This window comes from Telmatherina bonti (genome assembly GCF_933228915.1).
Source record: "Telmatherina bonti genome assembly, chromosome: 3".
Taxonomy (NCBI): Eukaryota; Metazoa; Chordata; class Actinopteri; order Atheriniformes; family Telmatherinidae; genus Telmatherina; species Telmatherina bonti.
The window spans coordinates 27240406-27515224 of NC_136621.1; the positions used below are offsets into that span (position 1 = coordinate 27240406).

General features: G+C 38.0%; 10 protein-coding genes across 21 annotated transcripts in view; 8 read left to right on the forward strand and 2 right to left on the reverse strand.

The window, feature by feature from the left end:
• Positions 1 to 66, forward strand: part of fgfbp2b (fibroblast growth factor binding protein 2b) — a 1260-nt gene extending 1194 nt beyond the window's left edge. Inside the window, exon 2 of the mRNA XM_079261254.1 lies at positions 1 to 66. This exon is cut by the window's left edge and continues 232 nt beyond it. The gene's annotated coding sequence lies outside the window, so the exon portion shown is untranslated.
• Positions 67 to 2756: 2690 nt separating this feature from the next.
• LOC306773684 (fibroblast growth factor-binding protein 1-like) lies at positions 2757 to 3410 on the forward strand (the record flags this gene model as incomplete). Its single annotated transcript, XM_079263569.1, has 1 exon — positions 2757 to 3410. The coding sequence occupies one exon, from the start codon at positions 2757 to 2759 to the stop codon at positions 3408 to 3410; it is 654 nt and encodes a 217-aa protein (XP_079119695.1).
• Positions 3411 to 11348: 7938 nt separating this feature from the next.
• On the reverse strand, positions 11349 to 21988 carry anxa5b (annexin A5b; the record flags this gene model as incomplete). 2 transcript variants are annotated; one of them, XM_079264327.1, is made up of 13 exons in its annotated part: positions 11349 to 11734; positions 11827 to 11949; positions 13109 to 13167; positions 13273 to 13368; positions 13732 to 13825; positions 14640 to 14690; positions 14769 to 14848; positions 16429 to 16519; positions 16638 to 16751; positions 18561 to 18655; positions 19017 to 19101; positions 21517 to 21557; positions 21869 to 21988. In XM_079264327.1, 12 exons carry the CDS (start codon positions 21517 to 21519, stop codon positions 11672 to 11674), a joined length of 954 nt encoding a protein of 317 aa, XP_079120453.1. In that variant the 3' UTR covers positions 11349 to 11671. The 2 variants fall into 2 exon arrangements, with proteins under 2 accessions (XP_079120453.1, XP_079120452.1); XM_079264326.1 differs by lacking the exons at positions 21517 to 21557; positions 21869 to 21988 and having other exon boundaries at positions 19017 to 19110.
• Positions 21989 to 30221: 8233 nt separating this feature from the next.
• uchl1 (ubiquitin carboxyl-terminal esterase L1 (ubiquitin thiolesterase)) lies at positions 30222 to 37044 on the forward strand (the record flags this gene model as incomplete). The annotated part of the gene is made up of 9 exons (XM_079263581.1): positions 30222 to 30254; positions 30335 to 30346; positions 30812 to 30940; positions 31505 to 31646; positions 31775 to 31860; positions 32614 to 32661; positions 33795 to 33864; positions 33941 to 33999; positions 36180 to 37044. 9 exons carry the CDS (start codon positions 30222 to 30224, stop codon positions 36261 to 36263), a joined length of 663 nt encoding a protein of 220 aa, XP_079119707.1. The 3' UTR covers positions 36264 to 37044.
• A 2043-nt stretch (positions 37045 to 39087) lies between these two features.
• Positions 39088 to 72197, forward strand: LOC306774617 (LIM and calponin homology domains-containing protein 1-like). Of its 6 annotated transcripts, none has more exons than XM_079264738.1 (31): positions 39088 to 39488; positions 50061 to 50131; positions 50237 to 50306; positions 50403 to 50509; positions 50622 to 50652; positions 50744 to 50854; positions 52353 to 52480; positions 52622 to 52692; positions 54455 to 54656; positions 54808 to 55017; positions 55495 to 55803; positions 55990 to 56232; positions 58435 to 58692; positions 60095 to 60448; positions 60581 to 60910; positions 62265 to 62594; positions 62835 to 62870; positions 63475 to 63604; positions 63686 to 63837; positions 63931 to 64564; positions 65315 to 65644; positions 66134 to 66215; positions 66343 to 66368; positions 66582 to 66695; positions 66858 to 66950; positions 67039 to 67258; positions 67353 to 67452; positions 68281 to 68355; positions 68440 to 68548; positions 70106 to 70208; positions 70900 to 72197. In XM_079264738.1, the coding sequence occupies exons 1-31, from the start codon at positions 39375 to 39377 to the stop codon at positions 70923 to 70925; spliced, it is 5169 nt and encodes a 1722-aa protein (XP_079120864.1). In that variant the 5' UTR covers positions 39088 to 39374; the 3' UTR covers positions 70926 to 72197. The 6 variants fall into 6 exon arrangements, with proteins under 6 accessions (XP_079120864.1, XP_079120866.1, XP_079120865.1 ...); XM_079264740.1 differs by having other exon boundaries at positions 67039 to 67240; XM_079264739.1 differs by having other exon boundaries at positions 62268 to 62594.
• Positions 72198 to 72746: 549 nt separating this feature from the next.
• On the forward strand, positions 72747 to 82791 carry tmem192 (transmembrane protein 192). Of its 2 annotated transcripts, none has more exons than XM_079238338.1 (6): positions 72747 to 72875; positions 73335 to 73490; positions 74015 to 74276; positions 74372 to 74494; positions 80624 to 80729; positions 81828 to 82791. In XM_079238338.1, exons 1-6 carry the CDS (start codon positions 72846 to 72848, stop codon positions 81940 to 81942), a joined length of 792 nt encoding a protein of 263 aa, XP_079094464.1. In that variant the 5' UTR covers positions 72747 to 72845; the 3' UTR covers positions 81943 to 82791. The 2 variants fall into 2 exon arrangements, with proteins under 2 accessions (XP_079094464.1, XP_079094465.1); XM_079238339.1 differs by having other exon boundaries at positions 72796 to 72875; positions 73338 to 73490.
• Positions 82792 to 90491: 7700 nt separating this feature from the next.
• On the forward strand, positions 90492 to 112793 carry marchf1 (membrane-associated ring finger (C3HC4) 1). Of its 2 annotated transcripts, XM_079264636.1 has the most exons (9): positions 90492 to 90631; positions 92174 to 92208; positions 96481 to 96641; positions 98426 to 98666; positions 103910 to 103960; positions 105745 to 105818; positions 108217 to 108397; positions 108519 to 108663; positions 111677 to 112793. In XM_079264636.1, the coding sequence occupies exons 4-9, from the start codon at positions 98580 to 98582 to the stop codon at positions 112006 to 112008; spliced, it is 870 nt and encodes a 289-aa protein (XP_079120762.1). In that variant the 5' UTR covers positions 90492 to 90631; positions 92174 to 92208; positions 96481 to 96641; positions 98426 to 98579; the 3' UTR covers positions 112009 to 112793. The 2 variants fall into 2 exon arrangements, with proteins under 2 accessions (XP_079120762.1, XP_079120763.1); XM_079264637.1 differs by lacking the exons at positions 90492 to 90631; positions 92174 to 92208; positions 96481 to 96641; ... (1 more) ...; positions 103910 to 103960; positions 105745 to 105818 and adding an exon at positions 107948 to 108057.
• Positions 112794 to 113108: 315 nt separating this feature from the next.
• On the reverse strand, positions 113109 to 118360 carry tma16 (translation machinery associated 16 homolog). The gene is made up of 7 exons (XM_079264638.1): positions 118305 to 118360; positions 118090 to 118193; positions 117798 to 117835; positions 117622 to 117706; positions 115444 to 115592; positions 114490 to 114532; positions 113109 to 113888 (listed from the first exon to the last, which is right to left on the reverse strand). The coding sequence occupies exons 1-7, from the start codon at positions 118305 to 118307 to the stop codon at positions 113771 to 113773; spliced, it is 540 nt and encodes a 179-aa protein (XP_079120764.1). The 5' UTR covers positions 118308 to 118360; the 3' UTR covers positions 113109 to 113770.
• A 3780-nt stretch (positions 118361 to 122140) lies between these two features.
• Positions 122141 to 131853, forward strand: tmem154 (transmembrane protein 154). The gene is made up of 8 exons (XM_079263592.1): positions 122141 to 122251; positions 123011 to 123070; positions 124868 to 124921; positions 125005 to 125037; positions 126543 to 126695; positions 128642 to 128696; positions 128963 to 129039; positions 131740 to 131853. Exons 1-8 carry the CDS (start codon positions 122164 to 122166, stop codon positions 131757 to 131759), a joined length of 540 nt encoding a protein of 179 aa, XP_079119718.1. The 5' UTR covers positions 122141 to 122163; the 3' UTR covers positions 131760 to 131853.
• Positions 131854 to 137723: 5870 nt separating this feature from the next.
• Positions 137724 to 235861, forward strand: fbxw7 (F-box and WD repeat domain containing 7). Of its 4 annotated transcripts, XM_079264824.1 has the most exons (15): positions 137724 to 138097; positions 150552 to 150702; positions 156944 to 157020; positions 173480 to 173725; positions 173965 to 174486; positions 215436 to 215518; positions 216648 to 216789; positions 220204 to 220338; positions 221891 to 222014; positions 222231 to 222367; positions 222935 to 223048; positions 227937 to 228118; positions 229570 to 229795; positions 230539 to 230749; positions 233201 to 235861. In XM_079264824.1, the coding sequence occupies exons 4-15, from the start codon at positions 173549 to 173551 to the stop codon at positions 233467 to 233469; spliced, it is 2322 nt and encodes a 773-aa protein (XP_079120950.1). In that variant the 5' UTR covers positions 137724 to 138097; positions 150552 to 150702; positions 156944 to 157020; positions 173480 to 173548; the 3' UTR covers positions 233470 to 235861. The 4 variants fall into 4 exon arrangements, with proteins under 4 accessions (XP_079120950.1, XP_079120951.1, XP_079120953.1 ...); XM_079264825.1 differs by lacking the exons at positions 137724 to 138097; positions 150552 to 150702; positions 156944 to 157020; positions 173480 to 173725; positions 173965 to 174486 and adding an exon at positions 179850 to 180250; XM_079264827.1 differs by lacking the exons at positions 137724 to 138097; positions 150552 to 150702; positions 156944 to 157020; positions 173480 to 173725; positions 173965 to 174486 and adding an exon at positions 198993 to 199046.
• Positions 235862 to 274819: the final 38958 nt, after the last annotated feature.

Consider the following 274819-nt stretch of genomic DNA (forward strand, 5'->3'; position numbering starts at 1 on the left):
GATGTAAAAGTCATTCAACACAGAACGTAAATGTTTCAACAGCATGTATTTCCAAGGATGAAAACATAAAGCGAATAAAGTCCAAGTGGTGACCGCTCCTCTTCTGTGTTGCTCTGTTTCTCCTGCTGAGCTAAAAACAAGCTGCAAGCTTTCACACTCGTATCAAAAGGGGTCTTTGTTTCCACTCATCACTAACTGTAACAACATGTCTGCCGCCTGGCTGAGGAAGTTGTTACCGTGCAGACACAATCACTCACAGAAGGTGTCTGAGCTCTGCCTAACACTTCTTTGTATGAGCTGATGAATTGAGTCTTAAGAGCTGCTGCAGGAACAGAGGTGGTCTGTATGGAGGCCACAGATGACTGGAAAACGAGTGTGCGTGTGCACTGCAGCACCCGTGCTGCAGTACAAGCTTCTGTTGTCCATTTAAACTATCATCTCTACAAATAAATCCAAAAGTCAAAGTATAAGAAATATATTTGGTTAAATTAGGAATGTGTGTAAATGAACGAGAGGACGTTATGATTTTTTTAAAATATTATTTTGATTATTATTATTATTATTTATTATTTTATTAAATAAAAAATAAAGTCATAAAACAGTAGTTAGCATTAAACACTGTTAATCATCAATTGAGATGTGAAAAAAGGCCAAAGAGAAATTAAATGACATTATCAACTTGAAAACGATTATTTTGTCCAAATTTAAACCGCCACAAGCACCATTTGAAATAAAGATTTTTTTTTAAACTCTTTTTTCTAATACATTTAAGTATTTGAGAGTGTTGTACTGATGTAGTCTTGAAAAGTTTATCTAGTTTTAATGTCTTTATCATTAGTTGCAATAGTCTGTTCTGTGCCAAGAGGTTGGGTTCCTTCTGAGTGTCATACTGTCAGCCTGATTGGTTCAAAGATTGTACAAGAGGGAAAAGAAGAAAATAACTGGGTGAACATCTATCATCTTTGCTTATTTGTGAATTAATAGATTACTTTACTCACCAGTGTAAACACTGAAAATGTATCTAAAGAAATTCAGAGTGGAGTTTATTTTTAATTTTTTTTTATTTTATTTTAGAAGTTTAAGTAATAAATATGCACTTGAAACATGTCCACCACATGTTTTAGATTTATTGTTGTGACATTTTATTATTACTATTAATATCAATTTAATGCAAAAGCTTTAAAATAAGCATAAAAAACAAGACAAAAGGTTGTCATCGCATTAGTTTGACCACAGTTCAAAACTCAGATGGCAGAGATTCTGCTGAACACATGATGGTGCTACTGGACAGACAGAAAAATAAGTGATATGATTGGGGGATGCAGAATAAGACATTTAAGAACAATATTATTATTTAAGATATTTCAAATCAAGGTAATTTTATATTATCTTACCATTACAACAGCATATCTTTAATGGGATTTAATTGCTAAATTTGTGTAAGTGTATGTATGTACACTTAACATTTTACATTAACAGATTCATCACCTTTAAAGGATATTAAATTGACTAAAGTTAATTTCACCAAAACCTGCCCTTTATTACATTGTTTTACACAAGCAAATTTATTGATTTACATTATGAGGATGTCTTTTTTTTTGTCCCAAGATTGGTTTCAGCTGTTGGCAATTTGGGGACACACAACTTTCGTTCTATCGTGCACGTAGTTCTTCTAGTGGCAAAGAGCAATAAACCAGTTAACTATCACATTGGATGGGTGCCCATAGTTGTAAGGCTCCTTCCTTGTTTAGCTGAAGTATTTGCTCATACTTGCTGCATCTTTAGCACAAAGATGAGTACAGGGTGGAGTGGATTTATTCATTTACCCATGTAAATCAGTGTCAGGTTGCTCAATACCATATCACATGTACACACAAGTGTAAATATGAGATAAAAAAAAAAAAAGCTGATCATGTGTCTATCTATCTATATCTATCTATCTATCTATATCTATATATCTATCTATCTATATATATATATATATATATATATATATATATATATATATATATATATATATATATATATATATATATATATATATATATAGTTTCCAGGATGTGTTTGTGGTGCGCTTGGGGGTGAGGAGGGGTTATTAAAACAGCAATCGGTCTTGTTAAACAACTTTATTTTAAAGGCAAAGCTTGTTCAGGCACGCCGATGAAACATCATTTTTTTAGTCTCGTTTGATCTTCAGCTCAACTCACTTTTAAATGTGCGAATTCAGATTTGGACACGTCGTGTCAGGCTGCACAAATAGCATTCCCATCAAAAACTGCTGCCAACGTTTTTTCTAAAAAGGATTTGCATAAGAGAGCGCCTCTTAAATGGTGGGCGTGCTGGACATCTATATATGAAAGCCATGTGCCAGATCTATGGGCCATAAAACGCAGTTTTACGCACCGTGTAACACTCTTCATTTCGGTAAGTATGGCTCACTACTTGTGTTTGTTTTCCTACAACATAAATAAGACCCAGTTTCTTAGTTTTATGACTTTTCACAGTGTTCAGTTTGATTGCTTTTCACAGTGATCTCACAGTTAAATTCGATGCGTAACGATGTTACCTTGTGAAAATAAAACCTAGACGGTGTTTGAACAACTAGTCATTCAAACACAATTTTATTATTCTGTATGCAATTCCTACTGCCTCAACGTTGCTATAGCTCCAATATCTATCACTCATTTAAAGCTTACTCCCCTCCTTTTTTTTTAAAATCTTTTTTCCACAGGTATTTTTTTTTTATTCAAGAAGAGATGGTGCTGCTGTGGTCTTTCGCTTTCTGGTTGTTGCTGGGTTTCCTTGACCAGCAGGTGTCCGTGGTGTCTGCTGCGCGGGGGGCGGGCAGGGCGTCCGGCAGAGCGCAGAGAACCGGAGACAAGAGTCCGGCAACAGCCCGGGGAAAGTTCTCCACTGGTGACATGCTGAAGTGCGCGTGGAACGGGAAAGAGGACGGAGAAACGGTGAAGCTTCGGATCATGTGCGAAAACCCGGAAGCTCTCACGACAAGCTCCGTTACCAACCTGGAATGTGAATACAACGCAAAACCTCAGAGCTGCCCGGGCTACCAGTCCGACACCAAAGGTTTCTGGAAACAAGTGGGCCGCGCGCTCAAGAAGATGGAGAGCAGAATGTGCCAGAACGAGTTTGCGCTGGTGAAAACTGGGATGTGTAAGCGCACGCCGGGCGCGCACTTCAAGCTGGATGTCAATACAGTCATGATCTCCACTCAGTCAGGAGGTCTAGACAGTCACACTTCTCCACCGCCATCCCGCTCCTCCACCTCTGTTGCAGCGACGGTGTGCACGAAGCGCGCGGACCACAGGAAAACTGCTGAGGAGTACTGCAGCAGCTCGTGGGCCAGTCTGTGTTCTTTCTTCTTCTCCATGTTGCAGAGCAATGACTGCTAGCCTCAGAAAAGTTCAGATTGAATGCAGGGTTTATTTTAAAACAACCTCAAATCTTACTGTGGCCTAAAACATTGTGCATGTTGTAGAAATTCCGTGCTCAGGTGTGCTTGTCTATTGGTGTTTGTTTCATCTCAGCAGGTCTGTTTGGATGATTGTTTTTTTTCCCCTTTAAATGTAATATTTTACGGGCATTAATTGAAATGTTAAATTGCATTTTAATACACGTATTGCCTCTACCTGAAACTGCTTCTGTAAGCCTACATCTTTGTAAGATTAAACTGTATGGATCATATTTCCCTCCATTCCCTTGTTAACTATAGCCTATTTGGATTAATTAGATTTATTTTCTTAAAATGTGAAGCCAAACATGAGATCAAATCATGAAATATGGCAGATAAAACACTGTAAAGTATGTGTATAGCTTCACTGTGATGCTGCTTCATCCTGCTCCAGATGTGTCCTATTTTTAAAACTTCTAAACCTTTACTATAATCATTAAATCTTGATTTTTTTTTTTTAATCATCTCTATTTACAGACATTATGTTGCTCAGTTTGTATGCTATGGAAAAGCAGCTTCCTGCATTTTGCTGAACTATATCTGGGAGTCAAACACCTTCCTGCACTGGAAATAGGGAATGGTTTTTTTTTTTTTTGGTTTTTTTTTTTGTTTGTTTGTTTTTTGTTGTTTCTTTGCTTCTAAAGGAGTATTCCTAAATAGCAGCACTGCTGTTTTCATGTCAGTACATGATCTGAATGCTGCTTTCACTTCTGTTTATGACACAGAACGGATCATTATAGTGTCACATTCTCCTTTAGCTTTGGTGATCAGTCAGCAACTTTAATAAAAGTTGGACATCACTGTATTTATGAATGCAACATAAATAAATATTTTCAATTATGACAACTTTGATTTGTTTTTTTGTTTCAAATTATATGAAATGTGATTAAACATAAAATATTTATTATTATTACCTTCACGGTAATCACTGAGGTTGAGGTCATGAAATATGTGGCATTGGTTTATCTTGTCCGTTTGTTAGCAAGAAAAGGAATTTTGATTAAAAACTAGATAAATCGGGACATAGGAGAAAGGGATCATTTTGCCATTAGAGCTTATAACTACTAACACACAGTCACAGGAAAAAAACAAAACAAAAAAAAAAACATTACAAAGCCTTTGTGGATGTTACTCTGCATCTTTTGTAGTGTTTTTTCCACTCTTTTAGCCGATTTCTATTTCATAAAAACATCCTGTTAGGATCTGCTTGTCACTGAGGGGTCACTGCTTTATTTATGTGCAAATTACACATCTGATGAGCTACAGTAAGAAAAAAAACAACTAAAGGCTTACTTGTGACTTGTTTATGCCATGCCAGAGCTACCAATGCTCCAAAACATATTTAGATTCAAAATCCCAATTCATACTAATTAAACCAGTCCTCAATTACACAACATATTCCCATACATCACTGACACACCCCTAGGGTAAAACAGCACACACTCATGAAACAAACTGGTAGGTTGGTTGTATGTGGTATGTTTCTTTCAGCGGTCTCATTACTCTGTCATCAGCCTCGGATTAGCAGGAGTTGTTTTCATGCATGCACTCGTGCATAGTGAATAAAAGCAATCCAGTTGTGTGTGCAGGTGTGTATGTGCCATCCACCCCAGAACAAGTGCAACCCCAGATGTGGATATTAGTATTTTCCTGTGTGCTCTTGACCTTCATCACCTCTGACCTGCTCTTTGTCCCCTCAGACAGACAACTGCAGAATGATTTCCACTTTTTAACGTCTTTAACAGCACAAAGAGGGTGTTTGTGGACATATTCTAGGAAGTCATTTAACACAGCTCAAACTCACATTCCAGCACCAGCACAAAGCCATAGAGGAAGTAATTAGAGTCAGAGGTCAAGGGAAAAGAAGGAAATGAGGATACCATACAAATGTGAGCATGTCCTCTACATTTCACGTGGATGTGTTCTTTCATCTTCTTGCTGATTGTAAAAAGATCCATTGCTTTCTTCTTGAAACAGATGAGAACAGCTTTCAATAGTTTAAATAGTTTAGCACAGAAGGTCTTTCTCCACCTAGAAAAGTTACATTTCTTTACTTTGTGTCCTTTCTTAAAACTGCAAGATTTTAACCCCGTTCCAGTTGCTATTCAGGTTGAGGACACAGAGACACAGCTCTGTCAACATTAACCTTACGTGTGCTTCATTGTTCTCATCATTTCAGAGCTGAACTGTCTTTGTCCAACACAGGATATTCTGTCCTGCAGTGCTGCTCTTGGCTTCATGTACTTGCATGTGTGGACCTTTTGCTTTTATTTGCCTGTTCTTTTATTGTGTCAGACAGGTGTATGCTTTTATTGATGGTACAAGCCTTTTAAGTAGGTCAGTAGCAGGTGTTGACGCCATACTTAGTCTTTGTCTCTTCACATCTTTTTTCATGATTTCAATTGGTTTAAATATTTTGGATGTCTTCCACAGTGTAATATAAGGTTCATATATAATTAACAGTATTGTCCACTATACTAAAAAACATCCAACCCAAATATTCATGCTGCATCAACATTTAGAATATGGTTTTTTAATGTTTCCTTTCCCCTGGTTTATAATTGTGCATCTCTCTAATTCCTCATCCATACCAGTCCATAAACTGGAACTTCTGAGCAAATGCTCCACATTGTTGTTAGTATTTTTTTTCTTTAACTCTCCCCTCAGGACATAAATCCCTTATGAATTGACTTTGGCATGTAGAATACCTAGAGTGCCTCTTAAATCAGGCGTTGTACAGTTTTCAGTGAAGTGTAAAGACTCTACATGCAGCACAATGCAGTCCTGTCAAACCAATTACACTCAAAAGGTCAACTTCCCCTTTAATGTCTGAACAGTGTGAAGAAGAGCCTGAAGGAAACATATTATTGTCAATAATCATCAACTCATCTCCCTAACATCCGTCATACTGGGGCAAGTTATATCTTGTTTCTTTTTTCAGTGAGGTAGTGCCCATGTTTTACAAACTATATAAGCCCATGTGAAAGCAATGGCCTTTGACTGAGAAAAGAAAAGAGAAGAAGATCTTTGAGGCTTCACCGTGTTTCCCATCCTTTGTTTAGTCGGTTCATGTGCACAATGGCCTCTTTTACAAATTAGATAGATGAAAGCAGATTTCTAAAGATGTGTTTTGGTGTTTTCCATGTTAATATTCCTCCTCAGAGCTTTCAGAACTTTGATGTCAAAGAAGTTTTAAATGTTGATAGACTTGCTGAAATTACTATATGATAATAAATATTAACTGAATGCACTATAAACCAGTATAAAGTTTTATTTAGTTGTTTTTCCTATTCTATTCTATTCTATTCTATTCTATTCTATTCTATTCTATTCTATTCTATTCTAAAGTAATTTAGTAGACAATTTATCCAAGCGACCTAAAACCATCTTGGAGATCTGGATACATCAGATGGATCAGATACTTGGCTTAAACCTCCTGACAATAAGGAGGAAAAAAGTTTCACAATCATAATTGCTTTAAAATTGTCTAAATGTTGTAGGGTAATGACAATATTAAAAACATTTTTTTTTTTTTTTTATCTTAAAGCTATCATGTGCTCTCTGCCATCAACATCGGACATACAAGTGAAACACTATGACCCTTTAAAACCACTTGTATACATACCATTTGAGCTTTTTTGCATCATTTGTATGGCAAAACTTTGGCTCAAAACCCTGCTGTACTTAATCTAATACTTTTTTCTGTCCCCAATGATACAATAATTATATAATAATGAACTACAATAATTTTGATTTGTCACATGTTTAGAATTTAGATTTTGTTAAAGAGTCAAATAAACTCTCCATGTTTTCTTGGACCTGGCTTTGAAGGGATAATGTGCAGTCATCTTCACAATCACTATTCATTTTCAGATGATCAATTATCAACTGGTCATCAAGGAGAATCTCGAATTTAACAATTTTCAGTGTTTCTTTTCTCCCCAAACAACTAGCAGACAGTCTTAAACTTAACCCACAGTTAGTGATTACCGAATCAAAAAAAGTAGCACTTTTTCAAGTTCAGGCCACCAGTTTTGGTGTTCTTTTCAACGTGCAGCTTTGAGACCTGGACAAACTTTTTACCTTTCATAAACCATCCTCTGCATGTATCTTGTGGCTTAAAGCCAAAAGCAGAGGATGTCTTACACACTGGCCTGTTCTCCAACCTTTTCATGACTGTGAGTTCAGCAGTTCTGCATAATGACCTTGTAATAAAGCAGTACCCCGTTACATGAAAAATACAAAGTAAATAATTGTATGGCACTTTGGGTTACTTTGTTCAGGCACATTTGCACATCAGTTAACATTTTGCACTTGAAATATTCACGGAGTTGCACCCATATGTTTTTTTTTGTTTTTTTTTTTGGTATTTACTGGTACATGTGATTTTGTCTTTCAGATGCCTGTGAAAGAAAATACAGTCAAGTTTTCATAGCTAAACACAACAGATATTGTGTGTGAAAGTGTGTGTGTGTGTGTGTGCAGGATGCGGTTAATCATGAAATGGTCTGTTAGCTAACTGGTGTCCCCTCCTATGTGTTCAGGCAAAGGCTTCATCAGGGGTCTGAACACTCTCTAAAACTAATGTTCTGGGAGAGGCCATGAGACAGATGTATGGGGCTGACAATAATCATACTTAGGTTTTACGTTGGGGAAATGTTTTTTTTTAGGCTTAGCTTATTATATAATTCTTTATGTAAGTGGTTTTTGGATATTTACAGACTCTTTTTAGGGAGGTTTTAGAATATAAATGTGTGTGTGTGTGTGTGTGTGTTTTGAATGAGAAACACCTCTGTGAAGTGGGAAATTGTTTTGCCCAATCAGCAGCATAGGAGACTAATTTGGCCAGCCAGCTCATTTGGGCATGCTCCTTGTGGAGGCTGAGCTTCTCCATAGCAGTCTGGTGTGAGTCCCCTTGGTCTGCTTATCCTTACCAGTAAAAATCTGTTTTAGTGGAGTCTCTGTGATGGTTTCACCATTTCCAGCTGCTGAGACAGGCCAGCATCTCACAGACCTATTAACTGAATTAAATATATTTCAACATAAAAACATGTATAACCTGAAGTGCTCTGGCCTTCAAGGACTAACACTGCCCACTCCTGCCCTATCGCCTGGCGGTCGCTTTTGGAACTCTGTTCCTCATGAGGTTCTTGTCTCTTTTGGTGCTTTTACTATCATGATGTCTAGATTGACAGTTGTAAAGAACCAGTAATAGACCAATGGACATGCACCACCCTAAAAAAAATCACTTTTTACAACAAATATCTGACATTGTTTTATATTAAATCAAAACTGTCTTCTTGTAATGTTGAATAGTGATGTTACATGACAGAGTGTCATTTGGCCAACAAGATGTTGATTTGAGAGAAAAATTGTTTTATCCATCTGTGATGACAAATTGCATTTCATGGTTTAAATTATCTTTTTTTTTTCTTTTTTATACTATTTTTTTGGGCCACGTAGGAATTTAACGTTTATATAATAAATTTTCGGGAAAACAGTTTTATCTTGTGGTTGGTTGTAAATGTGTGCCATTGACCCATGAGGTTTTTTAAAACCGTGGTCTAGTAATTGGATGAGGAGGAGCTGGAGCACTGTGTCACCTGTTTTACCTTTCATCCATGTTAGGGTAGCTTTTAGCGAGTCTGCTCTTGCTTAGATAGATAGGATGCGATACTTCAAACTGAATAACACTCAGCTCAAAATTATGAATCAGCTTTGAACCCATTCATCTTTTAGTGCTTTGGTTTCTGACATATACAGTTTGTATGTAATCTCCACACAAGAGCCGACCCCTAACATCATCAGTTTGAACGTGAACCAATGGCCTTACTTCATGAAGCTGCTTTCATGGTGAACTGAGGAGTGGCTGCATGTCAGAATGTCAGAATTAGGTATCAAAGCACAACTCAACGCTTCATTAAGTACCTAAGATCTGACCTACAAAGCTGCCTGAATGCATGCCCACCCACAGTATCCAGCACCCAAAAACATTACACACAGTGAGATGGGAGGAGTCAGAGGTATTGTTTTCCTGTGGCTCGAGGTGGTCCGATACCCACACCCTGCAGTTTGGACCATATTATTGGCTGCCTGTTTCTGTGGCAACAATCAGTGGCAACTGCTTCCGTGAAAAGAATAACAGAGTGGTGGAGTGGTGTAACAAAACCTGAGATGGCCCACCCTTAAACACACACACACACATACACACTGAAGCACAAGGAAAACAACATTATTCTTTTAAATGATTTAACATCAATTGCTGATGTATCTTAAATATCATAGGATTAATACAAGGTCTACTAAGAAAACATCTACGAGTTATTGTTAGAAAAGAAAAAGCTAGACACTGACATCTCTTATTGAAGTGCAACAAATCTAAATATATTTGAAAAAACAAAAGAAAATTGATTATGAAATATTAACGTTAATTAAAATTTTTGGTGCATATTTAAATGAATAATCAATAAATAAAGTGTAAATAAATGTGAAAATAGGCTTTTGACCTATCACTTTCTTTTCCAAAAAGTGTAGGATACTCAAAATATTTATTGTATGAATACATTGTTAAAATATTCAAAGTATTCAATGCCAGAAACACATTCACATGTCAAAGAACAGATGGAGGGAGGCAAATAAATACTATAGAGTATGCAAATAACATCATTTTGCAAGATACTTTCAAATGGTGGTAATTGTTGATAAATGTTGTCATGTGTATAAATAGCAGCAAAAAACTAATTGATGTCACTTTAACTGTATGAAAGCATTTTTATAAAGCTTTAGACAATGTGCAACACTGCATAGTACTTTCTTTTAATATTTTAAGGCTTTAGACATTGATACATGTCATATTTTAGTTTTAAAAATTTATATATTTATATATACACATATATATCATTAGTAGTCTGAACATTTCATTTATAGCTATGTCACTGTAATCAAGGTGTTCCTCAGGAGTTGGTGCCTGGACTTGTTTTCTTCTTTGTACATCAGTTTTAATTGAAAGGTGACAAATGGCAGTCTCCACTTTATTGCTAATGAAAAGTGTGCCGCAATTTGCTTTGTTCATGCCTTAAAAGGTCTTGCATCAGCTACAGAAAGGTTTTAATATTGTCCAGCAGACCTTGTGTGAGCCCATCATTTTAGCAACGCAAACCACTTTGAAAGGTTCTGAAACTGACTGTATTTCTTTGTTTAAATAAGATATGAGTTTTGATTTGGTAATGTAATTATTATGTAATTAATTTTGTATACTGTTAAGTCCAATTCAGAGTCCTGGGAAGTTGTGATTATTCCTTTAATATTTTCCAAATGTTTCTCTTCTGTTTATTCTTCTGTATTTTCATGCTTCTTTTTCTTACACCCATCACTCCCATCAAATGATTATGATACATGGGATGGTAATGGCAGTGCAGGGATGTGTGTGATCAGATCAACAAGAAATTGTTTTAATTTTTATTCTTACTTTTTTTTTTATTATTCGTTTTGTGGTAATCTGTGTTAATGATGCTTTAAATCTGAATTGAATTAGTTGGTCCTAAAAAAATGCCGTCTTTCATCCTCATAGGAGGAGGTTTTTGAGTCTTCTCATTCACAAATCCAAAATTATACCTCCTGTTTAGAATGTAAAATCTGATACTGCTACATCAAGGATCACCAACCCTGGTTTCTAAAGCCTCACAGATTTAAAGTAAAACAGAGTCTCTCCCCACAACCATCAGTGGCAGAATGGAAATATTATTCAGTGTCTCTGCTCCTCACCCACGTTGCTATGTCTCCCTCTAGCGGTCATAAACCACTAGTACATGTTTGACCAAAAGGAAAAAAAGACTTTTGCTGCAGGAAAGCCATAAAAATGAGACAGGAAGCAATAAAATTGCTGTTGACTTTCATTAACTGAAACGTTTAATATTGCTATACAAAGTGCAAACAAAACAACTGATACTTCTGTATTACAAATGGTTGGTATGACTCAAATTAGGGAAAAGTTATTAGTGGATCCAAAGCTGCATTAATGAGGAAGAAATGTTAGCTACCTTAAATAGTTTGAACTCACAGCAAAAAAAAAAATCTGATGAGTTGTCACTTACATACAAATGGAAGTTTATGTTATTTCATTTTGCGTAACCTAAAAGCCCACAGGCTCCTAACACGGAGAAGGCACTTAAAGTGTGTTCCTGTGACGAACTGTCGCCATGGTTACGCATCATCTCCTCCACAGAGCAAAAGTAAAGCCTTGCGATAGTCACCACTGGTATCTCCCTGTAAGACACATAAAGGAATGATGACAAAAAAGAGGGAACATTCAAGCAGTTTTAGTGTGTGTGAAGCAGGGCATGGATGTGTGTACATACCTTAATCATTGAATGCAGAGAGCAAGCAAACTTCTTCCTGAACTCGGTTCTGATGTCCAACATGTCCACTTCACTGCGAGTCACCATCACCCTGATCAGAGTGTTATCATCAGTACCTGCACCCTGAAACATAAACACACAGTTTAATACCCAAACACTTAAAAAAAGATCATTGCATAACAACAGGAAGCGATTCCTTACAAGGATACAATGCTATCACATACAGCCTGAATACAAAAATAAAGAGACAAAAAATGTTATAAGTACATGAGTACATTTAGATGCAAAATGTAACAGCTCTGTGGTTGCTCCATTTGATTAGATGCAGGATCAGCAACAGTATGTACCACAGAAAATTAAATCAGCTGACTACCTGAATACACTACACAAGCAGATTTACACATCAAATGACGTTTTTCTTTAATGATCCTAGATAGCATATCATGATGATAATTCCAGGATACATTTGGCTTAAATGTGAGCAGTTATAGAAGCATCAGATATTATTTACATACATGGATTTTTAACCAAAATATTTAAACCTTTACCACAGAGAAGCTGTAGAAGACTACTGAGGCAGTCTGACTCTCCCTTTAAGATCGTGGCCAAAAATTATAGACAGAAATGCTGTCCAATAAACTTACTGAAAAGCCTTAACACCATGTGCCTGTATAAAAGCTAACGATGATGCCTTGGCTTTGTTTTTGGCAAGTTGGTATATTGGTGAGAGTGACATCAAAGCACACAAACACACATAAAATGCTGGTTTCTGTCCCAGTGATTTTATTCATGAGCAAATGCTCAAAGGAGACCAAACTATAAGAAAAGGAAAAAAACTAATCCTGAATTAAAATCATCACAAAAAAATGACCAAAGAACTCACTTTATTGTCAAACTTAAATATGAAAAGCAGTGATCAAAAATCATCATCTGAAGCTCCACTGTGAGGTAGCAACAAGTACCATGGACTTTTGATGCATCATTAGAACCAATCCAAAGGTGCTGTGGTTTATTAAAGAAGATCATTTTACATAAATCTAACCAGGATGTGGATGCAATGGATAAAATCACTTAGATCACAAAAATGAAGACCTTCTTTCTGCTCAGCTTCTCATTTCAATGACCATAGCAATTCCCATACCAAACAATATCATATTCCAAGTTTTGGAGTTATGAAAGAAACCCAATCAAATGCATTTTTTTCCTGTTTTCGCTGTTGACGCTCTTCCCATCAGAGTTACATATCAGTCCACAGTGACACCACAAAAGTTTGCCATCTTACCTTCATGGCATAGTACAGAGTCTCGGCAAAATAGGCTGGAATGCTCCTGGCACACTTCACTATACGGGAACAACACAGTGGAGCAGAAAAGCAGGAAAAAGTGAATGAAGGTTTGAGAAAACCTGACAGAACAACACCTCATTAAGAGTCATTAGCTTTCCTACCCACGGCAAGAAGTAGGTCTCTCAGGCTTCCAGATGTTTCTCTTTGGATACTCTCCTCCATCTCAAATCCAGACAACTTCATGTAAGCATCAAATACTGAAAAGCATATTTAGAATTACTCTAATTAAATTGTAACTAAACAAATAATACAGCATTTAGCAGTGGACAGACTTTCAATATGGGCAGGAAGATTTCTCATCGGACAATCAGCTCATTGCATTGTTACATGACGTATAATGTGCCATTAAAATACAACAAAACATACATAAGAAAATAATTTAAAAAGAAACAAAACTCAAATTAGAAGGGCAGGAGGTGAGCACATAAACCTAGTTAGTCCTTTCACTAAATATGTCTGATCCAAGTGTAGCGCAGACTTTGTCCAACTTGGTCTCAACGGTTGTCTCAAAAAATCATTTTCCAAGTTGGTTAAACATTTGTTATGTGTAATTCACAAACCTTTTCTCAGATGTTCAGCACTGCGGTTCCCCAAGATGGTGACAAACGATTGTTCATCAGTGCCAAACTTCTCCTCGCCTGCTTTAAAGAGAGCCTGCAACCACAAAAAAAAACAACCGAGACTCAGAAAGCACAGTGATGTGTTGACCCTTTGTGAAGACAGGTGGTGAGAGCTCCTGTGACAAAACTTGAAAAAGTTGGATTACTTGGACAACTGACGAGGACAAAAATACTATGCAATGAAATTAGACTTTTAATAAAGTGAATAAATATCAAATAAAATGAAATAAAATAAAACTAGAAATAAAAAAAAATGAATAAAAGATGACTAACAAAAAGGTAGAACACTAGAAAACACATCCTTTGGTCAATTATCATTTCTGGAGATGATACAGGACTCCTAGGGATCTTTCATAAAGTACTTCCCCTGCAAAGAAAGATTTTGTATCTATGCTAAAATATAAAGCATATAAAAGTGTATTTTTCGGCATCTATTCAACGTTAGCACAGCAGATGTTTTGGAAAGAGGCTTACTCTGAGCCATTACTTCAATGATTCACGTTCATGGGGGATTTATTTTGTTATTTTGCTCTTTGTATTGCTTAGGGAGCGATGTTCTGAATTTTTCAAAAACAAATTAAACAAAAAAAAATTATCAAAACAAAGCAAACAAAAAAAAGATCAACAGCTCTACAGAAGGGGTGGAAGGTTTTACTCTTTCCTTCCACTGGAGGGTGTTAAACTTTTAATTCAGATTAGTCGTACATGTGACAAAACACATGACAGTCACACCCTTATACCAAAATAGAAAGAAAAACAGAACAAACAAAGATGCCATTCATGATAAAAACATTTTTTTTTTTTTTTTTTTTTTTTCTTAATTGAGATTTTTTTCCCCACTCACTTACCTGAGCATCACCTTCAATCTTTCCCTCTTGGATTCCTGCCTGCCTGTTTGCCTGAGCAGAAACACAGCGCTTTCATTAAGAGGAAAGGAAACACTACAAGAAAAGAGGAAAGGATGGGATCAGACTTACCTGCAGCAGAATAACCAAAAGCCTCTTGAAGTGGCCGGAAGTGTCACCACATACATCCTCCTCCAGATCGTCATCATACTCTGTTAATAAACACACACACATTTGGCATATGGTTCATCTTTGTTTCACTCTTGCCTTAAAGGTTCCTGTTTAACTATAAATAAAATGTATCTCTGAAGATAAAAGGCTAAAATAACCCTGAAGCATTTGTCTGGTACTTGAATTACTTCTCTCTACTGATGTGAAATGGGAAATAACTATCAGGACGTAACTGAATGTTTGGATTTTTTATTCATTTTTTCTTTCTTTCTTTCTTTTTTTTATTTTTTTTTATAACTTTCTCTTCTTTGCTGTTACAATCACTGTCAAAACAAATAGGATATGATGTCTTTCAATTTCATTTTACAATTTATTTAAAGCTAAAATTAAAATAAAATGTACTTATATAGCACATTTTACACCAAAGAGCAAGGCAAAGGGTTTTATGTTACAACAGTGATATCAAATTAAAATAATTTCAAAATAAAATTAAAATGAGACTTCACATACCCATGCATATAATCTAACTAAATAAAAAAACTTATGCATAACCACTCATTCTAAATTATGTAGAGTAAGCCCGCAAAGCTCCCCATTCACCCACCAATCCTATTTTACATAAACAATCCGCAATTTTTATTGTTGTATATTGTGTGTAGTAGTATCTAAGATATTTTACATGTTACTACACCAACAAATGATTTAGCAGTTTCCTGGTGTTATTTCCAGAGAGAAAGCCTGTCTCTCTGTCTGCCTCCTATTTATGCTTATAAAATCTTTGATGTCATAAAAGGGCCAGGACTGAACAAGTCAAAACCTATGTGAATGTGCATGCAAAGTTTTATCTTGTGTGGGATACCTCAGTTAAATTTGATTTGAGTGACTAGTCATAAATTTGTATTTTTTCTAAGGGAAGATGGCATATCCCAGCTGACCCTTATGATTGTTGCTATCATTAATAATATTTATTGTTGTGGGAATACTGAACGGAGTGTGACTGTGTCAGCCATCACTGAACATTTTTTATTTCTGACAGTAATGAGCATTCGTCCGCAAATACAGTTGTGCTCATATGTATTCATACCCTGTCATTAAAGAAAAGGCAGAATTTACAAAAGTCACTCAAATAACTGGAGACTTAAAAAATAAACAATAACTAAAAATTTGTAAAAATATAATTCAGTAATATTAGACAGTTTTTTTTTCCCATTTAATTGAGTTGAAGAAAGAAAAAAAAAAAACAAAAACAAAACAAAACAAAAAAAAAATTGGTCCTGGACAAATTAGAGCACTTTACTGTTGAACAGTGGGACAAAATACCTGTCAACAGGTGCAGAAGTGTGACTGAGAGGAACAGAAAACACCTGACTGTAGCGGAAACATTAAAGGATTGTTCAACAAAATATTAGTTTATGAGTAATGTAATATGTAATAAATTATCTTGTTTGTTTGCTTTTTAAAAAAATATTTCTGTAGAACCAGAATTAGAAAATAATGTAATGATTTTCATACATTTTTATTTATTATTACTTTAGTCCATTTCAGCTTATTTTACAGGCAGCTGTTTTTTTCCTTCTTTAATGAAAGGGTATGAATAAATATGAGCACAACTATATGTTACCTTGTCTATAAGCAGCAACAATGTCCTTCACATGCTGAGATGTTCTGGAAGCAAGGACCTCCACCAACACCTTCTCATCTGTTCCTGCCCCCTACATGTCAAGAGGAGGAATGTCACAAACTTCACATGTCCTGCTGAGACTGTGAAATGTCATTCAACATAGTGTGAATGCTTTTTATAAGCATCATATTTCTTACTGCGGCACCTACCTTGACTGCATTTCGAAGTAATGTCACATCATAAGCAATGGGTGGGGTCATCAGAGCCACAATCAGCGTCTCAAACTTTCCACTCAGCTCTCCCTTCAGGTCATCAATCAGATCCTGACGTGAAAACATAAATCATGAGTCAGACTGCATCACAATGCATGGGATTTTTAGTCAATGTGTGGTCTTTCTATATAAAAAAAATTTGCCATGCAAAAGTTAAAAGTTGCATTAATGATGTTATGCAAATAATAATTAAGGTTCCTAGAAGTGGGGTTGCTAGCCAGATGTTTGTTCCTGCAGGATTGTGCAGACTCATAGGACTTCTAAGAAAGCTGATGATTAAGTTCATGCAATGCTTGGACAAATCCACAAATAGCATCATTGTAGCCCTCTAAAATCCTTCTGAGAGTTGCTGTCAGTACTTATCCAGACTGAGGATGAACTGGTTGTAATGTCTCTGTGTTTTTAGATAAGCTTGATGATCTTTTTATGATTTTATTTGTGTCTTATGAGTGTTTTTATAGATCCGAGTCTGTTTAACAAATTTGATTTGATTTGATTTGATTTGACTATCCTGGTGGCATCCAGGTGGAGGCAGAGGCAGGAATTAACCTTTTCTCTCATACACTCTAGTGAACAAACAATAACCTTTACAAGATGGGAATACTTGAGCATCTGAAAAGAGCCTGTTCATTTCAATGCTGTACAGTGTTGTTTCTCTGTTTGTATGTTTTTTCCTGTTTTCCGTATTGTTTTCTGGTTTAAAAAATATATCTTTTGGTTGACTACATGTTAATGGAAAGAAAACAACTCATACTGTATCTATGGTCTTTGAGGCTAATCTCAGCATAAAGACTAGAAACAAGAAGAAAAAGTTTAACACATAATGTCCAAAAGTATGGTGAGGCTAACTTTGGACAGAACAAGGCAAGCCTTTCCCATTTTTTACAGGTGGTTGTAATTTCAGAGTTATACATTTGAAGTGTTTTTCTGTTTTTCATAGCAGTGGTAGTCAGTAGTGTGACAGTTACTAAGCAAAATCCTGTAGATGCTTACAAATTTAGGAAAATTAACCCATCAAATTAGCTTGATGACCAATTCTGAACAGATGCCTTTGCTTTGTGTTCACCATGCTGGACAACTACAGTACTGATTTAACCCCCATCCACAGCTCCCTAGTACATAAGCATACATGTTGTCTTTGTTGATACTGAGTACTTTCATTGATATGCCGATCATTTCCTCTTCTGTCAACAAGTGTTGTCATGTTGGTAGACGCCTAATAAAAATGTATTTTACACTGAAATAAATGTTTAATACAATCAACGCCGAGCAACATTAAAGCAGTCCTGTTAGTGCCATACATTATGTAATATAGAAATATGGTTTAACCAAAATGAATAACAAAATCAGAACATATCAGTTATTTCAGACACAGATGAAGATATATTGTCTTTTCAATATTTCAGAAAAAACTGTGTACAGCACCAGTGAAAAGTTTGGAAACACTTTCCCATTGGATTTAATGGAAAAGTGTGTCCAAACTTTTGATTAGTCGTGTACATCCAAAAGTTAGGTGGCTTTCGCTCCTCATCCTTTGACTCAGAGCACGTCTTTGTTATTACAGTACGCCAGAAGTGATCCGTATCAAGCCTATTTTTGACCATATTTTTAATTTGCAATTTCTAGTTTATGCAAGATATCACTACTAAGGCACACCTTTAATATGAAATTTTAGCTTTAAAAATTTTCATCTAGGTTAAAGCGGTTTTCTTTTAGTGTGTGCATGTCTTGTTCAGTGTTGATGTTCTGTTTACATGTTGCTCAGCATTACCTGTATTGTAAGGCCACATGGTTAAACATCATTTAGATTTATTTGTGGAGCTCTGGGTAATTCAACAGCTGATGAAGCTAATGTCTAACCTTTCCATACAGTGTCTTGTAGGCAGCCTTGATCTCCTGCCTCTGGGAATTACTGCGAGCAGTCAGCAGCTGCAGGATGGCATCCTCATCGGTCCCTATGGTAACAAGCACCACAATTCTTCAGCTGAAGCATGCTAATCATTCTCACATGCTTTCATATTATGTAACAATGAGTGCACTCCGTTCCGGAGGATTCTTGATTACATCTGTTTAACCCACATAATCACAGCTTTAGGTTGACATGTCAGCAGGGACGTCACTCACGTTTCACAACTAAGATTATGTGTTTATGACTCAGTGCTGTCTGAGTGACTTTATCTCCACCCACACAGCTTTGACTACTATAGTAACAAAAACTCCCCAAAACACTCTCTGGTCCGCTGGAGATGTGGTACCAACATGCATAGCTATCAGATCATGATGATGATGCTCCTACAGCAAATGCAAGCAACTTACCCAGCCCTTTCATTGACTTGTATAAGACCTCGGCATCAGCACTGGCATTAAAGTTAGCACTGGCTTTAACAGTTCCTCTGCTGGCCTGCAACATATATGATGTGGACAAGAAAGGCTCATTTATGTTGAATTATCTTGTGTTATTTACAGATTCAGACAAATATTGTCATCAATTTTGAGGTTTGAAGCCACTGCAAATATAAACAGGGTTTCCAAATAATAAAAAACACCCAACAACCACCTAAAACCCAGCACTTTTGTTGCCATTTTAAAGACCAATAAAGCAATTTCAGAATGTAAGGATTTCCTGATACGTCGCACAGCAAATTTTAGTCACTTATTCAGCCTAACAAGTGTCTGGGGGGGGGGGGGGGGGGGGGGGGGTCTATGGTCATGTAGGCTTATGCCCCTTCTCATTTGGGTGGATATCCCTCTTATGAATTCCTTGAAGATCTATAAGAATGACAAAAATGTGATAACTTAGGAAGAAACAAGACAAAACTTGTAATGGCTGTGTATTCATTCAAGACACTTTAAAGGGACATTTTAGGATGAAAACAGTGAAGTGGTGGTGGATTTATTTCAGAGGAGAGACATTTAGAAAGGCAAACCACTGGAATTTTTCTGGAATTCTGCTTGGGGGGGGGGGGGGGGGGGGGGGGGGGGGGGGGGGGGGGCAGAAAAGTGCAACAGCCAAAGAAATATTTTGATGTTAATAACCAGAAATCTGTCTATAGCTGCAGGAAGGAATGCCAATCTGTCTATAATCTTTCCTCTTTCCACAAACATGCTCAGGTTCACACGCTACATAGGACCAAAGCTGTGAGCTGGCTGTTTAAACAACTAACAGAACAAGAAGATAATTCACCAGAAGTATAGATCTTTTCCGATGGAATGTCTTACATAGTGTGTGTGATATGAAAAACAGACACAGCAAGTGATAAGGTGAGTTCTGTGAGCAAGTTTAGACACAGAGCCGTATCAAGTGTTATGCTGACCCTCCATAAGTAAACACAGGGTGCTTCAGCACATCATTGTATTTCCTCTCATACATTTATGGGTGGTGGCTGCCAGAGACAATACACAATCCACACGGTCATTCTGTTAGGAAGCGCCTTAATTATAGCATCATAAAATGTGTTTTATTGTTAACTGTACAACTGCTTTCAGTTAAAGCTTGAATTTGAATAACACCGTCTTACACAAGCATTTACAAATCCCAACCAACAATTTGTCAAACTATCTGTCACACTTGCTTCATGCATCATGTACACTTCTTATTTGGAACACAAACATGTTACAGGTTCAAGTTGTACATAAATCTAATTGAGTCTTTAAAAGTAGGGATTTTTACTAACACAAAGGAGGATAGTGCCCCCCACCCTTCCACAACAATGGTGCTCAAACAGGAATAAACATAATATTTGTTGTGGGCTGTAATTAATGTTTAATTTCTCAAAATAAACTACAGCCCTTTACACATTGCAGAAAACAAGTAGCATGTATTGATGGGTGTGTAGTATTTACAGTTACTGTATGTACACAGACTGCAATATCAGTGCACTCTTTGTACACACAAATGCTCCAGATGGGAAAACTTAGCCAACAAAGACCTTTTAAAACTTCTGGGATCAGATCATATTAGAGTTTTCCCTTATAGCTCCAAACTAAAGTATTCTAAAATATATCATCAAGAAATATATTGTTTTAAGAATGATTAGCTTTGTTCTTTTGTTTTAAGTGATGACTCCACCCTGGCAAAAAGTAAAGAGAATCAATTCCCCTTTAAGAGAGGGAGGGTTGCTGTAACTTTGAGCCAGACGTGGAAATGAGTGTATAAACTGGAGAAGGAGGAGGAGAGACAAACTCCCACGCGAATGGAGGAGAGCCCAAATGAGTCATACCCCAAACCTTCCAACTTCCCCAAACTAAACCTCCTTACAGCCCAAAACGCAAATGTGAACACACCCATACACTCATGGAAAGTAGTGAAATCTCAGTATTTTAGTATGTTAAAGGGTTTATTTTAAAAAATTCTGCTACAATCTACATGATATTAAAAACCAGTTTCTTAAAGAACCATAGTTCACATTTCCTTATCTTAAAACATATGCATTTCCATAAACGTATACATTTTGCTTTATATAAAAGTAATTAAAACATAAAAACTGTGCTTTTGATAGTGAATCAACAACTTTAACCTGACTGAGAGGATGCTGGAGCATTATATAACAAGTAGTTAAGTGGGTTGCCTTTGAGTTTAGAGAGTATTTGGATGAATAACGGGTTTTACTCTAAACTTGATGTGTTTAATTAACAAATATTTTTCTTGGACACATCACATCATTACTTTAAAAAAAAATAAATAAATAAATAAATAAATTTATTAATAATAATAATAATAATAATTATATATATATATATATATATATATATATATATATATATATATATATATATATATATATATATATATAGCGATGGCATGAAAATAACTTACCATTTTGACAGTCTTTGAAGGTTTTTCAACTGCAAGGAGATCTGTTGAAATAAGAAACGTTATCCTAAATAAACATGGAAAAAGTCTCCCTTTTTGTCACATATCTGACGTTAAGTTGCCAATTGTCAGCTTTAATCACGTTTTCAGCTATGTGTAGTCTAGCAGCTGACAAACTACAAACTTCCGTTGATCAGATGTCGATTAACTTTTTTTTTCTTTCATCTTATTGCTGTTGATGAATTGTTGTCCACACCTAGTGTCCCCGGCTGCTTCCGCTCTCACCTGGCTGAAGCCAGGAACATTTCTATAGGTCTCTTTAATCATGCGAAGCTGATCCTGACAGGGAACTTACCGCTGAGCTGCTGCCGTCGGGGTACGCTCGCTGAACAGGCACTGACCCAGCACAGAGAGAAGAGAGGAGAAGAAGGAGGACAGAGTAAGGAACCCTACTATGATAAACTTTTCGCTGTGCGCGTGACCGTGTGGGTGCACGTATGGACCACACCCCAAGTACGAGAGAACTCTGACGCTTGTCTCCTCCTGAAGCACTCTGGGAAATGCAGTTTGATAGTGAAGTCGCCCTGTGTAGAAAAAGGAGACTTATAAGTTAGTTTTTATTCATTTATTTATTTTGTATATTGGTAATGTTGAGATTAAAATAGAATAAACCCAAGTTTCAATCCTCTGCAGACGCGTTTGAAGTTCTCATGTTTGGTTCAAGCTGGGACGTCTCGTCACAAGAGAGCTTGAAAACACAATTCCCGTTTTACCTCCACCTCATCTCCACGGATATTGCTGGCTCTTGGGCAGTAAAAAGCTTCACCATATTCACCAGGGATCTGTTTAAAACAGAGAGTGAGAACCTCATGCATTGTTGCTACATTTGCAGCTGCATGCTCTACTCCTCCCTCTTAAAGGATGGAACATAAGTATGGCGATTCAGCAGATGAACAAAAGTGAAAAGATTATCTCATGTTGCAGGAGCCTTGCTGCTGCAATATTCATGAAACAGAAACCAGAGCATTACAGTTGTTTTTTCTATCTGTCTGTTGCTTGGTGCTGTGCATAAAACCACACCTGACAGATGCTCCAATCATCCATAGAGTGGAGGAGAAATTGCAGCTTTACACATCAACATCTATAATTAGTAGTTAAATATTGATTAGAATATTGATTAAATATCTGGGCTGGAAAGAATACAGAGTTTGTTTTTATTTTATTAGTTTAATTTCATAGTGGTGGGTGAAAAACTTGGTTATGAAGAGAGTTTGTTGTACTTTATTTGTTGAACTGCACTGGTGGAAAAAAGTCTCATATGTTCTGACATTTAAAGCTAGGAAAAAAGAATTGCTTTAAATGTCAGAACATATGAAAATTACTGACATACACAAGTTATATAGGTTATTCAAAGATTCCCTACTCAGAGGTTGCCGTAGGGCAAGAATGTCTTTTAGCAGGTGCAATTTTGTTATGGTTGCCAATTTTGTTTTTATATGTCTAAAAATCAAGCTAACTTTTTTTTACACTAAAGGCATAGTATTACATGTTTGATTTCTGCCTGTTTTCAGTAAAACATTGATTTGCTATTCTTTGGTGACCTACCTACAGTTGTAACTTAACATGAACTTGTGTTAAAGACGCACGATTTAACTTTGGCAGATCTGCAGTGAGGTGGCTAAAGGCCTATCTATCCTTGACGCAAAAGATGGATGTGCAGACAAACGGCAGTTATGACCATCTCCTGCATCACTTACATGCATAATTTTGTCTATTTTCAAGGGACTTAGCTGTCCATTACTTGACGCAGAAAACAGAGCAATACCACTGGAAATCACAGAGGCAGCATTGAGTTTTATAGCTGACATGCAACCAGTGAAAGGAACACATCAGAGAGGAACATGTATGACTACATTTGAAACAGACGTCCCAATTTATGTAAGGAAGGGAGCACAAATGGACCTTCATGACAGAATACCTATATGCTAATGGTGGAACACTTATTTCCATTACATCAATTATATGCATAATTTGGTGTATTTTCGATGCACTGGCAACATTTCTGTGGAATCTCAGCCCATTCCTCATGGACAAAGGTCTCCAGTCCACTAATGTTATTGGATTTGTGTGCTGCAACTTTTTTTCAAATATCTTATAATTCTAATATCTTCCAAGCTTCTTTTGATTCCAAGTTTTGGTGGACTTTGAGGTATGCTTGGGATCATCAACCTGTTCAAAGGTATCCAGGTTCTTTTCAGTGTATGCTTCATTATTCCTTTTGTGCTTTTGGATCAGTGTTTGTGTGCGTCTAGAGCCCGCAGCATGTAGTGTGCGCCTTATTGTGGAAACTGAAACCCCAGTGGCTGTTGCCACCAAGTCTTACTGCAGGCCTTTTGCAATCAGTAAATGGTTTTTGACCACACCCCCAATTGTCACAAATATCAAGATTATATAAAGGGTTGTGTTATTAAAAAAAATAGATTCGCTCCCCCCACAGTTTTCATAAAAATAAACCTAACCTATTAAACCTAAAATAAATTTTTTGAACCAGGCTGTAAATATGTTTATTTCTGCCATTAACATGTTAACATGGGAGTCTTTGAGGATCAACTCCCTTTTGGAGCCAGCCCCTAGCAGATAAGGGGGAAACTGAAATTTTTGGCACCTGCTTAGGCTTCATTTGCTGGAGGTTGCCTGAAATATTTAGACACAGAATGACAATATACATACAAGTGAAACGTCCTCCTCCCATAAACGCACAAAATTTGACAGAATTGTGTCCATCTATAAGCACTGAGACATTGATAGCCCTTACCTAAATTCAAACTGGCACATAAGGTCAGTGATCTGTGTGTAATGTCAGGAATATTAATTTGAAAAGTCACGTGACTTGTCATAGAGCAAAGCAAAGGTAATGAGAAGTCTGCAATGACACTTCCGCTTCGAAAGATCCATGCAAAGTCCGCTCGAGCTTAACATCACAAAATTTAAGGTCAGAAAGCTACATAATGGATCTTTAATATCAGCAAGTTACCAAGTCCTGCTTTTACGACTGTGTCTGAAGCATTTGCTTCTGGGTGATTCTAGAGGCAGTACTACCGAATTTATTTGTACATTTTTGGTAAACTGTAAAATGTGCAAGTTCAACATGATCCTTTCCAGCTTTTTATAGCTACGACAATTTTAAATGAACAGTGTAGGCAATAGAATTTCTTAAACAATTAGCCACACAAATAGACCAGGACTGGACTCCATCTGGTATGAGGAAAGAAACAGAAGGGAGAGAAAATGCTCTTCATAAAGAATGTCACCACTGAAATAAATAAATTTGATTTGTGTTGTTTTTACCTTGAACACAATTCATGCTGTTTCCCTATGGTTTGGCATGTTGGGAATCTTAATGCCAATAAAATACAATTTAAACTGAGGGGAAAATATCAGTTTAAACAAAGACATTTTTAAACACACACACAGACACAGTGAGAGGGATGGTGTGTGTGTAGCTACATTTATTGATAGTCAATAGTTCTGTGGATGGTCTGATAAATAATTAAGTTTTTGACCTTAATACTAGTGATATTAACAGAGTCATAACCTGGTCTTTTCATGTCTCCACTGTTCTCGCTGTGTTTTTAAAAAGAATGTTTAAGACTTATTAAACCAAAAAATGTTTAAAAAGTGCTTGTTTATTCATAACAAAACTTTTCTTGTGAGTTTTCATGCGAGATTTCGATAAAGACAGATGTTTGTTTAAAAAATGTTAATGAGGTGTGCACTGATTGATCACTGGAAGTCCAGCTCTGTCTTTATTAGTGTCCAGAAATAAAACCAAATCTCATTTTTTATGTTATAAAAAATTTTTATATTTTTCACTCTTTGTTATTGATTCTGTAAACAGAGGCCGAGTTTTCTGGGTTAAATGTGGTGTTTGGTGGTTGTGGAGCCACTGAGCAAGCCTCCAAAGAAATCTTCCTCTTCCTCCAGACTGAGTTGAGGCTTCTTCAGGGATGGCTGTTAGAACAAGGGAAGGCTGGAGCCATGGTATCAAGAGATGTGCAGACTCCCACATCATCTTCACTGCTGTCGCCTGGGTTCCTTTTCTGCACAGAACCAGATCAGACATCAGAACAAGCAATAAAAGTGCCTCTTAGCTTCCATTAAGAATGTATTTGTGTTTGATTATCATTTTCTGTATGTAAAATGAATGAAAAAGACAACAGACCTGCACTTCTGCAGTAAGTGTGGAAAGTTCTTGATGACAGCTGTGTTCCAGTTGTTGCCTGCATTGCCAAATAGGTCTATCAGCCAACATCTACCTGCAGACCGCTGGTACTGCGCATGGCATGAGATGTGCTGGACTAAAATCTGCAAATAGAAGTTAGAAAAATATCAGATCTCATGAATAGATTGTATGTGTAAATGGCTACAGATGAGTCATCAAAATATTGTCATACAAATTGATGAAATCAAACTTTATAAAGCTCTTTCATGCCAAAGGCAACGCAAAGTGCTTTGAATACTTTTTAAAAAGAATATTAAATAAAACAGGTTTTCACACACCAAAATATACAACATAGAATATTAAAAACACACAAATTTTACTTCACACACTGCTATAAACAGACAACATTTTGACCCCTACAAACTCCAAGTAGATAAAAAAATACATAAAAATAATAGTAATATATGTCTTGCTTGATGCGAATTCGACGAAACATATTTCAGATCCATACACACCAGAAGTCAGACCCCAATATCCACAGTGGCTGTTGCTACAGCAACCACCCAGATAAAAGCAGGTGGGGGGAGGCTGAAGCTGAAATCCCAGGGGAAAATTAAAAATAGAAAAAAAGAACGCTTTTGCAAGACTTCAGCCTTGTGGACAGTTCGCTGCGATCAAAGCGCCCAGATGCAAAAACTCGACTGTCTCAATAAGAAAGGCTTCCAGGGATGTTATCACTCCTGGTCAATGTCAATACACGTTTTAACTCAAAGACGTGCAATTTTGCGGGCAATAACCCCTTTAAGAAAAGAAATATGCTATTTTTATTTAGTCATGTTATGATAAAAATCTTTTGAATTCTGATTTATAATCAGAGTCAGAGATCAACCAGCAGCCTAGATTACTATGAAAACCATGCATTTTGCAGCAAAACATACTAAGTAACATTTATACTAAGAGAAAGAAAGAGAGTATAATTCTGAGTGAAGCAGTGTTTAGTTCTAATTATGTGGACATACTCACACAGTCATTGTTTACTGACCATAAAACCCTAATTTCTTCAAATAGTTGACGATTTCATTCGACTGTCAGTTAAGGGGTCTTCTAATCACTTGAACATACTTCCAAATAATGCTTCATCATAAAGTCCAATACATTTAAACTTATTTACATTTCATAAGAAAGATTACCAAAATCAAGTTTGTCCATGAAAAAAAAAAAGTAGTGTTCCAAGAATTGGGATATTGACAACTGCAACAAATTTGGTTTCTCTGCAACTTGGCAACCAAATACATAAACTGTGAGCTGTCACAATGGGCTGTCTGGATTCCACTCTTGGCTTGTTTCCGTGGAATCTCTGCAGACTTATATTTTGCCACTTTAAACTATTGTTTAAAAAATGAATTAATTAATCACCAGCTATTCATTTCAGTTAGTTTGGACTAATAATTATGCAGGTGCTCTCCTCTCTGTCACTTCTGCACATTGAAACCAATATTGCTGCAGTAATCTGTGTTCAACTCAGTTTAAAGGCTGTTTCTGAAGGTATACGCTGCACAAATGAAATTTGGATGATGGTACTGCAGTGCACAATACAGTCTATTGTTAAGTTTAATGTAAGGCACTACTGCAACTCCAACAACTGCATATTTTCAAATTTGTAAAAGTAAATGTAGCTATAGTTAAGTGGGTTTTTTTTCCAGCATTCTTCATATTTAGGTGTATAAGGAGTGAATGACACACTCCATACTATGATATTAATCCTTAAACTGAAAAACTTCACAATATACAAGTGCATCTTGATTTTAAACATGGCTTGCATTTAAAAAATTCACTTTGACAAAAAAACAATGAATGTTAGAGAAGAGTTAGTCAAGTCAGATTTATGTCTATAGCTCATTTAAAAACAACCTCAATTGACCAAAGTTCTGCACAAAATGGAAAATAAAACATTAGACAACAATAAAAACAAAGATGAATTGCACCTATAAGAAAATAATAAAATGGTCAAATTAATAAATACATTTAAAAGGGTTTGATACAGGCATATCTAAAGTTAGCGCTCGAGAGCCAATTTCCTGCAGGTTTCCACATATCCCTCATCCAACACACCTGGATCCAGCAGCCAATTAAAGTGCACAGTGATTGACTCATTTGAGCCAGATGTGTTGGAACAGGGAAACATAGAAAACCTGCATCATTGTGGCCCTCAAGGACTGCAGATAGAAGACCAAGACAACTTGTCTACCTCGAACTAAAAGTCAAGGAGAAAAAAAAATAGTTTTCAGAAGGGTTTTTAATCACTCTGCTGGCTTTGCAGTTTTGAACTAGTATAAAAAATAGCTGGGGGTGGGACACTCCTAAAAAGGCTTGGTTGTAATAAATTTTTAACCAAGCCCAAGGAGCAGCCAGAAGTTAACTGGTATTAGATGGAGACAGGGTTGTCTCCAGTGTTTTTAGGGCCAGAATCCTGCAGGTTTTCTATATATTCCTGCTCAACTTAATCAGTCATTGTGTAAAACTTCATTGGCTGTTAGATCCATTTAACATAGGCCTGTTGTGACTGAAGGCTGCTGGAGTTCAAAGAAATAAGAAGCCCAGCCATTCAAACCATTTAAATAACTATAAAATAATTTTTAAATCTATTCTAAAATGGACAGGAAGCCAGTTCATCTAAGTTCACGAGTCAAAGTAATGAATTAGTTTTTGTTTTACACTTACTACCACATTATATCCCTCAGCTGGCTTGGGAATGCCTCGGGATGCCCCCTGAAGAGCTGGCAAATGTAGCTGGGAAGAAGGAAGTCAGGGTTTCCCTGTTTAGACTACTGCCCTGGCGACCCGACCCCTCATAAGCAGCAGAAAATGGATACATAGATTAAATTACCACCACCACTGTTTAGTCATTGTGGGTTATAGTGCCACCAAGTGGAATGAAGATTGAAGATCATACTGCGACAAAATGATGCAAGTAAGATGCAGGTACATGGTATAATAGGGATGCCCAGCTCTGGTCCTCAAGGGCCACAATCCTGCAGGTTTTCCATGTATCCCTGTTCCAACACATCTGACTGAAACTAATCACTCATTGTACAGAACTTTGTTGGCTTTTGGGTCCTTTAATGGAAGCCAGGTGTGTTGGAATAGGGACTTTTGGCGCCCCTGTGGTACAACATACTGATTTACTCCCTGGGTTTTTCTCACACTGAAACAAGTATGAAGATAGGAATTGTTTATACAGGCAGCATTAAAAAAATCATCCCTCACTGAAAAGAAAAACGATAAATAAATAAAACCTGTATGTACCCTACAAAAACTCTAAAACAGGGGTGGGTGTAGGCCACTCCAATCCTCAAGTGCCACAGTCCTTCAAGTGCTAGAAGGGTCCCTGCTGCAACACACCTGGACCACATCAGACTTAATTAGCAGACTTGTGCAGAGCTTGACATCAAACCCCGCTGCTAATTAGCCACCGATCTGATTCAGTCGTGTTGCAGCAGGGAAATTCCTAACACTTATAGGACTGAAACTGTCAAGGTCTAGAGATGCCCACCTCTGTTCTAAAATGACAGAACCATATCCAGACAGGGCTTTAAATTGTCAAATGCTTTATTTTCAAGAAAATCCATCACATGGCTGTGGAAGTTTGGTTAATTTGGCATTAAATAACTCATGAAAATAAAATCCCACTAATGTAACATACAGCTGCAGTCTGTTGGTTCACTAAATATTAAGTTACCAAATAACCAAAGGCCTTTTCATACAGTCATAATTATACATAATAATAATATCAGCTATAAAATCATTGAGACTGCAGACCTCCCTTCCACCAATTTCCACTTCATATTAGCTCTATATTAATTTTATGTTCACTATTAGATTGATGATCAAAACATACCATTTAGCATCTGAAAATCAGTATTATTAATCGTACAATATTTTTGTTTTCTCTGTAAATTGTCCACAGATTATGCTTGTAAATGACTGTCAAATAATTTAACTGAAAACGACTAAATTGTTCAGAAAAATGCACAGCTGAGTACAAAGTAACTTTTTATTCGTCTATTCTACTCCCTATCTCTTTAAGCAAAGGCAGAACTTGACAAGAAGTGATCAATACGTCACTCAATTATTTCCAGAAAGAACGTGATTTACCCATAGATTTACCTAGTGGGTCCTCGTATTTGGCGGTGACATTTACGTAACATTGATTTTTGTGAATGAGTAAGTTTTTATTTCCAAAATATTGTTATGGGTTAACCTAACAATCAAAATTGAACTATTGCACCCAAATGAAATTTTCCAGGATTCCACATAAATCCGGACAACAATGTATTAATGTTAATTTGGAAAACCCCCCCGTGCCTTGCAGAAAGTGGTATGATCTATGGAATAACGTGTGGGTGCGCCGTTAACGGCCCCTTACAGAAGCTACCCAGCAGACGTGCCACACAAAATTGTCGAGTCACTGCCAAACACTGCAAAAATGGAGTGGAGCCCCATGGAAATCAACCCTGAGGTAGGGAAATAACTTCTTTGTTATTATATAGCCTTTTTCTGGCAGCAGACTCAATTCTGTCTTTCTTTATTTCGTTTCAGATGCTGAACAAGGTGGGTATGAAATGTTGGTCGCAGAGAAACGGTTGGTAACCGTTGTGTGCAACTGTCAGGTAACTTTCAGGGAAGCTCGTGAATTGATGGAGCCGTTTACTCATAACTAAAACAACGGGGAGCAGATCCCAGTGTCACCAAGCAGTGTGTCTGTGGAGTTGACTTGACACTTAAATTGGTCGAGAAAAGACCATTCATAAATCTTAAAGAACACGTGGCCGCAAGCAGAAAGAGCATTTGTCGCCTTTGACAGCGTGCGGCAGCATCCTCCCCAGCGCTGCCCCTCTGTGTCTGGGTTACAGGGTGTGGTCTGGCTGGACCAACGCAACGCAGCATCTTTTAACTGCCTCACAAGGCTTCTTCTATCGATTTCCAGACTCTCGTTTGTTTGGTTTCGACTCCGCGTGTTTTGTTTATCTTTTTTCTTTTTTTCTTTTTTTTTTTAAAATCTTCGTTGTCTCTCAGGTTATGAGCAAGCTGGGGGTTGGTGAAAGTTGGCATTTCGTTGATGTGCTGGGACTGGAAAGAGAGCAACTGTCTGCCGTCCCGAAACCATGCTGTTCCTTGATGCTGCTCTTTCCCCTCACGCAACAGGTAAAGGGGGTGTCGGATCTGCCAAATTGCTGGATGACGTATAAAAGTGGGGAGTGCCAGTGAAAAGGAGACTTGACCCTGAGATGCAGGGAGGGCATAGCTGAGAATCTAGCCGGAAGGAAATGGATCCTGAAACGCTTACTTGTCCCAAAGTAGTTTATAGGCCCCCACGTTGCATTTTTTTTGTTAATACAAAAACCTAGGATCATAATCCACAATTAATATGGAGGAGTTCAGAAACTGTTAAAAGAAATATTAAAGACCTGAATATAGTTTTAAAGACATTTAATATTGTATTGAGTGCAGTGATAAACTGATTGTCCAGAATATAAATTTATTGTCATTTGTTTTATTACCGGTAATTGAATGTAGAAATTCACTTCATTTTATTTCATGAACCAATAGGCAGTATTTTATTATTTCTTGAATCTATAGACATGGCAAGGCCTTGTAAATTTTTATGCAGCAGTAGATATCACCAGACTGTCTTTTTCTTTTTCTTTTTTTTATAAATTTATTTATTTTTTTTTTTTTTTACAATGATTTGTTCTTTCTGTTTTGCAGCATGAATCTCACAGGGCTCAGCAAGCAGACCAAATTGGAGGTGGCTCAGAGGTGTATTTCCTGAAGCAGACGGCAGTCAATTCTTGTGGCACCATCGCCCTACTGCATGCTGTGGCCAACAACAAAGGCAAATTGACTTTCGGTGAGTGAAAGAGTAATATAATGTGTGTGTGCGCACCATGTTCATAGTGAAAGGCTCTCAAATATGAATAGTTTTATGTGTTCACTTAGCAGACTTGGGTGGTGGTGTGTTTTTGTTTTCCTTTTTAGAAAGTGGTTCTGCCTTGAAAAAATTTCTAGATGACACTGCTGAAATGTCTCCTGATGACCGAGCACAACATCTGGAGAAAAATGAGGTAAAAATGTACTTGATGACAAAAACAAAACATTTGAAACTCTCCTGTTCAAATTTTATTGGATAATGAGCATTGTAATGCCCACTTGGGGGCTCCAAACACTGTTTAATCTGTCTCTAGACCAGTGGTTCCCAAACTTTTTCTGCAGGCCCCTCTTTTCATCGACAATAATCTCAAGCCCCCCATCACATGAACCAAAGCAACATACTAAGAAATGCGTCATTAGTTTAGTGGCTGTATTGTAGTTTACTATAGTTAAAACTGTGTCATTCTTATCCATTCATCTGTTGTCATGTGAAACGTTTTAAATCAGGAATCTCTGGAAACTACTTCAGGTGAGCCGAGTTTTCAGTGAGACTGATGCTGCTTTAGTAAAACAACTCTTCATCTGATAGTTGGGTATGGGTACTTTATGTCTAAAGTAACCGGCAGGCTTTTCTTTTTCAGGGTGAAAAGTCCCCAAGTGGTGGTTTAATTTTTGTCTTCATACTTCATAACATTTATAATATTTTGGTACATGCAAAAGACTGTGGCCTCTTCATTACTCACCCTTCATTGACTATTACTTTGTGGTCAAGCAAAAGCAAATAGGCTCTGTCATATTTTTACTTGGTCTCTTGTATTTATAATTTATAATCAGTACTTAAGAACCACTGCTCTAGATAGTTTTAAAAATTTGAGATTTCTTTTTTTTGTGAGTGGATATGTATATAAAATATAATTTTTATTTTTTTATATTTCTTCTCCCTCTAGGCAATACGTGGAGCTCACAATGAGGTTGCAATGCAGGGACAATGCAGGGTAAGACCTCCAGCTGCAACATTGGCCTATTTGCATCAGAGTTCCATTCAATGCTAGATTAACCTGGTTTTCGTTATTAATATACAGCAGCTGCTACCCTGCTTGTTACCATTGTCTGTCTTTTTTGGATTATATTCAACTCTGAAAAATGCACTAATTACAAGATTTCTGTTTCATAATTCTGTGTGGTTCCTACTGTTTTTGGGAGACGGAGAACTGGTGTGTTAAAGTAACCCAAAGTTTGAGAGATGCATTTAAAGCAGACAACATGTCACTGTGAAGGACCGAGCTGAAAAACCAGAGAAGCACAAGGAATTTTTTTAGAAAAATATGTCTACCTTTTATTTAACAAAAATAACAAAATAAATATTTTAGTGCAATAACTTTGGGCCCATAAAAGAGGTCAAAGAAAACAAACACCAACCTAGGCATTAACATAAGGAACTCAAACACTAACTGAACTACCGAACTGACACACAAGGGACACGCATATACTGGCTGATCAGTTCATTTTAACACACGAGGGGGGAGACAAATACAATACTCTACACCAACTGTAACATAAACTTAACCTATCAAAAAGTGTTACATGTAATCAGTTAAGACAATAAACTAAACAATCTGAAATTCCTAAATAATGCAAAACATCTGACAATCAATAGAAAAACCTAAACCCCTCCTACACTTCCCTCCTATTAAAAAAAAAAAAAAAAAGATGGTTCTGCCCAGTTAGGCCTCAGCCTGATTTAAGGAGCTCCAGTGCAGCCAGGGCTCTCTTTGGCAGGCTTGGGAACTCCAAGGAACTGGCAACTCAAAAGGAAAGTATATTAACTGAAAGCAAAGCAAACTGACAAGGTGACAGTATAAGTTAACTAAGTGTGTGCACCTAATTAGTTAACCCCTTGTCAACCCAGCTAATAAAAACATGAAAAATGATAAAGTATCTTTAAAGTGTTTACATAACTGAGGAAAAAAAGAAAGTTACCAGACCTTTACTGTGTGGCAGCTCATGCTGCCCTCACAGTCACCTTGACTCCTGTTCAACTTTTAGTAGATGGAAACACTCTTATAGTCCTTCTTTATGAAGTGTGTGTGTGTGTGTGTGTTTATTTATTTATATATTTTTTTAATAGCCCGAACCTGACAAACTCAACTTCCACTTTATTGCCTTTGTCAACGTGAATGGACAACTTTTTGAATTTGGTAAGCATGTGCCCTCCCTTACATTGCTGTGAACTTTACACATGGTAAATTGCTAATTGTCTTATTTGTGTCAAAGATGGGAAAATGAACGGCCCTGTTAACCATGGAGCTACCAAAGATGAGTCCTTCATAGCGGTAAGTATAACTGAGGTCACTCTTGAGGATTTAGTGTATACTCTAGAACAGCTTTCCCATCTATTTCAGCTTCAACACACCTGATTCAAATTAAATGGATCTAACAGAATATCAGGTTATGCACAAAGACTCATTTATTTGAATTGGCTGCGTTGGAGCAGGATACATAGAAAACCTGGTGGATTGTGGACCCAGTAGAACAGAGTTGATTACCACTGCTTTAGAATCTTTAATCATGGTTCCTGCTGAAGAGGATCATTTGACAGTAAATAATTTGAAGTAAATAATTTTATTTATTGAAAAGTTCAGTATTTATAAATCATTTAGTAGGTCTGTCTTTTATGTAAAAGGATTTTTTTTTTAAAGGACAAACCTCACTAATTTGAGGTATTAAGATTATAATTTAAAGAAACACTAAAGAACTTTTGCCATTTCCCCACCCCCCTCATCAACATTAATTCGCCATCCATCTTGCATCCTACCTGGCCTGTTAGCTCTACAGCCAGCAAAAGACGATATTACGATGACTCTTGTTTTGTCCTTTCCTCTCTTAATCTTGGTGGGTGTTTTTTTTTTTTTTTGGGTTGGGCTGAATCGGCGATGTTGCATGTTCAAAACAGCCGGTTACTTTTTTACTGCTAAGCAAAACTTGATGTTGCATCCAGGATGTAAAACTTGTAAAGCGCGGTTTCTCAGCCTCTGTATGCTGATGGGTAGTAGTGGCTGTAGAAATTCACATCACTGTCATCAAACAAGTCTGGGACGCGGAGTTTTAAGCTCAAAAAGTTACGGAATGCGTCTTTAAATACAGTGTAGCTTTATTAAACTCTGATCTCTCTTTAAGTCAGTCCCTGATGGCCGCTGTCCTGCAATGAGTCGGCACTTGATGGATAAACCGCAAAAATGCTGACTTGTTGGTAAAAATGACAGATAAAATGTCGTCGTAACGTTCAGATGGGTGTTTATTTTGTGTGGGCAGGTGCGTGATTTGATTTTATTTTCCTCTTTTTGTGGTAAGAAAAGGGAGACTATTTAGTCTTTGTCGAGGAATCTAGCAATGGCATGTTGCAACCTGAGGATGGGGTGGCTTCTTATATGAACTGGAAGAGTCCCAAAGAGGATTCTTTTTGATCTGTTTGTGGTGGGAGCATGCAAGTGTTTTTCCAAACCTTGTGCTTATCGCCAGGAATGTTCTCACCATTCAGGCTTCCAGTGCAGCCAGTGAGAGGGATTTTTCTGCTGCTGGTCATGTAATTCAGGAATGAAGAACACAATTGAAGCCAGGAATGGGGGATAATTTGTTGATGCACAGCAATTTTGCCATGAAATTGAGCCCCACCCACTGGCATAATATGGAGGTAGTCTATAATTCAAGTTGTATTAAAAAAAAAAAAAAGAAATTATTCTGCCATGAAATGTTTCATGTTTTTTTTTTCTCCTTTTTAACTTGAAACATTTTGAAGAATTGTCACATATTGTAGAATGCGAGGGATGAATGGGGTGTTAACAATTATTTGTATAAATATGTAACCCACGACCCGGTCCAAACAGCAATGAGTCGAGTTGAGTCTGGATTTGACTGGTAGTTTGCTGCAGGAAACTGTCTGGTTTGTTAATCAACCAGTCTCAGGTGGATGCTGGTGGACCCGCGCAGGACTCTGCCTGCAGGTTTTCAGTGTGTCCCTGTTCAGACACACCTGGATCACATTAAATGGATCCAGCAGCCAATGAAGTTCTGCAGAATGACTGTTAGAACAGGGATACATGGAAAACCTGCAGGATTGTGGCTCATGAGGACTGGAGCTGGGCGCCCCTGCTTTAATTCAAACTGGTGAAGTGTTTTCCTTTGATCTACCCTGATCTAAGCCCACCCCTGGGCTTAGATCAGGGGTGCCCAAGTCCAGTCCTTGAGATCTACCATGCTACAACCTTTTAGATGCAACCCCTGTCCAGCACAGCTGAGTCAAATAGCTGAATTCCTCTTCTGCATGTCATTTAGCTCTGCAGAGGCCTGCTATTGAGCCACTTATTTGATTCAGGTGTGTTGGAGAAGGGTTGCACCTAAAAACAGCAGGATGGTAGATCTTGAGGACCGGACTTGGGCACCCCTGGCTTAGATGTAACGATGAAATGTGGATTTTAAAAATTCAGCATGTGCAAAGACCTTCTTTTATGTCTAGGATGCAGCCGAGGTGTGTCGTGGATTCATGGAAAGGGAGCAAGGTGAAGTCCGTTTCTCTGCGGTGGCTCTTTGTCAAAGTTAATTGCTCAGCAGGACACCAAATCCGACACATTGTTAACCAAAATGTTCTGGAGCATTCACATGACAACCACAATCAACAGGTACCCACAGTGATCTGTGTGCGCACACATCTGCTGACGCTATGCACTACAAAGAATACTGTTCCCAGCTGGTGAACAGCTTGTTCTTTAACATTAGCACATGCACATACAAACCCAATCCAAGCCTTTTGTCCTGCTATCACTTACTGATACAAGCTTGTCCAGCCAGTTCGTGTGATTATTGTTCAGCTGTGAAATCTTGAAAATGTCACCTGTGCATCTGTCATTCTTTGTGTATTAGTTCATGTGTTGAGCTCTACATTTAAATACCTTTTTTGTGCCAACCATAAGACAGAAAAAGCTGTTTTTTCTGCATGCCTTCTCTTGCAGTGTGTTTGGGTTTGTCAAGATGTAACATTCCTCAGAGTAGCCCAAATGTATCTGTAGGAACAATTTCACCATCTTTCAAAGTGGGCTTGAATTATATAAAAAATTTCTCTAACAAAGGTTTTCTCTGAGAAAACCCTCCTGACTTTTGCTTTAATTTCTGCAAAACATTTCTTTTTCTTTAGAACTCAAATGCAATTTATTTTAAAAAGCATCCTCCGTTGATAATCCATAAATGGTCATAGATTACTAATGTGCACAAATGATACAAAAAGGGACCACTATCCATAGGAAGTGCTTTTGTTGAGTTATGCTGTGCAGGGTGACTGCTGTATCTTGACTGTGTTCAAACTGTTTATCTTTCTGCACTTTCCAATCCTATGTTGCTGTAGTTCTGGTAGTACAGCTGTGGGACTTTAATAAAACTACCATTAAACTCATTTGTCTGTGTGGATCAAAGTTTTCAGTTCTCTTGGCATCACATCTGTAACTTCTATTTTTTTATAATTGCAAAGTTATTGATTGGCTAATAGCAATATTTTTTTGTTGCCTTTGCAAAACGATGGAGGTGAATATGGTTGATGGTGAAAGTTAAATTCAAGGTGCCTATTTTATTTTTAAAACTCTTAAATTACTCCAAGTTTAAAAGATCTGTTTTGGATGACTTTTTTTTTTTTTTTTTTTTTTTTTTTTGTCAGACTTTGTCACACAAGGTGAAAAAGTGTTATAACGTCCTCAGCTCTCAGCTTGTGGCCTTACTGAGCTTGGCTGGCACAAAAGTCTGAAACAAACACTATAATGGAGTTTATACTCCTTGGCTTGGTCCTCATACAGAACCTTTCTGTGTTGGATAAGCATCATACATTGCGCATTATACTGACCAGAACAATAGAACTCTTATTTTAATAAACACAAAATTGGGCAATAACAGTAGTTGCATTGATCCTTTGAGATGCACATAAATGCTGAAATTCTTGTCCAGACTGAGGCGTGTCTATACAGCTGGGAATGAACCATGTAGGAAGCATTTTTCTGCTATTTTTGATTAATTTGGATAAAGTAAATTAAGACTAGTGACATTTAATGATGGCAGTTTACACAATACTGTTTCCAAGCTTTTTTTTTTTTTTTTTGGTTCCATCTATTTTGGACCTCTCAATAGTTATTTGCGTCATTGTTCTAAAAACATTCAGATTTAAGTTACTTTGCTGCATAAAATGTAAAGTATATTACCATTTACCCTCTCTTAATATACATATTTAACAACCTGAAACTTGTTTTCATTGGATATCAAAACTAATAGCTAGAAGGCAAAGTCAAACATTTATGGTTATTTTTTAAATAAATGGGCTACTGTCAAAAAGTGAAGTTACGTTTTCATGTACTGTTTTTTGTTTCCACTAAATCAAATATAAAAGCACGATATCAGAAGAGGTAAAAATAGCCAAACAAGTTTGTATGCCAGCCTATACAGCAATGTGTTTATGTGTAGCCTACTATGATCTGTTTCTTGTGTTGTGGTAGACCAGTGGTTTCCAAACTTTTTCTGCAGGGACCCCTTTTCATCAACGAGCCCCCTCCCATCACATGAACTAAAGAAATATACAAAGAAATGCGTCTTTAGTTTTAGTGGCTGTAGGTAACTATAATTAAAACAGTCAGTATTACTATCCATTCTTCTGCTTTAGTGTGAAACATTTTAAACCAGGAATCTCTGCAAACTACTTTAGGTGAGTGCAGTTTTCTATGAGATGATTCTGCTTTAATAAAACAACTTTGCTATATATGGTAGCTGGGTAGTTTATTTCTAAAGTAACCTGCAAGTACCCAAGTGGTGCTGTAACTTGTTTGGCTTCCTTCATTATATTAGATAATATTTTGGTATATGCAAAATGCCATGGTCTCATTATTACCTCCATAATTTGTTCACTTTTTTCATTACTTGAAGTCTCTCATCATTTCCTATGAGTACTTTTACAAATGTATCCAGTGTAAAAACACCCAAGTTTTATTTAGCCTTTTAGGATAAAAAGCTCAAACACTAAAAAAATGTTCAGAATAGCATGTTTTATAGCTTCTGTTAGGATAAACACATCAGGTTTAACCAACTAAGCATCTGCAGGCGTGTGAACTATATAAACTATTATTTAAACTTTATTATTGAAATAATCAAAACTTTGTTTTGATCCCCACCGCGCGCGCGCGCACAAATGAAGCAGTAAACCTGGTCGTGGATGAGGCACAGTATTCCTCAAACAGCAGCTCCAGGTGACCACCAGAACTGACAAAACGGGGCACATCCTCAGCTGCCCTCCCCTCTCACCCATCCTCCTGCCTCTTTCCTACAGCTCGACCTCCCCCGCAGAGATTCCTGGCTGCGCGTTCACGTCGTTTGAAATGCGCGGCAGCGGCGGTGGCTGAGGACAGGAGAGGATCGTCAGTCAGCCTCCCACAGTCCAGCGAGCAGGAATCGATATATTTTTAGCGCCTGGTTCGTGTTGCGGCGTCGCAGTTGCAAGAAGCCTCTTCTCGGTCTCTGCGCCACAGTTTGAGCACGGCTCGCGTGGGACACGAGAAAAAAAACTACGTGACTCTGACTGTGCGTAGCATTATAGAAAGAGAGGAAGATAACGGAGAGAGCGAGGTGGGAAGAGACGTATCACCGTATCATCAACATCCGGCTTAGGTCTCGCTCGGACGTCGAGATGGCGAGCCCCAACGCATGTCGAAATTTCGCGAGTTCTCCGTCCCGAGAGCAAGAGCCGTCGGAGCCGAGCCATCCCGAACCAGCCTGCCTGGAGGCACAGAAATGGATTGAGGTAAGTTGAGAGGACAATTCAAAGAAACACTATGGGGCACTGCTGCTGCTACAGCACATCAGGGACAGAAATGGGCCATACGGTCACAGTGACCGGACCCGGGATATAAATACACAACCGTTCAGCACCGGTGCATCATCACCTGTTGGGGAAACTATGCAGTGTCGGGTTACCGTTTGGGACAAGGGCTCTACTGCATGATGGGACAGCTGTGTGTGTCAAAAGTTTTAAGGTATGCCTGGCTCTCGGTTAAACTGAGCACCAAGGCCAGCACTGCAAGGACTTTCAACTGAGCGCAAACAGGAAAATAAACAGCAAGCACTCAATACCAGTCCGCAAAGGATGCATTGGTTTAGCACATATGATGAGGATGTTTGTACTTGCTGGGAGGAGGAACGCCTCCTGTTCAAGCGCGAGGAGATTCCGGTTTCCATGGTTATGAAACCGGGCCAGCATTCACGCACGAGATGCCACACTGTATCAACATTTGATCGCATTGGATAAGATTATCACTCTTGGTTTGCTGCATCGCTCCCACCATCATCTGGTCTGCTAAAGCGCCCCCATCCATAAGCCTGAGCGGTGAATCATGATTTGCCAGCAGGGCTGCGTTATAACCCATTTTTACCTCCCATCAACTGATTTTTCTTTCTTTCTCTGTCCTGCTTTCGCACTGACACTGGCCAAAGTGAAAGCAGGGGAAGCTATGTAGGGCCCTTTTTTGCCCAGCTATGATGGAAAAAATGTCTAAACCCATAAATTATCCACAAACCTTTCATAATCTATTACACTTCACAAGGAAAACAGGCATAATAACCTCTCATATTAAAATCTAACATCTTAAGTTGAGCTACAGTGTAACAGATAAATAAGAATGCAAGGAAAACAATCCTCTGTATGTCATTAGATAATCAGAGGTTGTGTTTAAAAAATGCTTACATTAAATTTTGAAAAAAAAAAAGGACATCTCAGGTTTTTTTTCTGTTGCATACCTGCATATCAATGATCAAAACAAAAGAAAAAAGCACTTATAAGTATTGAGAGAACTGATGGTCAGTCAACTCAGCTGGACCTTCTGGTTTACAAGAAACGGGCAACAAAGCAAGCACATCTGATGATGTCTCAGTTACTTTCTGGTCAGGAGGGGGTCAGATCCTGGGACTGAATACCCATCTGATTTGATACTTGGAGGTCCAAAATATTTCAAGATTGCTTCAGCAGACATGAAACTTCTTAGGTTACCAAGCAAAAATATCATAATTATTCTGACTTATAAATTGCTGCAATATTACACTACTGCAGAAAGTCATCATTTGTTTTTATAATTAACACTGTAATGTACAATAACACTTTAAAGTATTTCCCCAGCACAAAGTTGTCACTTTTAGGAAGATTCTGCATACACCTCTGCATATGGACACAGCTATAAATAGTAGGAATCTCTGTGTATATTTATATTTTTTTTTATGTTTTAATGTGGCCTCTGGCTCAGCTTATCATTGTAAATGAGAATCGGTTCCTAATTGACTTATCTAGTTAAATAAAGTTGATTATTATTATTATTATTATTATTATTATTATTATTATTATTATTATTATTTAGGGGGTTAGTTCCCTCTGTGCTAGTGAAGTCCAACAACTTTGCCTTATGCTACTAAAAACACTTGCCACAGACAATCATTTCAGTTTATTTTATTCCTATATCCTACATTTATCTTTAAGCATATAATGAATAAAGAAAAGTCGTTTGTTTCCTTAACACTAGAATTCCCAGAGATTTCTTACCTCCTCTGCAACTCCCAGAGAGCAGCCAAAAGGCTGTGTGGTATGAAATTAACAACTCAATGACCTACAGTTAGCTGCCTTTCATTTTTAAATGCAGCCATTACCTGCCAGATTAGCAATTCATGGACACACTCACTTTGGGGAAAGGGCTTTGGTAAAAACAGCCACTAAGATGTCTACTGCTAACTTTTCTCCTGAGTAAGGGACTGGAGGGGACTATTAAAACGTACTGCATTGTTTCAGTAATCACAAAAAGCCTATAAACTTTGAACCATTTCTCACATTTGTCATGTAGCCTTTATTCAGCATCTCTCGTGTGAAATAGTTTGAATTTGCACACCTAGTCTAACAATGCACACATAGCTTGCTTTCAAATGAGAGATAATTGGTTTCCTGTGAGTTTTGTCATGAACCAAAAAGAGTTTTGGGTCAACACCACATTGTTGAGAACTGCATAGGCAAGTGGACTTTTTTTTTTTTTTTTTAACAAAATAATGGCTAAACAGTCAACAGGTATTCACTGTCCTTTCCCCCCACATTATCTGCAGGTATATTTTGTTTCATTTGAAGTATTTATTGCCTTACTCTTCATTTTATTCTTGGTAGAACTACTTTTATGTAGATGTGGGCTATGTGGATATACATATATTTGTATATAATCATTTAATTTAGCATTCTGTGTGACTGGTAATGTTGTAAGCATGCAACATATATACCACTGAAGTGAACTGACTGTCTATTTAGCAAGCTCTTGTTAGGTCTGCTGTTTGCATGGGTGTCAAGGTTTTTTTTCTTTTTTTAAACTTTTTTTTTTGCTTTAAATGAGGCTGGACAGTCAGCTTGGGTGTCCCCTGTAGCTCGAGGGGCCCCATACATTTACATACAATACATCAACACCAGGCCAAAGTTAAGTGTGAAAGACTTCTTAACCTGGTCAAATCTGGGAACCAGAAAGTACACAACAGCCTCAGAATAAGTCGGCATACTACCTGAGTCTGTGTTAAATATACTGAGCTGTAACTCCTCCATATTGATACAACAGAAATGTGTTGTAAGACATGACTACTGTTGGTGGCCATGCTCTGCAACCACACAGACTAACTTGTGTTGTATTTTGATAACAGACGTGTTCATTAGTTAAAACATCCTAACCTGAACAAACTAGGTCGGGTAAAAAAAAAAGGACCTAGTTGTGATTGCTTCATATTAGCCAAGATATTGGATTTCAGAAATTATTTGATCAATCCCCTCCGAACTCCATGTCAACTCTTCTGTTCTGGGTGTACTCAGTTCAACAGGTGACCAAGTTGTAATGCAAAAGATGAAATGAGTTTATTTTATCAATGAATGGTCACAGTTGATCAATTAAGGTATTACCATGGAGATACATTACGTATTTCTGAGGGATGATTGCGATATCAATATGTACTGATAATGAACACATTTCACAAGGTTAACTAGTCTTTTTATGTCACAAGTCAATCACAAAAAGGTTTTAAGTCTGTTTAATGTTTAAAAATTGAAAGTTATTCCAGTCAGTGTGAAGTCAATGCATCTGCGATTTTTCAACACAAGTATCCACACAAGTCATGCATGAGCAGAATTATATTAGAGAACTATATTGGATAAAATGACCAAGAATTTGACCCGTTATTAATCTTCGTCTATTTGTGATGCTTCCTCTAATTCATCCTCTGCATCATAGCATTCCCCTTCTCAAAATGTTTCATTCCTACCGTAGTTTGTCTTTCTCAAGGGTTTCTGAGGGTGTGCCTCCTTTAATTATATACAGTCCGTCTAATTTAACTTGCAAATTTTTTGCAAATAGAAAACCAAGTAATCATTTTTAGTTCCAAATGAAAATAAAAAGTTACTGTTGACAGCGTTAATCTCAACACATTCCTTTTAATCTGAAATTAGTCTTATCCTCAAAGTATTATAATTCTTGGGAACAACTGTGATACACATGAAGAATAGGTTCAGATGATTTTTGATACTCTTTGATTGAAGGTCATGAACTGATATCATTCATTCATTCATTCATTCATTTTCTGAACTGCTTAATCCAATTCAGGGTCGCAGGGAAGCTGGAGCCTATCCCAGCTGGCTTTGGGCGACAGGCAGGGTACACCCTGGACAGCTCGCCAGTCCATCGCAGGGCCTGAACTGATATCAGTTTGCACTAAAAGTACCAATGTGTTCCATCATTAGCATGTACTGTCTGGTTTGTGTTAATGCTGACCTCTAATTCTTAATCTCCCCCCTGTGTCTTTGCTTTGTCGTCTTTCTGACTCCTGAGTCTCAAGTTATTTTCAGTCTGGCCAGACTGGCTCTATTTCCAGTGGCGTATTTATATGCTCTCACAGGTGGAGGCATTTCAGGGTTAACAAAGCTGCCATGTACTCCACGCATGTTTCTCAGTGTATTTGTCATGTCTGTAAAGAATGCAAAGTGAATGCACACTCACACATGACGGTCAGCAATGCATGACCTCAACACACTTCAGACACGCCCTGGTTGTGTGACACTGGTCTCTATAGGAACATAACACTGGCAGACTCTCAGGTGTCACTGTTTCCAGGGGGTGGTAGAGCAACAGGCTGTACATCATCAAATGACCTGTGCAGGAAATTACACTGTCACCGGCAAAAACCCATTCTGTTTGGAGAAGAGACAAGCCTGGATTAGACTGTCTCATAGCTGATGTGTGGCATCAGACGTGCTTTTAAAGTGACATTTAGCAGGTTGAAGTTAAGCTGGCACAGAGAAACATGAAGTTAGTTTTTGTGACAGCGTTTAACCTTTGCTTTTACTGACAGACAACACATGGCAGAAGTCAGTCAGACACATCGGCATAAATGCAAGAATGTGTGTGACTGAATAAGAGTGTGTGTGCATGCCAGATGTCACAGCTGTCCTAGGCGGATTAACTCCTGTAGGCTCAGACAGCCAGCTGTGTCTGCACGAGAGAGAGAGTGAGAGCTAGGACTTAGGGATTTTTCATGCTGAATGAAAGAATGTGAAACAATGATGACACAAATGTGTTGTTGGCAGACATCTTTCATGCTTCTGGGATTTTTGATGGTTGTATTTAACCTCAAACAGTTAGAATGCTTGATACTAACTGTACTAACTGGTACAATTCAACACATGAAGCGTTTGTGAAAGTTTAAATATATTTAAACTTTTGTGAAAGTTTAAATATTTTGTTCTGACTGTGTTGAAATGTTGCTTAACAAATCTGAAGTGTGCAAAAGTTAAGAAATTATTCCATCATCAATTAAACTACTAAAACACAGAAAATAGCAGTTTTAAGTCTACTCAGTATGAAAATATATTAATTGCAATGTATATATTAAATTGACACACACACACACACACACACACACACACACACACACACACACACACACACACACACACACACACACACATATATATATATATATATATATATATATATATATATATATATATATATATATATATATATATATTTGCACAAAGCAGAACTTCTATCAAAATGCAGTCCTCTTTAATACACCTGTGCTTGTCCTAGTTTAGGGCAAAATATCTTTGATATTGATAATACTCTTGTTGATATTGTGATAGATATAAGATAAGATAAGACTTTATTTATCTCACAGTGGAGAAATTCACTATTACATAGGCTCTCAGAAACAACAAGGAGGGTGCAAATAGTAATGAAAGTTGCAAACAAAGTAGATAGTGCAAATAGGTAGTAAATAATAATAATAAAATAAAAATATAACTAAAATCCACTACGAGTTAAAAAATAAATAAAGAACAAGCAAAACGAGCAAAATACTATATACAGTGCACATTAAAGATGTGATATACAATATATATATATAATATAATATATATATTTATATATAAGATATATACATCTGTCTATACATACGAGATATATACATCTGCATCTGCACTATTTACACAGTGGAGTTGTACAGTCTAACAGCTGTGGGTATAAAGATATAAAGTTTCTCTAAACTTTGTAACACATTTCTCTGTTGTCTGAAGTTGTTTGAAAGTCTTCTGGCAAATTTACAGATGTGTATCTCATTTATTCATAGTGTATACATGAGTAATGAATCCATGAGAATCTATATAAACTGAGACTATAGATTTACCGATCAATCCTTGTTTCTCCATTGACCGACTAAACTCTGTAGCACAGTCATAATGATCACTCCTACAAACCTCAACTGGAGAGTTGAGAAAATTGCGGACTAAATCAGTTGATATGTACAGATGGTGTTCTATCTGCTGGGCGTTTCTGCCTGCCGCTCCTCCTCCAGTGCACTTTGGATCAGTTGCAGGGTCCTCAGCTGACTCAATCAGTGTAATGTAATTCCTAGTCCTGTACCGTGCAGTGGAAAAATAAAAAAGTGCTTTTGAGTTACTCAAAAGCATTAAGTTCTTGTAAAAAAAAAAAAAAAAAATCTAATTTTATTAAATGTGAGTAGATGATAAAACTGTTGTGCAGCTCTGGTTAATTGCTCTGATCCAGATTAATCCATTTTTCATCTGGATTATGACCATATCTCTTTGTCTTTCTCTTTTTTTCTGTCATGGCTTTTTCTTTAAATGCATTGTTTCAGAAACTAAAAGCTAAAGTGATTAGTTACAGAGCAGATGCTGCACATGAATGATTTCAGATTTATTTAAGTGCTGTTGAAATTGAACAATTAAATTAGATTGATTAAACTGAATCTCATCTAGACTGCTACGCCCACATTTAGTCTGCTCACTTATGTAGATCTGCACAGACTGACGGCACGTTGTATTTTATTTTGGAACAGCCAACCACTATTAAAAACATCCTAAAATTGTAACTGATCTTGATAACTTGAGTTTGGATGTTTTTCTGTGCTCTTTATGCTAATAAACACGTGACATACATGAGCTCTGTTTCCAGAGACAAGTGTTGAGGTTTTGAACTGCTCCTGAAATAATCAAGATCAAGACATCTGGACTCCCTCTCAGTCCATCCCTGGTGGATTCATACCTGCATATTTTCTCATTCAGCTCTGTTTTAGCCATAGATTCTTTCCTTCTGAAGTTAAATTAAAGGCTACTTCAGCTTACTTCTGAGGAATCCCTTCCTCTATACACACACTTGTGCAGCCATCATTATCAGGGCACTGACTTCCATCGAACAGCCTAACTCTAGTCTAAATACAATTTACAGTTTATCCAGAACTTTGAGTAGGACATCAGAACTGATATTTAGTCTTATTATGACTTAGATTATGAGAAGGTCCCAATGCATTTACACTAAATAAAGAGTACGCACAGCACACACTCCCACCTCTGGGTTAAAATGGTAGCTGCTGCTGCCATTTACGCAGATTGAGCAAAGCAATCCACCATGAGGGCTCAGCAGGATCTTCCCAGCTCAAATTACTGTTACTGGCGCTGAAATACCCCCCTAAGGCCTTTAGCTTGGTTTTTGCAGGCGACAGTACTTTACAGAAGCACTCTGTCGCTCCTGTACCACATTAAAATGGCAACATTTTTTCCTTTTCCTTAAACTTCCATGACCTTCAGCATAAAAACATCTTCATTCATAAAATTTATGTTAAATTGCTGTTTCAGTTCTGCACACGTCTGATTGTTAACCACCCCACCCCCTGTCTGTATCCTGCATGCTGCAGACGCATAACCTAAACACAAAACACAAACACTGCTCCTTCTCTCACCTCAATACAGCACTCTCTTCTGTGAGTAAATTATGCATGATCACGTTGTAAATGTTTCAAAGACCTGGAGTCCATGAAACATTGGAGGATTACCGAACTGAGTTTTAGACTTTTAGAGTTAGGGTATTTCTGGAATATGAGGACATTTTGACCGGTCATTACTTTATGATGGTTAGACTTGACTTTATGGGTTAGGCATGTAGTCTTTGACGGTCCTTGCAAAGACAGGTATGCAAACTTTTTATATGTGTATGGGTGAGTGTGTGTGTGTGTGTGTGTGTGTCGGTGTCACATTGAGAGAGGAGAACTGATGAAAGACAAGAACAAGCAGGGGTTGCCAATGGGAAACATCTGGCCACCACTTATGTAAGAAAAACAATAGTCTGTTATGTTGCTACAGATGTATTTTTGATGTTTCTCAGGGTGGATGAGTTTATACAAATGTGTTCCTTATGTTGCAGACGTGAATATAAAAAAAACTGAGAGACATTGAAATTCATAGACTGACCAAAGACACAGATAATTACATTTCAAATGTAATTTCAAGTTTGCAGGTCAAGAAATACTTCATTTCAATAGTCAATGGGATATTTATGTATGTGTCAGTAAATACATAAGTGGTAGATAATAGTAGATAATATTCCTAATTAATTGGTCAGTTGATATTTGCCTTTTGGAAATAACTGGCATTGAAAAATCAATTTTATATTTATTTTGCTCCAATGAAGTGCTTATTAGATAGCTGGATAATAATAATAATAAAAAAAATCCTGTTTTTAGTATATAGCCTCATAGATGCCACTCTGATAAAACAATTGTTTTTATTAGATGTTAACATTTATTAAGAAGATACCTATCTTTTGCAATAAATTGATAAATGGGTAATAATGGGTCTAATACATCTGCTCAGCAAACTTTTGGCTTGTTGTCCAAATAATTGGCTTTGGTCAGTGAAGAACCTATAGGACTCGACCTTTATTATAGCAGGAGAATCAAAGAGTGTGGGCCTGCATTTAACAGTTTGGGTGCTAACAGTAATCTGTGCTAATCTGGATTAAACATATAAACAGCATTAGCCAACCCTCTCTTCTTTTCCCTTAATCTTTGACTGCTGGTTACACAACATACTGAAATCTCTGTATCTGCGTGGGTTGGTGTTCAGGCAGAATATCAGTGTTAGTTTGCGGATTCATCTCTTTTCTCCAGACTGCACAGGAAAGAATCTAAATTGTAGTCCAGGTTAAAAGGCTAAGGCTGCTGTGATTTGTGGCATTTCGGACTGAACAGAATTAGGACACAGAGCAGTGTGTGACTGACCTGGAATCACTCTAATTTGGTTGCAACTGAAACAAAATGTGGGGGAGGGTAACTGTGAAACAGCAAGTTCCTCCGTCAGTGAGGCCTGTCTTAAAAATGTAGCTTTATATAGAATGATAAAAGTCCCACAAAAAAGAATAAATCTGGAAAAGAATCGGCAAATATAGACAAATACATGAATTATAAATAAGAAGGTATAAATGAGTACAAACAGAAAAATAAGTATTATAACAAATATATTAAAAATATTAATTTCCCTATACATTTCTTTATTTATTTCCCTATATAGTTTGTCATTCTTTTTTTGTTTATTTCCTGTGTTAACGCTGTCAATCATCTGCTTTTGGGTGGTGTTTCTGAGACTGAGAAGTTGATCACAGTTGATGCACAAATGATGGCAGCTCGGAGGCAATAGGATTTCAACATGACTATACTGCGTCCATTACTCCTGTGAACTAGCCCTTTATTTATTTATCTCTTAACTGTTATTTGTTTTTTAAACTATTTTACATTAAAAATAAGCAATGTATTGACTTAAGTGTCCATTCTATTAGACCAGAGGTGTCCAGCTCCGGTCCTCGAGGGCCAGAATCCTGCAGGTTTTCTATGCATCCCTGCTCAGACACACCTGATTCAAATTAATTAGTAGTAGAGCTTAATCAGTTGTGCACGTCATTGGCTGTTTGATCCATTTAGTGGAAGCTGGATGTGTTGGAACAGGAATACATGGGAAACCTGCAGGACAGCGGCCCTCGAGGACCGACTTTGGACACCCCTGTATTAGACCTTTAATGCCTTGTTTAAGATTTTGGTCTGACTTTTGTAAGACAGCGCCTATTGCCATTCCGGTAGTGGTAACTGCTCTGCTGATGATTGCAAGCAATCACAAACATCTCGGGCACATTCACACCAGCCTTTTTGTTTCAGATCTTAGTTCCATTTCTTAGAAAGTCTGCTTCATTTGGGGTATTTTGAATGCACAAAGAATTCTGATTCAGGTCCAAGAAGCAGGCTCAGTTTGCCTACATACACAGTTCTCGGTCCTTTTCAAGTGAACTAAAAAATAAAGTGCATTGTGGGTTCAGTGCACAGCATTGTGGGTAATAACAGCCAAAACAGGAATAGCCTGTGATTAGATGTTGAAGAATGTTGCAAAAGTTCTACGATAAACCTGATCAATCTAGACCACTAGGATCTGATGCAGCTCCATATTTTCTTGCCTCTGGAGGAGAGTGAAACCCATTTTGTAAAAGGTCTGACTTATTTGAGAAGTGCAGTTTGAAAGCAGTCACTGGGGTAATCTTGCACCCCCCCGCCCCCAAAAAATAAACTGAATCACCAATCAGACCAAGTCTTACACTGAGATATACACTAATAAACACTGATACACAACCATACAAAAGCACCCCAATATAAACAAAAGGTCCAATCATTTGATAGATTTATGTTCTGTCATGTGTGAAATCCTGGATTAACAGAATGGATTGATATTTAATTTGTTGAAAAACTGATATATATTACGACATATTATCCTCTTAAATTTATTCCTCAAATCAAACATTTTGCTGCTAGTATCTGTGAGCATTTCTGTATTTTTAGCGTCTAACACAAAGCAATGTGAGTCCTCAGAAGCTGTGTGACCATTTCCGTATTTTCTTGCATTGTAAAGAATATTCAGCTAGCTGCTTGCCCTACTTCCAGTCCACGTCCCTTACATCTGTCGCTTCCTGTCCTCCTTCCTCAGGCTGTAACAGGGAAGAGCTTTGGAAACAAGGACTTCCGCAGTGCACTAGAGAATGGCATCCTGTTATGCGAGTAAGGCTGTGACACCACTTCACTCCAGTTTTTAATGTCTGAAGTAGAAATAACACACATAAACCCAAGAATCAATAAATCTCTGGTCCTCCATCCAAAATGCAGGCTGCTGAGTGCTATCAAACCAGGGCTTGTCAAAAAAATCAACAGACTTCCCACCCCAATCGCTGGACTGGTAAGAAGACACTCTCCAATGCGACATTCACCTCAGTAAACCACCCTGCTCATCAAAGTGATAAACTGACTGACCGTGATCTCCTGCTGTTTCCAGGACAACCTGTCAGTCTTCTTGAGGGGCTGCGAGGAGTTGGGCCTGAAGGGATCACAGCTGTTTGACCCAGGAGACTTGCAAGACACATCAATACGAGCTAACTTGAAGTAAATAAACCTTCTAGTGTGGATATATAAAAGTGCTTTTTGCTTTTTGTTCCAATGAATGTTTAATTTTACTGGATATGTCAGGACGAGTAACGTATTTTTCTCTTTTTAGGGATTCTGATTGGAATCGCAAACTAAAAAATGTAAGGTTTCTTTTTTTTTCTTGCATTGTGTAATTTATAATTTATCTAGCATTTACAGAAATGCACAATCATAATCATGTATGTATGTCAGGTGCTGAACACAGTTTTCTGGCTTGGGAAGGCTGCCAGTGGCTGTGCTTCTTACAGTGGCCCGACTTTAAACCTCAAGGAGTTTGAAGGGCTTCTTGCTCAAATGAAAGTGGTGAGTGGACTCTTTAAACTATCTTAACACATGTGCTGCAGCAGGGAAACCTTCTAGGCACAGACCAGAGGAACTGCATGCGAGAATGCAAATGGCCAAGCCAAGCAGACCAGACAGAACTTAAGCCTGCAAGGAAATACAGGTGCTGATTATAAGCTCACAATGGTGTGCATTATTTTATTCCCAGTATTATCGTGCAATGTGCATGTATATACTTGTGGCAGCTGTTATAATGGGTACATCAGCAGCCAGAGTATTTCCAAAAGTAGTGGGAACACTTCTTACACTATGAATCTCTTTTAGTTTGGTACATGTGTTGCACTTATAATCCGGATCCAACTTTATCTGGTACATGGTTCAGACTTCAGGTGTAAAAATAGAAGAAAAAGAGAGAAGAGGGGAGTTAGAGATGAAGACAAGAGGCAAGAATAAAACAGTCTGTTGGGATATGGAAGCGGTGCAGAGTGCAGATAAGTTTGCCTAGTTTCCTGTCTTTATTGGGGTTTAAGGAAAACACATGAACAGAAGCATGTTTGTTTTCGTTGCAACAGAACTAATGCAAACAGTATATTAATTTAGACAGGCAGTCCCTGCACATTGTCTCCCAAAATGTTATTTAAAGTGGAACTATTATGTGCATTTCAGGCTAATTTATTTTTATTTCTGAGCCCAGAAGGGCTGGGATTGATGGAGTTATTGTCACAAATCGCTTTATTTACTTCAGACCGACCCTCTCCGTAGGCTGTCAGATCAGCCTGTGGGCAAAACGAGTGGATTGAGACTCTTCCCCATTAAGCCCCGCCTCCCGCCACTGCACTACATCGGGAGCACGCACCGTACTTGCTTTCGCCGTCATTGTAACATCTCATAAACAGAAGGGTTAGGCTAATATGAACTCAATAAAAAAAACCAAAATACAATGTCAACACACAGCATACAGCCCTACATGTTGGAACCTGAATCAGACTCTGAAAACAGAGTGGAAAACAACAACCCACAACAACGAATGCAGCAGGATGTCTCTCTTTGGTAAACTCACCAGCCATCGTTCATAATAACTTTATCCGACGTTTTCCACCCGCCTGATGTATTTGTACATGCCCTTGTTAACCAGTAGAAGGTAACCAATCACCAAACCTTATCCCCCGGGACGTCGCAAGGATTTCCAAGTAGAAAAAAACTCTCTAAAACGACATGTTTTTCGTCGCCATGGAAACCGAACGGAGAGCATGCTGGAACTCAAACTCAAACTCAAACATGTGTTTAGGTGATAAAAAACAGTGCCGTTCACGTGTCTGATGAGGATTCAACACTGTAACACTGTAGAAAGCTCAGAAAACTCCAAATACCATAATAGGACCCCTTTAAGTTTTTCCTGAAAGAGTAGACCAGCTAACTACCTGTGCTTTGTTTTTATCATTTTCCCCATGCAATCTTTTTCTACGTAGCTCAGCTCTGTGTATTTCATGCTGTTAGCTGATGTGCTTTGCATCTGTAGGAAAGTGAGGAGGCAGGGGACAGTCCTCAGAAACGCAGCGTTAGAGATAGCGGCTATGACTGCTGGGATTCAGAGAGGAGTGAATCTCTCTCTCCACCAAGACATACTCGAGACAACTCGCTCGACAGGTGAGAGGCGTCTGTCCGAGCAATTATAAGGAGTCCAGTTATCATGAAGTCTTTTTTTTTTTTTGCATTAAAAATGTTCAGTATGTGAGTTAAATTGTTTTAAAATCAAATATGTGTCCTATTCTATTCATTTTCTTGCAGTCTGGATTCATTTGGCTCTCGCTCACAGCACAGCCCTTCTCCTGATGTGGTCAATCGAGGCAACAGTGATGGTCAGTTATGATAAATATCCATATATTTTTTTACATTGTTAGTTTTAGTGAGCCAAGCAAACCACCTTAAAGCAGAAACATTATAATTGATAATAATATTCTACTGATTTTCTCAAAAGGGAGTACAAAAGTGTTCCTTTAAATGTAAAACAGCTCATCTCTAAACAGACAGACTGCTGTTCTCTAGCATGCTGAAGCTTTAACCTTGGTATAAGATGGCCACTCAGACAGTGTGGGCAACAGCTGAACATCACAGCCTGTGTGTGTATGTGCATATGTGTTTGTGTGTGTTGACCCTGCAATAAAGTTTGAAAGAAAGTGCAATAATTACAGATTAAGACATGGGAAACAGTTACGGTAAAAAAATCAAAAAACTTCTTGTTTAATGTTATGGTTTGTTCATTAGAAATTATGAAGACTTCCTCTTTGTGTCCAGCACAAAGACAAAAGAAAAGAAAAAACACTTACAGAGCTAGGAGTGACCAGATTCCCGACATTTTCTGCAGACCAATAAGAATTCGGCCAGCACCCGCCTAACAATTAATATAGATATGAGTCGTGATTTCACCTGAATTTTCCTGTTGCAGTGAATAAATCAAATGCTTAAATGTAAATGGACTGTACTTATGTAGAACTCTTCTAGTCTGCTAGACTATATTATAATATTGACTGCTCAAAGTGCTTTAACATTCACCCATTCACAAACACACACACACACACACACATAACACTTCTGCAGCCGCATGCTCGGTGCACTCTGTTCTCTCAACATTCACACCCCAATATACACATTGGGGTCAATGTGGGGTTTAGTGCCTTGTCCAAGGAGACTTAAGTATATAGTCAGAGGAAGCCTGGAATCAATCCACCAACTTTCTGGTTGCTCTTCCTCCTAAACTACAGCAGCTCCCTGTTAATTGTTGGGGTCAAATGTGCCAACAGCTGTCTTGTAGCATTTTATTCTAAGCTATTTCGTCTTGGAAAATGGAAACAACATTTACAAACGGTGTCATGTGATCTGTATATCAGTAATACCTGCATCACAGCATCCAATTCTATATTAGTTATTGATACTAATCTTACCAGCCTGTTTTTGTCATGGTCGTTATCAGAGCAAACATAACACATCTTTCTCAAGCAATGAGGAGAACGTTGAGTTAGGTGGCCTGTCATTTTGTTGTTTCTTTTATTCCAGAAAATTAACTTAGAAATAGTTTTTTCTTTTATTTCACCCAAAATGTCAAACCTTGGCTGCAGTGATTTATTTTGGTGCAAAGTTTGTCACTTGAGAGGTTCTTTCATAGTCTCCTCCTGCAGGGAAAATGCTTTTTGAAACCCCTTAGAAGCTAAAATATATTCATAAAGCCAGCAAATTACTAAGCCATTTCTAATCAATAATGAGTGCAGGGCAGAAGCATGAAACACCTGTCACGGGGAAATACTAAGACACAGTTTGCTTCACCACTGCAAAAGGTCTGGAAGATGTGGAGACCACTGCTAGTTGTAAAACAGTGAGTCTTGCTGGACAGGGGGCAAAACATTTCACATGTAATCTCTCTGATGTTTATATCTACGCTACATTTGTGGTTTTTATTGACCATCTTTGTGCTTGCTACTCTTTACAGGTTAGTGTAGTCCTAGCAGTAAATGTGACATGAACATTATTAGTAGATGTTCTTCCAGATGTGAACCGCATCCTTTATATTTGTAAAAATTTTATGATTTAAAATGATCTTCTGATTTTCATGGCTTTATTGCACAGGGCGAGGCAGCGACTCAGAGGCTGATGGTCCTGGCAGAAAGCTAGATGTGCGGAAGGATGACATGTTGGCCAGACGGACCGCCGGCAGTGAATCAAGAAGCTCCATTCCCTTCAACCAGTTTCTTCCCAATCGAAACAATGCCAGCTCTTACATCCCGACTCCACGGCGGAAACAACATACAGAAGAGGGAGAGCAGAGGAGGTAATGCACACCATAAATCAAAATGTTAAATTAGAATTGTCTGTATTTTTGTAAGATTACCACAGAGAAACAAAAGCTGAGCTGAAGTGCAAGGTGACGACACAAACACGGATCCCTAATCCTTCTCTGCCACCACCTGTGTGATCCTCAGTCACATTCAAGCTACTCCAGAACAAAGTAAAAGAACCAGATTGCAGCACAAAACTCCAAAGACAGTCACTTGGGCACCTGAGGGCAATGGTGAAAAACGAAAACAAGAAGAAGAAACGATCACCCAGGAAGAGTTGGACCAGCAAAGAAGGTTGCAGAAGTTGCAGAAAGCAGGAATAAAAGTTCTTCCTGCTGCTGTTCGCTATAACAGGTCAGAAAGGATGGGCATGAGAGCTGCCGCTGTTGCTGGGGTTCAACAGCTTGGTTTGCATTTACTAATAAGACTCGGAAATCTGAGTTTTGTGCTCCATTTACAGTGATGTTTTGGATTGACATTTGGGTGTGTGAAGCTATCTAGCTTGTTTTGTGATTGAATTTGTGTCATAGCAGCCTGATTTGTGGGCAAAACTAACAGTTTTTGTATTGCCGGTGTTGTAGTCGAAAGTTGTTGACTCTGTGGATTGTGATTGACGTTTTAGTGGACTGGAATGCTGCCCGACTGAAAATCTGCTTTGTGTAACAAATCCTTATTTTCTGACAGACCAATTGATATTTCTGACCGCAAACTTTGACTAACGTGCTGGAGTTGCTCATAATGTTTGGGTCACATGTAAAATCCAACCTGCACTAAGGACTTAAAAATCCTCCCTGAAATGACTTTGCTACGCCATCCTCTTTCCAACCCCAGCCCTCCCATTATGGAGGAAACAGAAGTGAGGACGCCATCCCCGAACATCATCCTTCGCTGTGATAATGACTTTTTTAACTCCATAAAATCTCAATGTGACTCCTCTTCTGATGGAGAAGAGGTAGCAGAGAAACGGAAAGTTCCTGATGTCCGTAAAGATGACTTAGCATCCAGACGAGCTCATCCTGGCCCCATTTTTTCCAAAGTGAATCAGTTCATCCCTTCTCCTGTGTGCACGAAAAAAGACAAGGAGCGCTGGGAGGGCATCAGACGAGCCTCGCAACAAACACTGCAAGAGAAGGAGATCAGGTTAGCTGTGTGCGTTGGTGTTTTTAATCCATTTTCTATAACTCCTTTCTAAATTTCTCATGTTTCCTGTTTTTCTTGGTAATTGTGGCTTTACGTGTGTGTGTGTGTGTGTGTGTGTGTGTGTGTCTGACTTTGATTTGACCGTATGTCACATGATGCCCCTGTGCTGGCTCCGTGATTGGACAGTGAGAAGGAAGCAGTCCCTGACATCATTACTCGCAGAGACAACCCCTTCTTAAAGGAAGAGAAGGATGAGGGAGAAGAGGGAAAGGTTAAGGCAGTGCCTAATAAGCAGAGAGATGACCTGGCTCGTAGGCGAGCTCAGAGTAGACCTCTGCCTCACAGGGACGGACCAATGAGCTTTGTTTCTTCCTCCATGAGCCAGGCAGATATGCAGAAGTGGGAGAGGCTCAAGATGACCGAACCAAGGTGCCTAACACACACACACCCTCATTCTGAGCACACATGTAGCTACCATGTACCTATGCACCTAAAAGCTGCTGGTGTCTGCTGAATGCTTAAAAACTGACGAGAGAATCAGCAGTGTTTGTTGTACATGCATATCTGTGTGTATATTTAGTGAGAATTTACTTCTAGTTTTAGTTTAGTCTTCAACAGATCTTTCCAGGATTACTGCAAGACTACTAGAGTTATAAATCTACACAGAAAACCTGCATATGTTACAGCCTATGTGATATTAATTTGATATTCTGTAAACAGCAGCGTAAAATAAGGGGATTGAATACTCTTTTTAGCCTGTCAAATTCGCTGACTCCTCCACATTCTATGAATTGCAAATTGTATTCGTAATGAATAGATAGATATTTTAGTATTTTGCAAAAGTGATGCAACAGAACAGGAGAGTAACAGAAAAAATACTGTAGATTCACTTGATTTAAATCTTTCTTTCTGATAAAATAGTGTTATCAACATGTCATTAAATTTGTCATCAGTAAAGACTGGTTTATTGGTTATGTCCTCCACTTTATGTGCAAAGATAAGGGAATAAATACACACAATATATTTAAAATAGACAGTTGAAGTTATTCATTTAAAAACAACAATTGACTTTGTTATTTTGGAGTAATTATTATATTAGTATAGTTTTTCTTGACCAGGCTTAAGACTGATTTTTTGTGACTAGACAAATAAACTGAACAGTATTTCATATTATATTTATTATGCACAGTAGTCTTTAGTTAACTACCCAGTCAATCAGTTTACTCATTTTTTGTTGAACTCAGAGAAATTCATCCCCCATTCATAACCCATTTTTCTTCTGTCGAGATTTCTGCAACACATGACTGAAGGATAAATAAATTGTCACTCATACATGCTCGTATCTCCCAAAGGCAGCCAGAAGAGTTTAATTGCATTATATTTTCCCACTGAACGCAGATAATTTTTTGAATTCCGACAAAATGGCTTACTTTAAAGCTGATTTGAATAAGCTGAAGAAAGGAGAAGATTGCAAAAGGTTATTCTAATATGCTTAAGTAGTATGGAAGCAGTCAAATCTTTAATCACAATTTTGTCGACAACCAGGCTACCTTGCTGGTGTTCTATTAAAGCATTTCAACAAGGTCGCACGTTTTAATCGACCATTGGGCCATTTAACACTTTACACAGGGAACAGACCATCTGGCTTATCAGGAATTTTCCTGGTCCCCTGATGTGTTTCTGAGACCACCAGTGTGTTGTACGCTCCTTCTTGTTCTTAAAACTCAGTAGATTAATGAGTACATTGCTGGTGTTTCTTCACGGGAAAACAATGAAAACTTTTTCCCTGTTTACGTGACTCCTCTTCAACTGGAACAATTACAACTCTCTGGTATTGTTTAGATTTTCTTGGTAAAGAAGATGATCTATGAAGATTTCAAAGCTCTCAAAGCTTTTCTGACCTTCTTGGGTAGTTACAAGCATTTGTGAGTGACGTGTGCATAATTTACTAAAATTGTCTCTCATTTTGTTATCAAAATAAGAAGGTTTAATTTAATAGCTGATATTTAATCTTTACCATATAAAATAATCAGCTCTATATCTTCTCACTCTCCTTTTCTGCGTATTCCCTGTGTTCTTATCTGCCTGTTTATTTGTCAGATTATCGTAAACTTCAGTCCTTTTTCTTCTTTGACTGGAATTGAAGTAGAGCAGGAAGTTAGCCAGTGTGCATGAGACCTTCTGTGTGTGCGACTGTGTGTGACCAAAAGAAGAGGCCACTGTTGGCTGTGAGCACTGCTTCTGCTTTGTTTTTCTCTCGCTGCACTGATGTCATTAGGACATGAGCGACAGGATAAAGGGTTTTTTGTGTTCCCAGAAGAGCAGCTCTGAGTTGGAGAATGTGACTACCTACAGTAGAAAAGATTAAGTGTGGTGTTGTTGTGAATGTATATGTGTCAAAGAGATCCATATCCACAACCCTATGCTCTGTCCCTTTGTCCACATCCATACTTCCTGTCTGAATCAATATTTCAGCCTTCTTAGTTTGTTTTCATAGTCTGATCTTTTTGCTCATGATTTATTTTCCACCCCGTTTCTTTCTCCTCTGCTCTTTTGCTGGTTGTCCTGACTTTGTCTGTCTGTAACTGTGTGTTTGTGGACCTGTCTTCATGTGTGAGATTGTATTTACAGTGAGGATAGACCAGCCCCTGTGTGTCAGGCATGTCTGGAGAAAAATTATGGAGGCCCTTTCAGCAGATCAGCAAAGGCTGGACGGGGTCACAGCAAAGTTGTGACCTTTGGGGGCGTGACTGAGATCGAGCAGCCTGTAGACACAATCATGACAAGCAAATGGGAGGAGACAGAGTTGCTTAGACGACTCCTTTCCAAGGCAACAGTAGCCATGCCTACCATTGGCCTGGGCTCCCAGCTTTCAGAGCGGGAACACAGGTATGGACGAGGCCAAATGCAAAGCAACTTACAGCAGTGGCTCGAATCCAAAGTTGCCTGCATTAGTCTGGACTGCACTGAGGAACAACAGTTCCCTTTTTCTGTTGCAATATTTATTGAATTAGATAATTGCATTGCTTGTCATATTAGGTCCTTTACATTTTAGGCCCCAGTTGCCCCTATTTGAATAGGTAATTTACGAAGTTTGAATGCATTTCTCTGTTGCACTGCATTGCTCTGATTTGCTTGTAGTTTCAGGAAAGAAAACTGAGCACACAAATGCATGAACACAATGCAACAAAACAAGATAAAAAAAAAACGGATGCTTCAGGTGGCAATTGCTTACTACTGATATTTCAGTGCTTGCAAATGTGGAAGTAACAGAAAACTGGTCTAAAGTAATATCAAATATATGTTTTTGTTCTTTTAAAACTAAGCAGAATTTTGTAGCTTGAACATGGTGGACTGTCCGCTCTGCAGAGTCCTTTTCTTACTACTTTTAAGAGCACGCTGAAGACTCAGCTCTTCAAGGAGCCCTTCCACACTTAGTTTAGTTATATTTGTCGGAAATGTTGGAGAACTTAGCTCAGTTCTTTGCAACAAACAATATAGTATTAATTTGTATTTTAACATAGGTAATATTGTGGGGTTGGAAGGGAGAAAAACAAACAGCACTTCATGTAAGGATCTGTGTCCAACTGGACAGTCCACTTGCACCTTCCTATGATGTCCTCTACTGTTTGACTTTATGCTTGTGTTGTTCTCACTCATATGTAAGTCACTTTGGATAAAAGCATCTGCTAAATGACTGCAGAATAGAATAATGGCCAAACATTATCAATACCTAAATTTAGACCTACCTTTAATACATGCTTGTTAATCTTTAGTACTTGATGAAAATAAGCAAACATAATGGTTTGGAAATTTGTAAACAAACCAAATATCAGTGTTGCCTTAGTACCATTCTAAATTATGGACAAATATGATCTCAGGATCTCTTTTTGTTTTCTGCAATAGCTGTCATTTAACTAATGGTAGCTTAATTTAAACCATGACAAGTCCTCCCAGTTACCCCCATAGGACATCTTTTCGTCCGCACATGCACCTTGAGGAAAAGCACAGAAGACTATAATAAATACCCTATTTGTAGATTTCTGTAAATTTGTTTTGACCTTTTTTTTCCTATTTTAAGCCCTGAATCTTGTTTGTGGGTTTTGTAGATACGCAGCTTGAGTGTTTCTCATTTGGAATTCATTTACAACCTGTATTTTTTTTTTTACCCTTGCTGGCCTGTTTTTCTGCATGTTTATGCCTGGAAATTACAGCCATGGTTGCAACATTTTATGGGTATTGATTACCCACTTCTGCTGCTCTGGTTTGTGCTTTATCAATACTCCAACAGCCATGTAGATGCTGACACCAATGAAACTATCCCTCCCTCTGCGGACCCCCAGCCCTGGACCCCCCAGTCCACTCCTACTGCTGCTGAGTTAGATGCTTGTCTTGCTCAATATGAAGGGAGAATAGAGGATGAGGATGAAGAAGAAGAAGAGCGAATCCCAGATCTTCAAAAAGATGACATGATGGCACGAAGGACAGGAGTTTTCCATAAACAAAGTGCAGTTTCGGGGAATTACAACCGTTTCCTGCCTCTGCCCGCCTCTAAGCGCTACACACAAGATGAGTTTGAGACTGATGCGGCTCCACGCAACAAAAAGACAGTGCAGACAGACAGAGCAAAGAAACTAAACACCAGGTGGGCTGAGATTTGACTTGTACTATTTAACAACCTGAAGGACCCACTAACAAGCTTGGTGTTGTTTGCTTCTCAAGAGAGATTTTTCTGGTTGATGTTTAGTTGTTTCAGTGATAGAATTTTCTGCTTTAGAGTGAATCATCAGCAACCCAGTGATTCCATGGAAATACCTCAACAGCGAGTTGAGCCAACGGTGGTCCGAGCAACTTCGCATATCGAAGGTGACTATGTTGATGATGAGGATGAGGATGATGGTAATGACCCTTTGCCTGACCTGGAGAAAGATGACATGATGGCTCGAAGGACTAGAGCATTCCAAAAAGCAAGTGTTATCAGAACGAACCAGTCCTTCAACCAGTTTCTCCCTGTACCTGGATCAGTCAAATATAACATCAGCCCAGTGTCTGCAATGAAGCAGCCCCACAGCAGACCCAGGCTGACTGAAAAGATGAGCGGTGACAGGTATTTACTGCGCTGGAATGAAGATGAAGGTGTGGTCTTGGTCAACTACTGCAACTAACAAAGAGTATGTTGGAGGCAATGATTAAGTTTTGATTGTGTTTACTTAAAGCTCTAAAACCAGAAGGCTCTGTTGTTATTTGGACTTGAGCGTGACTTGATTGACTTTTGTTCTTTCTTTATTTCTTTGTCAGCATGTTTGAGTGACTGACTGGATGCCTGATATGGATTGATAAGTACAAAAGGACCAGAGCACTTACAATTGCTGTGTCTATGAGTATTTGCAGATCTGTTTCTCACGTGGCTCGTTTGGGTTTGTCCTTTGTTTGGGCTACTACATGAGTATGTGATGGCTTGTGATGTCCATATTTGGCTTTACATGGCAAGACCTGTTTGTTGAGATCCTGTTGAACATGAAATGGCTGGATGTATTCAGTGTCATTTAAGATGAAATCAGGAATGACTCATGACTAAACTGCAGCTGATTTACTCTAAAGTGTTTGGAAAATGTGAAAGAGCTTATCCACTCAAATGAAATAAACACAGACCCTGTCTCAGTTCTGAAAGTATTTAGTGATTACCACGTGCGTTTTATTAAAAGAACTATGGAATTTAGTACTTATTTTGGGTTGAACCTTTTAACTTGTTTAAAACTTAGCAAATATAAATATTCCCTATTAATGTTAGATTAATTAATTAGATTAATTAAGTATTGCGTTATTGTTTAGCAACCAGACATGGAACTTCACAGGTTTCACTAACTTTCACCATTCTTATTTCCTTAAATTTGATTTATACATGTAGCCACAAAGCTCTATACACTCACCATACACTACCTTCTTACCAATCTGCAGGATGATTTACGTAGCAACTCAGTGGTAGACCCGATGAAGCATTAAGTAGCTTAAGAGACAGATGTTTCCTTCTCAAGATGAGACCAAAACAAAGCTGAAGTAATATAAATATTATAGAAATATTATTTCAAAAGAACAATAATTCTGCTTGAAAGTCATAGGTTTCTTTTTCTGGTAGTTTTGCACTTCATCCATTAACCCTGAGGGAATCTGATGTAAATAACACCAGGACAAATTTTTTACTTTGCTTGTACTTTACCAGTGGACAGGCAGATATCTCAGACATTTCAGCTCTTTAGATGTAAAAAATATTCACATAACATGATGCTAGAAAGTGAACGAGCAGATATTTTTGTAAAATTTGAGTGGACTAATGCTGTAAGCCCTTTCTGCTTATTTCACCACAGAGCGGATCAGCTGCTGTCTTCTGTGAAGCAGTTTTGATTTACCCTTTAAGCGTATTTCCTGTTAATCCTGGTCCTGTCGCTGGATCGTTGTTTCAGCAGTATTGTTACCATGGCAGCAGAACAACAGGCCCCGCCCTCCAAAGCCCCAGCAAGCCCCATATGTCCTGGGCTGAAGGATGCAAAACAAGAAAAGAGAGACATAATGATGGTCTCTGACAGCAGTGTCAGCAGTGTGACCGAGTCTCCCTCCTCTCCTAAACTCACCCCTCCACTCAGCCCTGTTCCTGTTCAGATCTGTAAAGAGGAGGAAGAGTTGGCGAGGCAGACAGTGGAGGAGAGAGCTGGGGTGGAAGAGATTAAGAAGGATGTGAATGAGAAACCACAAAAAAAACCCGATTGGCTGGAGGACGAGCTACCTCCAATGATGTGAGATGCCTGTTGATCTCTTTTTGCATGTGTCTTCCCTGCTTTGATAAACAGGACAGAAGCTCTGCATTTCAACCATCCTCCTTTTTTTAAATTTATATTTGGCTTAATTCTCTCATACCTATGAATGGAAATTAGCAACAGAAAGGCATTTTTCTCTGTGATTGCACCTCCTCCGTCGCACCGTTGAAATGCGAGACGCGACTTAACCTCACTCACTTAATTCTGCTGTTGTTTTAGGGTGAGCCGACGAGTTGCTTTTCTGTTAGACAACGAGTAAGTGTTCACAAGTGAATGCCTGCATGATAATGTGTACATACTAAGCACGTCATATTTCAAGCGTACCAGAGTTGCAATAATATTGTATGCACACACACACAGACACACACACACACACACCTTGATATGATGCTTATTGTTGTGCTTCATTGTGTCATATCTTATTACTAACAGCAAGCTTTTTATTGTCATGTTTTGTTTGTTTTTTTTAAGAAAATACAATGAATGTGGAACTTTTTGTGTTTATACGTTGCTTGCTACACTGCTATGTGATTGGTTACCTTTGATGCTATTTACATGACAAATATAAATCCACTTTATACATAAAAGACAAACATTATAATTTTATGTTTAAGTTGGCTGCTTTTGGTTGTGTTTGTTTTGCTCTTTGTAACAATGTTGAACCACTGACAAACCATTTCTTCATCTTTTACAAGTCAATCTTCTTTATTTTGTCCTTTTGCTTATTGATATTTAGTTGTGCATGTTGGTTGAAAATGTTATGTTACAAATTAACGTAGCTGAAATGAATAATAAATCAACAGACAATTTCCAAAGCCATATTTTACTAACTTCATGTCTACTGTGCTTTTGTTTCCAGGAGCGTGAGCATGAGTGATATGGTTAACGAGGAGGAAGTGGGACACATGCCATTACTTAGTCAGTCACGTCATGAGCGTATGCATGAGCAGTATAACAGTTTTCTGGAAGAGGAGGACCACTGGCAAGATGTAAGGGGCTTGCTGCACTAAAACAGAGATTATGGTTAAATAACAGAATTAATAGAAATTAACGCTGCGATTCTCTGACAGGACTTGGCCCGTTGGAAAAATCGCCGCCGCAGTGCATCACAGGAGCTAATTAAAAAAGAAGAGGAAAGGAAGAGAATGGAAAAAAAGATGAAGGAGGAGGGAGGTGATAAGAGGAAGGGCATTAAGACTTACAAAGAGATTGTAGAAGAGAAGTAAGGAATCTACACTTACTGCTACGTTTCCAACTTTGGCCAAATGCTGATCAAAAACCTACCGTCTCACCACACTTTGTGTTTCTTTTCTAGGGAGCGCAGAGAAGCAGAGTTGTGTGAGGCTTACAGAAATTCAGCAACACCAGAGGAGGCCGCTTTGGTGTTAGAGAGATACGCTCTCCGCTTCACAATAAGCGATGCAACACTCGACAGCCTAAAACTGCCCAGATCCACCTCAAAGCCCAAACAGGACCTGAATCAGGTGGAGCAGGAGAGTAAACCAACGTCACCTCTTCATAACTCGGAGATGTTGGACCAATTGCACAAATCAGACTCAGCTGTTTCAGTCAGTCGGGAATGCAAACAACCTGAAGACTTGGATATAGATGCAACTCCTGAGAAATCAGTTGCCATCTCCACCAGCTCTAATACACCAAACACTCCTGTCTCTGCTGAAAAAGTGCCACCTCAGTCACTACAGTCTCATGAAGCACCAACCCTACTGACAGCATCTCCATACACTCATCAGCAACAGCCGATGACAGAAGAAGCACAACCCCAGACTGAACAAACGTCCCCTCTGGAAGCACAAGTTCGGCCCCAACCAGCACAGCCCGCACACTCCCTCCCCTCCCCTTCATCTGCGCCCTGCAGACCTCTACCCCTGCTGGTGGCCAAGCCCTATGGCCAGCCCAGGAGCATGCTCTCAGGACACAAACCCATTAAGGTGAAGCCTCCATATCACCACCCATTTTTATATGTGATATAATTTCTCCTGTGTTAATGCAAGAGCTGAAATTCACAATGTTTGCAGCTTTGAGGCGTTTTAACTTCTCACATCTCTGAAGCTTTTTTTATAGTAGTTCTATTCATACGGTTTAGATGAAAAACACTCAAGTTCAAAAAAGGAAAAATGCATCTTTTAACTTTCTCAAAGCAAAATATCAGACTGACCTGTAATCCACATATTTTCTTCTTTTGTCTGTATTGACAGACTTCTTTCTACATTAGTCTCTCTACATGTTTGTGCAGGAGTACAAATATGTCATGTTTTTGTTGTCTCTACTCATTAGTAGATCAAGCCTGGTCCTTCTCTAAATAGATTATTATATATACTTTTCTATTGATTTTTTTTACATGTAGATTCTGTGGAGGGTTAAACAATGTTGTAAAATAGACAATTTAGTTGTAAACTTTAGTGAAAATAGAGTATTATTAATAATCTAAAGTAAGCACAGGCTTTAACTTTTTTTGGTATTTCTTTAAACTGAAATCCTGCTGAGATTATAAACCTAGAATAAACAACAATTGTTGCAGATAGTCTAAATATTAAGACATTAGTTCAAAAATATACTCTTATTGGTCTTTAAGTCTGCATGTAAAATTATTTTCAGTCTGATTGAAAAATATTTTATGTATGCTTTTCTGAAAGTATACAATCAGGCGCAAAGTAACATATTTCTTCTGTCTTCTTCAGAAGGATGAGTCGGTGCGAGTGAATGGAGAGGTGACAGAGGACGTTACTATTTCTTCTCCACCTACAACCATTCGGGAATCAGTGCAGGACAACAAAGAAGTTTCCTCTAAACAGACAGAGAAAGTCCTTCCTCCTGAGGAGGCTGTGGAAAATCCAAAGACTATAGAGCAGCTGACACCTCCACTAAAGGACAAAGCTGCGTCGACTTCAGGCTCCACTATCAGCTCCCTGATTGGAGGCCGTAACTGTATCATCACAACCACTATTGTGACAGAACTCACACAGACACATGTAGAGCCGTTTCATCCAGATAGCCAAAGTAATGGACAGGTAAAAGAACAATTAGTATGGTCAAAGAGGCCATCTATTTTATTGAACTACTCTTTCTCTACCTCCCTATCAAACAAATGAAATTTTAATGTTATTGTCATAGTGTTCATCTTCTACCCCATCAAAGTTTTTTCTGTTGCCTAAAAATACAGATAAATTGGTGTCTCGTTTCCAGGAAAGGCCAACAAAGATATTAAATTAAGTTAGAGTTACTGAATTAAAAGATGGCAGTGAAAGGTCAGACCTTGGACTCTCATACACCTCTGTGGGTCACTGAGAATATTCTGCCTCAGTGAGGCCTCAAACTTTCTTTAATTCCTTTCCTGTGATGGATTTTTTTATGTAAAGCAAGTTTCTAGTTTCTCTTGGTACATTTTAATAAGCATTTACATAAACAGAAGTCAGTGAATTTCCGAAGAGCAAAGCATTTATAAGGCCTGCCAAATGGTATCAGTGGGTATGTTCAGTGTTAAATCATTTTCACTTCAGGCTTGGACACCAGTGGAAGAACAAAGTTTTCAGGCAGCTTCATCTCCAAGCAGCATGCAAGAATATTCTCCCACCGTTACAGGTATAAAATCTCCCTCTTTGTCACTCATAGAAATACAGTTCAGAGGCAGAATCCTTTCTCCCTGCAGATGTTCTGTCACTTTTGTTCAGTGTTTGTGAGTTTTTCTGCATGTTTCTGTCTTTCACAGAGGGACTTGAAGAGAGCAGTGTCACTGTGAGTACCTCTAAGCACCTCAAACTTCTTTTTTTTTCTCCTTCATCCTTAAATTTGATCCTGTCCTAACCCTTTGTCTCCAGTGGTCGCTGTAGTTTCCGTAGTCAGACCTGCATCTTCACCTTTCCTCTCTCTCTGTCCTTTTGGTCTGTTTATATATGTGTGTGTGTGTGTGTGTGAATGTGTGTGTGATTGATGGTTGGGTCTTGGTAGATTGAGACCCCCATGTTGAACTTGGCTAAACGTGTTAATCACTGGGTCTGGGACCCCAATGAGGAGCGTAAACGCTTGGAAAGGTGGCAACAGGAGCAAGAACGCCTCCTACAGGTACTGTAGTGAAATGATGTGAATGTGCATGGTTCTGCAACTGCTTTGCAGAAAATAGGTGACACGCTTGCTGAATGTGCGTGTATGTGTGTATGTTTCATTTGAATGTCACGTGTGTGCTCTTGTGCATGTTGTGTTAACATGAGCAGTATTTCTCATTAGGAACAATATCAGAAAGAACAAGAAAAGCTGAAGAAGGAATGGGAGAAGGCACAGCTGGAGGTGGAGGAGGAGGAGAGGAAACACAATGAAGAGGTTCAAACACACACAAAAACAGTCAAACAGGTTTGTCTTTCTTATATTTTTTATCTGATTTTGTTTATCACCTCCATACATCTTCTAGGAAAGACGGATTTTAGAGGAAACTGTCACTCCCCTCAGTCCTACTGGCTTATTGCACCAGCAGCCAGCCCACATGGCCACAGCTCCGTCTGCAACAGAAAGTAAAAACACAGAGGGGAGAAATGAGTCCTTGCAGCAGAACGGACAAAAAATCTCCACATGCAAAGAGGATCAGCATGAATCGAAGCTGCACTTTTTCCAGGGTGAGCATAAATTCAAAGGTTAGTGATATACTGATGTGGTTCATATGTCTGCATCTGCAGGCCTCTCAGTCCTGGATCAGTTTGAGATTTTTTTTACTGTATAATTCTGTAGACTCTGCATGTGATGCTGAACCTTCGAAGAAACAGGAATTGTGGAAAACATCCTCTCTGGACCGTAACCCTCAGCTGATTCAGACACAGAGTGTTAAAAGGTATGTATACAAGAGGATCTTACATTATTTCTGGGTTTACTGACTGAATAAGCTTATAAAGAAGGCTGGCCCCGTCATCGGGTGCAAACTGGACAGTTATGTAACTGTGGTGGAGAAGAGTTCATTTGACAAACTGGTTACCATTGTGGATAACCCCGACCATCTTCTCCACCATAAACTGGCCAGACAGCATAATGCCTTCTCGAACAGACCAAGACAACTCCACTATCGTACCGACAGATAAAGGAAATCTTTCCTGCCACAGCCCATCACTCTGTCCAGTAACTCCACTCAGGCAGACTGGGAACAGCCTGACTAGTCAAATGGCACTACTTGCTGCTTTTATTCACTTGCTTTTTCATTCTACTTATTTTATTCTTTTAGTTTGAACATCATTTACACTTATTTGTTTTTTGTGCAGCCTTATTTAAAATTTATATGATCCCACAGCTGTTGATTTGTATGTTTTGTATACAGATCTGTGTATTTTGCAGATTATCTATCTATCTATCTATCTATCTATCTATCTATCTATCTATCTAGAGTATAAATGCCTGGAAATTCATCATTTTTGACCCACCTTTAACTGAGTTGAACAGATTTTCTCATTATAATGAACAACTTTAATGTTACATCCTCACTTTTTGGCTGTATGTTATCCAAAACAGATAAATTGTTTTTAAAAAAAAAGGTTAAAGATATTTTGTCATAAACATAGAAATACATGTGAAAATGTTGACTGTTTTGGTAACTAAAATTAAAAGATGCCTCAAATATGTGCATCTCATTTTTCAAAAATTTGTTGCTTCCTTGTTGTGTGTGCTTCAGATCAGGATCACATGATGTTGTAGCAAGTAAACAGCAGTCCTCCCCTTCTACACCCCAGCCTCCCTCACCCAGCAGGTGATGGCGCCAACACATGTACACAATATCTAAAAGAGGACCAGGAATCTAAATTAACAGTGTTTTCCCTCTGTCTGTGTGTAGGTGTGTGAGTGGGAAGCGACTATGCTCTGGTTGTTCAAAACCTCTGGGAAAAGGAGCTGCAATGATCATCGATACTCTGGGACTGTTTTTCCACATACAGTGTTTCAAGGTGTGATTCTGTAGCAGGACGCCAACAGCCAGATGCATAAACTATTTTTCATAAAACAAAAGACACACACCTTTTGCTACACACAAATTAGTATTATTTCACACATTTTACAGACCAAGCTCATACGAGATTTTAAAGCAGTGTTACAATGCTATGAACTGGAAACAGAAAAAATGTTCATTTATTTCAATCATTCAGTCTTTATTTATAAAACACCTTTTATACAATAAAAATGTAGCACAGAGTACTTTACATTAAAAGCAAAAAAGAACGTAAAACAATATTCATTCATTCATTCATTCATTTTCTAAACCGCTTAATCCAATTCAGGGTTGCGGGGAAGCTGGAGCCTATCCCAGCTGGCTTTGGGCGAAAGGCAGAGTACACCCTGGACAGCTTGCCACTCAATCGCAGCATGAAACAATATTAATCATCAAATCCCCCTAAATCAAGAGCCCATTAAAACCCACATATAACACATAAAATTATATCTCAAGAACAACATTTCTTGTTAATTTCATTAATATACTTGGATTTAGTTGTATGTACTAAAAAAAGTGCAGCCCTACATTACAGATATACATAAGAATAGTCACGGAAGTTCTTTCTAAGACTTGAAACAAGTATTTAGAGATTGTTCTTTCATTTTGGGAGAAATGCATACATACAGTTTCAGTCATGAATCTTCACCCAGTTTTGATGGGATGTTATCCATTTAAGTATTACTTTAGAAGATACATTGTAGCTGCACCCACGACAAAGCCACAGGGCGTGAAGCTGTTTTCCCTTCAGTGGTTTTAGCAGTCTGTTTCTGTGAGTGGTCGACTGACATTTTGTCCAAAGTTTTGAAGCATTTCTTGGCCATAATAATAAGTTATGCATTACTTTCGTGTTCATGTGACATTGACAGATTATTGGACCAGTCACGTTGCTCACAATATTTTCAGTTCTCTTTGCTTTTGAATAAAGTGAGTTCTTCTGTGTATTCAAACAAGAGATAACAGCAATAAATAGCAGATTTCTCCAGTCCCTCACTCTTAGCAAATGTTAACCTGAGCAACAGGCACCTCTAAACTAATGAATATATGCGTTTAGCAAGAGGTAAGAGTCTAGTCACCATTCAGTCAGATCAGTCTAATTTTAAATCTCACTTTGTCAGGGAAGCTGTGGTCAGAGGACTTACTGATGCGAGAGTAGAATTCAGAATCTAAGAAATTCCTCTGAGTTCAGACTTTTTGCTCTTTCAAAACCTCAGACTAACTAAAATGATGAAAGAAATGCACAAGACCGTTAATAGCTATTTTTTTTATTTAAAAAGGTATATTTGAGGATATTGTGGTCCTGCCCATCTTTCATTTATGTCAGTTCAAAGTTCTTTTGATTCAGACTTTGCTTTAACCACCAGCTGCCACTGTATTAAACACACCAAATAATGAAATTTAGCACAGAGGGAGCATTAACTTAATGATGGGAAAAGCTTAGTATATCCATTGTGCTTCTTAAGTAGATACTACAACTTGCATGTTTAATGTTTTTAAACTTTATTCCTTGTCTTAGTGTGGAGTGTGCAACGGACAACTGGGTGATGCCTCTGCAGGGACTGACGTACGGATTCGCAATGGACTCCTGAGCTGTCATGAGTGCTATCTTGCATCTCGGGGTGAGAATAAAGGCTGGCACATGAAATTAGTCTTGCATTAGTTGTAAGGGTTGTAAACCATTCAGTGTAACAGTATATTTAAGTCAAACATCTGTTTAGATTTTTGTAAGTATATTAACCTTTGGCATTCCAGTGGGTCGCAGACAGGACGCTTTGTGTGTTCTTGCAAGATAGCAGGATTGCCAAGGGCTTAAAACTTCACATTTCTATACTTGAGAAGAAGAGTGACTAGCTTGTGTTTTGTAAGAAGCTGCCACATACTAGAGTATTTTCCCATATTCAAAAAACAGCAATTATTGGCTCTGTTTGTATTGTATCCACCATAGGTGAAAACATATTTATGATTCTGGGCATTACAGTTTTTGAATGCATTCATCTGTACAAGTATAAAGTCAGAATGCTGTCGTTGAGCAACACAATTAGAGAGAGGGATAGAAACACATTTAAGATTCAGAAGAACTTAATTGGAAATGCTACAGATAGTTATCTTTACCATGTTGTAGTTATTAAAAAAAGCCTTTCTCTTTGGCTTCCAGTTTCTTCCTCACCATATTCTAATCTAAATATATTTCCTCCATTAACACAGACTCTTATCTGTTCTCTAACAAACTGGGTCCAACAGCAGTAAAAGCAGACAAAGCCACTAAAATCAATATAATGTTAAGCAATGTTTCCTTGTATTTGTCTGCAGGCAGAGGCCAACCCACCACACTATGATTACCTGTTTTGTTTGCAACTGGAACCTCACAGACACAGGCAGTGACTGGATGAAGAAAAATTACCTTAAATTGTCATCATTCTGGACTTACTGGAACAGTCTTGGAGTCCTTCAAGCGTTGGAAAAATATTTGTTTTTCTTATCCTGAAATGCACAAACTGCTTGTTTTAATGTTTATGACAAAGAAATTGGATTGACATGTGGGTTGACCGATGTAGTACTGATGATGTACTTCTAATCTGTACACATGTATACACTTGTTTTTATATGCATAGCATGGCTATCAGAAAGAAAACAGTATGTGCAGGCTTTTGCACCTCTAAACTTTGATCTTCTCTGTCTGTTACGGTTAAAGCTGAACATTGCTCATTCTCTGAGTCCTGGCTCATAACTCTAGCTTCTCCTCTGATCATGTGACTCCACTTTCTAATTGTGATGCAAAGAGGTTTGGGTTACATAATCTGGGGTAGTTTAACCATCATAATGCCTTACTCTTACCTTGTTCATTTTGGGTTTTGTATTTACAGTTTTGCATGAAAAATAACATATATAAGTTATTGCTAGTATTGTTCAGATTCACACTGAGTTGTTATTTTCTCAGCAACAGAACGTAAACGCTTCTCTTTTATGTTCAACATCTTTGTCATTTTAAAGTTTTGAGAATCTGGCTAGATTAGCTTTTTTCTTTATTATTATTATTTTTTAATAAGAATGCATGTTATTAAGTAATTATACTTACTCTTTGGATTTGAAATATTTTCCCTATAAATGTTTTAGCTTTTTTTCTGGTCATTGACTGCATATGAATCAGTGCCTTATGTAACGAATGCAAGGGCAAAAGTATTTCACACACTGACCTCTGGGTCTAGGCACATTGTGTGTGTGTGTGTGTGTGTCTGTGTGTATGTCTGTTAAGAGTGTGTGCATGTATAGATATGAATGCAATGTGTGATTTGTCTTGAAGCACAGTTCCATACCAGCAAATACAAATAAAAAGTTGTAAAAATCACCCTTTTCTGCCCCCACAATAACTAGACCATTGGCTTTGCTGCTTTCCAGTTAATAATAATCATATTTTGATTTTGAAGTTAGTATCCTAAAATCTTTCCTCATCTGCCTATGTCACAAGCGTTGCCTCCCTAGAGTATGAACTCTAAATGACTCGTTCCTCCCTCTGGACGCCTGACAGTAACTTCATTTCTCAGAGGAAGAGAGCTCAGTTCTTCATCTTTTATAGGAATTGTATGTTTATCAATAAAATATTTTGAATGGATGTTTTCAAGTACTTTCTTTCTTTACCCTTATTAACCAAGAATGAGGAGGGAAGTATGCATTCAAATAACATCCTATCTACGATGCATCTACAATAAGCTATCAGTTTGTTCCACAGTAAATTTACTACTGTTAAAAAAAAAAAAAAAAAAAAAAAAAAAAAAATCCAACTGGTGCAAAAATAAATAATCAAATTGAAAACAAAATGTGTAAATAATCACATTATGTAATCCAAAGTTGCCACAGCACTTTCCACCCCAATATTTTCATGTTTAATAGCTACTAATCAAAAACTGCACCCAAATTATATTTAGAAAGCTTCGCAAATTTCGACAGGTTTAACAACACGTCAAGGGCTTTTTTGAACAAATGTCTCACCTAATGTAACATTTTTTATTTCAGTTTATTACTATCGAAGGATAGAGACGGTTTGGCCTTAAATCCTGCAAATCACAGTTTTATTAAGAAACAAAATGAATGGAAAAGTACAAGTTATCGCAGGTTGCTGCGACATCGGAACTGTATAGCTATGAACCTGTACGAGGGAACCGGAAGAATGAGGGAAACAGGAAGTGTTTCGCACTTCTAACCACTATGTAAACTTAAGTTTTGTGTTGTTACATTGGTCTTTAAAAGCGACTAAACAAATGGATTCAAAGGGACCGTCACTTTATGCAGTATGTACTTGTTGTGTAACATTGTCTTGTTGCTCTGCCGATGGCTAACTAGTTTGCTAACGAGCAGTTATGCTAGTAGTTAGTTGTAGCTGTTCGCTAAAAACATCTGAATGAGACACTCATTACGACTCTTTTTCCAAACAGTAGGATCAATTATTGTTAAGGTGTGATAATATTAGCAAAATGGCGATTCGAGGCGGATCTTACCTGTTTTAAAGTTTAATTTTTTGGACAGTTGCGTGGTGATTTCTTTGTTTTTCACCATGTAATAAGTGTTCGAGCTGAACATGAATGAACACAGTAAACATAAGTTAGATTCAGTTTCTCTATCGCTCAGGAGTTAGTATAGTTAGTATAATATAAGGCAGTTTTACTGTATTATATGACATTCTCTCATGACAACTCATGAAAGGGTTCAGATCAACAGTATATAATCTATGCACCATGACTACGTTTTAGCAGCCAGGTTCCTCAGCAGATATGAACCGGAGCGTGGAAGAAAACTCACTGGTGGACGGACCGCTGATCTCCCCTGATGCCCTCCACTCCGCCATCAGCAGAGAGTTTCAGACTGTGCCAACACCTTGTCATGCCGGCGTGTTGTCCTTACTGCATGTATGATATGCTTACGCTTGCACACACACTATTCTTGTAAAATAAATCTTATGTTTAAATAATGTTATGACCATTTGGTTTGTTCTTTCTACCTTAACGTAAATTATATGTCATAATTGATCGTCAGAATGATTTTTCAAGAAAAATGGATAGTTTACTGCTTTTTCTCCTCCAATATGACACTTTGTTGCTTCTGTCCTGTTCATATTTTATCAGCTGCATAGTTTTAACTGTTAGTTGGAGCAAAGATAGATAGATAAACACCACTTCAGTAAATCTGTGATTGTATGTTGTTCTCACACACAGTTGTTTGACAAAAAAATGTTGGTTTAAAAAAATAATTAATGGGGAAAAAAAAGGAGGCAATGAAGATGAAAGTCAGTAGAATTATTCTAAATACTTTCCAGGACTTGTTAAGAACACATTTAGAGTAATTTTTTTCTACTGTCTTTGTGTAGGAATGGTTTGCTTGTGTCCTTGGTGGTCTGAGCTAAAATCACTTGTGCTTTCTTCTTTCTTTTAAGGTTGTGTATGTTGTATTGTCTGTTTGTGTGGCTGTGCTGTGTGTGCTAAAGTTTGGCCAGGAGGACATGTGTATGAGTATTTTGGGAAGTACGAGTGGTGGTGATGCCATTGTGCTTGGGAAGGTATGTTTGTGGGTGCTGGTGCTGGTATTCACTGGTTGCATGCAGCACCATCACAACAAAGTCCGGAGCAGAGGATACCTGCGATTTTACAGACAGACACAGAGGCTAAAACATGTGCCATTCACCATTCACTCTGCAGGTAGAACAGCTCACAAATGATGGCTACTGATTATGTAGAGGTTGGGTTTCTCCAGAAGGTGGCAGTAAAATGTTTATTTTTGTTTGTGTAAACAGGAAACGTTCTGCTGCTGATTCTTCTGGCCTCAAAATTATCACTGACTGTACGCACCTACATGCTGCTCAGCGTTCTTGGGGTGGAGCTTTTGGTGGCTGTGCCATGCCTGCTCTATTACTCAGGTAAATTCATATCATCAGTTATTTTTAATGACAAGTAGGAGGATTTTAAGGCATGACAATTCAAAGTCTTTATATAAAACTAAAAAGTATTGCAAAAGGTGAAAAGGAAGCATTTAAAAGTATTAAAATTCAGCAACACAAAGCAAATATCACAAAATGATAATTTTGAACAAGGATATAAACTACCCTGTTTTGTAGACTGCAGGGCAATGTAAGAATTATGGATTGGAAAAGACTAATAATTTGTACCACTTGGTTCCCTCTAATAAAATGTATACGACTCTGTTTCTTAATCAGTATAAGTTCTAGGGCTGTGATGATACGCCTTTGTCCCGATTGGATTCAGACCATAATTCTGCTGCTATATGCGCAAGAAAATAAGTAAAAAGATTAATGAAAAAAAAAAAAGACAAACAAAATTTATAATAGATTATTTGCTTTTATTTGGGAAAAAAAATCTTTTTTTTTTTTTTTTTATTCGATTTCCCTCTCCTAATAAGTTCATTAGTAAAGCCCTGAAGTTTGAATGAAAATGTGGTCATTTTTAAAAAAGACATGAATTTTAAACATAAAAAACAGAATATATGCTTTGTTTCTTTCCATTTTAAATGGTAATTCTACTTCTGCATGAACAGAATTATATGGTGTATTTTTAGCTGTAGGCATGACTTATAGACACTTTCCTGAATACTTGCCTCTGTAAAAAAATGATTTTAACATTTTACTGCAACCTCAAAGAGGGTCCTTGTTCATCTTTGTGTGAAGTTTTGTCTAACTTTCAGAAATAATTTGAATTGAACAACTTGAATTTTATCAAAATTCAATGCAATTACAAGCAGTTGATTGTCCAGTCAGTTCAGATCTGAGAAATTACCAACGGAGCATGCTTTTTATCCCAGTCTTTCAGTTTCATGAGTCATTTGACTTTCCTGAGGACGCTGACTGCTGTATCAACTGTCCGATAGAGACAGACACACCTTAAAGATTACATTAATCGCTCACAACACTACCCCCACTCCCTCTCTCTGAGGATATTAGCATCACAAAACCTGCCCTGCCCTTTTCAGACTCGACAGCATGACAATCAACCATTCAGCTCCCTGTCTATCCTCCCTCTCTGCTGATCTGCGGATTCTTTGGCCGTTGCTTTTGACATTAGCACCATGCAAACTTTTCTGCATGATGGCCACTCCAATCCATGTATCCATTGTGTGTCTTTTTCTGTGTCTTAGAGCTCAAGATGAATTGGTTAGGTTTAGCTTAACTCCGTGTGGAATGGTCTTGTGGTTGATTTGATTTGTTGTGAAAGACAGAAGGTAACATGCATATGTTGGGAAAAATTCCTCCTTTTGTAAGGCTGTTCATGGTATGAACTCATATTGTTCTTATCAATGCTCTTTAGTTTGAGTCTTAGCATGATAGAGATTGTGGCGTAACGAAAGATTCCTTTTTTTTTTTTTTTCCTTCTCCCCTTTAAAACTGTGGCAAGCAGTAATTACAATTTAAAATACTAAAATTAAAATGGCAACATTGGCAAAAAAAATGTAATGGAAACATTAAATTCAATAGTTGGGAGTTTGGCTTGTGAGTACAGATATGCAATCACATCTCAACTTTCTGGAGATCATAGCCTGTTAACACACTTAAGACATGGGTTTTAAGTGTAGAGTATGAACTGAATTTTATGATGAATGACAATCCAGTCTAAACAAATGGTTTATTCAAGCACTGGATAAAAAAAAAAAAAAGAAAAAAAATTAAATGCTATAAAGTCGATCAGACTTTGATTGCCACAATATTTGGAATTTGAGAGGCTGTCCGACAAAACAAAACCGTTTCATTCTAACATTTGTTATTGTTCCACATGAACCCTGTAACACCTATATAATCAATTAATTGCTACATTAATGTACTATCAATGGCTGTAATGTAAGTGTAATCTTTGTAAAATGCCTATTACAGAGGGTGCTGTTAGCAGGCAGGTTAAAATAGAAGTTAGAGAGACCACACACCCTCACTTTCCCTAAAGCTTTGTCATCTGATTGGCCAGCTCCACCAAGCTGAACAGACACTTTCCTCAAAGCGAGGCAAATTCTCCTGTAAAGTTACATTACATGTTATTACAGATATATTGTACTTATAGACTTGCTTCTTCTGTTAGATCCAAAAGTACACAAATATACATAACAATAATAGAAAAAGACACTAATGCTCACAAGTTGTTTGACAATTTTAGTTTTTAAAAAGTTAAATATATAGGAACAAAACAATGAATGAAAAGGCAGACAAGAGGCTGCTAATTATAATAAATAATAAATAAAATAAATATTTTCATTCTTATAAATTGTACATTATATGTGAACATTTATATTTCTATATCTGTAACATGTTGCTGTAAATATAAATTTTTAAAATGATAGGCAATTGTCTCTTTTAGTGTTGTGAGCAATTATCTTGTAAGAAATTGTTATGGATTTGTGTTAGAGAATGACCCATTTTAACCAATATGCCATCAAATAAGGAAGTCTTTTGACAACTTTAGGGTTTATTTTGGTTTGTTCAGTTTGTCACATTTGGGTGTTTATTAAGAGGAAGTATATCTTCCATTTAGGGCTGTACTACAACTTCATACTACCCTGTCAAATATTAAAATATCCGTATGTGCGAATACTGCTCAAAACCAAAGCTGCATGAGTGAGATTAGAAAATAAAGAAAATAACTAAACACATGAATATTTCTTAAACAGCAAAGTATTTTAAATATGTTTAAGAAGCCAATGATAATTTGTTAAGTCAGATAGTAAAATTTCTGTTTAAAAAAAAACAAAAAAAACAAAACTAGTTTAAAATGGGTGATACATTTGAAGGCTCCTTGAGATGCAGGTTTCTGTTTGAAATTTTTTGGAATTTCTTTTAAAAATAAAACAGAATATTTTAATACAAAAATAAATAGAAAATCCCATTTTTTTCTGTGATGCCCTGGATTGTTGTTGGTAGTAAACACATCAGCTTTCCTCTTCATACAAAAAGGAAAACTGCTGTTAAAGATGCTGGATCAGAGGATATTGATATTGAAGAACCTGTATTGAAAGGAAACCCATATTAAAGGTGTGTTTGGCAGCTGAAGGGTACAGATTGCAGATGCAGATACCCATAAAAAAAGATAAGAAACACTAGGATTTAACTTAGCCAAAGGGTAGTCTTGTGTCCCCTCCACAAGGCAGACACACATGTATTGTCTTTGTGTTTACAGTGCTGTTGATCAAGTGTGTGAAGGGGGGGGTGGTCTGTTCGCCTGTTGCATTCTTGCTAAGATCAGTGCAGTCAGGCACGATGTAAACCAAGCGACGCCTCATAGTGCAAATCAAGAAAAGTCATAAACACACACTGGCAGATTCTGGTTAGTGTGACTTTAGTGAGGTCTGAAAAAATTCAATACTCTTTGGAGGAGACATAGGGGGAGATGTTAATGCCTGCAGCTATGAACTCCATACAGGAAGGCCTCGTTCAACTGTTCTTTGAAGTGCATACTGATTGTAAGTGTGTGTGGGTGTGTGTGTGTGTCTTTGAGGTCCCTGAGGTCCCTGTATGTTTCTGCCTTTCTCATTTTAACATAAAGACACCCTCCTCTATAGAGCTTCATGCACATCAAAGACATGTCATGGCCTTCAAAGACTCAACTTAGAATACATCTCTTCTGCTTTCCAGAACTTAGTGTAAGCACTTAAGGGCACATGGTTAACACACACACCCACACACACACACTGATATCAAGATTACACACAAAACCAGTCTGCTGGAAAATGTGACGGCCGATGTCCTGTTTGTTTCAAGTTGCATAAATCCCTCTTTACTGGTATATATACTGGTTTATACTCAGGTTTGGCGATAAATGTTTACAATGTACTCATATTTAGAATATTAAAATGATTTTTATCGTGAAAAAATATAATCATCAGCCAAGGATGCACTTTTTTTTAGAATAGCTTTGAGGTAAATGTTGTCATTAATTGAAAACACTTTCCTGTCTTGTTATATTTTCTAGTGTTTGCCTCAAATAAACTTCATATTGTTCTGAGAAGTTCTTAAGTTTCTTTTTATCATGACAAAAGTCTTGGAGCCTTTTTTTTTTATCAGCCCGCAGACATTATTATGTGACAGTAAAGCAGACTGTGTTTTGCATTCATATATGACACAGATTGATAAGTATGGAGAATGCTGCTATGCTACCATAGGTTGCACGTTTTATTCCCAGAATGCATTGACACTTTTTTTTTTCCATCATCTTTTTTTTTTTAAAATTTGGTGGCAGTACATACCTGGACTCAGTTTACATCCAGTTCTTTGATTTGACTGCAGGCAGAGCAGAGGATGTGGTGCCATTAGCTGTTAGCACCTCTGCAGTTTCACTGTTATCACCTGGAAATGTGCACTTCTGGTTGAGTGATTGAAGCTTCTCAGATGTGAGCAGACCAAGTCTGAGCACTCTCTGTCCAGCCATGTGAGAGTCTCTAACGGCAATGTGTGAAATGTTTCACTTCCTTAACATCTCTCCCTATATCCATCATTCCTTCTGCATCTACCTGACTTTAACTCTGCTGCAATATTCAGGCACACTGTAACTAACTCGACTATACAAAACTAGAAAAGAACTCTGAGAGCACAGACCTCTGCAAGCATATTGTGATTAACACCCAACATAACTTCAAAGTGATCCAGAATCCAGGATCTCTTCCAGATCTCCACCAAAATGTAATAATTTGTTCCTTGTGACACCTCAAACATATCCTGAAAATGTCATCAAAATCAATCTATAACTTTTTGAGTAATGTTGGATGGATGCTGCACATCCATGTCTGAGTTCAGCTGTATCCGCCAGTGAGATGGAGAGAGCGCAATGATGGAGAGGTTGCTAGGGGACACAGTTATGACGTAGGCCAAAGCAGCACAGAGGTGGGAGTGCTTTCATCTCCGCTTGCAGATTTAATAGTTATTTCTTCTGTATTTTATGTTTTTTTTTTCCCACTTTACAAACTGCAACACTCTCATAGTCATAGATAATGCAGTTAAAGCTGTTACTGTGGGCTGTAAAAGTGTTATTGTAAAACTGTAAGCTGACAGTGCTTTTAATGTGCTTTTTGCAAATAACAATACATAATTTCTAAATGTTTGATATTTTTCCTCCTTGATAATGTAGATTTCAATTATTGGGAAGAAGAGATGTTAACATGAATGCATAGAAAATTTGAGTGATATTTATTATTGTTTCTTTTTTTTCTTTTTCTTTTAAAGTTTATTATACTGTCTTTGTATATATATGTATGTGTATGTATATATACATATATATATATATATATATATATATATATATTTCTAAAGGAACTTAATGTTTTTTTTTTTTGCTTTTTTTTTTTTTTTTTTGCTTTTACGGCCCTCAGTTTAGTTAGTTTCCAGGAATGTTTCTTTGTCACACATACTTGCTCGTTATAGCTTTATTTACACACACACACACACACACACACACAAACTAAGATTTAGGATCTCATTATGCAGGAATGTGCAGTATTTCTTTGGATTGTGTGTGAGTGTGGAGACCTAGATGCTGAACTGTAAAAAAGTAAAGACAGCACTCTTTAGAACCTCTGTGACAATTTCCTCTAGCTAATAACATTCAAATCTTATCAATACTCATCCAGCAACTCCCTCTGTCCTTCCTCACAAACTCGCCCAGCATCCACACTCGATGGCCTTATCACAGCTCAGACAGCGCCAGCATGTGCCCCGACTCTTGCTTCCCTTACAGCTACTGGCCCAACCACACCCACACCTTGCTGCTATCATCACCCTGTCTGTAAAGGTGTGTGTTTAGGGTGTGAGAATTAGAGGTTTGAGTGCAGGATATGGCAGCCCATAAGCACTAAGTGCAGGTTATAACAGCTTGTGTGTGTTTAGAAGAGGGAGAGGGATGGAAAACAATAAAAAACCAAATGTGTACCTTTTCTCATCTGGGTGTTTATAATTGCTAGAAAGCCATTGCTACTCTATTGTGCCTTGTGTTTTCATGTGCTACTGAAACCCTGTATAAAAATTTTGTAAAGTAAATTTTGATGTGTCTGTTTGTGTTTTTAGTCAAGGTGATGAAGTTTAACAGGGACCGCGCTGCACCTGATGTGAGCCAAGAAGAGTTTTCATACCCTTACAGTGTGACAAGCTTACCAACCGAGACCGGCTTCAGGTAAACTTTAGATGTTATAGAAAAGAGTTGCCTGTCTTATATTTTTTTCTTTGGTTTTAACAGAAAAAAACATCAACAATACAATCATTATGCTTTGTTGTATAAACAATTTACACTATAAAATATAAGAAATACTGTGTGCTTGTAAAATACCCAACACTGAACTCACTCTCCTCTCCTTATTTAAAGCTGGGGTAGGTAATGGGGAGCAAGTAACACCCTGTCTTGGCTCCTCCCCCTCTGGTTTTGCTCCTTGTGTGATCCAAGGTTTTTTTTGCTACCTCTGCCAAGGAGTTTACGATTTTACTGGCGTTTATCTGTTTGTGTTCAAGATAACTCAAAAAGTTATGGATGGAAATTTAATTAAAATTTCAGGAGTTGTTGGAAATGTGAAAAGGGAGAACAGATTTAATTTTGGCTGTGATCCGGATCACCGTTTAGATCCTGGAATTTTTTAAAGGCCGTCGTGGAGGTTTGCACTCTCCAAGTACTTTTCTAGTTTGCAGCTTTTTCCACCAACAATTTTCTCTATCTCAGCTGTTGAGCAGGAGAAGGCAAATGAACCGAGCCGGGTCGGAGAAATCCTTCCTGCATTTTTCCAGCCATGAAAAAGTTTACAAAATATAAGAAATGAACAATTAAAGTTGGCCCGAATGATTTGATTGATGGTCAGAGTCTTTACAGATTTACAGTGAATTGAGGGGTCTAACTATATTTCTTATTGTTCATGATTACAAAATGTACAGACTACTATCAGGACGAGGAACCATTTCACCCAGAGTTTAAAAAAAAAAAAAAAAACGTCTCTGAGCAAGATTACCTATCCCAGCTTTAACCTAAAGTATACAACAAAACCCTGTTTTTTAACACATAACTTATCCAACATTGACACTGTTTTATTTCAAAGCGAGAAGAAGGACTAAATGATATTGGTCGCACTTTATCTAAATCACAGCTGACTAGTACTGAATACAGCTGCACAGTGGTATATATCAGGTTCCGTAATGTGCATTTGCGTGTCTACCAGGTATTTTTGTTTAAATCAGGTTCTCTGTGTCTAAGAGTAATATCTCTGATCTGTTTTTAATTGTGTCACAGAGGGGCCTCCAGTCTGGAAGAAGTGGTGGAAAAGCAAGCCGACCTGATAGAATACCTAAAACAGCACAACTCATTGCTGAGCAAGAGGCTACTCAACCTCACTGCTCAGCACTGAGTGCAGCCTGATCTCCTCTTCCAAAGCCACCAGTCGATGACAGCCTCCAACATACGAGAAAGAGCCTTTACTGCCCTGAGAAAATGTTAAAGACTTAAGTAAGCAAACCCACCCGTACATGTAGACCGAGTCGGCTCCTCTGTGAGGCATCCTTACCTGAGATGGACAGATAACGCAAAAGGAGGTGGACTGAGTGTGGAGTATAGTTTAAAAAAATGGGAAGTCTAGGGAAGGAGATCTGAGTCACAGTTCAGAGGTGAGAGCTTTTTATCACCATGTCACGACCTCCAGTGACCCGTGTATGCTGCTACTTTTCTCCAAAAGAAGCAGAGCGGTAAGATCATTGGTACAAAAGAAAGAGGTTATCACTTATCTGGGTCAAACAAACGTAGTTAAATCTTGTTTTATATGTGTGAATGTTGCCATGTAAGCTTTTTTTTTCAATCTATTCTGTCATTGATTTTGTGTAATTGCAATTAGATCACAAAAACAACATTTTTAATACTATTTCTGTATTTTCTTTGTGTTTTGTCCCCTGCCTTATGTTGTAAGTCAAGAGACATTCTTTGACTAAATACTGAAGTCAACATTGAAAGTCTTGGTGTTTGCTCTCTTGTGATTCTTCTGGTCTCTAATTAAACAAGGAGTGCAGCATTTTCAACTTTTCCCCTTGCAGCTCCAGCTTTGCGACCAGAGTTAACAAGAGACCTGCAAGTTTGTGAATCTGTGTCTAATTTTGGAACTTCAGGCTGCACTTTGAGTAAAAAGGGAAAAAAAAAATCTATATTTTCACTACTGATTATAAACCTAGAAATTCCTTTTCTAATAGTAATTTTTTTTTTAACCGGATACGCCAATTGAGAACTACTTCTCATTTGCAAAGATGAAGCCTTTGGAGTTATAAGTTCTTCAGACATATTCCAACACATACAAACACAATAAAAGTAAAAACAAAATTATATATTTGTGTACTTTTATTAAAAAAACAACAAATGAGAACTTTAATAAACATATGAAGTGCATACATTATCAACACTTTAAAAAAAACCCACAAGATTTCCAGGGCTTTTGCCTTAGCTTTTGAAATGAGCATCATGTCCTCTCCCTGCTCTTTCCATAAGAACACGAGACAGACCTTCCAAGTCCACGTCAACCTCTTTGGCCACCAGGCTATCTTAACAAGTCACAGGTTGGATTCATTTTTTTTTTGGTTGTTTGTTTTAATGATTGAAGAGTTATTCAATCAGAACCTCAGCCTGAGTTTATTTCTAACGTGTTGCTTTTGGCTAACTGTGAGCTGAAGCAGCTCCATTTACATGATAGTCTTTGAATGGCAATTTCATGGAGTCCCAGACTTTGATTTCCTCTTCAGTGTCCATCTATGTCATGATCCTGGAATCCATCCACTGGCGTTCATATTTTTCTTCAGGTGAAACCCTCATTATTGTCTGTAATAGAAAAACAGTATTTTAATGTCTTGTCAAGATGATTTCAGCCACAACTTCCTAACTGCTTTGCATGAATGGCCTGTAGTTTGTTAGTGAGTTTTTATGTCTGAACCAGTTTTGCTTTGTATCCCAATTCTGCATGACCATGCACCTCTGCTGCTGATTGCATATCTCCTCTTCAGCACCACCTGCCAGCTCTCCAAACTGGTTTTGTTCCCCACATTGTGCAGTTTGTCTGGTAATTTACTAAAACAGAAACACACATCTAAATGTACTTATCTCACCTTAAGGGAAGGGAACTCTTGAGTGGAGGGGCATGCAACGTCTCTGTGGGCAGTGATGCCTGTGATATTTTCTCCTCAGATTCAAGAAATCTGGAAAAGAAACAAGCTTGAATTCAATTATTTAGCCTACAATAAATACTAAGTTTGGATGTGATCAGACATATTGGCTGCAAATTGAAGTCAAGTTCTTTTAAACATGATTTCTGTTCTCAGTGGATGTCTACATATTATCCTGCAGACATGATTTATCACAAAGATAAAATTAGCTCCTTTGTGATGACAAATAATTATGAGCCAATTTCCCTGGACGATTTTCATGCATTTAACTCAGACAGCCAGAATTAACGTGGGCACTGGGACCTAACTCATGATTATTTTTTAAATAAACCACTTTTTACTCCTGTGGTTCAGAGGCTAATAGCCAAGCCCAGGAAGAGATAAACTTAAGGATGACTTTATGACGCCCCCATCTCCCCCTCATGGGCCCACCCGAGTTGCTCTGAAAGAAACTGCCCCCACGCCTGAAGGAATCTTCTATATACTTGGCACCGCTACTTCATGTCATGTTAATAAAGCCTGGGTATTTGCATGGCGTTTTAACACCGTGTTTAACAAAAGCCCACCGGAGTGCTTTCCAGTGGGGGACAAAGGGCCGTTCTGGGGCCACTGTTCGATCCCCGGCGGCGCTTGCAACCACCTCCTCCCCTCTTTCTCCCTCCACCCTCGCCTTCATCACGTGCAGCCCATCACGACATTGCCAAAGCCTGCCTCTAAAGCAACATCTGTTTGCCTTGCAGATAACCGAGTCATCCTAGACTTGCGTAGAGCACACCTGCACAAACTCAGTTTATTGCTCTGATAGGCTGACCACTTCATGGTCCCATGCGTAATTGTCTGAAATAGTTAGATAATTAATTCACTCGATATATACAATAAACTTATAAGAATTGTGTTGCACTACATACATATATATAGGCAGTTGTTTATTAGGTTAATTTTGCGTTTATTATTACTTTTTTTTTTTTTTTTTTAACTTTGTTCTTAAGTAGTAATTGTTTTCTGTTCTGCGAGTATTGTTATTACGAGTCATGCGCCAGGACTAGAACGCAACATATGATCTGTGGTATACAACAGCGATGGTGTACGAGCATACATTTCTTTCGGTTTGTCATCGCCTCTTACTTTTACTTCAAAATGTTTATAAATTAAGTCTTTACTGAACAATATTATTTTAAATAAGATTTACCATCTTCTGTACGCTAAGTGTGTTTTGCAAGTGAAAATGAACAAGTTAGCCTGGCTAGTTACTTTAAGCCGTTGCTATGGTTACCCACGTTGAATGAGTGCGCGCAGTGATTTATAACAGAAGAATCTCCCCTGTCTTCACTTTAAGAAAATTTTTAACAGGTAAGAAATTGTAACAGGAAAATCTTAGTAGGACTAACCTTTTTTTTTTTTTTTTTTTTTTTTAAATCTTTTGTTTGTTTGTTTTTTGTTATAAAGAAGGACTTGTGTGGACTGGAGTTTGCAGAACGCTTACCTGGTCTGGCTGAGTAGACCGGAGCTACAATAGCTGTGAGCAGCATGAGCAAGTAGAGCAGGTTAAAAACCCTCATGGCTGGGCTCTGTTCACCTCTGGTGGGAGAACCTGATAATTTTAGAAAGCTTCAGAAAAGCCCTTCTTGTTCTTATCAGGGCTGGACTGAAAATGTTGGTTGCGTCCTGTCCACTTTTTTTTTAGTTTTCAGTCAAAAGGACCCAAATCAATGAGAATCCAGCAAACAGAAGTACCTCTTTTTTCTTTTCTATGGATGATGTAAAGAATCTTGGTCTTACGGGGATATGTGTCCAGCAAAAAAGGGCTTCTCTCCTCTTGGGAAGCAAAGTGACAAAGGTACCTCTCCCCTAATCTGCTTTATACTGTCTTTAAGAGGGGGGTGGTTGCCCTAACCCCCCTTCCCCTCCTGACACACACACACACACACACAGTCATAAACTTAAGCACTGCACATATTGACCCCACATGTAGAGGGTAATTTAAGTGACAGGAAGCCCCCTTCCTGCACCCAACTGCTCCTTGTGTGCACACTCTGCAGCATTTTGTGTGTGTGTCTGGTATATTCAAAGAGAACGGAAAGGAAGGCCGAGTTGATTTATCACCGAAACATCAGAGCTTAGAGGCTGTAACTGAAAGTAGCAGGTCCCTTGTGAACCACAGAACCACATCCCACCAGTTCTCCCCCTGCCCCCACACTTGATGAGGTCACACATCTGGGGTTTTTGGGTGTTGCTGTCAGGAGGAGTGGCTGTTTGCATGTAGCATTTAGAGGGCAGTGGTCCTGAATGATAGAAATCCAGAGATGCACTGGACCAGTCAAAGAAGTCTGAATGTCTGTCTAGGATGCAGTCTACTGTCTCCGATTGTCTGCTTGGTGGGATGTCTTTGTTTTGAGGGAGTCTAGTTTCTTCACAGTTTTGTATGTTTCTAAAGCAAACACATAAACATGATCTTGCTAATTAAATGTCAAATTAAGAATACAGTGCCTTATTAAGATTATGTGCATTACCTTTTTTTTGTATCTTCAAATTTTTTTTGGAGTTTAATACATTTTGGTCCAATTTATTCACCTAATTTTAGGTTTCACCTCTTAACTGGAGTTATGTGACCCTGAAGGTCTATATAGATTTATAGTCTTGTTTGCATTCTTTGATAAATTCCTAAGATGAATTAAAATCAAAATAGGTAATAATGATAATGAGAATAATTTCTTGCCATTAAACATTGGCATTGTGCCAATGCTATTCATATAAACAATTCCAAGCAAAGCCTTTATCTGCATGCCACCTGGGTTACCAAACGGGGGGAAATTTTCTTGCAGCAGGTAGCCATTTTCACTTGGTATGAGCACTGGGGTTATCAGTGGTGTGGGGACTCATTAGCCTGTCTGCTTATGGTTGTCTCTGTGGACTGAGACTCCATTCAGCTCCCAGCTAATGAATTAACACATTAAGATGAAATGTCAGCTATTACATGTGAATGAGGATTAGAGAACCAGCAGGACACTAATGGACCACAGGACTCAAAATAGTCACAGAGACTTTGAACAAGCATCTGGACCATCAACTTTCTGAGCCCTCAGAAACAGACAGATGAGGCTAGGGCCAATTTTTTTTTTTCTTTCTTTCTTTTTTTAATCACCTCCACCAATGTTTTTGCCTGTATTTATCTGTCTGTTTGTCTGTCTGCTGTTTTCTTGGCAACTTTAAGCAAAAACTACTTGACGGTTCATCATTTGGGCATTTGGATCCAGGAATTCTTTGAAGGATCCTTTATCATTGCAAGATAGCGGCATTTTCAGTATATGACATATGCATATAACTCCACAATATATGGTAAGGCTGCTTGGCTAACAATTACAGATGTTTCAAACAGGTTTCAGAAGATGTTAAATTCAGATCTGGATGCTGGCAAAATTCTGAAACAGGAATTTTATACCATATTTTATACCAATTTTTATACCAATTTTACACCATAATACAACCAAGACAATTCAGATTCATTATAATTGTATTCAAATATTTAATAGTGTTTTCATGTAGAATGTGGGGTTATAATACAGGGTGGAAATCACAATATAGGTGTAGACGAGCTGCTTGGCAGAAGTCTTCCCCCTCTCCTAGTTATCATTATTGTGGGTTACATGTGCTTCAGTGACATACCATCTTTTAAAATGTTACCCTTATTGCAATATAATATTTGAAATATCCATCTCAAAACAAGAGAGATTCTTCATGGATTTGGCTGCACATAGATGCACACAGTGATGTAGATACAGATTCATTGTGCTGCACAAACTCAAGTGAAGTCTGTAGTTTGTTTCTCTGGCGAGCTGCTCTTTGCATGTTAGCTGCCATTGTCTTTTAAAAAACTTGTATTTTAGCAGTTTGAATATGCTAATTTGGTGTCAATTGTCATTCACAGCCACTTATTCACTGTCTTCTATCAACTTGTAGGCCTCCATTTTCACTGTGACTCTCAGAAACAGGAGAAACATGGTATATTCTGACACCAAGTTTTCAGGGTAGCTGATTAGAGTGTGTTTTAATTTTTTTTGTTCCTGGGGATTATACGACTTTACAAGGATTACCCAGCTGGCTCAAATACTCCCCTATGAGAAAAGCACAGTTTCAAACACACTGGGCCAGCTCTTATAAAACTATTCCTGTACTTTTATTCATACATTATCAATTCCCTTTACACTTTACAAAATTTAAAATAGACAGATGAGTCCAAGATGATGTCATCTAAAAATTGTGTAGATGATCTGTTTAAAGTGTTGTAGAACAAAAAAACATCACTCCTTGAGTTTGGCGGAGGTGTGTTTTTGATGTGCACCACAGTTTTTAGTTTCAGATACTTGTTGAAGTGTACAAAAGAAAGGTTGGGTGATAAAATGAGAGGGGTGAAATGTGCCATGATGTCTGAATCCTGTTGGGTGTTGTCCTGCAGTCAATGTGTGTATATGTATGTGTGCAAGTATTGATTGTGATCTAATGGGTCAGTTCATTATCCATCGTTAGACTGATAGCAGGTCTGTTGTCATGCCATAAGGTCATCTGTGTTAATGAGGGCTGCAGCCAGCCAGAGCTTAATAACTCTTAAGACCCTTTATCTTTAATTGCTCAATGCAGAACCCAATGTGCACTTATACAGCAACACACACTCAATACACACATTTTATTGTTTATCAGCACACACTACATAAGTAGGGCCACAAAATAAATGATTCAAGTCTTTTTCCCAGGATTTTTTCTCAGTTAAAATCTTATCCTGTGTCACTTTGTCTTTAATGTACAGTTTCTCCTCCTCTCTGTCAACAGCTAGACGTCTGACTGCTGTGGAGTGACGGAGGGCTCAGAGGTCGAGGGGCAAACTCAACAGGGAGTAGCCTCTAAACCCCCAGGATGGACAGCCCACAAGGGCTTCAGGGGCCAAAAGTCACTTGGTTTGTTAAATCCTAACTCAGACACAGCGGCTTTTCTGGACACACAAGGTGCAGTTTGATTGTTTTGAAGAACAGCACATGGATGCCTTTGGTTGTCGGCATAACAATCAGTTGCTATAGACAGAAGAGGTACACAACAAAAGTGAGGTTGCTATGTGAATCTGAGCTTCATCTTCTTAAAGCTTTAGTTAGAATAATTTTTTCAGCTGCGCTAATACTTGATATGAAATAACAGTGGAGCTAAAGAGCTAATTTTCCATTATTCCAGAAACAAGGCATTCGCGGTTGTAAAATACAAGTTAGTGGTATGGTCAGGTCAGCCAAGCCCTGTCTCCACTGAATGGTATGACTCTGGTCAGTACAATACAGCAGGTCTGGCATAGTTAGATGAGCATTTTCACAGCAAGTAGGACCCTATCTTACGTTGATGTCATACATATACAACAACAAACGTGACCCAACTGACAGTAGCTATGCTTACACGAAGCACTTTTGATCCTATCGAACATTCAATCAGAACAAAAATGCGTCATGTAAACATGTCATGTGGTTTAAGCTTTTTTTACTATTGTTTCAGCAGGAAAAAATAACCATGAATAGACATATTCTGATCATGTCTGTGGTGCATGTTTCTGTGCAGGCTTGAACCACATGCAGATTATGTGATGGGAGGTTTCATGAAAGACCTGAAAAAATGTGGCAGTTAAATGGAACAGTGCAGTGGGGGATACACCACCATTTACTGAAATAGTAATGTATTATTGACCTTTTTACAGCCAAAAGGTTCAAAATAAGAAAAAAAAACCCTTCTTATTTTGAATCAGTAAGCATTGCGCATTTTATGATCATATTAAGCCTGTCCATCATGAAAATACAAGTGATCGGATCACTTTATGTAGAGTCCATGTAAACACATCAACTGGCATCTCTGATCAGACTGATCTAAATCAGACAGATAAAATGTTTGTCCATGTAAACACAGCGAATGATTTAAAAGCTAGGAATGTTTGTAGTTACAGAGTCGACCAGACTTTTCCATTTTTGCTGCAGCTTTTTCTTTTCTTTTTAATGTTGAGTTAAGAGAGTGAAACAACAGACTGTTGTTGGGTGTTTATCTGACATACTTACATTTGTCACAAGTGATGTTTTCTGTCTCCCAGTCAATGGACTATATTTTGGGGTGCCAATACCTAAACCTAACCATACAGGTTTCTCTTATGGATTACAACTGAAGGATGCTGAGAAATGGTATGGTACCATTTAGATGGCCCTCTTATAATAGAAACACTCAACCTGAACTGAACCATAACAGAAACAGAAGATTTAAATGCCCAAGTAAAATCTGAATTCCTCAAAGATGCGCTCATTTATAATATTATGTATTTTTTTGTACTGCTGAACATTAAATATATTCTTTGGTGTGTATATATGGAAAAATTTAGTCAAACATCTAGCTTTCTAAAGCATTACTTACATACCACATTTGATTGTCAGTTACAGTGAACTTTTTTCATTTTACAAAACTAAATAACATACATATTAATAAGAATACAGGATCATTCAAGTCTGTTTCATTTTTATTAGGTATACTAAATGTTATAGACATTCTTTGAACACTTTGTATGACAAGGACAAAAACTGGGCAGACAGTTTGGGAACCAGTGTTTTCTGTTGTCAGTTCACACGGTTGTAAAGTTTTCCACTTTTATGTCTTTTTCCCAGCTTGTTTGGTGATCACTCTGTGCTTCTTCTTACTTGGTTTTGACATTTGGAATTGTCTAGTGGCTTCTTCTGTGAGTATGTGAATACAAGTTGCGTTAGGGAAGCTGACATTGTCATGTTCTTTAACAGAAGACCAGTGTGAACGTTACCTGTCTGAGTGGTCTGTGGCTGGAGGCAGATTGAAGCCAGACTAAAAAGGGAGAAGATGACGAATGCTATGACGATGAAGGTCAGCTCAAAGCCATTAAATGGTACATCCATCTATACAACTGCCCAACACAATACATGCAGTTAGAGCAAATAACATCTTTACAGTAGAATTCTTATCAATGACACAAATTGACAATTGAAAACAAGAGTACTTTTAAAGTACATGAAATGTCTTGTCTGCACCAGGAAGTTAAGACTTTGCATACTGGTTGTATGTATCACAGATAATCCAGTACCAGCATGCAGAAACAATCTGAGGTAATTATTGAGAGTAATTAAAATGAGACAATTTTATATAAACTACAGTTCTAGTGCTAAAATGAATACACACTGCTCTTAGAACTTGCAAGTTTCTTGTAGTAAATTACATTTCTCTTTTGGAAAATACAATACCCATCTTGTCCACAAGGGGACGTTATAATACTCTGTTTGAATCTTACAAAAGTTGGGCATCCAGCCATCCTGCTTCTCAATCTTTCGTCTGAGTTTTAATTTCAGAATTGTTTGAATTGTATTACTCAGCTCCTTGTAGACAATTGTATTTATGAAAAAATAGCTTGTTCTGGTTTGGCCATGCTCTTATCTCACAACACATCACAGAGTATTTTGCTAGTGATTACTTTTTTTCTGATACATGTGTCTATTTGATATGACCCTAACAGTATAACTGTTTCAAAATATAACAAAGATCAGAAATGTGCAGTGGTATCATCGAGTTAGAAACTGTGAAATTGGAGGACAGGCTCACATGAATAAAACATTGTTGAAATCAAAGAGGCAAGAGGTGGCATACAAGTTTTTGGAAAAATGTCAAGGAGGATTAGGTCAGTAAATATCTTTAATTTTCAGAAGAATGTCAAGGTAGAAACTCCACTACTTTGTAATTCTTAAGCCCCAATGCATCAGCTTCACAGCTTTCTGAAAAATAAATTGAAGTAAGCCTAACCATACAGGAAATTAGTATATTCACATTTTACAACAGGACAAATATCATGTGAAAGGATATCATAAAATGCACAGAAACCTTAGGCTCGTTATATAATCCTTATGCTGTTTTTAATGATTGTTTAAGCATTGTTATGGTTCACATAACTGTTTGGCTCATCATAACTACACATGACACAGTTTTCTTGCTACTGTAGATGTACTCATACACACAAGCTCCCCCCTTTGATCCCTTTGACTAGAGTGAGTCACATGTCTTTGTCCAATAGTCATTTCAGAGCTCAATGTAATCCTGCCAGCACACCTTTTGTTTCTGCCCTAGATTTTTTAACAGCCTCCCTAGTAGAGAGAAACAATACAAATCTTTAGAGAAGGAATGAAAATAAACAACAAAATGGAATAAAAGTGATTGTAAAAGCAGGTTTGGAGTTTTGAGACTTACTGGTAAAAGGGTTATAAAAGCTGGTCCCAGGTTTGAAGTGGAAAAAAAGCACTGCTTTGTGTCTTTACATCCAAATAACAAGAAAGAAAGACGGCAAGCGTGATATACTGTCATGTGGCAGTTAGGTGAAGTGGGAGTTTCTATATTGAATTTTTTCTTTCTGTTCTTTTACAGTTCAATACATAGACCACTCCTTTGTGCCTTATCTTGTAAGTAAACAACACTAGATCCTGCACAAACACACACAGATCCACACTCATACACACACACGCACACACACACACACACACACACACACACACACACACACACACACACACACACACACACACACACACACACACACACACACTTACACTTACATAAAAACACACATTCCGAGTTCAATCTCTAATAAAGACATCTAAACACACAGTTTTAGCTTTTTGTAAGGTGCCGGTTTGTAGTATGTTGCTGTTGCTTCTTGTTTTTTCAAAATCCGTTATCAGCATTTTCACACCAACAGCTCTTCACCCTGTGGTTTTACATCTGTAAAAGAAATCACAGGAAACAAGTCATTTGTTAGTTTTTTTTAAAAGATTTATTAAAGTAGTAGAAGAATAAAATGATCAGATATTTAAAAAAATAATGGAGTTAACTTAGAAATTCACAATTAACTCTTTAATTAAAGGCTATAGCACTTTTCGGGCAAACTGTATTTAAAAAATATAATAAAAAAAAAACATTATGCAAAATTTCATTTAGTGTTGCAATGTTCATAAATAAATCCCAAGACAAGTTGTTCATTGAAAGGTTTCAAAATATCAATACTGTTAGGTAACGGTTTAGAAATAGAGAGCAACTCTCACAACACAGAGAGAGCTGCTTTCTGAAAGGTTTACAATACCCTGTAAGCCACAGGGTACCCTTCAATATCAGGCAAACAATTCTATTTATTTAGTTATTTAATTTATTTATTTTATTAGTTATTTGATTAAGAACCAGACATGAAGAAGTTGGATTCAGTTTCTGTGCTCAATGTGTCTGAAACAAACTCCCAGAAAGCCTTAGATCAGCCAAATGCTTAGTTTATTTTAATCCAGGTAAAAGACCTGCCTGTTTACAGCTACATTTAAATATTTTTTATTTAACATCCCAAATCTGCACTGTTTATTTTAAGCTTGAATTTTCAGCTTGGCCATGTTTTTAATATTGTATTTGTTCTAATATTGTTCTACTTTTACACTTTGAAAGCACTTTGAATCATCGGTCATTTAATTGTGCTATACAAGGCAATATTTTATTTATTCAAGTTGACCTTAACTGTTTAAATGAATCTCCCTGTTTAAATCACTCTAAAGAGTTAGATTTGTTTTAATAAAACACCAATGCATTTTTTTTAAAAACTCCTTAAAATCCCAAATTTGATTCAAAATATTTTTAAAAAATTTAACAGCAAATAACACACACTTAACAATCACTCATTAGTGGGGGAAGTTTGCCAGGGGGAGGTTCGGGGGGGGGAAGAGTGCTGTTCTGTAGGGGTCTAGGCGGGGTCAGCTGCATCTGTGGACGTGGCAAAGGGAAGCTGGGGGTGGTGGGTGGTGGTTGTGGGGGCCCTGTCCTTCCTGTCCTTTGCCCCCACAGGTGCGTCTGACACGGGGCATGTTGAGAGGAAGAGATGAAGGTGTGCAGGAGTAAACATATGAAGTTGCAAATAGAAGGCGAGAGAGTAGAGGAGGTGTGATAAAAGGGAGGAATCAGGGTGAAAGAATTTAGGTAAGTGGGTGGGCAATAAGGTGGGGGTATGCAGATCGGAGGGGATGTGTATGTAGGTGGGGTTAGGGAGGCTGGTGGGGGGGGGGGGGGGGGGGAGGATATGAGAGGAGGTGAATGGGTTGGTTGAGGTGTGTGCATAGACCGTATATGAAAGATGGACGGACATCTAGCGGTAAAAAGGGATGGCTATGCAGAAGTGCCAAAAATTGCAGTTCCCCCCTCATCCATTAGGGGCTCCAAAACAGAGCAAATCCCCACAGGCCAACTTCATGGCAGAAACAAACATGTTCACAGCCTGGTACAAAAATATTTTAGGTTTAATAGGTCAGGTTTGTCTTTATGACAACTGCAGGGGAGTGAATTTCTTTTTTTAACTCCCCTGTTTAGAAGTAGTTTCGTCTCGAAGTTTTGCATATTTAAGGGTGTGTCCTTTTGATTGACAGGTACCTCATATTCTGCTTCAAGAAGGCAGAATGTAGAACAACCGCAGTTTTTAGCCACGTTACAGTGTGACTTAGCTTTAGCCTGCTTACCTCCGTTAGCTAGTTAGCTCAGTTTGTTCATAGCAGGCAGGTTGGAGTTCGAGATGTCAATCTTCATGACATGCTCACACCCCCGCTCTCAGCTCTACCTCTTTGCCTATTTTTGTATCTTCCGGGAGAGACGTTGCCAAGTTGGCATTGGTAAGAACTGCCCACCGAGCTTCAATTTAGCTCTTCAGAAACCTACGGGTGACGTCACGGAGGCTTCGTCCATGTTATTACAGTCTACGGAGGTGTGAGTGTTTAGGGAGTAGTGGGTAAATGTTGGGGTGGGGATGAGCATGGCAAGGCAATTGTGTGTGAATGGGGGTTGAGTAGAGGGGTGCTTGATGGGGCGTGTGAGGATGACTAGAGGTTGAGTTTACGGGGGGTGGAAGGGGTGGGGTGTTATTGGGTGTGTATGGGTATGAGGGAATATATGAGACGGGGGAGAAGGGTGGGGGAGTGTGTATGTAAAGGATGGGGCGAGCCAGGAACCTCAGGCTCTGGAGGGTTGCTTTCTGGCTCTTGGGGCCCTGGGGGCTGCGCTCTGTCTGCCCTGGGCGGCTGGTGACCCGCATAGCCAGAGCCGATCTGTACCCACTAGGGCCTTTTTCCCCTGACTGCCGAGGGCTCTGGCTGGAGCCCCCTCTGCAACCTCCTGGCTGGTTGCATGGTTGGCTCAGGGGTGGGGCGGTTGGGGCTCCCCATGGTCTAGGTCTCCCTATGGCCCGGGTCTCAGGGTCAGCCTCTTGCCTTGTGTGGATGGGGTCTCATTGGCATGATCACTCTTCTCCGTACACGTTCCACTCTGTATGTTCTGCATGTGAAACAGTCACTGAGTCATCCTGCAGGTTTATTTCTTGCTGTGTTTCTGGTTTATATTTAACTTGTTTGGTATCAAATTCTGTAATACAAACACTTATAAACACTTATAAACCCAAATAAATAGAGTAATAAATAAAGAATCTAGAATATCAAGGGGATCATTATATCTATAAAGCTCCCCTTAGCAAAGTAAATTTGCTCAGCAGAAAACAGCATCCAGACTATCATTATGCTTGCTTAAATGCTGGACAAGACAAAAAAAAAAAGAAAGAAAGAAAGAAAAAAATTTCAATGGAACTTATTTAAAAAAATTGATGTAAGGAATGCAACAGTAACAATTGTGTAATTCACAAAACCAAACTTTTAGAAATAAGACATGGGAGGAGCTAAGCCCCTGTTTTAAAGGTAGTACTGGCAAATAGTTTGACAATCACAACAAGCTTTTCTAAATATTCAGTTTGTAAAGAATTTGTGGATCATTATTTTGGGTGTATTAGGTAATCTTTTAGCTTGTAGTGCTCAACATTTTGGTAAAATACCAAACATTTAAAAAAAAAAAAAAAAGAAAGATTTTGAGAATCCTGTCACAGAACAATGAAAAGTTGTATTTAAAAACAAAATCAATGAAATCAACAAATTGCATAAAATTTTTCTGATGTTAGGTTCTTTTAGAATGGGCCTAGATAGGCGTAGTCAAAGAAAAAAAAAAAAAAATTAACTCCCGTGAGTTGACCAGAGGGACCATCTGATTTGTTAGCTCTTACATTGGAAGAGCGAGTATCCATGATGGAAAAGTGGCACAGCAATGTTTTTTAGATAGAATGTGTCATGGCACTGTATTGCTAAAAAATATTACTGCATCACTACGGATGATGAAAAGTCCTTTAGTCACTTACTACCTTTAATAACATTTGGTGTATTATGGAAAGAAAATATGACAAAAGATTCTCAGAATTTTTGCACAGATTAAATAAAAAAAAAGTTGTAATGGGAAAATTTTCACTTCTCTATACAAGTGATTGTTCTTTTATGTTCCTGCACACTAGCAAAGTGCTGCTGAAATAAAAGTTTAACTGGAATAGTGGTAAACATGCCCCGGTCTCAGTTTTTACGAAGCCTGAATCTAACATTCAATTGATGAGTAAAAAATTGTCAGTGATTTGTTCTCATTGTAAAATTTAAAGATGAGTTTTAGATCATTTGAAAATCACTGCATTCTGTTTGTATTTGCATTTTACAGTGTACATTTTTTTTCTTTTTTATATTGTTACAGACAACATGTTGCTGCAACAAACCTATATGATAGTGCAAAAAAGAGAGAAAAAAATCATTAATCACAAGTAAAATAAACGTATGTATTTCTGCCTTCTGCAGCCATACCGTTAAAAAGTGGCCAATCTTCGTTAATCATCCCAATGAGTGTGAAGAGGGCGAAGACCAGAATGGAGAACATGATAGTGAATGCCTCGAGCTCAGTGATAGGAGAGGCCATCTACTTTAAACCTGGTGCCACAACTCTACGATGACAAACATTGGTAAAATACACTGCTGTCCACGGGTTAGATCCAATCACACATTGAATGAAAATCAAAGTAGAACGCTTACCTGGCATGTCACAGGAGCACGTAGATGTGGACCATACTAAAGTGTCATGACACTTGCCACACTTACTGCGCTGTGTGTGTTTTTTCTCTTTCTTTCTCACTGTCACACAATTACAAGAGCTAGCTTACACCTCCCCTCTCAAGTTCAAGTGAGATCATATTAACCCTAATTATTAATGGCCGTTGTGCCTCCGTGTGAGCGTATGTGTAAGTAGAAACGCTCCACTTAAGATTTATAACTGCTTTTATCAATTTATTTATAGTTGAGTGTTTATATTTGTTTACCCTTCTCTATTCTGACATTGATCCGAAGTGAAAACTCTGCATAACATTTCAAGCATTGTACTGTGGTTATGTGAGAAGTTGTGTTGTAATAAATTTCTGTGGAAATTCCTACAGAGCATGCATATTTAGTTGCAATTATGCTCTTTAGATGCAAAAGAACTGACTGACACTACCACCCCCTCCCTAATTTGTGGTCTAACTTCCTCATTTCAAGTGCAAATAAATTATATTGCAGTGCTGAGAGTGTACATGTATGTGTTGTGCACAGGGTGTTGGTGTGCAGATATATCTAGGCCACTTCTCTGACCACTTCTCTTTGTCTGTGGAATTTAGTTTCTCATCTGCATACTGCAAGAGAATTGAGAAAAAGAGTAGCAGAGTAGTTGGAGACATTATGCAAATAAATGCCTTACCATGTATGACTCAGAAGTTCAGAAATTACTAGCCATAAATTTAGAATTTAAGTTTAGTTCAAGTTTGTAGCATTTTCAGGAAGCTAATAGGAATGAAGGCTCATTGTTACTCTGCAGGTCAACCGAAACACAAGCAGGTGTTTATTAGAATACGAAAGTGATCTATTTTTCTAAATTTGATTTCCGACATTCTCAATAACCTTCCTTTGAGTCAGTTATATTTTTCTTTTAAACTAAAATGAAAATTATACATAAAATAAGATTTACCCAACACACTAGTAAGAACATTTATTTGTGCGTGTCACAAAGTGCTTCTTAACCTCAGTCCACAACTGCTCTTCAGTTTTAACTTTAACCACCCCCCCTCCCCCCCCCCACTGAAACAGTTTGAAATAGGATTACATCCTCACCACTCACATACTTGTGTGTATATTTTGTGTATTCTTCTAACATGAGGCCCCTCAGAGGAGTAATGTGACTTTATTGCTTTAACGTTACAGAGGAAAGAAGGTGGCTTGATATCTATTAGTACACCGATTTAGACCAGGGAATCTGCTAACAATCGAGTGGTGGTGTGTGCATGATGGAGGGCGTGCTATCCATGTGCACAAGTCTTATAAGCTTATTAGCTACACCACTGGTCAGAGGAGGAGATTGAGGTTAGTCTAAGCCCTAATCCTTATGGACTTTATGCTTGTTACACAGCAAGCACAACAAAATCCTGGCTCCACCCTTCAAGACAGACACACATACACATGCATGTCACAACAACTGTCTTTATCCCGGCCTCCTTGTTTACTGTTCAACCCCATCTCAACTCTTCCTCTTATCTATCACTCAGCGGGGGGGTGGAGGAGGGAGAAGAACAAGAGGAAGTGGTGCGCACTGTTGAGTAGTTTCCCAGTCGCCATGACGACCTCACACCCCACCATCTTTGGAGCTGTCCTCTTGTTGCCACGGTGACCTGATCCCTTTCTGTCTCTGTTTCTCTTCATGATCCGGATTGGGCTGATAAAGAAGAGCAATCTGGGAGTGGTGTCTCATTTCTTTGCAAACAGCTTGTGGATGGGACGGCGGATCCCACGTAGGAACACAGATTGGAGGACAGGAAGGCACAGAGTGCAAGGAATGCTGGGGGAATAGCACTGGAGTGTTGCTTGGAAACAGTAGCATGCCAGTACAACAGATAACTGTGGTTCCAATAAGGGAGACAGCTAGCAATGGCAAGAGTGCCCCTCGCTCCAAAGACAAGAACGAGGTGAGTTTCTGATCTTATAACTGTTCTCAAATCTTATTAGATCTTCGGCAATGCTTTATGTGTTCTGTTTTGCCCATTTTGTACCACTGAACCTGAAAACTAGAGAAAAGTTTATCAGATTTCACCGGACTGCAGTTCCACAGAAGTTACCTTTGTTGTCAGAAGGTAGAAATCATGAATGGTATTTAAGTGTTGAACCAAATGACTGTAGGAGACGCTACACACAGTATGTGCACATACATGTGTCTGTCAGTTTCAGCTGTGTGTTATGGTGGACAGCTGAAACCTTTTATCGTTTTCAGTATCACACGATATCTCATCATAGATAGCATAATCCACTGCATAATTATTATATCATAACACATTGCACAGTGTAAACAGCTTCCAAGACTATAAAATTGTTGTGTAACACATTGTGTAGCCTCACATCGTCAGTGTGTTTTTTCTCTGGCAGCAGGAAGGATTGGATGTGGACAACAAGATAAAATCACCTTGACTATCCTAAAACTTAAAATTTTGCTTCTTGAAAGCTGTTTAGGTTATAAACTTATGAAAGTGTTTGGCTTCTGATACATACGTACTTCACTGGGAACTTAATCTTATAGGAGTTTGACTTTCACCAGTTTGTTGTGCCTTGTAATACTGCAGCAACAACAGAAAAAGAAAGAAATCAAACAAGAATAACAGGGCAATTTAAAATAATTGGCCCTCTGCTTTGACCATTTTTCCAGTCCGCAAAGATAATTTCTTCTGAACCCGATGAAATGATCACAGATTAAGATGTATTTTTAAACATGCTAAGACAACTCACACAGTCAACCCTGAAGGACTATAAATAACATCCTGTCAACTGTCTTGGTTCCCTGTTTCAAGTCCTGCCTTATATTCCTTACTATCTATTGCTACTCTGATGTCTGTAATCTATATACAGGCAAAATGTTTATTGAATAGATTTACAACATTATATGATTGAGCTAAGGAAACACATGTGGACTTTTTAAATCCGGTCGTGTAGCTAGTCCGACAAAGAGCTCTTAAGACTGAAAAAGTAAGTCCACATATCAAAATCGTACTTTTTTTTTTTGCCTATTCTATCTGGCGACAAAAGTATTACTACCCAAATAAACCACTAAAGTATAATGTCTGTCTTTACAGCTGAAGTAAACAGGTTTACATCCTGACTGAGAAGAACAGTTTTGGTTAAACTTCACAGTTCTTCATAGTTGTATATAACTTGTCCATATGTATTAGGACTTGAAGTTATGTATTTTTATTGATAGGCTTGCTTTGAGTTGCCTTTGTTAGTTGCAGCTTTCAACAACTCAAATGATAACTCAGATTAGCACGAATGATTCCTTATTCACTCATTCAAAAAACATTGGTCAAATTGTAACCGACTGTGACCTGTTTATCTCAGATAAAAACATGTATTTTTGAAAGACCAAGTCAAGCATGTGTAGCCTCAGAATGGTGGTTACTTGTCTAAATCTAGCTGGTGTTTCTTCCCACGTGCCACAGTACAGAACCAAAATATATCCCTCAGTCCACACCACATACCTTAATCCCATCTGCAGAACATGCACATGTCCTCTCACAGACTCAGTTGTCTGTTGTGCCTCAGAGTATCAGCAGAGGAGCAGAGGCTTGGGTAAGTAATGGTAAACCCTTTGCTGTAAAATACTGTTGTGTTCTTACAGAGGAAGCAGGAGCTTAAACAGGCCTTAGAAAGATGGCCTTTGTTTTTTTGTTGTTGTTTTTTATGTTTGATTTCTTTTTGCAGTCTTGCATTGTTCTGCAGAGATAGTTTAAAACTGGCAGCTGGAGGTGCCTAAGGTCATCTCACACCTAATAGGTTGCAAGTTGAATGGACGTGGAAGTGAAACAACTGATTGGTTGATGAATTAAAGCCTGAAAACATAGATTCAAAACCATGTAAAACTGTGGGAGACTCAGGAGTTAGCATAGAAACATAGGTGCTTTATTAACAGTCATGACCAAAAATTTGGTTTTAGTTTAAACATGTAATAAAAAATGAGCTTCTTTCTATCTATTGTCTACCCCTATGGGTTTCATCGCTGAGTTGAAAGAGTAATACTAAGATCCAGATACATATTTAGATAAACATGTTTAATAAGTATATCTTCTGAAGTTTTTACTTGTGGTTCTCTGTGTAAGTCTGCTTTGCATTATCCTTGTCTTTGCTCTGCTGAGCATGGATATAAGTAACTTAATTTAAATTTTCTTCAGTTTTTTTTCTAGTAGAAGGAACAACTTAAATTAATGCAGTTTTCTTGTTAGCAAATGTCTGTCACATCACTTTAAAAAAAAAAGAAAAGTTAAAAAACAGAAGAAATATGATCTGATCAGCGCAGTGTTTACTTGTCCATTTATTTGTCAAATGAGTGTAAACATATTTGATTGGCACAGAGGTCTGCTTGAACATTTTGTCTTTGCTTTGTGAACAGGAGTAAGTAGCAGAATGTCCACGTATGGCCTCAGATTCTTCTTAATTTTATGAACTTGTGTAATCAAATTTGCCTATCAAGGGCTTATAGCAGAAGTGTTCAAACTAATGGTGAACAAACATTGGTGCAGGAGAAAACATTGGTTTTGCTTTCTCAGGTTTCATATTTATTTCAGAGATACTCATGTGAAACAACATCTGGCCACATTTCAGTTGTTGCAACATGTTTCTTACAGTAGGCGTCTGTCTAGCTGAATGTTTCTGATGGTTTTGGCCTTTGTTCTTTCCAGTCTTAAAAACCTTTGGACTTAGAAAAAAATCCTCTGATCTCTTTTTATTTGCAAGCATAATAAAATGCTCATGAAAGACTCAATTCTCATGTATAATAAAAAAAATAATCTTGTTCAAAAAAAGTTTGAAAATTCTGCCACAGGTTAATGAGTCATTACAGAAAACCAAACACTAAACCACAAGTTCAACCCAGAAAATTCTGATGTTTCAAAACTGAATTTTTTAATTGGAATTTTGAGGTTCATAAGTACTTTCATGACTCACAATGAGCCGTATTAATTTAAACACGGATCGGCCATCTACAGCAAAACATGTTCCCAAGAAGCAATCCATGTGCCCATTTGCTATTACAGATAGAGGAGGTACCAGGGAGGAGGGTTTGCTTTGACTTTCAAGCACAACTACTGATTTAAACGTGGCTATCAGAAAATCCCTTGATCAGCTTAGATGACTGCAGTCTTCGACTTGTTAGCCTCGCTCCTGTTTATTTTAATGATTTGCACAGAGTGTACTCTCAGCAGCGTCCTTGTGGCCGATGCACGCAAGCTCTTACACAGCCCTATAAAAAAATGAAAAAAAAAAGAGTGCAAACTTGAATGAGAGGATTAATTTCTGTACTTTTTGCCATTGAACATTGAAAGAAGAATATTTCTGGTTGTTTGTTATTTATTTAGTTATCTTTTGTGGCTATTGTTGTTGTTCTTTATGTTGAACATCTCATACTGTTGATTTTTCACCTATCTGTTCTTCCCTCGTCCTTGTTCCCTCTCTTCTCTGCTCTTGACTTTCTTTCTTCTTTCCCATTCTTCTTCTTTTCTAATTTATTTGTCCGTAACTCTCTTGTCCAACATTAATATGTACATTCAACAGTACAGAAATTAAAAGAATAAAAATTATACTTAAATTTTCAAGAGAGGTTTTGTATTCTAAAGCTCCTCTTGGCAATGCAATTTTGTTTGGCACAACATTCAGTCAGTAAAAACCAAAACAAACAACAACAACAAAAACTTGACATTTCATGGTAATAAGGCATTACAAATAATATCTGTAGCCATATTTTCATATTTTCATTTTTTCATTTTTATCAGCTCACCAAACAGCCTGTATGTTATCCAGCTTGTGCCACTGGGATGAGTAATAAGAAACGGCATGCAGCTTAAAGTAGTTGTACTATTAAGCAACATCTCTCATCTGTTAGTCATAGAAAAAAATACTTGAAATGTGAACCACAACAAGTATTTACCTCATGCACGCCAAATTTGTGATTTAAAATAAGCTAAAATTTAACAAAGGACATAAAAGATTGAGTTGTTCCCCTTAAAGACAAAGATCCATTCCACATTATGCATAACTGTTTCTGACAACCTCTTGTGGTCTCCTTTGTACCATCAATGGCATGTTTAGATATGAAAGCCATAGAAGTATTCATGGTTATTTAAATTATTTTAGAGAGATTGGACTGATAAGTACTAACTAAGGTCTGTTCTGATAACTGATCCAGTTAATCTGAGTTTCTTCTTTACAAATAGTTATACACTGTTGATGCAAATACTTGCCACAACTAATTTTAGGGTTTAGATTATGATAATTTTTTGTGAAAACAGAACCATCCCTGGCCTTGGTATGTAAGCTTTAATAGTATATATACATGCAGACAATATACATTTATCTTTACCTGAGAGAGACTGAGATTTTTCTGCATTGATTAGACCCACACGGACAAGACATTGATGCTGTAATAGCTTGAAGAAATTCTGTAAGTTGTGCATAAAATGCCCGTGGATAAGGCTTCCTGCCTTGATAGACAGCTTTATAAACATGTTGCACTGATACTTACGAAATTATCCAAAACAACCACGAAAACACAGAAATGAAAAAATATGATTTAAGCCAACATTTTATACTTTATCTAGAAAACTGTCATCAGCTGTGTCAGTGTCTGGTGACAAACAGGGCACATGCTTTATTACTAATCTTTACATACCAGTATCTACCAGTAGGTTAAAATGGCATAAAGTACTGTAGATAGGGGCTGAGGTCAAGGTTTAACAGTTAAGTTGAAATGAGCAGCACCCTGGCAAGCTCTAGAAAAACTGCTTTAAGTTGACTTTAAATAGCAACACATTGAAGAGCAGCGCTGTGTCCATGTTGCGGGACAACCATGTAATAGGATTGCTGGCTTTAGCTCAGGTCACAGTAAAATAACAAGGACGCGTGACGTCTGCTGCTAGTTTTGAAACAGTAAATACAGTGGTCAACATTAAATACTGCAGAAACAAGAACTGTTAGATGTTCTATAGTTTAGGTGACATTTTTTAGTTTTTACACAGATTCAAAAGAGAATCTCTTCTTGTTGTTTAGTGTTGTCTGCCAGAATAATTACTGAATTGTTAAAAACCTCAGGCTGCACAGCATGCAGCATGCATCATTAAAACATCACACAAGTTCTGTTGCACTAATGATTTACTGTCTCTCTGTTTTCCTCCAGGGGAAGAAGGCACCTGGGCGCTCAGGGAGTCACTCTAGCAACATCTCCAAGGTAATTGTTAAATACACAGGCTGAAACGGACAACATCAATGTCACTGTTCATAATGGATTATGGATTTTTATTTAAAAAAGAAAAATCTTCAGTAAAAATGTGGAAAAGCAAAAATATAGAACAAAAGGTGTGGAGCAGTACAAAATTGATGATCATTATGGTTGCTTTAAGAGAAACCTGCGTGCTTAGAGGGCTCTATGACTCACCTGGTCCCCTTAATTATGTTTTATGATGTACTAATTGATATGTTTGATATCTATTATTAAAAAGACTTTAGCAGGTTAAATATTTTTTGCATTTCTAACAAACTCGCAAAACTAAAAAGATAATTTGAGTTTAATAAAATGTTCTAACGTATTACTTTTGACTTCCGACCAGTTAATTTTGTAGTAATATCAGTCAAGAGGAAGGAAAAAATGTCTAATTTTTGTCAGTTAGACTGTAACAAAACATTTGAAGTATATGTAAACATGTTAGCATCAGATTTTTTGGTCAGACAAAAAGAAATCCAGATATTAGATTGGGAGTCAAATGTCTTTTGTAAATATATGTTTACTTGGATACTAACCGGATTTGGCACACTGGGCATGCTCCACAGTTCTTGTTCTCGGCTTTGACTTGGAAGTAACCATATAGTCACTGCATGGAAGAAGAAGAAGAAGAATGCATACTATAATTTTTTAGACATATAAATTAAGTCAATGAACTGACTTTATCTCCCTTGGTTATATACTAGGACCTGGAAAGGGGTCCAAATAAATACTGTCAGGGTTCATAAATATTTCCATCTATCTCAATTTAACCGTGCAAGAAAACATGCTGAATCTTTCAGCTCTTATAAAGGTCTTTAATATGAATATATATTTGTTGTTTAAAAGAAGAAGACAGAAAAGGAAAAACACAAAATCTTCAAAAACATCAGTAACACCAGACTTGAGACTCTGTTATTCAGGGTTGGATACTGAAGAAGATTAAAGAGCAACTGAATTTGCATCAATCACAGGGCCAGAAAACTAACTCAAGATTAACTTGAGTGTTTCTAACTGGAAGATAAGGAAGTAAGCAGCTGTTTACTTTCTTAGACCCTTATAAATTGTCTCTTAATATATTTAGGTTCCCTGAGGGCACAAAGGGTAATACTTCAGAACAGACACTGGAATTTACAGCTTAATTTAGTGACATGATCAACCAGTCAAGTGCTTCCTCTTTTGTACTGGTATATAAAAGAAGGCGATGTAAAGAATACTATAAGGATGAGAAAGAGCAAATAACTCCTACTAATTATATTGTATTTCTGTTAGTTTACATTATTTTTACAGTGTAATACAAAATCTTTGCTGAATTTCTAGTATTTTTAACATTAGTGTGCAAAAGACCTAAGTTACTCAATACGCAGTTATTGTCCAAAATATTACAGCACAAAAGTCATAAAACCATGTATTATTATAACAAAGACAAAGACATGGCCTTCTCCTTTTTTCTATTGGTAACCAATACAGATACTTTGGTGACCAGTACCATTATTTTTCTACTGTGTAAACATTTTTGCACCATAAGGAACCACTAAGCATTTTCTTGATGTCTGAATCATACGTCATCTGGGTGGTTCATATTAAATTGTTTTTTAAGAGCTGACAAACTCAGCATGTTTCAATAAGTCAAACTGAGCCTGAGTTATGGAGCCTTGGGCCATTTTTTATGTGTAGTAGTCCCTGACTTAGGCTCTGACTGACTGTGGTACTTCTAAAGCACCATGCACTAAGGTGAGTGTTGCTTGTTTCAGGCAAGCAATTCTACAGCTGGAGTTACTACAGCCTCAAGAACATCGATAACCCCATCTGCAAAGGATATATGCAGGTAAGACAACTCTGTTTATTTATCAAAGTTACCTAAGAATAAATGTTGTTGTCCAATGAAATCTCCAAACAACAAATATCTCTACATATATCTCTTTTAAAGCCCAGAACAGTGGGGGATCTCTTTATTGTATCAACATGCACTGTTTAAAGTCTACTCTCCAGCAAGTGGGAGGCTGACTTAGCATGGCCTGTACCACCTTTAGGACACAACAACCCATTTAAAATGGATGCTGAGAGCTGTGATATTACAACAGTGCAATAAATAAGAAGAAAACTGATTGCAGTATTTAAATACGTTCATCAGAGTATGAGACACATTTGATGCATGCTAGTGCCTGAACCTTCATTTATCACTTACCATATTCAGTTCATTCATTATTTATTACCAATTATTGATATCACTTGCATCCTTTTTGTCATGTTATTCATCATGTGTTTGATACAATCAGTCATGGCTGATGTACAGTATCATCAGCTGAACTAGGAGTGTACTTTTGCATGTTTTGTCCTGATTGAATGGCAATTGTATAATAATAAGTGAACACCAACTATTAGCATGTCACAAAAAATCTAATATTTAAATTGGCTACAAGATGAAGAAAAAAATGGTAATTTATTTTTGAATGTTCCCACTACTGTAAGAAGTACAGGTTTTATTTGCTACATGAGTATCCGTCTGTATCCTTCTCTGTAAATGGAAGTATTTATAGATACAGGACATTAAAAAAAATAGTTTTTCAAAAAGTTCAAGCGCTTCAGGGCGGACACATTTCAAGATGAATTTAGATAAACTGAAATTCAACTCAAGCTGGAAGTGGCTGAGAGCTACTTCATAACAATGAGAACAAAGTTGCAAAAATAAAAAAAAAAAAGACCAAAGAAACAGGTAAAATTATCAGAAACAGAAATTTTAACACTTAATGACATCTGTCTTTTACAAAGCAGGGAAAAGCTAAAAGACTAACAAAGACACCAACACAACCAAGAGCAAGTCACAGCTCAGATTGTTCTATATATCCCTGAAACTCACCCAAATTGCAGCAAAATGCTAAAACATGTAGACCTGTATTTGTGAATCCCCAAAGCCAAGCCGACAGAAGGCATGTTCAGACTGTTAAAAGGGACAGAGGAGTCTTGGACCTTCCTTTCAGTGCTCAAACAAAATCTTCTATTTCTTTCTCTGTTTTATAATGGCGCCAAAAATCTAAAAGATTTAAAAGACAACCCAAAACCTGAGCTGCTCAACTTTTGATAATCTTCATTTGCATTAACCTTTTATTGGTGAACTTACTTTGACCAGATCCAATCCTATTTTTCCAATTTTTTTCTTTTTACAGATTGATTGTATTTATGTTTTCGCCTCATTGTTTCATTTTGTCTCTGCTCATCTCCATCTGCATGTGTGTCTGTGTGTTTGTGTTTAGTCACAGCAAGCAAACCCGTTTACAGAAGGATGCTTCTGAGTCACATAAACACACCAAGCACGCACACAATACTTCTGCCATGACAGTCACCAGCACAGCTCTGAGCTCATCTGCTCAGGCCCAGAAAAAGCAGGTGAAAAGGCGTCACCGCCGCAAAAGGAGCAGCTGCACCACCTTTGACTGTGTGGAGCCCAACAGCAAACAGGAGTACAGCGACCGCAGTCTCAGCTCTGACCGCAGTGAGCTGGGTGAGAAAAGGGAACGCTCCTTCAGGAACCGTAGGGAGCTCCCACCTCGTCTTCGCTGCTCAGGTGTCCCGCAGTCTGAATCCTCCACTGAGGACGAAGCATGCCGTGAAACTCGCAGCTGGAGTAAGGAGAAAGCGCGAAGAGCTCGCCGCCGCAGTGTAAGCAGCAGAGAGAGAGATGCAACAAATGATACCAAACGAGAAGATAAAACAGAAATAATGGAGCTACAGTCTGTTGACTCAGATGAAGGGAAAGAGAATCAGCCTCTGGTGGAGGACAGCGGTGGCCTTAAGAAGCGCCACAACATCAGAGCATCAGTGAAGAGAGATGGTAGCCATGTTTCACAGAGGGAGGGATCCCAAAGCAGAGAAAAAGAGAAGAAGTCACGAAGCCCAAGAGGCAGCTCCTCATTGGCAGAAGATGGTGAGGAGCTCATTACTAAGAGATACCAGGAGAAGGGGTCAGGAGGTGGAGACATGTCCGTGCCCACCCCACAGAAACACTGTGGTATGAATGGGGGCACAGCACAACCCTGCTCAGAAGATTCTGAGCTAGAGGTTTGCAGGTGAGTGTGTGAATAAAATCATGCAGTATTATCGGGTAATAAAAAAGAAATCTACTGAAACAGATAAGATAAGAAGGAGAGAGAATCTGTGATAACAACACAAAGGCTCCAGGTCATTTCTCTCCCTGATCAATGTGTTTTTGTTCCGTTATTGTATAGGATTTGTCACTGTGAGGGAGATGACGAGTGCCCACTGATAATGCCATGCCGCTGCACAGGAAGCTTGAGTTTTGTTCATCAGGGATGTCTCAACCAGTGGATCAAATCCTCAGACACTCGCTGCTGTGAGCTTTGCAAATTTGACTTCATCATGGAGACAAAGCTCAAACCTTTGAGCAAGGTATACATGCAAGGCTTACTAATGGTTGTAAACATCACAAGAGGAGGTGCAGTTTTGAACACTATTTGTTTGTCTCCTTTCAACCTTCTCAACTCATCATCTCCATCCGTTTGTCTTCCAGTGGGAGAAGCTGCACATGTCGAAGAGTGAGAGGAGAAAGATCTTCTGTTCAGTGTTGTTTCACCTGATAGCAATATTGTGTATGTTGTGGTCTGTCTACATTCTGATCAAGAGAACCACTGATGAGATCAGACTGGGGAAAAACGGTCAGTACTTTCCTATCTCCCCATACTCACATACTAGAGACAAACAGAGGGGCATTTGTAGCTTTTAGTGGTGTATCAGCCTGTATAAAGACTGTAGTGGATTAACAGTACCCTCTGGTGTTTTTTCACTCTCATTACGTTTATTTAAAAACATTGGCAAACCCAAATGACAGTCTACACCTCACTGAAAATAAAAGCAGACAGGTTTTAGGTCTTGCAAACTAATTAATCATTTTTTTAATAACACTGTTCTTTTTATAATTTTCTTTTAAGCTTTCAAAATTTGTTGACAGAAGATGGTGATAGAAGGCCTGCTGTAGAAAAGTGCTGCATAAATTTTTAAATAAATTTTGGTGATGCTGTAGGTTTGCTCTTTTCACCTATGCAACACTGCTTACATTATTATGATCATCTTTTTTATATTTCCCCGCATTCAAATTCTATGCTCATTTATTGAGACACTTTAGTCTCTCAGTAACTTGCTTATTATTCCCCAACAGCATCAGAAATAGCCAATGTTGCCAAAGCAAGCAATCAAAACACACTATAGACTATATATATATATGCTGTTTCCCTGACATGCAGTTATATTTTTTAAGAGGTGCATGTCAGCTTCTAATCGTGTGTAAGAGTCTTAAACCTGCAGAAGTTCTGATTAACCTTTGATGTGATCTGTTAATTATAGCTGGTGTTGATTGTTGATGTTGACAGAATAAAGTTAAACAGTATTAAATCCACTGACTGTTTAGCTAAGCACCCCATGGTGGTCTAAACACCACAGGGTACCTGTCGATCTTCAAACCTGTCTGACTCTAGCCGTGCAACTCTAAAGATGTGTTTCCCCTGTAGTCGCTCATTGTTGATGTGTTTGTTTTAAAATTCAGTAAATGTGAGTGGTGTACAGTGCATAGTGCCAGTCAAAGCTGTGGTAGCACTGACCTTTTAGTATGAATGGGTGATATAAACTGTAAAAGTTTTATTTCGCTCTGCACAGTATTAATCTTTCACCAAAGTTTAAAATACCAGTTTCTCGTTGAAGAATTTTGAATATATCAAAATCCGTCTGTCATAATCTTGATTAGTTTAACTGTAAATGCAAACATGGATCTGGGTGTAAAGCTTTTACATGAATTAACACCAACATGTTGAAAAACACATTTTTATGTTTGTGCTTAGATCAGTTTATTCTACATAGCAGACAATAAACCAGGCAGATTGTAATTTCCCATTTTTACAGCTATTGGAGAAATGAAAACTTCTTGTGATTTAATGACAAATTTATAGTATTTCATTTTGAAACTCCTTACTAATCTGACTAAATCAATTTGTTTAGATTTGATTGAAATATATTTAAATACTTAATGAGGTTTCAATGACAATAAGGTACCGACACTTGTTAATGCCACTGTATTTAATCTAATTACCGTTAAGAAAACAAACAGGCCATGCAAGGGAGTTAGCATGAAACAAGGTTCAAGCTTCTCCAAAACGATATTCAGATTAGACTGCTGTCAACTAAACGTTGTGTGCCTGGAAATAAAAATTTAATGTAGGAAATATTATCAGTAATATGATATTTTTGGGTGCACAGGTTCTCTCCAGGTACGCCGGCTTCCTCCCACTGTCCAAAGACATGCATGTTAGGTTGATAGGTGACTCTAAATTTTCCCACGGTGTAAGTGTGAGCGTGAATGGTTGTTTGTCTCTCTGCGTTGGCCCTGTGATGTACTGCTGACCTGTCTAGGGTGTACACTGCCTCTGGCCCAATGGCTGCTGGGATCGGTTCCTGCTTCCCTGCAATCCTTGATTGGAATAAGTTGTTTATAGATGGATGAAATTATTTTGATTTGACACAAGCTAGAAGGTATATTGGTGCTTCAAAGTGGATGAACAAAAAATGTTCTGGTAAATAATAGGCACAGTTTAATAAGAAAACGCTATTATACTTACATTAATAATTATTAATATTACCAGCATATTAGTGGTAAAACTTTCTGTATTAGCAGATTATTAGACAGTGAAATCTCAGTTGGTCATCGCCAGATACTCCTGTGTTACTTAAATACAGATCAATGTATGAACTTTAAAATGTTTGTTAATATGCATCGAACCCCAAGCTAAGGAGATTTGAGGACCTCACATCGAGCGTTGTTGATCTTCATTACACTTGGAAATGTTTTATTACTGTCTCCAAGAGTTTGTAATTCACCAATCAGAAGTTTAGTACTGCTATTGATGTTGGGCCAGTAATTGATCATCACACATTATTATCCCACAAATGAAGTAATAGTCTGTAATGTCACACTGGAACCTACAGTGGCTTTAAATGAGGTTTAAACAGCTGCGGGCCTCTGTCACTCAAATTGGTTTACCTGTTAGTCTTTAATCAGAAAAAACCTGAACAACGGCATGGCAGAGCTGTGAGGAGACCTTCACTGTCTTTGGAAAAGGACATTGCTACCTATTTGCAATTTGTGACTGGGAATCTGTGGGAAAAGCTTCACCTCAGAATGGTTTAGGAATCATGTAATTCATGCAGGGAGCAGGAAATCAATTAAAATCCCAGAGTCAGAAGTTTATCTTATTGACCTAAAATTTCTTCAATCTGGTATGATGACTGATCAACAGGTACTGTAAATATTAACTTGCAGTCATTGCTGTGCAGGTGTTCATAATCTAAATCTTTAACCAAAATAAAATAGACCCCCTCCTGCTTCTGTAAATTCACAGTTGTGTTCAGTGTGGTGTGTTGTGATGATAATGTAGGATATACAATGAGATCTTTCTAGTATATCATGATTTTAGATGCTGAAAAATCTCAATCCAAAAATCAATACATAAAAATTAAAAAAAAAAATTACACTCACTCTTGATTGCAGAGGAATTTTGGAGAGTTTCTCTTGTGAAGTACTATGCTCCGCAGGGTAAGCACAGCTCTGCACACACCAACATCATGATTCCTCACTCATCCTGCAGCTGATCTGATGGCAGTTTTGTGTTTGTGTGTCCTCAGGTGTGCTGGAGTGGCCCTTCTGGACTAAGCTGATTGTGGTGGCCATTGGCTTTACAGGTGGCCTCATCTTCATGTATATCCAGTGTAAAGTCTACCTGCAGCTGTGGCGCCGCCTCAAGGCCTTTAACCGCATCATCACCGTGCAGAACTGCCCAGAGAAGAACCTGCATAACCCTCAGGCACGGTCCAGCACCCTCGCCAACGGCAAGCACGAAACTGTGGAGGTCCCGGTTACCCCGGTTACCTTGGCCCCAGTCCCGCCTCCAGAAGCACAGATGGACTCTGACATGTCTGTGGAGGCAGCAGTGGCACCGGCACGAAACCCTGTCTGAATTTCCTGGATGTTAAATCATTCTTTGCTCACCATCAAAACAAAGTGTTGTGAGCATGGCGGGATTTAGACTCATACAATGTTTCAATGTTTTTCTCAGCTCCACAGATCACTGGATCTTGAGACACCACAGACAGATTTAAAGTGCAAAAACTGATCCAGTCTTTGTGACTGAGGAAAACTGAAGGCAGAGATTAATGTCAAGGTCCAAACATGAGTAAAAAAAGAAAAACATCTGAGCAGATGCAAAAAAGACAACGGATGTGAAGACTGTGGATAAATGGTATAGTGATGCCATTTTATATGTATGCACTTTGTAAACCTGCACTGACATAAGTTAAAGTTGTGAATTCCCTGTGGATGCTACAAGCTTAAGGTCTCAGTATGCCTCAAACAAACTTTTCACATGTGACTGTGTTGAAATGCAAACTTGCTTTATAGCTGTTCCAAATAACCCACTGATGTCTGGCATGCCAAACTGTTAAGTCAGAAAATGATCAACATGTGACAGAAGGTTTGGCGATGCTGCAAGTGGGTCAGCGCCCTGTGGATGACACATGCACTTTAATTAAATTTCCTTTGATTGAACATGCTTCGTATTGTGAAATATCCCAGAAGCTGTGATTTTCCATCTCGTTGGTATGATTTCAACAATCAGCACTGAAGTCAGATCTGGGTTTGTGTTGTTTACCGTTTTGTTTATTCCTGCTACATTTAATATGTATCAAGTTATTGCTGACACTTTATATAATTTCATGTTCCTGTTATTGCAGCTTTCCCAATTTTATATGCTCCAACACATATTCTAACTGCTGGAGACTTTCTTTGTTGGAGGGCTGAAGAGATATGTAGAACAATCGGAAAAGTAAACCTGCTAATAGATGCATATGCCCTCCTTAAAAGCATTCAAGTGGGGGCAACAGACAGGTAAACATTGGTAATTGCATGAAGAATGAAAACAGAACATGAAAGCATTTTGTGAAGTGTGCATACATATTTCAGGTGCCACTCATATAGTCTGACTGAAGCATACTGAGCCCTCAACACTCATTCTGGACAATCAGGTTTTCAGTCACCAAAGAGTCAAATACTATGAGTAGAGAACCAGCTATTTACATCTTTATCTCAGTCTGAAATCTAAAAATGTTATTTTTGAAATCATGTCATAGGTACCGTATGTTTTTATTAATTGCTCAAATAGGACATCAAGTAGTCCATGTTTATGAAGTTTTGTTCTGACAGTTTGCAGCTATACGTGGTCCTGCTGTGGAGATCAGTTATTCGTTAATGTACTGTTTGTAGAACTTTAATGGTTGCCATCCGTTCACATTAGATTAAAGCTGTGTTTGTCTCAACTTGGATTACTAAAAAGGGACGGTTGTTTACCCTTGTTCACTTTCTACATGTTTAATTAGCCAGTGTCACTGGCTTGTCACAAAAAGAACGGTTTCCTGTGTCTTAACTCCATCTTTGTTAAACCGTTCATTAACTATGATTTCACACAATGCAGGTTACATACAACAATTACTTATTTGTGCAATAAACAATGAATGTAGAACCTGTATAGATGCTGGTGTGAAATTAATGCCTAACAAAATATGAATGTATGAAATCTAACATTTTACTTCAAAATCAGAGATCATTGCCATCTTGTGGACACTTGTGGAATAGCAGCCTTTCCCACAGTAAAGTCTTTGCTGGTGTTTCAGGACCAGGAACAAAGAACGTCAGTGAGAGGCCGACATCTGCTCTGTCCCAGCCACCTATTCATCATCCAAATTGTCTTCATCTTCCTCAAGATAATCCTCTGCATCCAGACCTTTATTTGACACTTTTCGTAATTTAATATTTGGAAGTTTCTTCAGATCTCCTGTCCACTCTCTGCCAAAAGAAATAAGTCAACACATATTAAAATAGACATGATCAAAAACTTTGTTTTCATTTCACAGAATGTCTGCACTTTTCTGTATACGTGTTTTTGTTAATGATTACTGAAGAGGATGAAACCTGAGAAAGCTACAAATTACAAAGAAATATAACCAAAACCCTGAAACTCAACCAGAACCAAAACAAAACATTACAAACTCCACATCTAATAAGCTTCTGTTTGGGGCTCCATAAACAGAAAAGCAAAGACTGAAAATCTTTTTCTGACACATGTCAGAGCAAATGAAGCTGCTGGAAAATCTTTACACATCCACCTACTATGATTATATTCCAAACCTAGTCTTTGATCTTTTGATAGTTTTATCAGGCACGTGCCTTGATCCATTTTGACTTGCAATTTATTTGAATCTTGATACTTTTTTTCTTGTTTTAATAGTTTGATGCATTTTTCTCCCTAAGCCAAAAAAACACCTTAAATTAAAGTTATGCACAAAATGAATAAAGTTGCACTGCCAAAAGCCAGAAATGCTGTCAAATCACACAACGTTAGAAAACAATATCTGGGAGAAGTACAGAGTGTGGCTCAGAAACTCACCTGAATGTTTTGAGATGTTTCACATTGATGATGTCTGGGATCTCTGTTAAATCAAAAAATGAATGTTACACAGAAAGTAAACAAATAGATTTTTCCCCTCAACTTTAAACAAGAACAACCCCAATTCCAATGAAGATGAGACTATTAAAACACATAGCCTATAATCAAAAGACTCAGAAAACCTGCAGACATCTCTAGTTGAACGAAGTGCCAAAAAACATTGTAACCAACACTGTGACCTTGGGTCCCACTGTATTAAAAACTGACATCTTTGTGTAAACAATATTACCACAGGGGCTCAGGAACACTTCAGAAAACCGTTGTCAGTAAACAGAGTTTGTCTGTACATCTACGAGCGCAAGTTAAAACTGCTATGCAAAGCTATATGTCAACAACCAGAAGTGTCATAGACTTTTCTGGGCCCAAGCTCATCTGAGATACGGAAAGATGTGGAAGCCTCAGTCTAGATCTGTCTCCCACTGAAAATGTATGATGCATTATGAAGCGAAAAATATGATCAATAGAGACCCTGACTGCTCAGCAACTGAAGTTGTACATAAAGCAACAATGGGAAAGAATTCCACCATCAAAGCTTCAACAAAGTTTGTCCTCAGATCCCAAACACGTATTAAGTTTTGTTAAAAGGAAAGATGATGTAGCACAGTGGCAAACACCCCTGTCTCAGCTTTTTAAACATCTTTTAGGCATCAAATTAAAAAGGAGTGGATATTTAAAAAAACAATGAAGTTTATCAGTTTAAACATTAAACTGTCTTTAATGTATTCTATATAATACATAAAGACATAATATTTAAATTATTCTTTATAATATATTCAATTGAATATAGGTTCAAAAGCATTTGCAAATCACTGTTTTGTTTTTATTTGTTTTACTTCAATGGAATTGGGGCTGTACAGCCACAGCAGGCATGTGTATGTGATGAAGAGGACTCACCAAATCCAATGCTCTCGTACTGCACTCGCTCTCGCTCAATGGTCTGCTTGATGACAGCCTCTCTGGCACCGTGGAGACGACCTTGGCGGCCCTTGATTCCGTTCATTAACTCAATCTGCTCAAGTTCGGCATCAAACCTGTGGAGGTACCTGAACACACACAACAAACGTGTCAGCTCGATCAAAACACTTTGAACATCTTTATATACACACACACACACACACACATATATATATATATATATATATATATATATATATATATATATATATATATATATATATATATATATATATATATATATATATATCATTAAATGTATTAGTCCAAACTAATATACACTACTCACAAAAAGTTAGGGATATTTGGCTTTCAGGTGAAATTTATGGAAAATGCAATATGTTCATGCTACAGTGATATAATATCATAAAAGTAAGACATTTAAGTAGAAGGGTGCACTACTGATTTCCTCATCTCAAAAAATTCATTCAACACAAAAGGTAACAACAATGGTAGTTACACCACAACAAAAAATGTGAACGTCTCAATATCTCGTCATGTGCCCTTGAGCATCAATTACAGCTTGACAACGACGTCTCATGCTGTTCACAAGGCAACTTATTGCCTGCTGAGGCATGGCATCCCACTCTTCTTGAAGGGCAGCCCTCAGGTCATTGAGGTTCTGGGGTGCAGGGTTTCGAGCCTCTACACGACGGCTCAGCTGATCCCACAGGTTTTCAATGGGATTCAGGTCTGGAGAGAGTGCAGGCCATTCCATTTGAGGTACACCAGTCTCCAACAGCCGTTCCCTGATGATGCAGCCTCGATGAGCAGGAGCATTGTCGTCCATGAAGATGAAATTAGGCCTGTGCTGTTCATGTAGGGGCACAATCACTGGATTAATGATGTTATTCAGGTAGTATGGGCTTGTCACTGTACCATTCACAAAGTGTAGGGCAGTTCTGTACCAAGTGGACACCCCTGCCCACACTGTAACACCGCCACCACCAAAAGCTCGCCTGGTGACAACAGTGGCTGATGCATAGCGCTCTCCCTGACGTCTCCAACATCGTTGCCGGCCATCATTTCTGCTCAGTGTGAATTGACTTTCATCAGAGAACAGCACTGAGGCCCACTGGTTCCTCGTCCAGCGTAAATGCTCCCTGGCCCATGCAAGATGATGGTGCCTGTGCCTGGTGGTGTGGTCAGGTACCCGTGCAGGTCGTCTAGCACGCAGACCACGCTGATGGAAACAGTTTCGAATGGTCTGACGTGACACTTGGGTGCCTCTCACCTCTCTTAAACGTGCCTGGAGTTGAGTGGCATTCATCATCCGGTTTCTCAGGGCAGTGTTCACAATGTAGCGGTCATCAGCACAGGATGTGGCCAAAGGACGTCCACTTCTAGGCCTTTCTGTGACTCTTCCAGTCTCTCCATATCTCTGTTGCAACCTGCTGATGACACTCTGTGACACTCCAAGCTCAGTGGCCACTTCTGTCTGAGAACGTCCTGTTTGAAGCATCACAATGGCAAGGGACTGTTGTTCCATTGTTAGGTGTCGCCTTGGTCTCATGATGTCAAAATGTGAACAGCATGATGAGGACAACTGTTTAAACACCAGCTCTAATTGAACCAGGACATTTATTGGTCAATTCAAGGATCACACACCTGCCGTGATTTTTGCCGTTAAGCTCCTTGTTAGAGAACAGCAACTTGTGCAAAATTTATTGAAACATTTAACAGTTGGACATGTGCATTTAAAAGCTTAGAGAAGATCACATTAAGTTCACGTGTACAGGTTTGAATGCATTTTAGGCTTGTTGTGAAATTTCACCCAAAAGCTGAATATCTCTAACTTTTTGTGAGTAGTGTAAATTCTGTATGTGAACTGTGTTGTTATTAGTACAATAACAATAGGTTACAGAATAGGTTAAATAATGTAAACACAAACCATTCAAATCTGATACTTGGAATGTACTTAGAATGATGCCAATAGCTGAACTTATGCATTATAATGATTTTTTAAATGGTTGTTACTGGATCATTCTGGGGACTACATTTAATTTCTTTTCTCTTAAAAAATATTTTTCTTTTGCAGTAGCACAACATTTACTCATTTAATGAAACATTTAAACTGTAGAGTGGTTTAAAAAAATTATTAGAAGAGCTATTTTGGACCTTTCAATAATGTCACAAGCATCTTTCCGTGTGTAATTTGCCTTTGTTGGATCCAACTGACTCTGAAACCACAACAGCTTCTCACCTATGATTGGACACCAAGACAAGAAAAAAAAAAAAACTATTAACCTGTAGCATGTATTCTGGCATCGTCTCTATACAAGTAGTAAACTTACCAGTGTTGCTCAGACGTGTTGCTTTCTCATTCTTGAGCCTACAGCATCACAGAATGGAACATATTAATGAAGTCCAAGCATTCAGATCAAGTGACGTTTATTATCTTATTTCCCAGCCGAATATTTTACAGCTTCTCAACCTGAACTCCCAACAATCTTTCAAAACTGATCGATTTTAACTGACAAAGATTTTTATTGAGTAAATTAAGATAACAATGATAAAGAGGTTACACTTACAAAATTCTAAACGTAAGAGTAATCGTGTTGTTTCTTTAGTTTTTAACCTGCCCACCTTTCTTTTCTTTTCAGTCTGATTTCCTCTCGGGCGAGATATGCAGCTTTCCGGCTGTACGGATGAACAACTTTCTCTGCAGATTTTCCCTTCTGAGTCTTAGGCTAAAAATACACAGAAAAACAGGAGCTGCAGCTTAACTCTTTCCATTTTTCTTTCAGTGACCACCATTAATACTGCTTTTTCAGACAATAAAATAGCATTAACTGTCTTACCATTTTCACTGAACGAAAACACGCGTGGGAAACTTGTTGACAGGTGAACCGGAAACGGTCCGTCACAAAATTGTGCTCGGATGTCTTTCAAATGAGATAACAAAGTTCCTGTTTTCATTACGTCTTAAATGTAACTAACTAACTAACATACTAACTAAGTAAAATGCCTGCTTGATTTTTTATTGGTAATAATAATAACAATAACAACAACAACAACAACGATAATAATAATAATAATAATAATTCTATTCTATTCTATTCCATTCTACAGTCATTTAGCAGATGCTTTTATCCAAAGCAACTTACATATGTGAGTGAGAACAACAAAAGCACAAAATCAAACAGTAGAGGACATCGTAGGAAGGTGCTATTGGGCTGTCAAGTTGGACGCGGGTCCTTCCATGAAGTGCAACAGGCTTTTTTGTGTTTGTTTGTTTTTTTTTTTGTTTGTTTGTTTACTCCCTTCCCACCCCATAATATCACCCATGTTATAATACATAGAATTAATACCATAAAGTTTGTTGCAAAGAACTCAGTTGGTTCTCCACCTTTCCAACAAATATAGCTATACTAAGTGTTGAAGTGCTCCTTGAAGAGCTGAGTCTTCAGCTTGCTCTTAAAAGTTGACAAGGATTCTGCGGAGTGGACAGAGTTGGGCAGGTCATTCCACTATCGTGGCACAACAGAGGAAAAGAGTCTTGCTAATGATTTATATGTCCCACGTATTGGTGGTAACATAAGGCGTCTTTCACTGGTGGAACGTAGCTGTCGAGAGGGAGTGTAGGTCTGGATTAGGGGGTGAAGGTAGACAGGAGCCGTTGAAGTTATTGTTTTGTAAGCCAGAAGCAAAGCTCTAATAATAATAATAATAATAATAATAATAAGAAGAAGAAGAAGAAGAAGAAGAAGAAGAAGAATTGGACTCTTGCACTCAAAGTTGGCCATTGATTTGAATCAGCTGTTTTGCAGCAGGGAAACTCCTAACATTTGTAGGTCTGTGGCACTCGAGGATTGGAGTTGCCTACCCCTGCTTTACTGTTTCTGGGGTTGATGTTACAAATGACATTTTAGGACAAAGGCTCTTCCACTAAAAGACAGTGGGGATGAAAAGCACAACTTCAATCACAGTTCAAAATGAAGCTCCTGAGTGCAACTAAATCTTTCATGAATTTCAAGAAGACCTTTACATAATGGGAAACAAATTTAGACACAATTAAGAAGACAACTAAAATAGCTGCATTTAAAAAAAAGATGCTATTTCAGAACAACTGCTATGGGATATTTATTTATGTATTTATTTATTTCACTATTATTTGTTTAAATTTGATATAACCTTTATTTTACCAGGTAAGTCTTACTGACTTCACAAGATTTCTTTTTCAGGGGAACCTTGGCCAAGACAGCAGCTGTCCAAATCTATTACAGACAGTAATTACTAAAACAACCATACAAGAAACATAAAACATACAGTATAAAACATATAAAATATCCCAATCTTAAAATAACAGAAGAAAAGATTCCCAGCTTTGGGTTTTAGATAACTTTAATGGAACATTTATTGTCATTTTGTGGGAGAAAATATACAGTAATTTGATGGAGGAACTGTCAAAGAAGCAATAATACGTACAGACAAAGATCCTCATCAGTGCAGTTAAAATTTGTTCAGTGGGACCAGTTGAGACCAGTTGGCACTGCAGGTTTTCTTTGGTACAGCACAAAGCAGAAAAACAGGCCTCTGTGTTTGAAATGCAGGAGGAATAAATCTGCTCTGTACACTGATTTGTCCATTTTATGACTGTAAAATATCAGTTGCTATGAAGCAGTAGTTTCTTTAACACAAAATAGTCAGAATGGGACCACATAAGGGGTGACCAACTCCGTCCTGCACGTGTTGGGGGTTTCCCTGCTGAATTGCAGCTGATGCATATCAGACTTAATGAGCAGACTTGTGCAGTTTGATGTCAAGCTCTGCACGAGTCTGATTATTACCCACTGATTTGAGTGTCTACTACCAACACATGCAGGATTGCTGCTCCCCTGCACTACATTTTTCCCCATTTGGCAGAGAAGCATGTAACACCATCCTCCCTGCAAATAGAGACATTTTCCTGTAATGCAGCATAGCATTATGGTTACAGACACAACACAAATCGGTTCATGAACTGTTTTATGTTTTACTATGACACCAGGTTTGTGCAGCCTTAGTTTTAAGCCTAGTTTTAAAGCTAGAATAGGCTCTGCCAGTCAAGCCCAAGCTGGAAGCTGCTTCTGCATGATGGGATACTTGTCGCTGTGGACTCTATCTTCAGTTAAACTTTTTCTAAAAAGTCTAATAGCCTTAAAAAAAGTCTATAGATTTGAGAAAATATGTAACTATGAAATCTTCAACAAAGAATGGAATTAAGTCATCAAGAATCAGAGCTTTATGTTAAGTTGTGTATGTTATGTAGTTAGTCTATTACTGATAACAGCATGGGCTCAGTCTAAAACTTAGCACTTGTCAAGTGGTCACAAGATTTATCTTATCATTAAATGAGTCACTAAATGACTGAGTGAGAATTTAAAAAATATTCACTTTTTTTCTTTTGCTGTTTCCCTGAATGTTGCATTATATTGAGTAAACTTCAGGATGATCTCATTCTCTTGTGTGACATTTCTATCACCTAAACAGTTTAACACCACAGCACCACCTTTTGGAAATAGCTAAGTCAACAGGGCAATACATTTTTAAGGTTAATCAATCACAGTTTATTCATGCAAAATGTAAACATTACCAGAATTTAGTTATTAGCTGAATATTAAGTGTAGCTGAATAACCGTTAGTGGACAGATGCATCTATTAAACTGAATTGCAGCTTAAGCAGGCTTATTCTATCTTATGACTAAGTTAAAAAAAAAAGATTAAAGCAGTCATGTATAAACGTCCTTCATCACAAATAAGCATTGAAAAGAGATTCTTCAGAAGGATTCTTTCTGTGTTGAGTTTTCTTTGAGCTAACCGTATTTAGTTTATTCAATTTTACTGATCTCTGCAATAGAAACTTCACTATATGTTCCTCCATCAAATCCTACCATCTTTTTCAAGTCACAATTCTAAGTTATTGTGAACTTTTTGTAATAGTTGTGCTTTTTCCTATAAATGGATAAACAACCTTGTCATTTTTTTTCTTTTAGATATTGTGACACCACCACCACTCCCCAAATTTGTCATGGGAGAGTCATCCAACATTGCCCAACTCCCTTCTTTTGAGATGAAATGTTGCATAATTCCACCTTTCATGGCACTTGCGATGAACTCAGAGATCTTACGAACATCACAGACCACAATGATCATGTTGAGACACAGTCCCATCTCGTCTCCACCGTTCAGTGAAGCCTATTCAAAGTAGGCCACATGTCTAAAAAAGCCAGCCCAGAGATAATCATCGCGGCATGATCACCAATTTACCAGAGCATGAACTCATGTCAAGAAGAAACTCTGCAAGCAAATACTGAGTGACTTTACAGCCTTGGGGTGGGTTGTTATGAATTGACAAGATGCACCTGACCCACTGGCGCTCACTGTGAGCTCTTTAGAAAGTTTTGTTTTTCATTTTTCTGTCCTCAGAAAGTTTGTTTAGCTTCTCCTTCACTTCACCAGTACTTAGAAGGAATGTGACTGCACTGCAGCTGAGGAGCCACCAGACTTGTTGCTACAAGCACACAGATGATTGCATCACATCCGAGTGAGTTATCTGAGTGAGTCTCTGTGCTGTTCATGCAGGTTTTTTTTTTTTTTTTTTTTTTCTTAAAATGTTAAGTCAGATCAGGAAGTGTGATGGTGTGACAGTGCAGGAAGAAGCAGGCGCACAATGGCACTATGTCTGACTCTCTGTGTGGTAACATGAGAGGTCCCTGGGTGAAAACTATTCTACTGCTGCTGCTACTGACCAGTTTGACTGGGACAGGTAGGCCGAGGAGCCATACTTTCTTCACTCTCACAACAACATTCCCCTCTTCCAATCTTTCCTCTGCTTTCCCTCTTTTTTTTTTTCCTAAGTGTGCTTCCCTGACGTTGTGACTCTTAATGAAACGTTAAGTGTTTTTTGGCAATAAATGATACGATTCAGCAACTTTGGTTCCTGATTTTACATTAGACAGAGCAGATCAGTTACAATGAAACTTAACTGAATTTACTAAATTTGTTCCAGTAATATTTGCCTTCCAGTTAAAACTGTATAGCACATACAGTGGACTAAAATCCCTCTGCAATTCAATGGAATCTGTTTTTCAATCATACAGTGCATTGATAACTTACAACTTACACAGGTAAAGTACAAGTATTTCTGAAAAGTCAAATTCCAATTTGTGTTTTGTTTAAACTTGTCTCAGAGGCAAATCTTTGCGACTAACGTCTGGGGGAACTAATGACTCAACATCCACCTTCTTTGTTCTGTCCAACATGTGAATTTTGCAACTGGTACGATTTCTGCAGTAAATGTTTGAAATCAGTTTGAAGGAAGTCTACAGTTCCTGTATGATCTGACTCAGGTTGCTCCTCTGATGGGGTGGTTATGAAACCCTGCATATCTAATTGCTTTGAACGTTAACCTTTATTCACATGTGTGTTTCAGTTTTAAAACGAGTGCTCCACATGTTCTTTATGCTTTACAGAATTTGTTAATGGTTTAACTGTCCCTGAACTAAAAATATGTTTTGTATCACAGTATTTTGCACAGATAATGACGACACCAAGACAGTAGAAACTACTCTAGAAACAGACAACGGTAAGTGTAAGACAGGTGTGTTATTATATATAGCTGGCTACTTTTTATGGTCAAGTCTGTAGAAGTTGATCTTCAGTTGAAATATTCTCATACCCTTTTGCCAGGAAGGCACAATATATGACATAAGAAGTATTTTCAGGCTACATGAAATCATGGAAAAGACCACATGTGGCACAAACTTGTGTCTCTGAAAATGCCAACCCCGAATAATGCAAATTGTTGGCAGCATTATGTTGTGGTGATGTTTTTCCTCAGCAGATGCTGGGGAATTAGTCAGAACTGCACAAAAATGTGGGTCAGTGCTAAATATAAGCATTTTCTCAATAAAAGCCTTTTCCACTTTCAGACGATAGACACTTGCAGAGCTATACACCAGAAACGGACTTTCAGCAAGCAAAGTACAAAATCATTGGTGTAGGAAGACGCATGTAAACGTCTCTAAAGGACAAAGTCAAAGCAGAATCTGTAGTAGAAGTCCAAGGTTTCTTTACCCTAACTAAATACCTTTGAAAACTTTAAAAGATACTGAAAACAAACAATCAGGGGTTAGATCTGGTAGTCTTTAAGACACATTATCCAAGAAAAGTATAGTTGTACTTTCTCTTCAAAGAAAGAAAGAAAGAAAGCAAAGCAAAATATTTACTCTCATGGTGCAATTAATCTTAGTCTTTTGTCTTTTAAAATTAGTCTTATGTCATATTCATTTCATGACTGAAACTTATTTTCTGAAGTTGTGAATATGTTCATTTGACCAGAATTAAAAAACCTTCAAGCTAAGAACTAAATATCCTTCTTGTGTGTAAACACTGAAACAGACTCAAACAGATTTTGATGCCTGCACTTGCTCCAAAGTGCAATCTTTTAGCAAAATTAGGGAATTATATATTTAAGTGTGTATTAATACTATACACTTTATGATATTTCCTAATAAATCATGATTTCATGACTTTAACTTCATCTGTGAAAATCTGCATTTTTTTCATTTCAAGACAGTCAGTCTTTGACATAAAGTCAATTGTCCTTCCATTAATGAATACTGGGAAAAGACAGAGGTCCAATCAAAAAGCTCTAACTCTTAACTTTTAGTTAGTAGTTCAACCGTCCACATAACCATTAGGGGTTGGAATCAAATAGAAAAATCAAACATTTTTTGCTTCACAATTTTAAAATTGGTATTTATGTTAAAAGATTAAATTTATTTTTCAAAGAAATTAAAATAATCTGTTTTTTTGTCATCTTTATTGTTTTTATTGATCTTTTTACTTGTCTTCTTCGGCATTATAGCAGCAGAATGATGATCTGGCTACTGTGTTTTTTTTCTAATTGAAATTAAGAAAAACAATGAACATAAAGTTTTATACATTTTTTTGTACAAAAATCAGCAATATCAAAGAATTGTGAGAATCACTATTTAAATCGAATCGGCACCAAAAAGATCAAAATTGAATCAAACTGGACAAAAGCGTATCGTTACAGCCCTAAAAACCACATAGTACCTGATTAAATGACTTGTTACAAAGACAGTATTTACAGCTCTGTGAACTCACAGCTCTGTGAAGGGAACTTCCTTTCCTTTCGTTGATTTTAACACAAACCAACTCTCCAAAATGTCAAGAGAATAATTTCTAAAAAGGTTATGAATTAAACTGAATGTACCAGTATTAATTAACTTTTTTTTCTTTTTTTTTTTGCTTTTTTTTTCTTTTAAAAAAACTGCTTCAACAGCTTACATGTGTCTACTAACGTTTTGCAGTGTGATACACAGTGATTTGTAAAACCAAACTCCTGCTGTTTCAGATGTCAGCTCAACAGCACAACCTTCCTCCACAGAAAGTCTTCCTCCAGAACCTGGTAAATCCACAGTCCTTTTCTTTTGCATGGAAAACTGTTTGTCTCCATACTACTCTTATAAGCCAATGTTTGTTTTGGTCCAGGTGAAGGCACCACATCTGAAACTAAGTCAGATGGTAAGGAAAACAGATGTTAATTTCAGACTTAGACTGTATAGTATTAAATCTGGGTGACTTTTGCACATCTATACTTATTTCTGTGCATTTGTTATCCCCTTTATTTTTTATATATAACTGTATATAAGGTTATTTCTCTAATAGTGTGTTCAGAAAAGGCCTTTATGGAGTGGCACACTTTTTTGTTTAAGATTTAGCCTGTTGCTTTGAATGATTTAACTGTACCCAAAGTAATGGAGAGGTGTTGTATTGCAGAAGCTGACCAAGAGGAAGGAAGCGGCAGAGAGAACGAAACAACAGAAGTTACAGGTGTAGCCCGACGTAATTTTGATATTTCAGGTGAAAATTGGACAAATGCATTCCAGTGTATACTACTTTATGCTGAGCGGAAGTGTATTAACAGATGTCTTATAGCTGGTTGGGTTTTATGGTCAGGACTGACTGTAGAATGCTGGTTTGCAATTGAGAAAGTGTCATTTCAAAAGTAAATATCTCAACTGAGTAAAATATTTGGTGAGGAAGGCTGAAAATGTTACATAAATTCCATTATTTACAACCTTAACTTATTTCTTACATAGTTTGCATTGCAAGCTGTAATCTAAATGGACGTCTTCTAAACTTTCATGCAAGTTTCTGATGCAGGGGATGATAAATAATGAAACAGACAGATGAAATCATACAAAGTAAGAATATTAAACTATAAATGTTTTAAGTTCATGCACTGAACACTCTTCAAACATATAATCTGGTGAGATGCAACTAAAGCAGAACTTCCTGGTCACCATGGAAAATAACACATTGATGCAAACCTGTCACTCCAAGAATTCCTCCCCCACATTCATGTGAAGTGTTGGCAGCTCAATGTTGTGGTGACGTTTTTTCTTCAGCAGGGGATGGAAAATTAGTCAAAACTGAAACAATGAAGGATTGTGCTAAATGTAAGAACAGAGGTGATAAAAGTCAGTTTCAGTCTTACAAAGATGAACCACTGGCAGACCAGTAAAGCTCTTAGCATGGAAAGTACTTTAAGGAGACACATTTTAAATAACTCTTAAGGGGAAAGTATTCTGTATGACCTAAAGGTGTCTTTGCCCTACTTGAGCCCGTCCATCTGAACAGAGACGAAACAGTTGTGCCTTGCGGATCGAGCCAATCCTCAACAGTCAGACATGGCAAAATTTCAGAGAAACTTGAACCTTAAAATCAAGGAACTTGAAGTTATTCCAAAGAGTAAGCTCAGCAAAATATTGACCGTAGTCGTGTAATTAATTATGCACATCCATGATTTCCTTTTAACTTTCTTGTCTTGTCTGTTTGTCTCCACCACAAATCTTCTAAAGTAAATGTTTGTTCTGCTTCAGGTGATGAGATTGCATGCTCAGGAGACGGTGATGGAAATTGTAACTTTTATAGTTCTTTAAGCTGATTTAAGCATAATTTCAAAATCCTAAATCCACATTAAGTCTTGTTTTTCTGATTATTAATCTGCTGCTGCACTTCTGCAGGCACTGAAATGAGCACAGATACACCAGGTGAAGACGATGGTTCGAACTTAACCATCATCATCATTGTTGCAGCTGTTGCAGTCGTACTTCTTGGAGTGATAGTTGGTGGGATATTATTTTACCGCCAGCGCAACAAGAAAATGATCAATAAAGGTATGTTCAAAAAGGTTACTTTTTATCAGGTCAGTTTTCCAGTATAATCAAAACAACAACAATGCATGTTTAAATCTCTGTTCTGATTAGAAAAGAATTGTTAGACTTATGTGGACTAAAAGTATTTACAATTCTGAGGGACATCAGAGAGGAACATGATGAAAAATACTGAAGATGTAAATGTTTCTTTTGTTTTCAAAGAAAACATATTTAGATTTTTGCCAGCGTTAAGTTACATTTTAAAAGGTTAAGATGAGGGCAACAACACCAAATAAGAACCATAAGACTAGAAAACTAGCTTTATAAAGTTTGTGTATCAGGTAAATACACCTGGTTCGAGATTTCATAAATGAGTTTACTTGCAACAAGTTAGTATCAAGACTACTTAGGTTTGTTGCATTTCTGCTTTTGTTTATTTTATGTTTTTAATTTTCAGGCAGTAGGTTAATGCAACAAAATCAGACAGTTTTCAGTGGCAGAAATAATTACATGGCACGGTACAAATACCACGTACATGCGCAAGTTTAGGCGCGTAAAGATGTGTCTAATTTTAAACCTTAAAATGCTTTACTGTTAAATGTTGTCCACATTTTTTACAAATATGGCTGGGCAGATCGACGCATTATTACTGTTTTAACCATTTACTAGTTATTTAACGGCGACAACACCACCAACAGAGTCAGAGCATCCTTGTGTGTGTCAGTCATTGAGATCATGTGTATGTGCTGTTGCAGGAACAGGGTGCGAGCATGCAAGCGCGCACTCCATGAAAACTCGTTGTACTGCGCTACATTTACGTCTTTTTATTATAATAACCATATTTTAAGTTTTTATGGCATCTTTGTGGATCAGATATATTCTTTTGTCCTGCTGTCATAATGGGAGTGTTGGGAGAAAATGCTGAAACATCATTTCCTCCTTCACATTTGCAGCAGGAAAACAGACCCCACGGCAGAAATTCTAGATCAGATATTGTCCCCTCTGTATGCTTTTACATTTTACATTCATACAGATTTTTAGACTTTTGTTCAGATAGATGTGCTTTTACATAAGAGTTCAATGAACCAGTCTTTGAATTATTATTAAAATTTTGTGTGTAACAATATGATTATTCACGATTTTAAAATTGCGATCATTGTACAGCACAAGCAAAACAAAAATGAAAATCATTTTTATGTTTTATACTTTTTTTTACAAATAAGATTTTATGTAAATTCAATTTAAGGTTTCACAAATTGTGATTGTGCACCTTAATTACTTTTGGTACAAGTAATTTTCTAAAATGCATCTGTGCACCTTAGCTCAGAAACGTATTTCAGCCCTGCATGTATTTTGAAAACACTTCTGAAAATCATTGTCGGTCACACATTTATAACTAGATCACGCAGAGGTGGTGTGTAGTTGTGCATTTCCCCCTTACAGAGACTTCAGCTGGCCTCACAGCTGCATGTCCGTACAGCTTTGAGTCCTGGCCTGGAGCCCTTTTCTACATGTTATTTGCTCCTTGTTTTTGACCCCTTTAAGCATTCTTTGGTCAAGTATGTCCCAAAAATCTTTTACTTAATAGAATAATGATTAGTGCTGAAAAATAGAAGAAGACAAAGAAGTAAAGAAGTTCCAGGAACACTGCCTCCTAAATTGCCTGAAGGAAAGTTGAAGTTGAAAACCATCTTGTGATCTGATGAATCAAAGTCTGAATTTCCTCTTGGAAATCCTGGTTGCCGTTATGACACTTTGATAAACATGACATGGACTTCAAGTCTAATGTCACCAACAGTGCTGAGTTATATAAACAGGTTTTGGAGCAACACATGTGGCCAACCAAGAAAAGAAAACACGGCAAAACAGTCAGGGTTCAGTTTAACTGGTTGGTTTAAATACTGCTGTACTGTAGATATATGTTATATATTAATTATGTTTAATGGGTTTTTTTTCTGTGGTTTTAGAGTTGAATAAAGAAGATCCATATTTGGATGAATCCAGCACAGAGAAAGTGCCGATGTAAGTTTCAATGTTTAAGAATTTACCCTCTCTGCAGTTTCCTGCTGAACAACCCAAGCTGCGGTCAAGTCACAATTTGTGGCATCATGTCTTCTTCTTCTGTCTTTTTTGTAACTAAACACAGAAAAAAACAGCCGTAACATTTCTCAAGATCTTGTGAGTACATTTTAATGTCTTGGATTTCTTTTTAAAAATGTGTGTGTGTGTGTGTGTGTGTGTGTGTGTGTGTGTGTGTGTGTGTGTGTGTGTGTGTGTGTGTGTTTCAGGCCGATGTTTGAGGAAGATGTGCCCTCTGTACAGGAGCTTGAAATGGATGAATTGGATCAGTGGATGAAAAAAGACAGTAGGTGTCCTTCAGCAAGCAAATAAAACCAAAATAATAATGATCCACAAACAAGTGTGTCAGCTTGAATGGAAATCAGAAGCTGTGCCTCATATCTAATCAAAAACAAAACATGTTTAACAGTTGTTAAAAACCCTATAAAAACAACAGTTGGATACTGTTTACTTCACCTTAAACATGTATTTCATTTAGAAAGTTGTGGCTTTGTGACATACAAATATTTAAATGGACTTAATTTAACTTCATCTGAACAGTGATACTTGGCATATTACATCATTTTGTCTGGAGCAAAAATGAAACAAAGTGGAGAAGCAGAGTGTGAAAAACTAAGTACACCCCATGATTCAGTAGTTTGTAAAACCACACTGAGCAGCACTTGCTTAAAGTGGTCATCTTATCTTATTTTATTTTATCTTATCAGTCTGTCACATTGCAGGGAAGGAATATGGTCAAGTTTTTTTTTGTTTTTTTTTTGACAATGTTACTTCAGCTCAGTGGTTTGAGCAAATATGTTTATGTGCAACAGAATTTAAAAAAAAAACAACAAAACTTTAATCATTGGCAATAAACTTTTCTCTTTCAAATTAGCCATATTTGTTAAATCTTTTTCTAATTAATTTCTTATTAATTTCAATATACAGTATTAACTGAGGGACAGCAATGTAGCTTTTAGGGTTTCGCCTGTGTCAGTCGCACCTGGCCATGATTTACCTGTTTATTTCTTTAGTTTTTCACACTCTACTAATCATGTTGGTTCAGTTTCTATTAATTTTTTTTTTACATAGTGTAGTATGTCATGGATAGTTATTCATCTAAGTTTCTTATGTGACTAAGGATCAGTAGAAGTATTTTTCGCGATGGCATTGTGTGACAATTTGTCCAGCAGATGTCACTGTTGCTCTTTACAACAGACTTGGCGTCTGACACCTCTTGTCCCACTTCTTCAGTTCAGTCTAGTTACTTACCGGTAGTTAAAATATGTATTCAGTTTTGCTGAGAAACAACTTTAAGGAAAATTAAATTATTTCCATCTGGTTTGCTGTTGGTTAAACCTCAACGCACTCTAAGCATCTGAAGCCACTCTTATGATTAACATAATTTTATATGGTCCACTTTATTGATACACTGACATTAAATGTGTCATATATTTACAATATTTAAATCTAAAACGACAACACAAGTGTATAAAGGAATTGAAAAAAACTTCTGTATTGAACTGGAATTGCTTTCTGCTTGTTTTTTAAGGGCCTTCAGAGCATCTTTAGTGATGTTGATAAATTAAAACAGTATGAACAGCTCTATATCAGTCTGAAAGAAGAACACAATATTGTCTACTTTTTAATTATATTTTCTTCCTTTTAATGATTCAAAAGAATATACAAACATAATATTGATTTGCTAATGGTGTCGCTAAGTTGTTCCATCATACAAGTTACAGGAGATTTATTTCTCAACAATGTTAACACAACACACATCAACACTTGACTTGGGCAATAGGCTGTCTTTCCAAAACAGCTTCCTTTTTCCTGCCAGCCTCTGTTTGTTGTGATGCACCAGCTGCTTTCTGTGTAGCCATGACTGACAAGTGGTGGAACCTTTCATCATCTCGCATGATATTGTCTGAAAGAACAAACTCACGTAACATCTGCTGGTGATTACAACAGGCATTCATGGAAGTGTGGTGCAACTTAACCTCACTGGCTGTTGACCAATGTCATTTACAAACTGCTTTTTCTCAGGGTTTTATTTCCAAAGCTGTGCAAAGGCTAGAGGTTACTTTCATTCTGCAGGGAGGCACTTTGCAAACATCAGGTTACACAAGAGATCTCACAACATGTGTAAATATGATGTTATTGCTGCTGCAGTTGCACAATGTGGTGCCATCTTTTCCAGCAGCTGCACACTGTTTGTCAGACCTGTGAAATTCCACAGAAACTCAAGCCAAAGAGGGAAATAAAACATATTTAATACTGTTGCTAAAGCTACTTTCAGAGCAAGTTTTGAAGTCTTCATAACACAACAGAGCAGTATTGCGGCAATGTTGGAGATAAAATAAAAAATCCATCACATTAACAGTCATTTACCCAAACAGCAACTACAAGCAGATTGAGTCAGATAGCCTGGAATATTTACCTTCAGTAGATTTTAGCTCCAGCTTATTAACACTAAAGATTAATATAATATCTAATAAATAACTCACAGAGGAACTTGCATATTAAGGCTGCTTTATTAAAGGTCAATAAAGTTCATGTTTTAAAATGGCCATGTCAAAGTCTTCAACACAATCCTGCAGAAATATTGCAGGAAGAAGTGAGACAATGTCATGTCTGTTCTGTTAGAGGAATGGACTAAATTACTAGTCGATATACAGGACTGATGAATTGCTGCAGAACAGGAGTTATTGCTGGAAAAAGAAGCTAAAAAATACTTTAATTTTGTTTACTGTATACAGATATGTAATATGGATTACCTTATAATTGTGCGAATAGCCGTGAATGGGCACATATTCTTTAAAGTAAAAATGAGAGTAAACAGAGATTTACTATGAATGAGGTTGGAACTCAACTATTGTTTTTATTCACTTTTCGCTGACTTTCTTTCTTTGACTAGTTAATCTAAACCTGCCCAAAGTTACTATTAAATCTTTTTTATCACACATGCCTAATTTAAACTCTAACATATTCCAATCTTTCTCTTAAGATTCCTCCTCTGCAGGTTAAAGGATGCTCCTCCATGCATGGACTCACAGTAAACAATGCACCAAAGTTCAAAGCTAATGCATTAAACTTTCTGCAAAAGCCCAGCAAGATGTGCAATCAAAGGCGCTTATCTGCAATCAGGAGGCAACAACACAACACAGATGGCATACCTGGAGACATAATTGTAAACTTTACGGTAAAAAAAATGAGTTATAAAATTGTACCAGAGCTTTTTACTGTGCAAAACCTCTCGGCTGTCTTCAGTGGACAGAATCATGCAGCAACTGCACTGGTGCAGCTTTGTCTCTTTTAGTATGAACCGTCAGTGTAGCTTGATATGTTTTCTGTTGCCTTTTTGCTTTTTTGGTACTTGGGTCCTGGACTTAACATGTTATATTTAAACATGACACAAATGCAGTCCTGGATATTTTAAATATTCTTTTGTAATCTCATCCAGTCAATCAGTGTGTGATTTCCTTTCCTTTTAAATCATATGCCTCCAGATGCAGGTCATGATAATGGAAATTGAGAGCATGCATGGCAGAGAATTGGTGCTTTAAGCTTTTGCAGAACAGCTTTACATTTAAGGTTGTTTATTTAAAATGTTTGAATCCCTGTACTGAAACATCTCCTGCTTCTGAGGCTTTTGATAAATGATTACCTATTTCTGAAGCGGCAAAGCAAAGCTGCTTCTGGGAAGAGTTTATTTAATCATGAAATAACAGCCTGACTGAATATTTAATATCTACTGATGCTGTTCACATGTTTTGTTCCTAGTTTGGCCTTTAAACGATTGTGCTTAAGCAGCTATAACACTGACATATGTGTGAGTTTTTTTTCACTGTCAGTAACTATTATTCCATTGTAAATTTTAAAGTTTCAACATATTTTATTACCTTCTGTATGATATCAGGCTGAGGCTATTGGAATAAAATGTTTGCAAATAAAACCTAATGAAATTATGTTAATTTACTATGTCTATTATTTCTCACACACCAAAAAACTGTATTAAGTTTAGATTAGCCATTGTTACTGCATTAATCCCACAGAGTTTATAGAAACACAACACCACCTGCAGTTCAAACATCTTATGTCTCCAGGGTTCTGCAGAATTTTCCTTTTTTGCAACAGATTCAGTGTGATTTATCATATTTACAAGCAAATTGACTGTAAGAATAACTTCTAGCACCACTGTGCTTTACACAGCTTCCAGTTGGACAAAAATTCCAATGTGTACTTAATTGTAGTATAGTTTGGGATCAGGAACATTTAGCATGAGACACACACTACACACACACACACACACACACACACACACACACACACACACACACACACACACACACACACACACAAAACACACGCTTCTAAATTCATTCATGCATTCATTTTCCTAACCGCTTGGTCCAATTAAGGATTGCGGGGAAGCTGGAGCCTATCCCAGCAATCATCAGGTGAAAGGCAGTATACTCCCTAGACAGACTGCAGAGCCGTCACACTTCTTAATTATCATCACAATTAAGAACTCTAAATTCAAATTGTATAAGATGTAAAAAAAAAAAAAAAAAAAAAAAAATGTTGCTTGAAGTTGTATATGACAAGTTTCTGTCACTGCTCACTATGTTTTAGCTTTTACCATCTATTGCTCTGAATTCACTGCGGAGCCTCGCCTGCATTCCTCTTTGAGCTCCGAAAGTCTGATGCACATTTGTGAAAAGCTGATTAGATTCATACCAGAGGAAGGTCTGAAAGAGCAAGGACAGACAATCCAAAGCAATGAATACAAATGAGAAATGAGCATCTGGCTGCGTTCTCTGCTCCTTTTTATTCTTTTCCCCTCCATTTGACACCCAAGCAGCAATTCTGCTTTGACATCATCTGTACTTTTTTTTTATGAAGTTCAAATTTCCCTAATACACCAAAATAATTACTTCATTTCAATTTAGAGAAATCTTTCAAGACTGTTGCAGCATCCTCACCTTTGATTTTATGGTGATGGAAACGTGGAGCATCTTACTAAAAGCCCCTTCCAGTTATTTACTTTTAACCTTTGAATTAGCATTTCTTTAAACCGGTGCCATTTTTTTCTTACAGGCTTAAACATAAAACCTTAATCATTCATTCTGTTTCTCAATGAGTGAATCACTTGACTGACTGCAAACTGTGCAAACCTTCACAGCAACACAAACGTGTTTCTGATGTTACAACTGTGCTTCAGACTCGTTTTAATGGCACACTGACATTCATTACGCATGTTCCTGGCGCTGTCATCAGCCTGCAGCATCTCGGGACTTAAAAAAACAACGTTTTATTACTTTGTCTTCCAGCCCAGAGCACCATGTAGCAACTATGTTTTGCTTTACGCCACGGCATCATACACCAGCAACTAAAGATCAATACACAGGCTGTTTTGAACTTGCACTGGTTCATCAAAGAAACCCAAGAGGACATTACCAAAGGAAGGGAGGGGAAAAAAAGACATAAAGTGACAACTGACTTTTATTAGCTGGAGAGAGATCAGAGGAGAATCGGGATACTAAATGGATGCTGAATTCGTCTTTGCTTGGGGACAACAAAATGCAAAAATCTGATTAAAGTAAATTATGGACCTTTAAAGGAAGAAACACCTAACCACATTGCACCTGTTTATTACTTTACAGTAGCTACCATAACTTATATCATCTAACAGTTGCTCTGTTTTTGGAGTAAAAACAGTAACATATGGTCTGTGGTTCTGATGGAGCGTCTCGTTGAAGGATGAAACAGTGCACTGTGATTTATTTGTTACAGCCTTTAGAATTTGATTATTGAATTCTGAAATCTTCTTTTGTTTTTTTGTTTTTTTTACGTCTGACTGATCATTAACAACTGCCGACCTTACTGTCTTTCACAGGTCCTGTAGCTTTATAGAAATGCAACAGTAGTAGCAATGAGGCTCTTCACAGTTGCTCCATTTAATCAGTTTCCGATTTTTATGCTGCAGGTAAGATGATTTAGAATCTATGGTTGAGATCTTGTTTTAATCAGGTTTCAAGCAATCTTTAGAGAGATTCTAGACAATCTGGAAGAGGATAGAATTCTGATTATACATCCATAATGTCTGATTTATCTATTTATTTATTTGTTCTCATTATTTATTTTACAAACATAACTTTATTTTGTTCCAGATTCATGTTTTCTTTTATTTCTTCATAAATAATTGTTATTTTATGTAGCTATATGTTGGGTTAAATGATATATTGATCCGCTAACACAACTTATTAGTTAAATAACTTTTTAAAGAAAACATCTCCCAGTTTTTCTTCAATGTGACAATTTAACACTTTAATTTGTCTCATGTGATCATACACTGAGTGATGTGTCTTTAGACCAGACAAACAACCACCTTTGTGGATTACTTTGTAACTTCCTTTTTAAAATTATGATCATCATGCCTTAGTCCTTAACTTGTTGACAGTTTTAAGAGACATTTTTATTTTGGGACTGAGATAATAGCGGTGCAACAGCAGTTGTATTGTTTGTCTGACTGTGTGTGACGGCAGCATCAGATTATGGTTAAACTGGTTTACATGTAAACATAAGGGTGTTAACAAACATGACTTTAGCAAACAGTTCGCAATGATAAATGCATTGACTGTGAAAGCTGAGCCTATACTCTAGGCTCTGTCATCTATCTTCCACTTACAGATTAAAAAGGGAATTTCTCATAACTTTCTTGAATGTAGGAGGACAGGTATTTGACCGCACATTTGCCGTAGAGGATGGTAAAGGGGTGAAATCCCCCCCCAGGACTTGCTCATAATACAACATTTCCAGTGAGGGACTGATCTTCCTGAATTTACCAAGTTTTGTTGACTGAAGCACAGACTACCCAGCAGGCACTGTTGCTCTTGTCACACTCTGTCAGCTCCATTTCACAGCCACGCCAGTGTCCCTGTTTGTTTGCCTTCAAGAGCTGTGATGTTACAGAGAATTGTCTGTTGCAATCATCATGCTTGGGCAATGTTTGAGTGGGAAACACAGAAGGCATCAGCGAATCAGTGCATGTTTGTGTCATTACAGAGCCCTCTTTCAATTTTTGTTTTAAATTTAGATTTATGAAAATTTGTTTCTTACAACATGTGGACAGCATTAAGTACATTAGTCCGGTCTATAACTACTAACGAGGACAAAAATGATGCATTTGTTTGGAAATTCAGGGGAAACAGTGAACAAAACAAGAACCACATCAGTTTATTCAAAGTATTATTACAAGAAGAGATGGTACAATGCAAACTAAAACTACAAATAGTTTAAAAAATTAAAAAAGGTAAAAATAAATGAATAATGCCTACAGAATAACGTATATCTATCTTTGCGCACCCTCATGATCCTTTAAAAGAAACAATGAAGCAACAGTCAAGCGAATGGAATACCTTACGTCTAAATGAATTGAGCTTCTATGATGTTATTGTAGCTCTTACTGTCTATTTAATTTGCTGCTTTTTGTGGATGTATTGAAGTAAAATCCCTGCACTGATTAAATCCATGCCCTGGCGCTGGAAAATGATGTTGGGAGTGCTTAGGTCCACTGACATAATAAGCACAAGGTTGGGTGGATAAATTGCAGAGACCACAATTCAGATTTTTGGATGGAGTCATTCACAGGATGGATTTCTACAAAGAAAACAAAACTAAGCAGCCTTGAAAACCCTCATTTAAGAATGTTTGGGAACAAAGTGAGGATTTCAACAGTTGTGCTTTGTTTCCAGGTTGGGTTTTTCATTTCATAGGCTGGATGCCAGTCTCAATTCCACACTTTCAAGGTTCATAGATTTGCTGCTTAAGGATATATGATAGTTTCATATTCTTTCTGAGATTCTCTATACTGAGCATAAAAGTGACCACTTGCTTAAGCTACACATAGGTGGCTCTGCAGGGTGAACTACATTTGCAAACTAATCACCACCCCAGCCACTAAAATATGAGGTTGCATCCGCTAAAACAATTTAATCTGAATTATCTCCCAGAATGATTCTTGTCATAGCATGACAAGAATTTGGATTTGGAGCATTCTTTCTCTCTTTGCCTTTTTTCAGTCAAACTTTTGTTGTTTGAAGCATACTGTAATCCAATCTGAGATGAAATGATAACACCACCACTACCAACAACAATATCATAAACAACAGTAACAACAAATACTAACAATTACTAATAATACGTGCAGAGGTGCCAATTCCTGGTCCAGAAAGTAAAAGTCCTGCCATGTTTTTGGATCTACCTGTACGTTTAGAACAGGTGTTTTCACTAACAGGCTGTCTACCTGGCAAATAAACTCTGGTCATTAAATTCAGCTCGTTTAGTGACTGGTTTGAACAGCTGCCGGACAGAATTTTTACTTTCTGGACCAGGAATTGCCACCTCTGAATACTTGTAAGAAGAAGAAATACACTTGCTGATAAACAATAAGTATTTCACTCATTCTTTGCTAATATTGATTGAACTTAACATAAAGGTAATTATTTCATACTAGACTATCACTACTTAACAAAATCAAAATAGACCATCACGACCGACATGGCAACTATCAATATACATTCATTCATTTTCCGAACCGCTTATTCCAATTCAGGGTCGCGGGGAAGCTGGAGCCTATCCCAGCCGGCTTTGGGCGACAGGCAGGGTACACCCTGGACAGCTCGCCAGTCCATCGCAGGGCTATCAATATACAGTATAACCTAAATTGTAGACATGCATACGTCACATTCAAGCGCGAAAGAACAAAAAAAAAAAAACAAAAAAAACAAAAACAAAACAAAAAACAAAACAACAAAAAAAAAAACCCAAAAAAAAAAAACAAAACAAAAAAACAAAAACCAAAAAAAACAAAACAAACAAAAAAAAAAAAACAAACCCCGACGTCATCACGTTGAGACGATAACTCTCTCCAGTCGGTAGAGAGCCTGGATGCGAACAATCCTGAAGCTTGTTGAGGAGCCTGTTCACAGCAAACCAGTCACAAGTGACACGCAGTTTGTTTTCAGCCGGTGTCCTTTTAATTTTGTAATAACCAGAAGCCGTCATATGGCGGATAGTGAAAGAACTGAGTGAATGGTTGGAGTAATACACTTAGTTTGACAGAGCACCTAGCGTTAGCAGTGTTTTACTAGCCAACTTGGCATGTAGAGGCTAGTTAGCTGGTTGCTAACGCATTAGCTTCTTTTAGTCAGGTGCAAACTGACTGCTGCTGGTGGGAGACCAAGAAGCGGATTTTACCTTCAGAATTACTTTCTTCACTCCCTAAAGGATATTTAACTTTGGATACCCGACCGCACGGAATCACCCGAGAGGCCTGTTTCCTTTTTGGCCATATTTCTAAGGTAAATGCAGTTTAATGCAAGACCACAACTGTACAATATTGCAGCAGTGGTCCAGTAGAGAGGGGCCTAGCATTAGCCAGCTAAGGCATAACTCGTCTGCTATCTGTTAGCTTTGCTAATGGTAGCTAAATTAACGCACACTTGTGAAAAATGAGACTGTAGGAATTCTTAAAGATGTCAAAGTTGGTGGAGTTATTTTGCTATGGATTACCGACTTGCACAAATCTGATTCACTCGAGTTTTTTTTTTTAAATTTTTAATTCGTTTAGTGAACTCTAACTAACCCAGCTTTCTGAACAGACTGCACACTGAGTCAAATGCTGCAAAGTTATTCATGCAAAATTCTACTTATACGTAGTATATCAACTTCAAATGCTTCATGCTTCAAGTCAAGCTAATTATTTTGCTCAGTATAAGACTTTTAAAAAAATAAATTGTTGGAGGTTTTATTTATTTATTTAAAAAAACAAAAAACAAATGCAGCCACGAAAACCGCATGTTCTTAGTCTCCTACAGATCATGACCCAATTAGGCTTAAGAAGAAGATTTCTTAAAGCTTTTTGTCATGGAAGAAAAGAAGCATTGCTGCAGATAGACATGCCATATGAGTTGTGTGTGCAGAACAGACCAACCTAGTTTATCTACTATATGGCCTTGAGCACGTCATAATTACTTAAGGATTATAAACATATGTTTGACACCGACTAAACCATCACACACACAACGACTGAGTCACACAGTCTCCATATCACCTGCTTGTGAAGATACATAAACATAGGAGAGGTAAAGTGCACATCATAGACATGTACTAACAAGCTATTAATTTAATTAGTTATAATAAGTTTATATGTCCTAAATATTATCAGACATTATGCAAGTAAAGTGCAACTTGCACAGTATTTTTGCGTCTCCTGCTCATCCCAGTATTCAGAGGAAAAGGAATTAAGTTCTATGCATCTATACTGGTTGATATTTTTCCTGTATGCTTCTATGGATTCAACTAGTATAGTTGGTTTGTTATATGTAAAAGTGAAGACATTAAAGAAGCACAAACTGATGGCTTGTAATTTGAGCCAGGTATAGCAGGATGGCAATTTTCCATTTCAATAAATTGTCTGTTAAACTGGATGAATACTGCTGATCTCCCAGCAAAAATAATCTGTGAGAGTGTGGAGGAACTATTACTAACATTAAAAAAAAGTCTTTTCTAATATTTGAAGTATTTGACTCTTTTGGATCTCATTCAACATGGGACTTTGTGTGTTCATACTCAATGGGCCAGTAATCCATTTTGATTTCTTTTTATCATTAAATTAAAAAAAAAAAAAAAAAAGTAGGAATGTGTTTGTGTGCTACAAAGAAAATTGGACTGACAAAAAATCAGAGTTGGTTGCCAGTTATGTAGAGATATCTTTTAGTGTTTTTATCCCTCTGTTTGTGCTGGGCTACTGATGGATGTAGTGGATAGTGGATACTTTCAAGCCTTCTAAAGAACATGTTTATTCCTTGCTGCCAGATAAGTACTGCGGAGCCATTTTTTCACTTTGAAAATATCTGCTCCTGTGTATCTCTGAGTCTCGTAGCGTGTTTTGAATTTCTGTGTAGACTAGATAGCAGGGAGATGGTTTATCTCCAAACCAATGGATTAGTATCATTGAGTCTGTATCTGTGAAAGTTGCACAGCTATAAAGTGTTATGCTCTTTGCAATAATAACTGGCATATCCAAAGGCTGACTGCTAATTATGACTCCTGTTGTAAACAAGATATGTACATCAAGTCCAACTTAATGTATAAAGCTTTTTTCATGCGTAACAGCAGCTCAAATGGCTTTGTTTTCATAATAAAAACAACTTCACAAACTGGTGACATCAAACATTTAAAGGCATATAATTGATATGAACAAGCTCATGTATTTACATTGCTGCATCTACCTTCTGTCTTTAGAATCTCCGGTTTATATTGATTGCCTCTTGGACTGTGTGTGTGCATACACATATACATTTTTATATATATATATATGTGTATATATATATATATATATATATATATATATATATATATATACACATATAAATAATAGGAATTCTTTAGATATATGCACATGTGTAGCATAGCAGAACTGCAATTCTACTGGAGTTTAACTTCTCTTATCAGACTTCTAGTCAGACTCTTGGATGTATGTCCTTTGCACTTTACCACATAATGGAGTTGCAAGATATTATTTAAATACCTAATGGTAATGCAACTGAATTTTTGTCAACAGTCTTCCTTTTCATATAAATATATTGTCCCTTCCTTTTTAGTAGTCTCAGAATAAACAGTTGTGTTTAATAAGACTTTTTTTTTTTCTTTGAAAGAGTATATCCTGTAGTAACCTTGGTTTTTGTTTAGTAATCAAGTTGTACCAATAGTTAAAGGGCTGATAAAGAAAATGAGCAGTCAACACACAAATATTCTACATCACCTTTAACATGTTGAATAGGTGTTTCACACCTTTCAAATGTTCTGACCTAGAGGCAGGTTTAAGTATTGTTAGTTTTTTTTATTGGAAAGTGATTGCTTGCTAATCTATCTGCTTTTGTGAAGGTCGGATTTGCACACTTAAACAGTGATTTTCCTTATCTTATAGAAAGCGGCACATTCAGTATTGCTGTAGGCACACATGTTGGCATGGATGCTCAAATTTCTGTGCTGGCACTTTGTCAGTTTTCTGCAATGTTTTGCATCTGCTTCAAGCTGTTCTCAGATTCCAACATCCCATTTGAATAGCTTAAAACTAAAACATCATTAAGACCAAGTGATTCTTTTGAGCTGCAGTATGGTAATCAATGGCCCAGGTCCTAGTTTTCCTTCAAAGGAGATGTCCTTTAGGTCTCTGTACAGCTGACTGCGACATGAATGCAACAGAGATACCAAAGAAATGTTCAGTGGTTGTAAAACTGAAAAAAATAAGTTGGTGAGGGAAATGTACAAAACAATGAACATATCAATGGTCAAAATTTATGTCCAAATAAAAAAGAACTGATTAAGGATGGTGTAAAATTCTAGCTATATTGTGTTTGTTTTGGTTTTGTGTTTCAAACAAAAGGCATATGTATTACCACGCAGCATGAATGTCTATGCCTGCCATGCATGTGTATTGCTTTCTATGACATAGATGGGGCACTTGGCTGGTCATTGTTGGCATCGGGTGGTAGTTTGTGTTGTGGATGCAAAGGCAACAAGGTGCAAGTGAGGGTGAAAAGGTGTTGGAAGACATGCATTCTGTTACCGCTGGAGCAAATGAGAAGAGAGTATTACTGCTTCATCTGCAAGTTGAAGCTTAAATTGATATAAGTAGACAGCTTTTAAGGGCTTCTTCAACTTTGTAGTTCATGTTTTCTTTGTTTTTGTGCAGTTAATGAAAAAAAGAATCTCCAAGGGACTCCCTTGTAATTATGTTAGGTTACTTTTGTTAAGCCTTAAATTGGGATATTGTCATCACCATTTTCTGGCCTTGCTGCCTGTTGTAATGTAAATGTTTGCTTGTTTGCACTCTTTTTGCTTCTTACAAGTCAAGGAGGACAGAAGAGTTTTTGGAAGAGAGAAAGTGAAGATTGGCCACTGTAGTCTTTTTTTTTTTTTTTTATGCATCTCATTGGTGCTTCTGCATTTTTTTCAATTTCAAGCTTCTCTGTTTGTTCCAATATTCAGCTCAAACCAGATTTTTTCTCAATCATTATTAGGGGTTGTCATGATTACAGATTTTCTTGGTACGATTATTGTCAAAGAAATAATCACAATTATTTTCCATTATTAAATTTCCCAATGATAGGGCTGCTCGATTATGACAAAAATTCTAATCACGATTATTTTGACTGAAATTGAGATCTCGATTATTTAACACAATTATCCAGTATTTTTAAACAACGCTGTGCGTCGTGGTGTTCTCGCATTATAAACATCTAATGCATGCTTCAGAATTGTTTAATCTACTTTTACTGCTTATATCAGAACTATTTTATGTTGGCCTCGATGTACGTTTTATGCCAAACAACTGCTGTCAGGCTACAGCGCATTTCTCTCATTCACCTGTTAAAAGACAGCTGATTTGAACCAGCTGATTAACGCGTTGCTATGGTAACACCCCATAACGGAGGGATATTAGTGTTTAACTCAACGAACTACGTGTATGTTTATACAAAAATAATGCAACCAGTTCTCACCGACAATGGCATAAACTATGTTGTTGTGAACTTCCACAACAGACTGCAGTTATTCTACATTGACCTGCAGCCGGAGCCGACTGAGACTGGCCGCCTGGGAGTGCTTTAGGATGGGGAGAGACTCCTGCTGCTCGTTTGTTACAGTAACTGGAGAACAATATGTGCCTTCAAGTCAATCGCCAAGACACCAAAAAAGTCTAATAACTCAAGTAAAAGTTGCTAGATTTGTCGCTTGTCGCTTTTAACAAAAAAAAAGTCGCCAGATTTAGCGAGAACAGTGGCTGAATGAAACCAAAGCGGCTGTGGGAGCAGTTTACAGTACAGTGCTGCAGTGCCAGTGATGCTCGATTAGCAACTGAAGACAGCAGGAGAGGAAACTGCAAAGAGAAAAATGATTGCACCATTTTATTTTCATAATCGCTGAAAACCCAGATTAATAATCCGATTAATCGCCCGGCCCTACCCAATGATATAAATGGGTAAAATCACATGTATACTTCAAGATTTAAGAAGGTCTGTCAAAATGAATACATGAATGAAAACAATCTATGGAATGAACACCTTTTTTGCATTAATGCATGAAGAACAGTTATTAATCATGCAATAGTATCTTGGTGCGGAAAGCTAATTTTGGTTATGTAGATGCCTTCTCACAGCGGTGAACTAAATCCACCAAAAATATTCAAAGATTTTCAAATAGATACCTACTTGCAACCATAAATGAACTTTAGAAAGGGAATCTGGCTGCAAGCCATCAGCCTTTATCTTTCATATTAAATAAAGTACAGATAATTTTCAGCTGCATTTTGTTTAGCGCTTCATCACGTAACCACTGTAGAACATACATTTGTTTGTGTATTTTCAGTTCATCCATCCATTTTCTGTGCCTTCTTATTCCAACGCGGTGTGTCAGGGGGCTGGAATCTATACCAAGAGCTATTAGGCAAGAGGCAGGGTACACCCTGGACAGGTCATCAGTCCCTTATAGGGAGACAACACAGAGACAAACAACCATTCATGCTCACATTCCCTCCTAGGGAGTGTTTAGAGTAACCAGTTAACCTAACATGCATGCTTTTGGATGGTGGGAGTAAGCCCAGATACCCAGACAGAACTTGCGCATACACTGAGAAAACACTTCAAACGCCACATAGAAAGTCCTCATTAGCCTGTAATGGTGAGTCAGACACTGAGGGGAACAAAACAAAACAACAAAAACAAAACTGGGATTATCCAAGAAAACAGCCATCTTCATATATGTAAAATGTAAAATACGTTGCCCATCTAAAATAGTTTTTTCATAAACTTATTGGTTCTCGAATACACAAATTTCTTGCTCCATGAGGAATTGGTCAAACATTTAGTTGACTGTGACATTGTATGGGATATATGTCTTCATTTTATATACATGTGTTGGAGGCGGAGTGACTTGGATATATTTGAGATTGCAAGATTGAACGATAGGTCAACAGTGTCAAGACAAGAATGGCATTCTTGCAGTTCACATGGGAATCATGATGATGAAATGTGATTTTCTGGCTGATTGTTGCTGCAAGGCCTTGAGAAGTGAGAGATGAAGGGTATCTTAGACTTGGTTTGCACAAAGCCTTACATTCCCACACTCCAGACTTCTGCTGTATTACAGACCCCAGGGCTTTCCTCAACCCATTCTCTTGTGGACAGTGAGATTTCCTGTCTTTTGAAGCCTGTGTTGACAAAACACGAAGGTAGTGGGCAGTGTTCAAGTGGCATTATGTTCTTGGGGGCAACACCAGTTTTAGTAAGTCTGCACTTATACAAGTTTTATATAATTAAAGACATTTTAATGAACATTTATAATTACTTATTGTTGTCGCCAACCACATTATCCCTCAGTTGTGAGATATAGTTTGTAATAGATTATATTTTGAGAAAAAAAACTGTTTATACTTCTCTTTTTTCTTAAACCTGTCCTGTTTTCTTGACCTGTGGTAGAACTCAGTTTCCATACCCGAAGCCCTTGTCACTATCAGCGCTGTTATTTTTTTTGAATACTCGTACTCTTTTCTTTTTTTTTTGTTGATGGTTGAGAAAAATAAGAAGCAGGCATCCTATATCTTTGTCTAGAAGTCACATTTTGATGACAACTGATATATGATTATTTATTTATCATTTTGCACATGATTATCACATAGCACTTACAAGTGGGATTATTATTTTTTTTTTTTTAAATCAATTTCAACAAACCAAGCCTGTGATATCATAATTAAAATACTGGGTCTGAAATCTATTGCATGAAAAAAAAAACATTCAAGCTTCTTTTTAAAATTTTTTTATTTAACTTTATTTTTCAACATTTTTTTGCGTAGAATTAAGGTATATTGGCTACAGCTGTCATATGTAGTTGACAGGAAGCAAACATGAAAGTAGGTGATTGGTATGCTGTAGGGCCTTACAGCTCTATCCCTCTTGGGCCTGTGTCCTGGAGGTTTTAGATATTTCCTTGCTTCTAGACACATGACTCATGCTCATGGTTCATTGTGCAGAGCTTGACAAGAAGTTGTTGGATCCATTTAATATGAATCAGGTATGTTGGAGCAGGGAAGTATTTAAAACCTGAGGGACAGTGGCCTTTAAGGGATAGAGTTGAAGAGTCCTGCTTCAGGCGTCAAGTTTCAACAAAGCTTTTATTAAAAAAAAAAAAAAAAAAAAAAAAAAAAAAAATCTGTGGCGCTGATAACATTTTCTGGTAATGTCATCCAACTTCTCACTGCAACACTCAGACAAAAGCATAAAAACACTGAAGGATACATTCTTGGCTCATAACTTGGTAGCATAATCAGGGTTTACCTGACATTTGTTGAGTCTAAAGCAGTGATTCGTAAGATGTTTCCAATTGTGTTCCAGTTTGATTTTATTTGCTCAATAAAACAAAATCCTAAGTAACCTGGAGCATCTTTTTTTCCTTCTTATTTCAAAGTGTGAGTAAGGGAAGGTACTTGTCTACCTGGTACTGCTTTGACGTTTCAATATGTTATTATGGGAATACAGATTTTTTTACAGAGTTGGATGAATTTTTTGGGCTTGCTGTCAGTCATGATTTTTAGATTGTAAGAAAGTGAGTGTTGGCCTGTGTTGGCTAAATATGAGCCCTGGGTGTTTGTCAGTCAACTCAGTGAAATTTGACAGAAAGAACAACCGTATGACAGTACAACAGTAAACCCAGGTAGTACTGTTGGAGGTCAAATCATTCCTGCATGTATGCCCAGCTATACTGAAATTGGCTTAAGTGGTTTTCAAATGACCAAATGTATATAGTTTATATAGCTTACATTTTATGCGTCATCTTAAGTAATTGATAAGTACTACATATAATAAAATAAGGAATTAATCCAATATGTGGTTGTTGGCAGACAGATGGGCATACCTTGAGAAGAGAGGACATAGGACCCAAACAGAGTCACAGATGAAATTAAATGTTAGATGTGGTGGAAAGTAGTAGGAGACAGCTGGAGTGAGCATTAGGAGGACATCTTAGCATAGAAATATAAGTATTAGAATTTTGAGTAAACAGAGAGGAAAATGAAATGATTAGAAGCCGTTATAAGCGTGAGGGGAAGAAACTGGGTTGGGAAGTGAACTTAGTTGCCACTTGTGCTGTGTGTGGGCAGCAACACTAGAGAAAGTGAGATCAAGGAAAGAGAAAATCAAAGGGCTCTTCTGCGGGGAGGTCCAACAGGGATCTCCCGTCTGAAGCAACTCTCTTATTGAGTGTAATTTAAGAGTTGTCAAGCTGGACTTTGTGGCAGCACAAACAGCAGGGTAATAGTGAAGTAAGGGTTGGGCTATGATTAGTTCACACACTTTGATATAACGACTCATATCGTAGCCTTGTATTTCCATTAAGCCATCTTACTCAGCCAGCTTTAGATTTTGCTTCTTAGCAAGCTGATAAAAATATCACACATTTTCCCAATTGGCTGCTTCCAAATGCTTTTTTGGTCTTTAATGGTGTCATGCGGGGGTCTCAGTGAATTGCTGTTAACCACATTGAAACGTGAATGTCGTGCATGCTAATCTGAACTTTTGCATTAAATAGCATCTCTTTGTTTCAATATAGACAGTTTTAAGCATTGGAAATTGGAAGTGTGAAAATTTATTGAACTTATTTTCTCTAAACTACTGTCAGTTGTATGCATTGTATCTAGACCTAAATGTTGCACATGTGTGTAACAAATAGTATAATATGCAGTAGGATGTATTTTGCATTTGCTTTGTGGTAAAATTTATTTCAGCATGTTATGCAGATCATAATTTGTACACTGATATAAAAATGCTGCAGTTCAGTCAGTGCACATGCAGCTTGATAGTTTCTGTCATATAGCTTTTGTGGGATTTTTGTTTCTTGGTCATGACTTGTTTTTTCCAATTTTGAGCTGCACAAAGGACTTTAAATACATGATAGAAGTTTCTGTCCATGGTTTTTTTTTTTTCTAATAAAAAAAGTATATATAATAAAGAGAATATAACCAATTTTACATTAACTTGAAATTGGGTACATTCTTCTCACTAATTTGTTTGATGAGAGAGTGCTACAGGAACATTGCAGAGACAGGTGACAGCTTGCGTTGCGTTTCTCACCGTTGTGTTGTGGCTAAGGTGAAATCCTTGTGTTGGCTTTGCATTCTTTGTCACTTACCCATGACACACACACCTAAACTTGTTCCCTTCTGTTTCAGTCAATATCATGTAATGATTGAATAACCAAATGCAGACAGAAAAAGGTTGTAATATTTTTTCTAAGCAGTTTTTTCTTTGAAAACGCTCTTCTCCCTAAACATTTCTTTATATAAAAACAAAGCTGCTGTTTAAAAAGAACAATTCTTGATATATTCATTGCTCCATGTTTTCCATTTCCTATATTGAGTTCATCAATCATTTAATAGTTTTCTCCAGTTGTGCCCTCCTAATATGCTTTTGTTATGAACAAATCTATAAACCCAAAAATTACAGAGGGTTTACTCGACTTTCAGCTGCTGAGTGTATATGTATTGTACAGTTTTAAATGTACAAAACATATACAGAACACTAGGCTGATCTGTTTCCTTCAAGTGGTAGGTTGTTTGTGTTGTAGACAAGAAAGCATCAAGCGGCAGGTGAGGCTATATGGAGTGGATAACAACTGACCTGAAGTCACGGCAGCAGTAGATGAGACATTAGAGCAGCTGCTACGACTTAACACACGAGCGACAGGAGCCATGCTTAGTGTTTAACAGGTAATATATAACAGTCTGTCTTTACAGAACAAGTCCACTTCTGTGATCTGAATCAGAGTAAAAAAAAAGTATTTTCTGAGGTAAAAGACTAGGATTTGTATCAGAAAGGCTTGTGTGAATGTGCCTTTAATGAATGAATGAAAAATGCTGTAATATTCTCTGAAGGGAAATTGTAATTTATGCGTGACAGTGGAGAAAAATATGATTGTTTTTCACAGACCTTTGGTTGAATTTTTCATCCTGTTCTTATCAGAAATTTTTAGTGGAAGTTTTAGTGATGATATCTAATAACTGGAAAAAGTAAATATGAAAGGAATGTTTGAGACAGGGGACAGCCTGGGTGTCGTTGCTTCATCTCATCTCAGTATTTGGATGATTCAGTGGTTTTTATTATTTTAACCTGGGATTTTGTTGCCAAAAACCAGAATTGCTGTAAATAATTAATAATTAATAGGCCAGCATAATCAGTATATTGCTTGTCTGTATTGAACCCATTTTTTCTTTTTTAATTGATGTGTTAAGTGATTTTCACTGTTGTTGCTACATCTTAGGTATACACACTTCCATTTAATGATATAGTTTGTGAACCTCATGAAATTTAATGTTGAAATGTTGGATTGTAAGGGATGAGTTTGAGTTCTCACCACGCACAGTAACTTTCTGTGCTTTCCCATTACAGTGTACATCCAGGGTTAGGGACTATGTTCCCTTTTGCTTTTACACAGATGTCTTCCCTGACATCCACAACTCATTGCCCTTTAAATGTTTATCAATCTGTCAGTGAGATTGCCACTGAGGTGTAGCACCAAAATGGTCCAAAAGAAGGCCTCTCCCAGCAGAGGTCCTGTTGTCATGGAAACTGTTGTTTTTAGGTACTAGACTTCTCCTACATGCCTGGTCGTGCATGGAGAGTTGGTCTAATAAAACCCTGTACATCTCTATGAAGGTTCAGTGAACTTGGATTTAAGTTTGATTATTGTAATTCATGTCCTGCAGTTTTCCCTTGCCTGTTTTTTGTAAATTTTTTTTTAACTTTAGATTTTAAGTTAAGTTTTTACATTGTGTACAGTAAAAAACTTACATTCTTAGACTTAAAGATACAAAAATAGTTGCTAAAAACTTGCTAGTTTAAGGTCTGTATTTTTCTCTTGTATTTGTTCAGCACAGCCATTTGAGGTCAGAATTTTTCTGAACCTGTTTCATATTTTATTGGAGCTGATTTGAGAAAGCTTTTCTAACTAGTGGAAGTCTTTGGATATTTACAAAACCCAGAATGTAATAAGTTCTTCCTGTTTCAGTGTAACTGTAGTGCCGATGAACACGATGAATGCAATGTTTCCATGGTTCATTAGATGACCACTATGTGGTTCATCAGCTAAAAAATAGCAGTAGTTGCATCTCATACACTTTTCACAAGAATTAATTTAATTTTGGTTAAAAGTAAAGTTGTAGAGATCTGTTTTGCGAATGGACTGTCACAGTTTCAGACTTCCCTTGAGAGGAAAAAAGGTTAACAATATCCTGATTAAAAAAGCTTTATGAATGTAGGTGAAAGGGAGTAAGACAACAACAAAAGAACAAGATTAGGAAAAGCTGACCTGATTGTTCATTTTGAGTTTTTTTCTTAAAAAAAAAAAAAAAAAAAAAAAAAGAAAAAGCCAAATCCTGTGCTTGTTTTTTTTTTCCTGTCACCTTGGTGTCATGTCAGCCATTCTTGTCCAATAATTAGTTTTGCTCAGAAATGCATACTTTATGGTAGATGTTTTCCTTTTTAAAATTTGCAGCTTCATCAGCAGGAGCACTGACTGCAGAAGTCTTAAACACACACCATGTTTTTTCCACATGGTTCGGCTTGACACAGAAACCAGTTTAAAACTGCGCAATTCAAAGTTATGCAGATTAGTTTTCTGGCCCACTTTCTCTTCCTAATTAATAAATAATTGACTGTTTATCAAAAATGAAAGTAGATGTGCAGTTCATTTCTCTGCAGTGCTGTAGTCACATTTCATCTGTTTATTGCTATAAAATACATTAGAAAGAAATGAAATGAAAATGAAGGAAACTACTTTATTAATCCCAGAGGGAAATTGCGATGTCCGTTTTAAATTATGTTCTAAAATTTATGTTATGAAACAATGTCTGCTTTCTGCATCTCCACAGATTTAATCCATGCAGCCTTTTAACATTAATTTACTATATGTTGTTCATTGTTTGGATAAAAAGTTCCCAAAATACCATGTGATAGGAAGAAGGATAAACAATGTTGTCACACTTTCATATCCAAGTTTCTTGTCTTCTAACAACTGTCCATAAAAGGCTAATCTGTTTAAAATAAACAAAGGAAAGAACCTGCAAGTAGATGTACTTTCCTTTTCTTTTTTGCTGTCTGAACTCTAATATTTACCTATCTTACACCATCTTTTGCTGTTTTACTGAAATAAAACAGAGCGCTGGTAATGTATTTAAACCCAAGCAGGAGAAATGAGACATTATTTCATTTAGCTTTAGATGCATTGTAGGAATGTGTTATGTTTGTCATGGTAGGATATCCTCCCTCAGATGTGACCTGGGTGGCTTTCTGCTGGGGGATGCAGGCAGCTGGCAGCTCAGTTTAAGTGCCTTTAAGTCTATTAGAGAGGATAATCCTTGAGGGAGAGTTGCAGTGAACAGAGGGAGCAGGTAAACCAGTCTTTCACTTTCCTCGCCATCCAATGTCCCAGGTCTCCGTTCTTTCTCAAACCTTGTGGCTTTTCATTCCCAAAGACACGTGTCTGCCATAGGCAGAAAGATGGCTGCGCTGAACAAAACATTTGAAAAGCAAGACAATAAAATGTGTTGTGTGACCTCAACATATTAGCATATTAGCTCTATTCAAAAGAAATTGCTGTAATGAGGCACTTTTTTTAAACATCCCACTTTGCTGCATTTTTATTTATTTTTTTTTCACCTCAGTTGATTTCTTACTTATGTTATTTTGTCTACTTTCTCTCTAGCCTCCAGTCTTCCACCATCACTGTCCCTGGCACAGTTGGTGGCACAGAAACACTTCAAAGTGGAAGGTGTGCAGTGCTGCAGATAACACTTCAACCCCCCAAAGCACTGACGGGGCTTTCCAAAGTCCTTTCGCCATTCCTTGACTGACAGGTATGGCCACCTTTCTGTCTTAAACAAAACTGCTTCGTACTCTTTTCCTTGATGATTTTTCCTGTGCTTTGTGTGTGTGTCCCCCCCCTCCCCCTTTACAGAACTCCAAGTCCATATGTCCGACATGTCTTGAAGAGTCGTTGTTGTTGTTTTACTTTTTATTTACTTGTAAAACTTGAGTATCTTGTCGGTTGAGTATTTTATTAGTGTGGGCATTTCCTGTTACATATAATTTACAAATATAGGAAGTTATTTGTGAATTATATGTAACAAATAGAATGCTGCTAAGTTTACTATTTGGTTGTGCATCATGTGACTATTCATGTCAGCAAATTTTTTATTTAAGAATTTTTTTACACTGTAATCTACATTGGACTATGAAATCCTTTTGTAGTCCAAAATAAGCAATGGAAGAAATGGTCACACTTTTTATTTTTTGTTAATGTTGGTTTTCATCGAGTGTGGACTATATACTGATTGGCTGTTATGGTTTGTCAATAATCTTTTAAAGTACTAAATTTAAGGGATCTTTACAACTGTTTAACTGTGGTGATTAGTACCATGATTAATTAAGTTAAATAGCATTGCAACATCACTAACTGGTTTGTTGGTGATCTTAGAGCTTTTGAATGGCACACTATACTCTAGGGCTGTGACGATGTGCTTTTGTCCCGATTCGTTTCGATACCAATTTTTTGGGTGCCGATTTGATTTAAATTGCGATTCTCAAAATTCCTCAATTTTAATGATTTTTGTAATTAAAAACAATTTTTTTTTTTTTTTTTAAATAAAACTTCTTTTTCCTAGTAATTTTTCATGATTTCAGTTAGGAAAAACACAACATAGTAGCCAGATCATCATTCCACTGCTATAATGCCCAAGAAGACAAGTAAAAAGATCAATAAAACCAATGAAAATGACAAAAATTTTATAGTGGATTAATTTTATTTATTTTAAAAAAAAAAACAACACAATTTTTTAACACAAAAAAAAAAATTATTTTAAAATTGTGAGGAAAAAAATCCCGATTTCCGATTTTTCGATTCGATTTTCCCACCTTTGCTATACTCGATCCTTAAAATGGATACACAGATGACCGAACAGTTTTGTCCGTCTCCTGCATTGGCTACATGCCTAATTTGGTTTGCTTTCATTGGGCATCCATCACTCAACACAGAAAATAAAGCAATACCACCGGAAATTATGAGGGCGGTATTCAGTTGTACACCTGACTCACAACCAAACGAAAGGAACAAACCAGAGAAGAGGAGGAACAGGAAGAAGATGATGCAGACACCACTAAAGAAGGAACAGCCGAAGAAGATGCAGAAGAAGTTGAGAACAGCAAAAAAAAAAAAAATCTTTAGTTTTATGCTTGTGCTTCTTGACGTGCTTTTGGACAGTTGTGAACAACAATATTGTGGTGAATTACTGCGACCAGCCAAAACATGGAAATGAATTCTAAAGACAGCTGTGCCCACCAGTGGATGAACTGTGACTATGTAAAAGACATGTGGAGGTATGAATGCAGGTATGAATGTAGCGGCATATAACGTTTGAACAGACATCTTTTATCAGATTAATTTTTTAGGTATAACATATTCTGCACCACTGAAACGGGAATCAATGTGCTTTAGTTTACAGTTAACAAATGTAAAATGTCCCATATTAGTGAAGCTCAGGTTACAGCAGCTTAGGATAAAAAGCTCCTGGACGTGAAGGAGGAAACTGTTGAGATGGTGGGCTTTAGAGGAAAAAAATGGTCTGTTCCTGCAGTGCTTTATGAAGTCTTTCCTTCCCTTGACACTATTGCATAGCCTGAACATGCTTCAGATCTACTTGATCTTAGTGTAATTGGTAAAATCTTGGCAGATTCTTTGTAAATAATATCTTGGGTTTGGCTTTATTTTTCTGCAGGTGAATCTATCCTAAACAAAACTCATTTGAGCAAAACTAAATCCAGCCAAATAATGCCTTCAGCCTGAGTCCAGTGCAACCTGATGAGACATGTTGATGTTTATAATGTGTAAGAGACTCCTAATGTTTCTGTGTAAAAACGCCAATGCCAAACATTTGGGATCCAGGTTCGAAACTAAAATAATGAAAGATATATGTATGCAATCATGTCAGGTTTGTAAATATAGTTTAGAATTAACCATGCCAAATTTCATTTTAATGTGACAATACACATAGTTGCTAATATGTATCTAAGATATTATTATAAGACATTTATTAGGCTGTTAAATATGGAACAGTGGTCACCTGTGACTTGTTTACTCTCCTAAATATGTAATCATGAAGCCAGTAAAACAAAGTTAGCTAAAACCGCCTTTTATCTTCCTTTTTAGCCTTAAGTCAATTATTCAATAAAATTACACTCAAATTTTCTAAAGGAAACACCCATTTGCTCATTTTTAATGTAATATGAATGATGTTATGCAGATAGTGCAAAAGAAAAATACTGACTTGTAACACAAACATTGATGCCATTGAATAACTCAAAGAGAAGCTTATTGCCCTTAATAACTAAGTCTGTTGCATAACTTAGGCCTTTTCCTGTTATATTTTGACCAGACTGGCCAGTGAACACAGCACTTGCATTCCTCAGAGCAGACAAAAATTTTTTTCTGGCATATTTATGCACAGCTGACAGAGACTGAAACTGCATTCATAACCTTTGTGCTCTGTTAACTACAAGCCCTCTGAGAAACACTGACTTCCTTTCTTCGAAAGCGCTGTATTACTCCACTGGTATGAGTTAAGAGGTAATTCATTTTGTTTCTTTGAGGCAGAAGTGAGCAGGACCGGTGTGAAAAACCTTTGTGTAAAAATGAGAAACGTCCCCACCTTCAAACCTATATGTCACAGCTTAATGTGTCCTCAGTACTTTGCTTTTGTGGCAGTGTGACTTTAGCTGAGTGCGTAGTTTTCTTTCATGATGGGGGTTTGGGAAGTTTGCTCTATTCAGATAGGGGCAGAGAAGATATCCGGAAACAAAAAAATTGCTGCTCTAAAGTGCAGAGATCCTGCTGCCACACCGCACACTCTCCAACCACAAATACTCTGGAAGCATCACTCCGTTTTATTTATTTGTATTTTCTTTTCACTTCTTGATGATGCAACAGAGAGCGGTTTTCCGAATCCTGTTTTACCCATCAGCTATTAACTTTTTGATATATCATTTATGCATGTGTGAGAGTTGGTTAGTTTAGTTTAGGATCAGGGTTTAGAACTGTTTGGTCATATACCTGGGTTTGTTTTTAGTCTGCCAATAGGTACAGCATTTTATGACAGTTTCTGTATGAAAAAAGCTTTATAAAAAAAAGTTGTTTTGAAAGTTGAGCTGTGATAATACTTATGAGAAGTGATAGACCTAGGTAGTTGAAATAGTATCAGTATATCTGTTGTTGGCTTTTGGTAGAACAATGTTTAGTTATTAGGTCTTAGTTATGTCCAGCTGTCTGCTCTTTAGCAGATGGAGAACTGGTTGCTTCTTCCCAGTTGGAGAGATTAGCATGAAGGCTAACCAGGCTGGCTCTTCGAGGAAAACTTTACTTCGTTTGAAAAGGGATGTTCCTCCAGGTTCTGAATTGCTGCTGTGAAATAGAACAGAGGGAGATCGTCTGCATATGGTAGACTGACTTGGAGGTTGGCGAGAGCAAGTTTAAGTTACCAGGCTTGGTCCTCGAGTGAGACCCGGAGGAAAGCAGAGACGCTCTTCTTTGGACCCCAAAGTAGCGGAAGGTGCTACTTTCATCCTCCAGGATCCTTCAGAATCAAAGTAACTGGGATCCCATTGGAAGTCTGGCCAGATGAGAGGCAGAAATGAGTCCTCGGGAGACCTAAGGTTTATTGTGAATTTGGAGCAAGTTAATGGGAATAGCAACCTGGAAAGCATGTTTGCTGCTTTTTCACAGCTTTAGTTTAAATCCATTAATAAGAGCTGTGTATTCCTGGTGTAAAAGTAATGGGAGTACAGTGGAGCCGTTGTCTTTGTTGTCATCGTTGACAGCTCAAGTCGGAAGAACCCAGAGTTCGGCTATTTAAGGCTGCTGGGCATTTCTGTTATGAAGAGGGAATGCTTAACTAGCTAGCTACAGTGAGCTTATTTTAACATTACAGTTTCAGTAGTGTTGTTGACTCTTACTCTCCTTATATACACTAGATGACATGAATGGGGATTTTAGACACAGTCTAAAAATCCTGAGCAGAAAACTGATGGAGCAACAGTTTAACAGTTATCAGAGTAACAAGCCCAGAGTAACAGGTTTTAACCCTTTAAAACCTGATGCTTTCACAGGAAAAAGAAACTGACCTGCATTCTTTAAATTACTGCAACTCTTAGACAGTTTATGCTGTTATTTCCAACTAGTAGTGCCACCGTAATTTGCCATCCAGCAACCTAAAGCAGTGCTTCTCAGCTTTCATTTTCTGTTGCCGGCGACAACATCCTATTTTTTTTTTCCGGTGCCAGATACTCATGTTCATTTAGTGCATTACAAACATCTGAAAGGACATTTCAATTTTTGGGCTTAAAATCAGCAGCGGTCCAGTCTTACGTGGTGCCAAGCTTCTCTCCTTCATCATTACAGCTCTTCCCATGTTTTGTGTAACAAACATGAGATCAAAGAAGATGATTGCAATTATTCTTCCCACGTAGCAACATTTTTCATGCAATTAATCTTTTTCAGGAAAGCCCTTTTTCCCCTTGTGTTTGGTAAAATGACTTCATATTTTACTTTAATTTATGCTGCTGACTTTTGACTGACAGGTCGCTCTAAATCTTGAAAGTTTGTCAAAAAAATTATCCACTCTTTTTCTGTCTTTCACTACATTTGGAAACATCCAGCAGCTACTTTATCCAATACTTACACCAAGAATTTCTTCATTGCAAACTCAGTGCACTTAGTTACAAATAAAGCCCATAAGATTTCAAAATTTGTAGCTTGTCTATCTGCTATCTTTCTCACAGTTATCAAATGTTTAACAGCTGGAAGTTTGTCTGGACATCTGTTCATTTCCCATAACTCTGTGTCGATACTCGGTTGTGTTTACTCCGGCTATCCCCGTCTTTCCACACAAGGTTTCTCCTTTGTGCCGCTGGAGAGTCTCGTGGGGCTAATTATATTTTTTTTTAGGGGGGCTTCTTAAACGCAGCAGCTACATTTCTAGCGTGAAAGTGTTTTGACCTTTTTATTAAGCAATTATACCATCTGGGCAGAAGAAAACTAATCATTACTGGATGATTAGTGTGATGTTGACATAAGTTTGAGAAGTCAGCAACACAGCATGTGCAGTGGGTTAGAAGAATCACAGAGAGTGAAAGCATCTGTGCTTGTATAGATTTGTTTTTGTTAAAACCTAATTTTATAGAGGAGCCAAGTGCGGTCTGCTGAAACACATTTAAACAAAGTTTTACGAAGTTTATTGATTTCCCTTCTGCTAATAGCGCTGTTGATATAGATGTTCTCCATGGTGTGCGACTTTTTGGTTACCCTGTCTGTTTTGATGACTGATTAGTCCAGTGTTTGTACAACAGACTACTGCTACTACTGCCTTTCTTGGCATGTATATGAAGTGTTGATGAGCATAGTTTGCAAGAATAAAATAAGGTAAAAACTTACTTGGTAGTGTTGGATGAGTCCCTAACTGAATGTGTCTGTACCACTTGGTATTGAACAAATAAAAACAAATGCTTTCGAGTTTGTTCGCATTCACCGAGCTTTCTATCTATGTTGTAAAGAGACAAAAGCTTGCAGTTGTGATTTAGGAAAAACTACATCACACTACTTTACAAAATTTTTACAGCTTGTTTTGACATTTATTATTATTTTTTTCCCCAAATCCTCATCTTAGAGTGTCTCTGTTTGACTGTGTAGAAGTTCCATTGCTATTGCTGGCTATCGCATGTCTTTTGAGGTAAAGATCAAAGCAGTCTGTACTAAATAATGAGAGATGAAGAACGGAATAATCTGTGACAGTGGCTCCCTACTACCTGCCGTTGCAGGTGTTGTATGGTGCGTCAGATTGTTCAGCTATTCTGTTATTCTTTTTAAAGATAAGAAAGAAGTTGCTCTTCTCCGTCTGCGGTCAGAGGGGTAAACTCTGAAATCCCATCAACCTTATCTCACTGCTCTGACCCTCCTGCTTTCTCCTCATGTTCCAGACAGCCCGTTGGCTTGTTAACTCATTGATGAGGCCTGAGATTACTACACTGACTGTTTTTCCTCTTTGTCTACAGAAAGAATCAAGCCTTGAAGTAAGACCTGGAGTGGAGAAGACTAGCCGTGGCCTGAACAAAGGCAGAAAAAGAGAACTGTAAGTAAACATCACAGCTGCATAAACTTCTAAAGGGAAAGTTTTACCTTGTGCTGAGGGAACTGGTCATTGCTCTAGTTTATATACTAGTCAGCCGATTGGTTCATTGCAGAATTAATCAGGTAGATTACTTCTGCTTTAAAGATGTTCTGTATCGGGTGATTATTTGAAGCACACACATCAACTTTATTAGTTATGAAAGATTATTTCCTATTATGGGATCTCAAAACATTTGATTGAGACGGGAATTAAAAGCACCGTAATGTTGAATGGTGATTTACATTGAACGGTTTTTTTAAACACCCTCCCCTTGAGTATTCGTTTCCTCTCAGGTGAACTGCAGTCCACTGGTTGTTATTGTAAAAGTTACAATAATATTTCCAAGAAGTGTCCTTTTGTTTCATGAATTGATTATTTGGGAGTTTTATACTTTCACAAGTGCTTTAAAGGTGATGTTTATGATACGTCAGTGTTTGTTTTATTGTAAACAACTGAGAGAATATAGTCTTGAAGCCGAGCAAGATATCTATCTATCTATCTATCTATCTATCTATCTATCTATCTATCTATCTATCTATCTATCTATTTATCTATTTATCTATCTATCTTATCTAATAAATATATATATATATATATATATATATATATATATATATATATATATATATATATATATATATATATATATAATTTTTATTTATTTATTTTTTTTAATTTATTTTTTTTTATAGACATACATCACATATTTACCTGTGGAAGGGTGGTTGTGCTTGTGCCTGCTTCTGTCTGTGCGGATTTTTAGTTGTATGTGTGTGGTTTTTATTTCTCTTATTTTGTCTAAGAATGGGCCTTGCTTTAAGTTAAATTCCATTCAGTTTCTGGAGCGATCTTGAAGGAATTGTCGACACAGGAATTTTAAAAAAGATTATTCATCAAATGGCTGGAAATGATGTTTGGCGGAGGTCTGCCCTCTCCGAATGCCTTTCTACTGTTTTCTATTTTCAAGATCAAAGAGTATCCAAAAGAGTGTGTCCATTACTTTCCAACTAATCTTGTTTATATGAAAAAACTTGAAATTATCATCTTCAGTTTGTAAATACTTTTTGATCAGAAGTTCTTATCAGACAGCGTTTACAAAGTGAAGGCTTCTTCAGAGGCCTTGGGAATGATATGTCACCGTTGACCACTTCATTGAGGGGGTGCAGAGGTTCGATTATATTGTGGGGTCATTTAGCAGTTTTGAGTCCTCTATTTTCATCAAAACAAAGTTGTACTAGAACTGTTTGTACAGCAAGTGTTTGCACTTTAGATAAATTATTCCTGCTTTCTCTTTCATTTATCAACAATTTACATCCAATTTGCAGTAGTGCACGAGAGAAAAGGAATTGATTTTATTTGAACAATTGATTCATTTGAGAAGCAAAAGGTAAAAGTTTGCGTAAGTTGTAATTGCGCGATATCTATAAATTAGATGGACTGCTGTGTAAACAATGTGTTTTAATTGAATGGAGGTAAAAAGGTCAGACATCAAGAGACAAGAGAAATGATTGCTTTGGTGCCTCTCCGGAAAGCCGCACCCTCGGTTTTATTACCAACATCTCAGGCAGGATGCAGACCTTTCACACTTACACAAGAGATAAAGTGGAAGTTGTTGAGTCGTTCTGAACAAATGGAGTGAATGCTGCGTGAGGCATCCCAGTTTTATCCCAGTCTTTTGTAGGCGTGAAAATAAAATAGACGTGTGAAGGTTGGAAAATTGAAGACATCTTCTAGGAATTATTAGCTAACTTATGAAATAACCATTGTTTGCAAATTTGTTTGGGGAAAATAAGATTTGATTTGTTAATATGGATACCTGTCTGGTTTTTAATAAATGGCTGTCTTGCAGATTGAATTGAACATGATGTGTTTTCTTGTTACTCTGTGTTCAGGACTGTAAGCAAGGGCTATTCCTTAAAGCCAAGTGTGTGGTATAAGTCCTGAATAATTGATTGTAGGCACGCGTGGGTGAGTTAAATGTAATGTGATAGCACACATCATTGCGTTAGTTGGCTCGCTGCTGCATTTTTAAAGTGTGGCCTGGCACTCGAATGTCAAAATGCAAACATTGTCTTCTCTGCAAAACTGTCACTCTGGTCCCAGAGACTAGAACAGGGACATTTGATATAACGTTTGAATTATTTAGGATGATGGTTTGGGATTTAATTTTCCTTTAAGTGCAACTTGTATCTTTTCTCCTTTTGTTTCAGACAGGGGTGTCTGATATTATGTCTCAGAGACATGACTTTTTACTGTATATATTTGCTGATAATTTGTTTATTGGATCTTTAATAGGACGCAAAAGTGATGGTGATTATCTGTCTTTTTTTGTGCAATTATCTCTGTGTAACTCCTCTAATCTAGCTATAAATGGCTTTTAAAAAAGCAGATTAAAGATTTTTTTAAACAAATATAAAACAATGAAATGGTAATACTTCATTATTTTGATCATTTCAACACTAAAACTGTCAGATTTTGACATTTACTCTGATAAGCTGGTATTAGTCCTAGGAAGTAAGTGCTCTTTTTAGTTTGTATAAAACATGTCTTGTGTAGTTGTCATCTTCTAATAAGGCTAAATTTAGATGTAAAACAGCCTTAAAAATCCAGTTTTGAAAATAACTGAGATTTGTTACGAGTTACCTCCAAATTAGTCCGATACCTTCTACCCACTTTTTGTTTTTGTTATTTAGAAATATATTTTCTGCTTCAGACAAATGATATGTTGAAAGCACACTGGAATTTAAGATCTCAACCAGCTTTCATGGCATGTTTTTATCAGCACATTCAATCAGTTTAATTGTATTTCTGGACACTGGTGAAAGTCCAAATTAAACATATTTAAAACTGTAGCAGATATGAAAGACAATGAATTAAGTGCCACATGTGTTGTTTTTCACCTAACTGCTCACACTAAAGAGAAGCAGTTACTATAAAGGTATTTTTATGGGAACGCTTTTGTAGACATCATTTGGATGAGCTGCAGATGAAATCTGTTTGGAAGTAAAACTGCTTTCTCCATCTGTCGAAAGTCTGAACTATGACTCTCAATTAGTGATATTTATAGTTGGCAAATATAAGTTCTCCTTTAAATTACTCTTTCATTTATTTGTCATTATTTGCGCTTCTCACTCTTGTAAAATTGCAGATACATTCATATGTAACACATTATAATGGTCATCATTACAGGAAGTGACCTCGTTGTCCATCGCGGAAGTTCATTCAGCAAACAAATTGGGAGGGTTTACTCGTGAATAATTTCTTTTAAGGGCTCCAATGATTCCATTATGATTTAGAAGGAAAAACCAATGAAGTAACAGAGAGTTGTGTTGTTACATTCCAGTTTACTTAGTCGAATGAGGGCTTATATATTAAATAAAGGGCTGTGGATGCTTTGAAGACTTCACTGACAGGAAGCTCAACCATTTCCCAATGCTGGGCAAGATGAGAAGCTGCAACTTCACTGGTCATTTGGGAATTGGCAGTCAAGGACAACTGTGTATGACAAATTGATTTTCTCTCTCTCTCTCTCTCTCTCATTTTTTTGGGGGGGGGGGTTGGGGGGAGAATCTGTATATATTTGAAGTTATCCGTGTATTTTTATGCTATTTAGAAATTCCAGATATACTCAGTGAATTCAAGTTTACACTCGTAGTAAGAGGCCTTTCATAGCAAAAAGTACTAAGATGAATCTTGCGTTAACCTCTTGTTTAGTGGAAGATGTTTGCTTTTACCTTGCTGGTGTTTTCAGTCTTTGCCCACTAGAGTGCAGCCTACCCAGAGAGAAATATCTGTTTCAGCCCAGTCACATGTGCTCATATTGAACATTTAAATGACTATGAAAGTATTATTTTTTTTATAGGCAGAAAAGATCAGATCAAAATCAGCATAAACTTAAAGAGTATGTAATCTTAAGAGTTTGGCTTCAGTATTACTAAGCTTGTAAATGTAACATTTGGGTATTTTCTAAAATAATTAAGGATTTTTATTTTATCCTCAGTGGCAATGTGTGAACACTTTAAACTTAATTTAAAATGAAGTTGGCTTTTTATCCGTTTATGGATTTGAAGAAACCTTATTGGTGACTGAAAAATGTATTCTATTTCACTGGGGTAGCTGTACAAATATAAAATATTAAATCAATGGTGCAGCAGGAAGTGGGCTTTTAAATACCTAACATGGACATAGTGGTATTCGAGGCATCATGTAACCAAATTTCCTCTTTTTTTTTTTATTTGTATATATTCTTCTTTTCCATCAAATTAATGTAAATGAGTAATCATTTCAGATTAGCATTTGGTGTATGTGTTAGAATCAATTCAAGAAGAGAGAACATCACTTAATGCATCCATGCAGTCCTGAGAGTGGCCCAGGTGTCATCTTTCATGGCCTTTTAGCCATGTTTTAAAGTATTAACTGTCAGTAATAAAGAGTGATTGTACAAAGCTTAACTAACTCTTAAAGGATAAAGTCTGAGTGGGAAGAATAATCAACATACATGCAACAGTGCTACAACAGTTTTGTTTGATTATTGAAGTTCAGAGATACCAGTGTTAAAATACAAACACCTGTGCTGAAGTCTGTGTAGTACACATTCATGCTGTGGTCTTTTTTTCGTTTTTGTTCCCTCCAGTTTGGGCTATTGATCAGGGAAAGCAAGTGCATCCAGTTTGACATTGGTCTACAGCAGTGGTCACCAACTGGTATCCTTTAGATCTACCATGTTGCAGGTTTTAGTGTTATGCTGACTCTGTTCACTGGCTCATTAGCAGACTGGTGCAGAAGTTGACAACAAGTTGTTGAAACTCTTTCATTTCAATCAGATGTGTTGTGTCGAGGAGACACTAAAACCTGCAGGATGGAGAGGAGATTTTCAGGACCAGAGTTTGTGACCGCTGGTCTCCAGGATATGATTGGAAAAGGTGGATACATTTGGTACTCTGAAAGGTTTTTCCTCAAAATAACACAGTATTTTCGTGGTCATGTTTTTTAAAAAATTTTTTATATTGTTTTTCTTTATATTGTGTTGGGTTTATGCGTATGTCCGCACATGGCTGTTTGGCTGGCTGCTTGGGTCAGATGGACTCAGTGGGTACTTATAAACTGGTATGGATAATTTAATACATATATAGCTCAGTCTGTAATTTTCTGAATTTTCTGTAATCAGCACTATGATCCAGTGTGTTATTCTATGAGGGCAAAGTACACAAACTGTAATAGAGAACAATATTAATCAGGATATACTCAGTGGAGTGTCGGACTTCTGCAGAGAAAGCTATTTATTTGCAAGATAAAGAAATCCATTTTATGCCACATATTAAAATGTTTGTCCCATTGAAGTTAGATTTAGTTGCTCCCTGTAGCTGCAGCATGTTAGATTTGTATTATGTCTTCCTGTGAGACTATGAGCCATAGTGCAGTGAGTCCCTGCTTTATGGATCAATACTGAAGCAGTGAGCTGACACAGTGAAAAGCAATATTCATAAATAATGAATGGGACACCCTTTCACCCTGCTTTGTCTTTCAGTCCTGGACTAGAAAAGAACAAAACTGTGAACATGCTTATTTTTTGCCCTTGTTGCATTTTGATTTGACAGAAAACATTCAGTCACTTGCCAACGGAATGTAAATATTACACACATTTGGCAAGTGAATGACTTTTGAGATGCCATCCTGTCTTGACGCTAGTATATTACATTTTCTTTTTGTTTCTGAAGATCACTGATGGGTGTCTCGACTTTTGTTGTTTTTCATTTCTCCTCTGATGTGGTGTGTGTTCTGTTGAGATGGCACTCCTGGTGTTTCAGGAAATGTCTGTGGGACTGAATCACAGTGAGCTGCCTCCTTTAGTATCTTTTTTCATCAACGGTACAGAGATATGCTGGTGAACATGGAGAGCAGGTTTAAGTGTTGCATCATTTTTTCCATCACTTTTTATATAGATTAGAACTGTCAGCTTGACAACAAACATGATTAGATGGATGAAGAAAAGTTAGTCACTTTTGCAGTTTTATTCTTAAAGGAGAGTAATGGCAGAGTAATGGGGAGGTTTGCAGCAATTTAATTCAAGCCTGTATGGTGAACTTTAAATGTTGGTCAGTCTATGTGCAGAGAATATTTCACTTTTAGTTTCCATACATTTCTTTACCTTTTCAGACAGTTATTGAATTCGTTGCATGTAAAGTGAGATGTTACAACGCTCAAATCTAGAGTGCATTTCACACAACATTTGGGGTTGTTGAGGGAAAGCATAATAATTAAACTGTGCCAAGAAACTGTAGAAGTAAGACACTTTCAGGGCAGTGTCTGCAGCGCCCCCTCCTACATTGAGGAGTAAATGATGAGGAAAGGGAAAATTGATTGCTTTATCTGCTGATGTTTTGGTTTCGATATTAAAACATGTTGAGATTTATTATTATTTTTTTAAATGTTTAAACAGTTACTTATTAAAGTGTTTATGTCAAATGTTATTTTTTCTCCACAAGTTAGAAACTGCAGTTCATCATAGGATTGCATGCATTATGCAGAATTTTACATACAATGGCTAATTTTCTATTTATAATTCAGGAAATTTCTGGACATGTTTACAGGGATATTATTCAATAATGTGCAGTCATTACAAGTAGAGGGGCAAAAATGCAGGAAAAATACACAGAAGTGGTAAAATGGATATGTGTTTTACCTTCTGAACAAGACTTTCTGTTGCAGCATCTTTCATTTGCATCAAATAGCTTGAAGATAGATTGAGCCTTACATTAATAAAGATAACTTTTTGTTTCTCACAGGTTTAGAGAGCACACCACACTGGTCATTGCTGGCTTTAAGTTATAGTTTGGTTGTAGGGGTTCATTATTATGGATGCAGGTGCGGGTAGATGAGGTGAAAACTTTTGCAGTTAATGTAAAAGCAAGTAGGATGTTTTTCCTTCCCTCTGTAGTGTAGCTGCTGTATAACTTTGGCTGTGATGGCAAATATAAACTAAATTATTGTATTTATATTGTTTTTATGAATGCTGCCAAAGTCATTAAAAGGCAAAGTTGAGCAGTCACTGCATAAAATATAACTAAGAAGTACTGATTGCGAACTCCTGTTTAAGAACAACACCTGTTGACTTTGCTTTCAACTTTAACTACTGGAAACAAGAAACTTAATGGTGTGTTTCACCAGACTATGCAGTATATAGAAATAAAAACAGTAGCATTTGACTGCTAAGAGGAGAAGACAAACTGCTTCAAATTATAATAACTGAGACACTTTTTGGGATGAAGTGAAGCTACACCAGCAATCTAAACAAAGAGCATGACAGATTAAAATCTGCAGATGAAATCACAAGAAGCTGGACTGCAATGACAGAACATTCTCTAAACATCAGTCTAACAAAGATAGTGTTAATTGTTGAATATACACAGCTGGTTTGTAGATCTGGATGTTTACATTTGATATTTGACACCATTTGTTCATTAGTTTTATTTATATTACTTCACCATGGCTATTAAATTTAAAATCACATCAGGTCCAACAACACTTCTAAGATGAATGTTATGCATTTGGTGGTGTTTGTTGGATGGATATATTCTCAAGATTTATATAGTTTAAGGATTTAATTGTATATAATCAATATTATCAGTTATCATTCGGTGTTAATGGAAACAATCTTTCTCCTTTTACGGATTGAATAGATGTTTTTGGTATGTTCTTTTGAACTGATTGATATTATTAACTTGTTTAAATTGGACATCAAACTTCCATAATTTCACTCCACAGATTGAGATCCACAGACTCCTCATAGTAGTTCTGAACTTGAGTTCCCCTCTGAAACCACAGCCTACTATGCTCCTGAATAAGTTTAGCAAGTTTCCTGGTAAAGTTTTATTCCTTGCCACGGACATTGTTATTGCCGTTTCATAACTGATTAAATCTTTTTATATGTATTACTACACATCTCTGCACAGCTGGTCATATTGAAGTTCCAGTGGGAAGTAAACTATGGACAGTGATTTATAATGTAAGCGGTGCCTTTACTTTCCGTGCTCTTTGCCAGTTTGATTTAGTTTATGTGAGGTTTCCATCTGGTTTTGTGTTGATGATGGATTGTGGTTTATTTATTTTTTTAAATACATATTTAACATTATATATGTGCTATTATTAGCAAGCTGCCACTATTCCTTTAACAGACGGACTATTCTCAGTTTATTGTCAACCTATTTTTCTCTTTCTAATAACTGACCCTCCCACACGTTTTCTGACGATCCCAAGACTCCCAGTTCTCATCAGCTCTGGTAAATATAAGCTTTTGTGATGAATAAGGCGGTTGTCCCTATGTGTAAAGTTTAAACGTATTTGATGAAGTGATGAAGAAATGTGTAGTTTCACTGATTTTGGTATTGATGTCAACACGAGGGAATTAAGGATATATTTCATATGTTTAAATGAGCTGAATATGTAGGATGTATGTGACGAACAATTTCTCAAACAAAATATATGCTCTTTCAAAGGCTAGCAGATGTAAATAACTGATAGAATTATAACATAACTTCTCAGACTGTTATATTTTTAACATTTTCAACTTTTAAAATGCTCATTTATTTAAAAAATTATTATAGTCAACAGCAATGTTTTTATGACAGGAGATAGATTATTACTAGAATAATCAGTCTGCTCTCTTATTGTCATCTAAATAATCATTGGGACCCCTCCCCCACTGTTTCCCCACTGTATTCTTATCAGTCCCTCTGATGCACGCAGTGCTTAGGATTTCCTATAATATTGTGTCCACTGCTTCCTCAATTAATGGAACAACTAGGAGATCAAATTTCATATGGGAAAAGCGCTTTTATCGGCAAGTTGAAGGCGCTCAGTCTGAGTGGTTTACCGTTGCAGCTGCTGCTGGTGGCGGCAGCACTCCCATCCTTATTGCACAGCAGCCAGAGGGAATGGAGAGAAAAAGAAAGAAACAGATAGAAATAGTGAGAGACGGAAGACAGTAGTTGCAGACACTGCATTCTGTGTATTTCTCACAGCCTTAGAAAGGTGTTTTATGGATGGAAGTGAATTTGGCAAAAGAGGGGATGCTTCAGTAGGAGGCGTATGCTGTTCAGAGACAGAAGTGTAGCAGACGGAGTGGAGAAGGTGGGAAGCAATCACAAGTGAAATGGACTGACAAACTGCTCTTCTCCAGTCTATGTTTATGGATTAAGGTGAGCGTCGCCATTCGTATTATGCTCACTCTAGATAAAACCACCCTGTTCTCTGATGGAATACCTGTGGATCAGCACCATGTGGAATGCATTACATGAAAGCTATCAGCTTTAAGGACAACTGAGCGTACTCAGTAAGGACCAGGAAGTGGCTTCGGCTTGCAGCGAGTCTCTTTTTCTCCGACGTCTTACAACCTCAGAGCAGCTAGGCTACTAATGAGCAAGTCGATGTGTGGCTGTGGCTGCAGCATCATCTCGTCCCTGATGAAGAGACTGGGCCGCACAGCTTGCTGCTCAGATCTCCTCTCCTGCAGCCATACTTCAGAACAGCTGCAGTGCCTGGCCACCGGCTGCCCCCCTCGACCAAAGGTAACATTGCGAAGCTCCCAGTGGCGTGGCTGCATAAGTGTTGTGCCTCTTGATTAAGCAAAAATGCTCTGTTAGGTGTAATGCAAGACTTGTATGGAGCTTGACGGCATGCTCCATCAAGCGCTGTTAGTAAAGTGTAGAGTTCTTGTTTGTCTGAAATGATTTTTCAGATACAAAAATTGTGCACAAAGAAGAGAAATGCAGTAATTGATCTTTTAATGGAACAAGGTGATTTTGGGGCATTTTAGCGGCTTTCATAACAGGAACTTGCTTTCATTTTACAGTTATTTAAATGGATACCATCAGTCTGCCTGTGGTTTGCAGTGATTGCCGCTCCACCTCAATTGAAGAAAAGGCTTTTTCTAATAGAGCAAATAGCAGCCAAGATTGTGTGTGTGTGTGTGGTATGTGTATGAGTATTAGAGCAGATATGCTAGTGTGTTTATTAGAGTGGGACTTAGCTCTATCACATGCTTCCATAGCATGGCTGTAGTTTGTAGGGTTGCCTCTGCTTTATTGCTTATTGTACACAACTGTTTTAGCAGTAAATTGGCACTTAAAGGGGTTTTCGGTCCCTTCCAGACTCATCCTGGCAGCTGGCCATTCTCACAGCAGAGCAGATTGATTCGCTTGGTTTCCAAGAAGATTTATTCTCTCCCGAGTAATGATAGAAATTCACAAAGGAAAATGTTGTCGTATTATTGAGCTGTTGCATGGCAACAATTCAAAGGAGGAGATGATGGGTGACAGTTTAAGAGAATGTGTATTGCTTATTCACAAAACCTTCAAGTCACTTTTATGTTGTATAGAAATAATTGATTGTCTGAGTTTTCCTGTCTGAATAAATGCAAAAAAAAAAGTTGTTACCCCCCACCCCCTCTTCAAGAAGTTCAAGGATTTAAGTTTCGCTTTTTCCCTTGGAGACATCAAAGGGCTCCAGCTCAAAATAGAGCCATCGATTAATTACTTCAACACAGAACTAAAAGCACAGATGTTTCTTCATACACTGTGTATTTATTGGCTTACTACTTTTTAAAAAATGAACCTCATTGTGAGTATTTCCCATTTTTTGCTTGCAGAAGTCATAACTGCACAAGTTGACACACCTTTAAAAGCTCAGTACATTTTGCGAGACATGTTGAGAACACTAAAGAGGTAGTTTGTATCGTTGAGCTTTTACCTACTGGTACTGGTTCATTCAGTCCTAACTAGCCTCCCACTGTTACTACTGTGGAGTTTAAGTTTAAATGAAAGCCTCTGTACATATTAGGTGCCTAATATACTGCGATCTTCTTTGTACTTTGAAAGTACCTGATACTTATTCCATTTTCCCCAGCTGTGCTGTTGAGGTCACATTGATGCAATCAATTACTGCCATTACAGGTTGTTTCTGTCTTCTAATTTACTTATTTATTTTTGCTTATTCTCAACAACTCTGTTCTAGGAATATTGAGCAGTTTTGAGATCATTTAGCCTCTTGTGATCAGATTTGATTTATCTTGCTTTTGAAATTACTTAAATTTTGAATCAGATAAAAATGAACGTTTTATTTGTTGGCTATCTTTTAGTTATGAACAATTCATAGTTACAAAGATATACAACTCTTCTGTAAGTAATTAAAAAGGGTTCTTGAGACTGATTCCAATCAAAGCTTAAAATGATCTAGACAACTAATGTGAAATTGGTACCTTGTGTCACAAAACTATTGCAGCTGTGATTAAGATTGTGTGCTAGACGGCCTTTGGGTTTAGTTTTAGTGAGTCCACGCCACAGCTGCTTTAACACAAAACACTCAACTGTTCATAAATAATGGCTTGCTGATTTGTATTTTTGTTGACCTCAATAGTAAAAGGAAACAAAACTTATGGTTTCAGGTGTGAGACTGAACAGACACGTTAATGCTGCTCTGATGCTGTTCGTAGAAAGTTCAGGTCCTTCTTACCTGTTTGAATCCCACCACAGATGGTATAGACCACTGTCCAAATCCGTCTGAGAGAAGTCTGCCTGAACTTGCTAAAGTGCCCCATACCGAGTCTGTGCACAAGGCCCAAGGAGTCTGTGTGCCACCGCTGTGGCTTTATCTGTGAAGTGCCAACCTGGCAAGACACCCTAAAGAAATCCCCACCCCTACTCTTCAGCAACTGTATGAAGATCTGTTTGGGTGGACAATGCACTGGCACGCTGCCTGCAGTGGGCACGCACAGTATGTGCGATTATGCTAACAGATGGAAAAATAATTTCCTCTGTAAGCCACTTTGAAAGTAGTATGCTTAAGGACATGGTTAAGGAGACTCTGTCTTACTGTGCATTCCAAATACTGGTTGGTAATGCTACCAAATACGGTCATGAGTTGCTTCTCTTTCTTTTCAGTTGTAAACAGACAGCAAGAATTTAATAATATGCAATGCTGTTACAATTATCATAATGCTTTATACTGAAAAAGAAAATAGATCTACATCTTTTGTCTTACTGTTAATTGTAAAAATGATGCATTTCCTATTTTAACCTACTGACCCACTTTTCTTAAGCCTGTTACATACTCCACGAGAAGCAAGAACTGAGTTCTTGTTCTCGAGGCTGCAAGAACAAAAAAAACCGTCTTGTTTGGCAGGTCCATACATACTCCACGAGAAGCACGTCTGCAGCGGGGAGGGGTCACTGCGGGGGGGGCGATGTCTGCTTTATGTGCAATGAACCCGGTTGTTACCTCCGCCGAGGAGGTTGTTTTCCCCGGCGTCTTTTTGCTTAAGATAACTTAAAAGGTTACGGAGGGATTTTATAAATATTTCAAGAGTTGTTGCAAATGTAAAAATGAAGAACTGATTAAATTCTGGTGGTGATCCGGATCACCGTTTGGATCCAGGAATGTTTTAAAAGGATTCTTAAACATTGTGCTTGGTGGAGGTTTCCGCTCTCCGAGTTTCTAGTTTCATATTTAACGAGCAGCTTCGTCCGCGGCAGGGCGGGTTGTGCACGTGGCTGGGTCCGAGTGTTTTATTGCCACATGTAAAAATGTTCGTACTTTCTCACCACCTCGATAAGCTGTTTTATCAAAACAATCCTTTTTGCCAGCAACAGCAAACACACGGAAGCAGCAACTCCGCTTCATGCTTTCTCTGTGTTAACGACGCCCACCTCCAATGTCCAACCAATCACACGATACTTCTCGCAGCCCCGCAAGAAAAAAGTTCTGCCAGCCCGGTGTGTCAAGAACTGTCTTCAAACACGTCCGCGTGAACAAAATGATGTCATTTTCTTCTCGGAGCCTCGAGAACAAGAAAAAAGTTCTCGCTTCTCGTGGAGTATGTAACAGGCTTTAATGGAAATAGAATATTGTCTCAAAGCAAGATGACTGCTCTTGTCGGCTGTTCATATGATGTTAGACTCGTGATATTGTTCTCTCCAAATTGTTCAAATAAAGTCATAACTTCCCCCCCCCCCCCTACTCCCAATGATGAACATGGCTCTAAACTAAGCATGCTGTGTTCCTGATTTCATGTCATCTCTCATATTGGTCTCCGTGTTCGCTCTCAGAAGCTTTCTGTTAGTAGACACAAATTCACACCTGCCCTCCCCAATTTCCCATAGCTATTTTTGCCCACTTCACTGTTCCTCCTAGACTAAGAATGGAGACTGATGAATGAAACTTGTGTATGCATGACAAGGGACCATTTGTAGCTGTAGTTTAATCGTGTGGGTTGCATCAAAATACCATTTCAGCCCCTGTGTTAGCTTGATGAAAGGTATGGTTTGTGCATTTATAATATTTACCTTTCTTAAAAATCCAGTCTTTCATGTAACTTAAAATTAAAATGCTGGTTTTAAAAAGGTATTAGGCCCAATCTGCATAAACATTTTAATTTGAACTGGGGTTATATTTTGTATTGTGTTCTGGTCTTTTTTTTAAACATCTCACAAATGTCAGCAATATTAACAAGCACATCTCAAGATGTGTTAAAGACACTAATTACAGAATCCTTGGCTGTTCCAGTAAAAGGCTGGGAAATTTTAGCTATTCATAGCTTTCCTTTTCTAGGCTCACAGCAATGGACTGGTAGTCCCTGGAGGGAAGGCTGTGCAATCTGAGATAGGTCTAATGCTTCCCACCACAGCAGCACCGTGACTATACACCAAAGAGGAAGAGAAGCCTTACAAAGGGACCAGTGACTTTTTCTTCAAGGTCAAGGAACTTGGTATGAAGTGAAGTAGATAATGTATGTGGTACTCCTTAAAATCTTATCTGTGTAGTGGTTTTGGAGATAGTGAACTGCAGTGTGTATAGCTGAATTTTAATTTGTCACAGTAAAGATTAAATAGAGACCTCTTTTTGGCATTTTAAATGTCCATTAGCACACTTAAAGCTACAGTAACAAAGATCAGGCACAGTCGAGTAGAAAAAAAAAGGTCTTTTCAGAGAGAGTAACCAGTATGGAACCATTGACCTTGTTTGTTCAATAGCCAGCTAACACATGACTAAAACCTGAAAGAAGTGTTTATAAGTGAACGGTTTAGGTGAAAGGTATGCACCAGTCTTCTCCAGTCCGTTGCTGTTCATATACAACAACTGTTTTGAAGAAACCCTTTGATCTTTATTTAGGGCCTGAGTGGATTTGTTTATCAGGAGACTAGTTGGGTGGTTGTAATTTAGTGTCCAGAGCTATGTTAAGAGAAAAGAGGTGCATGTTCAGGAATATTTTCTTTTGTCACACTTTTCATAAATAGGTTTATTTTTGCACGTGGCAGTTTTCTGTTTAGCCCTGAAACACTTCTGTGCCACACCCACTTATTGGACAGCTGTTGCACCAAGGTGATGTTTTTTTCTTCTACAGCTGAACATGAATGAATTTTCAGTGTTTTCAAAAATCCCTGGATAATAGAGCTTCTATCTACTCTGTTTGGTAATGAATCAGTCCACATTATTCATTCATTCATTTTCTGTACCGCTTAGTAGAATTCAAAATTGCAGGGAAGCTGGAGCTTCTCCCAGCAGTCATCGGGCAAGAGGCAGGGTACACCCTGGACCATCATGGTGCCAACACAGAGGGACAAACAATCATCCATACTCTCATTTCTATGTTCCCTGAAATACAAATATAAAGCCAGAGTTAAAACTACATGTTGAGCCGATTTGTGTGGTTTTATGGTTACAGCTGATGTCTTTCAGTTGTTCTTCTGATTTCTAGTATAGTTCTAACACTTGCACTGCAGTACTGAAGTTTTCTAGTCATGTGCTGTGAGGGTTGCATACAAGAGTGCTGATGGCAGCACTTTCCTCAGACTCATCGGGATTACCCAGCCATATCTATTAAAATGTCTGGAAAATGTCCAAGTTAACCCATTTGTGAATACAACAGACAATCGACTGGAACGTGTGGTTCTTTTAACTCTTATGCTGGATAATATATTGCTTTCCACTTCCAACGCTACATTACAAATAAGTACAAATTTGTATTGTGCTGATATCAATGCAAAGACATTCATCGATACTTTAGAAGGCAAACCTAAGTCTCTATCATTGATGTGTTGTATAGATGCAAGTGAAGTACTGAGTCCTGATCCTGTAAAAAAAAAGAAGAAACTTGCTTCTTTAATGTTGAGCCTGTGGAATGGTTAAGTGGTCACCCCTATACTTGGGTCTATGAAAGACCCACTGTGCTAGTGTAATTCTACAACATTGTTCTGTTTGTGTTTCAAGGATAGAATTTTTTTTATGTTTGTTAGTTTTGTGCGCTTTAGATTACAGAAGAGGTTGAAGATGAAACATGTACAAAAACACAAAAAAGAAGTCCAATTTCTATTACAGCTCATTACTATGACCTGTATGACAGGAACACGAGTGGGTGATCAGATAAAAAGCTGACTGTTCAAGTACTGGTCTAAAACCAAGCAGGAGTCATTAAGACTGTAAGATGACTCGATAAGGAAATGATTTAACCCATTGAGCCACGCTGCTTAAGACGTAAAGAAAATATGACCAAAAACTGGCAAAATGTTATGTTCAGCTTCATCTTCTGCAACTTTGTTTATACTATAATCCTAAATCAATAAATACTCCATGTAGCAGGATTGAAATTATATTTTAGTATAATAACTTCTTTGATTTTTTTTTTTATTGCATTAATTTACATACCCTAAATTTAAACCTTATTTATTTATTTATTTATTTATTTAATTAATTAATTAATTAATTAATTAATTAATTAATTAACTATTTTTAATCATTTAACATGTTGCTAAACTTGCACAACTATGAAGTATGTGACAATTTATTGAAAAACCCCTTTAGGTTTTGATGGTGGCAGATTACCATGGGGGAGGGAGTAGCAGCAGTCATATCTGACGTGCGGATTATGTCACTCAGCTTGAGGACAATTTGTCTCATTGGAGATGAACTCTGGCGTCTGTTCTTGATTCCGTAATACTTAATGATATTTCTGAAATGATTTGTTTACATGTGTTACTACTCAATATGTCTGTTAGTGAAACTAGTTAACTTACATTTTTTACCCTCCTGGTACATTAAAGCAATGTTTTTTTATTTTTGACAGACTGGAGTTGCTGTTCTGCTCATTCATCCACATTTCAGGCAGAGCACCCAGCGTTATGATCTGAAGCCAAAAACTCCCACTCTTTTTCCCTGTCTGCAGCTGAGCAGCACTAATGTATTTTAAGAGCAAATTGTTCTTGTCAGTAATATTTACTTGAGATAAAACACACGGCAGGAGTAATGAATAATGTCCCAAAGCCTTCCTCGTGAACAGTTCTTTAAAACGGTGTTTAAGAGAAGGTGGGTGAAAACAATCACTGAGAGTTGATCGTATGTGTTAAGTGCGTTTCTCTGTGTATCTTTGCAGAATGTCAAGCCCTTCTCCTCCTCAGACAGCCTAGCGAAGGTCCAGGAGGTAGCAAGCTGGCTTTTGGAAATGAACCAGGATCTGCTGTCGGGGGGCAGCAGCAGGCGGAGTCGGGGGCCCGGGGGTCCGGCGGTGCGAGGTAACGCCTCCGACACGGCCCGGGCAACCCCACAGGCGGCGGAGGAGGCCGATGAGGATGAGCACATTAACCGGGTAGTGGAGGATGACGAGCAGCTGCAGCAGAGGGTAAAACCAACTAACACTAAGGAAATTCTTTGGATGTAAAAGTCGTTGAAGTAGAAAAAGTAAAGGGGGGTTCTGTGAAACCATGCTGGGCATTTTAAAGAGAATGACTGTAGCAAATAACTTAAAAGTGATAAGCTACTTTCGGTTTTCATCAGTGTCAGCGGAAAAGTGATATCAAAGGGATTTTTATTGATGTATTTATTTTCCCATCACATATACGTTTCTTTGACTCCTTACAGCCGGCGGCATCACAGGTGGATGGGGAGGAGCCATGGGCACCCAGCGAGTCAGGAGCCAGCAATGGCCCTCAAGGAGAAGAAGAGGAGGATGAAGAAGACCCTCAGAATGAAGTGAACGGGGAAAAAAAAGGAGCCCGGTGGATGTGGGGTGCAGATCAGAGACAGCTGAGAGGCCAGCCGCCGCTTGAAGAGGAGGAGGAAGAGGAGGAAGAGGAAGAGGAGAACAACAACAGCAGTAGCCATCAAGAGGACGAGGAGACGGAGGAAAGGACAGAGGGAGGGGAGAGTCAAGGAAGGGAGGAAGAGGAGAGAGAGGAGGGTGAGGAGGATGAAGAGGGGGATGAGGCGATGGACCAAGAGAGTGATGAATCTGAACATTCAGGAGAGAGTGGGAGGGAGGAGGAAGAGGAGGAGGGAGAAGGGGAGGGAGAGTCTCCCTCTCAGTCTCCCAGGAACAATGTGTCTGCCCCTAATAATAATAAGGACCCGGGATGTAGACGCCAAAGCCCTTCCAACAAGAAGGTAAGTCCATCTGCTTGAGCTGGACAGTTTTTATTGGGGCTACTCTGTAGTCAAGTTGTCTCTGTGTGAAATCTGTCTTGGAGATGATTTCTTCAAGAATTTAAAAAGTTTTTTTTCCCCCCACAGCTTAGCTTAAAAAAACAACAACAACGTAATAATTAATAGAGGTGAGGTGACCCTAAAGAAATGTTTTGAAGTTAGAAACAAAGTAAAATCCAGTATTAAGGCTGCATATTGATCACAATTTCCAACGCTGTTACGCTGGCTATTCAGTCTATATGTATGACTGTAGCACCACCTTGTGGCCAAAATACTCCACAGCACACAAGGACCTGTGGGAGTTTAATGAGCGTGAAGCTGCAAGACAAGGTTGGATTCAAATGCTAGAATAAAATTAGTGTTATTAAGTCCACAAACATAAACCTAAGAGTGCTGTAATTGCATTGTTTTGAGCCATTTCAAGCATGTGAAATGGTAAAGCAAAATAGGAGGATCCTAGAGGGGTAAAAAAATGCATATGGCAGGAAGTAGATCTGGGTAAATCTGGCCAGTTATGGCATTAGGTTAAATGTTGCATGGACTCTGTATTTACAGTTCAGCATCAGTCAGTCGATTTTAAATGGAAACACTGGGCCATTGTCTGGTTTGTGGTGCACTTTATGTGATTCAAAAGTTCACGTACTGGTTTAATTACATATTTGACATTATAATTCAGTTCCAACTCTTAATAATTAATGATAATACCCTCAAGAGATAAGTAATGATTGTAGCTGTAAACAAGACAGGTCTTGTTGTAAAAAGAAAAATAAAACATTAAAAAGAAGCCTTGTGCATCATCGGTGTTTGCAGGTTAATATTACTGTCTTCTGTTATAGTTGGCTGATGTGCCTGTTGATGCCTGAGCGACTTTCATGGCACCATTTTAAATTGTTCTCTGAGCTAGTTAAAGCAAGTTTAAATGATCAATGTAGAGATCATATTTGGCAAAAAACAAACAAAAAAACAAAAAAGGATGTCTATATTCACACTCCTGTGAGTCTGGGCAGTGCGTTATCTGTTGGAGCACATCTAGCCCATATTTACATTGGCAAACATCTGCCTACATCTGGCTCTGATGCTTGTCAAACAGAAGGAAACAAATGTTAACTGGAATTTCAATAATTTAGTATGTCTTAATGTATTTTAACTACAAAAGCTAAATGGATTTTACATTCTTATACTGTGTAGCTTTAAGATGTAATAATGAATATAATACCAGTAATTAGTTGTTATTGTAGGATGACACTGAACGAAAGTAAATCTGCTCATTTAGTGCTTCCTTCACTTGTCTGTCCACCATGGAGTTAATTTTTAATATATCATAGCTAATAAGAGAGGCTTTATGTGATCTTACTGGATTAGGTGGCTCAGTATGACTCATCAGAGACCTTTGAAAACAAATGGATCTGCAGAGCTATGATAAGGCAAAGTGGGTAGAGGGATGAGGTTAGAACACACAGACATAAACATGAAGGAGCGAAGCCCAGTAAAAATACTACCTGTACAGCACACCAGTTCAGCTGTGTGGTTAGGAAGTTGTGCAAGATCTGTAATAAATAAACAAACATGGGCATCACTGAGTAAAGTTAGATGCATGCTGTGTTCATTGGCACCAGTTGGAACATTTCCAAAGAAAAGGTAGGCTGTTATTGTAGGTGACTTCTCCCACACACTGGCCTTGTCACACAGGCAGAAATTAACCACAAATGACCTCAAACATGGTAGCAGTCAGTCATTAACGAAATGTATATACATTATGGTTTATTAATTTAGGTCATTTTTATTTCTTATTCTTTTATTGTTGTAATTTTTTCCCCCTTATAACTGGCTAAATATTGTCAATATGTTCTTCCTGGATTAACAAAGTTTAGTGTGGATTGGTTCATTGGGATAATTTTACAGATTAATCATACAGCTCTTAAGAAATTCCACGAATGATTAAATTCCTGAGGTCAAAACGAGCAATGCCGAGACTGAGGGGAAACCCAACCCAGCCCCTCAAGTAGCTTGTAGAGTTCACCAACTCTAAAGACCTTAGCAACAGGGATTGTCTGGTTTCTTCTTGGTGGGAATTTTTAACAGAGTTTATGTAGTCTAAAAGCTCTAACGTATCAAGTAAAATGAATAAAAGAGCAGTAGCTGCAACCTATTCTTTTTAGGTTTTTAACACTGAGGCCTCTCAACTACTCACTTACAATATGCATCCAATCAGCCTGAAGGAAATACATCCTATTTTCACCACATTATATATAAAAATTGTTCCTTTTTTAGAATTCAGTGCATTTGGACTTGGGTAGACTTTTCTTAAAGCAACCGTTCCTTGAAATTGGTACATAATTTGCATAATTGCAATACAATTCTAGTAGCACAGTGTTGCATTTTTTCTCATTAGAGAGAATAAGCACAAGAATAGGTAGGCCGAGATTTTTCTTTTTTTTTTTTTCTTTTGCTAAGCTTATTGCTTTTTAAAACCATGATTGCATTTATCGCTTTATGTAGCCAGAACTACCCTAATGACAGTTTTGATGACAGTAAGGGCATGCTGCATGGGTTTTCTAATAATGTTTCTGTCACTTACTTCTTGTCGTGTGTTGGGGAACCTCAGCAGAGTGGAAATGATCAGTCTGCTTCCCAGCAGGGTTGTTTTAGTCTCAGACACCAGAGGGAGGCAGTAGTCTGAAAACAACAGGAACCTGCATCGCTCACTTTTTCTGGTCGATTTCTGCAGCACAACCCAGGCTGCGTCACAGGCTTTATTAAAGACACTTGTCACCTCCGTCATGAGTGAAAATTGAGCTTTGCTGTCTTTGCTTTTTTTAAGCTTCTGCTTTGTGGCAATGATCACTGATTTATATTTACCATGAAGATAACTATGAAATGACACAGACTCTTCAACGGGGCAGCATTTTCCCCACAATTTGTATTACAGTTCCACAGAAAAAGCACCTTTATACCCTCCCATGCATATAATTCAGTATTTTAGCTTAATAACTATAAAAAAAAACCCCACTCAATTTAATGAAAGTTAATATCTTTGTTCATGTTCTTTCGAGCTGTCATGGGGGAAAATGATCACATTTGATATTTATGAAATTATGAAAACATTCTAGGTGAATATTGGAACTATATACATCATGAAACGTGCAAGATGATCCAGTTTCTTCCTTCTGCAGAACCTGTATCTGAATTTATACCCTTTATACCAGACCAGGGAGTGATTGGACAGTGTAAAGTCTGACTGAAAGCCAAGCAATCTTCCCGTCTTGACGCCAGGACAAATGACATGATTTATGTGTTGTGGCAAAGTGACTGAGCAAGCGGTAATAATAATATCAAGTAGTGAGTGTTAAATCAGAGAAATAACGGACTTTCGATGAATAGAATTTAAATGCAGTCAGGTTGTATTTCATTGGTTATTGTGTGCTTTGGTAACTTGAACAGCGGAAACATTTTGTGCTGAATCATAGATGGTTTGTCAGTGATAAATCCTGTAGGTTCTCCTCCATCTTAAAATAATTTTTATTTTCGTGAAGCTATACAGGGTTGTATGGTTTAAATTTTGCTCTGTCACGAAAGGACACAATCCTTTTTTTCTCTCTGGGACATAAAGTTAGAAACACTGTGGGAACTCCAAAACTTTCCCATCGGTCGTCAGAGGATTCTGGGTTTGGTTTTAACGTCTTGGACATGGGAAAACCAAACAAATGATGGAGGGGAAAAAAAAGCATTTGAATGTCTTACTTGATAGAAAATATCATAAATTTAAAAGAAAATGAAATATTGAGGATGGAAGATTGGCATTGCAGAACGTGGCAAACACTTGAATTGATTTAGATTTAACAAGGTACACTGAGGCGATCATGCTGTAGCAGACTGGAATAGTGTGTCTTTCACATGGCTTGATGGCCTAAGATTAGTCTGAAAGCTCAAATAACCTCTACAGGTCTGGAACGTGTCTGAAACAAGCAGGAGCTCTGTGCTGCCTCATGGGCTCTTTCACTGAATTGTGGTTTATTTTCATCAGGATAAATTTGGCATATTCTGCCATTCAGAAAGGAAATGTACAGATTTAAAGCAGCACTCAGGCACTGCACAGCTTTTCAAAAAGTAAAATTTTGCCATTGTTGGCAAAAGTAACGTCTATTTTTTAATGATTATATTTTGCTTGAGAAATCCAAAAAAACCTAAATTAGGCTAAAAACTTCCCTAAATGAGAAAAAAAAAAAAATCCCAGTTTTACTTTGAAAAATATTTGATAAGACAGCCTTTTCTCTCACTCTGCCTCTGCTTTCCGTTCACCATGTTCATTTGACTGAACAGCTGTTGATAACATGCTAACTTCCTCTCGGAGTGATCAGCGTACTGGGTGTTGGTCCGACACTCGGTGGCGTTTAACAGCTGACTGGCTGGACTGGTGGGTTGGTGCTGCAGTGTTCCCTGATGTTCGTGTGCCGTAATTGTCAAACAATGTTGACTTTAAGAATAGAATAGACATGGACTCCTTTGTGGTGTTTGTTTTGATAGTTAAACGTGCACACGGAAAGCTGTTTTTTTCCTCTTAATAAGGCTGCAGGTTCATAAATACCCTTCCCTTTTTTGGGTGGTTATGAGTGACTAAATGGCATAACTATTAATTCCTGCTTTACTATGACTTGTTGCCCCTAAACACCTTCATATATTTACATTTCTGCCAATAACGGAGCAAGATTTAATCCAACAGGAAATACATCCTGCTGCTTTTATTGTCTATGTAGCTTAATGTGAAACACTTGAGTAGAATTAAAGCCCATCCCTCTTGACTCTTGTCAAGCGAATCCTCATTTTGGTATACGTGTCACACATACTAACCTTGGACATCTGTGGTCTTCTCCTGAAATATCCACGGCCTCTTTGCTGACACAAACAGTCCTTAACACCCTGATTCATTGAAGAGTCAGAGAAAGTTGGAATATTGAAAATCCGTGCTTCAACATTTCAGCTGACCAGCAGCATTCAGATGAGGTTGTAATGTTGTTTTGTTGAATGTCAGTTTTCATAGGTTAAACTTAACTGCACTCAGTGATGCATGTCACCAAGTTGTGGGGTCACAGAAGGACCGCAGTGAGGAAGCCCCCTGCGCACATGTGCTGTGCTGGATGAGTCCTGGTGCTCATTCCACCACGGAGGGGTCATTAGAGCAGATTCCACAGTGCCTGTCTGAGGGGGAGAGACTGAGCTTGTCCATCCTCTTTTCCAAGCCCTGACATCAGCTGCTCTGCCTGGCTTCAGTGCAACAGTGACCTCACAGCCGAGAGATCATTTAAACGGGGCCAGTCAGTGGGGGGATGAGCTGTGAGAAAGTAGGAGTTCAGTTTAGGTTTAATACTTCTGCACCATGGTTTGGAGGTCCAGGGAAGGTTCTGTAGTAATTTAAGAAAAAGTTTTCTACTTGCAAGTTTAGTTGGTCAGCTTTCAGAAGTCCCTTTGAGACATGATCCATTAGACAGCTTGTCTCGCAATGCTGCGGCATTGCCCTATTCCCCGCTTCTCGTCGTCAACTGCCCAGAGAAAGATGCCAAATGCTACCTGCGGGAAAGAGAAGGCCTCGCATGTCCCGATGGAGAGCCAGGCGCTTAACCTGGCAGACCCTAAGGACATCACCGCCCAATCTTTACCCCCACATAAAGTGCTGAAGATATTTAGCATCAACATCATCGCTCAAGGTTTACCCTTCTGTCGCAGACGGGTGAGTATTGCCCGTCGTCAGCCTGTTTGGTTTCAGTTTAACCGCTGGTCCCAAAATGTCAAAAGTCATCGTACACGTTTAACCTCATGCACTGCGGAGTACATTGCTTTGGATAAAACTGTTTTCTAAAAACAGTGAACTTAGGAAAAAAGTCAAAGATGGTTGCTTAGTTTAGTCCATTTTTATTTATTTACCACGCTTAACACCTTTTTCATGTCGAGTTAAAATCATTTTTATGATGAATTTAATGTTCCTTTAAATTAGTAAGAACCCCACACAAGTCTGTAAGTAGTAATTAATTTCCCCAAAGAGCATTTTAGGAATATTAAAATAACAATAAATGTTTAAAGTTTTTGTTAATTGTTGAGTGAAGTGACAAGAGGAGGATAAAATACGGTGTTTGGAAGACTGTAGATTTATCCTTTAGTTGGGCATCGCTATTCGCTTAGAAACGCAAGCCTCACATTCCACGGCTCCGCCCATGACAGATGACAGACACCAAGATATAACCTTAACAAGGTTATAAGCAATGAACCTATTTTTAGGGTAATTTGTGGTTGTTGATTGTCCTTTTGGGATAAGGAATAAAATAAAACTTTGTGTTAAATGTACTTGTTGCTCTTCCAGCTTTGGCAGTATTGGCAGCTTTGCGTTTTTTTTCCTTTCCCATTTAACATTAAAATGCATATCTGAGACTTAAAAGTCTTCACTCCTGGACAACTCTCCAGACTCTAAGAGAAGCAACATTACACCTGGCTTGCTGTTTCCATTTTAAGATCCCAATTTGTTTACTCAGTGTTAGAGCATGTGTTCAGTCTTTCTATCTTGATATTTTTCCTGCATGCATTCTTTGAGTCTCCCACAGATTCAGCAAAGAATGTGTGCTTGTTATCACCAAAGCATCCGACTCCGCAAAATTTATAAAACGCGTTTAAAGTCAGAGAAATTAATTTAAATTTACAACATAGGAATAAGGGATGCAAATTCTCCAATCTGTCACAAAAACATCCCAAAGAGTATAATGAACCAACAGGTTGTGCATGTGTAATGATAAAGACTGAATTAGAATGACAACCACTGGTGAGTGTCGGCTTGCCGTTGCAGTTCTTGGCTTTCTTTCAAAGAAGTTTCTTTCTTCTTTTCGCTGTTTTTGATAAACTGAAAATGAAAAATATTTTTATTGATCCCAAAAGGAAATTAATTTTGTAGTAACCTTTTTTTTTTATATATTTCATTTTCTAATTAAAAACCAATCATTATTAATGAGAAAACAATGATATTTCCGTGTTCCAGAGGGTGTTGGCTGCTGGGAGAAATGGGCTCTGGTACCTTTCAGTCTTATACTGGACAGGACTCACACTGAACACACTCTGTTGTTTGTGCACTGTGTTGTGTAGAAGATGAGGGATAATCAGTTCATGTAACAGTCAGACAGTTTGTTGATTAACAGATAGGCTGCAGCAAGAAGCTTCTTTTTTCTTACCCAGCAATGTTAAAATATCAAGCATTTGTTGATCACCTTTCTTATCAGCGCAGCCTTGAGTTACAGCAAAAAGTGAAAAGTTTTCTTTCTAACCCATTTACCAGGGGCAAGTTACACGTGTATGCTATCAGCATTCATCTAAAGATTATTTTCTGCCTGGATGCTGAATTATTGCTCCACTCAAAACCTCTACATTTATTTCAGTATTAGGATAATAATCTTTTTTTAAAAGATGTCTTTCTTTTTTAATTTTTTGTGATTTTAATGAAATGTTGGACATATTTAGAGCTCCCTTTTCTCAAGCTTTTAAAAGATTTGCGTTTCTGAGTGAAGTAAGCAGCAGGGTCCTACAAGGCCAGGTCGTGGAGTTCTTACCCTGGTTGATCCACACAAAGCTGAAGTGTCTTGGGCTCATGTGGCAGCTGGAACTGAATGGCATAGCTGGAGTTTTTTTTCAGCATCGTGGTTGTGAGAAACAATTTATTCTGAACATATAAAAAAAACTAATTAAACAAAAAATATGTTTCTTCAATCTGCCTAGATGCTGAACAACCCTACTGTTTGACACAGAATTGTGATTTATGATGCACTTCATTGGACTTTTTTTCTTTTTTTCTTTCATTTATAAATAATCCGTTTCCTATTAAACGGTCATTGAATTTTTTTTCTAAATATGTTATCTTTTGTTTTTTTTTTTTTTCCAAATTTAGAGGGAACAACTTTTACTCCAAAACCTGTCATTGAGTTGTGATTTAAAATAGTCCTAGGATGAATTTCCCTTTTAAAAGGTGACTGATAAGTCCATACTGTGTTTCCGGTAGCCAGAATGAGTGTCCAGCTGCTGTCGGAGATTGCAGTCAAGATACAGAACATTAACAGCAGGACATTTTAGCTGCGCTCCCACTTTCTCACCCACCACACCCTGCACTGCCGGTCCGTAGAGTAAGTCAATCTGGACTTGCCCTTCGTAGCTATGTCCGCATCAACAGCTATCAGCAAGATGCATTTGCTGTTTGAGCAGGTGCTGTGGGTGTGCTGCAACTTTCTTTAGTAACTTCCCTGCAGCTTTCGAGTTTCCTTTTTGCTGTCAGCAAACACATTTATCAAAGGCATGCAATTACTCTTTAGTTTGTTTTTGCACTGTTTAATATTTTTAATTTCCTAGTTTAAGTCTAAAGTGTAATATTTCTGTTAGCTGTTCTTTTCTGTTTTCACACACAGAATATCTGCTTTAGTCTCCCGGAGATTACAGAGAAGAGCAGTAAAGCAGAGAGAAACATAAAGCATCTTAAAGTTGAGTTTGATTCCATCTAGTTCATATTTCCCTTTGACTTTTGAATTTTGTTTTCATGATGACACATCCAGATAAAGAAATCTTCAAAAAATCAGCTGTGTGTTATACAAAAATACAACAAAATTACAAAATGTTTAACACTCACATTACACTGAAAATTGTATTCTTTTTTTTTAAATATTTTCATGATGCTTATTTTTTAGAGCATAATGAGAGGGAGACTTTCCTTCACATCCAACAGTGTGTTTCTAAGTGGTGCGTGAGTAGTACAATGACATTAACACTACACCGGATCCCACACCTTGGAAGTCAGGTGATCCGATTGAGTTATTCATCATTACTTTTTTATATTTAAAAAAAAAAAAAAAAAAAAGAACAAAAAAACAAATTTACTGCTACTGAAACCTTGATTGCATCTCTGCTGAGTTTGTTGCACTGAGCCTTAAGTTTTTCTCAGCATTACTCACCACGTCTTTCGGCTGCTTTGGTTTATTTTTATCTTTCTTTTTTTTAATATTTATAGGGATTTTTTACCTGTATTTAAATGACAGTGTCTGTGACAAAATAATTTAGCCGGTTGTGAAATAAAATGTTAAAAATAGCAGGACATAATTTAATCAGCAAACTGGGTTTTAAAAAGCTGTAGAAACAGTTTCACAATAAACAAAACAGTTTACAAGATTATATAAATGCTGCAAACAGATTCTCTTTGGTTTAAATAAAAAAAAAAAAAAGCAGGAAAGGAGGGCACAGCAATAACGCACAAATACTGAAACCCTCCTTGTCAGTAAAGCCCTTCTGTCAATACTGCCATCAGTGCAGAGTTTCATGTTCTAATTTTTAATTTCTTTATGTATTTCTGCTCATTTCCATTTAGTTTATTTTTAACTGCAACGTCGGATTTGTTTCGGAGCTTTTCATCGTTCTGCTGGATGAGCTGGCTGCCGCGGAGGAGCAGCTGCTGTCGCTATTGTCGGCCTCTATATATCTCTATAGATAAATGTTGTAAAGAAACAAAACCGTCCATGTTGGCATCATGCAGCCCCTGAAATGCATCCACGTTGACTATTCTGTTGTTTTCTATGTTGACAGATGCACACATTTTTTTCTTTCTTTTTCTAATTAATCTTTCAAAGTTCTTCTTCCCTCCTCAATCACTGATGCAATGCATTGAAACGCACCAGAGTGAGACTGCTGTGTCGCTGTTGAAGTACTGGATATAAGCAGGCACAGAGTTCCACTGGTGTGCTTTGTGAGGAATTCTCCTTTTTCATTAGCATCTCGTTGTACCTGAGGAAGAATAGAAACTGGACTTTAGGCTTCTTTTTTTTTATTTTATTTATAATCTTTTTATTTATTTTTTTTAATGTAGTTGTATAGTTGGTTTAGTTGAATAGGCCGCCTTGTTGATTCATTATAAAATGTAAACCAACTTCAGGCTGGTCAGCACTTTCTTGTGATATAGAAACACACATTTGAAGTGGTCTTTGGAACTATTTTGAATAATTGGTTTTTGGGAAAATGTGTGAAAAAGAAAAAAGATTTCTCATGAAATTATAATAGAAGCTCAATATAAGTTGTCATGCAGCAAATCTTCAGTAAACATCCTGCCGTCTGTCAATATTTTTAAGCTAGAAAATACTTTTTCTTTGTTTTACTCTACTTTGATCTATCTGATCCCCTCATGTAACTGCCTCTTCAGACTAGTTTGTTTCTGAATTTGGGCAAATTTTTATTCTCTCGACTTAAACCAGTTTGTCAAGAAGTAAGGACCACACCACGGTTCACTGCAGTAGAGTGGATTCCATTGCCCTTGGGCTGCAAATAACACAGGGAAGGCATCTGCCATTGGCTATTCTGAGAAGCAGTCCCATTCCAGGGAGCATACAGATCCAGTCAGTCAGATACCCAGCACCCAGATCAGCCAAACACTCCTATTTACCTCCAATTTAACCATGGACACACAAATACCACAGATCAGCAATCTGTAGTTTCCATGGGAGAGATGCTCAGATGTTTAGACCACATCTACTGTAGCCAATGTTTTGTGGAAAAGGGGTTTAAAAAACAAACAAACAAAAAAAACAAAAAACCACAATGATTGTCACAATAACCATCTGCATGTCTTTATATTACACATCATGTGCTCTCATGCAGATTTTCTTTCTGTTGTCAGTAATCGCGAAAGTTTAATTGTCAGTAGTGATGGAGCAGACACTTGATCAGTGAACTTAAGCCTGATCTAAATACCGCATGAGTTCAAGCTGGTGGTGCACACACAGGGTAATAGTGTTGTGGTGCTTTATATACAGCACATACTTGAGGGCAATGTTCTCCCACCTGCCACAGGGTTGTCTGGAGGCGTTTAGAGTTCCCACCGTGTCAGAAAAGACTCAGGAAAATTTAAAAAAAAAAAGAAAAAAAAAAGGATCAAATCTTTTTGTATTTCAAAGTATCATCGCGTTCACTGTCAGAATTAAAGTTTTGGTTTTTCTCTTGTGCAGGAGGTCGGAGGTGTTTCTTGTAAAAGCTTTTGTCTTTTTAACATTGTGCAAACTTTAAGTTATGCTGAGATATTTTAAATATATTTTCTTTTGTCTAAGCTGCAAAGTGATCTCACACTGTTATCTGTTGGGTCTTTTTTCCCATTTAAGCCTGTTGTTGAGCCGAAGAACCAGTGACTTTCTCTAAACCAGCATGCAGATATTTATGAAAAATTATGTAAAAACAAACGCCTATAGTGTTTAAAACAAACAAAATAGCTATACCTAGCGTTTTATTGTCATGATGTTGTTGCAATCTAATGCAATTATTCTATGAAAAAAATACTGCATAACTGCTAAAGCTGGAATTTGTTATCATATCTGTATTTAAAAACTTTAGTTGGTTCTTATCATTTTTAGGCAATGTTACTAATAGACAATGTTGAAGGTCCAAAGATCCACTTGCAGCCAAAAGATTGTAGAATCCTGCCTTATACAATGCAGTTAATTTCAAACAACTTTATTACTCCCCATGGGGCAATTAATGGAATATACAACTTACACTGTCTGCTGATCTTGTTTTGTAGCATTTATTTAGAGTTAAACACATTACAGATGTCTGCTCAGATTACTGCATGCTCACTGAAGCAGAGAGAAAAAGCACACTAAGATCTGGCAGGTTCTTTTAAGTTATTTATTGCATTCACTGATGTGCACAGATATGCCATTGAGATGTCACATCTTAACACCAGCATGGTGTCTTTACATTTATCTGGTAATGGGAGAAGACAAACAGTCTGGATAAACACTGTCAGGCTTTGAGTTGATGGGAAAAGCCATGTTAGCTGTATTTGTTTTGGCTTTAGTCTCTTTTAACTGACTATATAAAAGGCTCCTACTCTAGAGTCAGTTGTGATATTGCCTCTAGAAATCTAAGTTTCCCTTTGCTTTTTCTGATATGAGTAATGGCTTATTTTATTGGAGACGTTCCATATGCCAGAACTTTGCCCTTCGCCATGCCCTGCTTGCTATAATCTGGCCATCAGTGCAGGTTGCACGTGAGTGGATACTGGTCTGGCTGTAACTGATGCATTCGTCTACGTAGTTTGTTCAATTTGTGCATGAAGGCTGCAATCCGAGTCTGAGTCCTCCCTTCCTAATGTGCACTTCTGATGTGCTGCAGTAGTTGCAGCTTAAAGTACCTCTTTATTAGTTCTACACCCCAAAAAAATCTGCAAGGTTTGGTCAGTGACTGCGTGCATGTGCAAACTAAAGCAGCTGCCTCAGGTATGTTGCACGCAGGCTGAGAAGAAATTTGAATACTTGTTCATCGAGAGGATTATACCTTGTGAAGAATTCAAGGCCTCTTTAAGAGTCAGATGAACAGCCAGCTTCTTCTAAAGGAAACGACCACGGATACAAGTTGAAAACGGAACTTGAAAGAATGTAGGAGGATGTGCACAAGTCATCTGATTCTAGCAGGAGAAGAGCTAGAAAGTAAACGGTTAACAGATAAGCAGTAGCTCCTTTTTTTTGCAGCTGTTGGTGTAAAATAAACCAGATTTGTTTCATGTGACTTAATTCATCATCTGACATTGATTAGCAGTATGTAAAGCTACAGAGATGATGGGGTGGCTGCCAATTTTAGGGCCTGAAATCATGTTTATAATTCGTTCATACGATAAATGACCTTTGCGGTGGTGTATTGTACCTCCAGGTCTGATGAGAAGGGCTGTGTTCAGACCAAAAATAGCAATCTGTTAAAAAACCCAAAGGGGCCACGTCGCTACAGGTACCAGTGATGTACCGTAATATGATCTAAGGGGTTTAGTTCCTTTGATGGCTTATCACGTCCCAAAACGCGCCTGTGGAGGAACGGTTCTTCAACCTGGTGTTTTGATGGCGGCAATCATTTGATCGTGGGTCACAGGGTTCCTTAGCTAAACAATAGCATTAACACTCACATTACAAAGTAATCCAACAGGAAATATGCACCCATCTGTTATGGAAAGAGCACCATACCCCTGTTAGCAGAGGACTTGTAACAGATGTGAAGGTTGCATTTATTTCCACTATATATTGTTTCTACTTTGCTATTATCTGTTTTTATGTAGCCCCACACACTACCACTTAAAAATGGCAATCTTTTATCAGATTAAAATAAAGTAAAATTGGTGTGTGAAAAAGTGTGTTCCGTAAAGGACACTGCACTCAGCAGTTAACGGCACAGCAAAGTGGACATTACAGCAGCCTTTCTGTTTACCACGCTGCGGGCATAGAACATGAGGAGGATGGTCTGTCTGCCTGGCAGAGCATCGAGTCATTCTTTACTAAATATTAGTTATTGGTCTGCCAGCATCTTCTATCAATTCCCTTATTTTCATGATGTAGTCTTTCCTCCCTCCCAACCATCCATTCATTCAATTAAATATTTTCCTTACGTCAGGAAAAGTGATTTCCTGGTTTTACCTCTGAGAGCCCAACCAACACTCTGTTCAGAGATTTAATGAGAACCTTTGGCCCCAGATAATTTAAGCTATTCATTCTCAGCGCGGATGAGACCTCATAACGGAGCATTTTGCCAACAAACATTGTAGGATTTGATTAAGAAAATGTCATGGATCCATTTTAGGTTTGGTCACAGCTGAGACTTGGCATTACTCCGAGATGTTGAATTACGTCTGCATTTATAATAAACTATAGAATTTGGCAATCGCAATTATTGGTATGCTGCCTGTTTTTCTTGCAAAGTCTGCACCAAACCATTTGTCTCTGTATTTTTGATTGTTGACATTCTGTTGGTGTTAGAGAAGATCCACGCTGTTTTCCTTCTTCATCTTATTTCTGGCCAGCCTCATGGGTTTATTTCATTTGCTTTTTCAGACATGTCCGATAAGTCCGTGTTGCTGTTTAAATATTCCTTGTCCATTTACAGTGCAGTTGGATGTGTGCTTTCAAGGCATAGTGTGTGAACTTTTAAATGTATTAGTAAAAAATAAAAGCAAAAGGCAAGGAATATGGGAAAGTGGGTGGAGGGATGATAAAAAAACTGCACTTTCAGTTCTGTGACGCATGGCTCCTCTCTTCTTGTGCACCTCTGAGTTCTCTGTGGGAGTTGTAGTTTTTAAGATTTGCTTTCATACTACATTAACTGTTTTCTGACCCGTGACACACACACACACACACATACACACACACACACACACACACACACACACACACACACACACACACACACACACGCGCGCGCGCGCGCACAACAGTGTTGTTATTTGTCATTTTTATTTTTTGTGCAGTAACATTTTTTTTTACAAAAAGCCCAAATCACAAATTTGCCAACAGGGAGTTTACATGTAATACGTCTACAGGCCTTTTACCTTCGGAGTCATTTACATACTTTTGCTGTTTAGCTGTTAATTAATTAATCTTTCACTAACTGTTTTTTTTTTTTTTCTTTTTCTTTCCTGCCTGTCCCCGTCATGGCTTGCTGTTACTTCACAGGTAAGAAAAACTTTAAGTTTATTTCAAATGTCACTATCAATCTATTGTTTTCATTGTAAACATTAGAAAACTTAACACAATACATTATGTTTTTACTGGAGCCTCATCCATGGTCCTGCAACGCTTCACAATTCAGCTGTCACCACTAGGGGGCAGCATGTACTAAAGGTTGGAAGTTTTGCCACCCCCAACCTCTCTTGTGTCTTATCTCAAAGGTTTATGCATTACAGCTGCATCTTTATGTGCATCACAAATGATTTGTCTTGCTTGGGTATGCTTTAATCTGTCTAACTGCTAAAGTTGGTTATGTTTTAGCAATCATCTTGTGACTTGTGCAGACTTGCCTGAGTTGGGAAATCACCTGCACATACATGTCACCTCTTTAGTGATTGGTTTTGTTCTCAGACTCTATTAGTCATTAAAATGCAAAACCAGTTCTTGTGCATCCTACACACACACACCTGCTATCTTTCAAGCTCTTCAATGCTCACACCTTTTCTTCTTCCAGTCAGTTTTGGCTGAGAGTTCAATAGATGTTCAGGTTGTCAGGACTATGATTTGAGCACTCTAAACTTCATTAAGAGTCTGAAGAAGCTCTTAAAGCGTTGCACATCTCTGCATAATTAATGCAGCTTTAGTTTTGCAAAATGTCCTTGGACAATATTTCCTACCGAGGTTTGTACTAAAAGTAATAGCTTTTAAGTTGCGGTTGAAATAACAACTCAATATGTCACCAAAGTGGTGAAAAAATGGCGTCAGAAATATAAATGAAAAATGAATGACATGGGAACTCTTGAAAGCAAAGTTGTCTGATAGAATACTTCTGAGTGAAAAGTAGAGATTGCATTTTTCACGAGTACAGTTATTTTAGAGAAGTTTTAAGTGCTGATTGGTCATTTAATCAATGCACAAGCTTGCTTGACTACTTAGTTGTGTTATTAATGATTAGCTATTTGCAGGTTTTCTTACAGAAGCAAATAATTCTGTTAAAATAATTCCATATTTCTGACTTTGGCTGGGAGCTATAAGACAAACATTTCTCATATCAACTTGGATGTCATGTTGTGTAGTGAGATGTGTGCAATGCTTAATAGTTGTCGGTGCTGCAACTGGCTACGACATGAAGCAGCACAGACAGCTGCGGACGTGATGCAGCAGCAGTGTACTCTACAGATACACTTAAGCACTGACTCACTGAAGACTTGTTCAGGTTTTAGAATTGCCACGGGTCTTCTTTTGCACATTGTTGGCATGTTTAAGTGTTTAACCAGTGCTTTCATTTGTTTCATGAGTAGATTAAAATTGCATCATAATTTGGCTGCGGGAAAAAATCAAAACTTTCAACATCAGTTTGAAATCAGATGTAATATTTGTGCTTAAAAAGAAATTATATTCACTAGTAAATTAGCTGTTTGTGTGCAAGAAAAAGAGATTGTGCGATTCTACTTTAAAGTTTTGCATTGCTGTTATCAGCAGTTACCAACCTCATTGTTTTTTGTGTGCATCCCGAAACTTTGCCTTGAGCCTCTTTAGAAAAACCTGCAATATGCCACATGCAGCATCCTACAGATAACAAGACCACCAACCAGTTACTTTTGTACTGAAATTGTTGTCATTTTCCATTGCAATCTGCAGACAATATGAACATGGCACCAGGCAGCTCATTTGCATTCATGTTGATGTCACATGAAGTATAAGCAAGCGGAAATGTTCTTGTTCATCTTCTTTTGTCTACGAGTTTCCATTAGAAGAAAATCAAATTCCTTTGACAGTATTTATCTCCATGCATATTCTTGACGCTCATGACAGCTGCGACCTTACATAAACTACAAACATTATCTGTCTAGAAAATTACTCAACTTAATCTTTTTACACAAATTCTTAGATTCTTCCATCTGCCTGACTGCATTTGTCTGTGTCAAGTACACTCGATCTCAACCTCAGAGGAAACTATGTTTTAGCTGAAGGATATGACAACATTAGAGTATAGTTTTGAAAGAGAAGAGTGTTAAAGCAGTACTCGAAACTCTCCAGTGTTCTCTTAAGGGTCATCACCATCACATGTTACAGAAGGCTGACATTATAGCCAGTTCTCTACAATGTCAATGTTTAGTTTATATAATCTGTCATTGAATGTTCATACCGAGTTCAATGGCTAGTCACATTTACAAAGTGGAAATAGCATTTTTTCCACTCTATGTACTGTGCCTAACGATGTTTGCCAAGTACATTTGTTTCTAAGCCATGAAAAACCTCCAGTATTGCATACATAATCTCCTGAATAAATATTTAATGGCCCCAGTTTATATTTTTCAACTTGTGGCTCCTTTGGCAGCATACTAACTTTAAAAGAAAAGTTGATGCAGAGTGTAGAAATGCTTTATGAGGACAAATCATTCAGTTTTCATTTTCTTAGTTTTGAATGCAAGAGATAATATAGATTAATTTGTTCATTTTAATCAATTTCTTTGGGGGAAAAAACACTTCAGTATATCAGCAGACTTTAGTGATTACATAAAGATGAAATAATTCCTAATGTGTTGAATTAAAAGTGCATGTCAGTCATGTGGTTGACATCAGAGTGACTTCCACTATGCTGAACATTAGCTGTCTTTAAATGCTTAAATTTAACTTTCTCAAGAATTACTGAATCGTCAGTGCTTCCTTTAGTGCGCTGTTTAGTTTTGTTCCTCGGGGGCCACCATCCTGCAGGTTTGAAATGTTTTCCTTTCATTACACTTGCCTCAAATTATTAAAACACTTTACAGAACTTAGCAAAAGTTGTTTGAAGAGATTAGTTTAATTTGAGTCATGTTTGTTGGAGCAGAGAAGCATCAACTACCTGCAGGAAAGCGGCCCTCAAGGACAAGACTTGGGCATCCATAGATCCATGGTTGATTCTTGACTTTAAAATGCTTCCGACAGATGTGTCGGAGTCCCATCAGGACCAGTTTGTTTTGTTCAAAGCTTTTGGTCAAGATGGCCGACTAGTTTTCTGAAGAATACGGAGCTGGTCTACAAGAAATGGTTTCTTTGCTTATCATTTATTTTTATAAAACACAAAGACATTTCATTTAAGGAGGACTGGATCTTTTCAATGCTCAAATTGAGATCACCTGTTGATTCATAATTTTCATTCTCATGTAATTGAAAAAGGAACTGAATGATCTTTTTTCTATAAATGTCAGAACATTATGACTCGGAGGGATGATTAAAAATAACGTGACGGCTTATTGGACAGTTGATGAAAGCACATACAGCTTTTCTCCATGTGTTGTTAAGACTGTCTATTTTATATTAGTGTTTTAAAAATTTTCTTTTCAAAGACTGGTGCTCAGATTCAGGTCAGGATTTAAGCCATTTCCACTTAAATTCCTTTGTAAATCTTAAATTTAAAAGGCTTCTGAGCTTGTAAATTGGGTTAGTTTTGGGTTATAAAAAAAGATGTCAATTGTAAGCATTTCAGCTTGTGAATATTTTTAATGTTTTAATGATATTCAGTTTTGTGTTTTATTTATTTTTATCCCCCTTGAATCTGTAAAAATCCACCATCTCATTCTCTGCCTACAAAATGGTAAAAACCAGTTTTGTGAGGTCATAACTTGTGACTTTGCTGTGTTTCCTGTGGAGTCCTCAGCACTTCAGCCCTTTTTGTTTTGCCACCCAGCAATTGAATATTTACCCTGATGGAGTTCCCCGCTGAATGTGGATTTTGATTAGCAATTCATTCATGGCCTCCTTAAGGCGGTATAACAAAAGAATCAATATCCTCTCCGCTGTGGAGACTGAGGGGGGGCATGTTGTAAGTATTAATTTGTTTATATAAAATGGAAAATCAGTTAAATGCTTCCGACATAAATGGACACACACATACTTGCATGTAAAAACACACACCAGCTGGATGTTGTCTGTGCTTGTATTCTGTTTTATTACTGTGATGGATAAGAACACAGGAGATACCATGGCTACATGAGATTTTCCAGCTATGACTTCTCACTGAGCAACATCCTAAGCCTGTCCTTCAAACAGATATGTAATATATTCAAAATAGCCACATGAGCCATTTGTCGTCCCCTGCCCCCACCCTGCGCTTCCAACAAGAATTGGTAAAGATTAAAAGATAGCTTTTGGATTATCAAACACAACATGTTTATGTCCTTCACCTTAAATGAGTCTAAAAGTTTTTTTTTGTTTTTTTAAAAAAGAAATTATACTAATAGTTGTTCCCTCATTGTTCCTGGTTCTTTTATTGGTAGATTTGTAGGTGATCGGTCAGAGCAAACCTCTCATGTTAACTCGTGAAAATGTAAATTGAAAGGCCAATCCTGTGAAATAATATGGAAAATCTGTCCCTTTGTTGCTTAATATTTTCTCTCCCATCTGGGCATTTTTGCTGATTAAATATTTAGACCCGACCAGTCAACAACGTTGGTCTCCCATAGCATCTGCCATTGATCATCTTGCCACCTGTGCCAAAATGATTTACAAAAAAAACAAAAACAAAACACTTTTAATTCTTTACTGGTTCTTTTGAAATCTTGGGTCTTTTTTAAATGCTGATTTTATGTAATGACCTTCATAAAGTTGTTTACACAAATACATTTATTCCAAGAAATGAATCCATTTCCAGCACTTTCCTGTTTAGATTCTTCATCTGCAAAATACACACTCTGAAAGCCATGATGTTTTCATTCACTTCAGATTTACTCAAGTTAGTGGAGATGGAGTTGGATATAATGGAGTTGCTTAAGGCCCACAGTACCCACATGTGTACTTCAAGCTTCATCTCCCTCTGATCTTCTCAGGGCTTCTCTTACACCACCTCCCAACATCAGCATGCTACAGTGGATAGGAGAATGTGCTGATTTGGTATGACTGGCCTCTTTAATTTGTGATGAGCGTGGGAGAGTGGGACCCCCACGGGGCTGCCAGAGAGCCTCATGGCCAGGTTGTACTGCTGCTCCATTCCCCTAGCCAGCTGCAGATGCACCTGCCAAGTCAGCATCAGCAACAAAGTTCATTTTCTTGCACTCACTTCCACTATAAACAGCAGAATTTGCAAGCTTAGAATTCACCTTTTTGTGTCCATGGAAAGATTTAAAAATATTACTTTTTTCTTGGACACTTGAAATTATGCTTTAATGTAAAACTGGTTCACATAAGTGGCTCTATATCAGCTAATCTATATTTACAATAAATAGATCTTTGTTGAACCGTAAGATGCCGTTATTTCTTAAACAGGAAAATATATTCCACAATATCCTTATTTATAGGTGCAGTTAAGCTGTAGGTTGAATTTGATAACCTTTAAAATCTTTAAAGAAACCTTGTTTAAAAGGCAAAAAAGCGAGCACAATCTCAATAATCAATAGAATTAGTTGAGCATGGCTTGATAGTCCTTTGATTTCACAGTGGTTAGCTGGAGAAAGAGCAAAGTTTGCAATCCACACAGCCATGAATCGGAGTGATTTGAGCCTGATCCACAGGCAGATCCTTGTCAAAGAATCAAAATGCACTAACTTGATACATAAACACCTGGGTTGCTTTGCCCCACCTAAACCTTAATATTATGTATCTAACCAAATAGAAGCTGAAGCAGTATCTGAAGTCTTAGTTCAGAATTACTTGCTTGAGGTGAAAATTCACTGTAATTTGTTTCAATTGAGCTGCTGGTGTTCTGGTAACCTGTTTCTTGGCAAAGAGCTTGTTCACTCTCGACTGAACTGTAGAGAAGTAGTTAGATGTTAAGCAGTCTGAGTAAGATATACGTGTGAATACACAGACTTGGGGTCTTGAGTCTTGTGTAAATTATAAACTCAAAGCACAGCTTCCTCTTTCATTACCAATAAAAATACAGTCTTTTCTGGTGCACATTTACCTCTCTCTTAAAAAAAAGGGGGTTCAATTAACCTCTGAACACTTTTTTTTTTTTTTTTAATACACTATTTGGAAATTCATTCTGTCATTTAGGTCTGGGCGACATGACAATATGTATTGTTTGGATGATAGAAAACGTCTTTCATATGAGCCTCTATAGTTTGTCATGATAAGGTGCTTTACTGCTTTATTTACATCAAGATGACGCTTTACGGCATGCACACTGCAGTATATGAACAAACATGAAGAAAGACTGAAGCAGACGCGTTTCAGAGCAGGGTAATTCACTAAAATATGACCAGCCAACCAAAGCTGATGAGTTTGTTTAAAAAGAGGGGAAATTTCTGTCGGTTTGGATATATAAAAGACTGACGTGGAACCGACAACAGACTAGCTCACAATCCCGGCAACAGACTCCTGCACAATGAACCCATTTTAGCACTTTTTTCAGGAATCAGGATAAAGAATACAGAATAAAAAACAGAATCAACAAGCAAAAGCAGCATCAAGTGGTGGCGAAAGCTCTCATAATAAACTCGAGATGCAAACGCTGCACTAGGCATTTACCCGTGAAACGCCATACGTCCATAGTTCCCGCACATGGAAGGAGATCACTGCTGCCGATGCACATCTGAAAAATAACTGATGACTGACACAAAATTACACAAACATTTTATATCGTTAAGTATATCGTTATGGGGATATAAAATGAGCTATATCGGGATATGAGATTTTGGTCATATCGCCCAGCCCAACTCTCATCATGATGTGCCACTTGTAAGCATGTGCCAGAAAACATGGATGATTTTGGCTATTTGACGGACTGGCTGAATGCTTGGTAACAATCCCTACGCTGTAAGTGCGTCACCCCTGCATAACAATTATACGTCATCACTGACTGGAACATATGGAAAAACAGTAAAGAAAGTAAAATGAACCCCCACAGGTTGAGCTCCTCTCTTTGTAAAGATGACTCTTGGCACTTTTTAATGCACAAGAACTGATGTTCATTGCTGCATGAAGTCAGCAACAAGTTGTCACCATTCTAATGACAAGAAATTGCTGCTATATACAAGCCCCTAGTTGTGATTGTTGTCACACTCCTTAGAAAGGGAGTATGTGGGTTCTACGAGCTATCTCTAGACAAGGCCAGAGGCAGCACACTGCAGGCTGGAGGCCAGCGAGAGCAAAGCCTGTTGCCTGGCAACAGTTTACAGACAGGCTAGTTGTGGGGTCCTTCAAAGCTGCCCACAGCCCTGCCTACCCTTCGTCATTGTCACGTCAAGATTATGTCTGTAGCTCGCCTGGCCTTGAATTAATTTTATGATTTTTCCAAAGCATCAGTTTTGGAAGTATGTAAAATTGCTTCTGCGTAGAGTTTATATTTAGATTAGCTGATGTTGTCTACCAGAACTACTTATGTCCATAAGAGAGAAAACCACAAGGCTGCATGTAGAAATTGTCAGTCTTTATCTCAGTCACATTTCTAAATATGTTTGATTTATTTATTTTTCTCCCATTTCAATTCATTTTTATTCTGAGTATTTTCTACACTTTGTGTGTTTGGTTGTTGTTGTTGATTTGAGGGGCCTGTCTGTAACGGAGCCTTATTTGTTTCCTGAATATCTAATCTGCCAAGTTCATGCCTTTGGCTACCCACTGAGAAGGGGTTCCTTGTTCTGTGTCTGCCTGGCAGTGACTACTGCTATCCCCAGCCTCTTGTGCACATTAACATACAGCTGTCCCACAGGATGTAGTGACACAGGCACCCAGGAGCTTGAGAGAGAAGCTGGGTACTCCCTCTCCTCTCCCAGATTCAACTCATAGGCAGCAGTCGCAGCAGATGGGCTGTGGAGATTAAACCACCAGGCACATGGCAGCTATTGTGCGCTGCTCATTGTGAAATTCAAAGGTCATCTGTAGGGTCAAGGCTGAATTGGTATGGTGAGCACTTTCTCCCATCCATGAACTCTGCGGGTAAAAAGGCTTTGCTAATGATATCTTTTTTTTTTTTTTTTTTTTATGTGTCAGGAATATTCAGTGATGTAATCTTTCTTAAAATTCAGCCTGTGCACTCAGATATTATGTTCCCTATTGATGCCAAATCAAGCTAAAGCCTGCATATACTCTGGAGTCATTCGATGCAGGACTGAACCCTCATTCAACACTTTCACATTGCACTTAAGAGCCTGATGTCACTGGAATTCTTCAAAATTGGACCAAAAAAAAAGACTTTGAATAATTTTGTTTGCATTAAAGAAAAAGCCAACCGCAGGATACTGTTTTAAGTAATAAAATGTGCCCTAAAAACAGCTTTATCCAACACCTGTAGCTGTAATTTGCTGAGTAGATATATTAGAGCAAACCTGTTGACTTAAAAACAAATACATCAGCTATGTAGATTACTACAAACACTATCAAAGACATACAGAGTTAAAGAAAATAGAAGAATCTTTTGGCATGTAGTTTTAAATGTGTTCCCAACTTGCCTGACATTTAAATGTCAGGTCGAGTTTTACTTAAAGGTCAGAAACGCAGAAGAGGAAAAAAGAAAGTGACTGAGAGGAAGGTTGCCTTTTGACTTCAACATCCTCTGCTGAGTTAAGCTGAGTTTATGAGCAGTCAGAAAATACTGTACCTTATCGCTTTAAAATTCCATCAAATATACATTTCAGTCATGATGAAAAATTAAATCACTTTGGGCAACACTCACTCAAGTGTCTGCTACTACGCAGAGTTGTAGCAATGTGCAGCTGCAGAGGTTGGGATAAGCGGCTCAAGGTAGATGCACTGGTTCGGTTTATTCTGCTTTTTTCCCTCTGTGTTTACCTCCAAGCTGTGTGCCACTATTTTAGAAATGCACGCTGTCATCCACTCTAAAAGACAGTGTGGTTTCTAAGCAGAAACCATCATAGCAACCAGTATGATTTGTTGCATAGGAGTATGACTGTGTGTGGAGCAAAGCCTAAATTTGGGAGTTTGTTCCATCCTCACTTCCTCTTTTCACTCTTGCACTAGTTTCCATTGACTGGCCAGTTGGCTGTCGACTCTTCTTATTTTTGGTGGGCGCTCAGTAACAGACAGAATGACATGTCAAGTGGCTGCGTCTTTCAAAACAATAAGCAACTATCCATGCAACATAAGGACGACACAAAGCACCTTAAAGATTTGCAGAGTTCATTCTCTCTAAGGGTCTGAAAGCCATAAAATATCACTGAAACATAATTCAAGTAATAATGTCAACTTTTGTAGTGTTACTCGGATCCGTCTGATGCATCAAGCTTTGAGACCATTAAGTGAAGTTTTGTGCAACTAGTTGGCTTCAGGAGTATGTGTACAATTAAAATAGGAATGCATGTGTACATTTTTCATGCCATCTGCTGCTGTGCTTTCTGCAGTGGATCCACAGATATCTATTAGCTCACCCCCAGGCTAGATGTTTTGATAATGCAGGGGTGCAATTAACTGATTAAACCAACAAAACACTTCCTGTCACAAGGTTAAAATTAGCATGTTAAAGCATTTTATAGCTCAGCCTTTGCATTAAACTGTAATATTTTCAGGTTAATTCAACACCCTTCAGTTTAAGCTGAAACTACTCAAAAGCTTGTTGCTTTTTCATTTGCTGTATTTGAATTGATTTGTCATTGGAAAGTGGGTTTCACAGTTGGTGTGCCATTCTCAGAGCAGGAACAGAGATGATTTTCAAATTGTTTGCACTGTGAAGGTATTAAAACCAAAGTGTAACAATTCCACACATCCTTATTCACCCCTTCATGTTGGATGGATGGATGGATAAACACGCTTCAATTTTCAGTTGTTCAGCCACTTTTTGTTGTATGGATCAACCCACTGCTCAGACTAGAAATTCAGTTCCCAGTATGTGAGTGCACGACGAGACTACATTTAACTTGTTATTGAGCTCTTGGGAAATACATGATGTAGTCATGTTTTAACTCCAAAATAAAAAAAAAATGAAGTCAAACATATTACAGGCTGTAAATGGGCTTTTCCAGATGATTTGATGTTCTGTGCTCAATCTGATCCATTCCCTGCTAAACAGGAAGCTGGAGAGAGGTGGTGTATGTGTAGGTGCGTAGGAGGCCTCTTAGAGTATGTGTCAGAAGCTGGATGAGTTGGAGGCAGTGAGGAGGAACTGTAAGTAAAGACAATCCAGATGCATAACCAATGCACCTTTTATTAGCCTTTTAAGTTCTGATAAACAAGTCTTTTTTTTTTTTTTTTTTAACATTAAATGCATGTCCCTGCATTTCCTGCACTTATAATGTTTTCCATGTTGGTTTGTAAATGATGTGTCTGCTGGATTCCATTCTGCAAATCCTGACATTTAGCACAACCTTACTAATCATTAGTGGATGTAGTTACTATATGTTTTAACCTTAGCTGATCCTCAATTTATTCTATAAACACCACAGTCAAGGCTTTTGTTATAAACTTCTAACTCTTGTTAGTATGCATGTTTCGGTTCAGAAGGTTCTGTTGTCATACTCTGTGCTAAGATTTCATCTTCATTTTAAAGAACTTTCTGACTGTAAAACTTTGCGTCCCGGACTTGTTTGATGACTACCATGTGTATTCCTTGAGCCGTTGCTAACCAGCAGCGTCTTGAGGCTGAGAACCCGCCCTATACAACTTTTACATCCGTGACATGTGACATGACATTGCAGCAGAGTTTCGCTGCACCGTTTTAAACATGCAATGTCGCTGATTCAGAAAAGAAACGCAAGAAAATTAAAAGAGAGAAAGGGACAAAATGGGAGTCATCATAAGATTGTTTTTTGTTGGCTGGAGAGAGCTAACAGGTCAGGTAGGATGCAAGATGGATGCCAAATTAGCCGTCGATAGGGGGCGCGTGACTGGGAAAATGGCTATTGCCAGGCGGACACTGTGCGATTTTAGAAATCTGACTGTCGGGGAAATGCTCCCACTGCACGACCGGGTTTGTCCCTCGTACTCTATTTGACCCTACGACATGTGTACTCATACTGTACGACTGCTGTCAGCCACGATTATTGACAACCACGACTAGTTGTCGGCGTCAGTCGGCGTGTGACGGCACGACGTGCTCGAGTGTGAACAACGAAAAACAAATGTTCCTAGTTCCTATGACAACCACAGCGTGCCTGACAACAAGATGGCGAGCAGGCAGCAAGTTGTTGCAGTTGTGTGTCTTGTGCGCTGAAACGAAAAAAAAACAAAAAACCCCAAAACCTCGTGTTCTCTCCATAGCTCTACTAATCTCTCTTCTAGCAGCTGTGTCCACCGCACACGTCTGAAGTTGGGGTTGCCAGTCATTGTTTAAAGCGCCACCGGTGTCTTCTGCGCAGGTGCGAACGTAGAATCGTGACGAAACACCATTCACACTGTACGAGCGACGGCGAAAATTTCTGACATGCCAGAAGTTTGATCGGTAGGTCGCAGCATTGTCGTTAGAACGTAGCAGCAATTAATCCTTCCTCGTGAGTGTTCTCACACTGTACGCCTCACGACCTCCCGACCGGACATCCCGACGCTACGATGTTTCCACGATGACGCAGCGTGGTCTGCGCAGCAAAATTGTGGTGAAATCCCCTCGAAATCGCACAGTGTCTGCCCAGCATTAAGTTCTGTAGTGTGTCTTTAAGGTGACTGAAATACTTCTCATTTGAAGGAAAAAAAAACTGTTTAAAGTTACAGCATCATGCATGCTCTTCCCACATCTCTGTAAATAAATACTATCCTTTACCTCAAAGTGCTGCAGTAGAATAAATTATCTGTGTGTGTAAGAGAGGGTGTGAAGGGGGGAGCAAACATGCTTTCAGGCCATCTTTGGGTCAATGCTTCTTTGCCCTCCCTGAAATTAAACATTTATGACCCCTGACCCCAGTCATTCCATAAAGCCTTTTTAATCTTTGGAGTCACATCTTTTTTATTATCATTACTCTGATCTGTCAGTTCAGCAGTGTTCTAAAAATCCATCCCACTTCCTTCAATACGTCAACCTTTTGCATTTGTTGTTTGGTGTCATGTCTTCATCATAAGAGCAGATTTATTGTTTCTCTTGATGATAAATAAAAATACTACATCAACCCAGCCAAAATAGGAGGACTTGCTTGATGAAGGGTGCCATCAGTTGGCTGCCCAACAAATATGAAAATGATCCCATTTGTTTTTTCCACCTCACTCAGTGAACCGCTGCATTATTTGATGATCCTCTTCTCATGCATTCTTTAACTACAAGGATTTAGTTTGCCTCAGGCTGTTTTGTTAAGTAACAGCCCTTCATCCTTTGTGTTCAGTGCAAGCTGCTTCTTGAGCAACTGCATTTGTTTGTATGAGTGGGTCTGAATTGCATGGTCGTCTTTCGCGCTATATTTTCTTAGTTGCAGTACAATTTTTGTAGAATTTGATTGAAACAATAGTAAAATAATACCAAGGAATATAGATATCTTAGAGTTAAAGGAAAGATAAATCTGCTGTCTCTGTGTGACGGCTTACATTTTGTAGCCTTCTGCAGTAGGAAAGAGAAATCTTTCTTTTACTGTGATATTTGCCTTAGTTAAAATGATAAAGGTTATATTCAATTAAGTTTGAATTAATTATGTATTTATTGAAGTTGCATGGAAATTTATTAGTGAGATACTTGAAAAAACAATCAAGCTTATTACTTGAACATGATCAATATTGTGATGTGTAAGCATGCATGCTTTTTTTTTTCTTTTTTTAAAACATTATTACACAATGTAATTGTTTTTGCAGCAGGACAGACTTATGTTGATTCTGTCATCTATAAACAGTACATTCAGCCACGCACAATAATTTAGACTATGTGCTATACACTATCTGTAAGTATTTATTTGAAAAAAAAGAAAGAAAAAAAAAACTGAGTTAAGAGGCTAAAGTTGGGATTTAGAGCTTATAAGAAGTCAAATCTGGTCTGGTCCTCTTCAGTCTTCTTGCAGGTTGCATTGCTCTCACGTTGCATCAGTCTTCCCAAACAACAAACGTCCAAATGTGAAAAAGTATCAACTTTCATCTGCTGCCTTTGTGGTGTCGATTTCAAAATATAGCCATTATTTCACACTCTTTGTGCCATGAGACATAGCAGTTGATACCAGTCATGGCAGCTACTAAAAAGGTCACTATCACTGCCTCTCCTGTTGGTCCATCAGAGATAACAATAATCCCAAACAGACACTTGAGACAAGAGCTTTGGCTTTCACAGCATGGCTGATGGACAGATCTAAACAAGATTGAATGTGCTCTTCACTATCAGGAAATTGTTTTGAGAGTTATCATGGGAATCACGTATTTTACTCCCATCACCCCCCTTTTTGGTAGCTTGCTAACTTGGGCAAATGAAATAGGATTGACTAAGTAAGTATTCAACATTTTGCTCAATGGGACAACATGATGTTGCACTGGCATTCTTTCCACCTGCCAGTTTTATCAGAGAGAAGCTACAATAACAGACCTTAAATATTCTTTTCATTTCCATAACCTTTGTCTTGTTTTCTTCTTGCTTATCCTGTTTGTTACAGTGTCTGAGATAATACAGTTTGTACCGTAATGACCTTTTTCCGTCTCGTCTTAACGGTTGTTCCAGCTGACTTTTTATGGCAACCTCCAGGAAGATTAGCAGTACAATGACACCTTTATCTCTCAGAATTCTTCCTCCTCTGACTCCTCAGTCTTTTCCAGAGGCTTTAATAAAAAAAGGAAAAAAAAAAAGTTGTTTGCAGTGTCTCAGCTTCACATCTTTAAAAGGTTTTCATTTTTTGCAGAACGCACCTTCTGTTTAAACTAGAGCCCAACCAATGCATCAGTGGGCTGATTATAGCTTCTCACCTAATAATCAATATGTGACTAATATTTTGACTTTATATTTTTTTATTCATTTGTGGACTCTGAAACAGGTAACCAACAGCATTACAGTGTCAATATGACACATGGTAATAAATCAGCTTCCAATATTCATCACTGACTAATTTCCATAAATAACTGGAAAAAAAAAGAAAGTGGCCTGATAAACCAGTTTTATTCAGATGCTAAATGTATTCTCAAAACGAGTTGATGTTAACAAAACATAAAAGGAACACTAAGTCCATTTTAAGCCGTAATATGACTAAGAAATTAATACAATAACAACAGATTCAGTTTGTTCATCTGTGCATGTTTCAGTGATGTGCACAGCGTTCTCAAAGTAACACCGCAGGAAACTAAATACCCTGGTTGCTCCTCGATAGAGAGAGTATTTTACCTCCTGGTAGAGTAAAACAAAAAGAACTATTTGTGTCTGATCAGGTGGTTAGTAAATATGACTAATTTATTTTGCTCAGATTTTTTGTGACTCCTTTGAAAACACATCATTTATTGGTATCAAATCACCTTCCATTATGTAACATCCCTTTCAGCTAAATTGGATAAGTTAGAGCATGTCCAAGCAATCAGCAGGCAAGAGACTGGTCACCCTGGACAGGTCACCAGTCCAGCGCAGAGCATTTGGTAAAGTCAAAAAGGAAAATATGTATGGGCTCGTAGGACCACGCTTTTCTTAAATACTAAACATATTTGCAGTTCTCCTGATGCAGTATCTCATTATTTATGATCTGCTGTTTGTATGTTTCTTGACTCAAAGTACATTCAGTGTTTGTAGTTTGGGCTGGGCGATTAATCGGATTTTAATCTCAATTACGATCTGGGTTTTCAACAATCATAAAAATAAAAGGGTGTGATTTATTTTTTGTTTTCTCTTTGAAGTTGTGCTGTCTTCAGCTGCCAATTGAGCGTCGGTGGCATTTAGCGCTATGTTGTAAACTCCTCCCACAGCTGCTTTGGTTTTATTCAGCCACTGTTGCCAACTTAGCAACTTTCTTGCTAAATCTGGCAACTTTCCAAACGCCCTTAGCAAATTTTTGTGTTAAAAGCGACAAGCAACAAATCTAGCGACTTTTGCTGGAGTTATTAGAGACTTTTCTGGTTTGGCGAATGACTTGAAGGCACATATTGTTCTGCAGTTACCGTCACAAACGAGCAGTTCACAGTTGACGCCGGCTGCAGGTGCAATGTAGAATAGTTTTGCGAGGTTGTGGAAGTTCACTACAAATGAGTTTATATTTATTTGTTCAGTTTACATCAGTATTTGCCCTTTAAGACAAAGCTTCATGTTGTTTTCTAATATTTGTGAAATCCTAAAGACATTGTTTAAAAGCAACTGTTAATTGTTAAATAAATTCATGTTGTTAAAGATAAGGAACAATTGTGTTAAAAAATTGAGATCTCAATTTCAATCAAAATAATCGTGATTATTATTTTTACCATAATCGAGCAGCATGTGGTCACCCTACAGCCCGACACCTGAAACTATGGTTGACAAGAACCAACAATTCCCATCTGACCTTTTTGGAAGTGACTGAATTTTACTGGATACGTGTAATCTTTATTTATATATACATACACATATATATATATTACTAAACCGTTTTGCTTATGTAGTTTAGCTTAATAAGAATGTGCAAATTGCCAAATGATGAATACGTCGGTATTTTTCTTACACCACACTGTTAAATGCTTGCTCTGATCTTTGAGCCACTCAGATAAAGGTCAGTGTCTCAGTTCAGAAGTTGCTCATGAATATTGCCCTTTGAAACTCTTTATTCAGACCAGTAAACATGCAAATGACTCCTTTGTTGAAGAGATAGAGCATAACATGAAGATTATGTTCCAGATTAGATCAGTATCAGGATGGAAAAATACCTAAGGAAAGGTTAAAAGCAAGTTTTGTATTGAGACAAGCAACCAAACAACTGTCACAATGCTCCTACCTTTCCCAAAACCTATTGAAACACTTAAGATGAGTAATAGCTATGAGGCACAGAGTGGCTCACTCCCCTTCATCTGGGATGCAGTGTGTAATTCTGCATGATTAAAGAGGTTTATTTATTTATGTGTAAATGTTGTTGGCAGCCTCGGCTGTGTTTCACCTGGCTCATCACACATTTCCAGAACTCTTTCATTTCTGAATGAGATGCGACAGCCCTGACTATCCAAATGCAAAACCAGACAAGCCTATCAAAGATGAAGGATTAGAAGTGAGAAAAAACAGTAATACCCTTACTAACCCTTTTCCTGCACAGCCATTAGAGGGTGTATGTTCGTTACCTTATCTTTAGCTTTATATCTGCTGGTGTATTAAAATGTTCATTTATCTTTCTCTATGGAGCTAGAGGTTGTTCTAGAAGTTTTACACTGTCCTGACTGACTGTTATTTTTGCCCAATTTAGAAGTTTACATGCTCTACTGCTACTGTTATCTACACCAGCCATACAGCACATAATGCATGTCAGTTCGTGTGGAAAAGACTTTTTCTCATTACTTCCTCATGGTGGTTTTAGATTCTCCTATAAGAGAGCATTCAGCTGTTAGAGATAGAAACAACCAAATTACTTAAACTGCCAAGTCTTAAGCAACAAAGTTGTGATTTTGGGCTAAATGAAAGCACTTGACATGACCGGCCATTTGAATGTCTTGGTGATTTAGTTGAGAAAGACACTTGCTGAACCTTTTTCAGCACAGCCAGAGCCTTTTTGAACTGTCTCTTAATGCTGTACAACGTTGCATCCTTATTGTAGGTGAAAAAAAAAAAAAAAGAACTGTCAAATATATTTTTGAAGATTTTTCTACAGTTTCCAGTGAACTCCTGACATTGAGCTTCTGTGGACTTTTGGCCCTTGGATGTCTTTTTGGCTTCGATATGATGTTTGCATCCAATAGTGGAATGACTGAGAGCATCATTAAGGTGCAAAGCGACACAAACTCAGTTACTGGTTACTTCTAATGTTAATAATGACCTCATTGAGAAAACCAGTGAAGCAGTATGCATCTTTGTCCTTTCTTCTACAATTTTTCTTTTCCTCTCTTTTCCCAGCGGGACTACAAGGACATCTAGATTACATCCTGGTGTCCTTGTAGACATGCTGGGAACAACTTTTGTTTCTCTTCTCTAAGATGTGCATGCCCTTGCATATCAAGCTGCTATTTATTTACATTTATTTATTTGATCTAGAACTTGCTTACTGAGATTAAATTGATGTGTATTTTCCTATCAAAGACGAGCAGCGGGTCATGTCGGCCGAAATTATGATTGCTGAAAAAGTGAAGAAGCATATTCCTAGATGGCGTGAAGCCACTGTGCTGTATGAACACTAACTGCTATGGTTAGGCCTGTGTGAAGCAACTTTCACCATCTGTACCAGTTTCGCTGCAGGCAGTCCATATGTTTGTAAGCACGAAGATCATGTCTGTGCTTGGATCAGTCTCTGTTCAGATGACCATACCACATGAAGATGGGGAGCTTCAGGGGACGTTGTCCCTTAAGGAGACTTGGCATAAAACACACACCTTTACAACGAGACTGTTAACATGCCAACCAGAAATCTGATCACATCCTGATTTCTGGAGCTATGAAATTATTCAAGTGGTCATAGACAGCAAAATCTACTTTTTTTTTAATCAAATAACTGCCTTTTTCAGATAATAAAAAATAGAATTAACATATGTAGATTTTCCCCAATACTCAGATGTCCCCGTCCATTTAGACCTGTATTTCTAACTCTAGTCTTTTTACATGTTAATAAAAAAAAAAACAACAGGAAATGATGTCACTATGCATGTAAACACTATGCAAATAAAATCTGATAATGAACTGACCTGATATCAGATTTTCAAGGTCATGTAAACTGCCTCAGTGGAGTGTAGGCTAATGACATGCCCATTCATAGGAACCCCGTTTTTCACCAACAGAAAAATTATGATTATAAAGAATCATCTTTTCTAATACAAAACCTCGCTGTTTTTTGTCGCCCTGTCACTTAAAATGCAAAGAAGTGTTGAAAGCATAACATCTGTTACCTTACTGGAGATTTTAAGTTAGAAGTCCCATTTTAGATGCTATAGGAGGGATTTAGGTACAACCAGATATATGTAAGTAAAGAAAACTGTATTTGTTCACATCCTCAAAACTGTTAAGTGTAAAATAAAAGAAATGACCTGCTTATTGCAATTACAAACACTAACATTGTATCTCTGAGAGTACTTGGGGAGCAAATATGTTCTAAAGTTTTAGCGTATTTTTCTTTGCCGGTTTGTTCCTTCACAAGGCAAACTGGCTGTACAATCGAGCTCTACAGCGTTGCCTTTTATTACATGATAAAAATGTAACCTTCACCACCGCCACATGGAAAAACTTTTCATTTAGATCTAGTTACATGTTAAATAACACTCAAGCCAGTATTTCCTACTGAACCACAAACCATTGTATTTGTTCTTTGCTCCATTTTATTGAAACTGTGATGATTTTTTTCTGTCTATTCACTTGTAGTCCATCGCTGTGTAAGAATTGTCTCCATGCCTCTTTTCTTGTATAGTGTTTAAAATGCAGCATCTGCTTGCAAATGCAATATCTAAATAATTACCTATAACTGCAAATACTGACCTCTGTTGTAATTTATTTCCAATGAACCCCATTGATGTGACATGGGAGAAACCTCTGCTTGGTGCTTTAATTTCTTTTTTGGCCTGACCCCTTCAAATTTGAATGTCTGTCGCGTGGGTGGCTGGAGGTTATGTTAATTTAACTCCATGCAGATGATGCCGTTAATATCCTTCATAGAATGCCACGATCTATGGTTATCTTATTCACCAAGCCCCCCCCCCCCCTTTACACAGACTACATCTGTCCAGCTTGGAAGGGAGATCACACTTCACCGTTTCAGAAAAATCTATTCAGGGCAGACCCCCCAGTTGTTTTCTTCCTTTTTTTTTTTCCTGCAGAGAGGATAATCGCACAATGACACAAACCTATTTAGTGATGCATCGCTGCCCAACAAGTATTTGCCTCCTTCAAGTTCAACACTTCACATTAAACATTTGCTCAAGAAAGGCCCCATTCACTTGTTTGCCTTTTTTCCCACCAACATCTTAGAAATAGATCCAGTCACAACACTTCTGTCCTGCTTAAATGGCTGCTAACATAACTTAGTAATTTCATGATCAGAAAAGGCTTCTATTAATCTTCTGTGACTGTGCTTGTTTGTAGATTAATCCATTGTTATGTATGTGAAGTAGCATACCGTCTCTCAGTCTAATGCATTCAGATTTGGTGTCCAGAAAAAACAAAAACCCAAAGAAATTTGTTTTAAGGCATGCCGTCAGAGAAACCCACGCAAGCCCGAAGCCACAGACAGTCATGCTTTTAAGCTTTTTTTTTATGGTTGTGAATATTATTCTTTCTGAAAAAACCCCCACAAGTTTTGATATTTTATGAAATTGGTTTATTAATACAAATTTTTGTAGTAAATGAGCTAGATAAAATATATAACTATATAATATAAATGTCCTTATGCTTTGAAATCTGAAGATGCTCTGCTTAGACTACCAGGGCCACAACGCGGAAACGTTGACATTGATGTTGGCTGTTTTTACACAGCTCAGTGAGGGAGCATTTGCATTTCCCCATAGCTATCTACCAGACCGCCATGTAATGAGTGTATTTTATGCGTCTTCAGCTGTTAGAAACCTGCAGCAGAAGGAGGCATTGTCTGAAGGTAATGTTAGTTTAATGCAGTCCACGATTAGAACTAACAAACTGTGACAAAAAGGTGGTTGCTTCGAAAAGAGAGCTCCTGCTTTTGTAGCTTTATGTCTCACCAGCAGAATTTTGGTTTTGATAAGCAGGAGACTAGCATGGGGGTGGTGGTGGTGGGGGGGTCTGTTAATGCTTTACCAACCAGCAGAAGTAGAGTGACAAAGGAGGCCACGGCCCATTCAAAGGCCACAGTCCAACCTCCCTCACATGCCACACATTCCAATGTGCTGTGTAAAGGTTGCACCAGCCTGGACCATCAAGAGGGTCCTTCCTCTCAAAAGCCCCCTTAAACACACAAAGCTCCAGCAGCTCTGTCTTGTGCACCTCCGTGCCCACTTGATTTTATTTACACATGTATCTACTGGTGCAGCAAAATACCTATAAAGCTAAAATCCTGCCACATCTTCTGTCTCTGTTCAGGAAGTCTTGATGTTATCTTAATTCCTGCATCTTCAAGTGGATTCCTATATTCAATTTACATAACATATATATATATATATATATATATATATATATATATATATATATATATGTACCTAATGTCACAGTGAGCTCTAAATACTCTGTGACACTGAGGCAGATTTTACCCAGCCTCTTCTTCCCTGTGCCAGGTTACACAGTAATTACAGGTGTTAACCAGGAGTGTCTGAATGGCTGCCAGGCCTTAATGCACCATCACCTGTGAACACAGCCCTTCCCGTGGCCCTTCTTTGTGTCCCTTGTTTTGATGCTTTAAAGCTGATGTTGAGTGAGGTCAGCCGAGGCAAATATTGAATGTCATCTGAAACTATTGGTTTGGTCCAAACTGTGTTACACCAGTTGTCCAAACCATTTTATAGAAAAGGTAATGTGGTGTGAGCAGAGGCACCAGCAAGGTTTAAATTACATCAGTGTTCATGCTGATAAACAGCGACTCAAGGTGTCTAAGGGGAAAAACATGTTTTAATTAGATCTCCATCTCTCCAAATTTATCAAACAAGTGGCTTTTGGTGTTTGTCTTGTATGGCCAAGCTAAAGGTAACACATTACAGTCACTAGGGATTAACTTGATGGCTCCCTTTGAACAGACATTTCAGGGTTTTGACAGTTTTCTTCCCCTGCAGTGTTAATTTATTTTTAAACTAAAGCTGCCATCTTGAGGTTGTGAATTTTACTAGCTGTAATAAGTCGTGTGAAGCCACCAGCGCTCTATAGTGTTCTTGAGTGGGCAGGTGCAGTCAGCCATGGAAATGCAAATATTGGCCAGCAAAAAAGCAGGTGCAGTAAGCATGAATTGATTCACATGTTTCCGTCCATGCGATCTGTTTAGTTGGATGGGGGCGGTCAGTGGGATTTCCATGGATAGATACAAGTGCTGCAAAAATATTCTTACAACTTTGAATGCTGTGAGGAAAAATTGGGAATAAAAAAATAAATAAATAAATGGGTAAAAAAAATACTACAAAATACTCCATTACATGTCTTAAAGTAAAGAGAAATCATTTGTAGATATTACTATTAAAAGGTTGTATTTGTGTAACATTAGGAACACTTGATTTGTTTTGCTGGTAAAGTTTATGCTGCTTTTGACCAACTTTTGCATGGAAATAATAACTGGAGCTCTCCTTCAATCGACTAAATTTAGCTCATTTTAGGTCTTGCTTTAAAAAAATTACCTGATCGTTTCAAAAATATGTTTGCCAGAAAATTTATCCACAGAACAAGTCGTCAGTGACAAATTCCACTATTTGTCCTGTTCATTAACAAAGCAATAGATGAAGGATGTGTGGTCGTTGCAGCCGTAGTGTATAACAGTATAATAATCATAAATGAAAACAAGTGCACTGTAGTTCGTGCGTGATGTATTTTGACTTCGCAACAAGTGGGGGTCCACTTTTTATGTGGAAGACACGACAGGTGCGTACCCCACCCGGTCTGTGTGTGCTGCCACGCATGTCCTCCAGCTCCCTGCTCTTGGAGGATGCACTGCAGCATTCCTGCCGTCTCCATCGGGGAGGCTGTAATCCGATCCTGTTTGGAGGAGTCGTCGTGCAGCCTGTGAAGAGGAAGAGGGCACTGCTCTGAGCTCTGACGCTCTTCCCGTCCACTCCTCCCCTTTCTGCCGAGTGTCACCCTCTCCCTCTCTCATCTGATCACTCCCTTTGCACGGCTCGGCTGGTCGGCGGTGCAGAAGCCTCCGGGATCGTCGCATCGCATTGTTCACCCATCGACCTAGCCCCTCTCCTCTCTCAAGTCAAAGTGATACAGCGGAGTTCCTGGTTTTTTTTTTCGTTTTTTTTTCTTTTCCTCCACCCATTTCTGAATGCCTTTACCGTGGGAATCTACTGCACCCACGCCAGTCCGGTGACGTGCCCGAGCATGTTCACATCAGAGACGGCGTCGGATTTACCTGAGAGTACGCTGCCCTCGCGCCGCCGGAGCGATCTGCCCACCGCACACACACGCTTGGACTTCACCGATTGTCACTGAAGGAGGAAAGGGGAAAACACCAGACTGTCAGGATGGGGTTCTACGGCACTTTAAAGATGATTTTCTACAAAGTGAGTAGGATTTGTGCCTGCACAGACCACCGTGTCGCCTTCAACACATCCCCATCTCTCACTGAACGTTGGACTCGCTCTGTCGCCCACATTATCTTTGACGCGCCTCTCGCGGCAGATTGTGCGACCACTGCGGAGGATGAACAGCGGTGTAGCAGACCCCCAGAGACGCCTCTTTAATTGCCTGGGCCTTAATATTATATTTGCGCACCGTTAAATGTCCTAATACAACTGAGCATCCTCTTCATAGTAACTTCAACTGTTTAAATAAGCGCCGCATCTCGCCTATTTGCATTTTATCTGTTCATGTAGTCATGTATATATATATATATATATATATATATATATATATATATATATATATATATATATATATATATATATATATATAAATGTATGTATATATATATATATATATGTATATATATATATATGTATGTATATATATATATATGTATGTATATATATATATGTATGTATGTATATATATGTATGTATATATATATATATGTATGTATATATATGTATGTATATATATGTATGTATATATATATATATATATATATATGTATGTATATATATGAGAGAGAAAGAGAGATAATATAAGAATGAATGTTCTTGTTTGTTGAATTTGGTGTTTGTGGAGGGCAAAGGACCTAATTTCATCAATGTGCAGCGCTCTGCACCTGTATCAGCTATGATCCTCCCTTTGACATTGCCAAGTGAATGCTTTTTCCATAATATAAATTCTGCATATTCTGTTTAAAATACCAGCTCATTAGCAAACAGGTTTCTCTGCAGTCCTGTATGGTTTTGCAGGCTTATTACAGATCTACTATGCAGCAGTGGTTATCTTCCACTGACCAAAGTGACTGCTTTAAATGTGTGCATGTGATCAGTCTGCCTCTGCCTGTTGGAGTAGCCTATTCCCTGACATTGTGCACTCGCCTCAGGCTTCAACCAGAGATAATGGGTCACTGTGTCAGACTGCGTGAGGTAGTCTCTTCAAGGATGTTGGGTGTATTATACTGGGTGGCACCCATACACTAATAGCCTACTCCTTTACTTGGAAATGCAGGGTGCAAACAAAAACATGTTTGTGAAGACAAAGTTTAGATGGTGTAATTTATACCAAGTAGTTAATTGTGTTTTTTTTCTGGTCTCTTGTGATGGGGGACTTTTCTTAATCAATACAGAATGTGATTCTCAGTGGATTAGTCGTGGGTTGCATGTTTAAATGTTTGTCCATTTGTATTCTCCATTCATTTTGTACATGTACTAACTAACGCATAAGAATTTGAGGTTGTCTGGCAGAACTTTAATATTTTAGTGCCTCTATTCGCATCCAGTGCCAGTAATCAAACGGGGATGTTATTTTGAGGACAAAATCTAAAACATTTTTTCCTTTTTTTTTTTTGTAAATTCTAGGACTTTCTATTTTTTTATATTTTGGAAAAGCCAGTTGGACCAGAGTTAGCAAGTGTTTGTGTATGTCATCAGGCACTGGGAAACTGTAGTTTCTATTTGAAATCGTTTGAAAATGGAGTTTTTTGTTTAGGTTTCCGAGTTGCAGTCTCAGTTGAACTGAATCAACACATTATTTGAGAGTGACTGCAGTCTGCAAAATATCTTTAACCCTTTTTAAGTCTCCATCTGTTGTGTTTTTGGCCAGATAGGGAAAAGGAAGCTGAGGAGGGGAGAAGAGACAATTCATGAAGTGATTTACAAACACTGCGTTCTCGTGTTACCTTTTCCCAGGCTGAAACACAAGAACAAGCTGGTTGCATGCTGGGGTTTTTCCCCCCCCCTCCTCTATTCCCTCTCCTTCCCCATGCCCACATTTAATTTGAGCTTTTCTTACATATGCACACACACACATAGACACACACACTAAAAAGCATAAAGCAAGCCAGCACTACCCCCTTTTTTCTTCTCTCTCACTTAGAAACACACACACACACACACACACACACACACACACACACACACACACACACACACACACACACACACACACAAAACATATGCACACACCCACTGCATGCATACACACACCCAGGTTCTCCTTGGCTACTCAACTGCCAATGTAGTGAGATCACCAACTTAAGAACAAGGCAGGAGGGTGTTGAAGCCAAATCTTAGCAACCATGACTATCACCTAACTCTATCTAACCAAACAGATTTCAGGATTTGGGCAAATTCATCACAAGCCTGAAACCTTTTTGTTGTTTAAATGGTTTTTGACTAATTTTCTGCTGCAACTTCTATACAATTTCCTGACATTTTAATGACTTCTCTTGGAGTTTTAATTAGCTTCATACATGAGCTGAATTGAGAAGAAATCATCACAAATCATCCATCAGTTCTTGTTCTCTAATATTCAGGGATCACTTAATGTGCAGGACATGTCAGTGTGATGATCATGTGTACATACCTGTAGAAGCTTAGGGTTTGGTTGAATGTCACTTGGTATGGTGTCCCAAATTTATAATCCTCATTGAATAATGAGAAAGCGATCCAGCATCGATTTCCAGCTCACAAATGGTTTTACTGATATCCTGCATATTATATTTTGGTTAATATATATTTTTTTTCTCATATCATGACTTTTGCACTGCTTAACATTTACATGAGCCTATGAAGCTGAAACCACAGAGGCCAAAACACACTTACACACAGGCACACACACATGCACACACACTTTCACTAAATTACTATGATAAACAAGAAAAAAGTACACATCTTGAGGTAGACATGTAATCATGTCACTGTAGAGCCAGACAGTATGGAGTCAAATGTCTAGTTTTTTTCTTTTTTCCTTTGCAGCACACAATACTGCAATAACAAACCTGCATCAAAAGAGCATTGTTTGTCTCAAAGGGGGAAGTAAGTCTAATTTAAATCTGGTTTCTGGCCTCTATAAACAATCATCTAATTATACTACACAGTGGTAGGAGGGCATCATTTTCTAGCATAGGTCATGTCTGGCAGCACGAGGCTGGACTGGAAATGTAAACAGAAGTCACTAGATATCTTTGCCACGGTGGCTGTGATGGCGTGGAAAAAACATCATGGCCCATAATGAGAGAATAAATCATATTTGAACTCTAAATATCTGCTTTTGCTCATATGATCATCGGCTGATGTATAAATGCCACTTGTTAGTCAGATTTCATTTAGTTGTCACTCATCTTTGTGTTAAGTGATAAATAACTCATTTTTATGTTGATCAAATAAAGCTGGCTGGCTTTACCATCAAAAGACTGTTTTAAGTGTTCCTCCAAGTTTCATCTCCACTAGATTTGGAAGTAAAGCCACAGATTTTGCAGAGCTTTTTACTTTAAAAATTTTATAATGACCATAATTAAAGAATAAAACGGGAAGGTCAAACTATCTTCTTTTGGCTACACACTGAAAATCTGTGTTCACTTATTCAGGTAGTTTGTTTATTCATCAGAGTCTGGCAAGGAGATGGTGAGAAGTGCTGCCAGAGAGAGTGGCAGGCATGGAATGAAGAAAATTGGCCTTTACACAGGCTCCTTTGTTTGCCCTGTGTAGTAGGTGGTAACAGGGACTGGGTGGTGCGTACACACACAGGTGATGGAGAATAGAAAAGAACTGACTTGCTTCTTTTTGAGTGAGTCACTCTGTCAAAAAATGTACCTTGTACCTTCCCTCTAAGAAGCTTCACATTTTGTGGTTATTACATGTGCATGAACATGTTGTACCTTCAGGAGTTTGGATGTGAATGGGTTTGTTTGCCTCTGGATATTATTGTCTGTTTGGTTGCCCAGTGATCTCTGTTGATTTTTCATGCGGTTATCGTGTTTAAGATAACACTGTCTAACAGCCAGCTTCTTTGTATGCTGCTGTTTCATAATGTTGAGCTGCTTCATCTCCAGACTGGTCATATCTTCACGTTTTGTCATTGGATGTATCAATAAATTGGATCTAGCCAAGGCATTAAAGTTTAATTTCCTATTTGTATACAATAGTTTCTGGACTTGTTTGTCAGTATATGAATATGCTGAATTTCTGACTCAATGTTGACAAAGTCTGTAACCCGCAAAAGCAATTTTCTGCCTGTCAGTGGCTGTAAAAACCTGCATGATCAGTGTCCTTATTATTGCATCTTGTCTTTAAGCATTAGCGCTTTAACAGGGATCAGACTTGGCTTCTCGATTAATAGGATCTAATTTAAAAAAAAAAAAAAAACTTTTAAATTTATTTTAATTTTTTTATTTAATAAAAAACAAAAGCAAAAAGAGGATTATTATTATATTTATATTATTATCAGTGTCCTCCTCTAATGTTCCGTTGTAATGTTTTTCTAATGTTTTTCTTTTCTGTCTCTTTTAACAGATGAAGAGAAAGTTGGACCATGGTCCCGAGGTCCGATCTTTCCCTTCAGGAAAAAAGCCCTGTAAAGGTCCAGAGTATCCGAGGTACAGTAAAGTCTACTATTTCTCACCAGTTTTGCTGCAGTGTCCTGCCTTTGTTTTCCATCTGGCACACATATACTAATTGAGCCTATTGTGTAGATAAATTCAAGCTGTCAAATGATATAACTGAAGATGCTGAGTGTGTCCTCTTCATGTTTCATTGTGTCTGCAGCATCTAGCTAGAAGTCCCAGATCTTTCTCTTGCCTTGAATATTTAATGTGTATGTTCACATGTAGCTACATCAAAATTCAAACTGAACACAGCCACTTAACTGTAAATGTTGCTATGTAACTGGCTCCTTCTCAGCTTCCTTTCCCATTAAAAATAAATCAATTATGAAACTGACTCCCAGTTTCCCATTCTGCTGCCACCAAGCAAAATCCATAGCGTTGAGGGTGCTCACTGGATGATGCGCTAATGTTATAAAAGTATAAAGGGCCCCCCCCCCCCCCCCCCCCCCCCCCTTTTTTTTTTTTTTTTTTTTTTTTTTTTTTGAAGTCTTGCAGCATTTTTTTTTTTTTCATTTCTTGTTTCATCCAGACACAAGAAAAGTGGGAAAGCCTGAACAGAAATTGGTGTAACTTTGCACATTTAGAAGCCTTTGACAGACGTAGACATGACTTACTGATCTTACAAGGAATGCTTGGCGAAATGCTTGCAACTCTTCAATAAATCTTGCCTTCATAAATATTTTCATGCCGTGAAGGGATGTTCATTTGATGCTGTGACCATTTTGGATGCTAGTCTGAAGTCAGTATTTTGTTTTGAGTTGTAAATTTAATATTTTTTTGGCGTAAACTTTCAGGCAGTTACCTGATATAATGTTGTTTATATAACTTAGTAATGAAAGTAAACAAGATTTTATCGCTTCACAGTCCAAAATTGAACAGATTAGAGCTAAATAAGGAGATTGCTATATAACAAATTTAAAGTAAAATAATTTGCAAACAGATGTACTCATGGTTAATCTTGTACATCTTTAAATAGCTACCTAGCTGCAACCTTTTATCATGTCTGTCTGTAAGTTGTAGTTAAGATAACTGCAGGCTTCTCATTTCTAAAAGTGGATATTAATGTTGACTTTTCTTAAGGTGTTAAGGTGTAAGATTTATTTTCCCCTATACATTGCAGCCCAACAGGAATTGTTCCATGTCCAGCTACACCCACAACATTTGGCCACATTAGAACAGCCAATAGCCAGGGACAACAGAGACGACGAATCACCTCAATACAGCCACCCACAGGTCTTCAAGAATGGCTCCGAACATTTCAGGTGAGCACATGAGAGTTTACTTCTTTTGTATTGGTGCTTTTAAACCTGATGAGTAACAGCTAATCAAAAAGCAGATGTTGTGTCCAGTCTCTATTCGCTTGGTTTCTGTGATTATTGCTGCCTTGCTGATGTGGCCCAAGACCTTATCATCGGCACTGTAGCATGGAATTGGGATTAGCTGTTCATGTTCAGACAAAAAAAGAAAACATGGTTATAAGATCACATTAGTCTGATGAAGAGCCATGCTTTGTGTTAATGGCTGTCTTCTCTGATCCTGTAAATATTGACTAGTCACTGCTGAGAAAGGGAAATGCATTTTCTTTTCTTATCTATTAAGCCAATTTAAAGCTGATTTCTTTCAGTGACTGAAAGGACTATTATCATATAAAGATATACAGTTATGCAAGAATAATGTCAGTATTTTATGCATTATTGTTGTCTTTGCTAATGTCATGCTTTGGAAATTTCTGTCTTGTTAGTCTTGAGCACTAATGACTTCAGACCTTAAAGAAAGAAGATGTAATTTAAACATATTAGCCATGATGGTCCCCCTGATTTCCACATAATGAGTTACCATGGATTTCATTACCTAAGAGAGTTTAAACGTATTATCTCAGAATGCCTGGTTGAACCTGTGACACCTCAGTGTTTGTCCTGTTTTAATAGTCCTCGGGCCTGACCTGCCCCAGTCTTTAATCTTGAAGAACAGGCTACAGACAGCTAAACCACAAGCCTACATTCTGTACATTCCCCAGTCCAGTCCCAGCCTGCATGCAGCCTCTGAAAGGCAGCTAGAAGACGGCTTACTGTACTTACACAGAGAATATTGGGGATTTGGTGTTCTGAGACCAAAGCAAGTACATAGTGCATTTTCTTTTTAGCTGATATAAATAACATTCACGCCCCTCTAGATTTCTTTAAATTAAATATCAGTACCGCCAGTCATTAACAGCTTAGTGTGGAAGAGTGTTATCAAAAATATATCAAACAGTAATCCGCTGTAATTAAATCTATCTTGCAAAATCTACGTTGAGCTCACTAATAAATAATTTGGACAAAAGCTAAAGTTTACAAACAAGTTTTTGACCAAGTTAAATTACTGTTACATGACTGTTAAATTGTTTAAATAAATTCAAATAAAGCTGATCGATTGATTGATTAAAAGCATTTCCCACTGAATTAAATCTGAACAATCTGAACACAGGAACAACAGTGTCTTATAATGAAATTAAGTTTCAAGTGTATGCCTTTCATTTCTAATGTTTTATCAGCAGCCTCACAAAATGATTGGTTTATCAAATGAGTATGACGTGTAAATTAACATACAGTAGTTCTCATTTACACAAAGTGCAGGAATAATCGATTGAACCAATGCCAAAGCAATTGACACAGACTTCTCTTCAATCCTAGATCATTCACAGTCCTTTATTGATGAATGTGTATGTTGCTAATTTGTCATTTGGATGTAAAAAGAAAAGACTCACAACAGAGAAGTTCTTGCAATGACTGTGGCAGACAGTCATAAGAAATAAACTTATACAAGATCGTCATTGTCTCAAATGACCTGTTTTCCTCCACTACAAAGAAAATGGACAGAGAGCAACAAAGATGCAAGAATAGCCTGCATTTGTCATCATCCCACTTGTAATTTTGGCATTACCACCAAAGAAAGCTGGCCACTGAAACAGGTAGAGGTGCAAAGGCAAGCCTAACTCCAGTGCAGAGTGAGCCTTCCTCCATGCCAGAACCATAACACTTTTCCATATGCAAGCTTGAATTCTCTGCATGTCTAAGCCGTAACATTAAGCTCACATCTGTTTCTGTAACTGCTGGGTTGTGTTAGAGGGAGATTTCCCAATGAAACGTCATTGGATCGTGACTTATGCAATATTCTGCAATGATTACACTCACAAGGATCAGTAAGAAGAGTTCAAACTAAAAAAAAAAAAAAAAGTACTCTTTCTTCAGCAAACTGTCTCAACAGTTGAAAATTGTGGCACAATGGAGAAAAATGTTATGTTTGAAATGACTCCGAATGATTGGCACCTACTGAGTACAGTGTCATCAGAGTGACAGATGTTTTGGCCCAAGGCATAGATCCTTAATGGCTTAACTTTAATTTCACCTTTTCATATGCTGATAGACTAATATATACATGACAGTTACATCCAGACGTGTGTACACACAGCAGGTTGGAATTGCCAACATTCAGGTAGTGCGTAACAAATTACAGGCTAAATGTTTTACTTGACTACAAATTCTCAGCTTGGATTGGGGGCCATAAACCTGGTGTCAGAGATTCCATTTGAACAAAAGTACAAATAATCAATGCCAGCATGCTGATGTAACAAATTAGTAACTACTGTATGGTCCTCTGCGAGGGTGAAGGAGTCATTCTTCTGATTACTTTCACAACCAGCACCTCTGTCTAAATATTTTAGCTTCCAAATTACAGGTGGTGTGAATGCGCCAGATTTTTCCACCCTGCGTTGTAGCCTGTAATCACTGCTAAAGTTCAGCACTCCACAGCTGCTAGAATCAGCATGCAGTTGGAGTATTATTCAGCTAACTGTTGGAGCTGAAGAAATAAGCCCGTGGAGGTTTTTTCTGATGGTTACCGATGAAGTCTGACTCTTTTCCACTGATGTTTTGGTTTAAATCTTCAAATGCCTCCAGCATCTGTGCTACTGTGGAAGCCACATAGGGAACATTAGTATGTTAGTCACACAGCACAAGACAGGAGGTTTCCAAGGTGCACCAGTCCAAGATGGCAGTGAACTGGAACAATCATCCTTTAACACCCCGGTGCTGTTATCTGTTCGCTTTTACATATTTACAACTGTGCTGTGTGCAGCAGTGCAGGTTTAGAGATGCAGCAGATATTCTGATTGTGGTGTTTCACTAGTTGCAAAAGTGTTTTATCCATTAAAAGTCACTGTAGTTGTAAAATTGTTTTGTAGATTTAGAAACTATTGTAAGGCAATAGTTCAATACATTGGGCTCATTTCAAACTGGTTTAAGAGTTTTGATAGCTGGTACTGCTGCAACGCAGTGTTTTTAGAATTGGGTCACTTGTCCTCATGACCACTGTCTTCACACTTCTGTCTAAAAAATAATATTTCACCTGTTTCATAAGAAACCATGGGCATTCACTCACTCTTGATGCTTAAAAAGCCTTATTTTAATATTACACAAGTCTTTTAAGTGACCACGAAGGTGCACACGTTTCACCAGCATAACGCTGTCGTGTTAGCAATATGTAGGAATGTGGTTGTACATGGCTGACAACCAATAGTTGTGAATTTTCCATTAAATCTTCTCCAGCTCAAGAGCAACCATGTTTCATGCTGTGAGCATCAAGCATGAGCTTATAAATAATTTTGAAGCCATTTCTCCGTGGTGTGTGCATTGCAGAGCTGGACTGGCCCAGAGAAGCTGCTGGCGCTGGATGAGTTGATTGACAGCTGTGAGCCCACACAAGTCAAGCATATGATGCAGGTGATTGAGCCGCAGTTTCAGCGAGACTTCATCTCCTTGCTGCCCAAAGAGGTGAGTTCTTCTGTCGGCCTTATCATCTGTCCCTGGATGTTTCCTCTTTCCCCTGACCCAAACTCCCACAGGAATCCTTTTAGCTTGTTCTAGAGTGAACATACCTGACAGAAACAAAGTGTTCGCGTCAGCTTTTGTCCAGTAGCAGTCTACCTCCCACATCATTTTAAGACATCTACAGTGGAGGTCCTGCGTTTCTCTTACATTAGAACTGACAAATGGTTTGAAATGCCACACTGAGTCTCTGATGTGATTAGATTGCGTAAGGGATTCCTGTAAAACAGCTTCTATGTCGTGTTGCAGATCACATGTACATCACTGTTTCTGGCAGGTGGTGGGGTGGGGGCTGTGGTAGCATAGAGTGAGGCAATAGGATGCAAGATTTCAAGGTGTCAGACCCACTTGATCCACGAGTAAATATACAAACAACTTTAAGTATGTTGACACTATGAAACCCTTCCTCTTTGATTTTGGTTTTCTCTTTCCCTTGCTGGAAATCTGAGGCTCACTCTGGGTCGTTTTTAGGAGGACACCCTCTGTAAAGACAGTTATACTTGGAGCTCAAAACAATTTCTGCTGAATTTTAAAAGCAATCACTGTAAACGTACTCAAATATCTTCAAGCAGGTAATGAATTGCTGACTCAGACACGCTTATAGGTGATTGAATTATGCATCCTAAAGAGTTTTGAAGGCACTTTTCTTAGGCGTGACATTAAGACTACAAGTGTTTTTTAAAAAAAAAAAAAAAAACTAAAAAAAAAACAAAACATCAACCTATGAGGTTTAAATGATTAAAAAATCCAATTTATTTATAGAGCACCTGAAACACAACTGTGTTGCCCAAAGTGATGCACAATAAAACAACAACAAATTATTTATAATAAAACATTTTTATCTATTGGGGCTTTATGTTTATATAAAGGTATAGTGATTTGAAGATACTGCATGGATTTGGGAAAGTGGATGATGTTTAATGCTGGATGTGGTTCACTGTCTTCACAAGCCCTGTGCCTCATATGGTACAAAACAAAAATGCAGTCTCTTTAGCCTGCTACTGTTCCAGCTCAGTAACTCAGACATCAAATCGAGGGTGAGTCGCGGCCTGACAGCACATGTTAAAAGCCCTTCAGATTACTATAGATTAATTAAACAACATTATTTGCAAAGCAGCTTACACTTCATGAAGCAGTGCAGTCATTTGATCAAACAGCAGATCCTCCACATTTATAGCCAATGCAGACATTGGGTTGAGCAAGACTGAACAAACATACACCTATCTGATTTCCTTATTATGGAAAATATTATAAAACAGCCTGTAATGTTTTTTTTACCAGGAGTTTTTATGTATTTGTTCACTTGATTTACCCTAAACTGTAATCAAGGATTTACCTCTCATGGACGAGTGTAATGTTGGGCCCATACTTCGTTTAGTAAATGTCTGTTTCTTCTGTTCTCATTTAATGTCAGGCGTTTATGCTGTTAAATGCACCGAGCCCAGATAACATTGTTTTCTAACTTTACACCACCTGCATATTTCTTGTCTGTCAACAGCTGGCTTTGTATGTGCTGTCATTTCTGGAACCGAAGGACCTCCTCCAAGCGGCACAGACGTGTCGCTACTGGCGCATCCTAGCAGAAGACAACCTGCTGTGGAGGGAGAAATGCAGAGAAGAAGGTGAGTTTTAGGTGTTTGCAGCAGAATCTGGCAGAATGACGCTACACTGTTTCCTGTTGGACCAGTCTGTTACTACTTGCTGTCTGTGTTGAGCCTAAAGTTACACCTGTGTTTTGTTTTTTTTTTTTTTTCTTTTTTTTTTTTTTTTTTTTCCCAACCTAAGTTGGAAAGCCAGGAGCCAATTAGTCCAATCAGCTACTTTCTCTTTCCTAACAGGTATTGATGAGCCTCTACTCTTGAAGAAAAGGAAAATTGTCAAGCCTGGTTTCACTCACAGCCCCTGGAAGAGTGCCTACATCAGGCAACATAGAATAGACACTAACTGGAGGAGAGGAGATCTCAAATCACCCAAGGTAGCTTTTTCCTTCAACTTAAAATCCCCACTGGTTAGCTGGTCTCACAGATCTGATGTCAAAATGGCTTTGAATCACAGAAAGATGGTTCAATAATGGTCTGAAGTGTGGAAGTGATGGAGAGAAAGTGATGTGTCAGGTTTGCAACATTTGCGTGGTGGGGCACAGCATCATTTCCTTCAGTCTAAAGTCTCTGGCTGTTTTTTTTCCTCTTGTTAAAAGTTTCCCATAAAGCATGACCTGCATGCTAAAGGAAATCCCTAATGGTCCATGAAGGATTTGTGAGTTTTTGAAACAGCCATAGGTCATTTTGGGCCACTGCAGGCATAAATTAGAGTCCTGTGCTCTTTGTACTACTCTGCATATGCAGTGAGTTTTGTCCTTTGCTGAGCTGGCAGTCCTGAGATCCGGTAACACAGACTGCACAGAAGCACACAGCACTTTCTGCAGAATGCCCCAGAGATATGCTACTGTCAGTATCAGTACTTGTTATTTGCTTTGTCATCCCACACCTACACATCTTCATGTCCTTCTCGTTACATCTTGCCTCATCTGTCCCATCTTCAGGTGCTGAAAGGACACGATGACCATGTGATCACCTGCCTCCAGTTCTGTGGCAACCGCATCGTCAGTGGCTCTGACGACAACACGCTGAAAGTCTGGTCAGCTATTACAGGAAAGGTAAAGGGTTACCTAGTTTTTCTATTTACTTAATTCTCCTAATGTGTCAGTGGCTTTCGCTTCCTCTGCACTGGTGCAGACTGGGACCTTAATGCAATTTGGTCATAATGTTTCAAAACCTCTGTAGACTTCCTGTCTTTACATCACATGGATGTTGCACAAAGGATAAACAGCCGCTGCTTTTAAAACCTCATTGTTTGCATTAGTTGGTAATATAAAATGTTTTCTCCACCAAAATGATCAGTCTATCCTATCCTCTTGCGTTTATACATTTTGCAGAGTTGTTACACTGCATGTTTACACACAGTGTTAGCATTCATAGCCTAAGCTGAGGCAGCCACACAGACTTTGTTTTAGAGCAGTGCTCCTCTATTCGGTCCTACGGGGGACACAGTCTTGCAGGTTGTCAGTATGTCCCCACACCAACACACCAAACTCAAAGTAAAGATTCATTGTGAAGAACTTCATACGACCGATTTAATCCATGCCAGTGTTGAATCCATTTAATTTGAGTGAGGTGTGTTGGAGCAAGCCTACGCTGAAAACCTGCCGGACTGCGGCCCACGTAGGAGCCAACTGAGCAGCCATGTTCTCCAGCTTTGTCCAGTATATGATTGTTATGGTGGAGAGAGACTCCCTGCGATTTGTGCACTTTCTTCTTTCAGTGTTTTCAGAAAAGCATTTTTTACTAAAAAAAAAAAAAAAATCTCTGTAAATCCATAAAACATATTTCTCTTTTCCCGATTACTTAAGTAGAGGTTAGATTTCAGCTTTTCTTTAATTTCACTGAATAAAAATATTCAAAAAAAGCTCTTAAAGACATTCATTTTTTCTGTTGGCACTCTGCAGGAGGTTTTTTATTTTCTTTCTATTTTCTGTGGAACATAATAGACCAGAAATGTAGCTTTCAGTTTACGCAAAGACTCTGCCTTGAACACAAAGTGAAGTTGGCTCTCAACAATCCTGTGATTACATGCATATCACTCACAGTATTTGCTGAACTGAACAGATTTCACCAAGGTCATCCAATAGGCACGAAGCTCAGTTTGGCTCTCCTTCACCCAAACACTAATATCTTGTTGACAGGTTGGTGAGTTACAGTCTCAGAGGCTCCATATTGGTGGCAGATGTCTGCAGTGAGTCACATCACCAGTAGGCTGTTCTGCTTTTGCCTGAAACTACCTTTATCAGCCTGACGTCACAGACACCGTGAAATGCACCCGGTTTCTACAACATGTATTTGCTTTAGGAAAGTTTGTTTATGTTGGTCTTGAGAAATTGATGATGAGCTTGAACCCTTTTATCTGGAAGCTGGATTCTGAGCACACATCCCCTCTTTGCATCTCATCGCTTTGCTTCTTTAGCTCTCAAACACCACAGAGAATCCCTCACTGGAGAGGAAAAGGCAATTAAACAGAGTCAACCATTGCGGTGCCAGTAAAACCAAAGTCAAAATACAATAAGATTACCAGCACTTGCATTTATATTTCCTCTCCACTGCCAGCGTTGCAACTCAGTTCCTCTTTTCCCTGTTAGTACTCGTAAAATACACTGTTAAAATCACTGCATGTGATGCTGCGCGTTGCTTCGTTTGCAAACGTCCATCTTTTTCCTGTTCATCTTAATACTGCGAGTTGCCAGGATTAACTTTAGTGCACCTTTTACTTCTAAAAAACCCTGAAACTTCATTCAAGCTGTAGTCTCTGTCTCTTTAGATGTGCATCTTATGCTTGAACTGTAGGTTGGGGATTTCAAACTGATAAAATGGGAAAATAAATTGGTCACATCGCAGACAAGAGATGGCAACATGATGATGATGATCAGGGAGGAAGATTCTTTGACTTCATTCTCTCTCCTTTTGAAGTCTATTAAACTGAAAGTGTGCCTTCCTTACCTTTTAAAATTCTGCTCCAGTAGCCTGAACTGTAGGTTGGGGATTTTAAACTGATAAAATGGGAAAATAAATTGGTCACATCATGGACAAATCTTGCCAGAGGTAGGGCAGTGTGAACACTTCCGCTCGTCGTCTTTCCATCAGATGCCTTGTTGAGCAATTTTAGAGCAGCGACATTCCCCTGTGATGTGGTGAATCAAACGCCGTTACATGATTCAGTGTTTTTATGTTCGTCTGAGCACACAGTGTCCCCAACCCAGCTCTAAATTGTGCATCCGATATAATAAAAACAGGCTCAATGCAGATATTCCTATCAGATGTTTAATGACTGTTTCCCATTCAAAGATGAATTAATCTTTCAAACTTACTAGGCATTTTTTAGCGGTGATGCATCACATTAACAGGTGTATTTGCATGAGTTTGGCCTTTATTTTTAAGTGTTCAGCAAATTTTCATCAGCTCAGCCTAATCTGTTCTATGTTTCATCTTTGCAGCTACTTTTGTTCCGTCCTTGTTTCATCATGTTATATAAAACACCCTGAATTGGGCCCATGCTGTGAGGCAATTGGGGAATTATTAAATGAGCGCATTTATGTAAATGCATCACACCTCTGTAAAATCTAGGCCACTGTCTAAATTATTCAGGTAAGACAATGGCAGTTTGTTTGTGGCAGACATTATGCAATGAACGTGAATGTGAAACTGGCATATGTAGTTCAGATTTATGTTGTGAAGCATTTTCTTAAGTTTATTTTCCAACCGAAGAAGCTGTTGGTTCAGACCATTAGTGAAGACTTTGGCTTTACTGAAGGGACCCTTTTTGTCTTTACATGTCTCTAGCTATAGCCAGAGTTGTCGATTTTTCATCCAGTCACGCCAAAAGCCACACAAATCTCACTGCTTCAAAGGTGGCTGTCTGGTGTTTAACAGAGCAGCGCGTGTCCTTGGTGGTGCCTGTCAGCGGCAGCCTCAGCTGTCATGTAGATTTAAGATGGCAGACCTGTGGTCTGCAGTCGTATCTGGGGGGGGGGGGGGGGGGGTGTTCTCTGCCAGATGCTGTAGCCACATCAACACACACTTCACCTTCTTTCCTTAAGCAACAACATCCAAAGTTGCATCTGGAATTGTGAAGAGATTGTAGTCAGATCACGGAATGAATTGTGTTAGATTTAATTATAAAAAAAAAAAAAAAGATAATTTCTGCTCGAGTTGATGAAAAATCTCCTTTCTGCTGCTGCGGTGACTCATTCCTGTCATCGTGCATTTCTATGTAGAGAAAAGCATGCAGTGATTATCACCCGTATTTATATGGCACATATAGATCGGCCTGTCAGTGCAAGGAGTCAAAGAATAAATGATTAAATGTCATCAAATCAGCAGCACAACAGATGTTAAGGGTGAACTTCATTGTCAAAGCTCCAATTATTTGCTATATTCTCTCACTATTAGCACTGATGTGGCGGTGCGTCAGCTGGCTCAGGTGTAAGAAGAGAAAATGAAATAGGAGGCAACAGCAGCATCTTTTTCTTCTGCCAACATCTTTATGTGTCTCTCAGCACAGTCTGGTTTACACTTTCACACGTTTCATGATGCTGGACAGAGTGAGAAGACATGAACATGTCACCACATCCTGAAGCATCTTTCACAACTACAGCAGAGGATCTTTTTTATAGAATATCGGGACATTTGTAACTTCCTTTTCCTTCATTTCCCTTTGATATCAGACTACAGCCACATTAATCTTACAGTTATGTGTTATAAGTCTATAATTATCTGATAGTTTACCTGAGGTTGTTTCGTTTAACCTTTGAAAAGAGCTTGGTGCACGTTTAGCCCCATCGATCCTTATTTTCAGATATTTCCCATTAATCCCAACCGAGGCGTGTATTTAATACAAAGAGAAATCTGCTTCATACAATGTCCGTCTCTCTGGGTGCTAAACCGTGTCCACATCCACATATTTTTGCTAAAACAAAGCAAGGATTTGCTTTGAGATGTGAAGCATTGTATGAAAAGCCTTGTGTGTTCAGAAAAGGCTTTCACAGGTTGAGTAAAGGACTGCTAATCTTCCTTCATTCTCAGGGACAAGCTTATTCTATGTTTCTTGTGCAGACAGATAAAGATGCTTAAGCCCTTCATTTCAGATATTGTCTCTTCCCACGCAGTTTCTGAGCCGGCTCCAATCACTTAGTCTTGTTCTTTTCAACTAAAAGCTTCTGGATTTTTGGTTTCTTAGCGCAGTTACAGTTTGCTTTGCACTTTTTTCACGTTCATTGATGCAACTTTTAGGTACACAATGAACAAGTCATCACAATAACAGTTTTATGACTGAAGGGAAGTTGATTGTGAGATCTTGAAACTTTGGAGTGTGAAATTCTACAGTTTATCACAGGATAGAAGCAGTCTGCAGGATCATCTTCCTATGTTACTGACATAAACCTTTCCCTCTTCTCAGTCACTTCACAGCAGCAGTGATGGGGTCAGGACGTCAGAGACAGACTCTGAACCTCGCAGAATCATCTAACACCACTCTTCATTTTAATGCTTTTGAGATATTTAAGTCACGCCACACTTGGGACAAATTGTGGGGATGCAAATTCAATTGATCAGACAGATTTCCATAACCACTGCAATCGATAGCTAATCAACTATCCCTAATGAGGATGAATGGACGCATTTTTATTGAGGATGGTTGTCAAGCCTTTCTGCAACAAGAATGAATTGGCTGCTTTTCCATAAGATGAGTAAAAGTAATTACAAAAGCTTGTCGAGGGCGCAGAGATATTTTGCCCAGCAACAGCAGCACCGTGCATGAGCTTCCAATAAAAGGTTGAAAAAATTTAATTTGACTTTTTCCTGTCTGAAGGCTACACGAGGTCAAACTGATATGTATGAATGTAATCACCCCAAATGTCTTTGAAACTAACTTTCATTGCTCAAAGCAGCAGAGGCGAACACACCCGTCATTACTCCTCTTGTTCTTCACTCTTACAGTGTCTGCGGACGTTAGTGGGCCACACAGGGGGTGTGTGGTCATCTCAGATGCGAGACAACATAATCATCAGTGGCTCCACTGATCGCACACTCAAGGTCTGGAACGCAGAGACGGGAGAATGTATCCACACCCTCTATGGGCATACCTCAACAGTGCGCTGCATGCACCTACACGAGAAAAGGTATGGCACGATTTCATTACTGAAGGACATGAAGCTCTTCTGCAACTTTAAAATGAGCACTTTAGTAGAAACTTCACAGATGAAAGTTGACAACTATTTAAGTAAGTTCAATGTTTTTTTTGTTTTGTTTTTAGAGAAATGTTCCAGCGCTGCTAATTTCAGGATATTAATTGTATAACATTTGCCGTCTTTTTTTGGTGTAGCGTGAAGTTAAACAGAAAAACCTGTTTTGTTTTTAAACCAAGAAAGTTATTTCTTATAAACCAAAAAAATAAAAAAAATAAAAAAATGTATATATATATATATATATATATATATATATATATATATATATATATATATATATATATATATATATATATATATATATAAATAATTGATTGCTCCCTGAAGTAGAACTACTTAATAAAAACAAGCCTGTGTCTTATATTTGCATGTTATTATAAATACTGTGTCTAATAATAAAGACATGCACACTGACTGTAAAAACAACCAGTGAAGTTTGAAGTTTAACCGTAAAATAAACCAGTTTGTTGCTATCAGTCCAAAATAAAACAGAAGGGAAAAAGAGTAAGCTGTTCCTTTAGTATTCCTCATGATTGATAATATATAACCTCATCAGGCAAAAAGAGCAGTCACACGACTGCAAGAGGGCTACATCTATGAAAGTGAGCATGTGGTTTCATACTACTCACTCATTCACTCGGTATAACACACTGGAGATTCAAAGTGCTCTTCTCGCCTTAGGGGCCACCAAGATTTTTGTGTAGCGTTTGATTACTCACTCAGCGGAAAGGCTGTGAGTTGCAGACAGTGAATAACATGTTGGTGATTTCCATCTACGTATCGCTGCAAGGCATTTACTAAATAAAGAGTGTGAGCTACATGTAGCTGCAGCATTTTTTTTTTTAAACAATAAAAGATTTTTTTTTCTTTAGTGTCCAGAATCCATAGAAAGTTAAGAAAACTGTTAGCGAATTATCACATTCAGTAAAATTTGTTGTCTAACTCTGATAGCTGTAAGGAAAGAGTATCAGTGACTCTTTAATGGAATTTCCTTTTCTTGTGACCCGTCATACATCATCCCATCTTGTACAAAGACTTGTCTTGAGGCAGTTGTTTAACTTGAACAGGATTTTCCATACATTCATGTGGGAACATGAACGTGGTGCTATAAAAGAAAGAAGCGTTCATAACGGCCTTATTATTCTGTCAGTGCAGCTGCCACAGTATAAATGCAGATGTGTTTAGACTTTTGAGTTTAATGTTGCAGAACAACTCCTAATATTTTACCTGAGCAGAAAAGTGCAGCTCCACGTGAACACACATGTTGATTTCACAGTGGATTGAACTGTTTGTTCTGGACTCACTTAAAACACCCCCCCCCCCCCCCCCCCCTTGACTGTTATTCCTGCAAGAACTGTCTGAATCCTGTCTGCTTTTGCTTTCAGGGTGGTAAGCGGTTCTCGTGATGCTACACTTCGTGTTTGGGACATTGAGACAGGTCAGTGTTTACATGTCCTCATGGGCCATGTGGCGGCAGTGCGCTGCGTCCAGTACGACGGGCGGCGGGTGGTCAGCGGTGCCTATGATTTCATGGTCAAAGTGTGGGACCCAGAAACGGAGACATGCCTCCACACGCTGCAAGGCCACACCAACAGAGTGTATTCATTACAGGTGAGCAACATGCCGATTGCTGACGTACACATGTAGCATGTTACTTCATATAAGATACGTAAAGCTTCAACTGTGGAACAGATGCTGAACTGGCCTGAAGACGATGTTTTTCTGTTCTTAACTGCAGGAGAATGAGCTTCACTGATATGCACAGAGTAATATATATGTTCCTGTGCCCACGCAGTTGTTTGTCTAGTGTGGCACGCACCCAAAACAATATTAACAGGTTTACTCAGGACGATTGTGCTTTCATAATTATGTTGTTCTTACGCATTTTATTGCTTTGTTGCCGTTTTGACTTGTTCCGAAGTGTGTATGTCTTATTGTTCTTAACTTTGTAAAAAAATATCTTAATTCTTGCTTGTCCTTTAAAATGTCCGCAGGCACACACACACACACACACACACACACACACACACACACACACAGTTTGATGACCGAGCACTTCAGCTGAAGAGGAGTCTATTTACTGCACTAATAGATCTTTTTTTTTTTTTTTTTCTTCGTACAACCTTTCTGTTTTTAGACGTTAAAGCTTACTGGATGTTGGGGCAAAAAAGATGAGCTTTCACAGATCGATAAAATTAATCAATGTCACAGAGCCGAATCTTAAGTTTGTTCGTGGAAATGCCTAGTCAGTAAGATGTTTTTGCCATCTACTGCGAGTTTGGGTGACGGCTAAAGTTATCCTGAACTGACAACTTGAATATGAGCCTGTTAAAGTTGATGTTTTCTGTCTGTAGTTTGATGGGATCCATGTGGTGAGTGGCTCACTGGACACATCTATCAGGGTGTGGGATGTCGAGACAGGCAACTGCATCCACACGCTAACAGGGCACCAGTCCCTCACCAGCGGCATGGAGCTCAAAGACAACATTCTGGTCTCAGGCAACGCAGACTCTACTGTCAAGATCTGGGACATCAAGACGGGCCAGTGCCTGCAAACACTGCAAGGTGAGGTAGCTGGGTTGAATGGAGTGATAAATGCATTATATATGAATGTTAGGTAGATCTAATGAATAAAATGAAGGGGAAAAAAAGACATTGTTTGGCATTTGCACCAGGAGCATTTTTTTGACATTGGAGTATGAACATCAGAGGTGTAATTCTGTATGACATTCACTTGTAAAAGGAACAGAAGGTTAAGAAAATCTTGAGGTTTTCTAGAAGTGCTTTTATTGTTTATGGCCGTATATACATGATGCTCATCCTCACCTTTGTTAGAAACACTGAAATTGTACAGAAAACATCGACAGATTCTTCAAGGCTGAGTAGAAAAAAAAAAAAAGATGAATGAATAAAATCAGCAAATTTACACGTGGACCAAAAATCAGCTAAAATAAATGACTTTGTAGTCATTTTACCTAAAACCTTTTTATATTTATTTTCACTTACTAGAAACCAGATCATTTCAATGCAAGACAGAAAAATTAAAGCAGCTCAGTTTGCTTTTCCTACAAGGTTCATCTTGCTGAACTGGTTTATTCTGATTGGTTGTCTCAGACTGTCATCATCACTGTCGTCTGGTTTCACCCCCTCCAATCTCACTTCTTGTCCAGTGTGCAGCAGATACAGAGGCAGCGTTGCAGAAGTCGAGTAGGATGACTGAATCATCATTGTCATTTATATAATGGTGTGATTCTGCTCGTTCCTGTGAAAAGCAGATCATATCCCAAATATTAAGACCCAGTCGGACGCCTGCCCATGGCAACGACTTCATGTTAGTTTTACAACTTCTGCCTCAACTTGAACACATCCAAGTGCTGTTATATCAATGGAAAGAAATGTAATGCTCAAAAAACATTTAGAGTAACAGCAGCAGTAGCAGCGAGGGTGCAGCTGCACACAAAGTTGAGGATTTATCCCCCAGGCTGCAGACTCACTTGGATATGGATTGAATTGTGCTGAAGATGAATATTAAACTATAAATATGGAGTGCAATGCTGAAAACAAAGTTCCGAAGCTGTCACATAGTTTGATTGTGTTGGGCCGGTTAAAAGCTGTGCTAAACGGCCTGTCAGCGTGCGTGTGTGTGTGAGAGAGAGAGAGAGAGCGTTTGGAGACAGTGTTTTGCCAGCTTGCTGGTCCTGATTATAGTCTCACTTCCTTTGTGTTTGTCTAAATAATTCCAACTCCATTAGCGCTTCTTAGTGTTTCACAGGAAGTTGGGATTCCTTTGCTGAATGGGAGAGGCAGCCACGAGTACCCCGCCCCTAAATGTGCTCATTAGCAAACTACATCCCTGCATGCTGGTTCTTCAAACAGTAACACACACAGCAGCTGAACAAAAGGATGCCCCAGCGAGAGCTTAAAGAGAGGAGGAGGGCTGTCACGGGGGGGGGGGGGGGGGGGAGAGAGTTGTGTAGTAAAGGACTGGGGGTCGGGACTTCGTAGGTCAAATAATTAGGTCGGCGGACATTTCTTCCATTCATTAGTGTGTTTTGATAAGACAATGGTCCAACAACAAGGCCATTCCTGTCATCTGAAGAGAGTATAGGTAATGATGGAGCAGGCTTCTTTGTTGTAACAGGGAGACGAGGAGGCGGCGCGTTGGGGGTTGGTGCAGCTCGCTGTTGTATAACAGGGGTAAATAACTCAGCCTTTGAACTACCTGAGACAGAAATGAAAACGTGAAATCTTCATGTTTTTATTTGTTTATTTTTTTCTACTTAAATAATTAATTATGTTTCCTGTAGAACTCATTTATTTTGGTGTTACATTTAAGTTTTACAGGAATCTAATATACAGTCACAAATACAGTCAGATAAGTGAAGAAATGGCCCAGTTTGTTCCCACACAGACCCAGCAGAGGTGTAGCTGAGGCTAAAGCTCACCTGGAGTTACACTGGCTCGAGGGATAAGAGCCTTTTGTTAACCTTACTGGTTTACAGAGTTTTTTTTTTTTCTTCCTTCCAGTTGTTTTATTCTGTATTTGGCGTCTTGTGGCACCACTGCTTTCATTTCATAATCCTAAATTGTCTTTGTTCCACTTCATTACTCTGTTTAACAAGTGGTTGTTTTTTTTTTGACTGAATTGCTTCTGTGAAAGTCAAGGACATGTTTCAGCCTACAAAACTGATTATTAAAGGGGATTTTTGCCAATGCAAACTGACTAATTGAGCCCTGGAATGCTGTGAAATTAACATGGATAATTTGGTTTTAACAAACCATTCATTCATTCATTCATTCATTCATTCAAAAACATAAGTTTATCATTTATAATTGAAGTGAATTTTTTTATTACAAAATCTGTCAAAGCCTTGATGCCTGCATTTGGTGACTCAGTGTTACTTAGCACGGCTTGACCTTTAAAAAATCGTCTGAAAAAAGCTCTGAAACAAGATTATTAGCCGCCATTTTCCCCTCATGCTCATGCCTCTAATCATCTGATTGTTCTTGTCTCAGGTCCCCACAAGCACCAGAGTGCCGTGACGTGCCTCCAGTTCAACAAGAACTTTGTCATCACCAGCTCGGACGATGGCACTGTTAAATTGTGGGACCTGAAGACCGGCGAGTTCATCCGCAATCTGGTGACTCTTGAGAGTGGCGGCAGTGGTGGCGTGGTGTGGCGCATCCGAGCCTCCAACACCAAACTAGTATGCGCAGTAGGCAGCCGCAACGGCACAGAGGAAACCAAGCTGCTGGTGCTGGACTTTGACGTGGACATGAAGTGAGAAACGGACATGTTTGGGAAAGGACAAAGTGAGCAACCTGCCAGGAGGAAGGAAAGGGGAGGGAATTGGAGATGAGGTGCCTGGAAACCAGAAGGCCAACACCCAGAACTCTTCACCCAAACTTGCTAAATCAACAAACAGTGGGCTTTGCTGTCCTCCACCAGTATCACCACACCTCTCTGTATGGGCAGATGTTACTGAAACAAACACAGATCCTTATGTGTTCAGCCCCTGCTTTTGACCCCTTCTCCCCTGAGTCAGGCGGAGATGGGTGGTCAGGATGGAAATCAGGCCGGGTGAGGGTAAAACCAGTCTGTCCCGTGATTGGTAGGGGGAATGAAGAGGAGGAAGGACTGGAACGACTGAACTCTGCTGAAGTGACTCTCCACCTTTTTTTGGTCCGGGGTCAGCTTCGCACAGAGACTTGTTTTCGCTCAAACCTGACAGATTATGAGATGTACAGAGATATATTATTTTTTAAAAGTCCCCAAATCCTCCCCCATCCTCACACACACCCCTCCCATCAGCGTGCACCCACAGACACACACACACACACACACCCACACACACACACATAAACACTCAAGCAGCCAACTCAGAAGTGGAAAAACATGGACGGTGGGTAAAGACTGGGGAAGGTGGGAGATGTTAGAGGTGAATTTTCACACACAGTTACTCCTAAAGAGCTGCTTGATGTAGTGGAAAGGAAGTGTTTGGAGGGTTCAGCCTGTAATCAGGCTCATTTCTTTTCACTCCATTTCCGTTCCTTTTGTTCTCCACTTGGTTTGATTTCTCCACAGCATCGCACACAAACGCAACTGTGAATTTCAGTACCTTCGTGATTAATCATATGAAAGGGGTTTTACTTTTTTTTTTTTTTTTGTTTGTTTTGGGTTTTTTTCCTCTCCTTTTCCAGTATTAGAAAGCCACCGTTTAGGTATGCTGTCCTTGTCACAATGTGGTTTTTTTTTTTTTTTTTTTGGTTTGTTTGTTTTGCAGTTTTTACATGAGTTATTAGTTCCTCCTTCCAGTTTTCCATACATGGGTTTGGAGTTCTGTCACCACATGAGCATCAGTGCTGTCCAGCTCAGGTGGTCTCCTCAATACTAGTGCTGTGATAAGAGGAAGGTTGTTTGCTCTAAGCGCTGTGGATTAATACCCTCATCCCCTTCCCCTCCATTGTTTTCCTGAGTGGCCAAACCGTATTCATGCTGCTAGATGAATGGAGAGAAGAAAAAAAAAAAAAAGAAGAGCAAGAGAGATGGAACTTATATTTGCTGTGACGTTTTAGTCCCAGGCGAAATTCCAAATTGAACTCTATGTTTGGACTTAAAGTAACAAAACATGACAAGATAAAAAAAATCCTACCTTTTCTGTTTCTTGTATTTTTTGGGGGTTTTTTTTGGTTAATTTTTTTGCCACTGAAACTTGAGCCAAACGTGCCTCTACGAGGCTGAGAGGCGGAAGTGTGTCCGACAGATACTGATGGGATCGCCTGCAGAGAGGAAACGAGGGGATGTACACTGTTGGTGTGCGTGCGTGAGTGCATGAGTGTGCGTGTTAGCGTGTTAATGGGCAACTCGTAAACACATTCCTTGAGACAAAGCTTTTTCAGCCTGTTCTTTGGGGAGGTGTACAAAATGCTGTGTGGACTGGTGGGGGAAAAAAAAAATCAAGAAAAAAATAAGAAAGAAAAAAACTCAAACTAGCAGATGTATCAATTTTAACACGTGAATGAAAGAACTGTCCGTGTCTGCGTGTGATTGTTGTTCCATTCAAAGATGTCTAAAGCAACAGAGGAGACCATCATCACCCGACAGGTCGAGCAGCAGAGAGTCTCAGTATTACATGTGTTGCTGATGAAATCACCGGGGGCGACCGCAACCTCGCGAGTGGGAAAAATATTTACACAGAGGCAACAAACGTGAACAGAAACATTGTAGCCAAACAAAAAATCGTCTCAATCTCAAAGAGTCACAACTCAAGCTGAACTGTGAAAGTGGTATAACACTGTATATTAAAAAAAAAAAAAAAAAAAAAAAAAGAAAAGAAAACAATCTTGCTCTATCTCCTCTCGTTGTTTTCTTCGTCTGTTTTAATTTATGGTCTGGTTTGAGAAATCAGATTTGTTGCAGGTGTTTTCGTTTGTTCAGTTCATGTAAACTGCCTGGCAAAAAAAAAAAAAAAAAAAAAGAAAAGAAACGACAACAAAAAAAAAAACCTGAAAGGGATTGTGTATTTGTTTGATTCACTTAGAATTTTATTTTCTTATAACTTAAGTGCAATAAAATGTGGGTTTTTCTTTTTTTCATTTCAAGCATATCAGTTGTCTGTTTTTGTTACCTCTGTGAAGGCATCTTATATGTTCAATAAAGCAAAGTATTTGGTTTAATACATCTGCAGAGGAATAATTTTAGCATCAATCGTGGTGCAGGTTTCCTCTCCCAAATTTATCACAGCTTCCTTTAGCAGATCTTCATGCTGTTACACTCCAGTCAGCAGATTTGATCTTTGCTTTTTGCAGCAGTGTGGTATTTGAGGAGATGCAAGACTGACATGACACCATCATAACCATGACATGACACCTGTCACAGAGACAGAAAATCTGCAGTTAACAGCTTTGTGGTTGTTTGCCTCAACCAGCCTGTCAGGTTGCAGTTTACATCCATGCCTGCCCAGACTCGTTTATATCCCACTGAGGACGATGAATAAATGAAATAAAACTCGTTCTTGGATTGTAAAGTTGATTTGTAAGAACGCTGTCATGACAGAAGGCCCGGAGTTCAAATTGGGATGCTGCAAAAAAAGCCTTATTTTAAAATCTGCACATTAGAAAATAAATAGTCACCATAGATTGCAAAATTACCTTGAATAATTTCACATCAGTGATTTTCATATCGTATTCTTCGTATTCTAAATGAATGAGTCGGGGAAGTGTTTTCTCTGAATATGATGACAATCACAGGGAAGTCACCTGGTAATATTTGTCATTTCAGACTTTTATCTGAGATGCTGTCATGGGCAGTATATTATGGAGTTATGGCTTGCATCATGTTTCTGAGGTTACATGGGCATTTAACCTCTAAAAATCTAATCAGGCCACCCTTGAGTGCAAACTCTATTAAAGCTTAATCTAAAAATACAAAGTGACTCAGAAACATTGCTTGTTTAAAAAAGACTGCCCTTCAAAAACGTGGTTTGTTTTTCTCGACAGACTGAATTCACCATTTTTGGTCCATGTGCTGAATATATTTTGGTAAGTTAACAAGATATTTGAAAAATGTTTGTCCAATCAAACATCCTTTCAGATTCACCCTCCTGTTTAACCATGGTTGTTTCTTATGTCCATTTATTTTCACACTCTGTTAAAACTTTTATTTTAGGACAAACTGAAAGCATAATTTCTCAAACACAACGTTTCCATCATGCGATGGAACATCCCATTAGATCCTGTGAAATCATCATGAAGTGCAAATTTTCTTGAATGAATGCCCAAAATATTCCCATATGTTCTTTTTGTCATATTTACAACCAGACTTCTGTGTCAGAAGCTGGAATTCCTAAAAATGGCCACTTTGATCCTGTTTTTTTAACTGAGCGTGATTTTTTTTTTTTTTTATTATTATTAATAATAAGTAAGAACCCATGTCAGGCACCAGTATGATTGAGAGAAGACATTCCCAATGCAGTCCGCAAACCAGGTGTGGATATGTCCAGAAAGATTCAATAATTTCTTCCTTCCACCCAGAGAAACCTTGCTTTAGTAGAAGCAAGAAGAGCATCTGTTGGGAAGTAATTTCAGCTTTACTGAATGTTGAGAACGAAAAAAGAAACGACGGTTCATGTTGGGACGGAACAAACTTCCAGTTCGCCTGTTTTTAATAGTTGCTGGGCTGTGAAGGAGCGCTCTGATGCACATGAGGACACTGTGACCAGTGGGAGGAACACGTTTTTGCCAGGAAAATGTTGACAAGAAAAAACACCAGTTTTCTTCTGATAACAGTTCCCAATCCATGAACCGAATCACCTTTATTTATAGAAATAAATTAAAACAAAAAGTTAACTCAGTGCTTTGTAAAATAAGTCATAAAGGCACGAAACAGGTGACATACAGGAAAAACAGAAGTAAAAAAAAAAAAAAAAAGATTCAAACATGAATGACGACAAGGATTAAAGTAATGTGAGGTCAAATAAAAACGGCTAATAATCGATGGGAAAAAATACTGTCCAAGCGACACAAATTAATCAACTATTTTATTATGATAGTTTGGAGTTGTCTTAAGATCTTAAACCTGTGACTAAATCTGCAGTTGCAGCCAAGAGCCCTTCATTGTCAGGGTGTGTTTCGGATGTTTTTGTTCAACAACGTAAAAGAGTATGTTGTTAAATAATTCACTTGAGTCCTTCAAGCAGAGCGAAGCTTGAAAACTGCATTTACACAGTCAGGAAAAAATACAGACAAGACTTCAGGCAAAGCATCAGTTTAATCCTGGTGGAATTTTATCTGAACTGTTGTGAAACCTCTGATATTTTAATCCAACTACGTTTAACTCTTACTTTAATTCAGCGAGAACTGAAGGCCAGTATCATGTTGTAAACATGCAGCATTCGTTTTCTCTGCTTTATTTAAAGCACCATGAAGATGATGAATCTCAATGTGACCCTTTGTCGTCCCCCCCCCCCCCCCCCCCCCCCCCCCCCAACCGTTATCCGTTATCTGTCATGAGGCCATGCAGCTCGAGCAGCAGCTGTAACAGAGTCTGTGGTGTGCTGCAGATTCCCTCCTGCCTGTTGCCTAGCGATGGCTCGTCTCTGGCCCAGCCTCAGAGCTCGGTGTCCACTGGCAGCAGAAACAGCATTGTGCGGAAGCAGTCAGGGCTACATGTCCTCACATGAATGGATGTGTGGGGGAGCTTTAAAAGAGGTTGGGGGAGTTACTTTATGCAACTGTCTGTTCCTTGGATTCAGTTCTGTGTCACACCACAGGTTTTTGTAGCACCTGACGATCAAATCCAGCCTACATCAAGTCTACAATCGAAAGTAGGGTTGGTGTAACACAATCCATCTACTGTTCAGAGCCTAATGAACAACGTCAGAGCCAATTATAAGCTTTGTCTTCGAAATAGTCACGACCTTAAAGAGAAAAGTGGAAAGTTCGTGTGAAGCCTGAAAAATGATATGAAACATAGGGTTTACTTTTGTTTCCTTTAATAAAGAACTGCTGTATGTATGAAAGCAAATTTTGCTCATCACGGTGGCTGATGTGGACATGTATGTGGACACACCTGACAATACATGTTTGATGGAACTGTGAAGAAACATGATATTACATATTACATTCCCTGTAAGGACTCAAAAGCCAAAAAGATCACAAATCACAAGTTTATACTGTGTCCTCTACTCTCCAGTGGATTTATTCCACGTTCTCATAGCATTCATTTCTATTTTCCACTATGAGTTGTAGTGCTTTGTGCAGTTTTCAGAGAGGTGAGGGAAGCCAGGGTTGATGCCATGAAAGCAGCACACAAGCAGTCAAAAGTTTTTCTTTTTTCTACTTTTTTTTTTTCTTTTTTCTTTAAAGCGAGCCATGATTATAGCTGCTAGGTAAATAAAAAGAAGTAAAATTCTAAGCTTAAAGCTCATGACCATAATTCATCTGCCTGATTGCAATCTGAAGCTAAACTCATATTAATGTTTCTTTCACTGCGTTTCCCATGAAAACAAGCAACAAACACAATTATCTGGACATGTAGGAGACACTGATGCATCTCCACAGGCAGCCCTTAAATGAACTTAATATTAGGAAGTGATGAATCATCTCATTCCTTGAGGTTATTAGTCATTTATCTTCTTTACCCTTACTGCCTGAACTACACTGCGCTCCCTGCTGATGAATGAAAGCCCCTCTTTCTGCTCTTGCTGCTTAAACGAAGCAGGTCTGCCGCAGCCTTTAGCACTAACTCATCCAGCTCCAAACAACACGCCACTGACATGAGAGATGGAAACAAGTGAGAGATGCTTCCCAACCGTGATGAATTTGATGCAGTGGGAAGCATTTAAAGGCTCGGATGCCAAGATAAAAAAGGTGGAGGTGCGCTCTTACATTTCATGCCATATCCTTCCATCTCTTTGTTCAGTAATCCTGCCCTGCAGCAATGCAGCACCTCTCATTGCCAGCATATTCTCAAAGGATCGCAGCATTAGTGGTTGTAGGTTCCACATTTCTGCTTAATCCTGTTTTAGACTTTTGTTGAAGCAGAAGAACTGATAAAGCAGCACTAAATTGCCAGAACCAGCTCTTGGTAGTAGATGCTGAATGGAGTTAAAGTACTGTGGCATCACTGATCTGATTCTGAGACACCTTTCTTTCTGCAGGGTGCTAATGTTGAGTTTGGTCATTAATCTTGACACTTAACCTGTGGAAAAACACACATTTAAGTCTTGACAGGTCAATGGGTTTATGTGACCCCTCTCTTCCCTGTCTTCCAACTGTTTTTTGTGTGGATTTGACCAGTCTGACCTTTACCTACTTTACCGTCATCATGCAGAAAACGTAAAGCTGTCTCTTTAAAGTGCAGCTAAAGTGCTAAACTCTTAATTTACAAAACTGGTTATTTGAATGATTTCTGTCTGACCTCAGCTCAGCAGTTTGCCAAATCAGTTTTTCTCATAATGGGATCTGTCAGAGCCATTTTTTTCAGTATAAAAATGTTCTCTAAGAGAAGCACAAGCAGAAAGATCCATTCTCTATTTTCTCTTCATAAATCTGGGACAGTTAATAAGACCAAGGCGGATGAATACGAAGCAGAACAGATCAGCTGGAGCACTGTCCTGATGGCATTCATGCCTGACTGCCACTTCTTTTTTTATGAAGAACCTGATGGAGGAAGGCAAAGCTGCAGGGCTCATTCATTTGGATCATCATCCATCCTCTAAGACTCAGTGCATTTATATCCCAATTATAGTCCTGATCTCCATCTCAATCATTTACAAACCTGTCAGACTGAATTAGACACAAATGTTAGGTATAAAAAGCTCACGATGCAGGCAAACAAGTATTCCAAATAAAGTATAGATATTTTAGACAGCTCATAAAAAAAATGCCAGAACTGAAGTGTTAGAGAACTTTATTAAAGTCAATTAAATTAGCTGTTTTATTCTTTAACTCGCCCACCCGTCTCCTCTGGGTGGGTGGATCGCTGGCTGTTTGCTCATATTGAGTCCTCCATCAGAGGCCTGGAAGCTTGAGGGTCTTGTACCGCATCTTAGCTGTTCCTGGAATTGATCTTTTCTAGTCTGAGATGTCTGAAGTCTCTCCAGCTATTTGCTGAAGTCACTTCTCCAGAGTGGGGGACACTTCCCTCAGTGCTCCGACGACCATAAGCACTACTGCTGCCTTCAGCTTCCAGGCTTTCTCCAGCTCTTCCTTTACCTCGATACTCTGATGTCCCCGCTGCAGATCCGGGTGGTGGTGTGGTATATTGAAGGTACATTTAGCCTAAATAAAGGATAACTTTACTTCTATGATTGTCTGGGTGTCATCAGTGTCACATAATTCCTCAGGTCACATGCCTTCCCAACATTACTTATTATATTGAATGTTTTGAAACATGAGGGATTGTCTGGGCTGGAGACAGACATCACAGAATAAGTGGTGCTGTACTTCAGTGTCCTGTGACCTAGAGGACTGCAGGCCAGCAATATGCACAAAGAGGACTGCGATATTGAAGTATTTCCTAAGGGTTCATGGGTTTTCCAGGGGTCTAAGGGCAACCGCCATAAACCGCACGTCTTCTCCTTTCTCATCTTCTGATTCTCATACAGACTTTTGTCACATGTTATTTTCTGTCTAGTTGAGCCTGCATAAAGCTGAAATTGTGCTATCTGACATAGATTGTAAAAGGGATTCACAGTGTGGTCTCCTGACAGTTTAGTAACTGTATTGTGTGGAGAAAGTCCTGGAAATAGTTGTAGACACAGTTTAATGAGCGAGCTCATTCAGATTACTCAACCCATTTCCTCTGTAGTCACAGAGATGTTGGTTTTATTTTCTTAAATTCAAAATTAAACTAACTTCATAAATTCACCACTCTTAATTGTTTAAGATCTCCATTTTAGTTATTTTTAGTTTTAAAAGATTATATATTGGTGATTATTATAGCTTTAATTAATTACAACTGATTATGGTTTCATTATTCTGTCCGCCAAATGAGGATGCAGCTCTGGTATCTTTTGCTGATATCTTAATGTGATGTTACTGTTTGGATCTTGCAATGGAGCAGAATGTAGATTTATTTTTCCATTTGCAGCAGCTTATTGTTTTTTAGGGAAATCATTTGAATAAATATTTGAGAAATGTTAACAAATTTGAAGTCATGGTCATTTAGAGCCATTGGTTCATTATTTAGCACAGTGTTTGTCAGTTGTGGTCCTCAGGAGTCACTGGGCGGGGGGGAGGCGATGCCAGAACATACTGCTATGGGGAGGCCATGCATGCTGACTTTCTAGCACCACCTGTCTCACTTGGGTAACTGATGAGCACAAGTTGTGCAACGGCGTGTGCTCTCATTTATCTGCAGAGGAGATGAGTAAGCAAATTCACCTCAGGTGATAATTATACGGTCAATTTTCCGCAACAGAGGACAGAGCGTGTGAGTGTTTCAGAGAGGGATCCGTTATGTTCCCGTTCTGCTAGGAAGTGAAGCAGGAGTTTTAAGGCTTTGGATGATTAAGTGTCAGATAAATGCGGTCATATTTGTCCTTTTTCTTGTCTGGTTTAAGCAGTTAAGTGATCCTGTGTGTGTGTGTGTGTGTGTGTGTGTGTGTGTGTGTGTGTGTGTGTGTGTGTGTGTGTGTGTGTGTAGGTTGTAACTGGTGCGCGCATGCACCCGCTTCATCCTGCTGTGGCTTGGCAGGAACACACTGCTGCTGACAGCTACTGGGCAATAGAGAGAGAGAGAGTGCTGCAGGCAGAGCTTGGGGACGACAATCCCTGCTGGAGCATGCACATGAAAAATAGGAAGAAAAAAAAAAAGGTTCGGCCCCTGATGACTTGACCTCTTGAATGATGATTCTTATCCTGAGATTATGTTTTAACCATTTAAAGAATCATTGCTGTTAATAAAACTTGTGTGAATTAGGCCATTATTGTATTTAATCATGATGTAACTGAACCCTGTGAAAGTGTAGGAACAGCATTTTTATCTCACTTATTTTGCTGGGGGGGGGGGGAATTCAGCTGTCTATAAGGAGAAGTGGTGATTAATTTCCAACATGGAGGAGCTGTCTTACATTACCTGTTGTTATTAATTAAAAAAAAAAAATTCTCTAAATCAAATTTTGGACTGAAAATAAAATGCAAGCCACAGAGAATGAAAAAAAGTTTGACTTGCAGAAGATGTAAAGCCATTGAGCTGCCACAGAAAAAGCTGAGCGACAGGTTTGTGCAGAGCTGGACACCCCGCCTGGGGCCAGATACATAAATGATACACACACACGAACACTGTGAGTTTTTCTACGTACACACACTGGTGTTAAAAAAAAAAAACACCAAAAATTACTGGTTGGAACGTGTGCTTGTCATGGATTCTTCATAAACACTTAAGCCTGATATGATGAAGTGGTAAATAGGGTGAGGTAGGGGTAAAAGGAGAGTATGGATAAGGAAATACAATGATTTAATTAGAATGGGATGACAGTGTTTTCTTTTCAGATTCCTTGTGGGCCAAGTGAAATTACTGGGAATTATTGCTAAAATCTTTCTAAAACAATTTGATTTGGATTTAAAAAAAAAAAAAAAAAAAAAAAAAAAAAAAAAGTATTACCATTCAGCCACTGCCATAGTCTGTGTGGTTTTTCTGTTTACAGACAGCCAAATGGCACATTTAAACAGATAACTAAAACATTGAAAATTAGATAAAAGTAATAAAAAAAAAAGAGCTCTTTCATCTGAATAAAACCCAACCTAGGATTAAACAAAATTCACAAATTAAGAGTTAGAAAAAAAGCTTTATCTAGGTTAAATACTATCCAGAGACATGGATAGGCTACTAATTATACTCACCATCTGCAAAATATTGTTCTGCATTGATTCCCAAGGCCACCTTGTTTTTAGACTTTCATCATCATCACTCTGTCCCCCCAGGAGGAAACATTTCATGGGACCAGTACAAGTCTGTAGTAAGGTGTTGAACTACAATGATGTCTCATGATGTATTTATATTATTTAAAGAACTTTGTGCTGCTTTTATGCATGAAAAGTGCTTTATACATGTAGTGGAATGGCTGCTCACCTGCTTAGACTCAGGTGGGATGATTACATTTCAGCCAATGGCAGTGTGGTGCTTCAGCTGAGCTTGGGCTCCATTCCCTTTGCTCTGTCCTGGAAACTGAAAGAAATCCTTCCAAAGGCTCTCCTGCCCTGTTAGTTGAAGTTAATAACTTCATGTTTGCTTGACTGCTGATCTATGTTGGCCTGATATTTGTAATTTAAAGCTATGCTTTAAAAAGCGGTTTATGCTGCGACAGGTCATGTCACCTTGCTCTAAACGGCAGGTAGCTGCTGAAGTCTGACTGTTGTTTAGTGTGGTGACTTCCAGCTCCATGCCTTTTAAACACAGAGGACCTAGACAGACCCCTGCTCTGGTACTGCTCCGGCTCATGCTGCTGAAGGAGACGCTGAGATTGAAAAATGACCAATGGCTTGTCACTATCACCACAATGGCAACTGCCAATCCTACAGCAGCATTTGCCGTTTCCTCAACAGTAAGTCAGTGCTCTGAAACAGCCAAAGCCACCGCCGATCGACAGGTGCTGAACCTCAACGCTTTGCCACTGTCAGCTGTTTACAAAGACAAAAAGATTAGTAGGTTTGCATATTTATCTGCACTGTCAGCTGGAAATGAAGAACGTAAACTATGTTTATGAAATGGTTTCCATCCTTTTCTTTGGTCTGAGGTGTGTGCTGTAAATACAGGCTACGTAGTATAGCTAATTACAGTAAAGTGTGTCCTTACAAAAGTTCAATTTAGCTGTAGCGCCGTTGCATATTCGCTTTGGCTGTTTAATGGACATGCGATTAAAAGATCAACATGTTGAACCTGTAGATGTAACTTAGTAAATATCTATTTCAGGGGTGCCCAGCTCAGGTCCTTGAGGGCCAAAACCCTGCAGGTGTGTTGGAACATAGATACATCAAAAACCTGGGGGACATCGACCGACTTTTGGTACCCCTGATCTGTTTCAGTGCATAGATAGATGGATGTTGCTTTATTTAGACATCGGCTTACTGTTCATCCTTGTACCACTGTACAACAGCAAGCCCGTAAGAAACAGCAAGTGTCTCTTTCAGTGGTTTATACCAGTGCAAAAACTGCTAAAGTACAGTTTTCATCCAGTGACCTAAACTGGGCAGGTCATTATTCATTCCTGTAGGCCTATGCCCTGTTAAGTGTTTTTTTTTTTTTTTTTATAAATTTATTTTTTTATTTTTGTTATTATAACTTTTATTATTTATTTTGTTAAGCTTTTTTGTTTGCAATTAAGATTTAAAATAAAGATTTAGGTTTTTTAAGAACTAGAAAGGAAATTGCATTCTGGTCTTCAGTTAAAGAATAGCCTTCACAACATATCCCCCTAGAGCTTAATCAGTTTAATATGGTGTAAAAACACATTAATTCCAACCCAAATAATATCCATAGGCCACGAATCCAAGCAGACAAAATGGACAGCAAAAATCATCTTTTTTTTTCTTCAAAATCCTAAATCAATAGCAGTAACCATTTAATCCAGCCTGATCTCACTTCAGCCAGTCAGCTAGTCTTTGCACCAAAATAGTGTACACAAATAGTTTGATGTGAATGCTAGAAATACCAGTGGTGAAAGTTTGGATGCAGCTTTGACCGCTTGCAATTAAAGATGCCTTGCAAGTAATACTAATTACATTTCCTATGTCAATGTTTTATCTCATATCTAGGTTGATTTGCATAAACCTCGTGAGTTTGCAGGCTGTGTGAGCTTAGGTTGCATAAACACTGATCTCTATTTCCAGATTTAGAGGGAGCGCTGGGAGTTGGAAAGAGATATCTGTCCAGTGACCTGAGAAAGCAATTGGGTTAAAGTAGAACCATGTTATATGCAATTCTCATGTGCTTCCCTGCATCTTCGCAGACCCAGAGAAGGAAATATTTTTATATTTTAAAAAAATCTATTGAGATTCTTTATTTTACATTTTTGATTATGGTTGAGGTGTAAGTTGTACAAAAACAAGGACAAAAAAAGCAATAATTAAACCTGTTGAAGACAGATTTGCAAGTCAGAAATGCTAGTGCAAAAGGTATGTGGTATTTTTCTGAGGTAGGACAAGGAACAGCAAACTGGTGCTCACACAAAATTTTCCATCAATTATGCTGAATTTGTCTTGCAAGCACAAAAAACAGCAAAATAACAACTGTGCTGACTTTATTTGATAATTTATGAATCATGGAGCCAGATTGAGTACATCAATATCATACACTCAGAAATGTCAGTCAGTGGTGTTTCAACCTTATTTAGCCTCCAAGGAAGAAATTCATGTATTTGAACATACTTGTTTTATCCAACTTAGGGACACTTATTGCAGCTGCCTTCTGGAACAAGCATCCCTGGACAGATTGCCATCAGACATATTATTGCCATCAAATCATTACACATGAGAAGATGTTTGGTTCATGTAAATGAAGTGATAATGACTGATTTATATAACACTTTTAAAAATAAAAAAAATGAAGGAAACAGTCAACAGATAAGGAAAAAAATAAGGCATCATTTAATCCAGGATGCCATTCAATTAAACATGCAACCAAACAACAACAATTACCAAAAAAACACAACAACAAGGAATTCAGGTGCAACCTCTTGCAACAAACTTTACAGGAAATGAACACGAGCAAACAGTGCACTGTATTTAACCAAAACACTGCGAGTACAGGAAATATTTGTTTTAATTACAAATGACGGACCCCGGGAGAGTGAGCAGTTTGGTCCTGAGAATAGGGGCCACAGTAACTGAAAACAAAAGACATGGATCTGTTTCTGGATTCACCAAGGACAGCTTCTGATCCTGGAATAAACTGTAAGTAAAACAGAGCTGGACTGAACGGCTGAATCTAATTTTGGGGTGGTTTTTTTTGCAGTACTTGTAAAAAATCCTAAATGCATTTTTTTTTTTTTTTTTTAAAAAGAGCTTTTTTCTACAGATCTATTACAATTTCAGCTCTCACACACTCAAAATTATCCTATCCTCTGTTTCTACACCGCTGCTCCATTGAGCTAATCAGCCCACAGTTCTTCTCTAAATTCAATTGTAATTCTCTCCCTTTTACCCTCTTGGTTTCTCTCATCAGCTAATTGTAATTCTCTACAAACTCAGATATTTCAACACAAACCGACATGTTTCGACACAAACACTGAAGCTGCAAAACTTAAAATTTATTCTAAAAACCTTGTTTAACACAGCGGTTAAAAAAAAAAGGATTGCAATCTTGGCAACAACTCCAGTGGCAATGGGCAAAAAGCAACAGCTTAGTTCCTACTGACTTCAGTGTGTTGACAAAAGCTCTGTGTGCAACAGATCACCTATTTGTTGTGCTGAGCGGCATTTAGGTTAATAAGACCACCGTAAGATCATAGTGACACATCAGCTGGTTTAAATTATTAATTCCCTCCACTGTGCCACTTGCATAAATTGAACAGAGCATCTCTCTTGATTTTAGATGCAAACTGATCCTGCTGCTGTGTGACACCTACAGCTGTTTGATGAAATCAAAGAGAAGGAGCTTGCTCTCTGTCATTGTTCGGTCAGCTCCAAACCGCTTCAGAGAGACTGATTGGAGCTCCTGCAGGCTGGGATCTGAATGTCAAGAGCTGCAACCCTGCCATCATCTTGCATCAAGCCCGGCTACCGGTCATGAACAACTTGTATCTGTTGCTGAAGGCTATGAGGTTTGGTGAGTGGATGCAGAAAAGGATGGATAACAAGTTAAATGACTTGATTTGACAGCTTGTGGTGGTGACTGTTGGACCTGTTGGACAATAATCTATCTAGAGCTATTCATGACCTCACGGTGAACTGCTGTTATTGCATTTCTGGGCCCTGCTATATTATCGCTGCTCTCTGACAGCTTTCTGCAAGTCTGCAGAATAAGAAGTTATAAGTCCTCCAAGAGTGAAATGTTGTGTAATCGTTGATTCTCATTGTTCTTGTTTTTGTCTAATTACCTTAATTTCTGAAATATAATTTTAGTGAACAGATAATCGCAGCCATAATAAGTTTGTTGCCTCTGCTAATCCTTTTCTAAAGCTTTATTTTAACATTTTTTCATGTAGAAATCTAATTTAATTAGTGTTACATCAAAAGAAGAAGGGGATGGTGTTAGATACTAATGAAGAAAAAGAAAACCTTGCTGCTTTCCTTCCCTCTTATTGACAGTTTAAGTTTGCATCACATCACTATGTCACTGTTTAGGCCCCAGAGGGAGATGTTCAGCTAGTTGCTGGGTGAGGTTTTAAACTCCCCCTGGGTGAGAAGACAAGGCTTGCAGGGGAGAGGGTGTGGAGCGCTGCTTTTAATGACAAGTGTAGGAGAGCTCAAACTGTTGGGAAAGCCTGACTTCAAAAGAACAAATAAGAGAGAAAGACATCAAACTGTGGCGTGCGCACCGCATCCCAACACGGAGCGGGAAGAGGGGCGACTGATGGAGCCGAATATGGAAGCTTAGGGTTTAAACTGAATCAAATGGCATCAGGGAGACACCTGAGTGCTTGAGTTCAGGCACATCCAATTATCCAAAGACTCGTACTCGCCTTTTGAAGCCCTCAGGACTTTGTTTTGATGTATAATTGGGAAAAAAAAAAAAAAAGCAGATGGATGTTGGCGTGTTGCATTCCTGTAGTTTGATTGATAATGATGGTGACCCCTGGCTCTGTGAAACCACTCGCATGATGATGCGTTTTACACAAAACTGATCAAAGCTCTCATATATAAAATGTGAAGACTGTTTGTAGTGAGTGAAAGAGATAACTTGAAAAAAAAAAAAAGCAGAGTTCAACAAAGAAAATGAGATAAATGAATTGGATATTTTGCCAAAATAAGTTCTTTTCATTCAGAAGGGGGCACACACTCGATCCTGTCTTTTTTTTTGGCTGTAATTCCATGTCTTAAATCTTTTGTCAGATACTGAACACCTGGAGCAGATGGGATTTTGAAAACTTTATTATGCGGGGGGGGCGGGGGGCGCAAATAGATTAAGAGGGGGACTGTGTTCCCCCTCTGGCCTTGCCTCTGGATCTCTCCAGCAAATCATTTTAACAGAGATGAGGAAGGTGCAGAGCTGCTGAAATAAGGAATAGATTGATGATTTTGCTTCCTACACACACACACACACACACACACACACACACACACACACACACACACACACAAATTTGGAAATATGCACCCACAGTTTCCAAAACTGCATTTATGGACTGCAAAAAACATATAAGATGCAGTTTTGATGTGTTCATATTTCACAAGAAGAATCTCCTTTTATGTAAATCACAAGCACAGCTTTATTTCTTCGCAGACCAGAGGTGAGCTTTTTAAATAAGTCAAACACCCCCTGCACACTTTAAAAGACACAGCATTTACTGTTTCATCTGGCACTGCAGCGTCACAGAACACCACAGTGGTAAATGTCTGATCCCACGCTTGTCAAGACGGATACGATCCACAGTGGACAAAGAGAAGAGTAGATCCCTGTAGAGATTAACTGTGATACAATAAAAACATGGCATATGTTTAGACTTCTTGTCTGTAAAATTCCCCCTTTTTGAAGGTAGATTTCAGCTCTCTCCAAAGGTTTTTAATGGGATTTAAGTCGACACTCATTAAATTTGGGCTCAGGAGGTAAAACAGTTTCCTGCCAATCAGATTTTTTTTCCTCTGGTTTTCCCAGTCCATGAGCTGAAGGGCCCTTGGTTAAGACATTTAACACACACTGGTGGTGATTTTAAGCCTGCAAATCAATGTTACAGTTGAGACATTTTCTAATGGTCCCCGAAGGCTTAAAAATATGTGAAATGTTGTCCATCTACTATTTCTGCTGCTTAATGCGTCCATCTTTTCCCTTTCATCTGTGTGTTAACTGTCTTTGTGTATTCTGGGTCATTGTACCGAAGAAAGTTTACTTATAACCACCTTTTCTGTCACCAAAAACCCATCTTATCCTAAAATCTCATACTTATCTTTATATTTCATGTCTTAATTGATAAGTTTAATACCTCCAGCAGCAGAGGTAGCAAGGCTGCATGACTGAACCTCCTCTGTTTTCCAGTCTACATGCTCTTTTGCTTTATTGTTACCCACAGCTGATGTGCTGCATTCCTTTTTTGTGTCCACACAACATCATACCAGGAACTTTGTGACTGTAAAGGGTTTTTAAAAAGGCTGTTTTCCCCTTCTTGTGTCCTTCTTTCAATATGGCGTTCTTTGGTCCCACAGCACATGTTGACTCAGTGTGTATCTCAGAGTGTATCTCACAGACAGAACTGCCTCTCCACATCCCTCTGGATCCACATAAAGCACTGTAAACTTGTGTTTTTTCCCCATGTCTGCATAAACATTCACTGATTTCTTTTAATTAATTTCTTCGCATCACATCCTGCAAGAGTCCTTGCAGTTTTCTGATTGTGATACATTGCTGTAAATTGTTGAAAAAATGCATTTCAGCACCACAGGAGTTGGTCTTGTATTCGCTATTGTGTTACTGTTTAGATAAAAGTATTTCTAATGTTTCTTAGAAATTAAGAATAAAATCTTTTGATAAAAAAAACTGATATGCATGTATCAAATTAGTCCAAATGAACATATTCTGGCCATTATTTCACAAGATCCTACAAACTGTGTGTCAATAATGATCAGACTTAGGGACTGCAAATTTGATGTCCCTTATTTTGTTGTTTGACTCTGGTAAATACTGTTAATTAGAAAAAACATGAATTCCAATAACATGAATGCATTTCAGCATGTTTTCTATTGGCACTGCAGTTCGCAGGGCAACATATTACCCTCTCATTCACAGCCGCCCCCTAGAACCAAAGGGAATGATTAAAAAGGCCCCCATTGGCTGGAGAATTTGTGATTCTGTAGTTGCCTCAGACTTCAATCAGCCTCTAATTGAAAACTTATAATGAGGCTGAAGCGAGCTGAGCCAAAGCACTCCAGCTTGACTCAGTTTCCACATGAAGGCATCTGAATTTTGACACGAAGAAACCCTGAGGAAATGGATCCTCCTGAGACACTTTTATTCAGTCTTTTTTTTTTTTTTTTTAATCAAGCTTCAAATGAAGTGACATTAAAAGAATTTGATTGAACCAAATCAGTATTTTTTCTTTTATTTTGCTGTGTGTATAATGAGGTGGAGTTTGCTTAGTGTGGCAGGGAAAACAAATGGTAAACAATGCATATATTTCGCATCGGGGAGCAGACGACTAGGGAGGAGCATGATCAAAGATCCATAAACATCCCTCGTGATGTTAATCTGGCGCTTATTTTTAAAGTTGTGGACACTTGTAATGAACAATTTTTTTTTTTTTTTTTTTACACAGTATTTCTACAAAGTGGAGAAAGATCCAGAGCCAGATACTTGTTAAATTATCTATCACAATTGTGCGAAATGCAGAATTCCTCTCTGTCTCCTTATTTTTCAATCCAACAACAACAGTTTGAGTTGTGCATCTTTTCATTTTTACCTCACGCTCAAGGGAGACTTTATATTCCTCATACATTTCATCTTTCTGCTTTAAGGTATATAGACAAATAATATATATATATATATATATATATATATATATATATATATATATATATATATATATATATATATATATATATATACATATATATGCCTCAGTGGCTTCCTGTGAAAGTCACAGCAACACAGGAGGCAGACAATCAATTGCCACTCACCCGTGTCACCCTTAAATTAATTTCCCAATGAATACCTCCAGGTATCTGCTCCTGTTGTTTTTTCTTCACAGATCGATCATATAAACACTCGGTGAAGGCCGCACATGTGTGGGCTTTCTGTTTTTCTTTGATTTTGTTTGTGTGTGTTGTGTGTGATGCGCAAGCTGTCTGCAGCAAACTAAAGCTTGTTGAGAAATGATCCCACTTGGTGGGGAGCGAGGGAGATGTGGAAAAGATGAGGAAGAAACGGGAAACGGGCGAACAGTTCTGCTTGAGATTTTTTTTTTTCTTAATTGGCCTAATGAGAAGCACAAATGCATCTGATCAATATGAGCAGACTCCTCTCACTCTCATAAACTCTGTGGCAAAGCTCATTACTGTGCAAACAGCTTAGATGTTCTGTGTCGTTAGACTATGATTTTATTCTTCAGTCCCCATTAGCCCATGGACCTCTTTCCCCTTATAACACCAGTGAGATAGAGCCTGAATGGCGGCATTAAGGATTCATAACATTTTCTTGAGTTTCTTCCAAACCATGTTGTGTCATTGTTTGTATTTTTGTTTCCAGAGAAACCCATCTTCAATATCCTGTTGGCTTTCTGCCAGGGAGGATGAAGACGAAACAAAGGAGAGGAAAGGAAAGAAAAACAAAGCTAAACTGATCATAAGTCCAAATGAACCCATTACCATAATTCTCACAAGCAGCTATTCAGTTTTTGTCACATCGCTGTGCTCGGGCGGGGTGACGTTCGAAGCATCTCCTGCCCATCTCCATTACACTTATCCTGTCAGGCAGCAAGCCGAGGAGAGGAGGAAGGAGGAACAGTGGTCGTAATGAGACAGTGGATAATAGGGGTCTAAACAGCTCGAATGACCCAACATGAAGCAATGCCACATCTCAGGAGTGAAGGCTTTGACATGAAAATGGTCAACTTCAGACAAAGGAAACAATAATTAACAGACTTTCTCATGTTTTCTTTTTAAGTGTTGATGTTCAGAGCAGTTTGAGCACTGGTCTCTACATAATTTATGAAAATCCCTGAATTAAACATGGACATTCGCAGCATTGATGGGAATTAAAAAGTATTTCTGACGCATGTTATTTGCTTGGAGTCGAAGCCACAAGTCAAGATATGTATTTGGAAGAGATGAGTGACTGATTAACTGTGAGATGAAAAGAAACTCACCGTCTTTATAACTATGTGAAATTGTTTTCTGGCACCATGGAAGCAGAAGCGTCTCTCTTTGGTTCAATCGAGGGCTACCTCACCCTTTGTTTGTCTTGTATACCGCTCCAGCAGATGCATCAGCCTGTCACAGATCACTGCACCTCTGTCCATCCACCTGCTCATTGTCTGTACACCTTCAAAGACTGCAAAGAAGGAGCCGTTTCTTCCACAGTCCCAAAGTAAAATGCTGTTCTCTTTTATCTTTGTGACGGTAGTTTCACAGTCCACATTAGGTCTAATTTATCAGATGCTGCCGGATTATTTGGCAAACATTCATCTCACCTTTTGCAAGATGTTGTAAACAGACTCTGACTTGTGACCTAATTAAGATTATGACAGGTATTTGGTCTCTGCAGTCAGTGGTTGCAAAGATCTACAGTTAATATGTTTGCTGTCTAACAGGGAGGTTCCCACAAGCTCGCCAAACACACCCCAAACAAAACACACTCTCCTCCAGCACTAGTTCACACAGACACAGTTGCTGCATTCTAAGTTTAGTGCTGTACCAGATTATTGGAGTCTAGGTGTTTGTTGTTTTTTTGTTTTTTTCTCATCCCACTACAACAAAATGTTGGGGCAGGGCAGCTGGACCATTCCTCCCTACTGACACAGACATTTAGTTATTTCTTATTTATTTATTTATCTCAAACACATACAGTACAAAACAAGGATGCACGGATGCAAGGATGTTATATGGCTATATACACAGATTACATTCTTAAAGTCATCAGCCAGATGGCAAAATAATAAAGCAGCAAAATAAATCATGAATTTTCTTCTTTTTAATATTTATCCAAATGGATATGTCTGGCTTCTGTAAACTGTACAGTGGTTCTGAGCTCCATTTCTTGGCAAATCCAGCTCCTCAGTGGTCCCTGTGTGTGAAGCTCACACCGTTTAACGGTATTTATAATGATATGTTCTGTTTATGTGTGTGTGTGTGTGTGTGTGTGTGTGTGTTTCTTCACCTGGTAAACCTTTACGGATTTCCAGAGATATAATCAATGTTGCTGTCAGCTTAACAGGAAGAACCAACACTTCCCTATGTTGTAAACTCAGTGGTGTTTCATATTTATTATCCTATATGGTGCTAAGAATTAAAAACTGGAAGGAAAATGTTCATGGCTAAAAAAAAATGGCAGTTTTACTTGTCTCCGTGCTGACATTCATATTCACCCCATGCAACCTGCAGAACCATGTGTCAAATTAGAACATGGAGCAAAGCGCCTCAGTCCTCTACATAAGCCAGCAGTGACAGTACCTGAATGTCTAAACTCATGTTCAGTTGGGATTCAACACTACAGGATCTGTGAGTTTTTCAATATTAATTGTTAAATACAGAAAAACAGAATGATGAGTTGTACTCCGCTGTTGTCTCTTATAAATAAAAAGGAAAACACATGGTGAGGAAATAACGCCCACTGTCCTTAGTCTACAAACTGCAAAACCTTGTTTCAAGACACAGCCTCATTTTCAGTTCCCTTTGTTTTTTATTCTAATCATGTGCTAGACAGCAGTCGGCGCCGGCGTGTGTCTCACAGTTTGTCTTCGACAACAGTAATCGCATCAGAGCCCTGAAATGAAAGACAATGGTGTCCCCAGATGTTTCCACCCTGACTGTCTCAGTTTCTTCCTGCTGCTCTGACAGCTGTGTCTCTTTCAGAGGCACCATTATGAGCCTCTCTGTGTCACCCTTAATTTTTTTTTCTCTCTCTTTATATCCTGGTGACTCGGCATGATCTTTGACTGCCACTCCCCTCTTTTTGCAGGTCCATCCACCGCCATGATTGGCAGGTAATTACCAGTCAGGTGACAGCAGCCTATTCCAAGAACTGAGAGGTCATCAAGGTGTTTTTTTGGTGCAGTTTTCTTGGACCGAGTGAACTTTCTTGAGTCATTCTCCTCTTGTGAGACAGCAGTGGGTGGTAACAGCGCAGAGCTTTCAGTATAAACCTTCTGTATGCTGGTGGTGTTATCAGAGGCGCTCCCATTCACATCTTCCCCAGTCAACTTTGATCCTGCAGCTGAAAGGCAGGTGGGGGAAAGGGCTTGTTTTCTGTCTTAACCATTGTTATTACAGTGGCACAGGCTGGTAATTGCACTTATTCAATTGTATGTCAAAAATGTTGTTAGAGGAAAAATACAATGGAAATAGCAACAGGGAAGGAAAACTAAAGAAAAATGGGTCAAACATGAGATTGGTGGATTTTAGTGACACTTTACAAGTTGGAGGAAATAAGAGTTTTTCTCACTGGATAAATTTATGAAAAGTTCAAAAAAATTCTAAATGTTGGACTGTTTCGGACATAGAAATTAGAGCCTAAAGTCTCAATTTTGGTTTCTGATGTGTATACTTGTTTTCCGACCAACTTTTTCCCCTTAAGCTTATAAAAGCACTTAAATATATCTCTTGTTGCCCACTTTGAATTAAGACATGAATAGCATGTTTGATCAGGAAACAATATTATAATAATCTCAGGTTTGCCAGCATAGCTGATTTTGACTATGATATTATTTTGATTTGATTCATTAGTTTGTGAATAATATGAAACAATATCACATGCTGATTTACACCATCAGGCCTATTCCTTTCAAATAATATAAAGCAACTAAAATATTAATATTTAATATTATTTCTGAACCAAATCCGACAGAAAGAAAAAAAACTGTGCCACATGCATTGTGTTGAGCTTTACGGTTTTACATAACATAAAAAAACTGAAAAACGCAGCTTCTATTTACATACAATGAAGCAGGATATAGTTTAAACCAGGGATGTGGATCACTGGTTCTAGAGGGCCAGAATCCTGCAGGTTTTCCGTCCATGCCTGGTCCAGCACCTGTGAAATCTAATGGCTCAATCAGCTAATCGGTCTTTTGAATCTGGTGTGTTGCAACAAGGAGACATGAAAAAACTTCAGGACGAGGGGCAAGATTCCCCACCTCTGGTTTAAAACTTACTCCATACTCGTATTTAGAGTCAAAACATTAGTTTTTTAGAAAACTTTGTAATAATAACTGAGGTAGTGGAGTTCCGCTTCATCGTCAATACACACCACACCCATAGAAACAGGGAGAACTATGGTTCTGCAGTGGTATTGCCTTGTCAAGTTGAAATAATAAAAAAATTTGGTTGTTAGAACAAAACTAATGTAAAGATTTTACATGTTCTTTCTCAAAGTCTTACAAATAATTTCTGGATTCATGTTTGATTAATATTCTCAGTAAGGATCAACACTGCTGGATCGTTGATCCTTGGATCAATATAAAGATGTAGATCGAGGTAGCCTATTACACCCCTTATCAATAAGAAAAAAGATGTTTAACTGCAAGCCTCTCCACATTTTGAAGTGTCTTTGGGAAAAACACTGAACCTCATCTTGGCTTCAAAAAGCTTATTAGTTTGTGATCATTGGAGAGAAGAATATACAGAGGGCAAATAGTAAGTAAGAAACATTATGTGAGTGTGTGTGAAGTGGCGAATATAAACAACATTGTTGAGCACTTTTTATAATTTCAATAAAGTTAAAAGGCACCACATTGCAAAATGTTGCCTATTTACCATGTACTTCCTGGCCGTCTGTCTTACCCTAAGTGGGGTAATTGTTATCTGTGTGATCTGGTCAGGTTCCTGCTGGCCGCTACCCCTCATTTATCTCATTCACTAAATTAACACATTAAAACAGCATCCTGCAGCTACATTTTGTGTTTAAAGGCTTATCAGCCGCTCACTTAGCATTAGCTTCTCAGTTGTAATAGTGACACTGATGCTAACTTACAAAGGAAACAAGACAGAGAGGTAATTTGCTTGTTAAGGCTCTGATGTAAATGATAAGCACAAATAATTAGTCAGAATAACGGCAAACAACCTACCGAGAAAAGAGAATCTCCTACTGCTCCAAAAATATCGGAAGTAACTCTTCGTTCCAGTGTGGTCACAGCGCCTGTCAGAGCAACGCCCATATGATATTTTTGCAACTGCGTGAACAAGTTGTGTCTCTTCTTTCTGCTTGGTATACAGTTATTGCAGACTTGGACCTTGGTTACATAAGACTCGGTAGCCTTTATTTAGCTTGAGAAGGCTCTCATTTGAGGTGCAGCATAAATGATGCAGGGCACCGAATGACGCACATAGACACAAAAGGGAGTGGAAATGCTTCCCACTGCGGTCGCCACTTTGGGTATAAACAGTCGCCACCATGCTGGCAACATGGTTGAGTCACGGAGTGGACGACAAGAACAGCATTCTGCCTCCAGCTCCATGCAGCAAGTTGATCCAACTGGTTTCTTTTGGAGGCTCAGGTCTTTGATTTAGGTATCGGATATTTAAACATTATCAGGACTCAGGGAAACATGTTCTTGTTTGATAATGAGAGACACACATAAGGAAGTGGCGGAAGACGAAACATCCACTTCCACAGAGAAACACCACAGAACATGCTGGAAAGTGCTGACTGTTCCTGGTTGCAACCACACCGCCATGCAGAGCTATCATTTTACCAACAAGACGGTGCTGTTTACACCAGCTAGCCCTAATTCTTACTCCCACACATGCTGACACCGCCATTATCATCTTAAAATTACAGTTCTCTTCCTGTTCTTCTATCCATTTGCAAAAGCAGCTGGCAACAACAGCCTTGAAATTCTCTGTCTCTGGCCCCATGATCCCTCTGCACATACACACAGAGGAAGACGTGGTCTTCATCAGAAAGCACCCTGTGTTCTGATTGATATGCACCAACTGTCTTCATATAGGCTGCTTCTACTGCTGCTGCAGTGGAAGAAAAGGAAAAAAATGCAGGCAGGCAGACAGCTACAGATGAAAAGCCCACAGCTTACTTTGTGATCCAGCTTCTCTGTTGAGCCCTCAGAAAACAGAGCAGAGCTGCACTCTGAGCTAAACAGACTTGGATGTGAAGCGTTAATCTAATGTAAACCAGACTAATTGATACTTTGCTGCTACTCAGAATACAAGTCTGTCTTTGATTCATACTGCCTTATAGTATAAGATATCAAAGGTTAAAATATGTTCTCTGGGTGTGACTGTATTTGACAGAAATCTTTGAGCTGTAGAGAAATAAAAATATATATATATATATACCAATGGAGATGCAAGGCAGACAAGCAAAATCATGTTCAACCTTTTGTTTAATAACTGCTTAAGGTCACAGTCCTGATATGACAAGAAATAAAAAATCAAGGCACAGACCCACAGTACACAGTGAGCAGACATCACAAGGTTTCATCATGCATGTTCATTCAATGCTCTGTCCCACTTGTTTTGAAGTAGCGTGCCGGTTAGTGATCTTTTGTGCCCTCATTTTCACATCCATTTCATATGGTAATTCTAATGTTCACACACATAAACTGTTGCTGCCAGATTAAACAGACCCTCATGCTGCATTCCCTGTTAGAGGCAGCCCAAACTGTGACATTGCTCATTAAAATGAGACAAAAGAGGCCTTGATAGTTTACATAAACCACACCAGATATGTGCACTGTAAGCCTGATCAACAACACCAAAACATCTCCTTAATTAAAAATCATTAAGTTGACAAATGCACTATTAACTGCAGCAATTAATTACATACATGGCTAATGTCTCAAATAATGGAAAGTAGGGTGGAAGGATGAAAGACTAAATGGAGGCATTCACTGTAAGGAAGAACAGATGGGTGTTTGCTACGTCAGTTCACGTTCAGTCCCCCGCCCAGATCACTAAACTACTGTAATAGGGTTCTGATGTCAGCGGTTTGGCAGCTGATGGCAACAACTTTGTTTGGGGGAACAAATGAGTCCGTCTGAACCACTGCATGAGCCATCTGTTGACAGAGGCCCACTTCCAGAGACAGCCACAGCGAGGCTCTGGTATGAGGGCTAACATTGCTTTGTCACTGCAAGGGCTGCAAGCATGTGCATGCATGCACACTCACATATGTATTTTTTTTTCTTTTTGCAGAAGTGTGTGTTGTAGCAGATGGTCAAAGCTTAGTTACATTTTTTTTCTGCATTCAAAGATGTGGTTACTTTCAGTGATGGCAGATTTCCTTGTCTATTTCTTTGTTTTGCTTTGTTTTTTTGCCTAATGGATGTGCATAGAATCTCTCAGCAAAATGTGCATCCCTTTCATGTCACATAAAGTATCAAAAAGCCAAAAGAAGGTCACAGCCAATTTAAAACCATTTTTGTAGACTAGTACACAAACCAGTGGCTGTATGCATCTCATGTGAGCAGTCTGTGCGTTTATTATGTATAAGAGAATACTGTAAACTTACATGGGGACCATAGGATATTATCACTTTTTCTTGAACACTCAAACGAAAGTTAAAATGTTTGTTTTGATAGATCTTAATAGATTGATGGCTCCTAAAATTTGACTTCACACAGAGGTAGTCATTTTTATTTACACTGTTTACTGATTCAGCATCTACTAGATATATTGTCATTAACTGCAGTTATTTGTGGCAGCTGATCGTGTAATGAATTGATTTGTCTGTAAATATTCATAGTTACTTTGGAAAACATATTCCATAATGACTTCATTTCAGCTGGGTGTAATTGATACTGTCTGTCAGGAAACTGGACTGCTCTCCCTCTGGGTCCTGTTAAGACATTCTGAAAAGTGTTTTCAGTGAAAGCATGTTTTAAATCTTGTGGATATTTTCAAATTCAAGCCTTTTGTCCTTTTCAGAACCAGATTCTTCCCACCTAAGCTCTGCTGCTTGTCATGAATATTAAAAGCATTTGAAAAAACTTTTATTCTCCACTTCATCAGCTGTGTCATTCTTTCAGTGTGAGTAACCTTGTTGCATGTTAAAGTAAGATGGTGAGCACAGAAAAGATTTCTTCAAAATCTGTTCAGTAATAAATGTAAATTGGTAACTTAAAGCAATGGTTGGAGTATATCCTGTATTAATATTTTCCTCAACTGCTTCATGTACCCCATACCAACACAACAACAAGAAGGGCGCCTATCTTGGTAATGGTTCGTATTTGTGTCTGGTGCTGTGTATGTGCAGTATAAAGTAATATTTCCTGAATCTAATGCACCAGTTTTACAAGTAAATGCTGACATGTTTCTTGCATACAACCGATTGAGGGGAAAATGGACAATTTTTTATTACGCCAAAATCTTTGTATTTTTTTATGTTGAGATTTTTGAGTCTAAAAGAACTTGTAGATAAAATGGTCATACATGAACATCTCCAGCCAAGAAATGGTTTCAGCTAAATGTTCATCAGTCCGAGAGCCAGAGAGAAGCAGACACATTTGAATTACAAATCACAAAAGGCAGTCATGTTGAATGCAGACACACTCCTGATTCTTATTTTAAAAAGCCTCCCTTCATATCATAATTCCTGATTCTCCTTTTTATTGCTCATTTTTATCCCCCCCCCCCCCCCCCCCCCCCCCCCCTTCCATGGCAGCAAAGGGAAAAAATGGCACTACTTCATATCTTGGAGTGTATCTTTAAAAAAAAAACAAAAAAAAAAACCTCCCACGGCTCTCTTCCAAGTTGAAAGCAATTCTTCTAATATACTGCAGAACAATTTCATGCCCAATTCATTTCTTCCCTGTCTTATAAAGTTAGAGCTGTGCTTCCAGTTTCTTTCTAAAGTTAAGTGTCCTAAATTCATGCTTTGCAAGTATTTTATAAGATTATTAATCACAGTCATCCAGTTTAACCTTTTTTCTTACTGAATAGGTAGGAAATGTAAAACAACCAATGGCTTGTGAAAACACTGACCCCACATACTCTCAACTAGGCTCATAGTTTTGTCACTTTTTCAGACATGTACATTTAAGCAACAATGCTATCACATTAAAAAAAAATAAATGCAAACATAACTGACAGTTGTCATCACCATTAATCCAGCTAAGAACTGGTGAATCCTTCAGTCTCTCCCCCCCAATTCCCTTAACTTCCTGCTTGGCTGCTCATCTCATGATCCAACAGAGGAAGTTGCAGGTCACAGCTCATCCACCAGAAACCACTTCAGCATCCAGAAGAGAGCCACAATAAAATAAAGTTAGCCTCACTGCTGTGCTGGCTTCAGCTTGATGTAGTGCTAAATCCGAGTATGTAAAGGAGATTTTGTTTTTATAGTATTGGATGTGAGATTGGATTTTACCGTAAGAGGCCGAGCTGCAGAATAAGAGAGTGATACCACAAGAGCAAATTACCGAGCACTTTTCTCTGGCACTTTGAAGTGAAGCTGAGCAGTACAGAGTTTGGAAGTCAGTGGTACAGCGTGCATAAAACCACAAAAACCACATGAACTGTCAAATATCTGTGATTTAATAAAGTAGAATTTGTCCCCGCATTTCTGTATTTGTGTAAATTCTTCGGTCAACATTGCAAATAAAGGTTGGTTTCACTCAATATTTAAACAGATAAGTTTAATGGAATATACTTGGATTTGTTTTATACATTTACATGTAATAAATATAGCAAATAAAGAAATCTACAGTCATATTTGCATGAAAAAAATGTATATATAAAAAATATATATAAATTCATATCAGATTCCACTTCCTAAAATCCATTCAGGTTGGAGGGATGGAGGCACTGTAGGTTATCTGTTGGAAATAATGATACAATTTTTATGGCGACATCAGGCGAGAGGCACAGTGCATGCTGGACAGGTTGCCAGCTCATTGAAGAGAAACAAACAATCACTGATTTTTCCTTCCAGAGGTAATTTATAAACACTAATGAACCCAGCAAGCATGTTTCTGGACTGTGGGATGAATCAGTCAGAGAGAACCTGCTCACACACAGGGAGAACATCCAAACCACCGAGAAAACTCCTAGCTGAACCAGAAATCTGTGAATTGACAACACTAAACACCATGCCACCATGCAGCCTGCTCCTAAAATCATGTAGTTTATTTGTTATGTAACCAGCTGGCTTTTTATTTCCAAATGGGATTATCTATAGATTAGCAAATCCCATTTTTATCTGAATGGGATTAACTAATCTACAGATGTAGCTTTGTTTCACATCTCCAGCACAAAAATTAATTTGACAAAAGACTGAACATGTGCAGAATCTTTGTGTGTATGCCAGGCAGCCAGGGGTAGGTGACTGCAGTCCTCAGGGGGCTGTAGCCCCGCAAGTGTTGGGAGTTTCCTGATACCTCTCAGAATTAGCAGACCTGTGCAAAGCTTGATGTCAAACTATGCCCAAGTTTTCTAATTAGCCATTGATTTGAGTCAAGTGTGTTGCAGCAGGAAAACTATGAACACCTGAAGGACTGCAGCCCTCGAGGACCGGAGTTGTCCACCTCTGGTTTATGCACAAGGCCTCTCAAATCTAACAAGCATGTTAAGCATGTCAGTGCTTTACAGGAATTGTACTCTAACAAGTCACCTTTTCTCCCTGCTGAACACAGGTTTGTTTACTAACCCACATGTGGGCTGTTTGACGGATGTTAAAGTAGTGAACTATCTATGAGGCTTCAATTAAAAGATAAACACTGCAGAGCCTTAACATGAGGCAGATTAATGTGCATCTGCTCTTTCGGGATGTTGTGGGATGGATTATTCTTGTTCGATTCTGTAGCTGATGGAGCAAATCAAGGTGGGTCATTACCACATGCTGCCTGAGCTACAAACCTCACCAGCTCCACAGGGACTCAGGTCTTCATACTCTGTGGTACATGTGGCTTAAATTAAAGTCGGATGTTTTAGATGCACCTTGTGTGTTGCTCAACTGTCAGATATATTGAATGTGGCCGGGACTGAAATCCAATAGGAGTGATTTCTTTTGTCTGTTGTTAAGCCATTATACTGTTGAAAAGGAAATTGGGAAGTGATCTAGTATAAAAGCTGCAACTCCAATGCACAACTATTGTTAATGTCAGGGACAGTTTTTGCTATGGGCAAGATGGGCGACTGCCCAGGGCGCAATCTATTTGGGGACACCTCAAAAAAAAAAAGAAGAAGCCAGTTTTCTAGATTAATACAGCTCATTTCAGTATCAAGGGGCACACCTACTATCATGTCAAGTTGCTAAGAGGTTGTGTGTGTGTCAGTAGAAAAGGCAGGGGGGCGATGGGAGGAGAATCAACTCGCAAATGCGGAGGTTGTGAGCAGGTTAGTCTCACTCTCAGAGGAAAAACAAGAAGGGGGGGGGGGGGGAGAGATTAGACAGAGCTATTACAATCCCAGATCATAATAGTTCTGTCACACACACACACAACACAAACTGCTGCTTACAAATGTATTTCATACATAAAATGAACACATATGTATTGTTAAATTTAGTGGGTTATGTGATATTGTTAAAAATATAAAGAAAACACAGATCTGCGCGCATCAACATGAATTTGTTCACATTATATGACATTAATCTTGACTCTGGGTGTTTGATGGAAGGAAAAGGTGATAACGTTAAGTTGAACCAAAGGTGGATCATGGGCTAAGGATCAAAGAAACCATCAGGTGCCCAGTTCAGAAAGAGAAGGAAAGAAGAAGAAGAGAAATGCATAAAAGATAAAGGTATGCAGGTCTCAATCAGTGATGTTAATTCTGCATGTAAGGAAGCAGTAGTCTGTACACTATTTATTATCCTCTTGCTAAAACATTGCTATGTAGCCACAGAAGATGACTGTATTTAGCTTTGCAGCTATTAAGATTTGAGGCATACAGTTAATTTCACCAATAGGCTAGTTTGTGTTTGTAACACAAGTGTGAATTTACGTGGGTGTATGCTAACTTAAATAACTTGTATAACTTTTATAACTTATAACATTCATGCCATGTCAATATACATTGACATGACCAATGGGAGGTTTCCCCAGGGTGCAAAACTAGCCAGGACTGCCTCTGGTTAATGTTATAACTACAGAATAAATAAATAAATACTGGGGAAAAAAAGCATTTGTAGCACTGAACAAACTCTAGTACTAATTGTGATTCTTGTTAATGCTTAAGGTTAGATTTTACATCAAAACTATCCAGTGTGAATGCCTTATTAGTATTCAAATGTGATATTTTACTGCTTTCTAAACTATTTACAGGCTTTTTTTAAACTCAGTCTCTTGCTGATATTTCTATTGTACTAAGAATATGTTTTGCTTTTACATATATCCAGAGCAGTTTATATATATCAATGTTCAATTTATCACAAAAAGGACAACTACATAACAAATAATATTCCTGTTACGGGTTTTTATTTCCACTTTTTCATCGCATACTTCCAAACACCAACAAACTATTTCAACTGATCAACCAGATTATGTATTCACATCTATGTAAAATGTCAGTCTGTTGTGCTTTTTCACATTTTAACATATTGAAAAATAGTGTTTTTTAATCCTTTGATATACATTCAAATGATGAATCTGCAATGTGAGCTGCTGTTTCGGTACGAGCTAAAGAAAACTGCAACTTATCATAACTCTACGTTAGATTCGCAGTTCTTCACCGAGATATGCCACCAGAAAAGTCTGGAGAAATCAAAAGTCACACACAAGCAATTTTTTGCATGTTTTACAAGAAACAGAATAAGTTACTCACATTTGTAAGGAAGTGTCAACCTACATTCACTTGCATGTATACTAAACCAAATAGCTGCTTTTAGCAGTAATATTATGCTATGCCAAATAGAAGTAGGTTTTTGCAGAAGAAATTGACAAATTTGGTTTGTTTCCCAGAGCAGAAAGAAAATAATTGGGTCTCCTGTCTGTGTTTGATGACCAAAAAGAAAAAGAAAAAAAAACTTCTTGCAGCTCTGTTTCCTGGTTTTCTTTATTCACTGATAATGTAAAAATGTTTAAAAAGCCAATCTTACTGTATTCACTGGTCTCCCCCTTTTATAGTCTCTGCTAACTGAGGCTTTACAAGTTACTTATAGTTCTACTCTTAAAGCACAAAAGTGATGGTGGGACTGCTTTGTTCATTAGAACTTCGAAACAAGCTATTCAATTAGATTGTATCATGGTGTGGTTAATTTTAAACTTTGAACTTTCTTTTAAGTAACATGGTGTTAATATGCATTCAGTGTTTTTAATGCTTGTTGATGCAAAGAAATGGTTGTGGCTGAATAAGACATGTTATAGCGCTGTTCTAAACTCTATGAGCAATCTCAGCTCAGATAATCACCTTTTCCAGACCCAATGAAAAACTCTGTAACTACAAGGTCACCAACCAGGTAATATCACATATCTATCTAAATGCTGTTAGCATAGATTTCACACAGTAGTGACACTTTGTCAGGTCTCTTATTTACTATTTGCTTGCTAACAGTAGCAGGACCAAGACAGTGAAGAAGTTGATAGCGAAGAGGAATCTTGACTCAGTAAAAATGATTCTCGAGCCTTGGACCATTTACGCATCACTTTTACACATCTTTGTTTTGACTTTGATGGGTCCCTCTGTCATAAAGTGGTGATGAGGACCAAAATGCAGACCATGCATCAGAGAAGTTCATTTAATGTAACTGGAAGAAACCCAGGGGAGACAATGGACAAACAAAGAACCAGCAAGTGAGAACTGAAACCAAGAGGCATAAATACACAGAAGACATAACAAGACATAGGTGTAATGGATAAGCTAAACTAATCCATGTGAACTAACAAACAGGAAGACAGAAAACAGGAGGAAAACTACTAAATAAAACAGGAAACTTGATCTGAAACTATACAAAAAAACTCCACACCATGACACCCCTTCTTAAATTAAAACAGGCTGCCCATGTTGACTGTCATGGTATTAAATGAAAATAGCCAATTTCTTCTCAAAATGAATTGATATTTGCTAAAGATTCATTTTTGGGACTAACAGATGTAATATTACACCATTCTGATCAGCAAGAAAACTAACAAGTAGAATGTATTTATTTATCTATTTATTTAGTTTTAATTTCCTGATTTTTTTTTTTTAACTGAGTACGGTTCAAATACTTTGTGAAACTAAGAAGAAAAGACTGTGAACATCTGAGACTGTTTTAGGTCAAATTCATGGCAACATTTAGAATTCTGAAACCTTAAGAAAACATTTTAACACTATAATAATGTGTGAGTCCTAAACTCAGCTGTAGTCTTCATGGCAGCTCGACTCCTACAAATGGACCCATCATCACTGTGTTTACCATTTAATGCCAATCATTCAATCAGGCACCACCAGTCATCACAGCCTGAGTCCAGCACCCCCCTCTGATACCAGGAGTACACTCAACTCCAACACAGCTCTGCACAACCGGCAACAGAAATCAATAGCAAACATAAGCACAAAAGGGCCATGCACTTCTTCAGGATCTATCTATTGCTCTAAAGCACCGGGCAGCTAAATAACCTTTTTAGCAGGCCCAGGCAGGCGAGACAGATGACTTTCCTAAATGAGTCTTCTGCTGACGCTGGGCTTTAAATCAATGGTGGTGGCAGGCATTGAAATGAAGCCCCTGCAGCATTTGTTCACAGAGGGCTGGAGAAGTCATCTATACCTCTTCTCACATATTAATATTTTATCATTGACACATTCATTCACTCGTTTTTATGAGAGAATAGTTTTGCCATGAGCAAACTCCTAATCAAATCTTGCACAGGTCCTTCGTTATAATCTCTTCTGACTTTTATTAGCCAGAATTATTTCACTTATAACGTTTCTCTTGTTTTACCACCTCATAATGTTCATTTAATCTTGTTTTAAGATGCATGCTATTCATTTTGATTATTCATTTCACTATTCTGTCACTTGGAAGTTTTGCTACACGTGAAACTTTAAACTACAGAAACTGATCTGTGTGCGGTGCCAGTCAAGCATTTTGACCCACTTACCCATTTATCTACTGTATATGGAAGTGACATGCAATTTTTTTTTTCAAAATAAATCTTTCATTTCAAATACAAAATACAAAAACAGCATTTTAAAGGTGAACAGCCCAGAAAAGCTGTCGGTTTTGAGTGAAGTAGGACTTTTAGATCCCTCCTCACGAAAAGTGTTTTCTTCAAAATGGATCATTCACTTTGAAAACAGTGGGAGACGTGACAGCTGTCAGTAGCTGTTGTGGAGCTATGGAATAGAAATGTTATTTGTTGGTCTTACTACAGCATATCAGCGTGAGATTGTTCAGGTTCTGGTGTTTCTTATTCTGAGCTGAAAAGAGACCATTGCAAAACCTTCTCACCTTACAAGTTGTGTAGGAGGATCCATTTCTAAATAAATTCTTTTCATTAAAACATGATAACACAGTCAGAACTTCTGTTTACACTTGTTGTGTTTGTTTTCTCATTTCTGACTGAATGTCCACAGCTGAACAATTCAGTCTTTTTGTTTATGATGTACCAAATGTTTGCAGTGGCTCACAGTTCTGGACTGCGCTCAGGTCAGATCAGTGTCAGTTGTTGAAACATGTACAGATGGTTTGACAATGTTTTGCTAAAAAACAACTTTCCTTGCAAAGGACACAGTCTGAATGGAAGTATGTGTCAATGAAAACAGTCAGCGCTTACTTGCCTCACTAGTTCTGTTCATATTTCTCTGTTCTGGCATTTTCTGCTGTAAATTGTGGTACATTTATCTGAACAGAGGTTTCAACACACAATAAATAAAATAAGTAACTCTGCAAAAATGTGGCAATGTAGCTTTGATGAACATGTGTCACTATGATAAGTGCTCCGGTCAACACAATATTTGTCAACAGTTCGTTAATTTGATATTTTGCATGCTTGGATAAAAAGAGACCTAACCTGCAATGTAAGAGGTTTTTTTTTTTTTATTTATTGGGATGCAAATGTTGTCAAAGGGATTTTAGCTCCCAGTCAATGGTTCATTGTGTTTCCCAGGCTTCTTCGGGCTCTGCAAATTTATGACGTTATTTGTGATTCTAATAGAGCCACCAGGGCACTGAATATGTGCAAGATTTTTCTGCATATTTGATGTAAAACTTGGGGGCAACATCTGTGGATTTTATGGATATTTTTCTTTCATGACAAATGTCTTTGGTGTGGCTGTTCATCTTTTACAGTAACACTGAGTTATAAAGCCTAATTTGGTATTAAGAAAATAATGAACAATTTGATGTATATGATCATTAATACTTTATGACAAATTTTCCAAATAGCGAAAATGATGGTGTGCTAAGAATACAACAGTGATGAATTTAGACATGTGGCACATGACCTTTGGTAACATAAAGATCATTAAAAATCTTGTCTGTCTGTCTTATGAATTATTTTCTTTCCTTTTGTTAAATCCAGTTCAGGTTTGCATATGCACAACAATACATCCCTGCATAGCAAAGTGCATCACCTAGTCTTTAATTATTCTTTATTCTAATTTTGCACATACAAAAATATCTAAGTATTTATTGCCTCTGGAACAAGACCTCCTCAAATTAATTATATACTACAATATTAAATTTTCCTTTGGGGATTAATAAAGCATTTTTGATTTCATTCATTCATTTCATTTTCATTTACTTTAATTTCATTTCATTTCATGTTCACACACACACACACACACACACACACATACACAAGCATATACATATATACATGCATATATACATTTATACACATACATGTACATTCATCAAATAAAATCAAATCAAACTTTATTTCTTGAACAATTTTCATGCCATGGGCAACACAAAGTGCAAGATAAAATCAAGTCATAAGGATGAAAACAAACTGTAGATAACAAGACATTTAAAAACACAAGCACAAGCTCATACACACACAAGGGCATAGAGCAAACACCCCTCCCCCACATTCCCCATAATACAGAATTCCCTGAATATTGTCTCTTTAACCGAAAGCAGGTTAATAAAACAAATAAAACATTAATTAAGTGATAAAAATTCTCACTGTATGTTTTAGTTCTGACTTTAGGAACCACTAAAAGGCCAGTACCAGAGGACCTCAGGGTTCGCGAGGGCTCATAATTAAAAGAAGATCAGATAAATAAGAAGGCCCAAGACCATTAAGAAATTTCATAAACAAGTAAAATAAAATTAAATCTTGTATCTTCATACATATATACATGCATACATACATAGAGTTATACTTATATAAATTCAGCAATGCATTCCATTATTCAATAAATGGCATTATTTTTATTATTATAGTAGTAGTTGTGTCAAATATATGAGGTTGTAACTTAGTTGCCCTTTGTTCAATTGAATAAAGTCCCCCATGTCATGTTTCTGTCTTTCAAGACCACATCCATTATAACAAAGGTATACGTTTGTTTAAAAACATAAAGGGACTTTGAATTGACCCACAAAAAGCCCCTAAAAGTCTTTTATCGTTGTTGCTTTGTATAATCTCATATCATTTATTTATTCCATTCATGATGTTCATAATTACATTTTTTCATTTCTTTTGTTCTGTCAAACTAATGCAAAAAAAGTTGCTACTTGTGGCTTTTCTCCAAACTCTCCCATTGTCTATCCAGATTATTGCTCTTTTTGCTCCTATTTGGTGTTTTGTTTGGTGCTCTGGTCTGCTTCTCACTGATGATCATTAAAATGCCTTTCAAATTGGAAATGAAAGTGTTTAAAGTGACCAAACAGGCTGTTGTTCTGTATTTAGGGTTGTTTTCCCCCTTTTCCCTTATACCAGACAAGGGAAAGTACCAAACAGCTGAGTTTTGTTTGTGCTGGTTATTGTGTTGACAACATATACAACCCTCTTTGTGTTTCTACAGAAAATGATTCCCTTTTAGGAATGTTTTGTTGTCAAAAGTACATAATTTTTGGAGATGCTCCTTTGATTTGGCTAATCTGTAAAGCTGGGGATAATAAGTGTTACAAACCCCATTCTGCTCGGGGTCAAGGGGCAGCAACTTTAATGACATAAAAGAAATGAGTATAAACAAAAAAAGATTTATTATTTAACCAATACAATGTCCACAAAACAACCACAGTTGGTTCACAGAACAAACCATCACAAATCCTTACAATACCAAAGAAAACAAACAAAGGCAGCCACAACAAGGCAAAGCAAGAATCCTAAGAGGTGGCAAGCTGTTGTGCACCAGAACCACAGCTGCCCTGAATGTTCATTAGAAGCAGGATTATATAGTGAAGCTCCAGCTACCCAGCCAAGGATCACAGGTGGGTGGTGGCACAGTCGGGTGTGTCCTGCAAAGGCAGCCAATCGGAGGTGTGATGACACCGTCTGTAGAAGTCTGGAGGAGTCAATCCTTGGTTCTTAAATTACAAAAGAAGCTGAGGCCTGAGGCGGTAACAATAAGTCTTTATCTCTCTCTCTTTTTTTTTTTTTTTTTTTTGTTAAGCTCTGGAATTCTTCTTTTTTTCCCTCATATAATATTGCAGTTTATTTCCACAAGCTTTTGTTAACGGCCACCAGGAACAGGAAAAAGACAAGCAGAAAGTAAAACCTAAATCAAGTTTACTCACATAGCTGTCATCACTTTTAATGCACCTGCCATCTTCAGCTCAGGCAACACGACATTTTCTTTTTCTGCTCCTCTGCAGTTTGGATGGCGGGCATTACAACATCTTCAATAATGCACTTCCATTGTGGTCATCCAGTATTTATCACTCTATTTTCCAAGTGGCTGGAAACAAACCCTAATGGCCTGCACCTAAGCTGCTGCAGATAATACACCACGCGCCTCATAATGGTTGCACATTTACCACAGTTGTCCAGCCTCCCACCATTCCCTGCTTTACTCACTTCCTCCTCCCTCGCTCTGTCTCACAGACTCACGCCAGTAATGATACTTCACTTCAGGACGAATATGTTGCCATTTTTCATAATTACAGTCAGACATGATTCTCATACAGCTTCCTGGTTGACATTTCTTAACACACACACACAGCCTATAGGGCCTTTTTGAACACAGAGCAAACACTATTAACAAAATAATTAATGGCAAATAGCAGAAAACTTCTATCGACAAGCTGAAGGAAGCACATGTCATGTGCATTTTACCTGGAAAATTATTTGAATGACAATTAAGTCACCAAAATTACCTTTTTTTCTCCCCTTGAGCTATTGTTTTAAGTCTTTAGAGCAAAAATTTTATTCGGTACTCCAGCCAAACATCCTCACAAAACACTAATGAAATTAGTTTTTTCTGCACCTTAATGAAATTGTCGTGTAAATCCTTTTTAAAATATAAGTCTAGAAATATTCCTCAAATGCTAAAAAGAGATAACTAACCAAAATGTTACTGTTTTACTTCATGCCAGTCTTGCATTCTTTTGCCAGCATGTAAATAAGTTTCTAAGTGTGACTTACAACACTTAAAACTGCCAGTTTTGTCGTACCGAGAGAGACATATAACTGCAAGTCGTCCCATTCATACAAAGTACAGAAAAACAACACTTTAAAACATGAAGCATAATTACTGTAATGAAACTCTATTTCATAAAGACTGTCGCAGGAAAGAAATACTTCGAGTTTCCTCCATTGCAGAGAAGTTCATTAAAACTAACAGCCAGATAAAAAGAAAGTTATTGGCTCCTCAAATCACAAACTACATCGGTGCTCCCAGATTAAAGTAGCAGATCCAAATCATCCCTCTGTAGGACTGTATGCCATAAACGCTGCAAGTGGAAGCAATGAGAAGAGGAAAACTTAGGCTAAAAACTATATCATCAACTATAATATTACAACCACTGAAAGGTTTAATGAGTAATGCTAGTCATTTAATTATGGCACAATGTTCGGCGCCGGAAAGCCTGCATGTGGATGCTGCTTTCACATTTGGTACCAAACATTTTGGCAACTGGGACACCCGTGTTTGGGCTGTTTGCTGCTCAAAGGTCACAAACATAATTCAAAAGCCCATTTTTTTCTGCACAAACAGCTACTGTTGTACATGTCTTTTAAGATTTTATTAAACTTTTCCTCTTCAAATTTTGTGATTGCTGTTTTAATACTCTGAAAATGCGACCTTTTTCTGGTAATGGTCTAGTAATTACCTTCTAATAATTATTGTCTGTTTTCTCTTCCTTGAGTAGCTGGTTTTATAAGTATTTATACTCCAGAAAAAATATCCTGTAGTGCCATTCATTTGGCTGTTTTATCTTAAAAAAAACCTTTTATTTATTCACATTAGAGCTTTGGAACTCCCACTCACATCTTTTATAGTGTCAATTTTCCCTATTTTTCACAGCATATTTCATCACTATGTCGAGGGAGAAATATAAATAACTTGTGAAGCTGGAGCCAGACTTCGTGGTCTCAACCTGTTTGACAATTTAGAAGGGGTAACAGTGTCGGTGGTGGCATCTATCTGAGTGAATGCAACTCTGAGGCTGTGAAGTCACAAACGTCGAGCAGATTAACTGGTATAATGTCAAAGTTGCCTTAATTTTCAAGTGAGTAACTATCCATCTGTTAAGCAGCCGTCTGAAGGCTCATGTGTGGTCTCTCAGGCATTAGCACTGCCCCATGAATGCATCACTTGACCTGCTGATACATAACATGCATTAAGCTAAAGAAGTGTTTCCTGAGTTTGGTTTGGAGACAAGTCCAATGCTACCGACTGCAAAGCAAGAACAGTGAAATGTAAAGATGCTCAGTCTTAGAATTTGATCATTTAGTAACAAGAAAGAAAGAAAGAAAGCATTGGGCAATGAACATACATTTTCGAAAAAATATTTCAATCACAGTAGATAAACATAAACGACAAAGAAAAAAAACAAAACTGAATTAATTTGGAGCTGTGATTTAATTAGAGACCAGACAAATTAGATTGCAGTCCATCCTGGCCCATCTTTTTCCACATTTTATTTACATTTTTTATAATTCTTGTGATATCCGTGCATGTTTTGGTATGGATTTAGGGTGGTGTAACAATCTTATTTATCTATTGGTATTGTATGCAGCTCTATCTTTTCTTGTATTGTCTTGTCAGTAATATATATATATATATATATATATATATATATATATATATATATATATATATATATATATATATGTATATATATATATATATATATATATATATATATTCATTCATTCATTCATTCATTTTCCGAACCGCTTATTCCAATTCAGGGTCACGGGCTTTGGGCGACAGGCAGGGTACACCCTGGACAGCTCGCCAGTCCATCGCAGGGCTATATATATATATTTCTGTGCCAATCCAGTTAGAGGAATATTCTCAGCTTAGTCAGTTATATTAAAATAATTTCTGCACGTGCCCGTGTTCAAAAATTACCAGTAGTGTTTATTGCTGATTTTATTATATATGAAATAATTTAGATGATCTCAAGCCATCTTGTGATTTGATGTAACATTGACTATTTATGAAATATGTAAGTATAAATAAATATAGAAGAAAAAGAAACAAAGTAAGACAATCACAGACTAAAGAAAACACTGTCTAACTCAACTTTTGCAGAAAAGTAAACTGCTTTCCTTAAAAATAATAGTGCATACATTAATGCAGATAAATGAGTTGGAAACTGACCCTGAAAAGCAAAGTTCTACCAAGTTTCTGAGGAAAAAAGGAAGAAAGAAACAGCCTTTCACCTTTTTCCAGCCTCTGCTACTGTTTGTACTTTCTAAAAGCGCTTCATCCACAATTCAGCACCCAGGTTCTTTTCAGCCACACTGACATGCTCCTCCTCCTTGTTTTGAGGTTTAAATACAAAGTGAAGGAGTGACAAAACAATGTCGATCAAAATGTGTTTCATGACCACTTGAGATTCTTGGCTGATCATGGGCTGTGAAAACATCTGAAGCTCTGAAGCCAAGATCTCATCAAGAGACAGCAGTCCTGACTTGACTGTGAATAGGCCACAAGACTCCCACTTTCAATTTAAAACGTCTTTCTGGAAAAGGCTCTCAATAAAACTGAGCTTTGCAACAAAGCTTCCTCCCCATTGCTTCTCCTTGAGAATCAGTGCTGAGCTTGTGAATGCGGACAACCTATCTGTCAAGTCTTTCAATTAGGAACATATAATGCCACTGAGTTCCTAGCCAAGATTTTTTTTTTTTTTGGAGATGTAGAAATAAATGGGTAAATACCCTTATTTACCTCAGTGTTCTCCAACGTAATCACCAATCTCGGCTCCATGCTTTGTGCCCTGCATGAAATTAGCTGGCTATTGATTCCTCAAAAATGTCCCCACAGTTCTCAGCATCACAGGGCCTTAATTGGCACAACTACAGTTTTAATTTTATGCAACTCTACAGTTTTGCTCTTAATGCTGTAAAGCAAAGGGGCAGATTGTGTCTTTATGATTTTATTCATATTTAACTTCTCTACTCAGGACTTGATGAGCAGGAATACTGCAGTCTTGATGTGACATTTGGTGACATTTAGCTGAGGAATTTGAATGACTGTGTCTTAACACAAAAGGTCGTGCCATTCAAGAGAGTTTGCCCACTAGATTTGCCTTATGTCAACATTTCTGCATCTGTGCACAGAATGTATGCTGTGTTGGGATATTTTGGGTCCCTCCTGCTATGTCTGATTGATTTTTGCCCTTTGAGTCGATTTGTAGTTGTTTTGTTTTTAAAACTTTTAGCAGTCTTTCTCAGCAAATAAACGCCTTTTAAGAAACATATACTACTACAGAAGAAGGGTCATGGTAAATATGGTGTAATCTTGTATTATTTAGTTTTTGTTGTATTTGAATCTACCTGTCATCTGTGCAAACCATCCGTCATGATGGGACAGATAGTTTAGAGCTGTGAAAGAGCATTTCTATGAATGGAATGAAACTTGAGAATATTGATTGGAAGTCTGAATATATGGATTAAAAGTGTGAAAATATGGATTGAAAGTGTAAATATATTGAGTGAAACCTGTGTAAATGGAATAAATTCAAGCGTTATAGGAAACATAGTTTAGGAAGTACTAAGTTCAATCATGCAGATTGGGTGAATTATTTATGGAAGAAATTGATTTTATTCCACCTCAAAGTTGACCAAAAATGGCTCATGCAAGTAGTATATAAAATATTAAGTCATCCAGACGTTCATTCCAAATATTCAGAATTTCAATCAATATTCTCAAGTTTCATTCCACATTTTCATTTAAATTACTAATTTATTAATTTCCATGCCATCATATATATATATATATATATATATATATATATATATACATATATATATATATATATATATATATATATATATATATACATATATATATATATATATATATATATATATATATATATATATATATATA

Bases quoted from the DNA above. Each gene is read 5' to 3' on its own strand.
- LOC306774617 (XM_079264738.1), top strand. From the start codon at position 39,375: ATGGCGAGCCCCAACGCATGTCGAAATTTCGCGAGTTCTCCGTCCCGA. The intron at 60,911-62,264 runs GTATTTACTGCG...TCGTTGTTTCAG, and splicing joins GAAAAGATGAGCGGTGACAG to CAGTATTGTTACCATGGCAG. The intron at 63,838-63,930 runs GTAAGGAATCTA...TTTCTTTTCTAG, and splicing joins AAAGAGATTGTAGAAGAGAA to GGAGCGCAGAGAAGCAGAGT.
- tmem192 (XM_079238338.1), top strand. From the start codon at position 72,846: ATGGATTCAAAGGGACCGTCACTTTATGCA. The intron at 72,876-73,334 runs GTATGTACTTGT...ACTACGTTTTAG, and splicing joins AGGGACCGTCACTTTATGCA to CAGCCAGGTTCCTCAGCAGA. The intron at 74,277-74,371 runs GTAGAACAGCTC...TTGTGTAAACAG, and splicing joins ATTCACCATTCACTCTGCAG to GAAACGTTCTGCTGCTGATT.
- marchf1 (XM_079264636.1), top strand. From the start codon at position 98,580: ATGCCAGTACAACAGATAACTGTGGTTCCAATAAGGGAGACAGCTAGC. The intron at 98,667-103,909 runs GTGAGTTTCTGA...GTTTTCCTCCAG, and splicing joins GCTCCAAAGACAAGAACGAG to GGGAAGAAGGCACCTGGGCG. The intron at 105,819-108,216 runs GTAAGACAACTC...GTTATTGTATAG, and splicing joins TCTGCAAAGGATATATGCAG to GATTTGTCACTGTGAGGGAG.
- tma16 (XM_079264638.1), bottom strand. The intron at 117,707-117,797 runs GTAAGTTTACTA...GTCCAATCATAG, and splicing joins AACACGTCTGAGCAACACTG to GTGAGAAGCTGTTGTGGTTT. The intron at 114,533-115,443 runs GTGAGTCCTCTT...TTGATTTAACAG, and splicing joins GTACGAGAGCATTGGATTTG to AGATCCCAGACATCATCAAT.
- tmem154 (XM_079263592.1), top strand. From the start codon at position 122,164: ATGTCTGACTCTCTGTGTGGTAACATGAGAGGTCCCTGGGTGAAAACT. The intron at 125,038-126,542 runs GTAAGGAAAACA...GCACTTCTGCAG, and splicing joins ATCTGAAACTAAGTCAGATG to GCACTGAAATGAGCACAGAT. The intron at 128,697-128,962 runs GTAAGTTTCAAT...TGTGTGTTTCAG, and splicing joins AGCACAGAGAAAGTGCCGAT to GCCGATGTTTGAGGAAGATG.
- fbxw7 (XM_079264824.1), top strand. From the start codon at position 173,549: ATGAACCAGGATCTGCTGTCGGGGGGCAGCAGCAGGCGGAGTCGGGGG. The intron at 222,015-222,230 runs GTGAGTTTTAGG...CTTTCCTAACAG, and splicing joins GGAGAAATGCAGAGAAGAAG to GTATTGATGAGCCTCTACTC. The intron at 228,119-229,569 runs GTATGGCACGAT...TTTTGCTTTCAG, and splicing joins ATGCACCTACACGAGAAAAG to GGTGGTAAGCGGTTCTCGTG.